This window comes from Cynocephalus volans, chromosome X (genome assembly GCF_027409185.1).
Source record: "Cynocephalus volans isolate mCynVol1 chromosome X, mCynVol1.pri, whole genome shotgun sequence".
Lineage (NCBI taxonomy): Eukaryota > Metazoa > Chordata > Mammalia > Dermoptera > Cynocephalidae > Cynocephalus > Cynocephalus volans.
Window position 1 is genome coordinate 178,472,290 of NC_084478.1, and position 274,981 is coordinate 178,747,270.

The 274,981-nt window shown below is 52.9% G+C and overlaps 16 protein-coding genes and 1 non-coding gene across 23 annotated transcripts; 10 read left to right on the top strand and 7 right to left on the bottom strand.

The window, feature by feature from the left end:
* The first annotated feature begins 29,035 nt into the window (after window positions 1-29,035).
* Window positions 29,036-40,661, top strand: LOC134367183 (long-wave-sensitive opsin 1). Its single transcript, XM_063083830.1, has 6 exons — window positions 29,036-29,147; window positions 32,753-33,049; window positions 35,438-35,606; window positions 36,912-37,077; window positions 38,011-38,250; window positions 40,551-40,661. The coding sequence occupies exons 1-6, from the start codon at window positions 29,036-29,038 to the stop codon at window positions 40,659-40,661; spliced, it is 1,095 nt and encodes a 364-aa protein (XP_062939900.1).
* Window positions 40,662-41,089: 428 nt separating this feature from the next.
* On the bottom strand, window positions 41,090-59,413 carry TEX28 (testis expressed 28). Its single transcript, XM_063085062.1, has 4 exons — window positions 59,339-59,413; window positions 58,542-59,239; window positions 42,192-42,327; window positions 41,090-41,452 (listed from the first exon to the last, which is right to left on the bottom strand). Exons 1-4 carry the CDS (start codon window positions 59,411-59,413, stop codon window positions 41,090-41,092), a joined length of 1,272 nt encoding a protein of 423 aa, XP_062941132.1.
* A 6,083-nt stretch (window positions 59,414-65,496) lies between these two features.
* TKTL1 (transketolase like 1) lies at window positions 65,497-90,389 on the top strand. 2 transcript variants are annotated; one of them, XM_063084058.1, is made up of 13 exons: window positions 65,497-65,630; window positions 69,114-69,231; window positions 72,603-72,700; window positions 73,474-73,662; window positions 73,900-74,027; window positions 75,271-75,464; window positions 79,979-80,140; window positions 83,209-83,365; window positions 85,603-85,733; window positions 86,826-86,909; window positions 89,123-89,219; window positions 89,367-89,486; window positions 90,217-90,389. In XM_063084058.1, the coding sequence occupies exons 1-13, from the start codon at window positions 65,497-65,499 to the stop codon at window positions 90,387-90,389; spliced, it is 1,785 nt and encodes a 594-aa protein (XP_062940128.1). The 2 variants fall into 2 exon arrangements, with proteins under 2 accessions (XP_062940128.1, XP_062940129.1); XM_063084059.1 differs by having other exon boundaries at window positions 69,135-69,231.
* Window positions 90,390-109,612: 19,223 nt separating this feature from the next.
* On the bottom strand, window positions 109,613-112,353 carry EMD (emerin). Its single transcript, XM_063083626.1, has 6 exons — window positions 111,517-112,353; window positions 111,249-111,356; window positions 111,005-111,082; window positions 110,654-110,787; window positions 110,098-110,147; window positions 109,613-110,014 (listed from the first exon to the last, which is right to left on the bottom strand). The coding sequence occupies exons 1-6, from the start codon at window positions 111,596-111,598 to the stop codon at window positions 109,681-109,683; spliced, it is 786 nt and encodes a 261-aa protein (XP_062939696.1). The 5' UTR covers window positions 111,599-112,353; the 3' UTR covers window positions 109,613-109,680.
* Window positions 112,354-116,309: 3,956 nt separating this feature from the next.
* Window positions 116,310-142,296, top strand: FLNA (filamin A). 3 transcript variants are annotated; one of them, XM_063084298.1, is made up of 48 exons: window positions 116,310-116,396; window positions 119,584-120,072; window positions 123,182-123,430; window positions 123,534-123,631; window positions 123,732-123,879; window positions 124,397-124,515; window positions 124,608-124,685; window positions 124,778-124,940; window positions 125,022-125,222; window positions 125,771-125,908; window positions 125,993-126,116; window positions 126,308-126,444; window positions 126,565-126,758; window positions 126,998-127,111; window positions 127,203-127,346; window positions 128,142-128,265; window positions 128,348-128,508; window positions 128,594-128,684; window positions 128,773-128,942; window positions 129,206-129,323; window positions 129,461-129,723; window positions 129,999-130,596; window positions 130,692-130,865; window positions 130,948-131,110; window positions 131,203-131,363; window positions 131,456-131,626; window positions 131,934-132,057; window positions 132,148-132,304; window positions 132,911-133,100; window positions 133,259-133,282; window positions 135,520-135,767; window positions 135,879-135,974; window positions 136,129-136,231; window positions 136,313-136,453; window positions 136,571-136,699; window positions 136,899-137,072; window positions 137,171-137,332; window positions 137,423-137,626; window positions 137,703-137,855; window positions 137,972-138,094; window positions 138,199-138,465; window positions 138,622-138,759; window positions 139,030-139,145; window positions 139,682-139,814; window positions 140,602-140,778; window positions 140,942-141,160; window positions 141,244-141,447; window positions 141,793-142,296. In XM_063084298.1, the coding sequence occupies exons 2-48, from the start codon at window positions 119,700-119,702 to the stop codon at window positions 141,978-141,980; spliced, it is 7,944 nt and encodes a 2,647-aa protein (XP_062940368.1). In that variant the 5' UTR covers window positions 116,310-116,396; window positions 119,584-119,699; the 3' UTR covers window positions 141,981-142,296. The 3 variants fall into 3 exon arrangements, with proteins under 3 accessions (XP_062940368.1, XP_062940370.1, XP_062940369.1); XM_063084300.1 differs by having other exon boundaries at window positions 130,245-130,596; XM_063084299.1 differs by lacking the exon at window positions 133,259-133,282.
* A 7,351-nt stretch (window positions 142,297-149,647) lies between these two features.
* Window positions 149,648-151,993, top strand: RPL10 (ribosomal protein L10). The gene is made up of 6 exons (XM_063083448.1): window positions 149,648-149,757; window positions 150,610-150,668; window positions 150,759-150,866; window positions 151,018-151,156; window positions 151,534-151,696; window positions 151,774-151,993. Exons 1-6 carry the CDS (start codon window positions 149,735-149,737, stop codon window positions 151,924-151,926), a joined length of 645 nt encoding a protein of 214 aa, XP_062939518.1. The 5' UTR covers window positions 149,648-149,734; the 3' UTR covers window positions 151,927-151,993.
* On the top strand, window positions 151,350-151,484 carry LOC134368805 (small nucleolar RNA SNORA70). The gene has a single exon (XR_010022506.1). It is a non-coding gene; the product is annotated as a small nucleolar RNA SNORA70 (small nucleolar RNA).
* A 994-nt stretch (window positions 151,994-152,987) lies between the features above and the next one.
* On the bottom strand, window positions 152,988-159,665 carry DNASE1L1 (deoxyribonuclease 1 like 1). The gene is made up of 8 exons (XM_063083987.1): window positions 159,489-159,665; window positions 156,652-156,866; window positions 156,218-156,306; window positions 156,049-156,135; window positions 154,739-154,839; window positions 154,489-154,601; window positions 154,160-154,408; window positions 152,988-154,058 (listed from the first exon to the last, which is right to left on the bottom strand). Exons 2-8 carry the CDS (start codon window positions 156,784-156,786, stop codon window positions 153,915-153,917), a joined length of 918 nt encoding a protein of 305 aa, XP_062940057.1. The 5' UTR covers window positions 156,787-156,866; window positions 159,489-159,665; the 3' UTR covers window positions 152,988-153,914.
* A 1,489-nt stretch (window positions 159,666-161,154) lies between these two features.
* Window positions 161,155-170,237, top strand: TAFAZZIN (tafazzin, phospholipid-lysophospholipid transacylase). 2 transcript variants are annotated; one of them, XM_063083230.1, is made up of 10 exons: window positions 161,155-161,604; window positions 161,767-161,895; window positions 162,900-162,945; window positions 163,191-163,276; window positions 167,873-167,953; window positions 168,039-168,080; window positions 168,335-168,397; window positions 168,559-168,611; window positions 169,030-169,107; window positions 169,260-170,236. In XM_063083230.1, exons 1-10 carry the CDS (start codon window positions 161,496-161,498, stop codon window positions 169,359-169,361), a joined length of 789 nt encoding a protein of 262 aa, XP_062939300.1. In that variant the 5' UTR covers window positions 161,155-161,495; the 3' UTR covers window positions 169,362-170,236. The 2 variants fall into 2 exon arrangements, with proteins under 2 accessions (XP_062939300.1, XP_062939301.1); XM_063083231.1 differs by lacking the exon at window positions 168,559-168,611 and having other exon boundaries at window positions 169,260-170,237.
* A 15,434-nt stretch (window positions 170,238-185,671) lies between these two features.
* ATP6AP1 (ATPase H+ transporting accessory protein 1) lies at window positions 185,672-193,280 on the top strand. Its single transcript, XM_063083574.1, has 10 exons — window positions 185,672-185,859; window positions 186,102-186,228; window positions 188,573-188,647; window positions 188,935-189,128; window positions 189,630-189,670; window positions 190,265-190,350; window positions 190,835-191,073; window positions 191,784-191,831; window positions 191,919-192,150; window positions 192,415-193,280. Exons 1-10 carry the CDS (start codon window positions 185,717-185,719, stop codon window positions 192,622-192,624), a joined length of 1,395 nt encoding a protein of 464 aa, XP_062939644.1. The 5' UTR covers window positions 185,672-185,716; the 3' UTR covers window positions 192,625-193,280.
* A 609-nt stretch (window positions 193,281-193,889) lies between these two features.
* Window positions 193,890-199,915, top strand: GDI1 (GDP dissociation inhibitor 1). Its single transcript, XM_063083361.1, has 11 exons — window positions 193,890-194,010; window positions 195,190-195,297; window positions 195,423-195,522; window positions 195,666-195,800; window positions 196,280-196,478; window positions 196,738-196,869; window positions 197,428-197,527; window positions 197,936-198,107; window positions 198,503-198,647; window positions 198,762-198,816; window positions 198,905-199,915. Exons 1-11 carry the CDS (start codon window positions 193,966-193,968, stop codon window positions 199,055-199,057), a joined length of 1,344 nt encoding a protein of 447 aa, XP_062939431.1. The 5' UTR covers window positions 193,890-193,965; the 3' UTR covers window positions 199,058-199,915.
* Window positions 199,916-200,648: 733 nt separating this feature from the next.
* FAM50A (family with sequence similarity 50 member A) lies at window positions 200,649-207,106 on the top strand. Its single transcript, XM_063083870.1, has 13 exons — window positions 200,649-200,855; window positions 202,269-202,353; window positions 202,454-202,553; window positions 203,036-203,181; window positions 204,795-204,871; window positions 205,029-205,095; window positions 205,196-205,257; window positions 205,528-205,604; window positions 205,915-205,969; window positions 206,157-206,205; window positions 206,300-206,370; window positions 206,697-206,807; window positions 206,928-207,106. The coding sequence occupies exons 1-13, from the start codon at window positions 200,745-200,747 to the stop codon at window positions 206,934-206,936; spliced, it is 1,020 nt and encodes a 339-aa protein (XP_062939940.1). The 5' UTR covers window positions 200,649-200,744; the 3' UTR covers window positions 206,937-207,106.
* Window positions 207,107-216,434: 9,328 nt separating this feature from the next.
* PLXNA3 (plexin A3) lies at window positions 216,435-232,374 on the top strand. Its single transcript, XM_063083066.1, has 33 exons — window positions 216,435-216,503; window positions 218,260-218,883; window positions 219,279-219,818; window positions 220,389-220,571; window positions 221,562-221,690; window positions 221,761-221,861; window positions 222,236-222,359; window positions 222,441-222,597; window positions 222,681-222,780; window positions 223,031-223,145; window positions 223,314-223,514; window positions 223,706-223,802; window positions 223,938-224,128; window positions 224,214-224,359; window positions 224,429-224,549; window positions 224,657-224,793; window positions 224,903-225,073; window positions 225,384-225,477; window positions 225,561-225,800; window positions 225,873-226,016; window positions 226,096-226,330; window positions 226,422-226,564; window positions 226,648-226,904; window positions 227,055-227,121; window positions 227,213-227,359; window positions 227,446-227,605; window positions 227,789-227,892; window positions 228,133-228,229; window positions 228,512-228,702; window positions 229,000-229,169; window positions 229,728-229,940; window positions 230,130-230,280; window positions 231,378-232,374. The coding sequence occupies exons 2-33, from the start codon at window positions 218,287-218,289 to the stop codon at window positions 231,471-231,473; spliced, it is 5,619 nt and encodes a 1,872-aa protein (XP_062939136.1). The 5' UTR covers window positions 216,435-216,503; window positions 218,260-218,286; the 3' UTR covers window positions 231,474-232,374.
* A 9,840-nt stretch (window positions 232,375-242,214) lies between these two features.
* LAGE3 (L antigen family member 3) lies at window positions 242,215-244,340 on the bottom strand. Its single transcript, XM_063085064.1, has 4 exons — window positions 244,255-244,340; window positions 243,339-243,683; window positions 242,788-242,916; window positions 242,215-242,543 (listed from the first exon to the last, which is right to left on the bottom strand). Exons 1-4 carry the CDS (start codon window positions 244,338-244,340, stop codon window positions 242,429-242,431), a joined length of 675 nt encoding a protein of 224 aa, XP_062941134.1. The 3' UTR covers window positions 242,215-242,428.
* An 8,253-nt stretch (window positions 244,341-252,593) lies between these two features.
* UBL4A (ubiquitin like 4A) lies at window positions 252,594-255,549 on the bottom strand. The gene is made up of 4 exons (XM_063084118.1): window positions 255,378-255,549; window positions 255,037-255,142; window positions 254,584-254,792; window positions 252,594-254,466 (listed from the first exon to the last, which is right to left on the bottom strand). The coding sequence occupies exons 1-4, from the start codon at window positions 255,423-255,425 to the stop codon at window positions 254,356-254,358; spliced, it is 474 nt and encodes a 157-aa protein (XP_062940188.1). The 5' UTR covers window positions 255,426-255,549; the 3' UTR covers window positions 252,594-254,355.
* A 406-nt stretch (window positions 255,550-255,955) lies between these two features.
* Window positions 255,956-259,740, bottom strand: SLC10A3 (solute carrier family 10 member 3). 2 transcript variants are annotated; one of them, XM_063083965.1, is made up of 2 exons: window positions 259,702-259,740; window positions 255,956-257,744 (listed from the first exon to the last, which is right to left on the bottom strand). In XM_063083965.1, the coding sequence occupies exon 2, from the start codon at window positions 257,685-257,687 to the stop codon at window positions 256,179-256,181; it is 1,509 nt and encodes a 502-aa protein (XP_062940035.1). In that variant the 5' UTR covers window positions 257,688-257,744; window positions 259,702-259,740; the 3' UTR covers window positions 255,956-256,178. The 2 variants fall into 2 exon arrangements, with proteins under 2 accessions (XP_062940035.1, XP_062940034.1); XM_063083964.1 differs by having other exon boundaries at window positions 259,072-259,733.
* A 6,681-nt stretch (window positions 259,741-266,421) lies between these two features.
* Window positions 266,422-274,209, bottom strand: FAM3A (FAM3 metabolism regulating signaling molecule A). Of its 2 annotated transcripts, XM_063083379.1 has the most exons (10): window positions 274,189-274,209; window positions 273,787-273,857; window positions 272,192-272,305; window positions 271,598-271,621; window positions 269,332-269,455; window positions 269,142-269,200; window positions 268,563-268,613; window positions 267,989-268,073; window positions 267,786-267,912; window positions 266,422-267,088 (listed from the first exon to the last, which is right to left on the bottom strand). In XM_063083379.1, the coding sequence occupies exons 2-10, from the start codon at window positions 273,797-273,799 to the stop codon at window positions 266,993-266,995; spliced, it is 693 nt and encodes a 230-aa protein (XP_062939449.1). In that variant the 5' UTR covers window positions 273,800-273,857; window positions 274,189-274,209; the 3' UTR covers window positions 266,422-266,992. The 2 variants fall into 2 exon arrangements, with proteins under 2 accessions (XP_062939449.1, XP_062939451.1); XM_063083381.1 differs by lacking the exons at window positions 273,787-273,857; window positions 274,189-274,209 and adding an exon at window positions 269,891-269,984 and having other exon boundaries at window positions 269,332-269,493; window positions 272,192-272,255.
* Window positions 274,210-274,981: the final 772 nt, after the last annotated feature.

Here is a 274,981-nt window from a genome sequence, read left to right on the forward strand (position 1 = left end):
TCTAGGGTCAAGGTTCCAAGGAGAAGGAAGCTGGACAGAGTTTCTGGGTCATGGTCTGGCCTCTGCTTCCCTGCAAGTTCTCTTCTAGGGAAGCCAGGAGCAAGGTCATGAGTGACTCCTGGGAAACTGGGGTCCGTAGTCACACATCTGACAGGGCTCAAATGGGGACCAGGGACCACACATATCTGTTTCTTGAGTCATACTTTTCTGCTCGAGACCGGCTGCCCCCAAGCCTGAGACCTGCAGGCAGGCTGGAGCCTCCTCCTGGGGTCCCCTTCCACCTCTGTCCCCTGTGGGAGCCTGTCTTCCTCCTCCTTCATCACCTGAGCTTGTTGGGGCATATTCTGCAGCAGCTCCCTAGAAAGAGTGTGCAAGAGATCAATTTCTGAGAACTTGCATGTCTGACAACGTTTCTACTCTGCCTTTTGATGCCATTGCTGATTTGGTTACATATGGAATTCTGAGTTGGAAATGATTTTCCTCCAGCATTTGGAAGGACTTGCTCCATGAGCTCCTCATTCCAGGTGCTGCCATTGTAGTAGGTGTGTGCGTGTGTACAATTTTCTGCATATTATGTTTTGACATCTTTAGCCACCCCCCCAAACAAAAAACAGAAACAAAACAAACACCAACCTTTCTGGCTGGGGAGTGACAGCCCCTCCCGGGCTAGCCACTCTGAAAGACAGCAGAAGACCCAACCAGGGGCGTGTCTTTCGTGTGCAAACTAACCAGTCCTGAGCCCAGAGCCACCCCTCCTGTCTCTGGCCCGTGCACCCCAGGAGGCAATATTCCTCTGCTGAGTCATCCCAGGGCCAGGTGCCAGACAACTAGGGACCAACCCTACAGCCCTAAGCTTCCAGAATTATTTGAACTAGCCCATCCTAAGTTGTTCCTCTTGCCCCACCTTTCCCACGGCAGCCCCGATAAAGGCCATGGCCTAAATCTCCCCCTTGCTCCTGTCTTCTGCCTCCTGCCACCCTGGTGCTTTCCCACGTGGCCCTGCATGGTGTGCTGCGCCTCCCGTCTCTAGGACCTGGGAATATAATAAACTGTTTTTTCCTGAACCTCTCCTCTGTCTCCTCTTATAGCCATACCTGACTGATCATCTCACTAAAAAATACAAAACAGCCATTCTGATTCCTGACTCTATACTGAACTCTCTCTGGAGGCTTGTTGAATCTTCCCTTTGTCCTCGGTCTCTGAAATGTCATGATGATGTACTTGGAAGGAGTCTGTTTTCGTCCATGTGTGGGGCAGCTCTGGGAAGATCAGTGGGGCTCGACCTGCTGGACTCCTCTGGAGGGAGAGTTGACCAGGCCGTTTGACTGTGGAATCCACAATGTTAATCTCATTCAGATTCCCCAGAGAAGGTAATTCTAACATCCTGCCTGGAGGCCGGGGACCTGGCTGCACCGTTCTGGGAACTGAGCAAAGGAGGGGATCCCTGCTCTGCACACGCAGGCTGCACGTGTTCACAGCATTGCCCTGTTCTGGAGAGAATTTCACTGTCCTCGATTGGGCCTAGTGTCCCACACTCCACTGACCCCTTGTTTTGCCGTATCCAGGGAACAAAGTTTCCAATTTCTGCCAGGACGGAGGAGACACAGTCAGCCAGTGGCACAGAGGCAGGGAGGTTTGACTGGGACTGAGGGGATTCAGAGGCCAAGAAACTGGCAGGGCTAAAAGCGACTGGGGACTTCGGTCGCCCCAGCACCTGGCACTCTTGGTGATTATTAAACAGCTTTGACTCAGTTCCAGCCCCTTGGGCCCTTGGCTCCCTCTCTCCAGCTTCCAAAATATTGTTCCTGTTTTCTCAGTCCCTGTGATTTTTGTCCCCCAAATTGCTTTAGTATAGCTTCACTGGGGTGTCTGAGATGCAGATGTTCAATCTGCATCTCAACCTGGAATTAACCTGTCTGTGCATTTTTATGTTCATGACAGTTTTATTTGTAGTAGCTTCAACTGGAGACAACTCAAAGGTCCTTCAGAGGGTGAATGATAAACGAACTGTGGCACATCCATGCAAAGGAATGCTACTCAGCAACAAAAAGCAGCACAGTATTCAGACAGCTAACGGCCTGGGTGCATCTCAGAACGACTATGCTGAGTGAAAGAGGTCCAACGGAAGAAGCGAGTATACACTGTACGATTCCATTCATACGGGCCTCTAGAAAAGGCCAACAAATCTATGGTGACCGAAGGCAGAGCAGAGGTTGCCCAGAGATTGGGGGATGGGGAGTGGTGGTAGGGAGGACTTACAGAGGGGCACGAGGAAGTGTTTGGGGGTGATGGCTATGCTCACGACCTTGATCGTGGGGGTTTTATGGTTGTATACATACATGTGTCAAAATGGACCCAACTGTATACTTTAAATACATGCACTTTATTGTATGTAAGCTGTGCCTTGATAAAGCTGTTTGAAATAAAGTGCATCAAATATATTGTACAGGTTAACAAACAATTTTTTTTTTTTTTTTTAAAGATGACCGGTAAGGGAATCTTAACCCTTGACTTGGTGTTGTCAGCACCACGCTCTCCCAGTGAGCAAACCGGCCATCCCTACATAGGGATGCGAACCCGGGGCCTTGGTGTTATCAGCACCACACTCTCCCGAGTGAGCCACAGGCCGGCCCTTTAACAAACAATTCTAAAGCAAACACCCATGTAACAACTTGCTTACTCCTAGTAATGCGGATATTCTCCTATTTAAAAAAAAAAATAGTTATGATTTTGCCTTTTGTATTTAGGTTTCTAATCTATGAGGTAGAGGTACATTTTCTTTTTTTCTTTTTTTTTACACTTTCAGTTTTATTTCATATGAATGTAGTTGTCCTGGCCCAACTTATTAAAAAGTTCATCCTTTTCCCACTGCCCTAAGTGCCACCTCTCTGTCTTGTATCAAGTGTCCATATAAGCAAAGAGCTATTCCTGTGCTTTTGATTCAGTCACATTGGTCTATTTGTCTATTCCTATCCCCAAACCACACTGTACTAACTGCTGTAGCTCTCAAATATAGTCCACATCTGGGGGAGCACATCTTCCCCCTTGCTCGCATCTTCCAGAGTGCCTCTTCCACTCTTGGGGCTGTACGTTTCCATTCACATTTTAGAATCAGCTTTTTATGTTATGATTTCGATAGGCACTACATTGAATCTATAAATCCATTGGGGAAAATTGACATCTTTACATTCTTGAGTCTTCCGATCCATGGACATGTATATATCTCACATATTTGGATCTTCCTTGAGAAACATTTTTTTGACTCATTAAAATTTTATAGTTTCCTCCCCAAAGAGCTTACAAGTCTTTTGTAAATTTATTCCTAGGTATTTTGTGTTTTTCAAAATGCTGTTGCAAGTGGTACATTATTTTTAAAATTTCATCTTTGAACTGTTTGCTGCTGATAGATAGAAATAGAAATAATTTCTATATATTGATTTTATATCCAGCTAGTAACCTTGCTAAACTCTCTTAGTAACTGCAGTAATTTATGTTTAGATTCTTTGGCATTTTATAATAGACATCAAATCACCTGTGCATAACGACAGTTTTTTTCTTTTCTTGCCTTTAGCTTTTACTTCTTTTTCGTGCCCTGCTGCACTAGCCAAGACCAACAGAACAATGCTGAATAAAAGTGGTGACGATAGTGGCCATCCTTTTCTTGTTTCCGATCTCAAGGAAAAGCTTTCAACTTTTTACCATTAAACATAATGATGCTGTAACTATTTTTATAGATCTTTTGCTAATTCCTAGGTTCCTGAGCTTTCATTCTAAATCATGAATGGATGTTGAATTTTATCCAATGCTTTTTCTGGACCTATTGTGACGATCATGTAATTTTCTCCTTTAACTTATTAATGTGGTTAATTACAATAAATGGTTTCCTATTGTTAAGCCAACTCTGCATTCCTGAGATAAACACAAGTTGGTCACCATGAATTATCATTAATAATATTTTGTTTGAAATTTTTACATCTAAGCTCACAAGTGAGCATGGCCTATAATTCTAATTCTCTTTCTCAACATGTCCTTGACAGGTTTTGGTTTCAAGGTTATGTTTGCCTTCTAACAAGAGTGTATCTTTTTGTAATTCTCTGAAAGAGTGTGTGTAAAATTAGAACTTATTCTTGAATATTTGGTAGATCTTGCTGATGAAGTCATCTAGGCCTGGAGTTTGCTTTGGAGGGAAGATATTTGATTACTGATAAAAAAATGTTTTATAATTCTATGACCGTTTAGAGTCTCTGCTTTTTTTGAGTCAATCCCGGTAATTTTTTTTTCTAGGAATTTGTTCATTTCAACTGCATTTTGAAATACATTAGCAGAAAGTTATTCACAATATCTGTGATTTAAAAATCTTTACTGAATCTTTGGCTATGTGCCATTTTCTGTTCATAATATGGTTTATCTGTGCCTTCTCACTCGCTTCTCTTGATGAGGTTTGTAAATGTCATTAGTCCTGCCAGGGAAGCTTCCACCTTTGCCAGGCAGCGCTGCTTTGCCCCCTGCTATATGGAACCATCTGTATGAAGCTTTTCCTTTTCTCATCAATCATGTCACCGTGTTCCTGGCAACGGTATAGATTGGTGTCTGAAGTGGGAATGACACAAAGACCCCACCCCCAAATGTATAAACTTTATTCCAAACTGAAGAAAAGAGCATATTATCTCCAAACGTAAGCAGAATTTCATCATGAGAAAAAACTGGACTTTCTTGCTGTGTATTTCTGATTAAAGCTCACAAGCACGTTGTTGATTATTTCTAATTAAGATTCTCACATCTGGCATTTCTTGGAGATATTTCTGGGTCAACATGACCTAGGTTTAACCCACGCAACTCATAAAGACATGGCAGATTTATAGCCCTTGGAAAACTGACATGCTTTGCACCTATTAAAGAAACTCATCCAAAAAAATTAAATTAAATTAAAAGAAAAAAAGAAGAAACTCATCTAAACAGTCCTCTTCCCCTGAAGCCTGGCCTGAGAAGTGCCCTTCTGCCAGTTCTCTCTGTCCCTCTCCACGTCGCTGCACTTGGATGCACGTGCATCGTCACCTTGGCTGAGGTTGCTGCGCTCACTGTTGAGGTTTCCCTCAAGGTCACTGGCCTCAGGACAGCAGTGATCAGAGCGGAGCCCTAGCCTGGGAAGTCCTCGAATCTCTTGTCCTCCTCCCCAGGAGGGTTGTCCCTGACAGGGGAGCTGGCTTCTGGGCTCTCGTCTGTCAAAGCGTGGTGGCCATTTGAGGTTTCTGGTCCTCTGGTCTGTTTTGGTTAGTTCCTCTTGTCTTTCACGGTGAGAAACCAAAAGTTCTGTTTCTGTGAATCATAGCTGTGTTCCAGGAGACAAAACTCACAAGACCCCTAGGACATTTGTCTCCCAGTTTAGAAACTGGAAGCCTGGATGAGGTGTCGTCTCCCAGATCGAAGTCTTGGGAGCCTGGTCGTGACTCCACTGGCTGTCTTCTGTGTGCTTCCGGTCTGAGGCCGGAATAACTGTTCCCAAGGGCCAGTGCTTTCTGCCTGGACCTGGGAGGTCTGTTTGCAGTTGTCTTGTAGCTGGAACTGGAGAACTGGTTCTGCCTGTTTTCTGTTGTCTGTTGCTTGTGCACACTACTGAGTCACCACCAAAGGGGACCAGGGCTTGTTACATGTCTGTGTCCTCTAGGAAAGACTCATGCAAGTAGCTGGAGAAATGGAACAGGATTGCAAGAGGCTGCCCCCAGGAGAATGGACTACTGGGGAAGAGTTTGGCTCCTGGAGGAGTCCAGGGCACCTGCGACATCTGGAACATGGTTTTGTGGGTCTGAGTCTTGTGCTGGGAGGGAAGCAGATGAGTCTCGGCCACCTCGGCCTGTCTGGAGCCTCCGTGAGCCCGATCTCTACCCGAGCTCCTGGAGTCTGGTCCTGACTGCTTTGTGTTTCTTTCTTCCCTCTGAAGAACCAGAGGAATCCCAGGAAAATACACAAATTGAGCAAAGGCTGCAGGATGGCAGGAGAAGCTGTGGGCATAGGCATGAGATTCAAACCTCAGCACTGAGTCCCCGCTCGCCCTGCCTCCGCTCAGTAAAGCCCCACCCTGTCTGTAGTACCGTGTGTAGCGGGGAGCAGCCCCTCCACCTGTCAGTCCTCACCCAGGGCTTCCTGAGCTGATCAACTCTGCACGCAAGGGACACCCTGAAACTCCATACCCATCGAAGATCCCCAGTATGAGCACAGTCGCAGGGGAGGTGTCCTTGACAGTCTCCAGCACGCTGCACTGTTTGATAAGATTCTTCTGCTTGGGTGAGGGGGAGGTTTTTTCTCTGTGTACGTATTGATGTGACTGTAACAATATCAAAGGGAACTGTTGTGAGGCCCCCTCCCGCAAGAATGCACTTACACGCCACTCGTGCAGAAAAGGGCAGCTTATTCACTCCAGCTGGCCAGCGACCGTCTCTCAAGGAGCAACCAAGGGAGAATGGCCTCAGGCCTCGGTCTTGTGGGGTTTTTAAAGGCAAAAACTACATCCCGTTGGCACACGGGTTTGTCCAGGTGCACAAAGCAAGCTAGGGAGCTAGGTCACAGAGGCCGAGAATGAGCGGTTTGAGTAATCAGGCATACAAGTTTTCACTGTGTATGTTCCCATGTAATAGTTCACCGTGTGTGGCTCCTGTCCCCGTGTAATAGTTCACTGTGTGTGGCTCCTGTTTCTATGCAAGGCTTTTGTTTCTATGAGAAGGTCAGCGATTTCTCATGCAGAAGCGGGGGAGGGGGATAATCTGCAGGTCCAAAAGGGGGCAAAATGGAATTACTTAGGTTAAACAAGCAATTCTACAGAAGCAGATAGCGTACGCTAGGAGGGTGTAGGGAGCTCTATTTCAGGAGGAGTTTCCTTTGAAAGATGCGTCTGCCCCCTTTCAGAAGAAATGAACGAATGAGGATGCCGAGGTGCTTGTGGTCAATGGAACTCCTATTTTGATTCATTTCAAAGACTCACAGGAGGACAACATCCTCTGATGCTGTGAAAGCACTGGCTCCTTAAGAGAAATTCTCACCCCAGCTGGGCACCACACGCATGGACCACCCTCACTCCGAGGCTGGTGGACCTCATCAAGTAGCCTGACTCCTCTCTGAACTCCTGGAGAGGGACTGCGTGCGCATAGCTCCACTCTCTTCTTGGTTGAGGGCAGGTGGGGTAGAGGAGGCTGCAATCAGGCTTCAAGGTCATTAGGATGGTCCTGGGATGGAGAGAACAGGGATAGGGAGGATAGGCCAGTTGCTGCAGGGACAGTGACCCAGTAGCCACACACAGGGAGCTGTCCAGACTGAGTCCTGGGAGGATTGACAAGCCACACCAGGGCCACACCCAAAGAGGCAGTCCCAGGGCAAGGACTTCCACCTGAGCAAGAAACCACAGAGGAAGTTCCTGAGGCAGCTTTACTGATAAGAACTTGTGAAACAGAAAGAGACTGTGCTAAAGCACTAACAATAAACATTTCAACCCATCAGGGCGGAAGAAACACTGCCCTATCTTTCTATTCCCTCTAGAGAGAGCTGTGTTACAAAACACACCTCATTGTCACGTGAGCATGTCATCAGAGAGAATGCAGACAAAATGTAGGGGAAAAAATTTGTAATTTGTTGTGATTTCTTTTCTTTAAATATACACTTTTGTAACAAATTTTATATTCTTTTTCTTAAAGAGGGACCCCAAATTGTATAAAATGGTGGATCTGCTTTCCTGTGTACATGGTAACCTGTTTAGAAATTTTAAATAAATAAAAGAAGTTGATCTTGTGGGGATGAAACCATCATTTTTTTTTTTTTCTGTGCACAAAGGTAATTTCTAAATGCTCAAAACAGAAGAGAGAAAAATTAATAAAATTGTAGAATTTTTGGTTATTACACTCTAATAAATAAAAGTAAAATATTTATAAATCACCATATAAAACCAACTAGGCTATTAGTAAAAGTCTAAACAGTAATCCTGTTTCCCAAGTACACTCTTTCTCTGAAAGTGTTTTTGGATGAGAGAAAATAGAAAACCGGATTCTTTTTCTTTCATTACCATGATGTCCTGGTTGCTAAGTCACAAGACAAGAAACAAGGAAATGCATATTGCTAGCAGGCCCAAACTGAACAGTTATGAAGAAGCTTCAGAAATCCCCGTAGTGAACATGCTTACCAATATTTAAAGGGCTTTCACAACGTAGGAGAGACAAATGGGGAAGTTGCCCAGACCCTGATGGGAAAGGGAAAGTCCAGAGGAAGTCTCTGACCCCTAAGGTTTGCCCCACCCCTTCCGCCTGCACTAGGCCAGTGGACGTGCACCAACAGCTGGGGAGATTCCGTGAGTCTCCACCAGTCATGGAATTCCACGGACGGTTAAGCCAGAAGCTGGGTGGCTTTGGGTTGCAAATGCCCTGATCATTGCATTCATCTCCAGATGACACAACTCCTCATTTTTTGTGATTGGAATTTTTGGACTCCGCTTATCAAGTTCTGGCAGAGGTTGTACTCCACTGGCTAAAGTAATGGCAAGAAAATGATCTAAAACTCCAAGTTCCTTCACTACTTCTTTGCAAGGAAAACCCTTGAATGAATTAAATGTAGTTAATTTTCATTTAAAAGATAGGTCTATGTCTTCTCCACAATTTTATCTGACATGAAATATAATGAAAATACCACATTTTGGCTTTTGCAAGGTTTGAAATGTATTTGTTGTTAATTTCTCACAAGAAACTTTATTAAATGGAACTTCCTAAACTCATGATACTTTTCCCATAGCTCATGGATATTACTGTTTCTTACACTAAACATCTAAGGTTATCTAAGGTTATCTAAATGTAAACACATGAATGGAACTAAATTGAGTTATAGTAATTAATGACTTTATTTTAAAAATTGGGCCTGGCTGGTTAGCTCAGTCGGTTGGAGTGTGGTGTTATAACACCAAGGTCAAAGGTTGGATCTCTGTACCAGCCAGCTGCCACAAAACACACAACAACAAAAAATAAAAAAATTGAAAAAACATAAAAATCGATCCTTTCTAACAATGGCAGTAATTAGGTAACTGTACAAAGTTACAACACTTTATAAAGTTTTAAAGCATCACATTTCTCTGTCAAAGTTTTGTTTTGTTTTGTTTTGTTTCGTTTGGCTGGCCGGTAAAGGGATCCGAACCTATGGCCTTGGTGTTACCAGCACCTGCTCTCCCAAGTGAGCCACTGGCCAGCCCCACTCTCTGTCAAAGTTTTTATTCATCACCTGTGACCACATTGTTCTTCAATGTCAACCTGCTATAATTTCTAAGATTCCTTAATCTATGGACTTTGAGACCTTGGGTGAATAAGGAATCGAGGTAATTAGTGAGTGCTCTTTACCTGGACCATCTCCAAAGGAATGAAAAGTCATAGAGACAGAGAGGCAGGGCAAGATGGCAGACTAGAGGTGCCTGGTACATGTTCCTCCCACAGAAAAGGGCCGCTGCAACTAACAGACAGCTAAATGTTGACAGGAGCGTCTGTGAGAGAGTGCAGGAGAGCAGCAGGAGACTAGCAAGATCCCCGGGGAGCACAAAAGCCCAGGATGGCAGCGTAGAGAGGAGAGAGAGGCACACAGACTCAACCGCCACATCTCCGCCACCAGGACGGGTGCAGGAGGTATTTTCCCTTGCGGTGAAAAGGTAGGCAGAGGGCCCATACCAACCCCATCCTCATCACAGAGACCTGCAGATGCCTTGGCAGGACAAGCCCAGAGCCAAGTGTGGGGAGCGTCCTAGAACACACACGCTGCATTGCTCCAGAACAGGAGCACAAACTGTGTTCTCCCCACCTCTACCCTCGTGACCCAAGCCATCGATGCAAGACAGCACCATCTTGAAGCCAGAGCCACTGTGGGAGCATGCCCTGCCCTGGGGCCAGTCGCGCTTGCCCAGCCTCAACGCTCTGCCCTCGTCCCAGCACACTCACAGGAGAGGCTACAACACCCTAATTCCAGAGGCTTGAAGCCTGGGCTCACAGCGGCTGTGATTCTACTTCTGCAGTCTGGGAAGCCAACCCTAGTCCTGCTGAACTGATGCACCCCCATGTCCCCAGCCAGAGATCAGACTGGCAGACTCACCTCTGGTGGTCTGCCCCTCTGCCTCCCCCTGCCCCCAGCCCCTGCCAGCTGGCTGAGTTCTGTGAGCCTGAGTCCCCAACCCAGAAAAACAGCTCAGAGGTCTTTAACCTAACTGGGCTGGTGGAAATAAAGCACATCTGCATCCTCCCACAGAAGAGCCAGGCAGTTTCATCCTCAACAGTCTAGTCCAGCAACCATCCTGCCTAGCGGCCTCGCTTACCACTGGAGAAGCTGCTGCCTGGGCCCGCTCTTGGCACGTGAGCTCCCTGACCTTGCCCACAGCCCGAGAAGTGGCTGGACAGGTCCCCTCGTTGCAGGCCTGCCTAGTGGCCTTGCCCACCACCCAAGAGGCGGCTGGCCAGGACCCCTCCCATCAGGCCTGCTTCCCAACCTTGCTGACCCCCCAAGAATTGGATGGTTAGGCTCCCTCTCTGCAGCCCCACCTAACGGCTTCACCCACCACCCAAAAAGCGGCTCAGCAGACCCGCTCCCGCACCCCCAAGTGAAGCATGACCTTGCACCTGGCTCCAAGAAGTGGCACAGCAGAAGGGCCAATGGCAGACCCATACCCTACCAGCTAAGTCAAAGCACACCCACACACCTGGCTCACAGAAACAGCTCAGCTGTCCCACCTCTGGAAGACCCACCCTTGAGTCTTTGAGCCACCAAGCACACATGCATCCGAGTGAGAAACAATTTGGTTGATGTGTCCCTGGCAGGCCCACCCTTGGTCAGAGAAGCACCACGGTGACCCTGCCACTGGCAACCCAGCCCCGGAGACACTGACATGCCACACACCCGTACCCCCAGCCTGAGAATTAATCCAGCAACCACATCCCCAGTGAGCCAGCTCCCGAGATGACTGACCCACAGGGTCCATGTGCACACCCCCAGCCTGTGAACTAAACAGTGGTTCCTCCCCCAGCAAAGATGTGCCACAACCTCCACAACCTCCCAAGCACAGGTTGCTGAGTCACTCACAGACATAGTGAAAGTGGATTACAGCTGAAGAAACTACACAGAGTCTACATCCTGAACAAAGCCATTACACTCTACCCAATCAACACTTTAGGATGCATTTGCAGGTAAAAGTCTTTCCCCACACAAACCACTCTACAAAACTCAGTGAGGTGACAGTTCCACTAGATGCACAGATATCAATGCAGGGAAATAAGACACATTAAAAAAACCATAACATGACACTACCAAAAAAAACAAAAAACAAAAATAATGCTTCAGGAACTGATTCCAAAGAATCAGAAATCGCTGACTTGCTGAAAAAAGAATTCAAATTAATGATCTTAAGGAAACTCACAGAGATACAAGAGAATACAGACAAATGGCTCAATGAAATCAGAAAAACACTTCACAGACTAAATGAGAAATTCAACAAAGAGATAGATATTATTTTTAAAAATTAAACAGAAATCTTGGAATTGAACAATTCATTGAATGAAATAAAAAATATATCTGAAAGTCTCAACAACAGACTAGATCAAGCAGAAGAAAGAATTTCTGATCTTGAAGAAATCCTGGGTAAGCACTAATGAGAAGCAGGATGACTTAACAAGGTAGGACATTTATAAAAATAAAAGGCACAATTTTTATGTATTAGGTTACTGAAAGAAACACATAAAAGATAAAGGAAATTGTGCAAAGAGTTTGAGAAGTGAGCCTAGGAAATGCCTATGAGGGAGCAGGACTATGAGTTAGGGAAGAGGGTGCTGTACAGCCACTTCCCACTGTGGGCAATGGAGTCTGACCTCACTGGGGGTTTCTCAGAGACAGTGTGGAACACACCTCAGAATGATCTTAACTAAGGGGCTACGAAGCTAGGATATTCATCCACCAACTCATCACCTATCAGTGGCTAAGGTCTACATCCAAGGGCATCAAGTTTAAATATCACAGGAAGACAAAAACAAAAAGAATAAAAGAATAAAACACAATAACAAAGCCTACAAGATCTATGTGATACTATTAAGTGAGTAAATATTTGAATTATGGCCATTCCAGAAGGAGAAGAAAACAGAAAAGATATGGAAAACCTATTTAATGAAATAATAATAATAATTAGCCTTGAGAAAGACACAAACATCCAAATCCAGGAAGCTCAAAGATCCCAAAATAGATTTAACCCGAAAAGATCCTCTCCAAGATGCACTGTAGTCAAACTCTCCAAAGTTAAAGACAAAGAGAGAATTCTAAAAACTACAAGAGAAAAACATCACTTATAAAGGAATCCCCAGTAGTCTAACAGCAGACTTCTCAGCAGAAACCCCACACAACAGGAGAGAATGGGATGATATATTCAAAACCCTGAAAGAAAAAAAACTGCCAGCCAAGAATATTATACCCAGCAAACCTATCCTTCAGAAATGAAGGAGAAATAGGGTCTTTCTCATACAAGCAAAAATTAAGGGAATTCATTACCATCAGACCAGCCTTACGAGAAATGTTTAGAAGAGTCCTACATCTAGAAGAGAAAGAATAATAACAACTATCATGAAAACACCTGAAAATATATAACTTACTGGTAGAGCAGATACACAAATGAGAAAGAGAAAGAAATCAAACCTTATCAATACAGAAAACCACCAAACCACAAGAATAAACACTAAGAGAGGAAGAAAGGAACAAAGGATACCCAACACAATAGAAGACAACCAACAAAATGACAGGAGTAAGACCTCACATATCAGTAATAACATTGAATGTAAATGGATTAAGTGCTCCAATTAAAAAACAGACTGGCTGAATGGATTTTTTTAAATGACCCCTCTACATGCTGCCTACAAGAAACACATCTTACCTATAAACACACACACAGACTGAAAGTGAAGGGATGGAAAAAGATATTCCATGTAAATGGAAAACACAAGTGAGCAGGATTAGCTATACATATATCAGATAAAACAGACTTTAAGTCAAAATCTGTACTAAGAGATGAGGAAGGGCACTATATAATAAGGGGATCAATACACCAAGATGGTATAACAATTATAAATATATATGTACCCAACACCGAAACACCCAGATATATAAAGCAAATATTCTTAGATCTAAAGGGAGAGATAGACACAAATACAATAATAGCTGGGGATTTTAACACCCCACTCTCAGAACTGGGCAGATCATCAAGACAGAAAAATCAATTAAAAAAACATAAAATTTAAATGGCACCATAGATCAGATGGACCTAACAGACACTTACAGAGCATTTCATCCAACAGCTGCAGAATACACATTCTTTTTTGTTTGTTTTTGGTGGCTGGCCGGTACAGGGATCAAATCCTAGCTGTTGGTGTTATCAGCACCACACTCTAACCAAGTGAGCTAACTAGCCAGCCCAGAATACACATTCTTTACATCAGTACATGGAACATTCTCTAGGATTGACCATACGTTAGGCTACAAAATGTCTCAACAAGTTCAAAAAGAAGAATAAGTTCTGGTGCTCCAGGGTGACTATAGTTAGTAATATTGTATTGCATATTTCAGGATAGCCAGAAAAGAGGACCTTGAATGTTATAACCACAGAGAAATAATAAATGTTTAGGTGATAGGTATGCCAACTATTCTGATTGGGTCATTATACAATATATGCATATATTGAAACCACAAACTCTACCCCATAAAAATGTACAATGAAATCAATTAATTAATTTTTAAAAAGAACAGGCATTAAACTACTAAAAAAAGAAAACTCATAGAGACAGAAAATGCAAAAGTACATAGCTACTTTTTATTTATGTATTCTTGTCTATGCATAAACACAATTGTCTCTTGTAAGGAATTAAATCCAGAAAATTGCTGTAGTGATTCTTTTTGTGCCATGTGTGATTTTTAAATTTTTACTTTAAAACCTAAAGTCTTAAAGTTTTAAATAATATCACATCTTTCACTGTGACGGTATATAAGTGTATAGATACATAAATACACATAAAGGTGTATTAAGTAAATAAATGCTTTTAAAGCTTCTGTATATGAAAGATCAGCTGCCCCCCAAAATACCACACAAAAACCCAAAACAACAACAACAAAAGAGTAGAGAGGCCTGGGTGCACAGAAGAAAAAAGGTCTTATAGTAATCAATATCTTTTCAACACCAGGTATTCTACCCAGAGCCAGGGCTTTTTTCTTACCTACTAAGAACTCACAGCTCCCCAAATTCTGTTAACAGAGGTGCTTTTATGCTGCTCCTTGGCATGGTTATTTCACAGCTGTGGCCAATTATAAGAAAACAAGCAATCAAACAAAACAAAGAGCAAAGGCTCTTCCTTTATGGAGGAACTAAAATTCCCACTCGTTATTCCACTACTTTCTCCTGTGGGTTGTTATCAAACATTGTGACTCTGGTTGCACTGTCAAAGCCATGGGCATTTCTTGTTTTAGGGTGGCTGTGCTCTTATCTTAAGCAACTGACCAGTCTCCTCTGGCAACTCTCTTTGATACTGACTATATTAGTCCATTTCTGTTGCTTTCAACAAAATACCTGGAACTGGGTAATTTGTAAGAAAACAAAATTTATTGCTTACATTTTCAGAGGCTGGGAAGTTCAAAATCCTGGGAACACATCTGGTGAGGGTCTTCTTAGGTGGTGGCTTTACCGCAATGCAGAGGTCTCACATGGCAGAAATTGGTGGAGCAGAGAGAGAGAGAGAGAGAGAGAGAGAGAGAGAGAGAGAGAGAGACTCTTACATGCTCTCCGTTTAAAGCCTTCAGAACCACACCCCTGTCCACTATCATTAATCCATTCACTACTGCACAGTCCTACAATCTAATCACCTCTTCAAGGCCCTACCTTCCAATTATCATAATAGGATTTCCCATGCTCTTAACACTGTCACAGAGGGGACTAAGTTTTGGGGGACATCAATCTACAGCACTGGCTTTCTGCAAGACCAGTCCTCAAATTAATAACAATGCTGATAAGCATCCTCATGCCACCATCTTTGGTGGATGGCTGCTTGGAAGCACCAAGGTTTGCTTGGGAAACCCATTGCATGGTGCACGTGAATAAAGGCGGTGTCAGGAATAATGTGGCATGATCAGAATGATCCAGTTATTAAAAGTGACTCTATGAGATTATGAGCGCTATACTGTAAATTTATTAAAATGTCACTAATTTAGATATGTTTTAGTGAAAGGGAATGAAGTACCGATACATGCTACAATTAGTATAAATCTCAAAAACATTATGGTAAGTGAAAGAATCCAGACACAAAAAGTCACATATTGTATGATTCATTTTATATGATATATGGGGTTGCCAGAGGCTGAGGGGGGTGGGAAATGGGGAGTGACTGCTTAATAGGTGTAGTGTTTCTGCTTAGGATGATAAAAATATTCTGGAACTAGATAAAAGTGATTGTCACACAACATTGTAAATGTACTAAATGCCACTGAATTGTACACTTTAAGATGCTTAATTTTTTTATTTTTTATTTTTACTATTTATTTACTTTTAAGATGGTTAATTTTATGTTGTGTGAATTTCACTTCAATTAAAAAACACACTTACAATATGCTTTGGTAGTTGTATAATTTCTTGGAAGCAATTTTTTAAATGCTTACATTTTTATGCAAGAGCTAGCACAAGCACTTTCAAAACGATGACTTTTTTCTACCTTCTGAAATACTGTATTCTGAGCTTCTAAATCTCCTTGTCAGTTAATAGATTTAGTGACACACAAAATGGACAGATTGTCAGGCCCAAGGTAGCTGTAAACAAAGTCCTGCAGGACTGCATCATGGTGTATTACAGCCTGGCTATTACATCCACACCAAGGCTTATCTAGTGGTGACAACGTGGACACCAATACTTGGAAAGTGGCAGTGCCACTGTCATAGACCCACACTCTTCCCTATCAGAGATCCCAGTGCCAACTGAGTAACAACTTCTTCAAGTTCCTTGGGTTTTCTCTTAGACATGGGGATGGACAAAGCACTTCTCACTTGACGAGGTAGACTGTTTCCAATGATGGCCACACAATTGTTCCCATTCTGCATGTCCTTTTGCAATATGAGTTGGCACTCTTCTCAACAGGAAGTGGAGTCTATTTCCTCTTCTCTTGACTCAAGGCTGCCCTGTGACTTGTTTTGACTAATAGAAAGTGGTAGAAGTGACTTTGGGTGAGTTTCAGGCCTAGGTCATAAGAGGCTTTGCAGTTTCTGTATTTGCCCTCTTGGAAGTCAGCACCACGGAAAGAAGTTTGGGCTATCCTTGAGAGCCTATGTGGACAAAAAGGCCCTGGATGATGAGATGCCACGTGGAGGAGAATAATACAACCCAGCTAACTGCCAGCACCAACTCCCAGACACGGGAGTGAGGCCATCTTGGATGATCCAGCCTTAGCTAAGCTCCCAACTGAATAAAGTCACACGAGTGACCCCAACCAACAGCATGTGGAGCAGAAGAACCACCCCTCAGAACTTAGTCAACACAAACCCATAAGAAATAACAAATTGTTATTATTTTACACTATGAAGTTTTGGGCTGGCTTGTTATGCAGAACTACACCTGAGACCCAGACCAAATGGTAGAGTGTACAGTAATCTCCCCGGAAAAGCTTGCAACTACCTGAAAAACCTGGCAGACTCAACTTGCAGAGAACCTAAAGCTCAAGTTTCCTATGACAAAGTCCATCCAGAAACAAATAACTTCCTGGGGTAGGCTGCGGGGCCAAGACCACTGCAGTAAGAAATAAGTGCAAAGGACTGTCAATGAGTAAGCGAAACTGATGAGGGAGCGCCAGCTGTCGCGATCTGTCCTGGGATAGTTTTTGGCATCGCCCTTGGCATTCTATTTCTAATAGTCGTGCCATGAAAACTTTTCTGCTTGCTCTTTCTCTATTTCTCATCTAACAGGTCAGACTTGTGCAGCCTGGACGGCACAGGTCACTGACATGCTGTACCACATGGGAATGTTTAGATGCCACATGGCAAGGGGAAGTATTGCAATGGAGAAAATGCTTAAGAAAATCTGAAGGCAATGACTATAGATCACAATTCAGATGAGCACTTGTGTCACAAATGGGTTAAGTTTTGGAAAACCACAACTGTCTTTTGATAGAAGAATCTGGGATGAGAGTATATTAATCTTGACTTTTACTCATTCAAATTATAACACATTTATAACTAACCTCAGGCAGAGTTTTATAACAGGTCGGCAGGGAACTTGACCAACGTGGGTTGGCTCAACTCATCCCTGAGCGCTGTGGTGCCAAAGCGTGTGCTGTTTCTCTTTCCAGGGGCTGCTTGGATTCAGAGCAAAGCGGTTATTTGTATCAGTCAATCTGAGATGGTCCTCTTGCCTCCCAAACTATAACTGGATACACTGAATTTGTAATTACAACCTCACCAGAAATATTATTATTATTTAAAAAAATTTTTTTAAAGATTACCAGTAAGGGGATCTTAACCCTTGACTTGGTGCCGTCAGCACCACGCTCTCCCAAGTGAGCTAACCGGCCCTCCCTATATAGGGATCCAAACCCACAGCCTTGGTGTCATCAGCACCACACTCTCCCGAGTGAGTGACAGGCCAGCCCCTCAGAAATGTTATTTTTAAAGGTAAAACTCAAATAACCAGATTCAAGACATCCAGACTTTTGAAGAGTGATTGAACTTGAGAAGAGGAGGAAATGGGCTGGAGCCTGCCCTGGTGACTGGGAGGGTCACAGCCTTACCCAGAGGCAAGCAAACAGGGGCACCTTACACTTAGAAGGGCTGCAGTCGGACCAAGTGGGAAGCAGCCTTCTGTCCTGTCTCCCAGAATCAAAGGCACTAAAAACTCTTAGAATAATGGAAACAAGAAAACATCTGTCGTTACACTGTGTACAAAAGGCGGGAAAGATAAAGGGAACACACAGGACAAAAACACCAGGGTCCTTGTGCTACAGGAAATAGCTACTGTTCAAATAGATTGCCTTTGGGGTTTTGTTAGGAATTTCTTTCCTAACAGTGGAGAACAGTTCAAGGGAATCATGTCATTGTACATATAAATCTCGTTGATAATTTTAATTGCATATATCCCATATAAATTAAGCTTTTGCATGACTTCCGCTGTCTGTGAGAGTTAAAATACAATTAGCAGACCACAAATTGAATTAATGATCTTAATACAAAAATGATAATAAGACAATGTGGATGTAGTCATTCCACTGAGCTGTACCCCTAAAAATGGTTAGGGTGGTAAATTCTATGTTATGCATATTTTACCACAATTTCACAAAAAATTTTAAAGGAAAAAAAAGATAATGAGATTAATGGGTTCAGGCAGGAGTCAGAAGGCAGTGAAAACCCGAATTTCCACACTTCTCCTAAAAGCCAGAAAAACACGAGGAGGAGGAGGAGTGACTGCCGCCTGCCCGTAGATCTTTCGTGAAACCGGGAAGCAGAGACAACTGGCAAAGTCCAAACCCTGGGGAGAGGCGGGGAGCAGAGGAAACCAGAAGAATCTGCGGGATCAGAAGGCACTAGGGTGTGGCAAGGCAGCGGGCGGCACGAGGGTCCCCGCGGTCCCCAGGACGCCCCGCTCGGGACCCAGCCCCGCAGGCCGCGACCGGCCCCGCTGGGAACACCCGCGGGTGGACCTGGGCAGGCGCGGGCGGCCGGGCCGGCAGGGGGCGCCCGGGAGCCGAGAAAGCGGCGAGCCGCCCCGCCGTTCCGCGTCCCCAGGCGTCCCGGCGCTGGGGCTGGCGGTCACTTACGGCGAACACGCGCCTTCAGATACCAGCCGTGAACACAAAAGCAAACAAAAGGGGAAGCGCTGCATTGGCACAAAGGCAAAGCGGAACCGCCAAGCCAAAGACTCGGCAGCACGCGCGCGTCCCCAGCCAAATGCTTCGCTACCTTCCAAGTCACAGGCTGTCACCGAGTCAGTGTGTTCGAGTCCGTTCCCGGCACCAGTTCTGTCTGATGCTCAATTGTCACCTGGTCACCGGTGTGGCCAGTGAGCGCCCCTTCAGGCCGGCTCCCGCACCCTTTCGCTGTCCCCGCTCCTGACGCAGCAGAGACGCTCGGCTCCCCGGGCGCTTTTGTGCCAGGAAAGTCGCGGATTTCAAGCAACGAGTTCACACTGAATTTCCAATTAACGCGACCTGCCACACTTCCTGCCTCCCTCGCACACTGCAGATCAGGCCCCACGAAGCCAGTTTCTTTCTTTCTTTTCCATTTCGTGTGCGTGTGCGTGTGTGCGTGTGTGGTGCGTGTGTGCGCGTGCGTGCGTGTGCGCGCGTGTGTGCCTGTGTGCGTGTGTGCGTGCGTGTGTGCGCGTGCGTGCGTTTGCATGTGTGCGTGTGTGCGTGTGTGGTGCGTGCGTGCGTGTGCGCGTGTGCGTGCGTGCGTGCGTGTGCGTGCGTGCGTGTGTGCGCGTGCGTGCGTGTCCGCGCGTGTGTGTGCGTGTGGTGTGTGTGCGCGTGTGTGGTGCGTGCGTGCGTGTGCATGTGTGCGTGCGCGTATGTGCGTGTGGTGTGTGCGCGCGTTCGCGTGCGTGTGCGTGTGTCCTACAACATGAAGAGCCCACTTTGAACATAACGCCAACGTGAAAAGAGGTGCCCGCACCCTCCTCCCACCCACCTGCCCCGGGCTGGGGCTTCAGCTGGGCCTCCCTGGCCAAAGGCTTCCAGACAAAGCCCAGGTAGTTTAGGACAAGTGACTGGCCCTGGACCAACTCAGCTTCAAGCTCAAAGCCAAATACGCGGCGGGCCTGTTTGGAGTTGGACAAGAGCATAGCTCACACTTTCTGACTTTGCGTTCATCGAGTGGTGACAGCAGGGGCACCCATACTTGGGAAGTGGCAGTGCTGCTGGGATGGACCCACACTGTCCCCTCTCAGAGACCTTGGTGCCGACTATGTAACATCTCATTCCTCAGGCGCCCTCTCAGACACGGGGACTGGCAGAGCACTGCTGCTGGATGTGGTAGCCTGTGGCTAAAGGCAGCTTTTACCATTTTTATTTTGCTGGGCAGGAACATGCATTCACCGTGGGCCGTGCTGCAGCTGTCAGTGTAATGGAGAATACATCTTTTTAAAAATACATTTAAAAAAATTTTAATTGTGGCAAAACACTCATAACAAACTTTAACATCTTAACCATTTCTAAGTGGACAGATCAGTAATGTTAAGTATATTGACATACTATGATTCACTTATTATGTGACTATACTTCAGTTGTGCAATCATCAGAGCCATCCACCTCCAGAATGTTTTCACCTTCCCAAACTAAAATTCTGTCCCCATTCAACACTAACTCCCGGGGCCGGCCCGTTAGCTCACTTGGTGGGACGTGGTGCTGATAACACCAAGGTCAAGGGTTCAGATCCCCATACAGACCAGCCACTAGAAAACATACTAAAAAACCCCCAATAACTCCCCCCTATCCCCTCCCCCCTCCAGCCCCTGGCAATCAGCATTCTACTTTCTGTCTCTATGAATGTGACTACTCCAGAGAACTAATGTAGGTGGAATCACACAGTATTTGTCCTTTTGTGACTGACTTTGGAGAATATATCTTTTTGAAGGCTCTTACAACTAAACACTAAATGGTTTAATTACAGTGGAAATTCCGTACAGTTTTGTTTTTTAATAAGCTGCTTCTCTTTCCACTGTTTCTTATTAATATACAAAATATACAAAACCAAAAGAAAAAAAATACTTGTCCTCAAATCCATTGTGGCTCTCACCCAAGATCCTGTACAAAACCCAACCATCCACTGTTTTCAGAGAAAACAGCTGATGCCAGCACAGGCGAAGGCGAGGACTGGGAAAAGGCCAAACTATCTGGTTGAATCCACCCAGGAAGGCACGTGTGGGGGTTCGGAGGTGGCTGACCGGGCAAGGTTGCTGGAAGCCTCACACGGGCAAGTGTCCAAGCGAGGGCAAGGACGAGCTAATTCCTAAAGGCCATGCGTGTAATGCGATCGTCAGGCCCAGCGAGCCAGGCTGAAGTTGATGAAAAACTGGTCTCACTGAGTGTCTTTGGAAGTCTCCAGAATGGCTGTAGGTAAAGGGCGGACCGACACCACTGGCCTCACCTATGCCCGCTACAACTTTCACTGGGTGCAGACGTGAATTTGCCATCATCAAGCCTAGCAGACCCATGATACAGACTTGGGCGTTCTCAGGACTCACAATGTACAGCCCATGGGTCAGGGGAGGGGTGGGATGATGTTTGTTCCAGAACTCAAATCCTGCCTGATTGAGTCCTCTCAGTGCGCTGGGATATGCAGCACCCCTTAGACCATCTCCCCACCCCGTGAGGAATAATGAACTGGGCTGGGATGATTCCTAAGCGCAGCCGATCCCGTGTCAGAGTTCTGCGTGCGTGTGGAGGACGCACAGTAGGAGTGCAGAGGTGCTCTCCAGGATAACCAGCTTTAGGTCTCAGGCTCCAGGGTAGTACTGGAAAGGGGTTTGGGGTAACAGGGCAAATCGCCTCAAAAAGGGAAGGCAACTTTTCAAGCAGCCCAGGGTACGGAATGTGCCCAGTCTCTCTCCTCCCTGGACTGGAGGGAAATACGTATATCTGTGCACCCCAGTGATCAGAGGGCCCCCAGGAACACACGCAGGTGGGAGTGAGGGCGCCGGCTCCTCATCAGCTGGGGACAGGGGGAAGTGGGCTTCACAGAAGCCATAACGGGTACAAGGAGCAAGGGCGTGGGAGGTGAACAGAACAGGCAGGTAGTCCCCAGGGCAGGGAGCCTATTGACACCTGGGGATAGAAGGCACAGTTGTTCTCATAGTGGCAGCTGCCCTTCATCATGAAATGTCTGCAGACAGGGTGGTTTGACATGTCTCCTCCGTGGCTGTTGCTTCCATCATGTCCTTGGTGGCCCCCTCCCCCGTGGCCAGGGCCATCATGACCACTGTGCTCATGAGGAGGTGGCCCTCGATGGTCATGGCCTCGGTGACCGGGGACATCATGAGGCAGGTGGCAATGGGCCTCCCATGTCTAGGGCCTTCGTGGGGACAATGTTCAGTGCCTCCAACCATGCCCCCTCCAGGGCCTCCTTGTCTATTTGGGGATCCTCCTCCAGAGCGACCTCCTCTGGCCTCTGGGAATGGAGGAGGAGGAGGAAGAGGTCCATTTCCCCCTTGGCCTCCACAGTCTCTATGGTATGGTCCACCTCGCATAGGGTCACCCAGGCCATCCCAAAAGGGATCCCCCCCCGCAGGGAGAGGGTGAGGGACTCAGGAGACATGGACCTGCTGGCCCACCAGGGCCTCCATGGGGACCTGTCATAGGTCCCCCAGGTCCAGGGGGAGGTGCTGCATGCCCTTGGGGTCCCTGGGGCCTCCCAGTGGGAAGCCATTGGCTATCGGACCAGGGCCTAGGAGTCCATGTGGCACTAGCATCTGCTTGATCCTGTCTGAATAGTCTGGCTGTTTCAGCAGCTCCTCTGAGGGATGGCTGTTTGGGCTACCCACCATGGGGTGAGGATCTCCTGCCCCCATCCCCTCCCTCCCAGGCTCCAGTCTGGACAGTTTAAAGCCTGGTTCTGAGCTAGATTATAAATACACATCAGATTTTGGAAATAAATACTTCTTTTTCCAAGTAAAAGAAGAAAAATCAGTTAAAAAATACAAGGAAACAGAAATGCAGAAAGAAAACAAAGCAACAAAAGCCCAACAGTTTTTTCTGGAGTAAAATGTCACAATACTGTAACAAAACTTTGTCTCTCCTGCACGGAGCAAGCAGATTAGGGCGCAGGCACGCCCAGCTTTCCTACATTCAAATCTCCGCTATTTGCAACAAAGCTTTCCAGTTATCACTTGTTGATTCTGTTTGTTTGTGTGGAAATAAAGACCTACGGGGATGAGCCAAGAAGGTCTGAGAATTACTGGCGAAGATGATACAAAAAAGTATATATCCAGGCTCAAGGTCAGTTTAAACCTTGGTGTGGATGGGAAATGGAGCAAAGACATTTTCTTTGTGGGCAAGATTGAAATTATGGGTTCAATGTCTTTAATAGCTACAGAACTCTTCAGATTTCCTATTTCTTCTTGAGCTCATGTTGGTAAGTTGTGTTTTTCCAAGAGTTTGTCCAGTCTATGCAAATTTTCACACTGATTGGGATCGAGTTGTTCATAATATTCTGAGTACTGTCTACCGGTCTGAGGTGACAGCCCCCTGCCATTCCCCGACTGCTGAAGCTCACGCCCTCCCTGCAGTGGCCAAACCCACAGTGCCCGCAGCCTTGGAGGTGGCCTTGACTCCTCCCTTCCCCCAACTGCTGCCACCTCAGCCACCAGCAAATCCTGTCGGCTCGACCTACAAAAGCTTTCTGGAATCCGCCGCCTCTCCCCACCCCCCCGACCCCCACCTGCACCCCCTGCTTCTTTCTGCCCTGGGCCCCACACCTCCCACAACAGCAACCAGAGAGAATCTGCTCGGGTCTAAGTCAGATTTGTCACTTTTCGTTCAAAATCATGCAATGCTCCCCATTTCACTGGGAGGAGAAACTTACAAGCTGAAAATGGCCTCCAGCCCCTCCAACCTCTCCTCCTCCTACTGGCCGGTCTGCTCCAGCCACCCTGCCCTCCTGGCTGGTCTCTGAACAGGCCAGGCACTCTCCCGCCCCAGGGCCTTTGCACTTGCTGGGATGTGTCCCTCCCTCCCTCCTTTAAGTCTTTGCTCACACGTCCCTCTCTCAGAGAGGCTCACCCTGCTGCCCTGTGAAAATGGGCATCCATCCCCTCCCCACCCCGGCACCCCCAACCTCCACATCCTGTTTTGCTCATCCTGTTTTCCATGCTGTGTCTCACTGCTTATTTGTTGTCTGTCCCCCACTAGAGTGGCAGCTGCAGCTGTAGGAGGGTGCGGGTCCCCGTCTGCTCACGATGTATCACAGGGGCCTAGAACAGCGCAGGCCCACAACAGCGCTCCATGAGTGTCTGCTGAATTCACGCTGACTGCACTTTCTGTACCAAATGCTGTGCTAAGACTTTTCAAAAAGGTTGATCTCATTTAAGCCTTAGAGCAAGTAAATGGTATCCCCATCTTCCTGACAAGAGCACGGTGCTCTAAAAGTGGGACCACCGTGTTCAAGGTCACAGAGCACCGACATGGCACACACTCTGTGACCCTGAGCAGCCAGAAGGACAGGGACTTAGGAGGCCTGTGGCAGACAGGGTGAGATTACAGGACCGAGCTGAGAACATCGAGACCATACTGAGGAGGGAACATGGGCAGGTTTGTGGAACACGACAGCAGGAGGACCGAGGAAAATCCGACTGTCGTCGGGTTCTGAGGCGAGTGGTTCAGGACACAGTGGGACATTCACAGAAATGGGTGGACAGTCCCACTCCTGTCTTTTGATTTCACCCATGGCAAGTGTTTGCAGATCTCCAAGGAACTTAGGTGGGAAGACCTTTTCAAACAAGGTAGAAAGGCGGCAAGAAGGGAACATAGTTACATTTTACCACATAAAAATTAAAATTCAATGAACGTAAATCTATTCCAAATACAAAGTCAAAGGCGATGGACGATCCTGGAGGACATTATGCTCAATGAAATAAGCCAGGCACAAAAGGACAGATCCTGTATGGTTCCAGTCCTATGAGGTCCCCAGAGTAGTCAGATTCAGACACACATACGGTAGAGCGGTGGGTGCCAGGGGCTGGGGAGTCACTGTTTCACGGGGACAGAGGTTCAGTGTGGGAAGATGAACAAGTTCTGGAGGTGGATGGCGGTGACGGTGGCACAACACCGTGAACGTGCTTAATGCCACCGAGCTGTGCACTTCAACGTGGCTAGCGTGCTGTATTTTATGCTGCATGTATTTTACCATAATTTAAAAAAAAATGTCAAGGGCAAATAGCCAAATGGTTCCCTGTCTTGTAGCTATAGCAGCCACTGGCCGTTAATGACAAAGCCCTTGCCTTGCTGGACGGAGCTTGAGAGCTGAATCAAGAGGACAGGCAGCCCCCATAATGCCTAATCGGCTCTCCCGCCTGGAGTCACTTAGGCGTAGTCGGATTAGAGACAAGTCCGACATCTAATCTTCCAGCCTGGCCGGGGCCCCAGCTGGCAGCGAGGGTGGGAGACCCCAGGCTTGACAACACGGCCTGGCCTGGCTCAGGTCCGTGTTGCCTTGGACTGAGGGTCCCCTATTCTCCGAGCAGGCTGGCCCAGCTGGGGCCCAGGCGATGAGTCCCCGTCTTTCTTTCCCCATCCCTGCTGCTGCTCTCACTCCCCTTCACCCGTGCTTTCGCCCACCCCCTCGTTCTTCATCTCCCCATCCACACCCGTCCTCTTTCATCCACCCTGCTTCAAGAGGGTGGGACCCCGAGCGAGCCTCCACTGGGCCTGGGGAGCCCACGTGCCCTCGCAGGTGCTGGGTGACTTTCCAGGGCAGTAATCTGCTTTAGGCTAAAATGGGACTTGATCTTCTGTTAGCCCTAATCATCAATTAGCACCCCACTGTGCGGAGAGGTGAGGTCCAGAGCTCACCGCCTTCCCGGCCCTCCCGCCTCCAGCACCTCCACTCCTTCCCCAGGACCTTGGGGCACATGCGTGTCTGGCCCAGAGCGTCGGTGGAACTGTGCTGAGCTCATTCATTAGCGTGATGCTGGGCAAGGGCAGACGGGGCAAGTGGAGGGCCAGCTCCAGGGCTCAAGCCAGGCTGGTGGCTTCCCTCAGATGCCCCACTCCTCCTCTGCTGGACCCCCCCTTAGATGACAAAAGGCTTCCAAACAATATGGCAGCCCTGGATGCCCCAGGCAGCTTCAAAGTGGGGGGTGTGGGGTGGCAGAATTGGCTATCTCCCTTTAGACAGAAAGGAAATGGGTAGAGAGGGAGGGATCGCCCTGTCCTAGGCACCCAGCCAGTCCATGGTGGTGCTGGGACAAGTTGGACCAGCCGTCCTGTGCTTGGAAGGGATCTGGTTGGACATGTGATTTCAGAGGAGGCCCACTTCTGGATCTCACATTCTTGGGTGGTCTGATTCTTTGACCCTGGTGGAAACAGGTAGATAAAGCTCTCTGGGACCCAGGAGGAAGGAAGAACACGGACTTGGAAGTCGCAGTGACCTGGGGTTGAGTTCTAGGGATCTGCCCTTGCTACATCAAGCTGCATTGTGAGGCTTATGGCCTTAACGCACCTCAGACATCTTATGCATGAAACAGGGACAACAGCCACAGCTACCTTGCAGTGGGGACTGGGGGCGCCAGACACAGTAACCTGGGACCTCACTCTGCAAGCACAGGGCTCTCTCTCGGCAGGCCCTCTACAGTTGCAAAGACCCCAGACCCCAGAAGAGGGGCTGCCAGTAGGTGGGTGACGCCCTTGTCATCAAGCATCCATTACGTGCCTGCCCCGTGTAATCTACTGTGAGAGACTATGGTGTTCATGGGCAGGTGGGGAGTCGATTTAAGGGGTCCCAAGTGAAGTATAGCCGAAGTCTACAAAACCTCATGGCAGCCCCGGCTGCAGGCTGTGATCCAGAGAGGGGGCTTTGGAGTAGGGTCCGCTGGGTCAGGGTTGTCAGGGAGGTCTTTCTGCAGCAGGGACCTGACCGGGCCCTAAAGAGCACTTAGTGTAAAGACAGTTCAGTGGCTTGTGCGAAACCATCACCACTGTCCATCTCCAGAACTTTTTCACCTTCCCAAACTGAAGCTCTGGACTCCATGAAATACTGGCTCCCCTTTCCCCTCCCAGCCCCTGGCAATCACCACTGTACTTTCTGTTTATGAACTGGACTATTCTAGGGACCCCATGTGAGTTGAATCGTAGAGTACTTGACCTTTTGTGACTAGCTTCTTTCCCTTAGCATAATGTGCTCGAGGTTCATCCACGTTACGGCCCATCTCAGAATTTCCTTCTTTCTTAAGACCGAATAATATTTCATTGTATGGATGGGCCACGTTTTGTTTATTTATTTGTCCATTGATGGACACTTGGGCGGCTTCCACCTTTCGACTATTGTGAATAGTGCTTCTATGAATGTGGGTGTACAAATATCTCTCGGGGACGCTGCTTTCAAGACTTTTGGGTACGTACCCAGAAGAGGAATTGCTGGATCTTATGGTAATTCTATGTTTAATTTTTTGAGGAGCTGCCAAACTTTTCCCCAGTGGCTGCACCATCACAATCTAATTTTAGAACATTTTTTTCACCCACAAAGAATGCCCTGTACCCATTAAGGAGTCACTGCCCGTCTCCCCTCCTCCCACATCCTGGAAACCACTCGCCTGCTTTCTGTCTCTATGGATTTACCTTTTCTGGACATTTCATATAAATGGAGTCATACAATATGTGATCTTCTGTGTCTGGCTTCTTTTACTGAGCATGACATTTTTGAGATTCATCCACATCAAAGCATGCATCAGCACTTCATCCCTTGTTACAGCCAAATAATATCCCATTGCTTGGATAGACCACGTTTTGTTTATTCATTCATCTGTTGATGGGTTGTTGGGCTGTTTCTGCCTTTCGGCTTATTGTGAGTAGTGTTGCTATGAATACTCATGTACATATTTTTGTGTGGACATGTTTTCCATTCTCTTGGGTAAACAGGAGTAGAAGTACTGGGCGCACCTTCTCTTGTCGTCAGTGGAAACACAGCTCACCAGGTGCCCTTGGGCAGCCAGTACAGCTTGCCAGGCTGCTGATGGGCCCCAGCAAGGCTGTGGCCAGGACTCTTTCCGTCTATTGCACATAGAGCCCCTAGCCTGGCACCTGGCCTGTGGCAGGCAGTGATCGATGCTAGGAGCCATTCTGGCTATGGGTGATCAAGCCGGGCTCCATATATTCCAGCCTTCAGCTGGGCAGCCAGGGTCTCCCCTGTGCCTGAGGAGAGGCCACACTGCTGGGAGTCTCAGGTGTGCAGCTAGGAGGGCTGAAGGATCATGGCACCGAGAATAGGGACGTGAAGGCCACGAGGCCACGTCTTGGCGCTACTGAGTTTAAGGGGTCAGCCCAAATGAGGTCTCTAAAGGCAACTGGATTTGGGGACTGAGTAGAGGGGAGCTGGTGGAAGCCACAGGGAGGGGGCCTGTGGAAGGGGGAACAGGGGTCCTAGGTTAGAAACTGAGCTGAGGCTACAGAATTGGGCATTAGCAGGTAATCAGCGCCCCTGCCAAGTGTGGAGCCAGCAGCAGCCAGACTGCTGTGGGCAAAGAGGGGCAGAGGAGGCAGCCCGTCTGGAACACTCTGTTGAAAGGAAGGCTGCAGTCCAGGCAGCCCAAAGAAAGGTAGTGAACTCAGGGGAAGTGAGACTTGAACAGGCAGGAGCTAAGCAGCCCGTGGGCACCTTCAGGTGTTGCACCGGGGCTGCTGGGAGGGCCTGGATGAACATGCTGCTGACCAAAGGAGCTGCAGCTCATGGGGAAGCTGAAAGCAAGGTGCACGGTGGAGACGCCTGGTGGGCCACACGGTCAGAGCCCCCCACCCCGGGTAAGAGCCCCCACTGGCCCAATTGCATCCGTTCAAGCCCATTGAGATGGCCTGCCCTGCAGGAGGCTCCAGTTCCAGGCCTCAGCCCTGAAAAGTCTCCCAGAACTTTAGGAGAACCGGATGAGAAGGGCAGATTTGGGCTTTGGGCTGCTTCCCCACCACACCCCATCTGAAAATCCTGACCCTTGGGTCCATCTGACCTAAGAGCAGGCGCTGGACAGTAGAAGGGAACATGAGCAAGGGCCATGGCAGCTCCCACAGGCACCTCTGCGAGTCCAAGGGGGGGGTCCGAGTTTGGTTCCCAGCAAATCCCTCTGAGCCGCCCTCGTGGGTTTGCCTTAGGGGCAGGGAAGCAGGGGGTGGGAGGAGGAGGTCTAAGCCCCGGGCCCAATTAAGAGATCAGATGGTGAAGGGTTTGGGAGCTTTTAAGGTGACGAGGCCCAGGCTGATCCTATAGGCTGGTATAAAGTGCCGTGACCCCCCAGGCAGCACGTCAGGGTTGGTGGGCGTCAGGGACAGGGACTTCTGCAGCTATGGCCCAGCGGTGGGGCACCCAAAGGTTCGCAGGCGCACAGCCACAGGACAGCTATGAGGACAGCACCCAGTCGAGCATCTTCATCTACACCAACGTCAACACCACCAAAGGTGAGCGAGCAGGCGCTGCCCACCCCACCCGAGGGAGTCTCTCTTCTGCACATCGCCGCCAGCCGAGAAGGCCTTCCCCTTAGCTTCTAAGATGACACGAATGGGGCGGGGTGGGTTCCTTTCCAAATATAGAAGGGCACCATGATAGCCAATATGCATTTCCCAAGCACTTAGGCTTCCCGAGCCCTCCGAGAATCTGTGGCCCAGGAAGAGTTCATGAAGTCTCTCTGCGGCTCCCTGACCACTGTTCATACTGTCGGTGAGGCCTTGTTACATGACACTCCGCTGGACCTATCTGGCCCGCACTACCCTGAGCTTCCTGGGCCAGGTCCGTCTTTGCATCTCCTGAAGCCAAAAGGAGGCAAACACCCAGAGGCCAGAGGGGCGGCCCGGAGCAGCGCTCCGACACCCAAGGGAGGCAGGAAGCTGGGGAAGACAGCAGCGGAGGGCGAGTGGCTTCTAGAAACTCAGGGTTGGAGGAGACTGCAGCGGTCGTCTCGCCCACCTCCACGCCTGGGCACGCTGCAGGCTTCCGGGCAGGAGGGCTCACTCGGCGCCTGAGCAGCCTTTTGGTTTGGAGCAGTCCTGGGAGAGAGCGCTTAGGCTCAACAGAAAGCTGAAAGCTCCCCCCAGGGCAGCCCGTTCTGCCCTTGGGAGTTGCCCAGTCAAAAAGCTTTGCACGTGGGCCCTTCAAAGAGCTGAGAACGCTAGTGATCCCCCAGCCCCTGGCCCCTCTCCCCAGGTCTCTCCTCCAAACCAAAGACCTTCGGTGCCTTCAAGAACATCTTACAGGCTGTGGTTTCCAGAAGCCATACTGGCTCCTTAATTGCAACATCCCACTGTGGGACGGCCAGGGCCGAGTGCTGGTTAGCTACAGAGTTCTTGGGCCGAACTGGCTGAGTACCCGGCAGTTCACCTGCGCGACTGCTTGTGCCGCAGAATTTCCTCGGTGGAGATGCAGCACCGCTCTCCCTGGAGGCCCTCGGGCCTCACTGACGCATGAGATTCCTTTTCTCAAGTGTTGTTTTCTTGTTTTGGTTTGGTTTGGTTTGGTTTCTTTGCAAAACTTCGAGCATCTACCAAAGTAGAGAGAAGAATGTAATGATTCCCACCACCCGCTCCTTGGCTCCCAAGTGCGTCGTCTTATTCCATCTGTAACTCCTGTGCTACCTCTCAGACACATCACCACGACGCCATCACCACACCTAATAGTGTAACCGCATCTCCTGAATGTCACTCAATATCCCAGTCGGTGTTCAAAAAATTGCTCGACACAGGGCTCAGATAAGGCCCACATGCCCACATTGATAGATAGATCTTGATTCTCTTCAAATTTAAGTCCCCCCCCCATCTCCTTGCAATTTATTTGTTGAAGAAAACAAGTCCTTGGCTCTCCCACACTTCAGACTTTGCTGATGGCCTCCCCGTGATGTGGCTTCACATGCTCCTCCAGCCTCATTCATTATCACTTTTTCTGTAAACTGGTAGTTGATCTGAAGGTCTGATCAGAGGCAGGTCGGATTCGTTGGTGTGTTTTGGTAAGACTGCTTTCTTATTAGGCAGGCGTCTCTTTTCTGGGGTGTTGGCAGCTGCTGAAACTCAATTCACAGACCCATTCAACCATTGGAGATGCAAAACCGTGGTGTTCTGACTCTTGCCTGGCCTTGGTCTATTAGCTGGACCACTTTGATCAACAGAAACATGCCCTTGGCCCTGCTTTTGGGTCCCCAGGTGTGCCGTGTGTACGAAAGATAGGGTAAAATGCTTGAGTCTTGCATTTCTTTGTTTTCGAAATAATGACTTGGTTCACCAGCCAATAGGTTCTACTTCTGTGTCTCCTTCCCTCCCACTCGTGAATGAGAACTCGAATTAGAGTGTCATGTAATCACTCATTTGTTTTCTCTCTCTCTGTCCCCACTCCTCATTCCCTCCCTGCCCATATTTCTTAGAATCACTTTGCCTGGGAGCCGACTTTGATACCCTTCTCTTGCTTGTTTCTTCATGAAATCAGTTCTAGAACTTTCAGGAGGAAGGGGCAGGCTGGGTCACCTGCTCTGGTTGCACTGCCCGATGTGGACTCATCAGTTATCCAGGAAGGGCACTGACTGCCTTGTTTTGAGAGGTTGTTCCAGTCCCTGCACTTGCTACAAACTGAAGTGTTCCAAGCACCTCCCAGTTTCACCCGCTCTCCTCAGATTAACTTGCTGTACTTTCCGGGGAAGATCTGCTGGCAATTGGAGCTGTCCTCTCTCAGGTCCGTCAGCAGCCCCACTGTTTCACTCTGCTCCCTTCTGCACAGAGATTGATACCGTGAAGGTCTTCAGTTGTCAATGGTCTGTCCCTACTGCTTATATCGGGAGCTCCTGGGGACCTGTGCCATCTATCGTGGCTGCAGCTATTGTTAATGGGTTTCTGGGAGCTCCCCATGTTAGCAGGGGCATCATGGGGTGCAATTGTGCTGGAGGTGAGATTTATCCATGCCTCCTAGCCATAGCCAAGAAATCCCCATTTTTCTTAAGCTAGGTTAAATTGGGTATTTGTAGCACACAACTAAGGAATCCTGATAAATCCGAGGGACTCTCCATGGATGCTTTACTAGACATAATGAGGCTTTATTATATGGCAGTGGAGACTGTGGCTTGTAACCTCTTCAACTATTCTGCCAAAAGTGATGGTGGCAAAAAGGTCCTTCCACACAAAAGGGTGAGAGCCACTGTATTATAATAGAGATGCATTACTCCCGCCCCCACCCCTTTTTTTTGTTTTTTTGATCTTTTTCATCTTTCTTTTGGTGGCTGGCTGCTACGGGGATCCCAACCCTTGACCTTGGTGTTACCAGCACTGTGCTCTAGCCAACTGAGCTAACTGGCCAGCCCCCTCCTTTTTATTCTACATGAGTGTCCTAGGCCTGCCATGACAAAGTACTGCCATCTGAGTGACTTAAACAACAGAAATGTATTTTTTCACAGTTCCGGAGGGCACAAGTCTGAGATCAAGGTGTTAGCAGGGTTGGTTCCTACTGATGGCCCTGAGGGAGAATCTGTTCCACGCCTCTCTCTAGCTTCTGATGGCTGCCAGCAATCTGTGGCATTCCTTGGCTCATGGAAGCATCACCCCAGTCTCTGCCTTGGCATTCTCTGTGTGTGTTCAAATTTTCTCTTTTTAAAGGACTCCAGTCCTATTGGATCAGGGCCCACCCTAATGACATCATTTTAACTTGACCACCTCTGTAAAGACCCTCCCTCCAAATACAGTCACATTCTGAGGTACTGGGGGTTAGGACTTCAACATATGGATTTTGGGGTGACACAGCTCAACTCATAACACATTCATTCATTCATTCATTTACTCATTCACTCATCATACATTCTCTGAGCTGCTGTGTGTTAGACACCATATGGGAAGAAGACAACACTTCACACTGGTGTCTCAGTCCAGGCTGCTACACGCAGTTACCACAGACGGGCGGCTTTGAAACAGAAGAAACTGCTTTCTCACAGCGCTGCAGGGCAGGGAGGGTTGCGGAGGCTCTGACGGGGTGGGGGGTTACAGGTGGGCGGCGCTGCTGCCAGCCCCTCTCTCTACTCTGTACCTCCTTCCTCCAGACCCCTTTGAAGGCCCCAATTACCACATTGCTCCCAGATGGGTGTACCACCTCACCAGCGCCTGGATGATCTTCGTGGTCATCGCATCCGTCTTCACTAACGGGCTTGTGCTGGCGGCCACCATGAGGTTCAAGAAGCTGCGCCACCCTCTGAACTGGATCCTGGTGAACTTGGCGGTTGCTGACCTAGCAGAGACCATCATCGCCAGCACCATCAGCGTTGTCAACCAGATCTATGGCTACTTTGTGCTGGGCCACCCTCTGTGCGTCCTGGAGGGCTACACCGTCTCCCTGTGTGGTAAGCTGGTCAGGGCCCAGGCTTGGGGGAGACCCAGCCTGGTGCACGTGAAGAAAACACCCACGCGGCAAACCCCAAAGCGCGCCCGTGGTGTGTGTGTGCAGGAGGGGACACGGGCTCACAGGAGAAGCTGAGCCAGGTCATCACAGGGCTGGGAGGAAGGGTTCTCAGGGTTCTGGAGGCTTCCATCTGAGTGCCCACCTTAAATTTGCCTCACTTAAGTCCAACACATCCTGAGTCCCAACTCTTGAGACAGGCTGTGCCCAGGAACAGCTGGTTTGGGGCTGTGGGACTGGGGTAGGAGGAGAGAGATATAGAGCCAGATAATCCGAGAACAGCACGGGAGGGGAGGGCTTGGGGAACGCGGGACGGAACTCCCACACAAATCAGGGACACTCACCCTTGCAGCTCACCTGTATCAGCTCTTCCCAGAGAAAGGCAATTCCCAGTAGAGTTTTCGGGATATTGGAATCAGATCCCAGATCCCTTTCCCCATCCCCATCACGGATATTCCTCCCAGGTCAACGAACAGAGGCTGAGAAATAGCAGTGTGCCAGGCTCTGTGCTGATGTGGGAGCCTATGCCCAGAGAGTGGCCACACAGTGCCATTATCAGTCCTCTTGGATGAGAAGGGGACTGGGGCGAGGTGGCCGAGGAGAGACCAGGAGTAGTTGGTGGGCTGGGCGGGCAGAGGACCGGTGAGCAGCGTGGTGCTGCTGAGCACACATGGGGCAGGCAGGCCGGGCCTCGGAGGCCTTGGAAGTCATGCTCAGGAGCTGGACTTTGCTTCAGGAGGAGGAGATTGGAGATGGGACACCCACCCATGGGCCTCATTGCAACCACACTCACTTTGCCTGGTGCCCGACACTGGACAAAAGCAGCTCCTGCTCTGGCCCCGTCTCCACTCTCCCAGTCTAACCACCTCTCATAGTACAGACATGGCCCAGACCAGAGAGGGCACATGCCGAATCCCAGCACTCTCCCAGAACTACAGGAGGGGAGCGACTTGGGAAGATCCGGTAGAGAAAGTGCAAGTGCTCTCGGCAGCAGGCATGCGCCTCGGTGGTCACATGGCCCTTCTCCAGTGGCCCCCTGTGGCCCCACCCGTGTCTGTCTCTGTTAGCCTTTGCCTCTGTTCTGTTCTTGGGTTGCTGAGGTGCCGGACAGCCAGCACTTCCGCCCAAGTTTTGCTGCCACAAACACCCTCGGCCCTCTGGGAAGCCTGTGGATCACATCTGAGATGAATGTTTGCAAGTGCATTAAATGAGCTCCATGGGATTACAAAGGCAGCCAATAATACTGAAAAATATGTACCAAAGTATAGTGTTCCATTAAAAGTATTAGTATTAAAAGTATTTATCAAAAGTATTAGTGACACCGTTTCGCACTAAAGTTTTAAGTAACAGGATCTGGCCTGACAACCACTGAGATTTCAAAGTAGTGATGAATCTAAATGATATTTTGAAGTGTCTGCCACCTCTGTAAAGTGATATGAAACATCTGTGACTTCTCTTGCTGACCAAATCATGGGTACTGCTAATAGTGTCACGCTCATAGTGGAAAGAAATACCAAGTGTGCATTAGAGGTCAGTGGAAAGAAAGATGTTTTTTCAACCCCAGGTCATGGATCCTTGAATTCTATGCACAGGCCTGGGGGGTCTATGCAGGACAGTGCAAAGCTGTCCCCACCCACTGAACAGTCGGGCTGTGGGGAATCAGAGTGGTGGACTGGAAAGAGGGCACACGTTACTCGCCGCGTCTTGTTTCCTTGCTCTTGGCTGGGACAACAGCACCTCAGTGTGGTCATGCTGGTGCAGACATGACCATTGGGAGGACGGCATCAGCGGAAGGGCTGGTGGCCAAGAGGGCAGGAGGACTAACAGGGCCCCTGTGGGCGAACAGGTGCAGGGCCGTCAGCCACCGCGGCTCTTCCTTGCTTCCTTTTGGGTGTCGAGGCTGAGGAGAGAGCTCCGTGAGTTCCGACTTCCCAGTTTCAAGATTCCATGTCTGGGTCAGCAAGAAACTCAGTGGCCAAACTGAGAGCTTGGAGCGCCTGCTCCAGAGGGAAAGCAATTGAGACTAAGAGGAAAGAAAGGGGGAAGAGAATAGGAAAACCAGGGGGTCGGGGGGAAGCAAGGCGGGCGAAGAGGCAGAATGCGATGGGGAAGGACAGTGGCAAGCAGGTGACACAGATGTGAATCAAAGAGCCGGCCACTGACCAAGACGCCCACGGTGCCCTAGACCGGAAGACCCTTTCTGGAGAATTAGGTGTTATAGCTAGGTAGGAGGACATCTCCTGATCTTGAAAGCTGTTGGCTGGTCCAGGAAGGAAGAGGTGATGTTGGAGACCGTTCCTCCTCTGCCTCATCTGGCTGCTCTCCCCCACAGGGATCACAGGTCTCTGGTCCCTGGCCATCATTTCCTGGGAGAGGTGGCTAGTGGTCTGCAAGCCCTTTGGCAATGTGAGATTTGACGCCAAGCTGGCCATCGCGGGCATCGCCTTCTCCTGGATCTGGGCTGCTGTGTGGACGGCCCCACCCATCTTCGGTTGGAGCAGGTAAGGGTGCAAAGGTGCCAGGAAGGTGGCTTGTTTAGGACTGAGTGGGAAGGGTCACACTTTGTGATCTCAGGGCAAATCACTCCTGTCTCTGGGCCTCTGTGGCCCCACGCGAATAGCAAGGAGATGGATGAGACTCTCCCCAAGAACCTTGGAGTGTGCCATGTCTATGAATGTATAAATCTGCTTGGCTGCAACATAGAAATGGGCCTCATGGTCCCCAAGCCTCTGGAACATCTGTTTCTCCCAAGCGTGAGCAGCTCGTGGGAGCACACGGAGAAATGTCAATGAGCTGGGGCCATGGTCGGGGCTGTTAAGCGACCAAGGGGCACGTTTGGATCCAGGGCCCGCTCCCCCACTCTGCGCCAGGCATCTTTCTTGCACATTCTGGGGGGTGGGGGTGCCCCTTTCAGAGGCTGCTTGGGTTGTAGTTACACACGGGTCCTGGCCAGGCTGATTCTTTGGGGGAAGACCCAAATTTCCGAGGAAGTGACTCAGTTGTCTGGGAGGGACGAGATAGGGACAATGTATTTCACTATGTCACACGGCAAGCTCGTGAGTGAGTTCTCTGTGGTGCTTGGAGAGCGAATGCTCTTTCTTCAGGAAGCTTCCTTCATTCTGGGAAGCCAGCCTTGGGAGACCTTGGCTTCATCTCCCGCCGCCTCACACCGCTGTGCCCCCCGTGGCTGCTGGTCACTGAGCACGTGCCACGTGTTGGCCCCAGCAGAGGCGCTCCCACGGTTACCTCATTTAATCCTCACGGCCACCCAGTGAGCAAGTCGCTTTACTAGTTGTGGCCTAGTTGACCTCAGAAAAAAAGATCCAGGTATTCACAGGTGCTCTTAGAAGGTCAGAGCAAGAGGGAGCCTCACCCACCCTTTGTACAATGGGGATGCAGACGGGGGAATGAAAATGCTCTGGAACCAGAGACTGGTGATGGCTACGTGACATTGTGAAGTACCAAATGTCATCATGGTAAAACTTATGTTATGTGCACTTTACCACAATAAAACATAAGAGGGGACACATCAGACCTAAAAAAGGACAAGGATTTACCAAAATCCTACCCAAGGGGTTTCCGTTTGGGCTGATGAAAATGTCCTGGAAGTAGGTAGAGGTGGTGGTCGCACAACATGTGAATGTACGAAATGCCACTGAATTGTTCCCTTCCAAGTGGTTAATTTTATGTAATGTGAATTTCACCTCAATTTTAAAATGCCCTTCCCAAGTCAGTGACGTGCCTGGGCTGGGGGGTCCCAGGTTGCCCACCCCAAATCAGGGTGAGCTGTTGGCCCCTCTCTCCAGGTACTGGCCCCATGGCCTGAAGACCTCGTGCGGCCCAGACGTGTTCAGCGGCAGCGCGTACCCCGGGGTGCAGTCTTACATGCTGGTCCTCATGACCACGTGCTGCGTCATTCCACTCAGCATCATTGTGCTCTGCTACCTCCAAGTGTGGCTGGCCATCCGAGCGGTAAGCCCCCCGTGCCCTCCTGGCCCTGCTCCTGGCTGGTAGGATGTCTAGGCTGCCTCCAAACTGCTCTGTCCCCAAACCAGTCCACTGAGACTCCTAAACTATTTTTTTGAATCCTCAGATAAGAGGATTTCACATCTGTAAGAAAATAGTACGATGCAGCAATTCCTGTGGGAATGCACTCTGGGGTTCTTGCTCCTAGCTGCAGTTTCAGGACAGGAAGGACTGCCCACTCCTTCCTGGAGGAAGCAGCCCAGCGAGGGAGCAGAACTGCGCCTTTCCCCTGACCCAGGGCAGTTCTCCCTAGGGTGGGAAAGCCTGCGTCTCCCATGGAGTGCAGTGGAGCAGCAAGATCAGCAAACGAAACCTGCAAATCGAGGGGTATTTTTAAAAAGCTGCCACCAGAGCACCCTTGTCCCTTCATGGGGCTATTGGGGCAGACCAAGGAGTGGACTTGAGTGTGCCATTTGCCCCCCAGACCCACTTTCCACCCTGGGAAGCTGATCGTGTCCACAGCTGCCACCAGCACCCATAGGCTGGGCTACCACTTAGGGAGCCCCCTGCAGGAAACCAGAGCAAGGGAGAAGAGCAAGGTTGGGTCTGGGGGTGCTGACAGCGCCACCTCCCTTTGTGGCCCCCCACATACCACAACTTGTCCCTTGTTAGTCCACTCCCCTACAATTAACTTGATCTGCAAGTGCCATCTGTTAGCTGTTGGGACCCTGCCTGGCACAAGCGGTAGAAGGCCCTGCAGGGTGGTGCCTTACCCATGTGAAGCTGCTGTACCCACGGTCAGATCAGCATAACTCCCTGTCCCTGGGTCACCTGCCTCTCTCTGCCTCCCTGACTCACTGCCCAAGCAATAGCAACATGGAGTCCCTTCAGATGCAGAGCCTGGGTGACTCCTGCACACATTGTCCCTATCTCCCCCAGGTGGCAAAGCAGCAGAAAGAGTCCGAGTCCACCCAGAAGGCTGAGAAGGAGGTGACGCGCATGGTGGTGGTGATGGTCCTCGCGTACTGCCTCTGCTGGGGGCCCTACACCTTTTTCGCATGCTTTGCTGCTGCCCACCCTGGCTACGCCTTCCACCCTCTGGTGGCCGCCCTGCCAGCCTACTTTGCCAAAAGTGCCACTATCTACAACCCCATTATCTATGTCTTCATGAACCGGCAGGTAAGCAAGGCCTTGGCAGATCAAACTGGAAATACACCCGGGAAGAACTCAGTCATGGCTCCCGCCTGGAATCGTGTCTCTGACGAGGAGCCCACGCGGCATCTGGGGGAGTCTCAAAATGACCTTCGGGGAAAATGACCAGGAAAAGGCTCAGCGGTGACCCAGCCCCAACCAGATCTCCATCTGGCCATTAGCAGAAGGCTTAGGTATACCCTCGGGAATCCTGTTACGGTCTCAGCCTGAGTGTGGCATTTCCCACAGTGCCTGATGGCCCTAGAACTATGGTCGTCAAGCTTCAGGGAATCTCCTGGAACCCAAACACTCTGGCATTTAGAGAACACGTCTGCACTTACAGACTCGCTCTTCTCTCAGTCTTCATCTTTCCATTTGCAAACCCTAGCTTCTGGAATTTGTTTTCCTATAAGAACAAAAACAGGCCCTTCTTGGCTGGGCTGACCAAGAATTCAGGAGCTTTCATAAGCTCATGGCTTAGCTCGGGGGGGAACACACTGTGGTCTTGCCCACCGTCTTGCCTGCAGCCATCATTAGCTGGCACGTTGGGCTTCAGATGCCCACGACCCCTAGACCCTCCTGGTGGGTTACAGGTGACCTCGCAAGCTTCATCATCTTCTGAGTGCAATTTGCCTTACTCTTCCTTGAAGCCATCATTGAGTCGCAGCTGCAAAGTGATTTGATGATGAGCAGCAAGATCTGCTGGGGCCTCTCATTGCACCAAACCCAATCCATTCCTTCCGTTGGACTCTTTCCTCCTCCACCTTACAGCCGCCCCATGGCTCCATGCCCTTAGGCTTGGCCCTGACTCACACAAGCCAGGTGGCAGGTCCGCAGAGCTCATTGTGTGCGTTCTTCCTGGGAACTTTTAAACAGTAAGTAGGACCCGTCCTGCAGTTGATTCCTGGGAACTCCACTGTTGGCATGTCAGGGCCCAGAGAGTGGAGTTTTATCCCTGACCTGTGTCTTGTCTTTTACAAAGATCTCTTTTCAGGTCTGGTTTTGGTTTGGGGATCCTAAACTATCTCGCTAAGTACTGTTTTTACTTGATTCTTTCCATCCTCCATTCCAGAACCCCCTCCTGGACAGAGATCTGCACTTCCGGACCTTGCCAGGCTTTGAACTTCGCTTTCTCCCTTTCCATATTGTTATCCTGTCCTGCTGCATTCCCAGAGGATTTTCAGGAATGAAAAAAAAATTTTTTTGAGAGTTTTGATGATAGAGGGAGGTGGGAGTATCAAGAACTGGCCCAAAATATTTAGGAAACACCTCGGGTCTGTGTTCTCAAAGCATTGTGGTTAGTTCGGTGGATATGAGACATCATCTGAGAAGTTAATATGGCCCATATCTCTTTAGGGGTCTACCAGCAAAAAGCAGACCCCTCTTGGTACCAGAAGCCTCTGTTGGACAAAGAGATGAGGCAGGTGGCTACACTGTCATTTCCCTAGTCCTCACCTTGCCCCCAAATTGATGGACTAGAAACAAGGTGACAATCACACTCCTTTTCACTAAAATGCCTTTGGGCCTCTTGCCAGACCTTCTGGAGACAGGTCACTGTATGCATGGGCTCCTTAGTTGGCATTGTGTTTGGTCACTGTATGAATATCCTGGGGCTGCCATAACAAACTACCAGAAACTTGGTGGCTTAAAAAAACCAGAAATTAATTCTCTCACAGTTCTGGAGGCCAGAAGTCTGAAATCAAGGTGCTGGCAAGGCTCATTACTTTGGGAGGCTCTGGGGGAGAAGAGCCCCATGCCTTCCTCTTAGCTTCTGGTGTTTGCTGGCAATCCTTGGGATTCCTTGACTGGAAGACGTGTTACTCCAATATCTGCCTTCATCTTCACGTGGCCTTCTGCCCTCTGTGTCTGTGTCTCTGTGTCCAAATTTTTCTCTTCTTATAAGAACACCAGTCATTGGGTTAGAGCCCAAACTAATACAGTATGACCTCATCCTAACTACGTCTTAATTACATCTGCAAAGACCCTGTTTCCAAATAAGCACATATTCACAGGTTCTAGAGGTTAGGACTTGAACGTATCTTTTTTTGGGGGGGTGGGACACAATTCAACCAACAATCGTCACCATCAACTGCTAAATTAGATGACTTAGATGACCATCCCCATGTGCACGGAATAGCTGGAGCCTACCTCCCTCCTCCAAATGGGTTCTGGATGGGAGAGGGGAAGGTGTCCAGTCATCAAGGTGACAATAGATGCCCTAAGCCTTACCTTTAGCACAGCACACTGGCCCTGCCTGCTCTGCTGAATAACGCTTTCTGTCCTTCCAGTTTCGAAACTGCATCTTGCAGCTTTTTGGGAAGAAGGTTGATGATGGCTCTGAACTCTCCAGCACGTCCAGGACGGAGGCCTCATCTGTCTCTTCGGTGTCACCTGCGTGAGGTCTGCCTCCTACCCTTCCCACCCACTGGAGCTTTGGCCACCCCACCCCCCTTCTTCCCCATCCCCATGAAATCAACGAAATTTCTCTTTGCCAAAACCAACAGAGTCATGGAGGCTGCCATCCCAGAGGCTGCCCCTGCAGTTGGGGCCACCTGAGCCTCTGAGCATTCAGGTACTGGGTCTCGAGAGGGCGCGAGGGGTATAAAGAAGAGAGCAGTGCTTCTTAGACTTTAATCTTTTCCAAGCCTCGTGGCTATAGACAGCATGGAAGGATTATGGTGAGATGGAAGCACGAGGCAGGTGGGCGTCCACATACATCTCGCCCGGGCTGGTGGTTATGGAATCAGAAAGCAAGAGCTGCAAAGTGGCCGTGTGGGGAGGGCTCACCGGATGCCCTTGACACCCTGGAGGGAGGGAACTTGCAAACTCAGGCAGAAGGTCCATCTGATGGAGGCCTGGAGTCCTTGGAATACAGTTTCCACGTGGAGGCGACCCACGCCTGCCAGTCTGTACTGGGGATGGTGTGCCACTTCTGCCAGGCCAGGGCCCCAAGGCCGACCAGCATGAGCGTGGTGCCCACGCGCAGGCGGGAGTTGGCCAGCAGCAAGGGGCAGGTACACACGGCGGAGACGCAGATCAAGAGGAAGGTCGCCAGTGTGAGGAGCAGGCTCACAAATCTGAACAAAAACTCCCGGGCATGGCTTCTGAGGTTGTCCGTCATCCTCAGCCGGGTGGCTTGCTGTAAAGTTTCTAGCTTGGATATTCGGCTCTTGAAATTCTCCATGACCTCCTGCAGGCAACGAAAACACACGTGCTCACCAGAAGTCAGGGCAGAAGTACAGTCAGTTAATCGAGTTCCTAAGGGGTGCACAGCAAGTATCGTTTAGTTCAAAATTTTAGGAGGGAAGTGGAGAACTTAGGGCACCTACAGAGACGACACAGACAGCTGCCACGGAGGGCCCCGTCCTGGGAAGGCATATGTCTTCCAGTAATAGCAAAGGTTTCATCTGAGTTGGCCACACTCCATCCATTGTCTCCTGAGACTGAGGACCTGGTTGGGACGGAGCTGACCAAGGACAGGAGGAGGAGCTATGGGTCTGGAAGAGACTGAGAGAGAGAGGCCAGCTTTAAAGCAGAGGTTCTCAGAGGGTGCTCTGTGCACCAGTAGCACCAGCAGAGCCAGCATCCCCTGGGGACTGTCAGGCCCCAGCCCAGATATACTAGTCAGAGAGTCTGGGCTGGGGCCCAGCAGCTGCCTTGGAACAAGCCCTCCAGGTGGTTCTGATGCACCTGCAGTGCCAGAGTCCCCGATGCAGTTAAGCTGGATGACGGGAAGTGGAGCGTGAACGTAGATTGGATGCCGCTAGCCCTAAAATAAATGTGTGGCACTGTGCTGTCGAGAGGGGTACGGCCCGAGGATCTGGCTCTTGCTTTGGTCTGGGGGTATCAGAACAGATTCGTTCATCCTTACGTCCTTCTCCCTGGCCGTTTCTAGAAAGTCCCCCCACCCCCCACCCCGAGGTTCTCACCCATATTTCTTTGGTTGTCTCAAAGGACAGATAAGCCATTCTCTCTTCGGTGCAGACCAGATTCTGTTTGAGGTGGTAAACCTCATTCAGGTGCCCCTGCATGTAGTTCTTCACCTGCTCTTCCAACAGTGTTTGTCTTGGAAGCAAAAGAGAAAGTAATACTCCCTCAGTACCTTGCCCAGAGCTTATGTCGACAGCGAGCAGCCCTGAAGCTACACTAGACTTGGGTCCCCATCCTGCCTTCCTCCCTTCTCCCCAGGCTCTGGTCACAGCCTGCCTCCTCCTCCAGGTCTGCCAGGGAACACCCCAAACACACGTCCCTCACACACTCACCGACACTCCTGTACATTTTACACATAGTCACTCTTTTGTAACAGCTTTACGAAAACACATGTAGATGAGAAGTTGTAGAAATGAAAATCTAAATTATCTGCATATGTTATTAAATTTCATGGATATCCCAAGACAGTGTTTAGCATGCAGTAGGTACTCCCTAAAAACATGCTGATTATAGGGATTGAAGAGTCACAAAGACCACATGTTGTATGATTGCATTGATATGCAATGTCCGGAACAGGCCCATTCACAGAGGCAGAAGCACACGAGTGGGCACCAGGGGTCGGGTGGGGGGATGAGGAATGACTGCCAGTGTGGATGGGGCTTCTTTGGGGGTGATGAAAATGTTACGGAATTAGAGACTGGTGGTAGTTGAACAACTCTGTGAACATGCTGAAAACCACTGAGTCGTACACTTTAAATGGGTGAATTGAATGGAATGTGAATTATATCTCAATAAAGCTGTTATTTAAACAAAAAGAAAAAATTGGCTTGCGGTAATGGTTGCAAAACTCAGTAAATTTACGGAAAAAAACATTGTCATGCGGTTAAAATGGTGCATTTTCTCATATCTAAATTATATCTCACCAGAGCTGTTAAAAAAAAAAAACAACGCAGAAGCAAAACCTCACTACCTGTTATGTATGTAAATATGAGGATATAAGTAGTAAAATACGAAAACATGCATGGAAAAGACAAGCACCCAGGTGAGGGCGGTGAAGCCCACGGCAGAGGCACGGGGCGGGGAGGGTCACGAGAGAGCTTCAGCTGAGTCTGCTGACATTTTACTTCCCCAAACAGCAATATTTGAAGCAAATATGGCAAAAGTTAAAATTAGAGAAAGCTGGGGCTGTTGGTTATGTACATTTTCCCTGGGCTTGTAATGTTTCATAATCTAAAAACTTTTCTGAAGTTCCTCATATAGACACCATGAAGGCTAGGCCAGGAGGACAAAGGCCAGACACCCAGAGAGTGGGTTCGGCACTGTCATTTAGAGCCGAGCTGAGGCAGGCTTGACCCAAGCCGGTGGCGGTGACATTGGAGAAGAGAGAAGGCACCGGAGAGTGATGGGGCCCATAGCATGACGGGGCTGATGCCCTGTGAGGTCCGGGAGGACGGCCGCAGCCCCCGCACGTGCGGGCATGACCAGGGAAGACCTGGACTGACAGCTCCATGGAGGATCCCAGTAGGCTGCTAATAAGCTGACTGCTCATTTGTTGAAAGCCAATTCATCCAAAGCCAGTTCTTAACAGCATTTCAAGGAATATTCCATTGGCTCTGTCCCAGGTCCCTGTTGAGAAGACAGTCAGCTGACAACATGGCCTAGGCTACTGCTCACAGAGAGGGGGCGTCAGCAGCAAGATGCCCACCCGCAAATAGATTCCTCGTGACTGTCTTCCCATCTACATGGAAGAGCTAGCCAGGAGAACACTTAAGATAGTAACTATGCTCAAGCATATATTCATGAATATATTATTCATGAATATGAAGTCAGTGGACAGGTTCTTCATCCATATATTTATAAGAATATGCGAAATTGCATTCTTGAATAGATTATTGAATAAGAAGGACGTTAATAAACAATATTTTCATTAGGATATTCTCTCAGTCTTCTCTCCTCTTTGTCCCCCAGTCTCCTTGCCCTATGACACCAGCGTCCTGGCCATGACACCGCTAGACTCCCCCATCTGTCTTCCTTGGTCAAGGAGTCCTCTGTGTCCAGCAAATGGACCACTGTGGAAAATGGTGACAAGCCAACCAAAACACCCCCCAAATGTTCCAAAGCTGTGAAGACCACCCCCCAGACAAATTATCTTAAACTTCATCATTTTTTTCAAAAGAATACGTTCTTGATCACCTCTGAGAATTAGCCTTCAGCAAACTGAGCCCGAACCCAATGGCCTGCAGCGTGGAGAAGTCCGAGGTGGAGAAACGGGTGGGGGAGGGACCGACAGCAGGCGCAGGCAGGCTAGCGCAGCCGCGGTGCGTGAGCTCACCTGGGCAGGTGTGCGCAGTGAGGGGGAGCAGGCCGGAGCCAGCGAAGCAGAAGTGAGAGTGCTGTGACAATCCCCAGAACGGTGGGGTCACCTGGGAGCCAAGGTTAGGCGGTGCTGGAAGAAGGCAGGATGATACACAGCATCAAATATAACTGGACCATTAAATAAAGCAAGGAGGGTAGAGACGACTGACCACTAAGAAGGACGCCACTGAGGACCCCGGGGCGAGCAATTCCAGTGAGTGGCAGGGGCAGAGGCGGGAGTGGGAGGCCAGCGGGTGGGAAGTGACTGTATTTATTTGTTGAAAGAAAGAGTCCAATAAGGCACGCAGGACGGCAGATACAAGAGAGACTGGACTCCTCAAGTCCCCAAGGAGACTGACGAGGTTGGAAGTGGCGTGTAGGTAGAGGCTGGAAGTCACCCCTGTGATCAAAGGAAAGAAAAAAATACTCCGGGGGGAGATGGCGAGGGGTGGTGGGAAACTGCAGACCGCTACTTCCCCCGAGAAGTCAGAGCGATTGATGGTAAGGACCATGGGTTCCAGGGAAGGACACGAGGCCAAGAGGAAATGGGACACTGTGGGAAAGCTGTTCAGAGGGCTGGTTCTGGGGTTGTCACCCTAGGTTTAAGATTCCCCTGTGGAACTTGCTTGGAGAAGTCCTTTAACCTGTTTGTGCTTCATGGAGGTTGACAATAACACTAGTACTACTAACACTACTGACCCGTTCGGCTTGTTTTAGGTATTATTAAACGAGAGAGCATGTGTAGAGCACTGGCACGCTGCCTGGCAGACAAAAACGCGTACCAGCCGACAGCTGTTGGTGCTGACATCACATAGTGCACTTACACAGACCTAGACGGTGCTGCACACTGCACACCGAGGCTGTCGCGTGTAGCTGGCTGCTCCTACATGAGCAGTGTGTTGTGCTTCAACGTTAGGGTAGCAATAGGAATTTTCCAGCTCCACGACAATCTGATGGAACCACCGTCACATAGGCAGTCTGTCATCGACTACAGCATCGTTATGAGGTGCATGCCTGTATTACTGAATGGCAGGCTCAAAGATCTGGATGTGTTAATGAAGGCTGAAGAGCAGATAAGATAGAAGGGAGACAAGTAAGGACGAGAGCTAGGAGTTGTGGCTGGAGAAGAGGAAGGTGGACTTGAAGATGTCAGAGATAAGGGATATCGTGGAGAAGATGGCAAGGTCTGTGGTGTGGTCATGGAATGAGTGACTGAAATGGAGTCGAGGTCAAGGCCAGTGGGCCTCAGAATCTAAAGTGTTGGATGGCGTACTTGCCCCTTCAGGGCCACTTGGCTCTGACAGTATCTCTCAGCCAGACCATGCTACCTTCACTTACCCCATAGAGATGTTCTGCATTGTCTGGTGGCAGTGGAGAAGTTCAGCCACCCAGGATCCTAAGTCTGTGAATGCCTCCCTAATGACACTCTCAGATGACCCCATCACCAGTAGATGTCTACTATGCATCCCTCATAAGGACAAGTAGAACCCCATGGACCAAAACCCTGAGCCCTGTGGTCTGAAGCAGCAGCAGCAGCAGAACTTGGACACGGAGTGTGGGGTTAAGGAAAAGAGGGGGTAGGAAACGACTCTCAGGTTTCTGGCATGGGCGACTGGTGCCATTTACGGCGATGATGAAGACTGGAAGACAGACAAGACCGGTGAGCAAGTTAGTATAGTACACCCTGAACCTGGGACAGGCGTAGTCTGAGATGCCTGTGAACCGTTTGGGTGGGCGATCTGGCCTGCACGACACGCACTTGGGGATTGATGTGTACGTGGTAGTGGACGGCACGGGGGATTCCCCAGGGAGAGTGTGTAAACTGAGGAAAAGGGTTAGACTGAGGCATTCCCACATTTAAAGGTCAGATGGGGAAGGAGAAACTAGTAAAAGAGACTGAGTAAAACTAGTGAATCGTGGTGTCACGGCAAGTAGAGTTTCAGTGACCTGGAGGACAGTTCAGAAGAAAGTATTGCGAATGAGGCACAGAGAGACAAGAGGCTAGAAAACACGGACAGGAAACGAGAAGACACGGACGTACAGGAAAACGCTCTAATGAACGCAACCGGAGTCTTAGAAGGGAAGGAATGACACAATAGGGCAGAAAGAGTATTTGAAAAGATAATGGCTGAGAATTTCCAAAACTGATAAAACACTGCAAGTCATAGGGTCTGGCCGGTGAGCTCAGTTGGTTGGAGCGTGGTGCTGGTAACACCAAGGTCCAGGGTTCGATCCCTGCACCGGCCAGCCACCAAAAACAAAACAGCAACAAAAAAGACATCAAATCACAAACCCAAGTAGCAATGCAAATCCCAAGCAGGATGAAGGCAAAGAAATCACACCTAGCGTGATCACAGCAAAGCCACTAAACGCCAAAGAGAAAGAGAGGATCTGAAAAGGAGCCAAAAGAAACTAAGACTGACAGTGTCCGACGCAGTAACAATAAGACTGGCATCTGCCTTTTCAATGGGAACACTGGAAGGTGTAAGGAAACGACTTTTCAAAATGCTTATTATTTCTTTTTTGTTTGTTTTATTTTTTTAAATTGAATCATAACTGATTATACATATTTTGGGCATTCAATCTTGACGTATGTTGATCAAATCTATATTACTAGTATGTGTGTTGTTACAAATTGTGCTTATTCTTTATGCCCCTTGTGCAGTCTCTCCCATCCCCCTCTCCCTCCCCTTCCCACCACTGATAACCCTTGATTTCTTCTCTCCTTCTGAAAGTGCAATGGTTATTCTGTTGATTTGTTTCCTAGATGACCTGTCCAATGCAGAGAGGTGTGATCAGGTCCCCCAATATTATCACAGAGCAGATGCTTCTTCTGTCACTCTGAAATGGGCTTTGTGCAGAGAGACATCCTATTCTTTTCTTTGGTCTCTACTGGTGACTCTCCTTGTGTCACTGCACTCCAGTGGCTGGTGGACCATCTGCCTGGTGGTTGTGACATCTAGCCACTTTCACGGCAGCCGTGGTTACTGTGGTGGCTGTGGTGGGCCACCCACATGCAGGTGATGTTTTTGGCACGCTCCTTGGTGCTGGCGGTGTACCTGGTTGTGGTGGTGGGGCCAGTCCCCACTCCAAGCCCCAGGCCCCCAAGAGGGGCCCCGAGGTGCTGGCAGTGTGCCTGGGTGTGGGTAGGGTGTCTGGTCCCCAGCTCCAAGCCCCGGGCCCCTAGGAGGGGCCCAGAGGTGCTGGTGCTGTGCCTGGGCCGGAACTAATTTTTTGTCCTTTGCTTACTTCTAAAACGGGGGAACTTCCTGTGGGAACCAGTACTTGAGCTGTGTGATTGAGCTAAATTGCTGCTTTGCTGCTGTTTCCCTAGGGAAGGCTTTTTGTGCAGCTCAGGGTTTAATGGTTGACCTTAAAGGTACTTCTGGCTCCTGGGTTCTGTAGAATCTCTGATCTGGGCCTGAATCATTTCATCAAACTGCACCCCATGCAATTCTGCATTCCCGACCAGTCTCCTTTGAGTGGTCCCGCACTGATTGGGGGGCAGATGGGCTGTCCTTGCTGTGTCCCAGTGTTCTCCTGGTGGGCCCTTCTCCCCCACCGCCCATGCTCCAAACACTTCCCATGGGACAGGCCCTGTGCTGGTCCCTTGTGATGACTCACCCGCCTCTGAGTGGCTCCCCTTTTTCAGCTGATCTGGTCCCTCACTCCCGCGTGGGTCCACAGGAACCCTATTAGTGGTCTTGCTGTCCTGGGGGCCACCAAGGCCCTCTTCTCCCCTGCCACCTCCAAGTAACTCCATCTGAAAGGCGCAGCTGCAGCTTCTGCCGGCTCCTGCTTTGTGTGCTCAGCAGCTCAAGCCTTAAAGTAGCCTTAGCCGGAAACGCTCAGTTTTTTCTCTCTCATTGAGGTTTCTCCCCCCTCATGCACTCTGTAGGTCTCTCCTCCTCTTCTCCTGAGCTCCAGCAGCCCCAGCTTGGCTCTTGTTACATTTTTATAGTTGTAAATTGGTTGATTTGTGGGAGAGAGTGACGCTGGGGACTGTCTTTTCCGCCATCTTGACTGGAACTCTATGAAAATGCTTACTATTTCAAAGAAATAAATGCCAACCTAGAATTCTATGCCCAGCAAAAAATACCCTTCAGAAACAAAAAAGAATGCATGGCATGTATGAGACCATAAGGTGACACTGACTAGATATTTAATATTATAGAATTGTCCAAAAAAATTAGGCATGGTATTTAGGCTATATGAACAAAAAGATCCATATTTCAGGTACCCACTGAAATATTCATAGATGAAATGACGTCTGTGCTTTACTTCAACACAGTAGGGGAGAGAGGAACTAGTTGAGAGAGCAGCTCAGACCTTGGGTCAGGCCTCTTCAGAAATCCAAAGATTCAGGACGCTCCAACCTGAAGGAGGCGACGTATGGGAAAAAACAGTTCTCTTGCCTTCTGGTCAACACGACGTGAGTCTACAACAGAGGCCTAAGCAGATACCTGGAGACAAGTCAGCCCAAGACTGGATCCCTGTGGCAGAGAGTTCTCAGAACAATAGTAAAGCCTCTGCCAACCACAGCCTTTTATCTCCGAACCTTGTCCCAAAGCAAATCATACTTGAATATTTCTGGGACAGAGGAGCTAGAGTTTGGATGCCCCCAAGCACCTGGTATCCACTAGGGACAGAGAAACACAGAGACCTGGCATTTCCGACATGATGGAAGTCACCTCCAAGACAGGCTGTGACGAGTGCCATCATCTGTGAAGACCGCCAGAAACACAAAGCAAGAATGAGGTTCTCGCCCACTAGGAATTTCAGCAGTTTCTTTTTTACTAAATTTAATTTTTTTATTGAGGTAAAATTCACATAACATAAAGTTAACCATTTTACTTTATTTTATTTTATTATTTTTTTTTAAAAAAAGACGAACGGTAAGGGGATCTCAACCCTTGGCTTGGTGTTGTCAGCACCACGCTCTCCCAAGTGAGCTAACCGGCCCTCCCTATACAGGGATCCGAACCCGTGGCCTTGGTGTTATCAGCACCGCACTCTCCCGAGTGAGCCACGGGCCGGCCCTAAACTTAACCATTTTAAAGTGAACAGTTCAGGGGCATTTAACACATGCACGATGTCGTGCCACTACCACTGCTACCTAGTTCCAAACATTTTCATCATCCCCAAAGAAAACCCCACAGCCGTTACACAGTCACTCCTCATTCCCCCGGATCCCCGATCCCTGGCAACTACCGATCTGCTTCCTGACTTGAACAGCCTCTTCCCTCTGAACCTCTGCCAGCAATTTATGAACGAGAGATGGAAGAAGATCATCAGGTATGTGGAGATGGAGGGCAAGAAGGGGAAAGTGAGGCCAGGTCAAGATTTTGGCCAAATCCCTCAGCTATTCAACCAGGGTGCTCCACTGATGAACTCATCAATGAAAGAACCACTAACAATTTTCCTTTTCAATCTTTCAAGGACTTAAGTTTATAATTAGGAAGCAGAAAAGAATCTTGAATTCAGTTTCATGAACATCTACTTGGGGCTTAAACACAGCGTTAATTCTCACAATAGTCCCAACACTAGTGGGATCATTATCACCTCCATTTTACACATGGGGAAACTGAGGGTTGTACCTGGCAAGAGGAGGCTGGGCCAGAATCAGCCCTTCTGGCCCTGCCCTGGTGTTCTCAAGACACAGCAGATGTGGTCTTGGCACATGTGGAGGAAGAGGAGGGGGCTAAGCCCAGAAGGAGATCTGGGTCCCTTTGAGAAGAGAGGAATAGAAGCACCTGGATTCATCCATCAAACAGGCACTCAGAAAACAGGCATTATATGCCCAGAAGTCTTTGGCAGTGACTCAGACAAACAAGGTAACTGCCCTAAATGGACTAATATTTTTATGAGAGCAATACAACACAAATGAATACCTAGCAAGTGAAATAAGTTTAGGTGGTGAGTAGGGCCGGGAAGGAAAAAATAGGGGAGTGAGGAAAAGAGTGACTGGGGATCTCAAATCACATACCTGACAAGGACTTGTAAGATCCAGAATATATAAAGAGCACTTACAACTCAACAACAAAAAGTCAAACAAATTCAATTTGAAAATGAGCCAAAGTCTTGAACAGTCACTTGACAAATGTCCAATAAGCACGTGAAAAAGGGCTCAGCATCATGTCATCGGAGATGGGATATGAAGTCACATCTACTAGTTTCATGGGGTTATGGTAGTGGTTCCCAGCTGGGGGCAATTTGTCCCCCCCGTCAAAGGACATTTGGCAATGTCTAGAGACATTTTTGGTTGTCGCAAATTGAGAGGGTCATGATAGGCTAAAAATTAGTTCCCTAAAAATACCCACGTCCTAATCCCTGGAAACTGTGAATGTTACCTTTTATGGCCAAAAAAAGGTGGGGGGGGGGCGTCTTTCCAGAAGTGACCAGGTTACGGATGTGGGCCCTAAATGCAATCATATGTACTCTAATAAGAGGAAGGCAGGGGGAGATTAGAAACACAGAGAGGAGTAGGCCATGCGAAGACAGAGCAAGGAGAGATTTGAAGAAGCTGGCCTTGAAGATTGAAATGTGGCCACAAATTAAAGAATGCGCCAGGGCCGAGCCCGTGGCGCACTCGGGAGAGTGCTGCGCTGGGAGCGCCGCGACGCTCCCGCCGCGGGTTTGGATCCTATATAGGAATGGCCGGTGCGCTCACTGGCTGAGTGCCGGTCACGAAAAAGACCAAAAAAATAAATAAATAAAAATAAAGAATGCGCCAGCCACCAGAAACTGGAAGAGGCAAGGAACAAATTCTCTCCCAGAACCTCCAAAGAGAGCATGACCTTGCCTGATTTCAGTCCAGGGAAACGGATTTCTGACTTGTGGCCTCCAGAACTGTGAGACAATAAATTTCTGTTATTTTAAGCCACCAGGTTTGGGGTAATGTCTTAGGGCAGTAACAGGAAACTAATACAGGGTGCTACTGGCATCTAGTGGGTAGAGACAAGGGATGGTACTACTCATCCCACGATGCACAGGACGGCCTCCCACAGCAGGGAATCATGCGGTCCAAAATGTCAACGGTGCGGAGCTTGAGAAAACATAGGCTACGGCAACCAAATTGTGGAGTTTTAGTTCATCACATTGTAGCTGAACTTTAGAGGCTGAAATTTAAAAGACTGACCACACCAACGTAAAGGATCCCATTACCAACCAGCCACCAAAAAAATCAAATAAATAAATAAATAAATAAATAAAAGACTGACCACACAAAAAGTTGGCAAGTGTGTGGAGCGAATGGAACTCTCATACACTCCTGGTAGGAATGTACAATGGTCCAACCATGTTCAAAAACACTTTGTTAGTTTCTTCAAAAATTATAAGCGTACATTTACCTTACTATCTAGCAATTCCACATATGAAAGCACATTTTCACCAAAAGACTTGTACAAGAATGTTCATAGCAGCTTTATTCATATTAGCTCCAACTAGCAGCAGATGAATGGGTAAGGACCCTGTGGTGCATCCGTCCAGTGCTGAGCAATAAAAAGGAATGAAATACTCATACACACAACTTGGATAACTCTCAAAATAATTACACTGAGTGAAAGAAGCCAGACACAATACTATGTACTGTACGATTCCATTTATATGAAGTTCCAGAACAGAAAAAACTAATCTAGAGTGACAGAAACCAGAACAGTGATTGCCTAAGGGGGATGAGCATTGCCTGGAAGGAGGCATGAAGGAACTTTCTGGGGTGATGGAAAAGTTTGTTATTGGAATATCAGTTGCTCAGGCATACACTTTTGTCAAAATTCATTACAATGTACACCTAAACTTAAATGCAATTTCACTGTAAAAAAAAATGTACCTCAATAGAGAAGACATTTACAAAAGAATACATGGAGAGGGCATTGAGCCCAGCAGTGTGGGAAGACCCTTCGAGGAGAGGAGATGGGAGCAGAGCACACAGGACAAGATGAGCGGATGAGTTGCCTGGGCCTACTGTAACAAAGCACCACAAACTGAGTGGCTTAAACGACAGAAATGTATTGTCCCCTAGTTCTGGAGGCCAGAAGTTCGAGATGAAGGTGGCAGCAGAGTGGGTTCCTCGTGAGGGCCGTGAGGGAGAATCTGAGCCAGGCCTCTCTCCGGCCTCTGGTCTGCTGGCGACCTTTGCTGTTCCTTGGCTCCTCCTTAGGGTTTCCTGTGACTCCTCACGGGAGGTACCCGGATGAGATCTGGCCAGTCAAAACTCTGACTTGAAGACTTCCATGCCTTCCTTGGTTGCCATGTCTTCTACAAATGGATGTTTTCTGAATTCTTCTCATCTTCTTCCTTCCTGACCCTCAGAGACATGAGGAGCAGGGGCTTCTGGCTCCCCAGAAGACTGGCCTCCTCGAGCAGCTAGGTCGGTCACTGTGGTACATTCTTGGAGAACTTAAGCACCTCCTTATTTCCACAAAAAAGGAAGAGAAGCCTGGCAAAGACCCCCTTCTGTGCAGAATCTTTTAGTCCATGACACCCACATTGGAGGACTCTGGGGCCTTCCCCACTCCCTGTCTGGGCTGAGGCTTCTCAGCACACAGAGGGTAGAATTTATCAGGGGCCTCAAGCAGCTCCAGAGGAATGACTCTGGGAGGACCCACACATCCGACCTCCTGAAGGAGCAGACTCCAGGGCCACTAGGCTAGCCCTGAGCCCCCCAAGTCTAACTGCCACTGTGGAAGAAACCTGCACCTTGTAGAATCAAGAAGAAAGCCCTCAACAGCTAAGCTGGTCAATTTATGTTTTGTGTTTCTTGTCACAATAAAAAAATTCATAAAAAGTAAAAACTTTTGCCCATCAAAAGACTCAATAAAAACAAAAAAGCCACACTTTACACCAACATCCATTAAAAAAAAAAAGACAATAAAAGTGTTGACAAAGATGTGAAGAAATCGGAAGCCTTGTGTGTTGCTGACAGGAAGGTAAAATGGGGCAGCTGCTATGGAAGACAGTCTGGCAGCTCCTCTAAATGTTAAACCTAGAGTCACCATAAGACCCAGCAATTCCGCTCCAGGGAATAGACCCCAAGTAATTGAAAAACGGGTGTTCACACAAATGAACATACATGAGTGTTCATAGCAAAGTTTGTCACAATAGCCCAAAGGTGAAAACAACCCAAATCTCCATCAGTTGATGAACAGATAAACAGAATGTGGTCTATCCATGCACTGGACTATTATTCAATAAAAAAGAATGGCGTACTGATACATGCTACAACATGGGTGAACGTAGAAAATATTATGCTCAATGAAAGGAGCCAAACACAAAAGGACACATATTACGTGATCCAATTTATATGAAATGTCCAGAATAGGCAAATCTGTAGAGACATAAAGCAGATTAGTGGATGCCTGGAGCTGAGGATAAGATGGAATGGGGAGTGACTGTATAATGGGTACAAGTTCTCTTTTGGGGGTGATGAAAATGTTCTACAACTAGATAAAGGTGATGGTTATATAACATTGCAGATGTTCTTAATGCCACTGAATTCTACACTTTAAAATGATTAATTCCACATCATGTAAATTCCATCTCAATTACAAAACAAAAGAAAGCCCTCATCATAAATATATATATATTTTTTGTGACCAGTAAGAGGATCTTAACTCTTGGCTTGGTGTTGTCAGCACCACGCTCAGCCCATGAGCCAACCGGCCATCCCTATACATGGATCCAAACCTGCGGCCTCGGCGCTACCAGCGCTGCACTCTCCCGATTGAGCCATGGGGTCGGCCCATAAATTTGTTTAATGTAGTTGATTCCTCGGCATCTATTTTTACTCTCTTTTTTTTTTGTAAACTCACCACCATACTAACGAGGATTGGCATCCATTTTTAGGCCTGACATAGTTGTTTGAAACTCGGTTGAACACTGTCACCCTTGGCCTAGTTAAAACTTTCCCTCCCTGCATGGTTGTTTGCAGTGTAGCCTGTTAGTTCTTCATCCACTGATCCAAAACCCAGCACGTCCCACAGCTGCTGACCACTACAGAACCTAATACTCAGTGCCGGAGTCATATAAGTAAGTTACCTCCTTCGTTTTCTTTCTTTCTTTCTTTCTTTTTTAATAATTAAGGACGTTTTCTTTATTTGCTAAAGACTGAAATTCAATGAGCTGAGAATTTTTCTCAATCTTTTTAAACAATATCTAGCAAAATTATCTCTGCATTTTATTACACTGTATTCCTAAGATATTATTTTTTAATTTATTTATTATAAGCTTATTATTATTAAAATCGTGATTTTTTTCTTCATGCCCTTTACCCAATCTATCCCTCCCCAAAGCCCCCTCACCTCCCCCCCCATCTCTAGTATCCTTAGGTTTATTTTCCCCTTCTTAAAGTTCAACATATTGTTTTTGTCCCTTCCTTCCTTTCCTTCCTTTCCCTCCCTTCCTCCCTCCCTCCCTTCCTTCCTTTCTTTCCACCCGGTTATAAGTGAGAACATGTGGTATTTCTCTTTGCTTGTTTGGTATATTTCACATAACATAATTTTCTCCAGACTCATCCATGGTGCTGCAAATGGCAGAATTTCATTGTCTTTTATGGCTGAGTAGTATTCCATTGTGTATATATGCCACATCTTCCTTATCCAGTTGTCCGTTGATGTTCTATCCAAAGCAATCTACAGATTCAATGCAATCCCCATCAAAATACCAATGTCATTCTTCACAGAAATAGAAAAAGCAATCCTAACATTCATATGGAACTACAAAAGACCCAAAGCAATCCTGAGCAAAAAAAAAAAATAAAGCTGGGGGCATAACACTACCCAACTTCGTATTGTATTACAAAGCTATTGTAACCAAAACAGCATGGTACTGGCATAAAAGCAATCAGATCAATGGAACAGAACAGAAAACCTCAGAATCAACCCACATACTTACAGCCAACTGATCTTTGACAAAGGAAACAAAAGCATACATTGGGGAAAAGACTGCCTCTTCAATTAATGGTGCTGGGAAAATTGGACTTTTATATGCAGAAGAATGAAACTGGACCTGTACCTTTCACCATATACCAAAATCAACTCAAAATGGATTAAAGACTTAAATATAAACCCAAAACCATAAAATTAGTAAAAGAAAATATAGGGAAACATTCCAGGAAGCAGGACTGGCCAAAGACTTTATGAATAAGACCCCAAAAGCACACGCGACAAAAGAAAAAAATAAACAAATGGGACTATTTCAAATTAAAAATCTTCTGCACAGCAAGAGAAACAATCAACAGTGCTCAACCCACGGAATGGGAGGAAATATTTGCAAACTAAACATCCAACAAGGGATTAATATCCAGAATATATAAAGAACTCAAACAACTATACAGTAAAAAAAAAATAATAACCCAATTAAAAAATGGGCAAAGGAGACAAAAAGACATTTTTCAAAGGAAGACATACAAATGGCCAACGGGTACATGAAAACATGCTCAGCATCGCTAGTCATCAGAGAAATGCAAATCAAAACCACATTGAGATATCATCTCACCCCAGTTAGACTGGCCATTATTAAAAAGACCAGTAACAACAAATGCTGGCGAGGATGTGGGAAAAAGGGAACTCTTCTGCAGTGTTGGTGGGACTTCAAATTAGCACAGCCATTATGGAAAACAGTATGGAGGATTCTGAAACAATCACAGATAGAACTGCCATATGATCCAGCAATCCCACTACTGGGCATATATCCAAAGAAATGGAAATCATCATGTTGAAGGGAGACCTGCACTCCCATGTTAAACGTTTTCTTTATACTAGCCAATCCACAACCCCTGCAGGAAAGCCTAAGGGATAACACCCATGGACCTTAAAAAGGCATAGTCCCACAGGTTCCCTGCCCCCTCCTCCCTCTCCCTCTCTCCCTCCTCACCCACTGGCTGAGCTCCCTGCCACCTCCAGACTTCCCCTCCACCTCCCTTAAGCACCCCTAACCTCTCTGGACCTGTGAGGAATAAATTTCTTCTGTTTCATGCATTTCAGTTTCACCTGCTCATTGTATCTCACCTGACACACACAGCTGAACCTAACCCTCCCCCTGGTCAGGGCTCTCCTAGAGAGTGGCGATATTGGCTTATGTCCACTCTTGACAGAGATACCTCAAGACCAAATTAGAAAGAAACCATAACAATAAAAAATCACAATAGCCCTCTTAAAAGCAAATGGATGTAACTGATAAGTGTCACAGAACTTTCAGTTTGAAATCTCAGGTCATGGTGCACCAGAGGACACACAACAATCACGTGGGCTGGACACATACATCATTTTTCAATGTCTGTGTCCAGTTCATATAAAGGTTTTGGAAAAGATTTTAAGGAAGTACACGTTTTAAAAATGCAATGAAGTCCCACGTCCCCTCCACCTAGCTTAGGAAGCCACATGGTCAGGATGTGGTGAAATGCTCTCAGGTCTGCACTTACCAGCCACGTGGCCTGCTTGTGCCTCTCTGAGACTCCATTTCCCCATCTATAAAGCGGGTGTCTGAACACTATAGAAGAGCAATGCCACTTGACCTGGTGCCCCAGCTCAACTATGAGCACTTCCTAATAGTGAAAATCATCTTCAGCCCTTTCTCCGTTCCTCCCAAGAAATTGGAGCCCTACAGACCTGCTTTTTTGCTTATTTTATGTGTGTGTGTGTGTGTGTGTGTGTGTGTTTATATACACATACAAGTATTAGGGTAAGCTAACTGCTGTAGCAAACAACCAGAAGTTTCAGTGGCTGAACACACTACAATCTTGTTTCACCCGCATGTCATTGTCCAGTGGGCGGTGCTGGGCCAGAAGTGCAAACCTGCAGGATTCACACTGGGGGAGCAGGGAGAAAGGCGTTGCCCGAGGACAGTCTCACTGGCCTGTGCCATAGGGAAACACATGGGGATGTTTGTAACTGCCATCAGGCTCTGTTCTTGCTTAACATAAATCCAACCTTAGAAATGTTATTTCGACAAAGGGGCGTTTACGACTGCCAAGATTTTAGATTTGGTTGCCATTTCCTGTAAAAACACCTCCAAAAGAAACCTGTGACTCTGACTGGTTATCTCGACAATGGGTTGCCCTGTGATACTCTTTAGTTGCCCCTTAAGGATTCTTAGGCTGGGTAAACGCTGGGAAAATCTCCCAGGGAAAACCGACGCGGAGGATTCCCACTCACCTCTCCCACACATGTGTAGGTACTAAAAGGACTGCAGAGTTCTTATTTTCATGAAAATGCTGAGAATCTTGGTTCCCCTAAGCAAATCACTCCCTCCCTTGCCAGGCCGTTGGAAGGACGAACATTAACAGACTTGTCTGCCACAGTCTGTGGTGAGGCGGAGGGACTGTGGTGCCCCCGAGGGCCAGTAGGAACCCAGAGAAGGGTCTCAAGAGGACTGGAGAGGATCCTTTGAGACATCAGCTCTGCCTTTTTTTAAATTTGTGGGACCTAGTCTTGTCTTAGAGGGAAATAAAACCAAGCCACTGCACAGTAGGGAGAAAGGACTCGCCAGAAAGCCATCATTTTGGGAGCAAATATCTGATACTTGACCTTGTGCCCCAGCTCAGCTAGGAGCACAGGTGAGGAGATTGGGGCTGGTGAGGCGACTCCAGTCCTGACTCAAACCTTCCCGGGAGACTGAGACCAGAGGACACTGCCTCTGTAACTAATGGCAGGTGTCTGCTGGATTCTCACTGCCACCGTCGGTGTCTCCTGCCACTGCAGAGTCAGGGCTGGCCCACTCCGTGTTGGGACTGCCTCACGGGGACCACTCAGCTGGAGCCTTGTTTGCCAGCAAGAGACAAGGCAGGTGTGGGACAGCAGGAAGAGGACCAGCCGCTCCACTGCAAGGCCCGGTCGCTAAGAGAAGCATGGACCTGCTACTCCCAGCTGCCCCTCACCCTGACTGTCCAAGCCCATGTCCCTGGCTTCCTCTCATCCTCCCACAGAGTGGCCCTGGGGGTTGTCCCTTACCTGCTTCTTGTCCCCAGAGCCAAGGCAGGAGAAAGGGCTCCTCCTCACCTGTATTTCTCCTCCTGAAGAGACTGCAGCGACACCTGCAGGTCCATCACATACGTTTCCTTTAGACTATGATAGGACGCCTGGAGGCCGGTGGAGAGCTTCTTAACTTCTTTGAGCTCTTCCTTCTCTTTCTGCAACAGCAGGTTTTGCTGCTGGGCCACATACTTCCCCGGCTTTAAGCCCGGGAAGTGACTCTCCAGAGTGACATGTCTGACATCAGGCAGGCTGGCGGGCAGGCAGTCTTCCCCACCCAGCTTGGGGGCCTTCTCACCAGGCTGCTTGAAGTTGTCCAGGCTGCTTTCCACCTTGAGCACTAAGCCTGTGGGCCTGCAGCACCCCTGCAGCTCCTGGAGCTGCTGGTGACACCGGCGGAGCCTTTGCTCGATCTGGGCGATGGTGGCAGAGGTGCGCTGGTTCACCTTCTCGAAGGCCTCCCGGATGTGCGGGGCCTGGTGCCGGTTGGCTTTGGACACTAGCTTGAGGTAGGCCACGGTGTTCTCATCCCGACTGGCCTTCTCCACTCTCAGCTGCTCAGACAGGTAGAGGATGCGGTACTTGATGCTATCCTGTAAGTTCTGGGAAAGCTTCCCATCCAACATGCCGGAAGGGCCACTGGGGCCATCCTCACTGGATGACAGGGACCTGCACGAAGGCACATTGGAAGGGGGTGCTGCACTTGGGTTCTTGGTATATTCCACCTGCAACGGGAAAAAAGAAATCACAAAATGGGTTCTCTGTGAGCTGCAAACGGTAGGAGAATTGGACATGTTATGGCTTCACTCCATAAAAATACTTACACATCTGGGCGGACACTTACGCAAAATCTGTGCATGCAAGATGGGTCCGACGCAGACTGGGGAGGTCGAGTTCATTTTCCGGGCTCCTCTCCCCTCTATTTCAGCACCTGACTCCTTGCTCCATGGGTGTACCTTCCTATGACCCTCAGACAGCTAGACTCTCCCCTCCACATTGTCCCACCTCTTCTCGGATCTCTCCCTCTATTTTCTCTTCCAAGAATTACCGATTGTGGGTCTCATTTATAAAGAAGTCCTCTTGTAAAGTACGTAATAAACTCATTCCCATTAACCCATATGGCTTGCTGTATTGCTGCTCCCAGGAAAATAGGACATAGGCAGAGAGATCTGCATTTATCAGGTTCATTCATTCATCCATCATTCATTCCACATACATTTCCTGAGCACGTACCATGTAGTACAGAAGCCAGACACATTTCTACTGTCACAGAGCTGACGGTCCAGGTAGAAAATTCCATTGTAACACAAAAGAATGAGTCTCTCGCATGGTGAGGGATAACACTGCCTTCGAAATAGAGCCCAGTTCAAATCCTGTCTCTATCACTTTGAGACCTTGAGCAAGTTAATAAACCACTCTGAAGCTCAGTTTTTTTCACCTCTAAAATGAAGGTGGCATAGCTAGAATCCAAGGCAGAGTGGGGGTGGGGCAGATCAGATGCTGCCTCTGTTCTGTTTCTACTTTGAAACTGTAAGCACCTTCGTGACAGCTTGTGATCTGAAAATGCTCTCCTGGAGGCAAGTCAGGAATGATTTTACTGTAATAGACAACTTGGCTCTGGATATTTATCGTATGTAAATTATACCTGGATTGAAAAAACACATTGTGATACCATTACACACCTGGCAGATTGGCAAAACTTAAACTAACAGTAATAATTGTTGGTAAGGAAATGGAGCAACAGGAACTCTCAATCACTACTGGTAGGAGAGTAAACTGGTACAGCTACTTTGGAAAAGCATTTGGTAGTATCATAAAGTTAGAAACACGCATACTGAATGGCCCAGCAATTGCATTCACAGGCAATATCCCTGGGAGACAGGAGCACTAATGCTCCCAATAACCAACCGCAAGAAACAACCCACCTGCCCATCAGCTGTAGAACGTGTAAATAAGGTGTAATGTATTCAACAAAACGAACTATAGCCTTGAAAAACCTGAATGAATTTCATGAGCATAAATGTTGAACAAAAGAGCCAAACACAGAAAAATCCATACTATGTTTCTATGGTTCCATTTACATAAATTTCAAGAGCAGGGAAAACTAAATGATGTTGTGTAGGGATGCCCACACAGGCAGTAAAGCTATAAAGGAAAGCATGAACATTAGTTGCACAAACGTCAGGATACTGGTTCTCACTATGGTAGAAGAAATGGACTGTGATTGGAGGGGATACGTGGAGGCTGGGGTGCTTGGCCTGAGTAGTAGTTAACTGGGTTTTCACCTTATCATTATTTCTTAAAATATATGTTGATGTTTTTCTACACCTTTATATACATACGCCAGATTTCACAATTTTTAAAGGTTTTTAAATGTTCAATAGATGGATTTAATAGTAGATGAGATATGGCTGGAAAGACTATTAGTAAATTTTAAAACAGAGTTAAAGAAAGTATCCAGAGGGTCAGCCCATGGCTCACTCGGGAGAGCGTGGTACAGACAACACCAAGTCAAGGGTTAAGATCCCCTTACCGGTCATCTTTAAGAAAAAAGAAAAGAAAAGAAAGAAAATATCCAGAAGCGCAAAGGAAGAAAATTTGAAAAACAGAAGATGTGGAAGACAGAGTGAAAAGGTCTAACAAAAATCTAATTGCCAAGCCAGAGAGAGAAGACAGAGAGAATGAAGCAGTGGCAATATTTTAAGAGATACTCCCTAAGAACTTTCCAGAACTGAGGAAAGATACAAATCCACAAATTCAAGAAGCCCAATAAATCCCAGGCATTAAAACAGAAATAGACCCACACCTAGACACAAGATCTTAAAAGCAGCCAGAGAAAAAAAGCTAATTACCTTTAAAACCATGTCTTTTAGACGCAAGCTGACTTCTCACTAGCATCAGTGAAATCCAGAAGACAGGTGAATAATGTCTCAATATGCTGAGAGAATAACTGTCAGAGAGGAAAAAAAAAAAGGTCACATTCAGAGAATCAGAGGTCAGAATGCTTTCAGACTTTTCGGCCACTGCACATGAAACCAGAAGATGATGAAGTAATGCCTTTGAAATTCTAAGGGAAAAATTATTTTCCAACCTAGAATTCTACACCCAAACTGCCAACTGTGAGGTTAAAGACATTTTCAGACATGAAAGAACTCAAACAGCTTACGTCCTTTACATTCTTCCTCTGGAAGCTACTAGAAAATGTGCACCACCAAAATCAGGGAGTTCCCTAAGGAAGAGGTAGAGATGGGATCTAGGAACCAGGGGACCCAGGACAAAAGACAGGCAAATGTAATCTCCAGCATAATGGACAGCAAGTGGAAAGCCTCAGAGAGCTCCGGGGGGTGAAACTACTGGAGTGCCAGATAGCTTAGCACATACAGGTAGGAGATCCAGACAGTTGAGGGAAGTGTTGAACTAGTGACAAGTAATGGAGCAAAAGCAAAAAGGGGGTGAAGGGGGGACAAGTGTTGACTCCAAGGAAAACAGAAAGTTAGGAGAGAAAGGAAAAGCAGTCACAGTAATTACTCAATTGTGACTTGTGTTTCCATGGACTTGATAATGTAAACACCAAGGAATGATCAAACCAAAATCATTATATACTGTGCTGGAAGGAAGGGGGACAGGAAGCACGTGTTGGTTGGGGGTTGGGGGACAGGTAAAAGAGCTACATCATCTCTTTTACTGTAAGTCAATAATTCCTAAAATATAGAAATACAAAGAATTAGCACTATAAACAAGTTATTTAGAGAACTGGAGATAAATGCCAAAAGAAACAGCTAAAACGGTTTAAAGTGCTTTTATTCGGGGGAGTGGACAATTGGGTGGTTGGAGGTCAGGGATTGCTATCTTTTTTGTAATAGACCTTGTAGAACCATTTAAGTCTGTGAACCAGGAGTGGGCAAACTATGCCCCAAAGGCCCACTGCCTATTTTTGTATGGCCTGGGAGCTAATCATGGCTTCTACACTTTTAAATGGTTGGAAAAAATTAGAAGTAGAATGTTTTGTGACATGAAAATTATAGACTCAAGCTTCAGTGTCCATGAACAAAGTTTTATCAGAACATTTGTCACACTCATTCATTTACATATTGCCTGCGACTGCTTCCATGTGACAACAGCAGAGTTGAGTTGCTGCAACAGAGACCGTGTGGCTTAATATGTTTACTATCTGGCCCTTTACATGAAAGTTTGCTGACCCCTGCTTTAAACTATGTTCATGTATACCATCAATAAATGTAAGAACTAAATAATTGTTTAAAAAGCAAGTTGAAAACAGGGAAAATAAAAATTTGCTAAGGACTTGCTCTAAGGGGGAATTTTATAGGTATAATACAAAACTCAAAATTGACAGAAAAATACGCTGGTGAAAAAAGTGAAAGGTAACCAGCAGAAGAATAAAAACACAGTACATAACATCTAAATAACCAAAGGGAGAAAAACCATGGAACTTGATTAATCAGAAAAAAAAGAAGGAAAAGAGGAACAAAAATAAATAGGATAGCAGGGTAAGTAGAAAACAGAAAATAGGATGCCAATAAGATGTGGTTATTAGTGGTTATATACCATGTTCTTGAGAAGAAGATTCAATATTGTAAATACGTCAGCCCTCAGCCCTGTATATATTAATCTCTACATTCCATGAAATCCCAATTAAAAGCCCTGTGGGAATGTCTTAGGTATCTTATATTATCTGGTTCCAAAATTTATTTGGAAGAGAAAATGCAAAAGAATCAATAAGAAAATTTTGAAAAAGAATGCTAAATATGGTTTTGGGAAATGGACTACTTGAAAAATGTTAAGTTAGAGTGCTACCTTACATTATTTATAATAATACAGTCCAGACATTATAAAGAACTACACACACACACACACACACACACACACACACACACACAAACTATAGAAATATTAGAAGGACATAATAAAAATCGTTTTTACAATCTTTGGGTAGAGAAGACCTTTATAAGCAAGACTCAAACCAGAATGCCATAAGGAAAAGATTTACATATTTTATTACAAAAACATTTTAAGCCCTCTGTAAAGGGGAAAGAAGCAATAGTAAAAGGAAGCAACATTTAGGTTTTGGTTCACACACTTGCTTTTTTAAAAAATAAAATACGTACTTTACCATTAATAAAGCAATAGAGAAGAAATGACTTGGAATATCTCTGATAAAGAGCTAATTAACATAATATATAAAGAACTACAAATCAGTAAAGTAAAAACAAATAATTTGATACAAAAACAGTAAGGGAGCCGGTCCCGTGGCTTACTGGGGAGAGTGTGGCGCTGGTAGCGCCGAGGCAGCGGGTTCAGATCCTGTATAGGGATGGCCGGTGCGCTCACTGGCCGAGGTAGTGCAGACCACACCATGCCGAGGGTTGCAATCCCCTTACCGGTCAGAAAAAAAAATAGCTTCTTAAAACTTAGGGCTGTATTGCCAACTTGACCTCATGTTTGTATTTAGTAAAAGAAAAAAAAAAACAGTAAGGGATAGTAATGGACAATTCAGGCAACGAAATATGAATGACAATAAACGCACAAAAAAATGCACAAGTGCAAAGTGATCGGAGAATTGTAAATCACAGCAATGATTACATATAATTTTCTCATCCATCAGAATGCCAACAATTAAAAAGATTAACAATATCCAGCGTTGATGAGATGTGGGGAAACGAGTACTGACATACTCTGCAAGTAGAAGTATAAATAAGTTGAAGTTTTTTGATGGGCAGTTACGCATTCCGTAGTAACATTTTAAAAGCACGTACCCTTTAACACAGCGAGGACGTGGGAGCCTAATGGCACTCACACAGACACTTTCGGGTTCTCACACAAAGACTCAGCATTTTTGAATTATGCTGCAGCACCTGCGCTACCAAGTGGTTGAACTTGGGTATAGTGTTACGGGGACAGAGCCACTGGGAGCCATGCTGGCTGGGAAGACCAGCTGAAAGTCAGAGATTAGAGTCTCTGAGACTGACACTGTGGCCTTTAGGAAGAGACATGGCCGGAGATGGGTCATTTCGGACGGAAAGTGAAGCACATTGTGTATTTATTGAGGGAGTTCACTCAAGCGAGGCTCTGCATGCAGTCAAGTTACAGGCTGGAATTCACCTCAACAGTCACACTGAACTAGTCCTACAGAAGGTTCTAGAAAGGGGAAAGAGGACAGCGCACAGAGACGCCACACGTCTCAGGAGGTTGAGCTTGCGTCATCTGCTGAGAAGCACACCTGGAAACTGGGTTGCTATGGGGGAGAGGGTGGCCATCAGCAAACTATGAAATTCCAGAGTGACCTTTTTTATACTGTGATAACACGCGCACACATAAACTACACCACTGTAACTATTTTAAAGTGTGTAATTGGTCTTTGACTACATTCGCTACGTTGCGCAGCTAACATGGCCACCATCTAGTTTCAGAACTTTTTCGTCATCCCGGGGGAAAGCTGCGCGCAGGGTGTTCCGGTGCGGAGGGCTGAAACGCCGCACGTGGAGGGAAGCGCACGTGGAGGGAAGCGGCCTGGGGGGTGGGGTGTTCTGGCGAGCAGAGGGAAGCAGCACGTGGAGGGAAGCAGCATGGGGAGGTAAGTGGCGTGTGGGGGGCGGGGTGTGTTGCAGCACGGGGAGGGAACGGCACGTGAAAGGAAGCGACACGTCTGGGAAGCGGCACGCGGAGGGAACGGCACGTGAAAGGAAGCGACACGTCAGGGAAGCGGCACGCGGAGGGAACGGCACGTGAAAGGAAGCGACACGTCTGGGAAGCGGCACGCGGAGGGAACGGCACGTGAAAGGAAGCGGCACGCGGAGGGAACGGCACGTGAAAGGAAGCGGCACGCGGAGGGAACGGCACGTGAAAGGAAGCGACACGTCTGGGAAGCGGCACGCGGAGGGATCCAGCAAGCCAAGGACACATGAGGACGGTGCTGATCCAGCCGAGCCGCATTTCCTCCGGGGCCGCTGAAGTCTATGCAGCTATGTCTGATTCTGAGGCGACAACTTCGAGGGTACATGAAGCCATACCTGACCAAAATACGGTCCAAGTGTTGCGGGATATGGCTAACCGCCTGCGCATCCAATCCATCAGGGCCATGTGCAGCTCGCAGTCCAGGTAAGTTCCCCTCGTAAAAGCCCAAGTCATGTGGTGTGAGGGACCCTGCAGTGAGGAGGCCGTAAGATAAAGGGACCCGTCCAGGCCTAGGGGAATTCGGTAGTAGAGGCCCGTCTCCAGCCCCCCCCCAGACGCCAGCGAGGCACGGTCCCCGGCAGCTGCCTCTTCTTCCCTGTAAGGTGAGGTTTTGTACGTCCTCACCCGTTAGGAGAGAAAGATCTAGAACCTACATACGGTGTCCCTGGGATCAGATTGGGCTAGCCGGAGTTCATCCATTTTTTCTAGGTTGATCAATTTCATTTGAACAATGTTCAATTTATATATTTATTGTGGTAAACACACTATTGTGGTTAGTGTTAGGCAATTATGTTTTAGCCGATGTCTAAGATGGCGGCGGGCGGACGGGAGGAACATCCAAAATGGCTGCGGAGGGCCGAGCCCGTGGCGCACTTGGTAGAGTGCTGCGCTGGCAGCGCTGCGACGCTCCCGCCGCGGGTTCGGATCCTATATAGGACTGACCGGTGCACTCACTGGCTGAGTGCCGGTCACGAAAAAAAAAACGACAAAAAAAAAAAAAAAAAAATGGCTGCGGAAAGTTTCAGGTTTCTAGCACGTTTTCCGAGAATCACAAAAAGCCCCTCCCCCTTCTTCCTCACCACCACATCCCCTTCGCGCATGCGCGAATTTCTCCAAACCCCACCCTCTCCTTTCCCCGCCCATCGGAATAGTCCTGCTCAGCCTAACTGGATATAAAAGGCCCAGCCCAACTCTCCCTGCCGCTACTGCCCCTTCCGAGAGGGCAGCCCGCTTGCTCATTTTGCCTGCCTAATACATTGTGGTTAAGCCTTTGTCTCCTGGTGTGTTTTATTTTCCCGCTCAGGCCAGGGCTTTTCCTTTCAGTTAGTACAATGCCTTTTTTTCTTTTCTTTCTTTCTTTTTTTTTTTTTTCTTTTGGCAGCTGGCATGTTCTGGGACTGGAACCATGACCTTGCTGTTGGTTATAAGGCTGCACTCTAACCAACTGAGCTAACTGGCTAGCCCTGAGTTAACCAATTTGTTGGTATACAGTTGATCATACTATCATAATCTTTATCTCTGTACAATCAGTAGTAAAGTCTTCACTTTTCTTACTTTAATTGGGTCATATTTTTTTTCTTTTACTTAGTTCATTTACCTAAAGTTTTGGAAAATTTTTTTTATATTTCTTTTTTTTTTTTTTTTTTGTGACCGGTTAGGGGATCGCAACCCTTGGCTTGGTGTCATCCGCACCACACCGGCCATCCCTATATAGGATCCAAACACGTGGCGGGAGCGCCAGTGCACTCCCAGTGCCGCCCTCTTCCGTGTGAGCCACGGTTCAGCCCTGTAAATTTTTTCAAAGAAGCAATTTTTGGTTTTGTTAATTTTTATCTATTTTTGTAGTTTGTTATTTATTTCTATTCCCATCTTTATTATTTCTTTCCTTCTGCTAGCTTTTGCTTTAGTTTTTTTCTAGTTCCTTAAGCTAGTTGTAAAGTTAGGTTGTTGATTTGAGATTTTTAAAAATGCGTTTACAACTATAAACGTTCCTCTTGGTACTGCTTTTGCTGTATCCCATGAGTTTTAGTATGTTGTGCTTTTTCCTTTTGTGTTTGTGTGTGTGTGTTGTGCTTTTTTCATTCATCTGTTTTCTAATTTTCCTTGTGAATTCTGCTTTTTTTCCCCTTTTTTTTTAAACCCATTGGTTATTTAAGAGTATGTTGCTTAATTTTCAAGAATTTGTGAATTTTCTATTTTTCCTTCTGTTAACTGATTTCTAACTTTATCCCATTGCAGTCAGAGATATTAGGAGTATGATATCTTTTAAATCTTGCCTTGGAGCCTGGGCTATGAAACTAAAAAGACAGTGTAGGTGCCTTTAAGACCATGTGTTTTCAAGATTTTTTTGCGTGTCCATTTTGTTATCTTCACCTTCAGAATGAATAATAGAGAATTGCACTTTCTCAAGGGATGTCTAGTGGCTTTTAAGTCCATATCATTCACTTAGGGGACACTTGCAAGGCAAGAAGTTTTTTTTTTTTTTTTTTTTTTTGTCTTTTTCGTGACCGATACTCAGCCAGTGAGTGCACTGGCCATTCCTATATAGGATCCGAACCCGCGGCGGGAGCGTCGCCGTGCTCCCAGCGCAGCACTCTCCCGAGTGCGCCACGGGCTCGGCCCTAAGGCAAGAAGTTTTAAGTCCCCATTTTCTTTATTTTTATTGAACCGTAATTGATTACACATATTTTGGGGATTCAATGTTGACGCATGTTGGTCAAATCAATATTACTAGTATGTATATTGTTATAAATTGTACTTATTCTTTATGCCCCTTGTCCAATCTCTCCCAATCCCCCTCTCTCTCCCCCTCCCACCACTGATAACCCTAGATTTCTTCTCTCCCTCTGAAAGAGCAATGGTTATTCTCTTGATTTGTTGCCTAGATGACCTGTCCAGTGCAGAGAGATGTGTTCAGGTCCCCCAATATTATCATAGAGCAGATGCTTCTGTCACTCTGAAATGGGCTTTGTGGAGAGAGGCATCATATTCTTCTCTTTGGTCTCTGCTGGTGACACTGTGTCATTGCACTCCAATGGCTTGCAGACCATCTGCGTGGTGGTTGTGACATCTAGCCACTTTCATGGCAGCCATGGTTACTGTGGTGGCTGTGGTGGGCCACCCACATGGAGGTGATGTTTTTGGCACGCTCCTTGGCAGTAGTGGTGTGCCTGGTTGTGGGTGGGGGGTCGGGTCCCCGGTAAGTTTCCATTTCTATATTGTGAAATTTGAAACAAGGCATTACTAATAGGAATGAGCCTGGCCTATAAAATAGTATTCTTCTGACAGTTGGAGAAGGGCTCCAAGGAGTTGGTTTTGTCTCCTGTCTTGTCCCGGCCCCCCTTTTTAATTAAAGAGGGAGTGACTGGGCTTACATGCAGGCTGCTTTCTAAGAGCAGCATTTATTTCAGCACTCAGTAAGGGCTGAAGTGACTCGCCCATGAGGAATGTTTGTCTTTCACCATTCACTTCCTGAAAGAAGTTCATATTAGGTAAGAGAATGGGACCTTTGTGGTGTTTCTGATTAACGATGATCCTGAAATTTCCTCAGCATGTGTAAGTACCACAGACGAATTTAAGCTAGCGAGAGTACGTGAGTGGGAGTCACGTGGCGACCTTGCCCCCTGTGCACGGTGCTCCACCGAGAGAAGTGGGCTGGTCTCCAGGTGTCTCGCTCTGCTCAGGGTGGAGGTTGTGTGGATACTGGCCTTCAAAGTGTCCTTCAGGGCTGTGAGCTTGGAAGCCAGAGCCCTGCATCCCTTATCTTTGGCTGGATCCTTCTCAGGCTGGAAGAAATGACTCTGCCTCTTCTGGTCTGAGGATACCACATGAAAGACGGCTCACTCACTGTGTTCCTCCAGAGTCCCTTGCCTATGAGAAATGATCTGTGTCGTGTCTGCCTTTCAGCCACTCCATGTCGTGCAACAGCACCGCCGAGATCATGTCAGTGTTGTTGTTCCACACCATGAGGTATAAACAGGCAGACCCAGAGAACCCGGACAACGACCGATTCATCCTCCCAAAGGTACGCTGGCAGGGGAGCTCAGGGGCTGCTTCCATATGTGCTGCTTAAAACCATTTTAAAAAACACTGTGCCAACAAGGCCTGGAATGGGCTCCGTTTATTGTTTTAGTTCTTTCTTTGCACGGTAAAGATCTAAAAGGCATTATAGCGAGGACCGCCTGAAGCCATGTGATGCACGTGGCAGGAGGAGGGGTGGGGCAGCTGGCTGCACTTCCTTTCCTCTGGTGGGACCCCTTGACAAAGTCACGCTGTTACTGCCCTCTGTGCTGCCAGCTGAGTGACATCAGTGGATCAGACTTGCTGAGCCTGAGGAAAATTGAGTGTGACTTGGAGGGACACTCCACCGGTCAGTCAGCTTTCCCTTCCGTTTCTCTGCAGATCTGACCTGACACTGATGAGGTATTTTCTCATTAGGGATACAATACCAGCTGCCCCAGGACACTGGGGACAGGAAAGTAAAAGAATCTTAAAGACAAGGTGTGTCTCAGAACCAGAACAGGTCCAGAAGAACAACAAACAAAACAAAGTGTGTCAGAACGTGTGGCTGGTTTAATGCTATCTGAAGGTGAACTGTGTCCCAGAGCAAAGCACCGTGTCCAAACACATAGCAGATCAGGGCAGTGGGAAGTAGTTTCAGATCAAACTACGGACATGGCTGAAGTACTTAGGGGTCATAATTGTGCCTTTATCTTGGTGTCTGAAACATAATGTCAAATGGTTTGGCAAAAACCAAATAAGTAAAATTTGTGTGTGCGTGTATGTTTAAACAGAGATGAAGTAAACGTGGGCCATGGGTAAAGGCAAATCAAGGTGAAGGGTGGATGGGAATTCATTGCACTAGGCTTCCAACTTATCTATAAACTTGAACATTTTTTATAACAAAAATTGAAAAGTGGGTGTAGAAACACAAATCAGGTGTTCAGATTTCTGGTTTAAAAATAGAAAAAATGCCAAGACTATCACATAATTGCTGCTGTTGGACTCATCAGTCTTAGAGGGATAAAGAGGCTTTCTGGTATACAGTAGCACACTGGGCACTGTTCAGCTGCCAGAGTTTGTGTGTTCGTCAGATTTAGGCACCAGATAGAACCAGAAGAAAGGAGAAAGCGCACAGAGCATCGTCTGTCGTGGCTTTGGCTGGACACAGAGTAAACGGACACACTACAGGTGGAGCCATGAGGGTCTTCGCCATTGGTGCCTCACGGCCATGGGTCTGCCCACAAGCGATCATATCATCAGGGCGTGGGTGTCTAATGCAGAACACAATGTTAGGAGGCAAACGCTAAGGCCTGGTATTGTCACTGACTGGCAGGTTCTTGGGTTCCATTACAGCTGTCACAGTGCTGAAGACTTCCTGGGGTGCAGAGGTTTGTGATGCCTCTGTCTCCCCACTCAGGCTTTTACTTTTGTTTTATTACCTCTTGTATTTTCTCCAGCCGAGCAGACCTAGGAAAAACCAAAAGCCATTTTGTGAACTTGTTCTTAAAGCACGCATTGTGCTGGATCATAGATGAGAAGCAGCATCTGGAAAAGAAGTTTTTCTTTTTTGGGTGCCTGTGGAACCTTGTACGTGTCTTTATTCCAGCCCTCAATGCCCCTGTCAGGTGTTTTTCCCCACAGCATAAGGGCTCATGGGAAAGAGAAGGGTACCCATGTGGGGGCACTGCCTCTGTGCCAGGCATCATGCTGACACACCACACATGATGGGGCACCTAAGTCTATTTTTACAGCCTCCGACTGCCTAAGGAGGGGCTCCCGGCTTCATTGTTCTCATAAAGTGAAGGTGGTCTTGAGTGCTGAGCCCAGGCTCAGTCTATGGCATCGTAGAGCCTTGGCTCCAAGGGCATGCAAGGCAACTGGCCTCCAGAGCTTGTTACAGGAGAGAGAAAGGCACTGTGAGAAGGGAGGTGGTCAGAAGAGACTCCAGTGGGATGGCTCTGCTAGGCTAGAGATGCGAAACTGAAAGGGAGTGTCTGGGGACACAAAGCATGGAGAGAACGCCAAGGAAGATCAGAAGAGCCCGAGGAGGAGTGTAGAGGGTAGGAAGCAAGAAGGGAGAGAGATCTGAGGCTGATGAGGACCTTTCATTCATTCATTGATGGTGGTGATGAACACACCCACCTCATCTCCCCTGGAGCGGATCAGATAAGAAACCTGTAAGTAAACAGATAGTGTGTCAGAGGGGGCTGAACATTCTGGAAGCAAGTAAAAGGGAGGGTAGAGGGGGCACTAGTTGGAAGAGAATGGTCCAGAAAGACCTCGATGTTGACGATTGAACAGAGATTTGGAAGAAGTGAGAATGGGCTGTGCACATCTCTAGGCGCAAGACTGGAGTATAGGGAGCCACCAGTGCTAAGGCCCTGAGGCAGATATGTGGCCCTTGTGTTGAAGGGGTGGGGTAGCAAGGAGGCCAGGGTGCCTGGAGCGGTGGGATGGGGGCTGAAGTGGGCAGACCAGCTCAGGAACCTTAGGGCTCTTCTTAGGAGACTGGAAGACCTTGCACAGTGAGTAATTTAAATTTTAACAGGCTCTGTCTGGTGGCTGGGTTGAGAATGGCTGTGGGGGAGAGGCAGGGAGGCCAGAGAAGAGGCTACTGCAATGACAGAGGCAAGAAGTGTTTGTGTCCAGGCCAAGATGGTGGCAGCAGAAGCCGTTGAATAAATTCAGTGTGTCTGGAAACTAGGGAGCAGGCCCTCTCTTATCAGTGCAGCAGTCCTTTGTCACGGCTTTGTGGTCCTCAGAGGGCCGCGTTCTCTCCATGGGACTATGATAAGCCCGTGCGTACAAACAGGATGGGGCTGGGGTGGAGAGGTGGTGGGAAATGACTCATTTCTAGCATTAGCACTTGTAGGTGACCACTTCTGAGATCTCATTTGACCTGAGTTTTACAAACCAAGGAACTCACAGTCTTAAGTATTTTTCTGTTTAAGAATCCGTATTCTGCAATAGGTTGAACATGTGGTTTGTGCATGGCTGGAAAAAAGGCCCTGTGAGAATGGCAAAGATCATGCCTTACGTTTTCTGCTTTACGTTTAGGCTCCTTCCGCTGTGTTTGCAAAGCTCCAGTCTTTGCACTGCGTGGATGACCTGGGGCTTCCTGGGCACGGGCGATGCGTGTCTTCCTTGTCAGCCCAGTTTGCAGCCAGGCTGAGCCCCGGGCTTGGCTCACAGTGTGCCTCTAACATTGATCTGAGACTTGGGGTGCATGTGGCTGTGGTGAAGAGGAATTCACCCAGCAGGATGGGAGGGGCCGTTCCGATGGGACACCATGACAAGGTCAACAGGAGCCGCCTGTGCTCCGCAGAGGAGGTTGGCCTGCTAACCATGTCGTGCAGCTGTGTTTAGGTTCATTGGGTCCTTTTTCTCTTACAGAAACTGGCTCTTAGTGATGCGGTAATAGGATGGTGTGGGCAGGGACTGGGGGCCGCGTGCGGGATGGCCTACACTGGCAAGTACTTTGACAAAGCCAGGTAAGGCGCTTCCCCAGAAACCACTGCACGGCCGTGTCCTGCACTCCCTCGGCTTGGTGGGGTGGGGACGAGGCCTAAGGGGCCGTGCACACTCCAGCCCGGGCCCCTGCAGGTCCTGCGTGGTGCTTCCTCCACTCCCCAGGCCGCCCCGTGTCCCATGAGCCTGTTGAAATTTCTCATCCTTTGTTGACTTTCTTAGTTCTCCTCCTGGGGTTAATAACTTTTCTTTTAACTTCATAGCATTTTAGTGGGGTCTGGGATGTATTTTTATTGGTATAAAGCTCCACACTCTGCTGTGCAGGAGTTTACTGTGTACAACAGAACATATGCTCCTGAGGTAGAATGTTCCCATTGTGATTATTGTAAATTCATTGTACGAGCAGAAATAGAAGGTGGCAGTGCTTTAAAACAATTTGCCAAGAAAACGTACATGTAAATGTTGTTTAGGCATTTAAGGGAGCCGCTTTCTTCCCATTCCCTTCTTGCCTGTCAACGGGGAGAAGTGTCAGAAGGACCTAAAACTCGCCTTACAGCTAGAATGAGAAAACTAGCCTAGCCACATGGGAAGCCCATCGCACGAGGGGGAAACTTTTAAAGCTTTGTTTCTTCGGCTGCTGAGTTTGGGCAGAGTTGATGAGGAAAATAGTTTTAGGAACCTGGTGCTCTGAAGCAGCTTTTCCAGTCCATTCCTTTGGTTCTCTTTCTGGAATGTCTTTGCTTGAGTGGCCCCGATAACACCCAGCAGGGCTCTAAACCTCCTTTGCTTGTTCCAGCTTCCGAGTGTACTGCCTTGTGAGTGGTGACATTTCAGAAGGCTCTGTCTGGGAGGCAATGGCCTTTGCTTCCCACCATGCTCTGGACAATCTTGTGGTGATCTTTGACACGAACTGCGTGATATATGGGGCTTCCTCACCCCCCGGGCACTGCACAGACGTCTATCAGAAGCGCTGTGAAGCCTTCGGGTAACTGTTCTCTCTTGTTTTACCTTCTTTCTGTCTCACCCCCCCTTTATATCTTTTTTTTTTTTTTTTTTTTGTCTTTTTCGTGACCGGCACTCAGCCAGTGAGTGCACCGGCCATTCCTATATAGGATCCGAACCCGCGGTGGGAGCGTCGCTGCGCTCCCAGCGCCGCACTCTACGGGGTGCACCACGGGCTCGGCCCTGTGTCTTGTAACCCAGTCCCCTCCTCTGTTGGCAGGTGTAATACTTACGTGGTGGACGGCCGTAACGTGGAAGCGCTGTGCCAGGTGTTCTGGCAGGCAGCTCAAGTGAAGAACAGGCCCACTGCTGTGATCGCCAAGACCTTCAGGGGCCGGGGCATGCCAAGTAAGCAAGTGTTTCTTCCCCACCTGTGGTTGTTCAAAACATCTGTCTACCCAACAAAGAGGCAGAAGGAAGCTTAGACTGGCCAGGCAGAGGACTTACTTAGTGAGCAGTGATTATGCCTGTAATACATGCTAGAGGCATCGCGCTCTCTTGCGCTCACTAGACAGCATGTTGTCTGGTAAAGGTAGGAGGGAAGCCCAAACCTGGAGCTAGTGAACAATGATTTTCTACCTGCACGAGGGAGTGGCCAGGAGGACAGTCTATCAGTTAAGAGGACTGGCAGGGAATGGTTCCGCAGTTAGCACAGAGATGGAAGGCGTGCTGTGTGCACAAGCAGGTACGTAGTAAGGTGTACATACATACATGCTTGTCTGGGCCCAGACTGTCCGGAAGAGCACACTGGAAACTAGTAAAACGTTGCCACTGGGAAAGGCAGCCACGGAGCCGGGGGCCAGGGAAAGAGGGAATTTTGAAAGACTTAACACCTTGCACATTTCAAGGCTGACATCTGAAATCATTCGTCTCAAGTTTAAACAGTTGGAAAGGATGGTGGTGGCTGGTTTCTTAAAAAGTTTCCGAAGAAAACTATTCTATAATTCCTTCCCAAAATAGTCTTAACTCTGGTATCCCCAGTTGGATAAGTGTGCTCCTGGCAGAACCCTGGTGTTATCCTTGCCTCTTTCTCGCCCTTATATGCCCCCACATCGATGCGCAGCCCCTTAGAGCGCTTCCCAGATCCATTCACCCCTCCCCGTCTCCACTGTCATGACTGTCACCAGGCCCTCGTCATCTCTCCTGAACAGCAGCTTTGCTAATGGTCTTTACACTTCCCGCCCACTTTCTTCCATGCTGGCCTCTACACTGCTACCGCAGTGATCTGTCCACAGCAGATCTGGTCGGTCATATTTCCACGCCAAACCCTTGTAGTGGTTTCTCATCTTCCTTTGGATGAAACTCAAATTCTTTATCATATCCACAAGACCACTGTCCATCGCCTGTGCTGCCTGTCTCTCCAGTGTCCTCTCCCTCCCTCTCTTCTCTGTTTACCAGCACATGAGCCAGTGGCCCACCGAGGAGCTTCAGGGCCTTCGTCTAGACTGTCCTATCGGACCAGACCCTCTGTGCCAGGGTTTTAACTCCTGTGAGTCCTAGGCTGGCATATTTTCCATCAGGGTGTCTTTTAAATGATCTAATAGGCATTTACTAAATATTTATGGAAGGAACGTCTTTTATTTTGTCGCAGACATTGAGGATGCAGAAAACTGGTATGGAAAGCCAATGTCAAAAGAAAGAGCAGATGCAATTATTGAATTAATTGAGAGCCAGATACAGACCAACAGGAATCTTACACCAAACCTCCCAATTGAAGACTCACCTGAAATCAGCATCGGGGATGTAAAAATGTCCACCCCGCCTGCTTACCAAATGGGTAGCAAGGTAGGCAAAAAGGTGGATAATTGAATAAGCCATGTACATCAACTGCTTTGTTCTCTAATTTTCTTCCTAGATACTCAAGATTTTTCATTTATTCTGATCTCCATGGATGACCAGTTAATAGACAGTGTGACATTTAACAGCCATAAGTAATAAGAATGAGTTATTTTCTTTTATTAGCTCTAGTTTTTATTCTTTGCTTTCACAAACTCACTTAGGTCTGAATTTTCTGATTAGTCAATTGCTATTTATTAGCGCCTGGTGCTGTATGGCTTTTTTTTGCTTCCTAACTTTGGTTTGGTTGTGTGTGTGTGTGTGTGTGTGTGTGTGTGTGTGTGTGTGTGTTTAAAGATGACTGGTAAAGTGATCTTAATCCTTGACTTGGTGTTGTCAGCACCACGCTCTCTCAAATGAGCTAACCGGCCGTCCCTATATAGAGATCCGAACCTGTGGCCTTGGTGTTATCAGCACCACACTCTTCCAAGTGAGCCACGGGCCGGCCCTCACTAACTTTGGTTTGTGACCTGACAGTTTACTGTGCATGATACTGTGACAGTTCTGCAACTACTCTGATAGTGGCCTGGGTGGGCTGATCTTTTGAATTTACCCCCTGGATTACACAGGAAGCAGGCTAGTTCACCAAAAACCAGTTCTTCAAAAAGCAATCAAATTACACGTGAATCCCTGAATATAAAGCCTTTTAATCTTTTGTTATGTAATAGACATGAAATAGGCAGGTCTTCAGGACCTATAGGAAATAAGGTGGCAAGCTTGGGAGGAAGGACATATTTCTGGCCCTTCTTTATTTTCCTTATTTATTTGGAGAAATTTTGAGTGTTGTGTATGTTTACTTAGCCTGGTCATAAGGGTTAAAAATAAATGAGTTCAATACTTGAGAAATTAGAAAACAAATACAAGCAGAAGAAACTAATAAGGAAAAAAGTACATATTAATGAAGGGTACTTTGGCAATACAAGGGTACTTCCAGAAGTTCGTGGAAAAATGAAATTAAAAGATAATACATGAGTGTGGTGCTGGTAACACCAAGATCAAGGGTTTGGCTTCCCATACTGGCTAGCCGCCAAAAACCAGACAAACGAAAAATATAATATAGTCTTTCCATGAACTTTTTGAAGACGCCTCATATGTGCTAACACTGTAATTGTTCACACCCTTTAAATTAGCAGTGTAACTTATAGGAATTTATCTGACAGAAATATATATCTGTAAGTGTGCAAATCTGTTTATAGGAATAAATATTGATTGCAACATTGGTTAGGATACCAAAATTGGAAACAACCCAGCAAGAGAGGATAAGAGCTTGCCCAAATAATTTTTTTTTTTAATGAACCTCACCTTTTAAAGTTTCAAAGCAGCAAAGAGTATAATTCTATTTTATGTACAAAATCTTAAAAATAGGTCATCATACAATATTATAATTACATACAATATTATAAAGCATAGGAAAGTGTATTTGGGGAAATAACACCAAAGTGTTAAATGTTTATTTCTGGAAGGTGGGAGTATGGGAACTTTAAATTTTTTTAAAGTGTGAATAGGAAAAAATTTACTAAGGAAGCAGGCTAGTTCATCAAAAAAACTGAATTCAAAAACTAATGTGCAAGTGTAAGAGTTGGCTCCCTGAATTACTGATAAAGTAGACGAGCCATTAACTAGCCTGCTCACGGAGATACCCGTAAATATATAAAAGTAGTTATTAGAAAAAAGATAATCACAGATGCAGAGAACGTTTAAAGAACTATGAGAAAACTATACAACCGCGTGTTGATACTAAAACATAACAGAAGGGACCATTTTTAGGAATATATAAAATATCAAAATTGACTAAGATATAAAACAGTTAAATAGATCAGTAGCCATAGAAAACTGTCCAAGAGCTATACCTCCACACAAGGCACCAGGCTCACCACATTACAAGAGTGATTTATTTTTAACCTTCAAGGAACTGGTAAATCCTAAGCTATTTGAAACCTTTCCAAGTATGGGGGAAGATGGAAGTGTTATTCCAGTTAATTTATGAGGCCAAAATGTGACAAAGTTAGCCCAAAGAAAAAAACTGCCAACTTCACTTATGGATATTAACGTAAAAATTTTAAATAAAGTGTTAACCGATCTCAACTTCATTAGTACATTAAAAGAAGTATATGAATCAATGGAGTTCAAATTTGTAATGCAGAGGACTCATCAATATTAGGAGATTTACTGATGTAATTCCACTGCTGTATTATTAAAATGTCAAAGGAAGGGGGGGAGCATAATAATTTTTATACATGCCTAAACAAAAGCCATTCATAAAATTCAACATTCTGTTTGAAAAAAAAAAATACTCTTATTAGAGTAAAAATAAGACTGGTGAGATACTTCTTTGATTCAATTCTAGATCTAGATATCTTAAATCTGGGGCCCCACTTGCATCTAATGGTAAAAATATTCTAATTAATCTGGCAAAGAGATTGAGTCCCACTGTGGAAGTGTTTGCCATTGCAGTTAAATGAAAGAATAAAAGAATCAGTGCCAGTAAGAAGGCAAATCTGTCATTATTTGCAGGTGATAGAGTTTTATGTCTGGAAAACCCAAGAGAATCAACCAGAAATGGTCAGAACTAAGACCAGTAAGAGAGCTCGTAGCAAAACTAATTTACGAAGAGCAATTCCTTTCTTACGTTAGCAATAACTAGTTAATAGGTATGATGGTGAGAAGGTGATCCCTTTTATAATGGAAATAGAAGATTAAATAACTAAAAAATAAACATATGTATAAAATCTACATTAAGGTATTTATATAACTCGAAGCCTAAAAGAGGAGCACGTGCCTTGCATGTAAGCGATGCTGGCCGAGCATTCGTGCACGGAGCATTTCTGAATGTGTGCCTCACACACCTGTCGTCGCTGCTTGCCTCTGGGGAGGGGAACTGGGTGGCTAGGGGCCTCATCACTCGATATCCTTTCACCACTTTTTAATTTTGTGTTGTCTACGTGCATTGCCTATTTTTAAAATATTTTTAAGAAAATGTTTTATAGAGTGCTTTGGTGAATGAAGACAAAGAGGCAAACTTTTTTTTTTTAACATGTACGTATAATTGACCCATCAAGAGTGTACATTTCAGTGGTTTTTAGCATATTGACAGTTATGCAAACATCCCCAAAGTCAATCTTAACAACATTTCTATCATCCCCAAAAAGAAACCGTGTACCCATTTGCAGTCACTCCCCATTCCCACCCCCTAACCCCTGGTAACCACTAATTTACTTCCTGTCTCTCTGCATTTGCCTGTTCTGGACATTTCACATAAATGGCATGATACATTATGTGATCTTTTGTGTCTGACTTCTTCCATTTAGCGGTTTTTTTTTTCTTTTTTCTTTTTTTTTTTTGTAAAGATGACCGGTAAGGGGATCTTAACCCTTGGCTTGGTGTTGTCAGCACCACGCTCTCCCAGTGAGCTAACCGGCCCTCCCTACATAGGGATCCGAACCTGTGGCCTTGGTGTTATCAGCACCGCACTCTCCCGAGTGAGCCACGGGCCGGCCGTAGCACAGTGTTTTCAAGCTTCATCAGTGTTGCAGCTTGTACCATTACTTCATTTTTATGGCTAGATAATATTCCATTTTATGGACATGGCACATTTTGTTTATCCATTTATCCATTCATAGACATTGGGTTGTTTCTGCCTTTTGGCCATTGTGAATAATGCTTTGAATATTTTTGTGCAAGTTTTCATATAGATGTATGTTTTCTCTTGGGCATGTACATAGGAGTGGAATTGCTGGGTAAATATGTTAATTCTAAGTTTAATGGTTTTTGAGGGACTGCCACACCTTGTTTTTTAATGGAAAAAGTCAATATTGTACAGGTGTCGATTTTCCCTTAAGTTATAAATTCAGTCTAAGTTCTAATAACCTAAGGGAATTTTTTTCATCATTCTAAAATTCTACGTTTTAATTTTTTGTAATGAGTATTATCAGTTTTAGAATTTGAATTTAAAAGCCGCAAAGGCATTTGCATTTTGGAAAGTAAGTTTTTTAATGAACTGTAGGGATGGGATAGAAAATAAATTTAGTTGAGCCAAATGTTTCAAGTAATGCAATGCCATCTGTCAATTTTTAGACAGTAGATCAATTAATGTGGCAAAGTAATTTGAGGAATACAGTAAGAACTGTCAATGCCTGAAATTTCATTGTTGACTTGTGGAGTGTTTTCCTACTTGGAAAGTAGGGATAGGAAGGTGTTCACTAAAAAGAACGCAATTCAGGAAAAAGTTGGGGACCACATCAGCCATGTGAGAGACACATTTTTGAGAAATTGATATCCAGTGAGCCAAGTATGGTTTAAAAGATTGGCTAGCAATCCATGTTTATAACCCTAGAGGACATGACTGGTGAATCACAAATTTACTTTCTTCAAGATGGTTGGCAATTTGTGAATCTACAAAACTGTACCTTCCTTATAAATGCACCCTAAGAAGCTCTACCTTCTTGACCCTTTATGTTTTCTAGTTGGCTACTCAGAAGGCGTGTGGTTTGGCCCTGGCTAAGCTGGGCCACGTGAACGAGAGGCTCATTATGCTGGATGGTGACAACAAGAACACCTTCTCCGAGGTGTTCAAGAACGAGCACCCGGAGCGCTTCATCGAGTGTTTTATTGCTGAGCAGAACATGGTGAGTACGCTGTGCCTGGGCTGTCTTTCGGGCCTTCTCATCGACTAGCAGTGGCGCACGGGAGGCCCACCCTGTAGTACAGTTTTTCATTCCATTTCTAAGAGCAAGGGACTGGAGAAGAAGTCTCCAGGAAAACAGGAGACAGGTAGCCAGGCAGAGTCTGAAAGGTGGCTCCCAGGTCTCCTGCCCGGGGGGGCCGCCACCAGTGGGGCCTGTGGGCCTAGAGTCATCTGAACCCTGGGCTCCAGACCCAAAGCATCCCGAGCTCTCCCGTAGATCTTTCTGCCAAGTCCAGCCCATCACCAGGCAGTCCTACGCCCAGATGCAAATAGGTTGGGGAGCCACAGGGAATGCAGTTTGTCTGTCTCTGAGCTGTGGCACAGGGCTTAATAGATCATAGACGTGCAAATGTTATCCTAATTGCAGTATCCAGAATACTAGTAGTTCCATCTGCTGCCTGGTAAAGCTGTTCTGCTGCCTCAGTTTCTCCCCAGAGTGATGTTAACACAGGGAATCTCTTCATGCACACTCACACACTCCCCCTCTCAAGAAAGAAGGGGTTAATTCAAGTAAAATTTTTCAACTCTAAAGCTCTGTGCCAGTGTTGAGGGTGATGCCTATTTCCTGTCTTCCCGTTGTAGAGGCTAAAAACGGTACTGGGTAACTCAGTGATTTTCTTCTAGCCAGAAGTGATTTTCTTCTAGCTTTCCTGCTTAAAGCAACAGAATGTATTTTACCAGATCCTGCAGTTTGGAGAATGGTTTTGTGCAGGGAAGGGGAAGGCAGTGAAGGTGATGGTGGCTTGGACCAGGGCAGTAGCTGTGGGGTTGGAGAGAAGTGGGCTTATCCGAATGTGCCTTGGCAGGAGAGCCAGCAGGATGTCAAGTAGATGTCAGGGCAGGCACCAAGGCTGGCACTTGGGTATAGGCCAGAGCACCTGGGTGAGAGTGGTGTCACTTCTTGAGATTGACAAGACAGAGAGGAGTGGATTTGGGGACTCCATCAGGAGCTCTGTTCGGGTTCCTGGGGCGTCAGGGTACCTATTAGATGGGTGGATGGGGTGAGAGGGGAGACGGTGGTGTCAGGTCAGTAGAGGTAGATCCTTGTCTTCCAATGTGTTTTCTCTCCAAACTGCTGTATGTGTTTCTAAGCTATATATCCTTTCCCTAGTTTTAAGTTAACATCTAAATTTTTAATCCAAATGTAAATAGTCTCAAAGGATGTAATTACTCATAAATTGAAAATTTTGATGTTTTAAGTTAATACTCATATCCAATTAAAGGTTACATCAAGACACTTTGTCAGAAATTAAATCTCCTTTTCTACCTGGATCCTTATTTTCATCCCATCTCCCCAGTACTTTGTTACACATGAAAGCCTTTTACTGGTCATATTATTTTTCTCTGCAACTAAAACATGCATATAAATCGATAGCTTTTTAAAAACTTCTTATATCCCATAGGCCTCTGAGCATTAGAATTTTTCTCTTCTAGATCTATGGTTATTATTATTAGCTTGTATATCAATGGGTAAATATACTTGTAATTTGAATAAATTACAGATTCTATTCCTATTTTTTCATTTTAATGATGTAAGTACTAAGAAATCTTATTCACATAAATAAGTAGAAGGAAATGGAAGTTTTGTTGAAGGCATGTCACTTAATTCTTTTAAATCCTTCCCAGTTGTAAGCCAAAAATCACATAGCGGTCTTTCACTTAAAGTTGTTTGTGAGTCTTTCAGTTGTGTTGAAAGAAAAGAATTGGGAACCACTTGATTTGGAAAAGGATTTGTCATTTGGTCATTCAAATTCTTCACTTTCTCAACACCAGTGTGATTATTTCAAATTGTTCTCTTTAGTTGGATCTGGAGGTTTTACACTCCACTGTAAAATTAAAGTGGATGAGACATGCTTTTGTCCATGGGGTCAGGTTGCTGGTAGGTGATTGTTAGGGGGATAGTGGGAGAGGAGGCCATGGGCCCTTTCTCTGTCAGATGAATGTAGAACCAAGTTGTTATGGAGTCAGATTTTGATTTTGAAACCATCCACAGCCATGTCCCCCTTTGAAAAGTCTTTTGTTTACCCCCGAAGATGTTCATATTCTAATTTGAAGCCTATGGGGGTATGTGAGCCCAGAGTTCCGGTGGGGGTGGGGTCACCACTGTAATGCAGATGAGAGTTGGCCCGCATACAACTTCCAGAGCCACAGAGCAGATGAGAAAGAGTGCGAGCATGGAGCCATGAGGACTCACTGCAGGGGCCCATCAGGAGAGGTGCACGATCCAGCAAATCCAGTGAGGCAGCCGCGTGGTCTTGTTGCAATGGCATGGAAACCTAGAGAAGGAAGCGCCCTGGGGAAAGAGGGGGTGAATTGTTGTGCTAAAGGCTTGTGAGAGGTCAGATAAGGTGCCAGCTGCGGTCAGATGACCTCTTGTGTTTGGCAGTCTTGAGGTTCCTCGTGGGGATAGCAGCTTAGGTGAAGTCGGCCGGGGAGAGAGTGGAAGATGAGAAAGCGGGACAGTGACTGTAGACAATTTTTTGAGACGTTTTTGGTAAAGGAGAACGTAGGCGTGGGGCAGTCTCTGGAGGGGAGAGGACACGGTGGAGGTGGAAGTGAAGATGGAAGGTGCTAGCATGTATTTGAACAGCAAGAGGATGAGCCAAGAGAAAGGGAGAGGCTGATCCACAGCAGGGGACGGGGAACTGCTGGGGATTCCTGTGGGAAAGCGAGAGAAGGGCGAGGCTCGGGATGAACCTTCCAGAGGTGCAGGGCTGGGGCCTGGGAGGGCGCGCTGGAGCGAACCGGCAGCTGAGAGAGAGCCCATGTCTTCCCTTCTTGTTCCCCAGGAGGCTGAGGTGAGGGCACCAGCATCGGCTGAGGCAGAAGTGCGGGGAGGGAGGGAGGGAAGTGCAGGAGGTGGGAGGGAGCGGCGAGGGCGCATGCCAGCGCTGCAGAGCACTGCGGAGTGCACACTGGCTCGTCATGGGGGCTGTGCAGTCTCGACTGGGGAAGGGGGTGACCAGGCGGAGTCCAGGGATGTTCTCATTCTTGTTCTTTGAGTTGCAGGTAAGCGTCGCACTGGGCTGTGCCTCCCGTGGCCGGACCATTGCCTTTGCCAGCACCTTTGCTGCCCTTTTGATCCGAGCATTTGATCAGATTCGGGCTGGAGCTGTCGCTGAGATGAACATCAACCTTATCGGTTCCCACTGTGGGGTGTCTGTTGGTACGAGTTCTGAATGCCATCATCTCGATAACCTTTCTCCTTTACAGAGAGTAGCATGGGATCTGTTGAACCATGAACTGACTTAGGGTTCCACAACGTTTGGTCATTCATGACTTTTTTTTTTTGTCTTTTTTTGACTGGCTGCGCTCAGCCAGTGAGTGCACCGGCCATCCCTATATAGGATCCGAACCCGCGGCGGGAGCGTTGCTGTGCTCCCAGCGCTGCACTCTCCCGAGTGGGCGGCGGGGGGGGGGGGGGGGTCGGCCCCCCCTTTTTTTTTTTTTTTTAAACATGACCGTTAAGGGGATCTTAACCCTTGACTTGGTGTTGTCAGCAGCACGCTCTCCCATGAGAGCTAACCAGCCATTCCTATATAGGGATCTGAACCTGTGGCCTTGGTGTTGTCAGCAGCACGCTCTCCCAAGTGAGCCACGGGCCGGCCATTATTCATGACATTTTTTTAACAAGTCATACTGTGTTTTAAAAGTCTCAGACACTCTGGAGAACTTCGGAAGCAAATCTCTTGGTGTTACTGTCAAGTGCCCACTCACAGTCGTTAAGAAACAACTGTCTGGGCCGAGCCCCTGGCGCACTCGGGAGAGTGAGGCGCTGGGAGCGCGGCAACGCTCCCGCCGCGGGTTCGGATCCTATATAGGAATAACCGGTGCACTCACAGGCTGAGTGTCGGTCACAAAAAAAAGACAAAAGAAAAAAAAAAAAAAAGAAACAACTGTCTGTCCTGAGTGCCTCTTGTGTGGGGAGCTGTGTACTGGATCTGAATAGGGACAATACAGAGTCACAGAATTCTATTCTGGCCTCAGGATGGTCACAGCCTAACTGGGGAGGAGCAGCTGGGCAGAGGGGAGGCGGGGTTTGGAGCAGCTGGACAGTCTGCTCAGGGTGGAGTGGGGGCTGGGATCGCCATGCACACCTTCGTGCTTCGGGTGGTGGGAACCCTTGAGGAACATATGCAGGGAAATAACAGCCACGGTAGCAGTGTTCCCCTGGCAGGGTGGACTAGAAGGAAACCGTAGGAAACAGCAAGGGACTGGTATAAAGGTTGTGCATTAGAAAATTACGGGAGGATCTGAAGAGAGGAGTAAACGTTCCTAACAGATGGAGGGATCCAAAATTGTGTGAAAAGAAAAAAAGTCTCCAGGAGTTTCTCACCTGTTAGGGAAATGTCAGAGATTCGTGTTTGTGAATGACAGAAAAGACGTGGGAAAGATGATGAGTCACCTGACTTGCCTGCGGTGGGACAGGTCATCTAGGTAGATGTGACAGCTTCCATTTGCTGCTAGAATGCTGCTGATGCACATTTGGGAGTCATCTGAGCAACTCCCTGAGAGAATGAGACTGGATAAGAAGGTTTGGGTGGAGCTGGGAGTTCAGGCCATGTGCACGCAGCTGAAGGCGCAGGTGGTTGCCCAGGGAGAGAGCAGAGTGAGGACAACAGAGAGCCAAGGCTACTGAGGCACAGCAGCACTGCAGAGGGGGCCAGGCAGGGGGCCCAGAGTCCTTGCCATCAAGTCAGCTATGTGGAGAAGGGGCTCTAAGTCCAGTCCAGATAGGAGCTGGGCTTCTGAGGTTAGACAGTTCTAGGCAAGGCAGTTGCACAGGGATGGACCCCTTCCTAGCTGAGAAGAGCTCAGCTGCCCTAGTGTATTTTGGGATTTCTCTTTGCACAGTGTTTCTGTCCAGAAACTCTGCTCCCAAATACACCCACAGGCACCCTTAGTTACAATAGCACCACCAGGGTCCCTCAAAGGTGTGTTAAGCTCATCTACTTTGAAGGCCTGGAGAAATGAGTAAAGCTACACTTCACCCTGATGGAGACAATGCAGAAGAGCAGAGAAGGAAAAACAAAGCCTCAGGGGACCCTCCTTAGGAGAAGAGGCTTGGTGGGGCCCGCCCAGGCCACCAGTTCTTCGAGAAAAGAGCATTAAGTCAATTGGAACCGTAGTGCCCAGTGACAGGTCCGTTTGTTGATCTGAAAGGTTGGGAGCTTAACCCAAAGTGTTACAGTGAGATCTCAAGGGAGATAGATAGGTGTGCAGAAGTTCAGTTTAAATGATAATGAGTTACGTGCACGTTGTAACTGGGCCATTTTGTAAAGCTGTGCTGCAGTCTTGGGCACCTTGCGGTAATAAGCGTTGATCCTCTAGGGGCTGGGGGGGTAGAGGGTAAGTTCCTAGTGGGGTTGTGCTCACGTTTTTATTGGGCCGTGGCTTTCTCAGGTGAAGATGGCCCCTTGCTGATGGCCCTGGAGGATCTGGCCATGTTCCGAGCCATCCCCAACTGCACTATTTTCTATCCAAGTGATGCCGTCTCCACAGAACGTGCTGTTTATCTGGCGGCCAATAATAAGGTACTTATGGGGCACTGGTTCAGAAAATGCTTCTGGGCTCTGCTACTAGTTTGGTACTTGATGGTTGGGTTTTTTCTGATTTTTTTTTTTTTCAGCATAAAAGTAATATTTATTATAGGAAATCTTGGTGGTAGGATTCTTTCCAAAAATATGACCTTTACAGAAACAGGTGATTATGCACATGAACGTATTTGCATTGTAAGATACTCAAACAATACAGAAGGAAACTGAACAAAACCTGACAGCCTCATTCGGGGCTAAGCACAATAAACGGAGCACTCTGGGTATTCTAAACAGGAAGAGTTTTCACGAAGGGTGCCGACAAAGTCACAGGAGTGAGCTCCAGGCAGGGTCCCAAACGATAAAAGTGTTGGGCTGCCATTGGAGCTGCCACCACTGAGACTGTTAGACTTAAGACACACCCTGCTTGCTGCAGCCAGGGACAAAGAAACCATGCTGCTGCCGCCACCACCTCTTGACATCCAGAAAGCTGGAGAGTGGGTGGGAGGACATTACTGTAGACAGACTCCAGGTTTCTAGGCCCTGGCTTGTACTTAGAAGCAGCTAAGAAGGGCAAGAGTGTGGCTTTGGCCTCACCCCTCCTGAGATCTCAGGTAAGGGCATTAGATGGACAGAATCAAATTCCTATCTAGAAGCTTGTTGTAAGGGAGACTAGGGAACGGAATCATGTAGTCTTTATCTTTCCAATTTCTCCAACTAACGCTCACCAGACTCCTCTCACCACCTGTAGCCATGTCCCCTGCACAGGGAACCCTGGGCACAGTTGGGTGTATCGTGCAAGTTCCTTTTCTAAACATTTACAACACATATAGACACTTCTTTGGTTTTTTTACTTGCTATATCTCAGATATTGTTTTGTTTTATGATTTCATGAATGCCATTGGATTCTATTTCTAGAATGATCGCGTGGTGTAGGCCTGCATCAGAATCCATGGAGCGCTTATCCCTCTCGAGTGTGTGCTTTGTTTTTAGTAAAGTGTTCAGTTCTCCTCTCCCCAATTTTTTTTTTTTTTTAATTTTATTAGTTTTAGATTTTCTCAACTGTGGCTTGAGTTTTCATTTATGCCCTAGGGAATGTGCTACATTCGGACCAGCCAGCCAGAAACTGCAATTATTTACACCCCCCAAGAAACCTTTCAGATCGGACAGGCCAAGGTAAGGATTTGAGTTCTTCAGTGCTATCCAGTGTCATTTCTACATCTAGCACAAGGTATCCCCATAACAACTTGAAGGCACTTCAGTGTATTGGCTGTAATGTATCACAGCCTCTCAAGCTAAACGTAACAGAAACTATTTCAAATGAATAATAGATGTTAGGTTCAGATTTTACAGATCTGAGGCTGGGAAGAAAAGGTAACATGAACCATCTTGGCATTGGAAATTCTGTGGCCCTGAGGCTGGTTTTGCACACAGGATATATAGCCTTGTAGCCTTGCCCACAATCCTGCTGTTAAAATCAGATTGGCATTGCCGAGCACTTCCTGTATCTGATGGTTTTCACAAAAGCCCTGAAAAGCTTGGATTATCAACTCTTTGTAGATGAAGATCAGAGAAGGTAAGCAGCTTGCTCAAGGGTTCACAGCTTGTGAAGATTCAGGCCCAGGCAGTGAGGCCAGCCGATCTGGGCCTGCACACCAAACTGTCCACCTCCTGTTCTGCCTGCCTCTCAGGACTATGCATGGGGAACACCAGAAAAGTCTATAGGAAAAAATGAGTGATTCTACCTATCACCTACTGAGTGAGGTTTACAGACATTTTGCCATGTTGTGTGTGTGGACACGTGAGATCATACTGTGTGGAAAAGTTGTGTGTGCGTGTGTGTTTACACAGTTGAGACCATACTGCGTAGAAAAGTTTTATGTCCTGCTTTTATCTCTATTAATGCCATTAATACTTCTCTTAAATATATGAAATACCTATAGCCACTCTTGGAGCAACAGGTAACATGCAACTTGATTGCTGAGGGCTCGGCTGCTCCAAAATTCATAGTTGCTAGTACTGAGAATAACTGTGTCTTAGCTCTAATGAACATAGTGCCACAATAAAGCAGGTATTTCCAGAACAGTCCACCATGTGCCATTAGGTAGCTAGAAAACACCACTGAGTGGAAAAGGTATAGTATTCACCTTTAGGGTTAACTACAGGTTCTACTGTTCTCTGTACTCACACATTTAATACATTTGGGGGGGCGGGGGTGCCTTGACATTTGTATGATTTGCAAAGCTTTCTTATCTCTTTTTTTCCCTAATATTTCCCCTGTCCTGACAAAAAGAAGTAATAAATTTCCTGATGGTAAAGGATGTGAGTTAAAATGCGCATGATAACGTGCATGGCATGGATAATTAAAGTGCTGGGTTTTGCAAAGGGTACATAGATGTCTGTGAATGTAAATGTGTATACATGTTTATACTTTAAAAGGCTATAACATCCTCAAAGAATGGGGTGGTTTAGAAACCCCTGAATATCTGTACCATCAGCAGTGGTTCTTAAGCTACAGGGAAACCTATATAGAGGGATGAAATGGATAATTCCAGATACCTTTAGTGTGGGTGGCTTTGGAGGAAGCAAAACTATATAAAAGAAGTTTGGGAACTCTGTCTTTGTTTGTTTGCTGGTAAGTTGTTGAGAGCGTGGGCTTTGACCTCAGCCCGCCTTGGGCCAGTTCCTCCTGCTCTGAGATTCTTTCCTTGGCTGCAGAATAGTCCCGCTACTTCACAGACCTTTCAGGGAGGCTATTAGGATTCTCTGAGCTCAGGTATGCAAGGTGCTTAATGCAGAGCATGTTGCAGATGCCAGCACATTCCCTGTTCACATGTCAGGTGTGTGTGCCTCACTCAGTAAGCTCTCAAACCCGGCCAGAGGTGGTACATTTCCAGGCCACTTGGTGGGTGTAAGTTAGGGTACATATCCATGCTCCAGGGCAGATGGGCGGTAGAATCCCTGCTGGTCCCTCTGCCTTTTACTAATCCACCTTCTTTGTCAAAGGATCATTTTGTGTATTATATAAGAACTTAATAATTTAGCATTGTAAATCAAGAGGGAAGGTAGATGAGTTTTTAAAACAAATATTAAAGTGGGGCATATCAAAAGGAACGTGTCCTGGGGCTGGCCGGTTAGTTCAGTTGGTTAGAGCATGGTGCTGATAACACCAGGGTCCAGGGTTCGATCCCTGTATCAATCAGCCAGGCACCAAAAAAAAAAGTGTGTCCTGGCTTCTAAATAAATCTGATTGAGCCCTTTTTATAGTGAACCATTAAGGAGTGAAAATTGTTAGGATTGGGGAATAGGAGCGTAGCAGAGCACCTCCGTTTTGAGATGTACTCTCTACATAGTAACCACAGCATTTTGTTTTGCTGGTGCTATACCAGGTTGTCCGCGAAAATGTCAATGACAAGGTCACGGTTATTGGAGCTGGAGTTACTCTGCATGAAGCCTTAGCAGCTGCTGATAATCTTTCTAAAGAAGGTCAGTTGGTTGTGTCCGAACATTGAAGTTCAAGGTGGGGGGAGGTAGGACTTCAGCTACCTGTGTACTTTGGTCTTTTTATTTATATACCCGCATACTCTATTCTAAGTCTGCTTCATACACCTGCTGGTTATTGCTGTATTTCAGATATTTTTATCCGTGTCATCGATCTGTTTACCATTAAACCCCTGGATGTTGCTACCATCATCACCAATGCAAAAGCCACAGGCGGCCGGATTATCACAGTGGAGGATCACTACCCAGAAGGTGTGTGCAGGCCTTGGGAAGGATTTTGGTTTTGTTTTAATGGGAAGCGATTTTGTTTTCGATGGGAGATGTGCTGTGCTCTCTTGGTCATCACCTCCAGCCTACCACTTGCCCAACATAACCTTTATCACTGCTCTCTGCATGTGTATCAGTATGGAGCCATGCCTGTATGCATTTGTGTGTCCTCAGCAGAGTGCATAGTGCCCAGTCACCAGAGTGGGTCAGTGGCAACCCAGAAAAGTGGCTGACCTCAGCACTGTGCGCAGGGAGAAGTCAGGAAAAGCTTTACAGTTTTTGAATTTTGAATGATTAACAGTTTGCCCCACCCCCAAAAGTGGGAATAGTTCCTTGCAAGCCGAGAACACAGCAAATGCAGAAAAGGGGTGTGTGCCAGGAAGAGGGGCTGGGAAGGTCAGATAGTAGGGTGGAAACCATGATGCGATGAGTCCCTGACAGCTTTGAGAATCAGCACCACAGATTCCCTTCCCCCACCCATGGATCGCAGGGTGAGAGCAGCCCCTGCTGTGGGGGTGGGGGTGGGAGCAATCTGGAGCCTTGGGGTTCAGGATGAGAGTTCTTCAGGCCATTTGTAGAATGACTGTTCATAAATCAGTGACTGATGAAAGAATTTCCCCCTGGGAACCAGCAAATTCAAAGGCCTCTATATAATGGGGCTTGAAGGCTGACTAGCTGCTTCCAGAAAAGATCCTCATGTCCCTTCCTTCCCTAGGTGGCATTGGGGAAGCTGTCTGTGCAGCCGTCTCCACAGAACCTGGCATCGTGGTGCATCAGCTGGCAGTTTTGGAAGTACCTCGGAGTGGCAAACCGCAGGAACTGCTGGACAAGTTTGGAATCAGTGCCAAACAGATCGCTGTGACCGTGAAATGTATTGTAATGGACTAAAGTAGCTTGCCGGCTTTGGTCTGAAAAAACTAGCCTGTTTATACATTTATGCTTGTTCCAAAACTATCCTTTATATACTGCTGTGCTTTGTTCTCTTTAAAAGCAAAGCCAGTTAATACCTTTCTTTAGTCCCAATTCAGAAATTCAAGATAACTACTTTTAAACCATGGCCGCATATACAGATGTTACTGTCATTTTCAGTCATTCAAAGTGTGTTATAAAAATTTAAGTAACAAAATAGCTAACAAAACCACCACCTAATACTGTTTTCTGATAAGACTACAAATAACTGGGTTGAGGATCTGTGTAGAGGTAACAGTTTCTTAAGTGTGTGTATTTTGCTTGGAAGTAAAGAAAATGTGACTTGAATTGTATACTTCTGTAGCCCAGGTTTTGCAGCACTATAACACCGTGATACATACTGCTGTCCCCAGTCTGAGATTCCATGTGCTGCTGTCCTACCTGCAGCCTCCTGGGTAATGTGTGACTGCAGTTGCCCTGGAGTTCCTCTGATGTTTGCCTTCATCTCCCTTTCACAGTTCAGAGGCTGAAAGCTGTCAGGATCTCCTGGGTTGCTTGTAGTGACTGCTCTGTAAAGAGATTACAGCTGCTTCTGGTGTCCACACTATTGTTCAAGTCAAGTTAATAAAGCATTTCAAAACTAACGGCTTTATTCAGTCTGTCCTTTCTATATGATTCAGTTTCTCCTTGATAAAGTCCTAAATAAGGAAGGCACTTCTGCCTAAACCAGGAGGAGAGAGAACAATGGCCCCCAGCAGTAAAGCTGGAAAAGGGTAATAGGCTGCGGATGAACCACTCCCTACAAAATAGTGGATGGCCTGAAAAGCCATCCCTGAGCCAACTCCTTCCTTGCAGCTGTGGGCACATAAATTATGTGGCTGGAATACAAGAAAAGTTACCAGCCAGATAGATGGGCCCGAACTTCAAAACTAAATTTAAAATTATACTGGATATGTCTGGTATGTCACATTTCTTATTTTTATTGCCCCCATTAAGTGGTCATCAGGAGTCTTTGGAGCCATGACCAGTTTGTCTTAGGAAGTGTTCTAGAATGTGTGGTAAAGACTGAAGAACTAGCCTGGGACTAAGAGTTCTCTGGGTCTACTTGTTTATTCCACCCCTTCTAAATCATTCAGCTTGGCCTGTAAATAAAATGAGCATGATTGCTCTATTTCATAAGATTCCAAAATTACTTTGTCAAAATAAGTTGATATAGGGTGATTTTAGAAAATGCAAATTAGCAAAAAAATTTTTGGCCCCAAATCACAATCCCAAGGTAATCAATTTCTTACGCTGCATACAATTTGCTCATTTAAAGTGTACCATACAATGGTTTTTAGTGTCCTCAGTTGTGTAACTATCACAATTTTGGAACATTTTTTTTATCACCCACCCCCTCAAAAAAAAAAAAACAACCATACCACTTATTAGTCACTTCTCATTCTCCCATCCCCTGGTGACCACGGGTCTATGTTCTTTTTGTATGGATTTGCCTATTCTGGATATTTCACATGAATGGAATCATACCATATGTGGCCTTTTGTGTCTAGCTTTGACTGAGCATGATGCATTTGAAGTTCATCCATGTAGCCTGTGTCATAATCTCATTCCTTTTTATGGCCAAATAATATTCTTTTGTATGAATATACCACAATTTATCTGTTCATCTGCTGATGGGTATTCGGGTGGTTTCCACTTGTGAATAGTGTTGTTCAGAGCTTTCATATACACAGGATTGTGTGTAGATGTATGTTATTACTTTTCGGGTACCTATATACAGCTAGGAGCGGAATTGCTGGGTCATATGGTAGTTGTGTTTACCCTTTTTGAGTGTGAGGTTTGTGTGTACATGTTTAAACAGTTTTGTGAGGAGTAAATGAGTGACTGAAGATGCTGTGCAGTCTGAAATATTACATGCGAGGGTACTTAAAAAAGTTCGTGGAAAAATAGAACTAAAAGATAATACAAATCATTAACACAGACAAGCCAAAACGTGGGTGGCCCTGCTTGGTTGTATTTGGGTGTAAAACGCCAGATTTGGTGATAACTATAATGGCAGCCCAAATGGAGCCATGATTAAAGTGCAATTCCTAAAGGCAGGAAAGAGCCCCAAAGCCTCAATTCAGGCCTCCTAGGAGGTGCTGGGCAGAGACAGTCGGACAGGTGAAATATAAGAGGGGGGCTCAGGAGCCACGGTCCCAGAAGGGAGTGAGCCCTGTTGCCAGCTTGGCCAGTCTAGCTTCTGCGTAGCCAAGGTGTCATAGGTGATGGGGTCAGACGCACTGTAAACTCGTGGAGGCGCTGAAGTGTGTTTGAAAGTTCCTTCCTTGTTCGGGGGCCTGGTAATGAAGGCCGGTGGAAAATGCCATGGACCCTGGCCTTTGGCGCCAGCGCCGTCGGCCCCGAGTCCACCTGATGTCTACGCGCCGCTCTGGGAGGATTCCTCCCATGGAGAAGCTGTGCAGCAGGGACTCTGGAGCCACACTACCTGGCTTCAAGTCCCCAGATCTGCTGCTGCTTGGCCGTGGGACTTTGGGTCACTAGATAGTGATGGTAGTGCTGATGAGGGGTGACAGTATGTCATAGGGTGTGGTCGGTACGTTAGAAGTGCCATCTAAATAGTCCCACTTAGACCCGCCCTTGCTACCTGGCCAGTTCCGATCTCCAGCCGCGCCCTCGGCCGCGCCGGGATCCCGGCTGTTCGGCCCCGTCGGACCCTGCCCGCTCCTTCCTGGCCTCGCTGGGCCTGTGGCGGGCTCGGCGGCGAGTCCGACCCGCCTTTCTTCTCCCTTTCCCCTTCCTCCTCTGCAGCCCTGACTGTTCGCCTGTCCCGCCACCTTCAAGCCGCCCGTCGCCCGCCGGCCCGACCCGGCCCCGCCCACCAGCCGCGGCCCGCGCCCCGTCATGGGCGTTTGTCCCGTCACTCCGCCGCTGCAGCCAATCAGCCTCTCGGGAGGGCGGGGATCCCGCGGGGCTGGCGGCCGGCCCGGGCTCTCCCTGCCGCTGGCCGTCGCGGAGGGCACCGACGGGGCCAGAGCGAAAGGGCGCCGGGCTGGGGCCGAAGGCGGCATGGGCGCGATGGCGGAGGGGCGCAGCCCGGGCCCTGCTGCGGGGAAGGAAGGCCGCGGACAGCGGTGAGTGCCTCCCACCTCCAGAGCCGGGGAGTCTCCGGACGGAGTTCTCCGACCCCGCACGCGCGCCACGCACCCACGCCCAGGGCTGTGCCCACTGATTGCGGGACATCCTGAGGGCTTCTACCTGTCCACTGGGGTACCTTTCCCTGCCAGGCCCAATTTGGGATTAGAAAAGCTATGGCATTTGGACTCAGGAAACCTGAAATGCTCCTTCGCTCATAGGATTGCCTATTTGGATTAGGAAGACAAGCAAGCAGAGTTACCAAACACTTAGAGCAGGAAGCCGGGCATGCACCAGGTGGTATGCGGGCTGAGATGAGAGATGCCCTCCTCTCTTGCTGTGTATTTATCCTCCTGGAGCATGCTGAGATTGGACCCTAGGTGTGGGTCTAATGGCAACAGGAGATTAATTGTGGAGGGCCTCGAGGGTAATGAGTGCCCTTGCAAGGCTCCTGCCCAAGTAAAGTTATGACAGAGATCTCCAGCAAAGGAACACCAGACAGCAGAGGTCAGGCCACTCCCACTGGCAAGGGATGCTCAGAGGAACTACAGGCTTCCTGAGTCACAGCTTCAACTGAGGCCAACCAGATGTCTCAATTCCAGGTGTCCGGGTCCCATTCCTCAACAACCAATGCCTACATTTCACATGAGACACGTGGAGAGGTTGGGAATTCAACACAGGGGATTCTGTAACCCTAACGATTAAATTGTGTCTGCTTGTCAGAACTGTCAGCCCTGCAGGTAGGAGGAGTAAGAGAACTTTTCTGGCTGTCCTGGGAGCCCTCTGGTTCTCTTACTGTGACTTGAGCTGAGAATTAAACAGCGTGAGCTCCTCATTTCTTCACTGTACATGGTCAGGTACAGTCACAAGAATCATTCCACAGCATGGTCCTCATAGCCATTGCGAGGGCCATGACAGTCAGGTGCACCAGTGACTTGAACTCGCCAGGCACTTGCTTCAGTTCACCCATCATCCCAATCAGCCAAAGGAAATAGGTGGATTAATTGCAAGGCCACTGCAGGCCATGGGTGACTTGTGCTCCACTTCTCTTGACAACATGCTCGGCCCCGCACTAAAGCCCAAAGCCACGACCAGACTAATCCCAAAACTCCATGTTTGTAGGGCCTGTCTTCTGGGACCATTCCCAAGACCAATTCTGGACCAGCCAAGGCCCAGTCAGGGGAAAAAACAAACAAAAAATCAGAGCAAGTATCTCAAGAGAGGGAATTTAATATAACAGTTGTGTACCCAGGGGTTGTAGGGCTGAAAGTACAAAAAGGGACACTAAAGTAACAGAGTTGATAAAGGAAGAAGCTACTATCCCTAGCACAAAGAGAAAAAAGAAACAGGTTGGGGTTGTCGGGATCCTAGAAGCAAGCACGAGGGGCACTGAAGACCTACGGCTCATATCACTGAGGAGGGGCTGCTGCAATTGCTCAGGGAAGAAGGAAGAAGCATTAGGAAGAGGGAGAACAGCATAGGGGAATTACCCTGGCAGCACCTTCCAGTTCGCGAAATCAGTCTTCACTGGCATGTGTTTGTTGTTTAATCCATTGGTTGAGATTTTTATTTTAATGACTGTGTTTTGTTTGTTTGTTTTTTACTGCTAAAAGTTCCATTTGCTTCTTTTTCAAACTTGCTTGGAGTTTTAAAATCATTCTTATCTTTTGATTCCTTCCTTTATATCTTTATTTTGTTGTGTCTCAGAGAAGATTGAAGATCTGAGGAGTGAGAGTATGAGGAGTCAGAGCAGCTTCACATCACAATAACACAAATAATTGGTAAACATTCATGAGACTCGCTCTCTGATCTCATGGCCATTCAAAGGTCAATGTTTGTAATGTTCACCTTGGTCACGCACAGAGGAGGATGGTGGCTCTCCATTTTTTTTTTTTTACCCTCCTCCCTTTTTCCTGGGATGGCCTGAGGCCTGAGGGATATTCTGGCCAGGCTCACCTCTGACTCCTTCCCAACCGAGTGGGGAATGTCAGAGGGAGGGAGGAAGGGAAGAAAGGAGCTGCAGGCAGTAGAGCACAGCTAGGAAGAGAGAGGTCAGGCTCTGGAGCCCAGCTCCCTGATCCACACCCTGCCTCTGTCACTTGCCAGCTACTGATTCTGGACAACCTACTTACCCCTTCTGTGTCGTGTTTCCTTCGTGTCCTTATCTGGAAAGTGGGGGTAATGCTGGTACTAACCTCCTAGGGCTGCCGTGAGGATGGAACGGATGAGTCGGAGTTAGGCACTTGGAACAGCGCCCAGCACGTAGCAAACACTCACGGCCATTGCAGATGATTGTGTTTTGGGCTCTCTGTGACGATTATGCCTTCGGAATGTTGACAAGTCTCCCCTTGCTCTTTGAACCTGCCTGCTGATTCTCGATGCTGGTGGCCGGTGTGGTCAGTGTGAGGTTGTGGGCCCATCTTAAGCTTTACCTCTGGGAGTCCTGCGTGGGAATCCTGGGGTGAAAGGTCCCCTTCTAGGGAGGGTAGGTTCGCTCTACCTTCTTGGGAGGGTAGGATCCCAGTGGTGTGATCACGCTAGGGAGCCGACTTGCTCTCTCAGCCAGGGGTTCACAGAGATGCAGCCCTCTCCCTGTGGCCTGTGGGAAGGCAGTCCCTGCTGGAGAATGCTCAGGGGGCTTCCTCGCCTGCTCACTCAGACCCAAGGGGAGATGGATTCACTTCCTTTCAGACCCCTGTGCCCAGGGGCAAGTTTCGCCCTGTCCTTCCTTTGCCCCTGGAAATCGCTCTTTTAGAGCACTGACTTTAGGTGAGGATCTCTCTGTTCTACTCACTCACCTTCTGAAGGCACAAGGCTTCTTGTCCCAGAGGCCATCAAGACCCAAGTGCCTTGAAAGCCAAGCCCAGCACGCTGCTCCTGCGAGGCCCCAGCCTCAGTTCCTACTTATCTCTCTCTCTGTGGTTTCCTTTGCCCTTTGTTTCCCCCTGAGGATCACACCCTCATTTACCTGTGGCCCAGGTATGCATTGAAATGATGGAACTAATGGTCTTAACATTGCTTCTTTCCTTGCTTTTTCCCAAACTGGACATGGGGGGTCATCCAGAGGACAGGCGCTGGGTGTCTGCGAAGTGCCACCCTCAATCCCTGCCTAGTCAGTGCTGGCTCACGTGACCCAGATCCCTGGCCACAGCTGATTGGGCTGGTGGGGCCAACCTGCCGAGCTTGGGTAAACCAGGAATTTGCAACGGGCACTCAGAAATTCGATTTAGAGTCTCCTCACCCTCTTTCGGGTGTTGACCTGAACTCTCTGTAGCCACTTTAGGCAGAGGGAGGATACAGAGTCAGAAGAGGTCCCCCAGAAGGTTGTGCAGGCTGTTTACTGCATAAGGACGCCTTCCTTGGGACTGAGGGGATGGAAATCCCTCTTGTATCTTTGTCTCCAGTTGAACACCTGTCCAGAGGGCAGAGTGCCTTTTGCTGATTCCCACACAGGCCTGCAGGGAATCCTGGGGGCCCCGGAGCCCACACAGGCGCCCAGGAATGTTGCAGCCCTAGACGGCAAAGATGGGCAAATGCTGACTTTCCACCTGCTGGCTCCACTCCCGGGGACGCCTAGCTCCTCTCCCACCTGCCCTTCCTGCCTGTGAGCCACCCATGAATCCTACCAGTAGATGTCCCTTTGATACAAGCGAATTTACCTGGGCTTTTCGACTGCTACCCTCCTTGTCAAAGGCTCTATCGTCTCTCACCTGGACCTAGTCGACGGCCCCACCTTTGCCCTCAACACAGTGCAATGAGCTGTTCGATTACTTCTCACCTGTGAGAAAGAAACTCCCAAAAGTAAGTGACTGTGCCACAGTGCCTTTGGTAGGGAAGGGAACGGGAATGGGAAGCCAGGAAAAAGGGAAAAATAAAAAGCTGTTGTTCTCCCATCCGATCTTCAGACATTTAAAAAGTTGTTGTTGGCAAGGCTATGGGTATACGCTGCCGGTACAACATAGGGAGGGATGATGTAAACCGGTAGGGTTTTCTTGGGAGGCAATTGCTTAGTGTCTATCAACATTTTAAATGCACATTTGTTTTGAGCTGGTAATTCCACTTACAGGTAATTATCCTGGAGAGAGACTGACACATGTTCAAAGCTATTGGCTGCAGCATTCATAGTAATGGCAAAACAAAATAAGAAAAATTAATGCCTCAAGAGTACATTATTGGGGATTCATTATGTAAGTTATAGTTCAGGTATCCTACAAATGCCATGCAGCTAGAGAAAAATGAGCTAGACATTTGCATACTGACAATGAAGATCGGGAAGGTATGTTGCTAAGTAAAATCAGAACAAAAATGTATAGCACGGTATGTTTTTAAATTGTGTGAGTGACTGTGTTGGTGATTGCACAGAAAAGTAGAGTTAGAAGAGGGGAACAAATCAGATAGTCTTGCTTAAAAATGACGTTATTTTGTAAATTTCCAAGGATTTGCTTTAAAAATATGTAGGGTGGTGATGTAAAGTGGTTCAGCCACTCTGGAAGGAAGTCTGGCCATTTCTATTAAAACTGCACTTATGACCCAGCAACTGCACTCTTGGGCATTTCAGACAGAAGTGGAAACACGATGACATGCAAACCTGTAATTGAATGGACACAGCTGGCTTATTTGTGATAGCCTAAAACTGGAAACACCTACGTTGCCCTTCGATGGGCCAGTGCTGCCAAAAACTGTGGTTCGCCCAAGCGTGGACGAGTCCGTGGCAGTATAGAAAAAGAGTTATTGGCACAAGCCACAACTCGGATGGCTCTCGAGGGTACTAGGCTGAGTGAACGTAAGCCCACCCCATTAGGTAACCTACTGTGGGATTCAATGCAGAACATGTCCCCAATGAGAAAATGATAGACATGTCGAAAAAATTACTGGTTGCCGTTGCCGTGGATTGGGAGGAGGGGGGAGGCTGTGTCTATGAAAGGTCAACAGGAGGGGTCCCTGTGGCCAAGGAGGACTGTCTCCTGGCCGTGGTGGTGGTGACAGGTCCCTAGGCAAGTCATGAAAAGCCCAGAGCCGCGCACGGCACACGCGTGCACCCAGAGCGGGCGACACGCAGCGCCGACGTCACGTCGGGTCTGAGACTTCCCTGCAGTAGTGCACGACGCCGACACTCAGGGAACTGCGAGAGGGGGCTCCGGCCTCCTGGGCGCTTCTTGACAGCGTCCTGGGAATCTAACGATCGGAAGAACAAGTCCGTTCCCGAACACCGCCCTGCAGGGATCTGAGCATGTGGACCGAGCGTCCCGCACCACTGCGCAGCGAGCGCCCCAGCGCGAGAACGGAGCGCGCCCAGCCCAGGCGGCCGCAGGTGCGCGCACACGAGCGGGTGGGTTGGATTGGATCGAAGAAGCGTCCGTCAGGACCGAGGGCGGGACTTCGCTCTGACCTGAGCTTGATCATTGGTGAAACTGGCCGGAACAAGCAGGCAGGAAGGCGGGGCGGAGCCTCTGCTTCGCGCGCTGAGCCGACCAGAAGGTGGAGTTCGGGCCTCGGAGTACGTGGGCTGAGGCAGGCGGAGTCGGGGACGGACCCGCCCCGGCACCTCGGACCGCCGTCCGCGAAGAAACGGGTGTCTGCGCCCTTTCCCCGGGAGAAGAAGAGGAAAGTCTCCACCAAGATCCGGGTCTGTGAGACTGTGCGGGGTGCTTTCTAGCTACCTCGCCTTGCCCCGCCCCCGGGGGCCATTGTAGCTTCTAGAAGGTCCCGGAAATAGCCCTTGTGCCCCCCCCCAATGTGGAGAATGGGGAAGGAGCCCCGTCACTCCGTCCCGACCCCGCCCCGCGCGCTCCCTTGCACCGACCCCGCCCCGGCTTCTGCCCGCCCCGCCCCTGGCCCCGCCCACCCTGCGGCCGCCGCCCTCCTCCCCCCGCGCCGTGTGCACAGGCGGCCGCTCCTGGGGCTCTGGCAGACGTGGGGGGAGCACCGACGCCGCTCACGCTCAGCCCCGCACGCCCCCACACACAGCCCACTCCCCTCCGCACGCCCCCACTCGCCCCCACTCTCCTCCATACGCCCCCACTCACCTCCACACGACCCCCACCACACGCCCCCCACTCCCCCTCCCCTCCACACGCCCCCCACTCCCCCTCCCCTCCACACGCCCCCCACTCCCCCTCCCCTCCACACGCCCCCCACTCCCCCTCCCCTCCACACGCACCCCACTCCCCCTCCCCTCCACACGCACCCCACTCCCCCTCCCCTCCACACGCACCCCACTCCCTTCACACACGCACCCCACTCCCCTCCACGCGCCCCACTAACCTCCACATTCCCCCTTGCCCCCCACTCTCTGCATTCCCCCCACTCCACAGCCACCCACTACCCTCTGCACGCCCCCACTACCCTCCACATGCCCCCACACGCCCCCACCACACAGCCCCACTCCCCCCACACCCCCGGCACACGCACCTCCACAAACGCCCCCCCACCTCCACCCGACCCCCCCACGCATCTCCATAAACGCCCCCCACCCCCCCACCCCACTCCCCTCCACATGCCCCCCACACCCCAGCCCCCCCACACGCCCCCAGCCACACACCCCCACACCTCCCACACATGCACCTCCACAAACGCCCCCCACTCTTCACACCCCCCACTCCACCTTCACACGCCCATGTTCCCCACTCCTCTCCACACGACCCCCACACGCCCCCACAACCGCACCTCCACAAACGCCCCCACTCCCCTCTACACACTCCCCCACTCAACCTCAACACCCCTCCATGCCCCCACTCCCTTCCACACGCCCCCCATATCCCCCACACGCCCCCCCACCCCACACGCCCCCACTCCCCAGATGCCCCCACTCCCTCCGCAGCACACATACCTCCACGAACACCCCCCCACTCCCCCCACACCCTCCCACTCCCCTCCACATGCCCCCCACAACACGGCTCCCCTCTACACATCACGCACACGGCCCCCCACTCCCCTCCACATGCCCCCCAAACCCCCACACCCTCCCACTCCCCTCCACATGCCCCAACACGCCCCCACCACACAGCCCCACTCCCACACCGCCCCCGCACACGCACCTCCACGAACGCCCCCCACTCCCCTCCACATGCCCCTCTCAACCTCCACAGGCCCCCCTGCCCCCCACTCCCCTCCACACGCCCCCCACACCCCCCACACATCCTACTCTGCTCCACACGCCCCCCACTCACCTCCACACGACCCCCACCACGCACCCCCACTCCGCCTCCCCTCCACACGCCCCCCACTCCCCTCCGCACGCCCCCCACCCCCCCCCACACACGCACCTCCACGAATGCCCCCCATTCCCCTCCACACGCCCCTCTCAACCTCCACAGGCCCCCCTGCCCCCCACTCCCCTCCACACGCCCCCCACACCCCCCACACATCCTACTCTGCTCCACACGCCCCCCACTCACCTCCACACGACCCCCACCACGCACCCCCACTCCGCCTCCCCTCCACACGCCCCCCCACTCCCCTCCGCACGCCCCCCACCCCCCCACACACGCATCTCCACGAATGCCCCCCATTCCCCTCCACACGCCCCTCTCAACCTCCACAGGCCCCCCTGCCCCCCACTCCCCTCCACACGCCCCCCACTCCCCTCCATACGACCCCCACGCCCCCCACTCCCCTCCATACGACCCCCACGCCCCCCACTCCCCTCCGCACGCCCCCCACCCCCCCACACACGCACCTCCACAAACGCCCACAACTCCCCTCCACACGCCCCACACAACCTCCACATGCCCCCCTGCCCCCCACTCCCCTCCGCACGACTGCGACTCCCCTCTGCACGCCCCCCACGCCCCTCGCCCCCACCACACAACCCCAACCTCCCCCCACTCCCCTCCACACGCTCCCACACATCCCACTCCCCTCTACGTGACCCCCACCACACACCCGCACTCCACCTCTGCACACAGGGTAGGATCCAGGGACAGGTGGACAGCGCTGGGGCCCGAGGCTCCGGCGAGTGTCTGTCCATGCTTCTGGAGGTGGGGTCGCAGTAAGGTGACCAAGTCGTCCCCATGTCACTCGACAGGGGTGGCCCTCCAGGGGGACGTGTGGTTGGGCATCAGCTGCGGTCCCCTCAGTGCCCGGCCTGTCACCCGGGTGAAGGAGGCCAAGGCGAGCCCGCGGAGAAAGCGGGGGACCTCGCTGGCCCGGGGGTTCTCACGCTGGAGGGCGTGTTCACACACCGATGGCACCACGCGGGGCCCAGCCCGGCCAGGTGTCTTTCGGCCCCCCCCCCCCCCCTCCGCACTGCCCTCACCGCGGGAGGCCGCTCTCTGCCCTGGGTGGTCTGTGCTCGGCCCCAAGGGCAGCCTGTCCTTGACTGCAGCGGCCGATGCGCGACGATGGTCTCCAGAAGAGCCGCAGCTGCTGCAGAAGCGCCGCCTTCCAGCGGCCGCTCGTCTCCTCGCCCTGTGCTCTGGCGTCCTTGGCCTTCGCCTTGCTGGTCCCTTCAAGCCCTCTGTCGGTTACAGACGGGAGCCCCCGGTCATGCCTTGCTGCTATTTTTTCCCCACGTTGTCACTTGTCTCGGACTTTGTGGTTTGGGGTTTGCGTTTGGTCAGGCAGACGGTTTTAGTTTTCGTGTCATCGGAATTCCCAGGCTTTTCCTAATGGCTTCTGGGGTTTCCCGTAGGTTTGCTTCAGGCCCAGGTAGAGTGGCCGTCCCCACTGAAAATCGTGCCCTGGTTCCCGACTGCGGCGTGACAAAGCACCGCAAACGTCACCACTCTCCTGACGAACGCTGTCTGCCTCCCAGGTTTCGGAGGGACAGGCTCTCGGAGGGGCTGCTGCAGGGGCGGGGGTTCCAGCTCAGGGTCCCCCCCAGGCTGCAGCCATCGGGTCCCACTGCGTGGGGAGGCGCCGCTTCCAAGCCCATTCATTCGGGTGCCTCTGGGCGGGGAGGCCTCAGTTCCTCCTCACGTCCTCTCCACGGGGCTGCTCTCGGCAGGGCGTCCCCGGGACCAGTGACCCCAGAGAGACCGGGCAGGGGAGAGCAGCCCAGACCAAGCCACGGTCTTTCTATAAGCTCATCTCCTAAGTGACACGCCCTCGCCTCTGCCGCCTTTATTATCGGTGTCACGGGTCAACCCTGAACAGTGCCAGAGTGGATGACACACGCAAGGGTGTAGCTTGTTGCCGTTTGCCGCCAGTCAGAAGGACTGTGCGCCACTCCTGGGCCTGAGCCGTCTTCCTCGGGAATGTGTCGTCCTTGGTGGACACAGGGTGGCAGGGCACATCCTCCGGGCCAAGACTGGGCAGGGCCTGTGTTTGTCAGAGCGGAGAGTGGTTTTTACCTCTTTAAAGGGTTGCGAGATAAAACGCACAAAACCCAGACAGAGAAAGGCGACTGTGCCCCAGAGTCCCCGTGTGGCCCGCAGAGCCTGCAGCACATGCTCTTGGGCGTTTCACAGAGAGCGTTTGCCAGCCCTGTTGGGTTAGTCACCATCCTGCAGCCCTGGGAACAGGGGCGGGGGGGCCCTTTCTCAGCCCAGCAGCCTGTGGGTCCCCCACCTCCAAGGCCCCCACCCCCTGTCTGCTCCTTCCCCACCCAAGCCCCCCTTTTCCTCCATGGCAGGTGGCGGCAGGTAGCCAGGTCCTGGGCTCTGGTGGCTTAAGCAGGGGCAATCGTCAGCCTGCAGGGGATTGGGGGGCTGAGGGGCAGGCGGGGTCCAGGAAAAGAGCTTCCCACTGTGGCCAAAGGCGGCCGTTTAACCCTAACCCTAACCCTAGAGACGTGCCCCATTCTTCCTGGCTGGGACTCGGAGGTGACTTCCTGATGACGCTCTTGGTGGCTCTCAATTTGTCACAGAGGTTCTGTGGGCGGTGAGTGCCTTTCCCGTTGGCTTTTGCCACTGGGCAGTGCCGGGGCTCTTGGTGACAGCTTCTGGCACCTTCCGAAGCTTCCCTGAGCTTCTCAGACTCCGGGAGAGCCCGTTGCTGGGCCTTTCCTTGAAGAACGTGTTCTGGCACGTGGGGACAACCCCTCGGCCGGGGTGTTGGGCTGAGGGGTGCTGGGGCTCCTCGGGACACAGTCAGGCCTGGTGCACCTCCACACTCCTCGGGCCATCTGACCACTCGCTGTCCTCTCTGTCTCTCTCTCCTCTGACTGAGCCCAGCCGGCTGCCCCTGCCTGTGAGGGCCCCGGTGGCCCGGACGGGGCCTGGGTCCTCCCTCCCCCCAGATGCAGGGCACCCTTGGCCAGGGGGTGTTCTCCTAGTGGCCCGCTCTGGGGATGGGCTCACTTGCGACAGCAGCCAGACCCTGTCCTGACCCGCGCACCCACATTGACTTAGCACCTCCCCCTTCGGCCCACTGGCTCCGTGGAGGTTCCCAGAGGGTGTGCCCTGGAGCACCCTGGCTGGGGCTCTGGACCCATAGGCGGCCATCGGCAGCCCCCGGATTGCACCTGCTGCCAGGCAGGATACAGGGGCCTCTTGGGGCAGGGTGACCCCCCCTTGGCACCTGCACCCAGGGCCACCCAGGGCCTCTCCAGCCATCTCCAGTCGGGGGCCTCCGCTCCTGCTCCGGATCAAGGTCCTGCCCTTATGGAGACCTGCCCTTAGGGACTGGGCCCTGGAGAACAGGCACTGGGACGGTGCCCTTTCAGGCCAGCGCCCTGCCTTCTGGGTACCTCCCACAGGCTCTGGGCCACCGTCAGCTAGGGCTGGGGCTCCTCTCTGGTCTAGCGGGTGACCTGGACTGTGAGTGCAGGGGACAGGGAGGGCATTCGGCCCCAGCATCCCGTCTGGGAGCCCTGGGTGGGTACAGCACCTCTTCTGAGAGTTGCCACCCTGGGCAGGTGCCCTCTGCCTGGTGTCCGCCCCCCCCCCTCATGGCTTGACACCCCATCTGGGCACCTCCTGCCATCCACCCAGCACTATCCACTCCTCAGTCAGGTTCTGGCCGCCTGTCCATGTGCCTGGGGCACCCGGCCCCTCTCTTGATGTCCCCGAAAACACCCCCCAGGGATGTCTGATGCCTCTCTTTGCCTGTGTGTTCCTGAGTTGCGGGTGGATGGTGGCCAGGGTATTTCCACTGTCACCTACTTCCTGTTCTGTTTGGCCCCCGGGGGTGGGGTGCCCTCTCTGCCCTTTTCCCAGCCTGTCCCCTTCTCCTGGGCCAGTCCCCTGCACTTCCCCCTCAGGTTCCCAGGTCCACTGAGAGGAGCCCAGAGCCCTGGAGTGGAGCCGAGGCTTCCCTGTGTGCTGTGTGGGGGCCCCACTAGAACCCCGAGGGACTCCTGGCCAGTGTTCCCACTGTTGCTGAAGTGCTGGGACTCTCGCTGTAGGGTGGGTGCCAGCTCTGCTGTGAGGGGCCATTGCTCCCGTTCCTCACCGGGATCCCCCTGAAGGGTGGGGACAGAGACAGGGCTGTGGGGAGGCAGAATGAAGGTCGGGGTGCAGAGGTGTGGCAGGGGCAGAGGCAGAGGCTGGCTGGGTCAAGGGGGCGATCAGCCGGGCCATCTCCCTTCCCCTGCCCTCCCTGGACACAGTCCAGACAGAACCTGCAAGTTCAGGGGCTGCTCCCACCTGGGGCCAACCAGCCCGTCCCCTCCTCGGTGTCGGTGGGTGAGATGTGGCCAAGCCGGCGAGGGTTCATGGCCAGGACCTCCCCTCTGCTCGCGGCATCTGTTGGCCAGCAGGGCTCAAGCGTGGGGCCTGGTGGGGTGGGGCCGCTACCCTGCCGGCTCTGGGCCGAGTGGCCAGGCCACGACACCCTGTGTGTGAGCCCGGCTGAGGGGACCGGACCTGTGCACCCTCCTGGCTCCTCCTGGTAGCCTGGTGGGTCCTCCCGGGATTTACCCAGTGTGGCCGGGTCACAAGGCCATTTGCTTCCTGCAGGATGAGGGTCTCTAGTGCTCCTATCCTTGGTCTCATCTACCTGCTCTGTCCCTGGAGGCCCGTGGCCAGGACGGTGCCGGGTCTTGCTCCCTCTTACCTCCCTGCCTGGGTGGCCTCCAGCACCCCGCCTTGTCTGGCCTGGGGCCTCTCGCCAGGGCTGTCCCCAGGGCCCCGTTTCCCCCCTAGTTGGGCGTGTTCCGCCCTTGCCGCCCCACTTATGTCACGGCCGCTGCCTGGGTGTGATGTGGAGGGGAGGGGACGGCCACTCCTGGTTAGCCCAGCTGAGCTCTGGGGTGGTTCCCCCCTGGGGCCCCTGCCAGGCAGGGGTTGGGAGAGGATGCTGGGTGGGGCCATCTCCCCCAGGTGGGGCAGCACGGGGCGGGGGCAGGAGGCTCAGGGCTGGAGGGGCAGGCCCAAGGGTGCAGAGTCCTGGGTACATGGTGGGCTGAAGGGAGAAGGTGGTGCCTCAGGAGGACCTCCCGTCCTCCCACTGGCGCTGGACCTCTCTGGACCTGTTGCCTCCCACCCCCTCTCCAGCTGGGCAGCATGTAGAAACTTCCAGAGGGCACCTGCCCCCTTCACCTCAGGGCCATTGAGCACGGTGGGAGCAGTTTGGGAACAGTATTGGAACTGGAGGTGGGGGCTGGACTTTATCCAGCTGTGCCCTGCTGGCCCTTTGGGCAGTGTCTCCCTGTGACTGGCCACCCTGGGCCTGGGGCAGCAGCCCAGCCCCAGGTGGAAATAAAAGTGGGGATCCTGCGCTCCTTTTTTGTCCTTCAGGCTCTCGTGGCCAGGGGTGGGGCACTCATCGAGTCACAGGCTCTGCACCGTGGGACTGTCCTCGGGAAGGTTTTACCAGCTGGGTGCCGGGGCCATCCTGGCCCGTCAGGTGCCCTTCCTACCTCAAGCAGCTGTCTTCACCTCCATTAGAGGTCAAAGCAAGAGCTCCCCTTGTGCAGCCTAGTGCTCTTTGCTGTGTCCCCTGGAACCTGTTTGGGAGCCAATGTTGAGCATTCCATTCCGGTCAGGAGTAATGGTTCTGGGCTTGCTTCACCCTGCAGGGAACTCTTCCACTGTCCCCTTACCCTACTGCCCACTTTGACATCCCCCTGCACCCCTTCAGATGCCTGGGCTCCTCCCAGACCATGTGTACATCCGTGTGGTAAGGGATGTGTGGTCCCTGGGTGCAAGGTGCCACAGCAGGCTGTACTCTCACTATAGGAGAGGGAATTGGGTGATTCCTCAGACTGCCCTCAACATCCTCTTGTTGGGACCTAGGGCAGCTGCTGTCCCCTGCTGTGTTCTCCATGCAGCTAGATCCCTGGGGGAGGGGCAGATGGGCCAGAACCATGGGAAGCTGGGGGTGGGGGCAGGAGTCCCAGAGCCCTCAAGAGCCCTGCAGTGTGGAGGACCCCAGAAACCTTGGACGCTTTTGGGAGGGTTCTACAGCAGTCCCTCAAGGCTCTTGGAAAGGACTCCCAGAGCCCTTGAGAGCATTTAGGTGGAGGCTCCAGTTGGGACATACAGAGCACTTGAGTGGTGTCCAAAGCACTCTGGTGCCCTTATGGGGCTCCGAGCCCTGAGGGTTAGGCGAAGCGCAGGTTGGAGATTATAGAGCACTAAGGAGCACTGGAGTGGGGAAGAAGCACTCCAGGACCCATGGAGCCCCAGGGGATGGGGGCCAAGCCCAAGTGGGAGGTCTCCGGAGTCTGAGGGGAACTCAGGGAGATGTGGGGGGTGGAGCCCTGCGAGAGGCCTAGAGCCCTTGGGAGGCAGGCTATTTCAGAGTCCCAGGGCAGGAGGCTCGCAGCCCTTGCACTTCCTGGGAGCATTAGGGTGAGGATTCCTAGAGCCTTCAGGAATCTTCTGTCAGGACCTTGGCCGTGAATGGATGTGGGAGCCCTTTCAGAATGAATGAATGAAAAGTGGGAGAGCATGTCACGTGGGTGTTGTTTCCTTCCTTCCCCTTCTTTCCTCATCCCAGACACCACAGTAGTTGTCAACACCCAGCCACCTCTCCTTTTCTCCCAACCTGATCCAGGACCTGAGGCCTAGAGAGAATCATTTCTTTCTGAAGCCTCAACATCTCTTTCTTCCTCTTTGGATACCCCAAACCAGCTGCCCTTCTCATGCTGTCCCTTCTCTCCTCACCAGTTACTACTCCAGAGCTTTGGGATATCAACCTGGCCACCACCCCATATGGGTTCCTGCTTGGCTCCACCTCTCTGCCCAGTGCCCAGCAGGCTCCACTACAGCAATCTGGGTAGTGAGTGCTTGGTGGGGGAATTGTTCTCAGAGGTGAGTTCAGTACCTGATTTGCAATCAGCTGCTGAAACAGGAGACTGTGTCACTGTATCCTCCTCCGATCCTGGTGGGGACCTGTTTGTTCTGCCTCCCAAGTCCAGGCTCATTGATGGGACCATCAGGTCCCTATCGTCAACCTATGAGGAGGTACCAACCTCTGCCCATGCCCAGCACCTGCCGTGTACCAGCCAGGTCTCAGCCCTGCTGCAGGGCCAACCTTCAGTCCCTTACATTGGGTTTGGGATTGGGATCGTGAGGGACAGAGGGCAGGGGCCTGGGGAGTCCATGAAGCAACTGGCTGGGCTCTGGGGGCCAAGGTATGTGGGAGGGGCCTACAGCAGTGAAACAAGGGAGGCTGAGGTTGCATGAGTGGTGAGAAAATTAGAAGTGACTCATTCCTTTCTGCCTGTTTTAAATGCACAAGAACCATGTACAAGGGGTCTTCAAAAAGTTCATGGAAAGATCTGTATTTTAATTATATTTTTCCATGAACTTTTTGAAGTACTCGCATATTATTTTTAGGATATCTCTCTCTCTCTCTCCTCTCTCTCTCTCTCTCCTCTCTCTCTCTCTCTCCTCTCTCTCCTTCTCTCCTCTCTCTCCTCTCTCTCCTCTCTCTACACACACACACACACACACACACACACACACACACACACACACACACACACACACACACACACACACACACACACACACACACACACACACACACACACACACACACACACACACACACACACACACACACACACACACACACACACACACACACACACACACAGAGACAGCAAAGAGAAATGGTCAAGAGCAGGCAGGGAGGATCCTAGTCCCAGCAAGGAGCAGATCAGAGGCAACAGGGGCCGATGCCAAGGTCCCACCCCATGCTGGGCCTCTACTTTCCCCCTGCCAGGTGTCTCTGTGCTTTCTCGCCCTCTGCTGGCAGCGTAGAGCCAGGTGTGCAAGGTGTCACATGGCATTCTATCCTAGTGAGTTAGCACTCAACTTTTAATATATGCAAACTTTGAAGATTATGGAATAAAAACCCAAGAGGTAAGCAAGAACACAGACAGATGAAGAATTTGATTACCCAGAGATGATGGGGAATTTGTCTTTGAAGCTTTTTCCCGTGTCATGAAATAAGCAATTCCAGGAGCTGAGGAGTGTTCCACTGGCTATGTGCCCTTGGATGGTGAGGTTGGCTTTGGCTTTTCCTGGTTAAAACACCACAGACTACCTGTATGCTGCATTTCCAACTGGGTTCTCTCCACACACTTTTTTGTACTATAGTTATTTTTATAAGTAGTCATCCCTCAGTATCTTGGGGGATTGGTTCCAGGACACCTACCCCCTCCCCCCCATACCAAAATCCACAGATGCTCAAATCCCTTATATAAAATGGCATAGTATTTGCATATAATCCATGCACATTGTAAACACTTTTGGGAATGCGTTAAGGAATAAAACCCACAAAGAAAACACAAACATATCTATGGATAGCATTTGATCCCTAACCCAAGACCAAAACAGAAATGCAAAGCCAGACAGTGATCCTTGAGATCCAAGACCAGAGGCTGCATGCCATGGGAGCCCAACCCCTCCCCCAGCAGGAAGAGCCAATACATTAAAAATAAATGGTCTTTTTATTGTGTGTCCACGAAAACAAAGGGTGGCCTTTGGCCAACAAGGTGACAATGAACAAGAGGCATGCATGACAACAACCATATTCTCTGAAGGAGTGAGGTCTTGCCCTCCCAGGCCTTAAGGGTCACAGGCAAGCAGGGCCTGGAGGCTCCAGAGGAAGGCAAGCTGAGGACCACCTGCTGCCTCCCTGGCAGGACAAGGCAGGGAGAACAAGCACTGCCTTGGGCTAGGCCCAGGCCCCTCCAAGCTAGAACACAAAGCAAAGCCCCCACCCCCCACCCCCATCAAACACTGCTGAAGCAGTCAGCCAGGACTTCTGAGAAGAGCTGGCTCCGAAGCCAAGATCCTCAGGGATCCATCCAGAAGGGGTTGCCCTCCTCAAGCTGCATGGAGTAGTAAACAAAGAGGAGGAAAGCAACTAAGACCAGGAAAAGCAGCAGCTGGCCCCAGAGCGGGACCTGGCGATCCTGGCCCAGACTGGCCCTAGGGGCCTGCTTTTCTGGCCGGATGGCACGTCGGGTGAGCCATGAAGGGGAGGAAGATGAAGATGAGGACACAGAAGAGGTGGAGGAGGATGTAGGATAATAGGACAGGCCCAGGGAGCTCCTGGAGATGTTGGAAACGGGGCGGTAGTGTGCGATGCTCTGGTAGGCACTGTCCCGGCCATACATGGGGCGTTCCCTGAGGCAAAAGAGGAGAGCAAGTGGGCCAGGAGAGCCTGGGCCCAGAACCAGTCCCTGTCCCTAGGCCTCTCCACTACTCACCTATCCTTGCTGTCCTCTTCAGAAGAAGAAAAAAGACTGTCATCACGCATCTGCAGACGCAAGTCAGGGTGGGGGAACTGGTTGGCTGGATCACCATGGCCTATCATATTCCTCAGTCCAAACTTCCTGGGCCAGCCCACTCAGACCATTGCTTAAAGGCCAGGGACCTGCCCCTTCCAGAACCATTCTGGGTCTCTGGCCTTTTGTCTGTGGGGCCTTGCCACTTGCTCAGTGACTGTCCTGGCTACCTGTGCCCAGCACCCTCCTTTCTACCCAAGGATTCTCAGAAAGAGCATGAGCCTAGATCTCAGACCAGGGTCCAGGCCATGTGCCATCCCATGCACTCTAGTCAAATATTTCTGATGGCTCCTCAAAGTAGGGTTTGACCAAACAAGTGTCTGCTGACCCTAACTCTCCCTGGAGAATGAGTAGCCACCATTTGCACCCAGTGTCCCTCCCTCCCCACCTCCCCAGCCCACCCTGCTGTATTTGCCCAAACCCAGCTATGATCCCCTCAGGCTGTATCAAAGTACAGGATGCCTCACAGCCAGCTCACCTGGTGATGGAAGGTGTCAGCATCTAAGAGTGAAGTCACCGGCTGGCGGAAGCCCTTGGATGTACCCATAGAATCGGCCTCCCCGTAAGTCCTGGTGGTCAGGTAACTCTCCTCATAGTACTCGTCATTACAGCCTTAGGAAGGGGGACATCGGTAGCAGAGGAGGCATCGATGTCCCCTGCCTGGCCCAATGTACCTAATCTGAATCCCATTTCAGGGCCTATGACAAAGTTTCTCCCTTCTAGAGCTGCTGAGAGATGGTGGGGGTTGGGGACTCAGGTTCTCCCTGAGACCGGGGTCCCCGACGGAGTGGGGTGAAGGTATCAGGGTGCCCACCCCTCCCTGCTTTACCCTTGCTCTGGTAAAGTAAGGCGTCCTCTTTCTTGGGCAGATCGTACATATCCGAGTCCACGGGTGCTGAATCCAAGTCTGAATGGGGGAGGGGGAACAGTCCATGTGCCCCCCAGGCTTTCCTCCCTTCTCCCCAGTACCCCTCTTGGCCAACGCCCTTGCCACACCCTCCCGACCCATCCTCCCCGTCGCCCGTGCCCCGTTCCCATGGGCGGCCAGGCGGGCTTCTGGGGCTGGGTCTTACCCGAGAACCGATAGGAGGACGAGGAGGCAGACGAGTTAGGGGGCGAAAGCCTCCGCCTCTGGGTCTCGTACTCGAAGATTTTCTTTTCGTAGAGATTGCGAGTGGAGCCTGGCCAGACACGGGGCGCGGGGCGGTCAGAGGCACGGGCCGCGAGCCTGGGGGAGAGCGCAGGGGGGACGCGGGGCGGGGGCCCGGGGGGGAAGGAGCGGGGCCAAGCGCGGGGAGTGGGTCCCGGGAGGGGTCCTGCCCACAGCCCGCCGCCGCGTACCCACGACGGGCCCGTGCGGGATGTTGTACTGGCGCAGCACGACATCCAGCTCGGTGTCCGACAGAACCGCGTAGTCGTCCATGGCGGGCGTAGCGGGAGGTAGGAGGCGAAGGCCTGGGGGCGGCCCGGGCCTGGCAACACAAGCCGAGCGACGACTGCCTGTCAGCACGGCGGGGGCAGCGCGAGCACTCGGGAGCGGCCGCGCTCGCGTCACAGTCGTGGGCTGCGCGCGCTGCACAGGGCGGAGCCGAACCGCTGGCGCAGCCGGCGCAGACCGGTCTGGCGGTGGGAGTGGGCGTGGCTGGAGAGCCCAAGCGTCACGAGAGGCCGTGTAGGCTAGAGGGCGGTGAGGGGCGGAGCCTGCACGAGCCAAAGCGGCACAGACCGGTCTGGCCGTGGGAGTGGGGCGGGCACGGCGTGCGGCGACGTCACGTGCTGGGGCGTTTAGGCCGTACCCGAGAGAAGGATAGGGCCTGCTCGAGCCGAGCCGGCAAAAACTGGCTAGGACATGGGAGCGGGCGGGGTGGGCGCGCTTGGGGTGGCTCACGTCCCTGAGTCGCTTGGGCTCCGCCCCGTCCTTGTATCTCCGACCCCCGCCGTCGTTCCTCGTCCTCGGGCTCCAGAGCCTAGGGTTCCCTAGCCGCACGCCGGTCGGCCGCCCCGGCAGCAGCGGGAAGGGGCCCGATCGTAAGAGCGAACGAACCCCTGGAGAGCGCCGGCCCCGGGCCTGGCGCTGCTGCGAGCGCTTTGCGTGCCCAACGCCAGGAAAGCGGCTGCTGGGCAGGGCCCGGACACTACGCGGCCCCGCAGACCCCCTGCCCCAGGCCGGCCTTCCCAGCCTGCACGGCCCTCGCCTGCGCACCTGCGCCCTCCGCTTCCCACCGCCCCTCCCTCGCTCCACCCGGAGAAAATGGGGCACTGGGCCAGGAGGCCGCCCTCACTCCGGGAGCAAGCAGCCTTCGAAGGGGCCCGGGCGTGCCAATGGGCACGGGCAGAGGGCGCCATGTGATGTGTGCACACAGCATGTGCCCGCCTAGCCCACCACACTGTCCACTTTGGGCACTGAGGGGAGGCGAGTTGGGGGGAGGGTTCTTTTCCTGTCGGGATGGCCCCTGAGTCCGGTGTCACCCAGGATGTGGCCATGCAGGGGCACAGGGGAGTGGCAAACCATGGAAGGTTGCCAAAGTTTGCTCAGGAGCCTGGATTGTGGCTAGGAGTCGGTGAGGGCCTTGACCAGAAAGGGCTGTCCCATGGAGAATGAAAAGCAGGAGACAGCAGTGTTCTAAACAAAGCCAGCTGATGGAGCATGGAGCCAAGTAGCGTGCCCCTTATTGGGCACACCCAGAACTGCGACTATGAAGAGATGACATGCCGTCACTGGTCTCATAGAGGAAGGCTGGTGACAGGGGAAGAAGAGGGGCGAGCGCTGATCAGGTCCAGACTGGCTGGCCCAGCTGGTGAGGGTCACAGACCAGTTCTCCATGGAGGTTTGCTCATGGGTTGGGAAGAGGTAGACATGCCGGGCAGTGGTGAGGAGTTGGGGCCCTGTTTGACCACACACAAAGACCCTATCAAAGAAGAGTTGCTGTTGGCCCAGTTTTAGAGTAAGGGCAAGGCCCTGCTGTGTCCCCAGCAATGTGAATAGAGGTGTGTGGGTCCCCAAAGACACGTGCATGGCAGTACAAGAAAGGAGAGCCTTGGGCAGGGCAAGGGCTTACTCCTTATCTTTCAGAGTGGGGTTGGCGGGGAGGGAATGACAGTTTGGGCTCTGAGCTGTTCAGAGGCTGCCTTGTGGATTTTTTAGTTTTGGCAAAATCCGATTCCCCAGCACCTCTCCAAGCCCTCTTCTGCAATGCTGGCCCCTCTCCCAGAGGCCTGTGTGTACAGAGTGCTTGCTCAGTCCTCCCCCATGCCACCCCTCCCCATACGGATCTGGGCTGTTTCCTTATGAGGTCAAGGAATTCTAGGTTTGCCTTCTCCCTAAGGAACATCCCCCCACCAGCACCTGCCTTGGCACTGTCCCTCTTATGTCCCCCCCCCCATTGTCCCACTATGAGGTCCCACCACAGATGGCACTAGGAAGCTGAACTGTGATGGTCACCCTGCACCCACCTGATGGGTACCTGGAGCCTAAGCCCAGCACCATTGTAGTGTAGCTTCATCCCAGACCACTAGAAATCAGGCGAGCCCTTCACTACCAGAGCTGAGAGGCTCTGCACCAACTCCCATCATATAGAGGAGAAATCAGGGTACTGGGGTGTGGGGAGACTTGGCCAAGGGCCCTGAGTGGAGTAATTCTCTCATGAAACATTTCCCCAGCCACTAACTGGTACTTGGGGCGATGACCTGGACAGCCATGGCCTGGCCTCAGAGAGCTCCCAAGCAGGGGGCTTCAGAGTCCTCAAAGAGGCTGGAAAGGGCATGTACAAGGAAGTCTGAGGGTTGCCAGGGGTTTCTTCCTGGGAAGGGCAGGCAGAAGAGACATCGGGGTGCAGCCAAGATGAAAAGAGTTCAGAAGCAGCCAACTGAAAGTCAAGAATAAGAAAACAGGTTTTTCTTTAAGGATGGGGAATGGCTTCTAAGCAGCATACAGTATTGGACAATTTATGATCCCAGCAAAATTGAAAGTCATAAGGAAAAAAAAATCAACGTGCAAACATTTCTCAGTATGTATGTACAAGGAGATGATTGTTCATTGAGCAGTTACCATTTTATTTAAGATCAGAATCAATGATACAATACTTAGCTTTTCCCTTCAAGGTTATTAAAGATCTTTTGGGTTTTAACTTGTATGCAAATGCTTTGAAACATTTGCTCAGATGGTAACAAAAGTCATAAAATGATGATTATTGTCAGAATTAACGTGTTGAAGATTGTCCCAATCAATATAAAACAGTGGATGGTTAGCTGACCAAAAGCCTCTCAAAGAAAGCCTTGTGTTTGAACCCTAGACACATTGGTTCATCTTGTTACTGTTGGTGTGGCTGGTTGGAAATTCAGCCTGCCTTTTGCAGCAGTAATGGAGCTGATTCTAGCACTTTTCTGAAATCTTCAACACAAGGAGAATATGTCTTTAATTTATTATGATCTCTACCAGGGAACAGTAGTACTGTATAAACCTTTGTTCCCCCCAGACCTGGAAGGAGTAGAGACAAAGAACTGTTTGTGTTTAGAGAGTGTGTGGAGGGTGGAGGAGACCGTAGTGTAAAGAGAGGGTTCAAATACAGTGGGGGTCCTGAGACTCAGCCAAGCAGCCACCACCTCTTTTGGCTCCCTGCTCCTATTGTACCCCTGCCTTGGATTGTGATGCCTAGGGGTAGATAGGTTTCCCTCTTCAAAGTACAGCCTTGGACCGGTTCGCTCACTGGCTGAGCGTGGTGCTGACAACACCAAGTCAAGGGTTAAGATCCCCTTACCGGTCATCTTTAAAAAAAAAAAAAAAAAGAAAGAAAAAAAGTACAGCCTTGGTTGTGAACCTCAGCACAGCCCCCTCATGGGCCCGAGCTCAGGCCCCTCATCTAGCAAGTGGTGATCTACTGGCCTCCCCAGCAGGGGATTCCCACTGGAGGGAGCAGCAGAAGACAAAGACCCGGCGCTGTTGGGAGGCTTCCATAGTGAGTCAAAGTGTGAAATGTCATTGCCAGCAGAACTAGCAGAGGCGCCAGTGGATGCAGCCAGGCCTGGAGAGTGAGCAGCACGTTGCCATTAGTGTTAAACTGTGGATTGCCAAATTAGCAGGTGCGACCAAACTCCTTCCCTCCCTCTTTCTTCCTTCCTCCTTCCTTTTTCCCTTCCTTTCTTCCTTCCTCCCTCCTTTTCTTTCTTTTTTAACAAAGTAGAATAGAGTAGAAAATATCAGAGTACTTTGCAGGTAGTAAGGGAAAGTCTGGTTTTGTGAGACGTTTGTTATGTGTATGCGTCTCTGCGTGTGCGTTAACTCAGGATGTAAAACGTAGTTCTTATTGGGGGTTGTGAGCAAAATGTTAAAACGACACTGCTTTATGTGGCTTTTCCAGAGGAAGTGACATTTGAGCTGAATCTGAAGCTACCAGGAAATGGGTACACAGAAGAGGAAGAGGAGCCTGGCAGTGCCAGGGTGTGGCCGTGCCTACCAGGTTCTCAGACACTTGGCTCTTTGACTGCACCCCACTGCACCTATTCACGCTACTGAAATTTTGGTACGTCTCTGCTGCCTGCTTCCAGGCCAGGCCTGGCACCCAGAAGGGGCCAAGTCAGTGGCAGCCAGAACGCTTGTTCATCCCAGAACTCAGGTCCCTGCAGTCCAGCCCCACTGGGACAGTGTGCGTGGTAGGCGTGGAACACCCGCAACTGCCTGTTGCCCCTCACCCTAGGGGGCAGAATCTGTTTGCTTGGCTAGCCCAGGCTTGGAGCAGAGACGGGGCCATGGCTGTGGGTGGCTCCCTGGAGAAGGTGGCCTTGGAGCTGGGCATTTCCAGCTGTCCAGCGTCGTTGCGGTTGGCCTAGACGTGGGCCCTACAGACCCCGCGGGCGCTGGAAGCGAGGTTCCCCTCCCCCGGGGCCTGGCGGCCCTCGCCTGGCGGTGAGCTCATCGCGGGGGGCGGTGTCGCCAGGAGGCCCGGGCGCCCGAGCTCATGGCGTGCCCCCGGACCCCCCCGCCGCCCCCGGCTCCTGGGCGATTTTACCAATTAAGGCTTTCTCGCCAGGCCGGGCCGGGCCGGGCGCGGGGCGGGCGCGGGCGCGGGGCGGGGGTGCGGCCAACAAGAAGGCGGGCGGTGGCCCATTCGCGTGGAGGCGCGCGGCGCGCAGCGGACGCCAGCGGAGCCCTGAGGCGCCTGGCGCGGGCGCGAAGGCAAGCTGGGCGCCACCCCGCGGTCGCCGGCCACTCGCAGGGACAACAGGTGAGGCCTCTGCGGCCCGGCTCAGCGCTGGGTGGTCGCGGCGTGGCTCAAGGGCCGGGGGCGGAGAGGCCCGAGAACGCAGGCGCCGGCGCGCGCCCAGGCTCAGGCCAGGTGCAGCTGAGGCGCGTGAGTGCGATGGAGGCGCCCCTGGCGTCTGGGTGTCCAGGGTCTGCCTTCTCTAGTTTACCCACGCCTGTGCCCAAGGCTATGGGGGTCGCTGAGGGAAAGAGGATGTCTGAGCGTTTGTCAGGAGATAGGACCACGCACGGATGCCCATGAACCATCCACTGCATGCCTGTCTCTGGGGAAAAAAAAGGGCCCTGAGACCAGGCCCTTGTGTGGGCTGAGGGTGAGTGGCCACCTGAAAGGACACCTCGCTGCCAGTGTGCCCTTTGGGAGGGGATGGTGGGTCCCTTGCTGGTGCAGGACCACAGAGCACCAACTGCTTTGGGCACAGGAGAGTTGGTTCCAGGGCTGCTGTACGCCGTGGAGCTGTGGCGGTAGTGTAGCCAGGCCAGATCCCCCAGCTAGGCCCTGTCCCAAGTTGGCTCTGAGCTGGATGTTCACTGCCAGCCAGGATGTGAGCAGCAGCGTTCCCAGGTTCCCACGCCACCCCGGGCAAGGAACAGTAGGTAAAGTCTGCTGGCAGGTCCATCTGTACGTGCCCCAGGCTGCACGGTCAAGATGGGAGCTTGGGAAATGGGTGTCCTCACCTGCCCCACCTGGACTTGCCTTGTCAGCCCAGGTCTCTTCTCAATAGCAACAATCCGTCGCTTCCTTCCCTCCTGGCGCCCCCTGGCTACGAAAGCCTAGAAAGGGCTCCTTAGGGATCCCAGCTGAACAGCCGCGGGGTTAGGGGACATAGCTGCCTGTGGGAGGGCCTGGCCTGGGGTCTGAGGGCCAGGGGTGGGGAGGTGGGCGGGGTGTGTCTAACATCCGAGAATCTACTCCAAATAAGGGAAAATATGAAAGAACTGGATTTTGGCTCCTGGGACTACCCAATCTGGGGGCTTTGAGATGGGGCGACATCTGGTGGTGATACTATGTCCTCCTAGTGACAAGAACCCTCTACACTCTCATTCCTTGTTTCCCCTAAATAGGGAAAACCTGGGGCTGGAAGCCAGGACACCCAACTTCTGTCCCCCTTTCTGCTGGAGCTGACTACTGGTCAGTTACTCTAAGTTTCCCTGCCCCTGAAGATTAAGGAATGAACCCAGATGACCCAGTTGGATGGCACTTAATGGAGAGAGAATCCATTCTTGATATAATTCCTTCCTTGGGAACTTACTCTCCAGTGTGGCAAGGCGACCAGAGGGACAACTCCAAGTCCACCTTGAATGGGGCCTGACAGGGACGGATCTCTGTGGGTTCCCCCTTTACAGCTCTCCCTCCCACCTCCACCTCAGCTCCCGGACACTGTGCTGCATTTTGTGCAGGTGTGTCTGAAAGCGACCAGGAGCGGGGAGGGTATACAGGGAGTGGGCCTCATTACTGGAAAATGCTATTTGGACCCCCTACCACCACAACTGGTAGGAAAAGCCAGTGAGGTTACAGGCAGCCCCGAAGTGAATGTGCTGGGAGGCAGGGGAGATGCTAGCTAGGATCGCAGCCCCACTAGGGGTAATGCAGACACCCAAGGCTACAGGAGAGTCAACCATATTTGGGCATGACAGTCTGGCTGACCCAGGGCCTCCTTCTCCCACTGGTCTTTAGCAGATAAATTATTACTAGAATCGAGCAGTAGAGACAGAGACCTGCCTTTCTGGAAAAAAAGACATAGAGAAGGGAACATTCTGGAGAACTGGAGAAGAAAGGTACACAGGACAGGGAGGGAGAGAATCCACTCTGGGGAAGAAGCCATAGGTAGGCTGGCTTTCTTTGACTGAAAAGAGTGGCAGTGAGTGTCCCCAACAATCCCCTTACCCCTGTGCCTTTGCTGGTCTCAGCACCATCTCCAGAGTTATCTAGCAGAAAATTAATTTTCAGTGAATAGCTCCCCACTACTCTGGGGACACAGTCCATGCTACTGAGCAAACCTTGCCAACCTTCTGTTTCACCCCCCCCTCAGTCCCCTGGGCTGCCACTGCACCTAAAGCCCGCCCAGACCCATATGCCCGCAGAGCCTGCCAAGCCTTATGGGAACCCTTGAGCAGGCCCCTCTGGATCTGGAAGGCCACTCCCCTGTGCCCCCTGCATGGCCATCTCCTGGGTGATGCTGGACTCAGGGGCCATCCCGACAGGAAAGGAACCCTCCCCCCAACTCGCCTCCCCTCAGTGCCCAAAGTGGACAGTGTGGTGGGCTAGGCGGGCACATGCTGTGTGCACACGTCACATGGCGCCCTCTGCCCGTGCCCATTGGCACGCCCGGGCCCCTTCGAAAGCTGCTTGCTCCCGGAGTGAGGGCGGCCTCCTGGCCCTGTGCCCCATTTTCTCCGGGTGGAGCGAGGGAGGGGCGGTGGGAAGCGGAGGGCGCAGGTGCGCAGGCGAGGGCCGTGCAGGCTGGGAAGGCCGGCCTGGGGCAGGGGGTCTGCGGGGCCGCGTAGTGTCCGGGCCCTGCCCAGCAGCCGCTTTCTTGGCGTTGGGCACGCAAAGCGCTCGCAGCAGCGCCAGGCCCGGGGCCGGGGCTAGCGCTCTCCAGGGGTTCGTTCGCTCTTACGATCGGGCCCCTTCCCGCTGCTGCCGGGGCGGCCGACCGGCGTGCGGCTGGGGAACCCTAGGCTCTGGAGCCCGAGGACGAGGAACCATAGCGGGGGGCGGGGAGATACAAGGACGGGGCGGAGCCCAAGCGACTCAGGGACGTGAGCCACCGCATCCCTTGAAGGGGCCTTGGGGAAGGAAAGTCCCTTGTAAGGCGAGCCGGCTAGAGGCCAAGCGGTCCTGCGCCAGACACTCCTCAGCATTTTCTCGCTCCGGGGCGCGTCTCCTGCAGTGCTGACGCGAGGTCGCGGGGCCTGGACGCATTCCTGCCCTCTTCGGGGCCCAACGACCATCCCGAAAGCCCGGGGGTCGGGTCGCTTCAGCCGGAGCTGGGGGCCAGTGGGAGCATTCCAACGGGCGGGGCGGGGCGGGGCGGGGCGGGGCGGGGCGGGCGCGGCCCCGAAGCCCCACCCGTACGGCCCCGCCCCACCAGGGCCCCGCCCCCTGCTCCGCCCTCCGCCCGCATTTAAAGGGCTCGCTCTTTCCGCAGCGCAACCTCCGCTCTGTGCCTCGCCTGGCGCGCACCGAGGTGCCTGCGACTTTAATTAAAGGGCCGTCCCCTCGCTGAGGCTGCAGCACCGCCCCCCCGGCTCCTCGCGCCTCAAAATGAGTAGCTCCCACTCCCGGGCGGGCCAGAGCGCGGCGGGCGCGGCTCCGGGCAGCGGCGCCGACACGCGGGACGCCGAGATGCCGGCCACCGAGAAGGACTTGGCGGAGGACGCACCGTGGAAGAAGATCCAGCAGAACACGTTCACGCGCTGGTGTAACGAACACCTCAAGTGCGTGAGCAAGCGCATCGCCAACCTGCAGACGGACCTGAGTGACGGGCTGCGGCTCATCGCGCTGCTCGAGGTACTCAGCCAGAAGAAGATGCACCGCAAGCACAATCAGCGGCCCACCTTCCGCCAGATGCAGCTCGAGAACGTGTCTGTGGCGCTCGAGTTCCTGGACCGCGAGAGCATCAAGCTCGTGTCCATCGGTGAGGGCGCGGACTGCCACGGGGCTCCGGGGGGGGGGGCGGGGGCTCCACGCGTCCTCTCATCCCTCCCCTTGGCCATCCCCTCCCAGTCCCCCCTCCTGGGCCGCAGCGCAGCCCCTGGGGCCCCCAGGCCGCCCGGCTCAGCGCGGGCCTCGAGAACAAAGGCGCGCATGCTGGCCGGCTGGGCGTGCAAACCGCTACGCACCCCCGCCCGCTGAGCCCCGGCTGGCCCGCGCCCAGGCTGAGCTCACATCCTCCGCAGGCCGCGCCCCCACCGCTGCGCCCGCCGTGGGAGAGGGCTTGGGGGGGCCGGCACTGGCCAGGCTACTGGCCCTGCGCCCCATGCCCAATTCTCCAAGAGGGGGAAGCCCGGGCTCTCCCCCTACAGAACTTTAGAGAGGGACTTTTGGCCTTCAGGCGCTCCCGTGGTCCTAAAGTGGGGGAGTGGAGTTTGTGAGTCCCATTTTCTAAGGGCTCTCGGCTGCTTCTGTCCCTGGAAGATGGGCCCCCCATTGGAGATGGCTCCATTAGATCTCCCCTGGGAAACTTGGGGGCCAGAGAGAAATATAGCTAGGAAAACTGCACCGGAGGTGAGTTGGGCGTGGTCGAGTGTAAGGACCTGGATTGTAGTCTACTTAGACACCAATTTTGCTGTTCATCTTGGGCCAAACTCTTGCTTCCATGTAGGCCCTGGTTTTCTGCATCTACAGTGCAGGAGTCGGTTGGAAGGTGCTCCAGTGTGCTCGAGGCTCTCTGCCAGTCTAGTGTCCTTGTTACTGGACCGAAGAGGCTGACATTGACCAGGCCTACTGCAGCATCCCAGGCCTTTCTCAGGATAGGGGCTGCTCAGGGACAGGCACCAGAACTGGTGACTTGTGGGGAATATAGAACAGGGATAGAAGAAGGGTGATGAACCTTTTTTTCTTCAGATTTGAAAGGGGCCTTCCAGTTACCCTTATGGCCCTGGAATGTTCCATGCTGGTCCACGCTGAGCCCAAGAAAGTAAGGGACCAAGACTGGGTTCCCCCAGCCACTGGGAAGGCAGGTCGCAAGAGCAGAAGTTCTTTCTTTGGAATGCCAAGTTGAGGCAGAGGCCCACCCCCCAGTCCCAGCCTCAGTCTAGCCAAGCTGAGTCATCTCTGAGTCCTGAGGGGGGGCAACCGGATGTGAGGAGGCGGGCCACACCCCAGCTCTTTTGGGGGGGTCTCCTTCCTCCTCCCTTCTCCCCTCCTTCTTGTGAGCTGGCTGGAGCAGGCCTAGTTCCCAGAGCTTTGCCATATAAGGCAAAAAAATGTTGGAAAGCAGCAATGATTAGGGGAGGGAGGGGGCCGGCTGGCCCCGGGGCTGGGGAAAGAGGGTGGGATGGGGCGGGGCCTTCCAACCAGACAGTCTCCCAGCCCTGGGCCCTGGTCCTTCCCTCACTCTTTCGGGAGGGGGATGGGGATGACATAGGTCGGCCTAATATGGACCAGGGGGAGGGCCCAGCCTTACCTATCAGGGCTAGTGAGCCTGGCCTTGAGTCATCCTGTGCAGGTCACGGAGGGCCACCGGCCTCCAGAAGGCCCTTGTGCTGGAGCCAGGACTCTTGGGGTGGGGGCCTGGTGGGAAGCCCCGGTTGGCCTTACTACCTTAGTTTTCTCTGACCACCCCGTCCTACCCTCCCTCCTGCCACTTGGGGACAGTGAATGGCAGCCACTTGGGGCCAGGACCAACCTGTCTGGGAATAGGGAGTCCGCCTTGCTTTGAGCAGCTCAGCTGATCCTCAAGGCACTGCCCGCTGACCTGGGAGGGCACCTGCCATTGATGGCCCTTTTGATAGTGTCCATGCACTTCTCACGGCCTGGCTCCCCTGGTTGACTCTCACCAGAGAAGTATTTTCTCTGATTATGGGGGAAGGCCAGCAGGGTTTCCAATGATGAGAAAGCCTGCCCCACCCTGAGTCACTCCTCTTTGAGAAGGCTGAGACCCAGAGGTGGCCTTGGGTGGGGCCCAGAGTGCAGAGGGGTTGCCATGGTGACAGGGGTGCAGGGTACCCGCCCTAACCACTTCCCCTGTGGTGAGCATGGTGGCCACCCAAGGCCTAGGGACCCGTTAGATGGCAAGTAGGGCAGGCGTAGGCAGTGGCTGAGCAGGCTCTGCTGAGGCAGCAGAACCCGGGAACCCCACCCAAGGCCTTTGCCACCCAAGCTTCAAAGCAGGACCCTGAGCAGCCAACTCAGGCTCACCCAGCACCCCCCTCCTCCTCCAGCTGGGCGAGGGGTCCCCCCACAGTGATTTCTGCCTGTCACCCCAGCAGTTGCTGATGGGCTACTGGGAGTCAGGGCCATGCAGCCTGACAGCTGGTTGCTTTGGGCTCCTGGTCCCTCCCCCACCCAGGCCTGTAGCCACCTCCTGCTGCCTAGCTTGGCTCAGTGGGGATGGGTGGGGTTCACACCCCTTCACTCAAAGCATCCTTACCCAACGCCTCCATTTCCTCTACCTCACACTGCCCACCCGCCCACCCACCTTGAAGCAGCAGTTGTATTTCTCAACCACCTTGTGCCACCCCGTCTTCCCGTTTCTCAGCCCCAGCCCAGCTAAAGGTCAGGAGCGCTGGCTTCTAGGCCAACTGGGGCTGGGCTACTCCTCTGGTTCCCCAGAGATCCCTGGAGATGGGCATAGGGCCCTGCTTCGGCAGCTGCAAAGCATTCATCCCCATCATGCTGCAGAGCTGCCTTTGGCAGGGGGGCTTTCCTCCTGAGGCCTCCCCTAGCCCTGTCTGCAGGCTGGTTCTGTCTTCTGTCCTTCCTCTGGGCCCCGGGGCTTCTGGCATGTTCCCCTTATTGCACTGTATTGTCATCGTGTGTCTATGGTGTCTCTCCTCCCCCCCAGAAGTCTCCTTCCCCTCTGAACCCAACCCCCAAACCTCCACAGGGGCAGTGGGCAGAGAGGGCCCTATCCACACCCCGTCCTCCTCCCTGGGACCCCACGCTGCCAGACCCCAACCACACTGCCAGGAGTGGCTTGACTCCCTATCTGTGGGCCCCGCCCCCAAGGCCATGGGAGGGGAAGGGCAGGGATGCCAGGTGAGTCCCTGTGTGCCCGGCGTGGCCACTCCTTTGCCTCACAGACAGCAAGGCCATCGTGGATGGGAACCTGAAGCTGATCCTGGGCCTCATCTGGACCCTAATTCTGCACTACTCCATCTCCATGCCCATGTGGGATGAGGAGGAGGATGAGGAGGCCAAAAAGCAGACACCGAAGCAGAGGCTCCTGGGCTGGATCCAGAACAAGCTGCCGCAGCTGCCCATCACCAACTTCAGTCGGGACTGGCAGAGTGGCCGGGCCCTGGGCGCCCTTGTTGATAGCTGTGCCCCAGGTGAGGGGACATGGAGGTTGGGGGGATTGGACTGGGTCCGTCTGTGGGTGGCCTACAAGGGGGCCCTTTAGCCCGCAGACTCACAGCCTTCCTTGTACCTCAGGCCTGTGTCCTGACTGGGACTCCTGGGACGCCAGCAAGCCCGTGAACAACGCCCGGGAAGCCATGCAGCAGGCTGATGACTGGCTGGGCATCCCTCAGGTACGCCCCCTGCCTGGCCCAGCCCAAGGCTATTGGGGGCCATGTTGACAGTGGGGAGAGGCTTGGAGGCCCAGTGGTTCTTGTTTTCTGCCTATGACAGGTGATCACCCCTGAGGAGATTGTGGACCCCAATGTGGATGAGCACTCTGTCATGACCTACCTGTCCCAGTTCCCCAAGGCCAAGCTGAAGCCAGGGGCTCCCCTGCGGCCCAAACTGAACCCGAAGAAAGCCCGAGCCTACGGGCCAGGTGAGGGAGCCTAGCTGGGGATGCTCTTGTGCACTGATGTTCTCCCCGTGGGACAGTGTCCTCTGGGAATGTGGAGGTCCCTGCGGGTCTTGGAGCACATAAGCCTGCACAGGGCCGGGGGACCCAGCGGGCTGGACTGGAAATGGAGACGAACCAGGTCCCAGCAACAGGGAGCTGAAACCCCATCAGGGAACCACGTGGGAGCAAGGGCCCAGGCAAAGGGTTGGGCAACGACGCCAGTGCAGCAAACCTGAGCGTTCCAGAAGACAGGCACGGGCCTGTCCCAGCAGCAAGAGCACAGCTGGGCCTCAAGGCCAGGCTCAGTGTGCCAGGGTTTACGTGGAACTAACTTGCCCAGTTTAGAACGTGCCTGCCAGTGGAAAGGAGGCACTGAGCCCTCAGAGAGCCTGGGGCTCAAGTGCAGTGTCCCTGGTACTGCAGAAGGGCCAGGGCCACTGCCACTTGCCTTAGCGTCGGGGATGAGGACAGCCTACAGCTTGCCCACCCTTCTTGGCAGGCATCGAACCCACAGGCAATATGGTGAAGAAGCGGGCAGAGTTCACCGTAGAGACCAGAAGTGCGGGTCAGGGGGAGGTGCTGGTGTATGTGGAGGATCCAGCTGGACACCAGGAGGAGGTAGGGACACAACTAGCAGGGGAGGGCCCTGCAGTGCCCCCTTTTGGAGGGGCCATTCTTAGCAAAGTGTCATGGGCTCCTTCTCACCACAGGCAAAGGTGACTGCCAATAACGACAAGAACCGTACCTTCTCTGTCTGGTACGTCCCCGAGGTGACAGGGACTCATAAGGTGAGCCCTCGGCCAGTGGGGAAGCTGGTGGCCACAGGCAGTGGCTGGAGGGCACTGACCCTGCCCTCATGCCCTGCCCCTCCTGGGAACAGGTCACTGTGCTCTTTGCTGGCCAGCATATTGCCAAAAGCCCCTTTGAGGTGTACGTGGACAAGTCACAGGGTGATGCCAGCAAAGTGACTGCCCAAGGTCCCGGCCTGGAGCCCAGTGGCAACATTGCCAACAAGACCACCTACTTTGAGATCTTCACAGCAGGTGAGGGGAGGCTGCTGAGGCCTGGTGGTTTGGGGGAGGGCATTGCTGGGGCCTGGGGGCTGAGCTGGTGCCTCCTGGCAGGAGCTGGCACGGGTGAGGTGGAGGTCGTGATCCAGGACCCTGCAGGACAGAAGGGCACAGTGGAGCCTCAGCTGGAGGCCCGTGGTGACAGCACATATCGCTGCAGCTACCAGCCCACCATGGAGGGCGTCCACATGGTGCATGTCACCTTTGCTGGGGTGCCCATCCCTCGCAGCCCATACACTGTCACTGTTGGTCAAGGTAGGCCCGGCCCTGGCCACCCCCGCTGTGGCACCACAGCCTGGGCCTCCCTCGGGAGGGGAAGCCCACTGGGGCCTGTCGTGCTCCAGCACCGCCTGGGCGCCCTGAACTTCCACTGCTGGGCACACCTGTCTTTCCTGCCCTGCTGGGCCCTTCTTCCTCCTGCTCTGCTCGCCCTCTCCCTCTCCCTCTCTCCTCTCCATGCTTCCACCTTCGGAAGAGCTCGCTCCAGCTGTCTAGAAACCTGCTGCTCTCTGCTCTGCCCACAGGGTCAATGGTACTTGGATCCGTCTTCCTCTTGGAGGGGAGGGCTGGGCGGGGGTCTAAGGGCTGGTGTCGCAGGTGGGAGGAGGCCTGCCACGTCCTGGCCAGGGCTGCAGGTCCTGGGGTCACGGTCCATTCCAGTTCTTTCTTGCATGCCCCTTGCCAGACTGTCAGGCCAAGCTCTCAGGGACCCTCCGATCCTGACAGCCTGGCCCTGTGGGAGGCAAGGGAGGGGGTCGCCCAGCACCAGCTCCCAGTGGCTCAGCGGGCCCCTCTGCCCGCAGCTTGTAACCCAGGCGCCTGCCGGGCCGTTGGCCGGGGCCTCCAGCCCAAGGGTGTGCGGGTCAAGGAGACGGCTGACTTCAAGGTGTACACAAAGGGCGCTGGCAGTGGCGAGCTGAAAGTCACCGTGAAGGGCCCCAGTAAGTTGGTGTGGGGCTAAGGTGGGTGGCAGCAGTCCCCAGAGCCAGTAATGGGCAGGCCTGAGGCCCTCCTTGTCTTGGCAGAGGGTGAGGAGCGTGTGAAGCAGAAGGACCTGGGGGATGGTGTGTACGGCTTCGAGTACTACCCCACGGTCCCCGGCACGTACATTGTCACCATCACTTGGGGCGGCCAGAATATCGGGCGCAGGTGAGGTCCCGGGCCTTTCTCCTCCTGCTTTGCTGTTGGCACACTCTGTGTCCTCCCTCCTGTGTCTCCCCATCTGATGGTGAGGGGCCCAACAGGCCCTTCCTGCCTGGCCTGCAGCAGCCAGGCCCAGGCTGGCTTACCTGCAGGGTAGTGCTCCTCAGCGCTCCCCTGTGTCGTTCTCTTGTTCACAGTCCCTTCGAGGTGAAGGTGGGCACTGAATGTGGCAATCAGAAGGTGCGGGCCTGGGGCCCCGGGCTGGAGGGCGGCGTCGTTGGCAAGTCCGCAGACTTTGTGGTGGAGGCCATTGGGGACGATGTGGGCACCCTGGGTAGGTTGGAGGCTGTGGGGGGGGGGGGGGCGCAGGGATCTCGGGACAGAGGCCAACAAGGGCAGCCCACTCAGGGCACTGAGGCTCCAGGGCACTGATGGGACTGGTGGCTGTTGTCAGGCTTCTCAGTGGAAGGCCCATCGCAGGCCAAAATCGAGTGTGACGACAAGGGTGATGGCTCCTGTGATGTCCGCTACTGGCCCCAGGAGGCTGGTGAGTACGCAGTTCACGTGCTGTGCAACAGTGAGGACATCCGCCTCAGCCCCTTCATGGCCGACATCCGTGATGCACCCCAGGACTTCCACCCGGACAGGGTAAAGAGCACACAGTGCTGGCCCGAGTCTGGGCTCTCTGCTTCTGCCTGGGGGCCGGGTGGGAGTGGGCACGGCCCCTTCCTGTTGGTCAGGCTTGGGGGCCTAGACCCAGGCCCTGGGCTGGTATCCCCAGCAAGTGTTCGCCTGCCTGCCCTGCCTGTGTCCCTGGATGTCCTGCCTCATTTGTGGCTTTGGTGGCCTAGGCTGGGCCCCCTGAGATCTGAGTGCTCTCCTACCAGGTGAAGGCACGAGGGCCTGGATTGGAGAAGACAGGCGTGGCTGTCAACAAGCCGGCGGAGTTCACGGTGGATGCCAAGCTTGGTGGGAAGGCCCCTCTCCGGGTCCAAGTCCAGGTGCGGTGCCCACCCATGTTGGGGCCAGGGCAGGCGGGCATCCAGGCATGGGCACTGACCATCAGGCTGCCTGTTCCTGCCTGCCTTGCAGGACAACGAGGGCTGCCCTGTGGAAGCGTCAGTCAAGGACAATGGCAATGGCACTTACAGCTGCTCCTATGTGCCCAGGAAGCCAGTGAAGCACACGGCTATGGTGTCCTGGGGAGGTGTCAGCATCCCCAACAGCCCCTTCCGGGTAAGCCAGCCCTCCCTGGCCTTTAGCTCATCTCTCTAGAGCCCTGCTTTGTTTTCATAACATTCTAATGAGAGAAAGTCGCATAGCGGATGATTCACCCATTTAAAGTAGATAAGTCAGTGAGTTTTAGTACATTCACAGAGTTGTGCAACCATCGCTACAATCTAAGTTTAGGACATTTTTATCATTCCAGAAAGAAACTGCCCACCCTTCCAACTCCCCTCCCCCGGCCCCTGGCAGTCACTAATCTGCTTTCTGTTTATGGATTTGCCTGTTCTAGGCATGTTATATAGAGGAATCCTGCATCACGTACCCTTTTGTGTCTGGCTTCTTTCAGCCGGCACAATGGTTTCAAGGTTTATTTGTGCTGTAGCGTAGATCAGTACTTCATTTATATTGGCAGCTGAATAACATTCCATTGTATAGACAGACCATATTCGGTTTGTCCGTACACACTTTTATGGTCATTTAGGATGTTTTCACCTTTGGTCTATGGTGAACAGTGCTGCTGGGAACATTTTGGTGCAAGCATTTGTGTGGATGTATGTTTTCATTTCTCTTGGGTGGGTACCTAGGAGTGGAATTGCAGTGTCACCATATGGTCAGTCTATGTTTAATTGTTTGAGGAACTGCCAGACTCTTCTTCCCAAGGTGGCTGCACCAAGTCCCCTTATGGGCTGAGGGCTCTTGCGCAAGCAGCTCTCCTGAGTGCTAGACCTGGCTGTCTGCTGCCCACGCTGCCCTGGGAGGCCTCACTCACTGGTCATGCCCTTGCACTTGCCCCTGTGTCTATAGGTGAATGTGGGAGCCGGCAGCCACCCAAACAAGGTCAAGGTATATGGCCCAGGAGTGGCCAAGACAGGGCTCAAGGCCCACGAGCCCACCTACTTCACTGTGGACTGCACGGAGGCTGGCCAGGGTAAGGCCTGGCTGTGGGTAGGAAGGCAGGTAGGTGGGGTGTCCCTGCCAGGTCCCAGCCTCCACTCCTTCTTCTGCTGTAGGGGATGTCAGCATCGGCATCAAGTGTGCCCCTGGCGTGGTGGGCCCTGCTGAGGCCGACATTGACTTTGACATTATTCGTAATGACAACGACACCTTCACAGTCAAGTACACACCCCGTGGAGCTGGCAGCTACACCATCATGGTCCTCTTTGCTGACCAGGTGGGTGCTGCTGCTCCTGGCCCCTAAGTCTACTGGGGGTTGGGTGCTGCTCTCCTCTTAGCCCTTCTCCTCCCACTACCTGCAGGCCACACCTACCAGCCCCATTCGGGTCAAGGTGGAACCCTCCCATGATGCCAGCAAGGTGAAGGCCGAGGGCCCTGGCCTCAGTCGTACCGGTGAGGACAAGTACCCTGTGGGAAGTAGGGGGGCATCAAAGGCGGGGTTAGGGCAAGGTGCCCCTACGTGGTCACTGTGTCTCCTCAGGTGTTGAGCTTGGCAAACCCACCCACTTCACGGTCAATGCCAAAGCAGCTGGCAAAGGCAAGCTGGACGTCCAGTTCTCAGGGCTGGCCAAGGGGGATGCGGTGCGAGATGTGGACGTCATCGATCACCATGATAACACATACACGGTCAAGTACACTCCTGTGCAGCAGGTAGCTATCTTGATCCCCTGCAGCCACATCCGTCCACTACAGACACTGAGTCATGGGCCTGCTCGTGTGGTGGGCCAGGTGGGCAGCTCCAAGGGGCTTCCTGCCCACTCTCATTTCTCACCTGGGAGAGAGCAGTCATGGAGTCCTGGAGGGGGTTAGGGAGCAAAGCTGGTATCTGAACCCCCCTGCCCAAGTGGGGAAGCTGCAGGCCAGGGAGACTACGGTCCTGACCCATGATCCCTGCCTTTCTGTACCCCTCCCAGGGCCCAATAGGCGTCAATGTCACTTATGGAGGGGATCCTATCCCCAAGAGCCCTTTCTCAGTGGGAGTGTCTCCAAGCCTGGACCTCAGCAAGATCAAGGTGTCTGGTCTGGGAGAGAGTAAGTAGTTGGGGCCTTTGTCATGGTCACTGAGGACCCCCCCCATCACATACACATCTGAGTTGCCCCAGGGGCTGTCTGAGCTGGGTTTCACCGTTCTCCCCCTTTCTCCGTTTATCATTGTATCATCTGGACAGAGGTGGATGTTGGCAAAGACCAGGAGTTCACAGTCAAGTCAAAGGGTGCCGGTGGCCAAGGCAAAGTAGCGTCCAAGATTGTGGGCCCCTCGGGCACAGTAGTGCCCTGCAAGGTGGAGCCAGGCCTGGGGGCAGACAACAGTGTGGTGCGCTTTGTGCCCCGAGAGGAGGGGCCCTACGAGGTGGAGGTGACCTATGACGGTGTGCCCGTGCCTGGCAGCCCCTTTCCTCTGGAAGCTGTGACCCCCACCAAGCCTAACAAGGTAATTGGGATGTGGGGAGCCCTAAGGGTAGAAACCCCTGTGCTTCTCTGAGGGCCCAGAGGGCACTCCATCTTCTTCAGACTGGCCCCACCCTCTCTCTCTTTTGTCCTTGTGACTGATGGATGGCCTAGCAGGTAGGCAGCCCAGGCCAGCTTGTGTCCCTGTTTGGTGGGGTTGGGAAGCCAGGGCAAAAGGAGGTAGGTGGAAGGTCTGAGCTGGAGGTCTGGGGTCAGGGAGGTAGTGGGGCCTCGGCTCCTGACCCTCCTGTCCCTCAGGTGAAGGCATTTGGGCCAGGGCTGCAGGGGGGCAGTGCAGGCTCCCCCGCCCGCTTCACCATCGACACCAAGGGTGCCGGCACAGGCGGCCTGGGCCTGACAGTGGAGGGTCCCTGCGAGGCGCAGCTTGAGTGCTTGGACAACGGGGATGGCACATGCTCTGTGTCCTACGTGCCCACCGAACCCGGAGACTACAACATCAACATCCTCTTTGCTGACACCCACATCCCTGGCTCCCCGTTCAAGGCCCACGTGGTTCCCTGCTTTGATGCATCCAAAGTCAAGTGCTCGGGCCCTGGGCTGGAGCGGGCCACTGCTGGTGAGGTGGGTCAGTTCCAAGTGGACTGCTCAAGTGCAGGCAACGCAGAGCTGACCATCGAGATCCGCTCTGAGGCGGGGCTGCCAGCCGAGGTGTACATCCAAGACCATGGTGACGGCACACACACCATCACCTATATTCCTCTCTGCCCCGGGGCCTACACTGTCACCATCAAGTACGGTGGCCAGCCTGTGCCCAACTTTCCCAGCAAGCTGCAGGTGGAGCCTGCAGTGGACACCTCAGGCGTCCAGTGCTATGGGCCTGGGATCGAGGGCCAAGGTGAGGTGCCCAACGATGGGATATGAGGGTGGGGCAGGGGGCCGGGGAGCCAGGGTCCCTAGAGCCCCTTGCCTCTTCTCTGTGTCCCTCTGCAGGTGTCTTCCGTGAGGCCACCACTGAGTTCAATGTGGATGCCCGGGCTCTGACACAGACTGGAGGGCCCCATGTCAAGGCCCGCGTGGCCAACCCTTCAGGCAACCTGACCGAGACCTACGTGCAGGACTGTGGTGATGGCACATACAAAGTGGAGTACACGCCTTATGAGGAAGGTGCGTGCCGGGCTCCCCTGGGCAGGTGGCAGGATTGGGTGGGGACTTCTGGCTCCACCTGACCTGGCCTGCCCTCCTCCAGGACTCCACTCTGTGGATGTGACCTATGACGGCAGCCCTGTGCCCAGCAGCCCTTTCCAGGTACCTGTGACTGAGGGCTGTGACCCCTCCCGGGTGCGTGTCCATGGGCCAGGTATTCAAAGTGGCACCACCAACAAGCCCAATAAGTTCACTGTGGAGACCAGGTGAGTGAGCCACGTGGGAGGCAGGATGGCAGGGCGGCCCATGGGTCTGGGAACACCAGGCCAGGGAATGACAAGCTGTCTGTTTGGATCAGGGGAGCCGGCACGGGGGGCCTGGGCCTGGCTGTAGAGGGCCCCTCTGAGGCCAAGATGTCCTGCATGGATAACAAGGATGGCAGCTGCTCGGTAGAGTACATCCCCTATGAGGCCGGCACCTACAGCCTTAACGTCACCTATGGCGGCCACCAAGTGCCAGGTGGGGAGGTGGCAGCCAGGGCGGGGCTGGGACTGCCCATTCATCCCTACTCTGTCTTATGCAGCTACCGTCCCTCTGCTTCAAACCCCCAGGCAGTCCCTTCAAGGTCCCTGTGCATGATGTGACAGATGCATCCAAGGTCAAGTGCTCTGGGCCTGGACTGAGCCCAGGCATGGTCCGCGCCAACCTCCCTCAGTCCTTCCAGGTGGACACAAGCAAGGCTGGTGTGGCCCCATTGCAGGTCAAAGTGCAGGGACCCAAAGGTAGGTGTTCATACTCCCTCGAGGGGGATGGGGAAGGAGACTAGAGCCCAGCACATGGCTGCTTGGGCAGGTGTGTGAGTAGGTGGTGGAATGGCCCCAGGTGACAGCAGAGCCAGTGGGGACACCAGGCCAAGGTAGTGCAGACAGATTGGTGCCTTGTGCCACAGGGGCTTGGGCTATTCCTGGGGACACGCAGGTGAGGATGATGTGAGGTCTAGGCCTGGGGTTTGAGCCCTAGCCATCCAGTGTGGTGGGAGTGGGTGCCCAGGGGGGCTGGCTAAGGCTCTGTCCCTGGTACTGTGGCCAGGCCTGGTGGAGCCAGTGGACGTGGTGGACAATGCCGATGGCACCCAGACTGTCAACTATGTGCCCAGCCGAGAAGGGCCATATAGCATCTCAGTGCTGTATGGGGAAGAAGAGGTGCCCCGGAGGTGAGAGGCAGGGCCCACTGCCTGTGGGGAGGGGTCCAGGCTGGGTGCCGAGAGCCTTTCTTGACTGCTCACGACATCCCGGCCCCACAGCCCCTTCAAGGTTAAGGTGCTGCCTACACATGATGCCAGCAAGGTGAAGGCCAGCGGCCCTGGGCTCAATACCACTGGTGTGCCTGCCAGCCTGCCCGTGGAGTTCACCATTGATGCAAAGGACGCAGGGGAGGGCCTGCTGGCTGTCCAGATCACGGTAAGCTCCCAGCTTCCCACGCTGGACTGCAGCTCTGGGCATGGGGAGGGGAGGCAATGGGGCTGGGCCTGGGCGGCCGCAGTATGAGACTACAGGTGGGGCAGGCAGGCCAGGCTTGGTCTCTAGTCTCCCTCGGGAGGGCAGGGAAGGGTAGGTGCCCCACCTCTGGCTCGGTAAGGTTGTGACTAACTTAGGACGGTGGTGATGGCACAAGCTTCCCCGGGCACACACTTGCTCACTGCTAATTTTGAGCACATTACCAAAGCCTTTAGCACCACTCTTCTTCCACCTGTAATATTTTCATGGGGCAGGTATAAGGATAGGACCCTGAGATCTTCCAGGTGAGCTCCTTTTAGTGCTGGTTCCCTGGCCCTGCTCCTCGTCATCTGGGGAAGCATTGGGTGTTTTTAGGTTTCTGTTCTGGATTCTGCCCATGGGAAGTAAGGGACAATGCTGGATGCGGGCAACCGTTTTGGGCCATGGTAGTTGAGAGGCCTAGAGGCTGTCCCTGTAGCAGCAGTGTTCCAGTACTCCCTCAGGAGGGCCTGAGGCAGGCCTGGGCCTGGCTAGGCTTGGGCCAACCACCCCCTGTGCTCTGCTGCACAGGACCCTGAAGGCAAGCCCAAGAAAACACACATCCAAGACAATCACGATGGCACGTATACAGTGGCCTACGTGCCGGACGTGACGGGCCGCTACACCATCCTTATCAAGTATGGCGGTGATGAGATCCCCTTCTCCCCATACCGGGTCCGGGCCGTGCCCACTGGGGATGCCAGCAAGTGCACAGTCACAGGTGAGCCAGCCCTCCAGCGGCCACTGTGGCGCTCGGCACGGGGCTTGGGTGTGCCTGTGTGCAAGGGCTCGCTGCTTGGGGCAGCGTGTGGGAGTGGGGGCCGCCCCCCTGAGTGACTCACCTGACCTTTCTCCTTGCTCTCTGCCCTTTCACCTCAGTGTCAATCGGAGGTCACGGGCTAGGTAAGCTGCTTGCTGGGGCCACTCCCGATGCCCCTCCTGCCCAGAGGGGCAGCTTCCTTTCCTCTTCGATGCTAATTCCCAGGAGAGTTCCAGCTGCAGCTCTAGGCAGAGACAGAGTGGGGGGGGGGCTGCGCAAGACGAGGCTATGGGCTGGAGGGTTAGGGCCCAGGGAGGCTTCCGGAGCTGAGCATGAACGCTCCAGCCCTTCCCCTCTCTGGGCTTCTGTTTCCCTATCTGAGAACTCGGGTTGCAGCTGAGAGCTTTGGGGTGAGATGCATCTTGAGAGGCACCCCACTGGGGACTTTGGGGTCTGGGGATCCTGGCACCCAGGGACAGGCAGCAGGCCCTTCCTTCTTGCAAGGGCTCCTGCATGGGCTGAGGGGACAATGGGTCTCCCCCACTCAGTTGGAGTTCCAGCCCTGGCCAGATCCACAGACCCCCATCCCTGCCTCCCAGGGGCCTCTGTGTCCCGGGCCGGGGGAGGTGCATGAGCGGGTGGGGCTGGCTGGTAGTGCAGTAGCGCCAGGGTCGACTGCTTGGCGGCTAGCATGGCGGGGCCCGGCCCAGCCTCAGAGCCCCAAAGTGCATTCTGTGGCCTGTCTCCTTCCTTCCCTCCCCCCCCCCGCATCCCCCCAGCAGTGACGTTATTCAGGTAGTCCCCAACCAGACATGGAAGTTTACCTGCCCCAACCAGGGACACCCCAGGGATGCTGATAAGAGGCTGCAACTGCTCAAGCGCCTCCAAACACTACAGGCCTGGCACTTGGGTAGTCAGGGAGAGGGTTAGAGGGTGGCAAAGGTCTTGTGACAGGGGCCAGATGGCTTTGTAGAGCAGGCCTTGGTATCTGCAATGACAGGTGTGTGTGTGCAGGGCAGGGGGCTGGGGAGGCTGGGGGGCGGGGGGTCTGATCACAGGGCCTTGTGGGTGACAGGGTGGAGATGAGACTTGGAGTGGCCTCAGTTTCCCTGGCCACTGTGTGCAGAATGGAGGCAGGGAGCCCAGCTGGGGAGCTGAAGTCGCTTTTGGGCAAGCCAGAGGAGTAGCTTGGGCCAGGCTGATGGCTATGGAGCTTCAGGGGCAGCCAAACTTGGGGGTATGTTTGAGGATGGAGTGGCTGGGACCTGCTGATGGGCTGGGGGCCGGGTGGGGAAAGGGAGGAGTCAAGGGGAGCTGTGAGGGTGGGGCCCATGCCACTATTTAGGTTGCATGGGGCTGACGTGAATGAGGCCCCCGAGGGCAGCGTGGGCAGCAGACGGCCAGGTGTAGCACTCAGGAGAGCTGCTTGCGCAGTGAGAGCCCTTAGCCCATAATGGGACTTGGTGGCAAGCTGGCCAGCAACCCTTTACTAGGCCCTCAAGTGGATTTGGTGCTCCGAGCTGCTTCCATGGCAAGAGGCCAGGCTGCAGGGGGCACTCTGGCTGCCAGGCCTCACAGCCCACATCCCCTCAAGCCTCCACGGCTGATCCCCAGATCATAACGTCACTGTCCCTCCCCTTTCCTCGGGCACTCTGGGGCCCTGGAGGCTGCTCAGCTGCTGTGCCCTTGCAACCCAGTGGTGGTGGCTGTGGCTTGGGCCTCCTGTTCCCTGTCGCCCTGGGTGCTGCCATCGCTCTGCCAAGCCTGCTGTGCTGCGCTGCTCCGGTGCTAACCCCGCTGCGTCCCTGCTTCCCTGCTCCTGCCTGCCCCAGGCTGCCTGTCCCCGCGAGCCTCCGGTTGAGTGAGCGTTCTCAGTTGTCAGGAACTCCTTTCACCTTCAGGCCTGGGGGGCAGGGAGGCGAGTGTCACATCCCCCCACGCTGCAGCAAGACTCTGCCTCACCGCGTCCACACACAGCACTGGGGTCCGGGGCCAGCCGTGGGGTGCAGGCAACTGTGCGTCCAACCTCAGTGCTGGCGCTTGTTAGTGCGGGGCGTGGCACCGGCTGAGGCTGAGGTGGCCAGGGAGGTGGCAGTAAACGCTTGTGCCAGGATGGGCCCTTCCCTTTACTCCCAGGCACCTGGGTGCCACCTGTTGGGCCTCTGTCGGGCCTCTTCCACAGAGGGGCTTGAGGTGGTCAGGAGAACCCTTCCTGCCTTCTGAGAAACCACTCACCGTCCCAGCTTGGGGGTGGACGGGAGGCCTGGCTGTGCTTGGTGGTGGCAGTAAGAGGCCTAAGTGGGCAGCAGGTGGATGGGAGCAGCCAGAGCCTCCAGCTCACATGCTGGCTCCCTTTTGGGAACCCACCCACCCCCACCAGGTGCTGGCATTGGCCCCACCATCCAGATTGGGGAAGAGACAGTGATCACTGTGGACACGAAGGCGGCAGGCAAAGGCAAGGTGACCTGCACCGTGTGCACCCCTGACGGCTCAGAGGTGGACGTGGACGTGGTGGAGAATGAGGATGGCACCTTTGACATCTTCTACACAGCCCCCCAACCGGGCAAATATGTCATCTGCGTGCGCTTTGGTGGCGAGCACGTGCCCAACAGCCCCTTCCAAGTGACAGTGAGGAGGGGCCAGGGGTGGGTGGGCAGGGGGGTGAGACAGGTTCTGGCTTTTTGCGCCAAGCCCCTCTTATGACGACAGCATCTCCAGTTCTCTTGCTTTGCCCCACAGGCTCTGGCTGGTGACCAGCCCACGGCGCAGCCCCCATTACGGCCTCAGCAGCTGGCCCCACAGTACACCTATGCCCAGGGTGGCCAGCAGACCTGGGTATGACCTGACCCACCTCCTCCTGGCTTGCCCAGCCCAAGGGGACACTTGGGGCTGCCTTGCTGGGTATTCCGTGAGGCCCTGTTCTACCATGAGTGTGGAGGGAACCAGATCTCCCACAGCCCCTCACCCGGGCCCTCTCTCTCCATTGCAGGCTCCGGAGAGGCCCCTGGTGGGCGTCAATGGGCTGGATGTGACCAGCCTGAGGCCCTTTGATCTGGTCATCCCCTTCACCATCAAGAAGGGCGAGATCACTGGTGAGTGGAGACTGAGGAGGAGTTCGGGAGCCAAGGAGACCAGGGTAGGCCTGCCCTTACCTCCATCTCACTGCCCTGCAGGGGAGGTTCGGATGCCCTCAGGCAAGGTGGCACAGCCCACCATCACTGACAACAAGGATGGCACTGTGACCGTGCGCTATGCGCCCAGCGAGGCAGGCTTGCACGAGATGGACATCCGCTATGACAACATGCACATTCCAGGTGGGTCTGCCCTGTCTCCGCTCACCCCGCCCCACCTCGCCACCACCTCACAGAAGAGAGAAAGGTGGGAGGGGGGCACATGGCTGCCATTCCATGTGGCTCGTCTTCCTCCCTCAGGAAGCCCCCTGCAGTTCTATGTGGATTATGTCAACTGTGGCCACGTCACTGCCTATGGGCCCGGCCTCACCCACGGAGTGGTCAACAAGCCTGCCACCTTCACTGTCAACACCAAGGATGCAGGAGAGGGTGAGTGACAGCTCTAGTGTTGACCCGCTGTGTGCTAAGATGCCCTCACCTGGCCAAGGGCTGGGCTCGGAAGCCATTCTCCGAAGGGGGCTCCCCCTGCCACCCTGGCCTCTGCTTGGCTGTTGGGCCTCCTTATCAGTGCAAGCCTAGCGGCGTGTCCCGAGGCACAGTTCCCACCCTCACACACGACTCTCTCCAGGGGGTTTGTCGCTGGCCATCGAGGGTCCATCTAAAGCAGAAATCAGCTGCACTGACAACCAGGATGGGACGTGCAGCGTCTCCTACCTGCCTGTGCTACCTGGTGACTATAGCATCCTAGTCAAGTACAACGAGCAGCACATCCCAGGCAGCCCCTTCACTGCCAGGGTCACAGGTGGGTGGCACCAGGAGCAGTGACAGAAGCAGGCGGCAGAGTGGGCATGGCCTCTGTGGCTGGGCGCACAGTGATGGACCCCCTGTCCCCCACACCAGGTGATGACTCGATGCGTATGTCCCACCTGAAGGTGGGCTCTGCTGCTGACATCCCCATCAACATCTCAGAGACAGACCTCAGCCTGTTGACGGCTACCGTGGTGCCACCCTCAGGCCGGGAGGAGCCCTGTCTGCTGAAGCGGCTACGTAACGGTCATGTGGGTAAGAGGCCAAGGGGGCGAGGGGTTTCTGGAAAGGAGGGAGGCTCTGGGGCCCACAACTTCCCTGCTTATGACCCTGTCCTGTGCCTAGGGATTTCGTTCGTGCCCAAGGAGACAGGGGAGCACCTGGTGCACGTGAAGAAGAACGGCCAGCACGTAGCCAGCAGCCCCATCCCGGTGGTGATCAGCCAGTCAGAGATCGGGGATGCCAGCCGCGTTCGGGTCTCAGGCCAAGGCCTCCACGAAGGCCACACCTTTGAGCCAGCAGAGTTTATCATTGACACCCGAGATGCAGGTAGGCGGTGGCAGGCTGCCAGCTGGGCTGGGACTCCTGTGCTTGGCACCTTGGCTCAGGGGTGTCTATCCGCCAGGCTATGGTGGGCTGAGCCTGTCTATTGAGGGCCCCAGCAAGGTGGACATCAACACAGAGGACCTGGAGGATGGCACATGCAGGGTCACCTACTGCCCCACAGAACCTGGGAACTACATCATCAACATCAAGTTTGCTGACCAGCACGTGCCTGGTGAGCACTGCCATCACATGCCTCCCCTGCCACTTGGCAGCCCTCCTTGTCGCACCCCAAGGCCCACCTGCAGCGTGTAACCCATGTGGGGTGTGGGCTGCGCTTTCTTCCTGCAGGCAGCCCCTTCTCCGTGAAGGTAACAGGTGAGGGCCGGGTGAAAGAGAGCATCACGCGCAGGCGACGGGCCCCTTCAGTGGCCAACGTTGGCAGTCACTGTGACCTCAGCCTAAAGATTCCTGGTAAGGGCTGCAGGGAGCCACAGAGGGGTCCTGGGGCTCAGACAGCCCCAAGCAGGGGGGCAGGCCCCAGGACTCCTGCTCACCAGGCCATCCCCCACCTGCAGAAATTAGCATCCAGGACATGACAGCCCAGGTGACCAGCCCATCGGGCAAGAGCCATGAGGCTGAGATCGTGGAAGGGGAGAACCATACCTATTGCATCCGCTTTGTGCCTGCTGAGATGGGCACGCACACGGTCAGCGTCAAGTACAAGGGCCAGCACGTGCCCGGGAGCCCCTTCCAGTTCACTGTGGGGCCTCTAGGGGAAGGGGGAGCCCACAAGGTCCGTGCTGGAGGCCCTGGCCTGGAGAGGGCTGAAGCTGGAGTGCCAGGTAGGCCTGCTTGCCCACTGAGCTCTTGCTCTCCTGGGCGGGCCCAGGGTAGGGAGGGTGGAGGAACAAACTGGCAGATGGTCGATCTTGGCCATGCTTGGAGGGGACCCAGGGCAGAGGAGCAACCCTCGATGAGGATGTACTGCTCTCCCACAGCCGAATTCAGTATTTGGACCAGGGAAGCTGGTGCCGGGGGCCTAGCCATTGCTGTCGAGGGCCCCAGCAAGGCTGAAATCTCCTTTGAAGACCGCAAGGATGGCTCCTGTGGTGTGGCTTATGTGGTCCAGGAGCCAGGTACTGGGACCTGGCTGCGTTTGGTGGAGGTGGGGCTCGAGTGTGGGATTGGCTCCTGGGGCTGCATAGACAGCCCCACCTGGCTCCCACCCTCCCCCTTGTGGTCCTAGGGCCACCCAAGCTGTTCATGGGAGGTGGGAGGCCCAAACGCTTATGAATTGAGAAGGCTGAGCAGTTAGAGGCTGCCAGTGTGCCCTCTGCATGCTGGCCCTTGGGGGTATGTGGTACACCCAGCATGGCCCAGCACAGACTTGTGTTCTCCCTTCCCAGGTGACTACGAGGTCTCAGTCAAGTTCAATGAGGAGCACATTCCTGACAGCCCCTTCGTGGTGCCTGTGGCTTCTCCGTCTGGTGACGCCCGCCGCCTTACTGTTTCTAGTCTTCAGGTGAGGCACCGAGAGAAACCGCCCGTCTGGGGCTCCTGGGCCCGGCCAGACCAGAGCCACCGTGAAGAGCAGACCTCGGCCCTGTGTCGAGTGACCTGCCCGGCCGGCTCGGCGTCAGGCCTCTGCTCTGGCTGGGTGCAGCCCACACTTGGGGTCGGCAGGAAGCACCCTGCCCACCACGTGGAGTTTTTCTCGTGTCTCAGGTCTAAAGGCTTTGAACAGAAGCCTGTGCCCTTTGAGCACCAGGGCTGAGGTTTAAAGAGGGACAGCCTGTCAGGGCTGGGTGCTGCCCACAGGGTGGGCCGCCCTCCCTTCCTGCCGCCTGGATGTGTGTGTGACTGCAGGGCATGGGGTGGGGTGCTGGGGGTGTGTGCCTGTGGCTTGCTGCCCCTCACAAATCAATGGCTCTCCCTCTTTAAACCAAGTTGGATGCCAGATGGGTAAGTGCAGCCTCACGGGCCTCCTGCTTCTGGGGCCCTGACCTCTTCCCTTGTCTTGGCCCCAGCCACCCCATCTAACCACATCTATGCTTCTAGGAGTCAGGGCTAAAGGTCAACCAGCCAGCCTCTTTTGCAGTCAGCCTGAACGGGGCCAAGGGGGCGATCGATGCCAAGGTGCACAGCCCCTCCGGAGCCCTGGAGGAGTGCTATGTCACAGAGATTGACCAAGGTGAGGCTCTGTCCCTGCCCGGCCACCCAGCCATCTTGTCCTGGCCCTACTAAGGGCAGCAGGCCACTCCAGGGTCTGCCCAGCTGGCTGGAAGCAGGCTGAGTATGAAAGGAAGGTACAGATTGTGTAAGCAGCCAACACGTGGGCCCCCACAGCCAAGCAACCCTTACCTGACTAGTGACCCAAGCCTTGGGGATCTGGCTTGCCAGCCACAGCTCCTAGGAAGGTCCTCTGCAAGCAGTACGTAGCAAACCCTGGAGGTAGACCCAAAGTGCAGCCACGGGGCTGTCCAGCCCTTTAGCCAGGGGCGTGGCGTTTGCAGATAAGCCTGGAGCAGCACTGGTGGGTAGGAGCTGATAGGCTTAATTTCACTAGTTTCACAGCCTAGTCCTGTCCCTTCCCAGCTGGGTGACCTGAAGCAAGCCCCCACCTTTCTCTGAGCCCCAGTAAACATGCAGGGGATATGGTATTCATGGTAATGTTTCTAAGGAGGCAGTGAGACGAATGTTTTGCTTGCAAAAGATTTCAGTCCAAATGAGCTTCAAGAGCAGGCCGCTTGGGTGTCTAAAGCTTCAGCCCGCAGACTTCAGAGGTCTGTGCTGCAGGGTATGAGTTCCTAGCACAACCCTGGAAGAAGCAGAGAGCCCCATGGAGCTGCTGAGCTCGGGCTGGCTGGAGAGGGAAATGGGGAAGGCCAGGGCCAAGGCCAAGGCTGTTCCTCACAGATGCCATTTGCTGGCTACAGAGGAGCGATCGCAGGCCCATAGTGTGCCCTTCTGGTCCTCAGATAAGTATGCTGTGCGCTTCATCCCCCGGGAGAATGGCATCTACCTGATTGATGTCAAGTTCAACGGCACCCACATCCCTGGAAGCCCCTTCAAGATCCGAGTTGGGGAGCCTGGGCATGGAGGGGACCCAGGCTTGGTGTCCGCCTATGGAGCAGGTCTGGAAGGCGGTGTCACAGGTAGGTCTGTGGGTGCAGCTCTGGGTGTGGATGCAGCTGCTAGGTTCCCCCCTCCAGGCTCTTGATGACAACAGGAGGCACATGGAGGTGATAAGCCTGCCCTGGGTGACTGAGGACAGGGAGGCAGGCTAGGCTGGCTCTGCCTGACCTCCCATGCTCCCAGGGAGCCCAGCTGAGTTTATCGTGAACACGAGCAACGCGGGAGCTGGCGCCCTGTCGGTGACCATTGATGGCCCCTCCAAGGTGAAGATGGATTGCCAGGAGTGCCCTGAGGGCTACCGTGTCACCTATACCCCCATGGCACCTGGCAGCTACCTCATCTCCATCAAGTATGGTGGCCCCTACCACATTGGGGGCAGCCCTTTCAAGGCCAAAGTCACAGGTGAGCCTACGGTCAGGCTGCTGGTTCCTGCCCAATGCCTGGCACTCCAGCCACCTCTTAGCCACACCCACTCTACCCCGCAGGCCCCCGTCTTGTCAGCAACCACAGCCTCCATGAGACGTCATCAGTGTTTGTGGACTCTCTGACCAAGGCTGCTGGTGTCCCCCAGCATGGGACCCCAGGCCCAGGTCTTGCTGATGCCAGCAAGGTGGTGGCCAAGGGCCTGGGCCTGAGCAAGGCCTATGCAGGCCAGAAGAGCAGCTTCACAGTAGACTGCAGCAAAGCAGGTGAGCAGCCCACACCCCTGCCCCAGCCTTCCAGAAAGACAAGGCCAGAAATAACTGCATGGCCAGCATCTGCAAGGAGTGGGAACCGCCTTGGGGTGTGGCTGTTACTCTGGGCCTCCCACCTGGGCTTCCCTCCCATCTCTTCTATCCCTCGAGAAAATGCCTGGGAGGAGCTGGAGTTTCTTGGGCTGGCCTGGGTAGGGGGAGGGTACTGGCAGATCTTTAGGAAAGGCTGTCACCCCCAGAACAGGGAGAGGAGGATGCGGGATGGGGAGGAGGGATCAGCACAGTCACAGCTGAAGGAATGGGGCTGGGGCCTGTGACTGAGGCCATTTCCTGCATCAGGCAACAATATGCTGCTGGTGGGGGTCCATGGTCCGAGGACACCCTGTGAGGAGATCCTAGTGAAGCACGTGGGCAGCCGGCTGTACAGTGTCTCCTACCTGCTCAAGGACAAGGGGGAGTACACGCTGGTGGTCAAGTGGGGTGACGAGCATATCCCAGGCAGCCCCTACCGCGTCATGGTGCCCTGACACTGCTGCCCATGCCAGCCGGCAGCTCCCATGACGAGAAGTGCCCCACACCTGCCCCCCTACCCCAGCAGCCCCCCCCTTCAGCCCTGGCCACCCCGTCACTGCAGCCACCCCTGCCCCGTGCTGCGCTCACCTGCCTGCCCTGGCCAGCCTCTGGCCTCTCGGCTTTCACTTGGGCAGAGGAAGCCATTTGGTGGCGCCACCTGTCTTCTTTGGTTCCAGGAAGGGTGAGGGGTGGGGGTCCTGTGCACAACCATCTGCTCGTTCTCTTCTTCCCCAGCCAAGAGGAATAAAGTTTTGCTTCCATTCTCCTGTGGATGGCTGTAGCTTTCTTGGGGAGGTGGGATGGGTCAAGGCCAACCTGGCAAGGGTGCCAGTAGGGTAGATCCAAACTGTGGGCCCAGCACCCCCAACGCCCAGGGGCTCCACCCCCCCACATTTCCACACTTGCTTCCTCTCACCTTCCCTGGGTTCATGCCAGGGTGCAGGAGACAAAGTGCAGGGCAGGAAGGCACATTACTAGGTAGGGTGGGCTTAGGAAGGCTCCCTGGTGGAGGTGACCAGATAATCAGGAGCCGTCTAAGCAGTCCTTGAAATCACAGCAAGTCCCAGCTATCTTCCCAGGCACCTTGGGTCTCAGGGCCCCTCAGTGAACAGGCAGCGGGTAGATGCATTCCAGGCCCCTATCCCAGGGAAACACAGCACTGTGGTCTAAGTGTCCTCGTGGGTCCTGCCCTCCCTGGGCAGGCTTTGCCATGGCTCTGTCTTGCCATCAGTGTGCTGGGGCTATCCTGCCCCTTGCTCAATATCCTGCCTCTGCATTCCACACATGGGCCCCCCACGCCAGCCTTGTGCATCTCCCACCCTGAAAATCAACCCAAAACACAATGCCCCAACTCCTCCCAGATAACAGCACACAGCTCAAATGTCCCCACTGCAGGCTGCACAGCTGCCTGCAGCCCCTGGATAACGGCTACAGGTAGCAGGCAGCCTCGGCCTTCATCAAAATCCCTGCAGTGACAACACCACTGCCCTAGTCACTTGCAGGCAAGCGTCAGGGTCAAGGCTCTCTGGGCCGAAGCTGAGCTTTCAGGCCAGCTCCTCCTTCTGCTCCCTAGCACCTGACATGCTGACCACTGCCCCCACTGGGAAACCCCCTGACCCCATGCCCCGGCATGAGCTCTAAGCCCATGGCCCAAGGCCAGAGTCATGGTCAGGAAGACCATGAGTGTCAAGGGAGTGGGCCAGCCTGCTGCCACCATATGCACAAGCTAACTGAAGCCCCTTGAGGGCTTTGTACCCCCTTCCCTGCTCACCAGCATGGAGAGAGTGGGCACAGCATGGGTAGCCACAGCTCAGGCAGGATCCCTGCTTTTATTTCCACCTGGGACTGTCACAGGGAGACACTGCCCAAAGGGCCAGCAGGGCACAGCTGGATAAAGTCCAGCCCCCACCTCCAGTTCCAATACTGTTCCCAAACTGCTCCCACCGTGCTCAATGGCCCTGAGGTGAAGGGGGCAGGTGCCCTCTGGAAGTTTCTACACGCTGCCCAGCTGGAGAGGGGGTGGGAGGCAGCAGGTCCAGAGAGGTCCAGCGCCAGTGGGAGGACGGGAGGTCCTCCTGAGGCACCACCTTCTCCCTTCAGCCCACCATGTACCCAGGACTCTGCACCCTTGGGCCTGCCCCTCCAGCCCTGAGCCTCCTGCCCCCGCCCCGTGCTGCCCCACCTGGGGGAGATGGCCCCACCCAGCATCCTCTCCCAACCCCTGCCTGGCAGGGGCCCCAGGGGGGAACCACCCCAGAGCTCAGCTGGGCTAACCAGGAGTGGCCGTCCCCTCCCCTCCACATCACACCCAGGCAGCGGCCGTGACATAAGTGGGGCAGCAAGGGCGGAACACGCCCAACTAGGGGGGAAACGGGCCCCTGGGGACAGCCCTGGCGAGAGGCCCCAGGCCAGACAAGGCGGGGTGCTGGAGGCCACCCAGGCAGGGAGGTAAGAGGGAGCAAGACCCGGCACCGTCCTGGCCAGGGGCCTCCAGGGACAGAGCAGGTAGATGAGACCAAGGATAGGAGCACTAGAGACCCTCATCCTGCAGGAAGCAAATGGCCTTGTGACCCGGCCACACTGGGTAAACCCCGGGAGGACCCACCAGGCTACCAGGAGGAGCCAGGAGGGTGCACAGGTCCGGCCCCCTCAGCCGGGCTCACACACAGGGTGTCGTGGCCTGGCCACTCGGCCCAGAGCCGGCAGGGTAGCGGCCCCGCCCCACCAGGCCCCACGCTTGAGCCCTGCTGGCCAACAGATGCCGCGAGCAGAGGGGAGGTCCTGGCCATGAACCCTCGCCGGCTTGGCCACATCTCACCCACCGACACCGAGGAGGGGACGGGCTGGTTGGCCCCAGGTGGGAGCAGCCCCTGAACTTGCAGGTTCTGTCTGGACTGTGTCCAGGGAGGGCAGGGGAAGGGAGATGGCCCGGCTGATCGCCCCCTTGACCCAGCCAGCCTCTGCCTCTGCCCCTGCCACACCTCTGCACCCCGACCTTCATTCTGCCTCCCCACAGCCCTGTCTCTGTCCCCACCCTTCAGGGGGATCCCGGTGAGGAAAGGGAGCAATGGCCCCTCACAGCAGAGCTGGCACCCACCCTACAGCGAGAGTCCCAGCACTTCAGCAACAGTGGGAACACTGGCCAGGAGTCCCTCGGGGTTCTAGTGGGGCCCCCACACAGCACACAGGGAAGCCTCGGCTCCACTCCAGGGCTCTGGGCTCCTCTCAGTGGACCTGGGAACCTGAGGGGGAAGTGCAGGGGACCGGCCCAGGGCAAGGGGACAGGCTGGGAACAGGGCAGAGAGGGCGCCCCCCCCCAGGGGCCAAACAGAACAGGAAGTAGGTGACAGTGGGAATACCCCGGCCACCATCCACCCGCAACTCAGGAACACACAGGCACAGAGAGGCATCAGACATCCCTGGGGGGGGGGGGTTTCGGGGACATCAAGAGAGGGGCCGGGTGCCCCAGGCACATGGACAGGCGGCCAGAACCTGACTGAGGAGTGGATAGTGCTGGGTGGATGGCAGGAGGTGCCCAGATGGGGTGTCAAGCCATGGGGGGGGGGGCGGACACCAGGCAGAGGGCACCTGCCCAGGGTGGCAACTCTCAGAAGAGGTGCTGTACCCACCCAGGGCTCCCAGACGGGATGGTGGGGCCGAATGCTCTCCCTGTCCCCCGCACTCACAGTCCAGGTCACCCGCTAGACCAGAGAGGAGCCCCAGCCCCAGCTGACGGTGGCCCAGAGCCTGTGGGAGGTGCCCAGAAGGCAGGGCGCTGGCCTGAAAGGGCACCGTCCCAGTGCCTGTTCTCCAGGGCCCAGTCCCTAAGGGCGGGTCTCCATAAGGGCAGGACCTTGATCCGGAGCAGGAGCGGAGGCCCCCGACTGGAGACGGCTGGAGAGGCCCTGGGTGGCCCTGGGTGCAGGTGCCAAGGGGGGGTCACCCTGCCCCAAGAGGCCCCTGTATCCTGCCTGGCAGCAGGTGCAATCCGGGGGCCGCCGATGGCCGCCTATGGGTCCAGAGCCCCAGCCAGGGTGCTCCAGAGCACACCCTCTGGGAACCTCCACGGAGCCAGTGGGCCGAAGGGGGAGGTGCTAAGTCAATGTGGGTGCGCGGGTCAGGACAGGGTCTGGCTGCTGTCGCAAGTGAGCCCATCCCCAGAGCGGGCCACTAGGAGAGCACCCCCTGGCCAAGGGTGCCCTGCATCTGGGGGGAGGGAGGACCCAGGCCCCGTCCAGGCCACCGGGGCCCTCACAGGCAGGGGCAGCCGGCTGGGCTCAGTCAGAGGAGAGAGAGACAGAGAGGACAGCGAGTGGTCAGATGGCCCGAGGAGTGTGGAGGTGCACCAGGCCTGACTGTGTCCCGAGGAGCCCCAGCACCCCTCAGCCCAACACCCCGGCCGAGGGGTTGTCCCCACGTGCCAGAACACGTTCTTCAAGGAAAGGCCCAGCAACGGGCTCTCCCGGAGTCTGAGAAGCTCAGGGAAGCTTCGGAAGGTGCCAGAAGCTGTCACCAAGGGCCCCGGCACTGCCCAGTGGCAAAAGCCAACGGGAAAGGCACTCACCGCCCACAGAACCTCTGTGACAAATTGAGAGCCACCAAGAGCGTCATCAGGAAGTCACCTCCGAGTCCCAGCCAGAAGAATGGGGCACGTCTCCAGGGTTAGGGTTAGGGTTAAACGGCCGCCTTTGGCCACAGTGGGAAGCTCTTTTCCTGGACCCCGCCTGCCCCTCAGCGCCCCAATCTCCTGCAGGCCGATGATTGCCCCTGCCTAAGCCACCAGAGCCCAGGACCTGGCTACCTGCCGCCACCTGCCATGGAGGAAAAGGGGGGCTTGGGTGGGGAAGGAGAAGACAGGGGGTGGGGGCCTTGGAGGTGGGGGACGCACAGGATGCTGAACGGGCTGCTGGGCTGAGAAAGGGCCCCCCGCCCCTGTTCCCAGGGCTGCAGGATGGTGACTAACCCAACAGGGCTGGCAAACGCTCTCTGTGAAACGCCCAAGAGCATGTGCTGCAGGCTCTGCGGGCCACACGGGGACTCTGGGGCACGGTCGCCTTTCTCTGTCTGGGTTTTGTGCGTTTTATCTCGCAACCCTTTAAAGAGGTAAAAACCACTCTCCGCTCTGATAAACACAGGCCCTGCCCAGTCTTGGCCCGGAGGATGTGCCCTGCCACCCTGCGTCCACCAAGGACGACACATTCCCGAGGAAGACGGCTCAGGCCCAGGAGTGGCGCACAGTCCTTCTGACTGGTGGCAAACGGCAACAAGCTACACCCTTGCGTGTGTCATCCACTCTGGCACTGTTCAGGGTTGACCCGTGACACCGATAATAAAGGCGGCAGAGGCGAAGGCGTGTCACTTAGGAGATGATCTTATAGAAAGACCTTGGCTTGGTCTGGGCTGCTCTCCCCTGCCCTGTCTCTCTGGGGTCACTGGTCCCGGGGACGCCCTGCCAAGAGCAGCCCCGTGGAGAGGACGTGAGGAGGAACTGAGGCCTCCACGCCCAGAGGCACCCGAATGAACGGGCTTGGAAGCGGCGCCTCCCCACGCAGTGGGACCCGATGGCTGCAGCCTGGGGGGGACCCTGAGCTGGAACCCCCGCCCCTGCAGCAGCCCCTCCGAGAGCCTGTCCCTCTGAAACCTGGGAGGCAGCCAGCGTTCGTCAGGAGAGTGGTGACGTTTGCGGTGCTTTGTCACGCCGCAGTCGGGAACCAGGGCACGATTTTCAGTGGGGACGGCCACTCTACCTGGGCCTGAAGCAAACCTACGGGAAACCCCAGAAGCCATTAGGAAAAGCCTGGGAATTCCGATGACACGAAAACTAAAACCGTCTGCCTGACCAAACGCAAACCCCAAACCACAAAGTCCGAGACAAGTGACAACGTGGGGAAAAAATAGCAAGGCGTGACCGGGGGCTCCCGTCTGTAACCGACAGAGGGCTGGCTGGAAGGGACCAGCAAGGCGAAGGCCACGGACGCCAGAGCACAGGGCGAGGAGACGAGCGGCCGCTGGAAGGCGGCGCTTCTGCAGCAGCTGCGGCTCTTCTGGAGACCATCGTCGCGCATCGGCCGCTGCAGTCAGGGACAGGCTGCCCTTGGGGCCGAGCACAGACCACCCAGGGCAGAGAGCGGCCTCCCGCGGTGTCCCCCCCGGGGGCCGAGCCCGGTGAGGGCAGTGCGGCCGAAAGACACCCGGCCGGGCTGGGCCCCGCGTGGTGCCATCGGTGTGTGAACACGCCCTCCAGCGTGAGAACCCCCGGGCCAGCGAGGTCCCCCGCTTTCTCCGTGGGCTCGCCTTGGCCTCCTTCACCCAGGTGACAGGCCGGGCACTGAGGGGGCCGCAGCTGATGCCCAACCACACGTCCCCCTGGAGGGCCACCCCTGTCGAGTGACATGGGGACGACTTGGTCACCTTACTGCGACCCCACCTCCAGAAGCATGGACAGACACTCGCCCGAGCCTCGGGCCCCAGCGCTGCCCACCTGTCCCTGGATCCTACCCTGTGTGCGGGGGGGGGGGGGGGGGGGGGGGGGGGGGGGGAGTCCCGGGTATGCTCGGGACTAGTGGGGGGTGTGTGTGCAGGGGAGTGTGGGTGTGTGGTGGGGGGCGTGTGGCGGGGGGCGTGTGGCGGGCATATGGAGTGGGGGGCGTGTGGAGGGGAGTGGGGGGCGTTTGTGGAGGGGAGTGTGGTGTGTGTGGAGGGGAGTGGGGGGCGTTTGTGGAGGTGCGTTTGTGGGGGGAGTGGGGGCGTGTGGGGGTTTGGGGTGTGGGGGTCGTGTGGAGAGGAGTGGACGTGGGGGGCGTGTGAAGGTGGACTGGAGGGTGTGAAGAGGACTGGGGGGAGTTTGTGGAGGTGCGTGTGTGGGGGTGTGGTTGGGGGCGTGTGGGGGGGTTGGGGTGTGTGGGGTGTGTGGGGCTCGTGTGGAGGGGAGTGGGGGGTGAGGGGCGCTTGTGGAGATGCGTGTGTGGGGGTCGTGTGGAGTGGGGGGCGTGGGGGGCGCGTAGAGGGGAGTGTGGGGGGTTGGGGTTGTGTGGTGGGGGCAGGGGAGTGGGGGCGTGCGGATCGGAGTGGGCTCTGAGTAGTGCGGGGCTCGCGTGCGGGGCTGAGCGTGCGCGGCATCGGTGCTCCCCCAACGTCTGCCTAGAGCCCCAGGAGCGGCCGGCTGTGCACACGGCGCGGGGGGAGGAGGGCGGTGGCCGCCGGGAGGGCGGGGCCGGGGGAGGGGCGGGCAGAAGCCGGGGTGGGGGCGGTGCAAGGGAGCGCGCGGGGCGGGGCCGGGACGGAGTGACGGGGCTCCTTCCTCCGCCGAGTGGGGTCACTTTCCTCCTTCCGTCTTTTACACATCACCCTGGGGAGCTCAACCGTTCTTATCCTGCTTGGGCAGGGAGGGCAGGTCGGACTCAGCGCTGCCCACAGTCTCCCGGGCCATGGATCTCCGTGGAAGCTTCTTCTGGGCCTCTTCCCCCCGAAAGTCGGAGATCCCGGGGTCTCCGGGCAATAGGCCACGGCGCACTACTCACAGCAAGGGCTACTCGTCGGTCTGAGTAGGGGGTGTGAGGGGAGGGTCTCCCGTTCCGGCCTCCCGGTTGACAAAGGATTGGGGGCTGAGGCCCCAGCATGGCGCTTCGCCGCCGGGGGCCCTGCAGCCCAGAGGGAGGCACGTAGCGTGTGTCCCCGGCCCCGCAAGCTCGGGAACACCCGCGCGGCCGTCGCGAGACCCAGCCGGGTGTATTTTCCTTCTTCCAACTCTTGGAATATACGTCTGTCATAGTTACAGCAAGGCCTAGGGCAAGAATTCTATGCCCAAAATGGCCAGCCGGAAGCGGGCTTCTCACGCCGATGTGGCGAAGTCCCATTCGCCAACTGGCTGCTCGCGGCCAGTTGCCCATCCACCTCTCCTCTGTGCGCATGCGCTCAGCCTCGCCCGCCCGCAGGCGCAGTGCGCCGTTGCGTCTATGGTTGAGACGTCTGACAGAGCGTCCACCCGCTCTCCCCGGAACTCTATGGTTTCTACGCGCGAAGATTAGCCCGCCTATATAAGGCACGCGCAGGGGAGGAAACGTCTCTTTCTCTTCGGCGCGGTGAGTAGGCAGAGCCTCGTGTTTCTTAGATGACGTTTCCGTTTTTCTTCTCTAGTTTGAGGCCTGTCCTCGTTTTCTCTTCTGACTTTGTCTTTTTCGTTGTAGCCACCGGAGGTCCTGGTGTCGCTATGGGCCGCCGCCCCGCTCGGTGGTGAGTGCCAGATTCATGCAATTTCACTGCTGGGCAAAGGGACGGAGCCTTTGGGTGGAGCCTTCCGCAGGCAGCGGTCTTGTCCTCGGGTTTAACCCCGTGTTTTTTCTGATATCTTCCGGATTGTTTTTAGTTTCAGATTTTACCATATTTTCCTTTTCTTTAAAAGTGCATGTCCTCCTATATCGCTCCCCCCGTTTTGTTTTTGGGTTGGCGGATTGACTTAGGACTGCATGTGTCGGGCAGGAAACGACGTGCGCCTTGCATTTCATATTCTGCTCTGGGAATTCGCCGCATTTTCGGGCTCGATTCCCTCTCGGGGCCTTTGTGTGCGATCCCTTATTTCCAGACGACGTGCCGTGCGGTCTTCTCGGACGCCAAGGGCAGTCCGGGAAAAGCGGGTGCACCCTCCTTGGCTGCCCTGCAGGGGGCGCCGGTCGCCGTTCACGCGGCTCGGAGGCGGATTTAGTGCCACGTGCCCGAAAAATCTTTGGGTGGCCTGAACTGTGCTACTCAAACAGCGAATTTAAAGTACGCAGTGCCTGCAAGGAGAGTATATATTTTTTAACTGGGAAGTTTTATTTAAAAGTGTCCGCTTGAGAGAAAGCTTAAAGTTAGGGGTAAAGAGAGGTACTTTGATGGTTCTGGTGTTTGTGTCATTTTTGTGGTCTCCTGTTCTGACCATGTGTTAACTTGGAGCCAGTTTCCCAGAATGGAAGTAGTTTAGAGGTTGACATGCGTTCCCCACCCCCTTCTATGCCCTCTTGCTGTTCCTTGAAGGGACACTCGTAAGTAAGTGCTTGTTGACTTTCCTTGTGAACCCCACCAAACATGGGTTTTTTCCCCCTGCAGTTACCGGTATTGTAAGAACAAGCCATACCCAAAGTCTCGCTTCTGCCGAGGTGTCCCTGGTAAGTACTGGAAGAACTCCCAAACGGTTTGGCTGTGCTAACTAATTTCCTCACAGTACCCCACACTCACTCACACGAGCTTTTTTTCAGATGCCAAGATCCGCATCTTTGATCTCGGGCGGAAGAAAGCAAAAGTGGACGAGTTCCCACTGTGTGGCCACATGGTGTCAGATGAGTACGAGCAGCTCTCCTCCGAAGGTGAGGCAGGAGTCTTTGTTAATCGCCCACAGTGGTTTCCTATGTGCTCCGTCAGCCTGACACAGAATGTACTGCCCTGGAATTAGCAGCTCATTAGCAAGCATGAGCCTTTTTACAAAACTCACTCTGCTGCATTTCTTCCTCCACCTAGCCCTGGAGGCTGCCCGTATTTGTGCCAACAAGTACATGGTAAAAAGTTGTGGCAAAGATGGCTTTCATATTCGAGTACGGCTCCATCCCTTCCACGTCATCCGCATCAACAAGATGTTGTCCTGTGCTGGGGCTGACAGGTGAGGTGGGCCTGAGCCTTTTCCATGATTACATCTTAGCAGCCTCTGGGCCACAGGTATTGGAAGAGAGTAGTACTTCATGCTTTGAGCCTGATGGTGGCAACCATCTGCCAGTAAGCAGGTAGTTTTAGGGCTGTCAGAAGGGACCTGGTGGTACCTTGAAAGGTTTCTCACTGGTTCCTTTTGGGGTCCTCTGCAGCCAATTAAGCCGACTGTGCTCCTTTCTTTGTGGTGGCCCAGTGTGCAATGGCTGCAAACAGCAGCCTCCTTGGTAGTGTATGCAGCCTGTTGCTTGTACGGGTTGCCCTAAGGGACCTTGGAGACAGCCTTTTCCAGTGGACATTCATGTCTCTGACTTAGTGCTGGCCCCAATCTAGGCTCCAGACTGGTATGCGAGGTGCTTTTGGAAAGCCTCAGGGCACAGTGGCCAGGGTTCACATTGGCCAAGTCATCATGTCCATTCGCACCAAGCTGCAGAACAAGGAGCATGTGATTGAGGCCCTACGCAGAGCTAAGTTCAAGTTCCCTGGCCGCCAGAAGGTAAGCAGTGCTGCAGCTCCCTTCTCCCGCCTTTCCTTGCACCAGGCCTCCTGACTCAGTCTTCCATCTCTTCCTAGATCCACATCTCAAAGAAGTGGGGCTTTACCAAGTTTAATGCAGATGAATTTGAAGACATGGTGGCTGAGAAGCGGCTCATCCCGGATGGTTGTGGGGTTAAGTACATCCCCAACCGTGGACCCCTGGACAAGTGGCGGGCCTTGCACTCATAAGGGCTTTCACTGTGCTGCCGCCTCCTTACCTGCACCTGCTAATAAATCCCTACTTCTGGTCCACCTATGTCTTTGCATCTGTATTCCTGTGGGAGGGAAAGGAGCCTCTTGGGAACCTTAGGATCACCGCGCTTCAGAATTAGGCTGTCAACTGAGCTGTGCTGTGAGACCCTAATTGGCACTAAGCAGGGCTGAGGAAACAAACCCTAGAAAGGGCTAGAATTGTTGGCCTTTCACCGGTTACTTAGTTTAGGCTTTGACTTGCACTTCCCTAGATCCCAGCTGCTTTCAGCAAATCCCTGAGGCGGGGAGGTAATGAAGGGCAGCACGTCACTTGCAAACCTAGGCAGGTATCAGTCTATATGCTTTGTTTGCTGCTTGAATATCCTACTCTGTGGGATGGAGAAGGGCTTCTGGGCCAAGGGTAACGTCTATGGTGGAATCGTCATCCACGTGTTCCCGACCAGCAATGGGTAGAAGTGAACCAAACCAGGTTCAATTCCGGCCACCTGGTTTAAGCAGTCCTCTAGGGGTTGGGGTTGTCTAAGTATTGCTTGAGTAATCTGGGGCCTGACCCCATTTCCATGTTTTCCCCAACTTCTTTCACATGCTGTCCCGGGCCCCGCCCACCCACCAGCCCTTCTCGAGCCTGTATTTCCAGGACCCACCATTGACACCTACCTAGCCCAAGAGGCTTGGCAGCAAAAGGCCTTTGGGTAGTAAGTGTGGAGCAACCTTCAGCCTGGGGATCCTGGCGTTCTGTCCTAAACCCCAACAGTAAGAGCAGCTTTAGGGTTCTGAGGAGTAGCCTGGGGGAGCAGCACAAATAGGCCAGGATTGCTGCCCTAGGTAGGATGAACTCAGCCCTGGGCCCTGGAAGTGGGATCTGGTTCCAGAGCTCTGGGGCATTGTGGCCAGAGAGCCTTCTCAGGTGTGGTTTGTTCCCTTGGCTCCAGCCTCATCTCGCATGCAACCTGCTTTTAGCAGCCACCAACAGGCACTTCCCCAAGTCCCCAGCCTGTGGTCCTCAGGCCTCCGGCTTTTTACACCATCTATAGCCATTTCTAAAGTTTTAAATTACCTTTATTTTTGACGTGGGGAGACAGCTCAGAAACCATAAACATACAAAAAAAAAACCCAGGATTGTGATTTGCACTTTAAATGGCCCTGACATCATCCCAATAGGTGTTTTTACTGAGCTTGTTTCTTGGAAAATGTACTGTAGAGGAGTGGACCCCATGATACCAACACTCTAGATAGAATCACTGTTGAAGTTTCGCTATGGGGCTGGCTGTTTAGCTCACTTGGTAAAGAGCATGGTGCTGATAACATCAAGGTCAAGGGTTCAGATCCTCCAGACTGACAGGTGTACCAGGTGCCAGGATGGACTGACAGCACCCCACTGGGTGGTGGAAGCAGGGCTGTGCAGTGGTCATGAACAGGCCTGACGGCTGTTTTCAGGCTATTCATTCACTGGGTTACAATGAGTCGAAACATTTTCCATTTGGTGGTGGTGGCGTAACTGCTTCTCTCCATCCTCGTATCTACTAAGGCCTTAATGTTCTCTTGATTCCCATGAATTCTGTGTACAGTAAAGGTAGCCAGTTGGCATATCTGCTACACACAGGTTAAATATCCCAATCCGGCTTTTTGTTATCTGTGTTGTGCAGGTTTCCTTTTTCTCACAGAATCTTTTGATCTGTTGTATTTCCCTTTTCTGAGCCCTCCCTTCCCCTCCCCCCACCTCAGGCCTGCTGTCTCCAATCCCAACACTACCTGTGGGGGGATGGCATGGGTGCAGCCTCACGGACAAGCCCAACCAAACCAAAGGCAGATGGAGGGGGACTGCAGTCACGTGGGGCAGTGCTGCAGTCAGATGGAGGGGGACTGCAGTTGAAGACCCTCGAGTTACTTCTGAGGCCAAGGTCGGAGTCCTAAAGGCAGTGTCTTCATGACATCTGCGGGAGGAGGGCCTGGGGGTGGGGTGGTTAGGCCACCAAGCCCAGCCGAAGGGGCAGGAGCGACAGCAGGAGTGACAGCAACAGCAGAGTGGCCAGGCTGAAGGACTGCACGGTGTGCGCCACCCGGCTCAGCTCCACCTCCACAGGGTAGTGGTCACTGATGTTGAGGGCCTGGGGATGGGCAGTGGGACAAAGCATCAGTGCCTGGGGCTCAGGGGCTTCCCTGTGAGCCACTCCGGCCGTCCCTCCTTGTGCCAGCCCCACCCCTCTACCTCCTCCATGGTGAGCTGGAAGCTCCTGGGGAAGTCGAAGGCGGCCGCGGCCCGCAGCAGGCTCTGGCAACGCTCTCCGTGCAGCACGATGTGGTCGTAGGTGCAGTGGGTACTGGCCCGGACCGTGGTGTCCTCCCCGTCGACGATCACCCAGCGGAAGCCTGCCTCAGTCCGCAGTATTAGCTCACCTAGGCGCTTCTTGGTCAGCGAAGTGCAGTCAGCATTGAAGTCCCCAAGCAGGATCATGTCCTAGAGACCGGAGCAGCAGTTGGGCCTGGTCACTAGGCCATCTTTTCCCTGTCCCTCCAGCACAAACTGCCCGGCCCTACCTTGCTCTGCCAGTGCTGGGAGACATCAAGAAACACGTCGTATAGGGCGTTCAGCTCCTTCTCTACAGCCGTAGGAGTGGTGTGTAGTGGGACCAGCACCAGGCTGGGAAGGACTGCAAGGCCCGGAGACTAAGGGCTGCTGCCCATTCCCAGCCCTTCTCCCCCAGCCTCTTCCAGTGGCCACGCCCCGAGTGCAGCCAGCCACACCCCCCTCCTGCTCCCACACACCAGGCCCACCCTCCTCTCCTACCCTTGCTGGGCAAAGTGAACTGGGCCACGAAGGGCTCCCGGGCAAAAAGGTCATTCTCGTCGTTGTACACGTAGGAATCCAGGACCTGTGTCTTGTGTGACCTGGGACGACCGAGGAATGGAAAGCAGTGGTCCCGTGTCACTGATTTTGGCCTGCTAGTGCCAACAGCAGAGCTGGCACTCAGTGGGGCCTCTACCAGCAGCCCAGTAAGAGCCTGTCCTGGCTCCACCCGTTCCATATGGGCACAGCCTTTCTTTCTAGAACTTGTTTTTATTCAGATATAATTCATATGACATAAGGTTCACCTGTTTAAAGCATACAATTTTGTGCGTTTTAGTATATTTGCAAGGTTGTGCAACTATCACTACGAGCAATTTTAGAACATTGTCATCACTCCAGAAAGAAAGCTTATATCCGTTAGCAGCTCCTCTCCACTCCCCCAGGCCCTGGGCAATCACCGATCTGTCCTCTGTCCTGTACATTTACCTATTCTGGATATTTCATATGAATGGAACCAAATTAATACGTGGCCTTTTGTGACTGGCTTCTTTCCCTTATTATTTTCCTTAATATTTTCAAGGTTCTTCCATCTCGTAGCATGGATCAGTATTTCATTACTATTAGAGCTGAATAAATATTCCACTGTATGGGCGTACCACATTTTGTCCACCATTCTTCGGTTGGTGGATATTTGGACACTTTGATGTCATTCACCAATTCATGGACATTTCTACTTTGGGGATGTTATGAGTGATGAGCATTTGTATGGGGACCTGTTTTCGTTTCTCTCAGGTAGGTACCTAGGAGCTGCCCAATTATTTTGGAGCAAATTCCAGACATTGTATAATTTCATCTATATGAGAACAGGTCTCCTTCCCTAACAGTTCCCCTTGCCCTCTTGATACTGACTCCAAAGGGCTCCCCGCAGCCTGTCCTCCCAGGGACTTAGGGTTGTTTCTAGATATGAGGCCCACCCAAGAGCCACAACCGGCACCCATTGAGCCTCTTCCCAGAAGCTGCAGTCACTGCCGGCCACTCCCATAGAGGGGTCCAGCCATGCCCTGAGCCCCAGTGGCTTCCACAGGAGAGAGGAAGAGGGACCCCCGCATTTGTGCATGGAGAAGAAAGGCCTGATGGATGGACACACTGGCTGTGGTAGAGGAAGGGAAGATCCCAGAACAAAATCGTTGAGAAAAAGCGCAATGAGGTGAGGCTGCCCCAGGAGGGAGGTTCCTGTAGCCCTTGGGACTAATGAGCCATCTCATAGCAGGGCCATGGCTGGCCCTGCCCTCGCCAACCCCTGTGCTTACCGGTAGATGTACACATACTTCTCCAAGTACGTGCCGCGCCCCAGCGGCTGGCTGCTCAGGGACTCATAGGGCCCGGAGCCATCAAATCTGCCAGGAAAAGTGGAACCCACGGTCAGTGCCCTCAAAGTTCTGGGTGAGCCCCGGATTAGACCAACAAAGCCCTCCTCACCGGTTGAGTTCTCGAAGCAGGAGGGAGATGGTGGTGTCAGAACGGTCCACCACCTCCTGCAGCACCATGATGTCACAGCGAGCCACGATCTGCAGGATACCAGGAAGGCAAGCCCTACTCAGTGCCAGCCACCCTGGGGGCAGTGTATCTGGGGAACTGGGACTGGTGTGGCCAACAGTGTCAAGGCTCAGTGGCTGTGGCCCACAGAAAGGATTGGGACTGGAAAGGACCTGGAAGAAGATTGAGTGCCATCCCCACCCACACCCCACCCATTTTACAGAAGGGGAGACCCAGGACAACAATAGATGCTCTGCATCTCTGCACCCATGCCTTTTGATGTCCCCTTTTCTCTGGGACTTGTTCTGGTCAGGCAGGGCTGGGGGCTTTGGATCGTGGTCCTTAAGGGCACAGCTTCCCTACAGCAATGAACTTACCCGAACTAAGGTGGTCATCACAAGCTCTCTGGCCACCTTGGCCAGTGTCAACCGCTGGGCATTAAAGGCGCAAATGCGAAAGGCCTCCATCCCGCCGGCCAGGAGGACCAACAGGAGTACAGCTGGGCAGTGCATGGCTTATGTGTGGCTGCTGGGCCCCTAGGAGCAATCCAGGGTGCTCCAGGGTATGCTCCCAGCAGGGCTCAGTTCTGCATCTGGAAGGACATGGGACAGAGAAAGCGGCACTCGCCCTGCTGCTGGCCTTGCAGGTTTCCTGCTTCTCTGCCTGGGGGCACCTGCTGAGGTCTGCACCTATGGCTTGATCCCCATTCTTTTCTTTTTTAAAATCATGATAAAATACACATCACATAAAATGTACCATGTTAACTATGTTTAAGTGCACAGCACAGTGGCATTAAGCACGTTCAGTGTTGTGCGACCGTCACCGCCATCCACCTCCAGAACTTGTTCATCTTCCCAAAATGAAACTCTGTTCCTATTAAACACTAACTCCCCATCCCCTCCCCCAGCCCCTGGCACCACCATTCTACTTCGCGTGTGTCTATGAATTGGACTTCAGGCACTGTAGTGGATTGAATTATGTCCCCCCAAAACTCCCTGAAGCTTGAATTGTATTCCCCAAGTTTTATGTATTAGAAAGTTAGCCCCAGGGTCGGTCCGTGGCTCACTCTGGAGAGTGTGGTGCTGATGGCACCAAGGCCACGGGTTCGGATCTCTATATAGGGACGGCCGGTTGGCTCACTTGGGAGAGCGTGGTGCTGACCACACCAAGCCAAGGGTTAAGATCCTCTTATCGGTGGTCATCTTTAAAAAAGAAAGAAAGAAAGAAAGAAATTTGGCCCCCACCGTGACAGTGTAAAGAGGGTGGGGAATCCTATTACAGTAATTGTAAGGTGGGGTCTTGAAGAGGTGACTGGATTGTAGGACCGTGCAGTAGTGGATGGATTAAAAATAGTGGTCAGGGGTGTGGTTCCGAGGGCTTTAAAAGAAGAGGAGAGTCTGTCTCCCTCTCTCTGCTCTCTCTGCTTCCACCATCTTGCAATGTGAGACCCCTGGGTCACTGTCACCACCACCAGATGGACTTTGGACTTCCCAGCCTCAGAAAGTGTAAGCAATAAATTTTGTTTTCTTTATAAATCACCAGTTGCAGGTATTCTGTTATAGCAACACAAAATGGACTAATACAGGTACATCATAGAAGTGGAACCATACAGGATTTGCCCTTTTGTGACTGGCTTCTTTCACTGAGCACAATGACCTCAAGGGTCATGTGTGTCATACCATGTGTCAGGATTTCCTTCCTTCTTACAGCTGAATAATATTCCATCGTATGACTAGACCACATCTGGTGTATCCATTCGCCTGTCAACGCACACTGGGCTGCTTCCATCTTTTGGCTGTTATGGATAGTAGTGCTATGAACATGGCTGCACATATATCTCCAGTTCTGCTTTCAATTCTTTCGGGTATGTACCCAGAAGTGGAATTGCTGGATCCTATGTTAGTTCTACTTTGAATTGTTTGAGGAACCACCATACTGTTTTCCATAGTGGCTGCACCATTGTACACTCCCACCGAGAGTGCACAAGGGCTCAACCTCATTCTTTTATTTTTTTGTTTATTATTACTATTACTATTATTACTGGCAGCTGGCCGGTACGGGGATCCCACCCCTTGACTGACCTCATTCTTTTGAGCTGCAGCAGTGTATTTCCCCTCCAGATGCAGTAACTATGGGAGATACAGCCAGTCCCTGACCCAGGAAGGCTTCCAACTTTCCACCTTCACTAGCAACTAGAGGAACATCTTCGTGCATACCTCTCACCACTTTGTGAGACGTTACCCTTTTCTTTATTTTCTGGGGGGCGGGGAGTGGCTGGCTGGTATGGGGATCCCAACCCTTAACCTTGGTGTTACAAGGCGCTGCTCTAACCAACAGAGCTAACTGGCCAGCTCAAGATGTTATGTTTAAGATAAAGTCCTAGCAGTAGAATTGCTGAGTTCAAAGGCATATGCATTTAAAATAATCTCAGATCTGGCCAAATCCCCCCCGTCCGCAACGTGTGATGGAGCCTCTTTCCCAGTCCCCGCCACCGCTGGTGAGCCCTTCTAGGTCATCTTACCAGCTGGAGCCCCCTTCTTTCTGAGCATCTCCCTCAGTTTATCTTTGGCTCAGGCTCCCCCTGACCTTGCCCTGTTCCTTCCGACTCAGGCCCTGGCTCCGCTCACCGTCCATGTTGCTCGAGTCCGAGGCGTAGCACCCTCTGCTTGTGTCTACCTGCTTTTCTGCACCACCCTGTCGCCTTCCCCTCGGATTCACTTTGTGCCTCTCAGGCTCTACCTGCCTCTGTCTTGGTTGCCCTCTCTTCTGTGCTCTCTGCCTCTCTGTCTCTCTTCACAGTGTCTCCCTCCTGGCTGGGCTTGGTGCCTGTTTCTCCCTGACCACCTGTGCTCTGTCACTCATGCTAGTTTGGGTCCCCTGCCCTGGTGACTATTCTGGGATATATGTGATCATTTGGGCAGCCCGGGGCTGGCACGGACAGGCTTGGAGACTCTGAGGCTAGGGACCCTCATGGGGGCTACAGGGAAGAAGAACCGGCCTGCCTTATAACACCAGTCACGGGTTCGGATCCCCCTACCTGCCAGTCGCCAAAAAAAAAAAAAAAAAAAGGAAGAAGAAGAAGAACCAGAGAACCAGCCGTGGCTCACAGCTCCAGCCTAGTGCCCCACCTGGGGGTTCCCTTCCCTTCTCAATCCCCTCCCCGGGCAGGGGGCAACTTCCTCCCTCCTTCCCTCTGCCACGAGGGCTCCCATACCTGAGCAGACCAGCTTGTCACCGTGCCTGCGTCAGCCTTAAGCGGATCGCGACACCCCACGGAATCTCAGCGCCTGCCTGGTAGGGACCCGAGGGAAAAGAGGAAGAACTTGTCTTCCCGACCCAGCCAGCGGGCCCGGCCGGACGCCCCACCTTCGCCGCCGGGCAGCCCCGCTCCGGCTCCGCCCCGCCGTCCCGCCCGGACCCGCCCTCCCGGGCCCGCGTGAGTCGCCGCAGCGCGGCAGGCCGGCCGCGGGCGGGACTGAGCAGCAGCGGCGCCTGGGACGAGCAGCGCCCTGCGTCCAGGGCCCGGGACAAGGAGGGGCCGGCGCCTCCGGGCTGCGGCGGGTGGGGAAGGCGCACAAGTCAGGGCTCGTGGCCGACCCGGGGGAACCCGGCGGCGGGACTGGGCACCCCCGAGGACGAGAGCCTCCTCTCCGTGTTCCCGGAAAGCCCCAAGTGACGGGCCGCCCGCACGCGTTCTGAGCACGCGCGTGGAAGTCACGGGCAGTCTGAGCAACTGTCCCTGGGACAAGGGGACTGACTAGACAGCCGGCAGCTCCATGCCCCAGGGGATCCTGCAGTGACGCTGCTGGGACAATTGGGGGACTCGGGTGGGATCTGCGAGCGGGCGTTATATCCGCTCAGGTCCTCGCTGGGTGGTTGTCATGTAGTCATGCAGGACATTGTACCTGTCGGCAGCGCCCAAGCGCTAATTGGATGGGGCGTGCTGATGGGCAGAAGGTTGGAAAGTTTTAATCTTTATTTTGGAGACTGGCTGGTGGCGGGATCCGAAACCTTGACCTTGGTTGTGTCAGCACCATGCTCTAACCAAGCGCGCTAATCGGCAAGCCCCGGAAAAAAGGTTACAATCAAGAAAACTGTAGCTTAAAAATAAAAAAATAGCGTGGTGCTGATAACAGCAAGGGGCAGGGTTTGATCTCTGTACCAGCCAGCCGCAAATTAATTGATTAATTCGTAAGTAAAAATAAAGATAAAATAAAAATTAAAAATAGACTGCTTAATGGGTACAGGGCTTTCTTTTGAGGTGAACCTGTTTTGGAATCAGAGAGAGTGGTTGACAACACTGCGAATGTATTAAATGGTATGGAGTACTACGTTATGTGTATTATATAATGTACAACATCTTATTGTATATATTACTATATATTATGCATTACACATTCTGTCACATACTCCCTTATACATTGCATTACATATACATCTAGTACAATCATGTCATATTGTAATTACGTAAAACTGTATGTATGTAATTGTGGAAAATTACACAATGTAATATACAACATATCTATATTGCAGGTGTAATACGTAAGATATATGTAATATAAGATGGTATAAAATACTGTAAAATTGTTAATTCTATGTTATGTGAATCTTACTGAATAAAAATAAAGGAGAAAAAACCCAAATGAAGTAAAAATGCTCCGTCAGCCCAGACCTCGAGTGGTGTCAGATAATCGTGCTGTGCAGCCCACGTCACCTACAGAGACTGTTCTGGGCATGAAGCAAAGCGACCAAGGGAAGCGCCGCTAGCCGGCGGTCTAGAGCCGGGCAGGGCGGGGCCGGGGGCGGGGCCACAGCCACGCGGGCCCGCCCCCGCTGCCGTCAAGCGGCCCGGGCACATTTTGCGGCAGGCGGCGGGGGGCCGGGGGCCGTCGCGGGCTCGCTTTGCGGCAGGTGCGCGGGACGCGCGGCAGCCTCCGCCAGTTCCCCTGCTGCCTCCGGTTCCCTACTGCGACTCCGGCTTCTGACTCCGGCTGTGGCTCCTCTGTGGCTAGAAAGTGGGGCCGGGCGCGGCTCTGGCCTGCCCCGCGAGGTGACCTTTGTCGAGTCCCTGTCGCGCCTCGCCGTGGCGCTGTTCCTTGCGCGGGCCTGTCAGAGACCCCTCCCTCGAGCGTTTGAGGACACAGGCCTAGAGCTGCCCCACAGGCTGCCCAGTGGCAGGGCGAACGCCGGGCCGCTGGGGGCGGGGGCGGGGACGGGGGAGATGCCCCTACACGTGAAGTGGCCGTTCCCCGCGGTGCCGCCGCTCAGCTGGACCCTGGCCAGCAGCGTCGTCATGGGCCTGGTGGGCACCTACAGCTGCTTCTGGACCAGTGAGTGGGCCCCAGGCCGAGGCAGGGTCTGTCACGGGTCCCCGCGCCCGGCCAGAGTTGGGACTTGGGGTTGGGGGCGCCGGCAGGGGCTAGCCTGGCGGGTGTAAGCCCTGGGTCCCGTGGGGAGAAGGAGGCTGAGACTCCTCCACGCTCTCCCCTCAGAGTACATGAACCACCTCACCGTCCACAACAAGGAGGTGCTGTACGAGCTCATCGAGAACCGAGGCCCCGCCACCCCGCTCATCACCGTCTCCAATCACCAGTCCTGCATGGATGACCCTCATCTCTGGGGTACCTAAACCAGTGTGCTGGGGCACAGGGAGGCAGGGAGAGATCCCGGGACGGGGCCCAGAAAAAGCAGGACAGTCATTTCTCACTGGGCTCTTTGCATGCCCCTGGCACTCTTGTTTCTGGGGTGTCCTGCCCTAGGTGTGAAAGTTTGCTTTGGGGCCCCTTCAGGATCCCCTCAGGGAACATGGTTTGGAGAGAGCCTCAGACATTTAGAAGGAATGAGGAAATGGTCACACAGCAAGATCCGACAGCTTCTTTACTCTGATGTCAGGCCTGTGGAATCCTGTTCTCTAAACCATTGAAGGTTCCACAGAGTCTTGGGAACAAATTGGGGTACCATAGGGTATCCTGTTGTTGAGGAAGCTCTCAGCTAGGGACTGGTTCTAGGTTTGCCCCGAGTTTGATTTGTACCCTTCAACCATTCCCATTTGGGAGCCCAGTTGCCCCACCTTGAAGTTCTTGCTGTGCTGACCTCACAGGAAGTTGCTTGGCTCCAGTAAACACATGGCTGGGTGGACGGGTGCCGAGGGTCTCCACTGCTGAAGGAAGGGGTTAGACTGTCCTGGAACTCATGGGGAGCCACCTGGTCAGATTGAATACTTCCAAAGCTCACCCTGGCTGCTGGGTGGAGACTGGCCTGTAGGCTGCCACAGATGGATCGTGTGAGGCCAGGAAGGAGGCCGTGGAACCATCCTTTAGCCTGGACGCAAGTGGTGGCAGTGATAGTGGAGGGAGAGGTGTAGAAGAGTGGGTATAGTCAAAACATATCCAGGAAGTAGGCAGACCAGATGCGATGATTAGTAAGATATGGAGGGTGGGAGACGGAGGAGCCAGGAAGAGCTTGGGGGTGCAGGCCAAGAGTCTGGAAGATGCCACTTTGAGCTGTAGGAAAATAGGTAGTGCTGCTGCCCTTGTCCCTCATTCCCTGAAATGGGGTGACAGAAAAGGGCTCTCCCTGGGGACAAAGTAAGTTGGGGCATGAAGCCTTTCCTCTCCTTCTCTAGGAATCCTGAAACTCCGCCACATCTGGAACCTGAAGTTGATGCGTTGGTGAGGAGGAATGGGCCCCTCACAGTGGGCCTCACAGGCCCCACCCGTCTCTGCCCAGATTTGCCCTCCTCCTGCTCTGCCCAGGAGGCGGCGTCCAGCAGTGCAGGCAGGGCCTGGGGTGGGGCCCAAAGGCCCTCCTTCTGCCTCCCTTCTGCATGCCTATGATGTTGGGCCTCATGCTGGGGGTGGGGCAGGGGAGCAGTGTGCAGGGGAGGCAGGGCTGACAGCAGCTGTCCCTGCTCCAGGACCCCCGCGGCTGCAGACATCTGCTTCACCAAGGAGCTGCACTCCCACTTCTTCAGCTTGGGCAAGTGTGTGCCCGTGTGCCGAGGTGAGCTGCTCCTGCAGCGGGGGCAGGAAGGCGCTTCTGGGACAGGGAGGCTGGTGCCAGTGCCTCTCTCTCGGAGGGACTTATGGGGTACAGGAATCCTGGGAGCCAGTGTGAGGCCCAGCTCCATCGTGTGGCAGCAGAGGTAGCAGAGGCTGCTGGAGGAGGGACGGCTTCTTGGAGAGCCCTCAGTTCTCTGCAACTGCCCAAGGATTGTGTGGACCCAGAGCTCTGGCTTTAGAATTCAAGGAGGCATTATCCATAGCCCCTTCTGTCAGAGAGGTCGCTAAGAGACTTACTGACAGCCGTGTGGTATCATCGGTCCATGAAGGTGGCAGCATGCACTGGGAGGCCAGAGGGTTTTGTTTCTGGGAGAACAGACAGGCTTGTGGGGTGAGGGGTCCGAAGTTGAGTGACCATTTGGTACCTCTCAAGAACCCCAGGAGGTAGGGGCCATTTTGATCCCCATTCTCCAGACAGAGGGGCTCTGAGGGATTAAGCTGCTGGCCCAAAGTCACAAGGCGAGTGGTGGCAAAGGCAGGATTCAAATTCAGATTGCTCCTTCCTCTGGGGAAGCAGAATTTTTCCAAGCAGAAAATGAAGGGAAAGGTGTTCTAGACATGGGTAAGCGTGTGCCAGTGCTGGAGAGGTAAGAGAGAAAGATAGAAAATGTAGGTTGTGGGCAGGAAGTGAAGGTTCTGCAATAATTCTGTTAAGAATTTTGGATTTGGCTCTCTCATCAGGGTGGCAGCATGCTTGCATCCGTGGTTCAGAGAGAGCACCCTGGCCGCTGGACGGGAGTGGGACCAGGGGGAGCTTGGTTCGGGGCTGTCGCAGTAGTCCTGGCAGCAGATTATTGTGGCTGGGCTTCCGAGGGTCACTGTGGACAGCCAGAGGAGGGGACTGCTTTGGGATATGCTCTGGAGGCAGAGTTGACAGGACTCATTGATAGAGCAGGTGTGGGATTGGGTGAGGAAAAGAGAACTCAAAGATGACAGCAGATGTTTGGCTTGAGCAGGGGGAGATGGGACAAGGGGAAAGCAGGGTGGGGTTGGGAGGGGAGCAGGTGAGTCCCATTGTGCATGTGCTGCATCTGAGGAACCTGTTGCCTGTGGAGTGGGTGCTGTCCCGAGGCAGTGTGATGTGCACTTGAATTGGAGATTCAGCTACAAAGTCATGAATACAGAGGTGAGGTTCCAGGGGGAGTGGGGAGAGAGCAGAGGCTCAGGATGGCACCTCAGAGCACAGAGGGAGAGAAGCCACCAGGGTGGCAGGGAGCAATGGCCAGAGAGGAAAGAAACTAGGGGCCTGTGGCTCCACAGAAGCCGCTGGTGACCCGGAGATGCCATTTCCATGGAGTGACGGTGACGGCCACAGGAACCTGCTTGCTGTGGCCTGAGAAGGCCGGTGGCACTGCAGGCCAGTGGGGGTGGCCACTCTTCCCAGAGGTTTGGTTATGAGGAAGAGAAGAGAGAAGGAAGTAACCAAAGGATATTAGAGGTCGAGGGAGAGTTTATCATTTCTAGTTGGTCAAAGTAAAACATGGTAAAACCCAATCAGGTAACCTCAGGTAATAAAAAGGGCTACTAATGGGAGGCTGCAGCGCCCACCCCTCTGCATCCCCAGTGCCACTCCCCAGAGCCGACCTGGAATGGTTTCTTTTTGCTGCTTTCCGAGGCTACTTCCATCTCTCTGAGAGAACAAGCAGAGGCCACAGTGCCTTGGTGAATGACCGTGGCGGCGTGGATCACGGCCTGCTCTGAGAGATGAGGACACTGCTCATTTAGCCCGTCCCCGAGTCTCAGTTCCTCCCCTCTGCACCCTCAGACAGAGGCCTTCCGTGTCTGCTGCTTTTCTTCTTCTTTTTGCTCTGATTCTAGGTTGTTGTTGTTGCTTTTGTGGTTTTTTTTGCGGCTGGCCAGTAAGGAGGTCTGAACCTTTGACCTTGGTGTTATAACACCTCACTGTAACCAACTGAGCTAACCAGCTGGCCCTTGAATCTAGGTTTTATTGTACAGTTAAAAAACAGAAAGTGAAATCTTAATCCCAAGCACCTTTAGTGAAAGAAAGTGGGCAGGGACAAATTTTCAAACAGATTTGACATGCAGTAAATATCTGATAACATGATTGAAGCAAAGGAACCATTTGGCATACTTCTGTGTTCCAAAAAAATTCCTTTTTTTCCTAAGCATAGACTTTGTAGTATGATATTTAAGAATTGAACTGATTTTACACAAGCTGCACACGTGAGTAAAAGTAGTATTTGCAAAAGCCAAAAATTATGAAGTGTTGCTCCCAAAGCACATTACTATTATTTTAAATTTCAATTTTAGTAGAGAAGGAGCTGGCACCCATGAAGGCCATGACCTACTATGTACTGTGCTCCCAAGCAGGGAAGCTGCTATGCTTACTCTGCCCTAAGAAACCTCCAGGGGGTCGTCGCTCCCACCTCTAGCCCCTGAGTGAGCTGCCGGGTCAAGTTCCTGCTGGGGTTGGGTTGAAACTCCTGGATCCCTAACTAGCATCTCCCAAAGAACTGGCCTTGCAGAGAACAGGTTAAAAGTCCATTTCTTAGTGCATTGGCCAGAGATATTCCCAATGTCTGTCTGTCTGTCTTTCTCCCTCTTTGTGACAGGGCTTCTTTACTCCCCACTTTCTTTTTTTTTTTTTTTTTTTTTTTTTTGTCGTTTTAGTGACGGGCTGGCCACGGGCTCGGCCCTTAAATGAAACCTTTTATCAGACAGTTCAATGTCTATATAGGATCCGAACCCGCGGCGGGAGCGTCGCCGTGCTCCCAGCGTACTCCCCACTTTCTAAGATGAGGATATTTACTCTACCCCATTTCTTAAACCACCCCCTTCCTCTTTCCCATTTCTGTCCACCACACGGTTGCTTTTATTTTTCCATTGTCGAGGTAGATGAGAGTCTTCCTGTGTATTTCCTTATTGTCTCCGCACAGCTGCAAGTACCAGCCCGCATGCAGAGGAGGCATTCACATCTGTGCTGCTGCTGACTGCTGGGCTGCTGGGTCCAGCTTTGCATTTCCTTCTCTTGGGTCCAGTGGCATGGTCGCAGGGCATCTACAGGGTGGAAGGTTGCTAGCATTAAGTCTGTTAAACTCTTTGTCACCTTTCTCCTCCTGGGTGACAGAGACACAAAGGATTACTCAAAGCCCATTTCTTCTGAGCAGGGAGAAGCCCCGAAGTGGTTAATTTTCCAGGAATCCTCAAGAGAGGGGCATTCCTTCTTGGAAAAATAACCCTGAACTGGGGTTCTTTCTCAGTATTTATTCTCCAGGCCAGAAAGTTACAGAAAAGCAACTTAGGTGGAGTTATGGCTAAGTATTGTTTAACAATAGAGGCTGGCAACATCAGTGAAATAACAAAGGACATTCCATAATGTAATTTGCAAAAGGTTAAGTCGATCCACCAACAAAAGCTTGTTCTTAGCAAATACTGTCTTTTCCTACAGCAGTTTCCTCAGTATTTTTACATAACAATAAGGCAACTTTAGGTTAACCTGCACCAAGGATGTCTGTCCTTGAGCCAGCAATTTTGCTGTGTTACAATTCTTTATCTACAACAGAGACTTTAGCCTGGGGAAAGTTTCCTGTCTTTTGCAAGCTTAACATTTCCATATGTAATTTTAAAAAGTTAGGTTATACCTGAAACTACAGGGCTTTGGAGGCTCGGCCCTGTGAAGTACATTTGCTCTATAAATGTTAGTATACTCCACACAAGTCTACCTTTTTTCAGTATAGCAAGTTTGAGTTTTTCTGAAGCTCTTGATGATACCATGTGTTTGATTGAATGTCCTCCCTTTCCCAAGAGGCCGGGCTCTAGTTTTCAGGGGAGCCCTGAGAGAGGGGGGCCAGCAGGAGGTAGGGATGGTGGAGGCTGAGGCCTCAGCCACAAAGGAGTGGCTGTGGGAACTGGTTGAGACCCCAGGAAACAGTTTCTGTCCAGAATCTGGGACCCAAATGAGGCTGGAAATCATGATGTTGGTTTGCTCCAGCATCAGCCTTTGGGCCAGGGGCAGCACCTGGTAGGATTGCCCCAGGGGTGGTGCACCTAAGGAGAAAGAGAGGCTCTGAGAGCAGCTGACTGGCCACTGTGGGCCTGGCTGGGGAGGGAGGGAGGGAGGAAGGGTGGGGAGCCAACCCGGGGGTCAGCGTGAGTACGCAGCTGAAGTGGCTCAGCGGGTGGGCCCCTGAAAGGGGGTTCATAGGTGGAGGTATTGCCAAGTTCAGTTTCCGTAGGAGATGGGGTAAGATGATGCTCCGTTGCACATGACAGGCTCTTAGGTTTAGAGGATATTGTTGAACAAAGGAGGTCAAGGGCCACAGTGGCCAGGATTGAGCAGGCCCTGGAGGCAGTCATTGGAGGGTCTGTGGACAGCACAGTGGGGGATGAGAACATCCCTGGAGCTGCTGCTTCCTTCCAGTGAGGGGGTGACGGAGGGAGGGTAGTCCCCAACACATGAGCCCCAGGGAGAAGGGCCTGTTTCACTGAGGTTTGGAGAGTGCTGAGGACAAGCTGACACCGCCCCCACCCTGGCCCTGAGAATGGAGACTGATGGGGAGAGGCCCTTTTTCTGCAGGAGATGGCGTCTACCAGAAAGGGATGGACTTCATTTTGGAGAAGCTCAACCATGGGGACTGGGTGCACATCTTCCCAGAAGGTCAGTGGGGCTGCTGGGGTTGCCCCTCCCGCCCCCCCAGGGTGGGCGGGACAGGTTCTGAGCCTCGCCTCTGCTCTCTCACCAGGGAAAGTGAACATGAGTTCCGAGTTCCTGCGCTTCAAGTGGGGTAAGGGCTGCTGGCATGGCTGTCCTCCCTGCCCAGAGATGGCCCTGGGGGCCCCTGGCTCCCACCCCCTCTGACTGGGTTGCACTGTGGCAGAGAGCTGTGTTGGTAGCAGCAGGAAGGGGACAGGTGCCACGACAGGGGCTTGCCTAGTGGATGGGCTTTAACTGAGGGAGGGCTGGGGTGGCACTACCCATAGGCTGGCACAGAAGTTTGGCCCAGCTCATACCAACGTTTTTGCCTCTTCCCCTGGGCAGGAATTGGGCGCCTGATTGCCGAGTGTCACCTCAACCCCATCATTGTGCCACTGTGGCACATCGGTGAGCCTGGGGATGGCACAGGAGGAAGCTTCCCTAGATGGTGTTTGGGGGTTCCACTGGGTGGCTGAGAGAGGGTGCCTGGGGGGAAGGGACCCGGATTCTTTCCGGTCCCAGGCTGCCCTGCTCCCCCCACATCCAGCCTTCTGTCCACTGTGCTGCAGGAATGAATGATGTCCTTCCTAACAGCCCGCCCTACTTCCCCCGCTTTGGACAGGTGGGTAGGGGTAGCTGACCTTTATCTGTCTGTCTGTCATCTGCCATGTGTCTCCCACTCATCACTATGGAGGCCAGATACAGGAGGAGCTGAGCTTGAGGCTGCAGCAGGGGGACTGAGTGGAACATAGAGACTTCCTGGTACTAAGGCCATTAGAATGAGAGCAGAGGAAGTCAGGCTGGGGCAGGGTTGGTCCCCGGGGTCGGGACAGGACAGGTCTCTACAGTACGGATCCAGGACCATGATGGCCCTTGGATGCCACTGAGCCTGAATACCTGGTTTTAAAGAGGGAGAGTGGCCCCGAGAGAGAGCGCGCAGCATGTCAGACAGGACTTGGCTCTGGCTCCTTGGGTTGCTTGGGCTGGGACTGTGGGCATCCCCTGTTCCTTGTCACCCTCAGTGGCCTGCCTCCCCATAGAAAATCACCGTTCTGATCGGGAAGCCTTTCAGTGCCCTGCCTGTGCTCGAGCGGCTCCGGGCGGAAAACAAGTCAGCCGTGAGTTTCCTCCTAAGCTCCCTGTGGCTGTCCTTGGGCCTCCGCTGCAGGCGACCAGCAGGGCGCCTCCCCCCTCCTAGCCCTCTCAGCCTCCCAGGGCACCTTGTTCAAGCCCCCTGAGAGGTGCAGGTCATCCCTGTCCTTTCCGTCAGGTGGAGATGCGCAAAGCCCTGACCGACTTCATTCAGGATGAATTCCAGCGCCTGAAGACCCAGGCAGAGCAGCTCCACAGCCACCTCCAGCCCGGGAGATAGGCTCTGCCTTGCTGGCTCCAGGAAGCACTGGGTCCTCCAAGGCCTGCGGAAGAAGCAGCGCTGGGACCCCGGCCCGGCTGGCTCTCGGTGCTGTCTTTTGGACTCCTGCCCCGCATCCTGGGGAGGGGGAATGGACTGATGCTTTCAGCTCAGCTGTGGTTTCAAGACAGATGTGTTCCTAACTGTCTCGTACCTGGTGAGCATCCCAGCGCCTCCATGCTCTTCAGTTAGAGGAAGCACCTCAGCAGCTCCTCCCACTTGGCCAAGAAGGGAGGAAGGAGCTTAGGCAGAGGCCTCCTTCCTCTTGCCTTCAGATGTTCTCTCCCTGGAGCTAGTGTTGGGAGGGAGCAGAGCAGGCAGGTGAGCAAATAATTGGGTGGGGGACCAGGTGGCCCAGTGGAGCTGCAGAGACAGGCCCCTAACACCTCTTAGCCTGCGCGTCACCCACCTGCCCTTGCCCATCCGAGAGCTGCTCACTACCTCCTCTGGGATGGCGGTTGGCCACGTCTTCTTTCTGCCCAAGTTTCCCCTGCCTCCGCAGGGCCTAGCCCCGGACAGGGCCTGGCAGGAAGAGCAGCCCCTTGCCAGAAGTCAAGGACAGTTGAAGGGAGCCTGCAGTGAGGGCCTAAGAACTGGCCACTCGCCCCATGCTGGGCCCACCAAGTTCTCCATCCTTTCTACCTCTTGGCATCCCTCTCATCCTGGGGACTGGGTTTTCATGATTTTTAAACAATAAAGCATCCATGTTGTGTGTGTTGTACCTCCGGCCGGCCTCTCTGGGGTGGGGATGGGAGGTGACCCTTGGCACATTGAGAGCACTTGAGCATATGGGCATTGAGCTCTTACTGTGCACGGGTCACTTAAGGCCTCAGTTATTGTCTGTAATCCCCATACCAACCTTGCAAAAGTACAGATTCGTCTCATTTTGCAAAGGAGGAACAGTGAGGCCAATGGACTTGCTTCAAACCCCACAGCTAGCCAGGTAGGTTGGGGCCATACTTGGGAGAGCCCTGAGTATGAAAACCTATTTGATCCTACCGGGCTGGTTCACGGGGGGGGTGTCTGAAGGGCCCAGCAAGCAGCTGGCTGTGACCAGTGCTTGCTGTGATCAGGAGGCGGGAAGGCCGATGCCTGGATTGAGTTGGGGCCCCTGGGTGGGAACAAAAGCAGATCCAGGGTGGTGGTGCTCCTGGGCTCCCGGGCTCCCAGCAGCGAAAGCAAATCCTCTCTAGTGAAAGTCATGCTCAGTTTAGGCCCTCAGTTGGTCTGAAGATCAAGATCAAGCAAAAAGACCTCACAAAGATCACCAAACATATAAAGAGATGAATCACTGTACTTACATCAGCAGAAACAAGGACAGGTTGAAACCCATGGGTAATTCGAATATTGACTGGATCAGACACAATATTAAAAATACTGTAATAGAAATAAAAGATGGGGCCGGCCAGTGGCTCACTTGGGAGAGTGTGGTGCTGACAACACCAACTCAAGGGTTAAGATCCCCTTACCGGTCATCTTTATTAGAAAATAAAAACTTGGAGCCACAAAAATGAGCCAGCAACGAGAAGATTCAGACAACCAGGACTGCAATTGTGTACGCATCTCATTATTTCAAAATAAAATGTTTTTAAAAAGACCAAAAAGGAAAAAAATCTCTTGGGGGAAAAAAAAAAGACACTTGTAATTAAATATAGGTAAAAGCAGACTGCTGGCCAGTTTGCACTATAGATCCAAGTATAACATCTGTGCTGATAACACCAAGGTCAAGGGTTTGAATCCCTGTACCAGCTGGCCAGTAGCCAAAAAAACAAATGTAACATCCCTTTTTCATGTAACGTTTATATCCATTTGAACAAACATCAACTACATTTCATGAAGTGTTCTAATTTTATACCCTTTGATTGTGGAGTATACTTACATTTACAAAGCAAATGTATTTCACACAGTCTAATTCCCTGTAGTTTCAGGTTTAGCTTAACTCCTTAAAAGTACATATAAAATGTTAACCTTGCAGACAGGAAACTTTCCCCAGGCGATTGAGTCTCTGTTGTAAAATAAAGAATTGTAACACAGCAAGGTTGCTGGCTCAAGGACAGACAAGTTACTGATTGATATGTAAAGACACTGGGATATTGTGTAGGGAGAGAGAATGTTTGCTAAGATCAAGCATTTGTTGGTGGATCGACTTAACCTTTTGCATATTGCATTATGGAATGTCACTGTGCTTATTTCAATGATGTTACTAGTTTTCCATTTGTTAGCCATAATTCTGCCGATATCCTTGTGTCTTTGTAATGGTTAAATCAGCTGAATTTTCTTGTAAAAATTCTTTGTCTTTACAATAAAAGGGAGAGGCTAACTTTGGAAGTGGCTGCCATTTTCAGTTTTTCTCCTCCTAATGGAGAAATTACTGAAATGCAATCCGTCTGGGCCTCAGTGCATACATAGTGCTTGAGTATTTGTGTAATTCTTTTTTTTCATATCCGTTACATGGGGAAAAGAGGTGTAACATTTGATAGAATATTCCATTTTTTCATGTTCTTGCATTTTTACTAAATACTAGTCTCCAATATTATATAAATATTTTGCAGGTTTTTAAACTTTACATAAATAATATTGTACTGTATAGATACTTCTGCAATTTGATGCTTTTAAATATAGACTATTTTTAGAGCAATTTTAGGTTCACAGCAAAATTGAGTGTAAAGTACCGAGTTCCCATAGACCATCTGTGCCCAACACACGCACAGCCTCCCCCAACATCAACATCCAGCACCAGAGTGGTACATTTGTTACAACTGCTGAACCTATATTGATACATCATCATTCAGAGCCCACAGTTTACATTGGGATCACTCTTAGTGTAGTAAATTCTATGGATTTTGACAAATGTATGATGACAGGCATCCACCATTATAGTATCATACAGAATACTTTCATTGCCCTGAAAGTCTCCTGTGCTCAACCTACTCATCTCTTCCTCCCCCAACCCCCTGGCAACCATTGCTCTTTTTACTGATGCCATAGTTTTGCCTTTTCCAGAATGTCACATAGTTGGGGTCATATAGTATATACCTTTTTCTTTCTTTTTTTTTTTTTTGTCTTTTTTTTTTTTCGTGACCGGTAAGGGGATCGCAACCCTTGGCTTGGTGTTGCCCACACCGCGCTCAGCCAGTGAGCGCACCGGCCATCCCTATATAGGATCTGAACTCGCGGCGGGAGTGCCACTGCGTTCCCAGCACCGCACTCTCCCGAGTGCACCAGGGGGTTGGCCCTAGTGTATACCTTTTTCAGACTGGCTTCTCTCACTTAGTAATATGCATTTAAGCTTCCTCCATGTTTTTTCATGGCTTGATAGCTCATTTATTTTTAGTGCTGAATAATATTCCATTGTACGAATATACCACAGTTTATTCATTCACCTACTGAAGGACATTTTGGTTGCTTCCAAGTTTTGGCCACTAGGAATAAAGCTGCTAAAAGATCCATGTGAGGTTTTTGTGTGAATGTAAGTTTTTGACTCATTGGGGTAAACACCAAGGAGCATAATTGCTGGATCGTATGGTAAGAAACCACCACACTGTCTTCCAAAGTGGCTGTTCAATTTTGCATTCCCACCAGCAATGAGTGAGAGCTCCTGCTCCTCCACGTCCTTGCCAGCATTTGATGTGTCAGTATTTCACATTTTAGCCATTCTAATAGGTAGGTGTGTACTGGTTATCTCATTTTAATTTGCAATTTCCTAATGACATATGATGTTGAGCATGTTTTCATTTACTTATTTGCCATCTGTACATACATCTTTTTTTTTTTTTTTTTTAAAGATGACCAGTAAGGGGATCTTAACCCTTGACTTGGTGGTGTCAGCACCACGCTCTCCCGAGTGAGCTAACCGGCCATCCCTATATGGGATCCGATCCCGTGGCCTTGGTGTTATCAGCACCGCACTCTTCCAAGTGAACCACAGGCCGGCCCAGAAAGTCTAACTAATATCTAATCAGAGTCGTGGAAGTGCTTAGCACTACTAATGTTCGCAGGTGCCAGCTAAGGGCCAATCTTGTAAGCAGGCATTTCAAAAAAGAGTCGACATAATTAGGGTGGTGAGAACCCGCCCCAAATCCAAGTTCCCTAAAACCAGCTGAGGACCAACCTCATAAGCAGATCTTTCAGAGGATAGCAGTCAGGACTGCCATATTAACTCTTCTGCACAAACATGCTTCTAAATAACCCATAGGAAAAAATAGAAATCATACTTGAAATTAAATATTTAGACCTGAATGGGAATAAAAACACTATACAATGAACCTGGCAGAATGCAGCGAATAGGGCCGGCCCGTGTACTAGCCAGATCCCTGTACTAGCCAGCTGCCAAAACACAAACTAAAAAAAAAAAAAAAAAATTTCTCAGCAAACTGAATAGAGCGGAACTTTTTCTTTTAAAGATCACCCGTAAGGGGATGTTAACCCTTGACTTGGTGTTGTCAGCACCACGCTGTCCCAAGTGAGCCACGGGCCGGCCCTGAGCGGAACTTTCTTAATCTGATAGAGACTATCTACAAAGAAATCTACAGTAGAGCCGGCCCGTGGCTCACTCGGGAGAGTGCGGTGCTGATAACACCAAGGCCCCAGGTTCGGATCCCATATAAGGATGGCCGGTTAGCTCACTGGGTGAGCGTGGTGCTGACAACACCAAGTTAAGGGTTAAGATCCCCTTACCGGTCATCTTTAAAAAAAAAAAAAAAATCTACAGTAAATTTTATTTTTTGGCAGCTGGCTGGTATGGGGATCCAAACCAAACCCTTACCTTGGTGTTATAACACTGTGCTCTAAGCAGCTGAACTAACCAGCCAGCTGTTGTTTTGGCGAAGCTTTAGAAACTTTCTCTTCAAAATCTGAAACAAAACAAGAATGCTGACTCTCTCCCATTCTGTTCATCATCATACTGGCAGTGCCAGAGGGTAAGACAAAAGAAGGAAATCAAAGTATCATGGGCTGGCTGGTTAGCTCACCCTGTTAGAGAGTGGTGCTGATAACACCAAGGTCAAGGATTCGGATCCCCTTAACAGCCAGCCACCAAAACCAAAAAAACACCAAAAAACAAAACAAAGAAAAACACAAAGGTATCATGATTGGAAATAAAGAAACAGAAATGTCATTATTTGCTGATTGTGACACAATTGTCTATATAGAAAACCCCCCAAAATTTACAAATTTTTGGAAATAAAGGTTTTTAGGAAGATTCCCAGCTACAAGATCAATATGCAAAAATCGATTGTTTCTATACAACAGAAACAAACAAAGAGAAAATGTAATTTATGACAGATCATCTAGGCAACAAGTTAACAGAGTAACCATTATTCTTTCAGAAGGAGAGAAGAAATCTAGGGCAATTAGAGGGGGGAGAGGGAGGGAATGGGGGAAGGGGAGAGATTGGACAAGGGGCAGAAAGAATAATTACGATTGCTATCCCCCATTTCCAGGGCAGCCGTGGGCCCTGTGCCACTCTGGGCACAGCCCAGCAGAGTTCTTTCTTTAATGAAGCTTGAACAGTACCTGGCAAAAAAAATAATAATTACGATTTGTAACAATATATATGCTAGTAATATTGATTTAATCAACATATCTCAATGTTCAACCCCCAAAATATGTATAATCGATTTTGATTCAATAAATAAAATTTAAAAAAAAAAAAAAAACCCAAGACATTCAGAAGATATTATTTAAAAAAAAATTTTTTTTTTCCCCAAAAGATGACCGGTAAGGGGATCTTAACCCTTGACTTGGTGTTGTCAGCACCACGCTCTCCCAAGTGAGCTAACCGGCCATCCCTATATAGGGATCCCAACCTGTGGCCTTGGTGCCACAGGCCGGCCCTAAATTGTGTTTTTAATTAAGCTTTGGAACAATTTTGATGTTCCAGAGATTGGACTTCTATTAGGTAATAAAGCTGAACATAGGATTGGGAAAAAACAAAAATTAAAGAACACTAAAAAAACAAACAAAACCAAAAAAAGAAAAAGAAAATAAGACACCATTACAGAAGTGACAAGGTACCTAGGAATCAATGTAACAAAAGATGGGAAAAACCTATATAATGAAATCATAACACTTTATTAAAAGACATTAAAGAAGACCTAATAAATGGAGAGAGATCCCACATCCATGTTCATGAACAGGAAGACTTGTTATAATTAAAGATGTCAGTTCTCCAGAACTAATCTATATATTAAATGTAATTCCAGTCAAAATCTAATCAGGGGGCCGAGCCGGGTTCGGATCCTATGTAGGAATGGCCGGTGCACTCACTGGCTGAGTGCCGGTCACGAAAAGGACAAAAATAAATAAATAAATTAAATTAAATAAATAAATAAAATAAAAATCTAATCAGGGTTCAAACAGATACTTGTACATCAATGTTCATAGCACCATTACTCATAATATCCAAAAGGTGGAAACAAAGCAAGTGTCCATTAGTGTGCCTTTTGGCAACTAAAGAAAAAAAAACAAGTGTCCACCAAAGGATGAATGGATAAACCAAATGTGGTCTATTAGTGAGCCATAAAAAGGAATAAAATTTTCATACATGCTATGTAGAGGATTCATAAAGCAAATGTACCTCACAGGGCCTGATTTTCCAAAGCCTTGCAGTTTCAAATATTGACCTTGCAAAGGACAGGAAATTTCCCCCAGGGCATTGAGTCTCTGCTGCAAGATAAGAATCCTAACACAGCAAGGCTGCTGGTTCTAAGGCAGACAAGTTACTAATTGATATGTAAAGTTACTAAAAAGCTGCCAGAGGGAAAAGGAATGTCGGCTAAATCAAGCCTTTGTTAGTGGATCACTTAATTGCCTAACAGAATGTCATCTGACTTGTTTTTATTGAATGTTACCAGCTTCTATTGTAAAAACTTGTTAAACTGTACTTAGCAAAACCCCACCTATGTCTCTTCCTGTAACTTCTTGGTCTGGAGAATAAATGCAGGAAGAGAACCCCAATTTGTGGTTAATTTCCCAAATGGAAGGAATGCCTCATGCTTGAGGGTTCCGGGAGATTAACCCCTTTCTGGGGTTTCTCACTGCTCAAAAGAGATGGGCTTTGAGTAATCTTTGGCGGCTCCATCACCCAGGGGAAAAGGGGTGACAAATCCGTGGAAGGCAAAGCAACAATGCTACAACATGAATGAACCTTGAAAACATTATGCTAAGTGAAATAAGCCATCACACAAGGCCACATATTGTATGATTCCATTTTTATGGGGTACTTAAGGGATTCAAATTCAGAGACAGAAAGTAGAATGGAGGTGGTTGTTTATGGGTATAGAGCTTCAGTTTGGAGTTCTGGAGATGGATGGTGGTGATCGTTGCACAAAAATGTGAACATAGTTAATGCCACTGGACTGCACACTTAAAAATGGTTAAGATGATAAATTTTATGTTATATATATTTTACCACAATACATACATAAAATTGTGGTGGAACAAAAAAGACAACTTCAGAAAGATAAGGCAAGGGCTGGCCCGTGGCTCACTTGGGAGAGTGCGGTGCTGATAACGCCAAGGCCACAGGTTAGGATCCCTATATAGGGATGGCTGGTTAGCTCACTTGGGAGAGCGTGGTGCTGACAACACCAAGTCAAGGGTTAAGATCCCCTTATCAGTCATCTTTTAAAAAAAAAATAAATAAATAAAAAATAAAGATAATAAAAACCTAAGTAACCAACAAACAGCTTGCCCTTAGTAAACATTTCCTTTTCCACATACTTCCTACAGCAATTTCCTTAGCATATATAAACAGAATTCAAGCAGTTTCCTTAACATATCTTAAGAACCATCAGTAGGTTAAATAGTCAATAGTCCTTAGAGAATCAAACCAAAGACCTAAAATAGTCAAAGTACACAATCCCATCCCTAAACAGAGATTAGAATTGATTAGATGGCTTTTGCCAAACTTATCTGTGGACTATTGTCCCTACTCCAGAGCCTTTTAGCTCCATACATGTAATACCTAAAAATCCTATTCTAAGATCAAAGGAGAATCAAGATTTCTAACCCACTACACTAACCAACTGAGCTAACCAGCCAGTCCCCCGTCCTCATCTTAACTTGATCATATCTGCAAAGACCCTATTTCCAAAGAAGGTCAAATAAGGTTGTGATCTTTTTTTTCTTACTTTTTTTTTACAGCTGGCCAATGAGGGGATCTTAACCCTTGACTTAGTGTTGTCAGCACCACACTCTCCCAAGTGAACTACCCGGCCATCCCTACATAGGGATCCGAACCCGTGGCCTTGGTGTTATCAGCACCACACTCTCCCAAGTGAACCATGGGCTGTCCCTGACCTTGCTGTTATAACACTGTGCTCTAACCAACTGTAAGGTCACATTCTGAGATTCCAGGTGGACGTGATTTTGCAGGGGACACTATTCAATGCAGTACATATACCCCATGACCTAGCAATTCCACACCTAGTTACATACCCACTGAAATGCACATATATATATTGTGAAGGTTAATTCTAGGTGTCAACTTGGTTAGATGAAGGAATGCTGAGAAACCTGGTAAAGCAATCTTTTCAGGTGTGTCCACGTCCACGAGGGTGTTTCCAGAAGAGATTAGTATGAGGGTCTGAGTGGCGTGGGTGTGAAAGACCCACCCTCAGTGTGGGTGGGAACCATCCAATCCACTGGGGGTCTGGAGAGGACAAAAGACAGAGGAAAGAGGCGAAGCTCTCTCTCCATACACTGGAGCTGGGACACACTCTTCTCTCCTGTCCATGGACATTGGAGCTCGAGACTCTTCAGCTTTTGGGTTCTAGAACTTACACCAAGGACACCATCAGCTTCCCTGGTGCTGAGGCCTTTGGACTTGGACTGAGCCACACTACCGGCATCCAGTTTATAGACGGCCTATCGTGGGGCTTTTCTTCATAGCCACATGAGCAAATTCCTCTAATAAATCCTTCTCATATAATTATAACATATCCTATTGATTCTGTCTCTCTGGAGAACCCTGATACATATATGCACCAAAAGACATATGCATAATTGTTCACAGCAGCATTAACCATAATAGCAACAGTAGAAGGGCTCAATAAATGGTGGTACATTCATCTGACAGAATACTATGCAGCAACGTTGCTACATGCAACGACTGGAATTAATCTCCCATTGTCAAGTAAAGGATCTAGACACAGAATATAATACTGAATAATTTCACTTATATAAAGTCTCAAAACAGACAAAACCGTCATATTTAGTAATGCATGCTTAAAGTGTAAAACAATAAAAGCCAAAGTGATTACCATAAGAATAAGGTTCATGGTCACTTTGGGAAGTGATAGCAGGGGAATGATGGGCTTTTGGGTGCTGACATTCGAGTTCTCCACCTGGGTGATGCCATGGGACTGTTTGCTTTGATAAGTCATTGTGCTGTTCATCTTTGTTATGTGTATTTTTCTTTCTTTTGGGGTTATATTTCACAACAGAAGGGCTTTTATAAAAGGTCAGTGGGAAAGGGCACGGAGTGTGTGGTTCAAGGACTGGGGGTTCCAGTGTCTAGTTGCTCATGTCATGGGTGGGATACTCCCACAGTGGCCATGCTGCTCTCTTAATTGCTGGATCATAGCTGCTTCCAGTTCCAGTCTCCTATCTGACAACCAGCAAGGAGGATTGCTCTTAAAGGAAAGGGGGAGACTGAATACTTGTGAACAATAATGCAGTCTTACCACGTTATCCGAGACATCTTGCATTTGGCATCACAGCAAACAACAGGAACCACCCATGTCCACCAACAGGAGAACAAACCCAGCTGCTGTGGTAGGCTCACGTGCACTGGAATCTGAAGCTGTATTACAATGGACGAGTAAACAGCGACCTGCGTCCACTGCTGGGTGACAAGCAGGCTATAGAGGACTATGGGCAGGATGATGCCATTTTATAAAACTCAAGTGCAAGCAAACTAAACATTAGACTGTTTAGAAGTACATACATAAGTGGTCAACCTATTAACCAAAACAAGAAGAGAATGATAAACCAAATTCATGATAGCAATTACTCTGCGGGGGAGGCGGGAAAATGAGATTTGGGGGACCCAGGTTCCTGTCAAGGAATTGACAGTGCTCTGATTGCAAAGTCCAAGAGGGTGGTCTATGGTACGTTTTATTTTCACCCTTCATATACAGGTAACACATAGGTGTAACACACACCTTAACGCATGTACATGTGACAGATATGCAAACATGTATGTTACACATATTCTGGCATGTGTCCAATAGTACATTAAAACAATTTAACTATCCAGGCATTTATATGGAATAACAAAAGACCACACATAGCCAAAGCAATGCTGAGCAAAAAAAAAAAAATAAAGCTGGAGGCATAACACTACCTGACTTTAAACTATACTACAGAGCTACTGTCATAAAAACAGACACACTGATCAATGGAATAGAATAGAGAATCCAGAAATCAACTCACACACCTACAGCCATCTAATCTTTGACAAAGGCACTAAGCCTATACACTGGGGAAGAGACTGCCTCTTTAGCAAATGGTGCTGGGAGAACTGGATATCAATATACAGGAGAATGAAATTAGACCCATACCTTTCACTATACACTAAAGTCAACTCAAAATGGATTAAAGAATTAAATATACACCCTGAAACAATAAAACTTCTTAAATAAAACATAGGAGAAACACTTCAGGAAATAGGACTGGACACAGACTTCATGAATACGACCCCAAAAGCATGGGCAACCAAAGGAAAAATAAGCAAATGGGATTATATCAAACTAAAGAGCTTCTGCACAGCAAAAGAAACAATTAACAGAGTTAAAAGACAACCAACAGAGTGGGAGAAAATATTTGCAAAATATACATCTGACAAAGGATTAATATCCAGAATATACAAGGAACTCAAACAACTCTACAAGAAAAAAACAAGCAACCCAATTAAAAAATGGGCAAAAGAGCTAAGTAGGCATTTCTCTAAGGAAGATATACAAATGGCCAACAGACATATGAAAAAATGCTCAACATCACTCAGCATCCGGGATATGCAAATCAAAACCACACTGAGATACCATCTCACCCCAGTTAGGATGGCTAAAATCCAAAAGACTCTGAACAATAAATGCCGGTGAGGTTGCGGAGAAAAAGGAACTCTCATACATTGTTGGTGGGACTGCAAAATGGTGCAGCCTTTATGGAAAATGGTACGGAGGTTCCTCAAACAATTGCAGATAGATCTGCCATATGACCCAGACATCCCACTGTTGGGAATATACCCAGAGGAATGGAAATCATCAAGTCGAAGGGATACCTGTTCCCCAGTGTTCACTGCAGCACTATTTACAATAGCCAAGAGTTGGAACCAGCCCAAATGTCCATCATCGGATGAGTGGATACGGAAAATGTGGTATATCTACACAATGGAATACTACTCAGCTATAAAAATGAATGAAATACTGCCATTTCCAACAACATGGATGGACCTTGAGAGAATTATGTTAAGTGAAACAAGTCAGGCACAGAAAGAGAAACATCACATGTTCTCACTTATTGGTGGTAGCTAAAAATAAATAAATAATTCACACACACACACACACACACACACACACACACACACACACACACAAAACGGGGGGGGGAGAAGACATAACAACATACAGTTCCTTCAAGTTGATATGACAAGCAAACAGAAAGGATATTGTTGTGTGGGAGGGAGGAGAGGGAGGAGGGAGGGAGGTTTCGGTAATGGGCCACAATAATCAACCACACTGTATATTGACAAAATAAAATTAAAAACAACAACAACAACAACAAAAAACCCCAACAATTTAAGAATCCATGGGGTGATGAGGGCCCAAAGGGATTTTATTTTATTTTTTAAAAGATGATCAGTAGGGGGATCTCAACCCTTGGCTTCGTGTTTTCAGCACCACGCTCTCCCAAGTGAGCTAACTGGCCATCCCTATATAGGATCCAAACCTGTGGCCTTGGTGTTATCAGCACTGCACTCTCCCGAGTGAGCCACGGGCAGGCCCAAAGGGATTTTAATGAAGAAATGCTATTACGCCAAAGACGAAGCCCCCTGACAGAAGGTGCTCATTGGGGCTGTCAACATTTGGTGAATAACTCAGCTTAGATGTCACCTCGTATGACAAAGGAGCCTAAGGCAGGTGCCCCTCTGCACCTCATTCCCAGCCTCATGTCTCCCCCCCCTTTTTTTTTTCTCGTCTTTTTCGTGACCGGCACTCAGCCAGTGAGTGCACCGGCCATTCCTATATAGGATCCGAACCCGCGGCGGGAGTGTCGCTGCTCTCCCAGCGCCGCACTCTCCCGAGTGTGCCAAGGGCTCGGCCCACTCATGTCTCCCCCTTTTGAGCATCCATCGTTTTGTATCGTGACTTGCTGTCCCAGACCAGACAGTAAACTTGGTGCAGAGTGGGGGTCCGAGTCTGATTCAGCACCTGGTTCCTCGAGGAAGCCTCGAGGATCACCACTCCAGGGACTATTAGCTACTCAGGGAAGAATAAATAACCACAGGCGAGTTTCTGCCCTAAGGGTGGAAACAGCTCAGCAACAGAACATTAGCAGGCAGGATCACATATGGAAAAGTCTTTGCCTTGAAACTTTATTTAAATTGTTACCTTTGTATTCCTAAATGTAATAGACAAGTTTTCATTTTAAATTTGCTGGATTTTTCAGGCGGCCTGTGGCTCACTAGGGAGGGTGCGGTGCTGATAACACCAAGGCCAGGGGTTCGGATCCCATATAGGGACGGCTGGTTTGCACACTGGGTGAGCGTGGTGCTGACAACACCAAGTCAAGGGTTAAGATCCCCTTACCAGTCATCTTTTAAAAAAAATATAAATAAATAAATACATTTGCTGGATTTTTCAGTAGGGCTTGCCCATGGCCATTGGCTCCTCTTGTCACTCATGTCACTAGGTTTTTAAAATTATTTATTTATTTATTTATTTTTTAATTATACATACATGTGGGGTACAACATTGATTCTCAATAATTGTGTAGAATGTGTGCTGGTTAGATCAGTATAGCTAGCTTATTCATCATTACAATACACAATCATTCTTTGTGTCCGTTGACCGATTCCTCATTAGCCCCTGTAATGGATTGAATTATGTCCCCCCAAAACTCATTGAGGCTTGAATTGTCTCCCAAGTTTTTTTTTTTTTTGTCTTTTTTGTGACCGGCCGCACCACGCTCAGACAGTGAGTGCACCGGCCATCCCTATATAGGATCCGAACCCGCAGCGGGAGCACCGCTGCGCTCCTAGCACCGCACTCTCCCGAGTGCGCCACCGGGTCGGCCCTCCCAAGTTTTATATATTAGAAACTTGGTCCCCACTGTGACTGTTAAGAGGGTAGGAAATCCTATTGTGGTAATTGAAAGGTGGAGCCTTGAAGAGGTGATTGGATTGTAGGACCATGCTGCAGTGAATGGATTAAAAATGGTGGTCAGGGGAGTAGTTCTGAGGGCTTTAAAAGAAGAGAGTCTCTCTCTCTGCTTCCTCCATCTTGCTATGTGAGACTCCTGGGCCACTGTTGCCACCACCAGATGGACTTTGGACTTCTCAGCCTCAGAAACTGTAAGCAATAAATTTTGTTTTGTTTATAAATCACCCAGCCTCAGATATTTTGTTGTAAGCAACATAAATGGACTAACACAGCCCCCCTCCCTCTCCCCCTGTCATTATCCCCTCATTCAATGGCTTCTGGGGATAAAGCCACGCTCCAGTGAAAACCCCTCACTTCAACCAGTTCAGGCCTGGACATTACCACTTGGGGGGTCCCACAAGCACCCCAAAATTAATGAGTCCTCCACTGACCTCATCTCCCAGTCCCCAATTCAGAGAGAACTAAGAGCCACCTTCGGTCACTATGTTCTTCAACCATGTCCTGTCAGGCTCACCTGCTCTCTCCAGGTCAACTGCCACCGTCGTAGTCAGAACCACACGTGATAATCATGAGTACAATACTATAAGTAGTTTCTCTGACAACTTTTTCAACTACAAATGGACATTTTTGTATGTGCATCTTGTGATCAGCTGGATATTCCTGTTGAATGGATTCCTAATAGTGAAATTGCTTGGTTAAAAGTCGTACACACTTTAGTTTGTTAGGTGCTACCAAATCGTACTCCAAAAAGATCGTAGCAATCGATCCTCTTACTGCTGTGTAGAAGAGACCCTATTTCCTAACATCCTTAATGCCTAACAGGCATCATCAAAACTTCTTCCTCCTACATTTTTATTATGAAAAATGTCAGACATATAGTGTATTAGTTTCCCAGCACTGCTGTAACAAATTACGACAAACTTGATGGCTTAAAAGAACAGAAATTTCTTCTCAGAGTTCTGGAGGCCAGAAAGTCTGAATCGAGGTGTTGGCAGGGCCATGCTCTCTCTGAAGGCTCTAGGGGAGAATCTGTTCCAGGCCATTCTTGGGGTATTGTCTGAAAGGACGAGTCGACACCAGTTGACGATCCACTGGAGAGAGCTCGTTTATTAGGCGGCACACACACATATATATAGGGCTTTTAGGGAAGGCTGATTGGCTTAAAATACAATCCCTACTTAGCATACTGCATGGGGCTTGGGGTGAGCTGATTGGTGTGCGATTCATGCCGGGAAGGAGAGTATGGAAGAGAAGGGCAACCAGCGCCATGATGGGGTGTGGCCGAGAAGGACTTATGTGATCAGGGTGTGATCCCTTGGGGCATTTGGGTTCTTACATTCCTCGGTGTGATCCCTTGGGGCATTTGGGTTCTTACATTGTCAGCAATCCTTGGTGTCCTCTGGTTTGCAGCTACATCACTCCAATCTATCTCCATTGTCATTGGGACTTCCTTTCTATGTATCTGTGTCCAAATTCCCCTCTGCTTTCTTTTTTTTTTTTGGCGGCTGGCTGGTACGGGGATCGATCCGAACTCCCTCTTTTTATAAGGACACCAGTCATCGGATTAGGGCCTACCCTAGTCCAGTATGACCTCATCTTAACTTGATTACATCTGCAAACACCCTATTTCCCAATAAGGTCACATTTAAAGGTCCTGGGTGGACATAAATTTTGGGGGGACACCATTCAACGCGGTACTATAGCTAAGTCAAAAAACGCTAAGGCTGGCCCGTTGGCTCACTCGGGAGAATGTGGTGCTGATAACACCAAGGCCCTGGGTTCGGATCCTATATAGGGATGTCCGGTTAGCTCACTGGCTGAGCGTGGTGCTGACAACACCAAGTCGAGGGTTAAGATCCCCTTACCGGTCATCTTTAAAACAAAAACAAAAACAAAAACAAAAACGCTTACAGTGAACACCCATACCTACCCACCCCCTAGATTCTGACATTAACATTTTAGTATCTTTGCTTTATTACACGCCTATCTCTGTAGCCACCCTCTCTCCATTTTCAAAGTAAGCTGCAGTCTTCAGTTCACTTCTTCCTAAACTAATTGCCATACATATCCTTACGGAGAGTTCAAGAGATGGATATAGTTATCGTTTTGTTTGTTTGTTTGTTTGTAATGATCACCTGTCTGAGAAATCAAAAACGGCACGGAAAAAGACAAAAGTCTCCCGATTCGTTTGAGGTGGTGTCGCCCATATTCTGACACTAGCTGTCACTCTCTCCTTCCTCCCTTTAAGGCAAACTTCCAGAAAGGACAATCCTATACCGTGTTTCTACTTCCTTACACTGGGATCACTCTTGCCAAAGTCTCCAGTTGTTACTAAGTCCAAGAAACAGTTTTCTGTCCTCATCTTACCTGCCTTTTGGCGGCAGTTGACAGTGACATTGTTAGTCATAACGTCCTTGAAACCCCGCTTCTCCCTGGGCTTCCGCCTCCTCTTTGGATGCTCCCATCTCTTTTCTGGACCCTCCTCTCCGCCCAACTAAGTGCTGGTTTTCCTCCGGATACTATCCTGGGCCCTCTTCTCTCCTCACTTTCTCTTCTCACCTGTCTCAGAGAGGGTCCGTCTGCAGGAGAAAGAAACCACTCTTGCAACGTTAAGCAAAAAGAAGATTAAAACAGGAACCGGCGAACGGGAGCGCCCAGGCTCTGTGGAGCCGCCGCGCCCATCTCCGTCAGAGGAGGTCGCGTTCGGCCCCGCCCCCTTTCCTACTCGGAGCGTGCGCGCTTGGAGACACGTACAGCCAACCAGTGAAAAGGAGCGGCCGCGAGTGGCATGCTCTTGGTCCAATCACCTGTGGTCTTGCAGACCTGACCTGCTCCTGGGCCAATGGAGGCGCGGGGCGGAGCTTGGGCGGGGCGACGGTCACCTGATCAGCGGCGGCAGCGGAGGCCCAGGCGGTGGAGGCTGAGGCTGTGATGGCGGCTACGGCGGCGGCTCGGGTGCGGATGGGGACGCGGTGGGCCCCGGCGCTCTGGCGGATGCGGTGGATGACGCTGCTGCTGGTGGCGGCGGCGGCCGCTGAGCAGCAAGTGCCGTTGGTGTTGTGGTCCAGTGACCGGTGAGCGGGCCGGGGTGGGCGGCGCTGCGCGCCGCGGCGGCTGAGGCGCCCTCTCCCTGCTCTGGGGCTGTCCTCGGAGATGGGAGGTGAGGCCCAGAGGCAAACTCTCCCTTGCTCGGGGGCTCGTAGAGAGTCGGCGGACGTCAGAGCTCCGGGCCCCGCGCATCAAGTTGGGCGCCCGTGGGCTTCGGATCTCAAGCCATGCACCCCCGCCTGACAGCACCTTTTCTGTCCCCTGCCAGGGACCTGTGGGCTCCTTCGGCCGACACTCACGAAGGCCACGTCACTAGCGACTTGCAGCTCTCTACCTACTTAGACCCCGCCTTGGAGCTGGGCCCCCGGAATGTGCTGCTGTTCCTGCAGGACAAGGTGCGCCCGCCACAGCCCGTTCCGCCCGGGTCATCGGGAGGCAGGCAGGCCCTCTTCCCCCACTACACTGACGCCCATTCCCCAAGGGAAGCTTCAGTGACCTTGTCCCAACTGTAGGGAGGTGTGGCTCATCTCTTGGGCAGGCCTGTGGGAGAAGCTTCTGTGGGAATGATAAGAGCCTCGGAAATGGCACCAACTTGATTGGAGGAAGCAAGGGGTCAGAGGCCAGATGCCTACTAAGTACCAAGCACTTCAGATATTATCTAACTTACTCTAGGATGGTGAGAATATCATCCGTGTTTATAGATGAGAAGACTGATGGTGGAAGAGGATAAGTGACTTGCCCAAGGTCACACAGGTAATAGGTGACAGAGTTGCAGTTCTCACTGTAGTGATCATAATAGGGATACTCAGAAAATGATCATTTATTTAGTGCTTTGTAGGCACCGTGCTAAGCTGTGATCATTATTTTGGTTATACTGCCAAGGAAACTAAGGTTTGTAGAGGTGGGATGATTTGTTGAAATTACGTGGTTTATACATACCACACTGGTTCCAGCCTGAGTCTGTCTGACCTCCCCCCCAGTTTGTGCTCATAACCAGCATGCTATTATCTCTCCCATCCAGGCCTCTCTGTCCCCAAAACAGGTGTGTAGACTACGAGAAGATTCTGGGGCAGCATAGGATTGGTGTTTGGGAGGCTGTCAAGCCTCTGATTTTCCTTCCCTCGTTGATGGCCTGTATGGCTCATTCCCCTTGCAGTCTCACTCAGTTGCCGTGTGGGCAGGTGGTGGCAGTGGGGTTGGCCTGTAGTTCTTCCAGTAGTTGGTAAATAATGTAGTCACACAGGAACTCAGTTCTACTTCTACCACTTACCAGCCTTTGGGTGCCTAAAATAATCTTCATGAATGATAGTTTTTGTATTTGTAAAATGAAGAGACCACCTATTTCAGAGGGCTATGAGGAGTAATTCTCATAATCCACATAAAACATCTAGCCGGTGTCCCCCAGTCTTAGGGCATTCATTCATTAGTTCATTTGCCAAATATGGAGTGCCTACTCTATACCAGGTATTGTTAAGTGTAGGGGATATAGCAGTGAGCAGAATAATCCAAGCCCCTACCCTCAGGAAGCTGACATTCTTGTGAGGTGACCAGTAAATACTAAGTTGGTATAAGATATGATGTTGGTGCTATAGTCTTTAGAGAAGGAAGCAGACTAAGGGTACAGGGACTGGTGATGCTGTTTTAGATAAGGGTAATCAGGCAAGTCCTCACTGAGGAGGTGATATCTGAGCAGAGATCTCAGTGGAGGGAAGGAGGAAGGACATGCCTGGCAGGGGAGCAGCAGGTGCAAGGGTCCTGGGCAAGGAGTGCTCTTGGTGAACTCAAGGAAGAGCTGGTGTGGCTGGAGTGTAGTGAGCAAAAGGAGTGGAAGATACAGGAGACAGTTTGTCAGGTAGCCAGAGTATGAGGTAGGGCCTTGCAGGCCACCAGTGGGGGAGGTGGGTTGCAGCTCTATACGTGACAGCCTTGGACGATGTGAAGCAGTGAGTGGTGTGATATCTGGATTAAAGAAAGCAGCAGGACACAGCAGTGATTCAACAGGGTCAGGGTTCCTGCCCAGAAGGGAGGGGAGCTGGGCAAGCGTGTGTACTAAACAGAGTGAGGTTGGGGAAGCTGATTAAAATCTTCTCTGGGCCAACTGGGAAAAGCCAGAGGAAGCTGGGGGTTGGGGTGGAGGGCAGGAGTTACAGGCATTCTGTAGGTTGTAAAGGAAAAGGGATGTTGCTATGAGCCTGAGAGCTCAGAAGACTTCAGTGCTTCCTCTAGTGTGTTCCGAGGTCTTCACCTTTCACCCTTTCCACTAAAAACAAGGGTTTTTCTCACCCTCTTTGAAAAGGGTCCAGTCCACACTGGACGTAGCTGGCTCTCCTTTTTCTGACTTCCATCCTGGGAGGTATGCAGTGAATGCTCTTGGCTGCCCTCCAGTCCCCTCCCCCGAGCTTCCCTCTGCCCTCCCCAGTTCCTCTTTTCTGCAGGCAAGGTGGTTGACTCCTACCCCCGAGCTTACCACAAGTCATCTGTCCTCAAATCTCCTAACCCTGTGACCTCCTTCCGCTTCTCCCGTGCTCTGAGAGTGCTGGAGGGAAGAGAGTGAACCTTCCGCTCCCGCCCCCACCAGACACGCCCACAGCACAGTCTTGCTCCACCAGACCAACCTCACTCTAAATGAGATTTTGCTGGCCCTGAGAATGCACAGGGAAGGTGATTGCCCCCTGCTCTGGCCCCTGGACCCTGTTCCTTGCCCAACCTCCTGAGATGTCTCCCCTGCTTCCCTGTTAGCTGAGCGTTGAAGATTTCACTGCATATGGCGGCGTGTTTGGAAACAAGCAGGACAGCGCCTTTTCTAACCTGGAGGTAAGAGTCATCTCCCAGCCACGGGCCATGGGGGCCATCTCGTGCCCCCTCTCCCAGAACAATGAGAATTGTACCTTTAGGAACCAGAGATGCTGGCTTTGGGGATAGAAAGGCCTGGGGCCTGAGTGTCAGGGGCTGAGGATGTAGGGCATTTTCTTTCTGATGCGGAAGGAAATCCCTGTGTGGGTGTTGCTGGCCAGAGGCGAGCTGCCAGTGAGGTTTGGGGGGCTAGCCTAGATCCACTGGTCCCTGGATAACTCAGCCTTCCACCTCTCCCCTGCTTCCAGAATGCCCTGGACCTGGCCCCTTCCTCGCTGGTGCTTCCTGCCGTCGACTGGTATGCAGTCAGCACTCTGACCACTTACCTGCAGGAGAAGCTCGGGGCCAGCCCCCTGCATGTGGATTTGGCCACCCTGCGGGAGCTGAAGCTCAATGCCAGCCTCCCTGCCCTGCTGCTCATCCGCCTGCCCTATACAGCCAGGTACGGCCCATGTGACCCAGCCTCCAGCCTTGGGGCCCAGAGAGCACTGAGGCTCTGGGCTCTGGTGGTACAGTACAGCCAAAGATGACAGTACTCCCCCGTTCGCCACCTTGAAGCCCTTCCAGAAGGACCCTATATACCCAGAAGAGGTGGGAAGGGCCTCCTGCCAGGCTGTAACTCGAGTCCGTGCCCAGCACTGAGCTAGGCCTGTTGGGCCTCCAGAGATGAGGCAGACATGGGCCCTACTTGTGGGGAGCCTCCTCACCTAGCCAGGAGAGAAGGGGAACAGGCTTCCAGGCAGGGGTGCTGAAGTCAGCAAAGGTGCAGAGGGAAGCCTAGCGTGGAGCGTGCAGTCTCGGAGAGCGGTGCTAGTGGAGAGGAGAGGCTGGGGGCTGGGGAGGCCGGAGGAGCTGGAGGGCATGGTGAGGGCAGGGCGGCAGGGAGCTGGTCCAGGCCAGCTGTTTGGGCTTGCTGGGCTCTGATGCTCTGTCTCTTCCATAGCTCCGGTCTGATGGCGCCCAGGGAAGTCCTCACCGGCAACGGTGAGTGGGGTCAGGGAGGATGTGCATCCTCATCCAGCCCTTGAGCCAGGACTGCAGAGAGTAGCCCATGGCTTCTCAGCCCCTCACTCCCAAGGCAGCCCAGCCTGCCAGCTTCTCGGAGCAGCAGGCAGCTGAGCAGGAAAATGCTGGATCCCAGGCCTCACCCTTCCAGCTGGCCTGTGTGGGAGTCTGTGGAGCCGTTTTCTGCTCAGACAGTGTGAATCCTAGGGTTTTGAATTTAATAGACCAGCAACATTTTGAAAAAAATTCTAAGGACTTGTCTTTTTGCTATAAAAGACAGTCATTCCCCATGGAAAGGTAGCCAGAAACTTTCTGTGGCTGGATATTTTCTCATTTCACTTAGGTAGGGCTTGGCATTAGGGAGTTGATGGCTGAGGCCACAGTTGTCTCGGGGGAAGACTGGAGGGGGGGAGGGGGATGAGATGAGAAACAGCTGCTGTTGGACATCCTCAGTGAAAACTAGAAGCGCTGCTTTCAGATGGTCTAGAAGGTTTCTAAAGCAGACGATGGGGAGCGTTTCTTTAAGCATGCTGCCTAGTGACCTGGGTCTCTGCTCTCCCCATTGCCCCTCAGATGAGGTCATCGGGCAGGTGCTGAGCACACTCAAGTCTGAAGATGTCCCCTACACAGCGGTCCTTACGGCGGTCCGCCCTTCCAGGGTACGTGCCCTTCCGGCAGGGGCTCTGGAGTGTGTGGGGAGAGGCAGTGTGGCGAGTGTGACTGGAGGTGAAGGTGTGTGCCCCAAGCAGGGCCCCTGGGAGTCCCAAGGCCAGGGAAGTAGCAGGCAGAGGACCTGCTAGAGCCACTCGCTGGGGCCAGCTTGTCCCTGGGCCGATTCTGGGGAGGGCCAGGATGAGCAGTCAAGCCCTGCTTCCTCCTTCCAGGGGCAGCTTTCCATCTTGCCCTGTGAGCCTTATGGGCAGCCTGCCTGGACACTAAGTCCAAGTGAGTCTGAGTTTGAGGGACTAGGAATATCATCAGGGCTTAGGGGCCAGTGGGGAAAGCTTTGCGAAAGGCCTCCGACCACTGGGACTTTTAGATGGTGGACAGGGTGCCTGGTGGGGAGAGGAGGAAGGGCACCACAGTTGGGTCGGGGCTTGCTCTCAAGGCTGTTGAGAGAAGGTTTGTCGGATATTTCTGCAGGTGGCCCGTGATGTAGCCACGGTGGCTGGAGGGCTAGGTCGCCAGCTGCTACAAAAACAGCCGGCGTCAGCTGTGATCCATCCCCCTGTGAGTTACAATGACACTGCCCCCCGGATTCTGTTCTGGGCCCAAAACTTTTCTGTGGCATACAAGGAGCAGTGGGAGGACCTGACCTCCCTCACTTTTGGGGTGCATGATCTCAACCTGACTGGCTCTTTCTGGAATGATTCCATTGCCAGGTAAGGGCACTAGGCTGGGGAGGACTATGCCACCATAGGTGACCTTTCTGCCACTCTGAGTTGGGGTGGGACAGGGAGCCGGGTCCGGTATGTGTGTTAGGGGCTGGGAGGGGATGGCTGTGGTCTTGGTGTGGTGTGGCCACCATAGGGCAGCCCCACCCTATGATAACGGTATCATGGGATGGGGCTGCTGGGGGACTGTCAGAGGGGGAGTTGCTCAGAGTTCTGACTCCCCATGCTTGCTAGTCTTTGGGTGGGACCTTGGTTGTTAATACCTCAATGTCACCTGAGAACCTGGCACCTCCCCCTTGAGCAAAACCTCTGGGACTGCATGTGGGCAAATAACAGGCCAGCTACCTGAGCCAGTTCTGGGGCTCCCCTGCCCTCCTGTTTGCTCTTACCCCAAAGCCCAACCTAGGCACCTCAGTGATCCCAAGAGGGAGCTGAAAGGAATGCCAGTGGGCTCAGGGGAACCAAAGGAAGGAGCCCAAAGCTGGAGGTGGGGACCTTGGTGCTGGCTTCCAGTTCTGTTCCTGACTTGGAATGTGACTGGAGTCTCAGTTTTTCCACCTGTCAAGTGGGGACACTGCCTCTTAAGGGGCTGTGAGGGCCTGGAGCAGCTTAGGCGGGGTAAACCTGAGGAATTGTTCCTCCGAGATGCTAAAGGCCCCCGCGGAGCTTGACAGCGTGCCTCTTCCTTTGCCCCACAGGCTCTCGCTGACCTATGAACGGCTTTTTGGTACCACGGTGACATTCAAGTGAGTCCAGGGGGCTGCTGAGGTGTGGGTGGGCTGGTGTGGCTCCAGTCTCCCCAGCTCACCTGACGCCCCTGTCGCCTCCCCCAGGTTCATTCTGGCTAATCGCTTATACCCAGTGTCTGCCCGGTACTGGTTTACCATGGAGCACCTCGAAATCCACAGCAACGGCTCCGTGGCCTACTTCAATGCTTCCCAGGTCACGGGGCCCAGCATCTACTCTTTCCACTGCGAATATGTCAGCAGTCTTAGCCAGAATGGCAATCTCCTAGTGCCCCGCGTGCAGCCCTCATCCTGGCAGTTGACTCTTCAGGACTTCCAGGTATGGAGCAGGGGGAGGCTGAGCTTTGGGTGGGGGAGCCCAGGCTGGTGGTGGGAGAGTACTTATGAGAGGGGAGGAGAGGCCTGAGGAGTCTCAGCACTGTTTGGGCTTGGGCATAGGCATGTAGTTGAGAGTCCTGTCCCTGTGCTGCCCCGTCCCTGGGAGATTTGGACTCTCCACTAAGTCAGGAGCCCTAGCCCTTGCTGGGCCTCCTGCCTGTGTGGCCACATGGTCCTTTCTGACACGCGTCCACATGTCCCCCAGATCCAGGCTTTCAACGTGATGGGCGAGCAGTTCTCCTATGCCAGTGACTGTGCTGGCTTCTTCTCCCCGGGCATCTGGATGGGGCTGCTCACCTCCCTGTTCATGCTCTTCATCTTCACCTACGGCCTGCACATGATCCTCAGCCTCAAGACCATGGATCGCTTTGATGACCACAAGGGCCCCACCATCTCTTTGACCCAGATCGTGTGATCCTGTGTCAGTGGGAGGTTGAGGGCAGGTTGGTGTCCAGGTTGTCACTTTCCCACCTTGCGGCACACCGGACTGAAGAGTTTCCCCTCCTCCTACCATAGCATGAACCCCAAGCTCCCGTCAACCTGTCTTGATGCCTCTTCAACCCACTGATGGGCTTCCCTGGAGCTGCCCCCATCTCTACCAACAAGTTGTACATATTCTGACTAGATATTAGATCTCCCAGGCCCAGTCATTGTGAGGGGTAGGGGACAGGCATTCTAGGGTCCCTTTTCTCCTTATTTATTCTCGTCTCTCCACCATTACCCCTTGCTATTTATAGTGCTTTTGTGTAGCAAATGCTCCCTCCCCAAGCTTTATGGAGCTCCCTGCAGCAGCTATGAGCTTGAGGTTCCCTGAGTTTGAGGGGGGCTGTGGAAGTCGTACTTAACTGTCTGTTCTGCTTGGCTGTCCTTATTGTTTTTGGAGGATGTTGTGCTAACAATAAGCAGTACACTGGGATTTATTTCTGTGCCCTGAGAAGGAAGGGACCTCCTCGACAGGTGGGCTGGGTGTGATCACTGGGTTTTTGACATGTTCCCACCATGAGTGCCTGGCAGGAGCCTTGGGGTGCTCGGTTGTTTCCTTCCGAATATAATAAAGACGGGTGGCCGTGCGTTGGGTCTCTTGTCACTCATTTCTGCACTGGGCCTTCGGAATGCGCTTGGTTGAGGGATGCGTGAGGAGGTGCCCGGATGTAGCCCAGCTAGGCCGAGAAGAGCCGGGAAGGTGTCTTTGGGAGCCCGGGAGTCTTTAGCAAGCTGCCGGTTAGGGTCAGGAGGAGGCGGTCGGGGTAGAGTCCCAGTTTGCCCGGGGGCGGGGGGCGCTGTGACAATGGCAGCCCTCGCATCACGAGGCGGGCCGCTCCCGGCTGCCGCAGCGGCGCGCGCCCGACCCACGGGGCCGCGCCTAGCCTCCCGCTGGGCTGGGGGGGCGGGGCGGGGCGGGGCGCGCGCGGCTCCCGCGCACGGATCCCTCGCGGGCCGCAGCACCGATCGCCGGCCCGCCCCGCCCCGCTTCTCTCTGGGCTCTCGGCGAGAGGTGTCGCCCTCGGAGCCGCGCTGGTGCTGGGCCCCGGGCCCCGGCAGCCCTCCTGGGAGGCGAGCCAGGCAGGCGGTGGCCCTGGCTGGGCGCGGCGGGGCGCAGGAAGGGGAAGGGACTCTTTGACGCGGCGGAGGGGTCGGGTGGCGGACGCAGCGCCGCCATCTTTGGTCCAGTGCGGCGGCGGCAGCGGCGGCGGCGACGACTGCTGTGGTGAAGCAGGAGGAGGAGCCGAGCGGGCGCTGGCACCGAGGCCTGACCATGGACGAGGAATACGATGTGATAGTGCTGGGGACCGGCCTTACCGTAAGTGCGGCCTCGGGCGCCCTAGCTCCGCATCGTGCCCTGTCCAGCCCCCGCGGTGATGGGATGCAGCCGTTGGCTGCCAGCCCCATCCTCCCGTCACTGCCATCCTCTGCGCTCGGGTCCCGGAAAAGCCAGCCCCGCGCCCACCGCCACGACATCGCTTCTACTCGCTGCCGTGGTTCCCGTCTCCCCAAGGGGCACTCTCCTGTCCACCTCCTAGACTCCCCAGATCCCGACCCCCGGTCCTCCCTACCCCAGCCTGGTCCTGACAACGCACCCCCGCTCGGCTCGATGCCCCCCGACCCCGCCCACCTGGCCTCCACCCATCGCCCGCCCAGCATCCCCTTCCCAGCTTCCCCTCCCATCTTGAGCTAATCCCGATGGGGATGAAGTACAGAGACATGGGGTCGGGGAGGGGGAGGGGGGTTTCACCAGGGTGGGCCCTCATCCTGCCTCCCGGGCTTCTTTTGGGGCCAGGGGACCCAGGGAATGTTCCAGAAGGAGCAGCAGTGACCACATTCCTGCTACCCCACCCCGGTTTCCCTTGGAGATCTTAGGCTCAGTAGTATCTGTAGCCTTTGTCCTTGGGCTAGTGACAGTGACTGGTGAGGATGTTTATCTTCCTCCAAACCCATTGGCCTGCTCCCTTGAGAGACTCGCCTCTCTCTTTCTGGGCCGAGATGCCCCTTCTGTGGACATACATGGCCGAGAAGGCTCAGGGTCAGGGGTTTCTCCCCTTTGAAAAAAGAGCAGCCCAGGGTGGGGCCTGCGATTTCAAGGACTGTGCTAATAAGCCTTTTGCTTCCCTTGTGGGTGCCCTTCGCAGTCTGGCTGGGTCTCCTCCATGGCTCATTGTGTCTTATCTGCCTTCTTGCGCAGCTCTATGGAGATAGATGACTTTCTTGGCATAGTGGAGCTAGAAGACAGTACTTATGTCTGCTGGATGCTCTGTCTCCCTCAAAGCCTCCGTTATTTCTGTCTTCCTTGTTCACTTCTTTGCTCAGCACGGTTATAAAGGAGACTGTGGTTAGATGAAGCCATTGCCCCCAGTTTTAGATGAGCCATCACGCAGGGGTGCAGGAAGCAGTCCATTGAGGCAGGTTTATGGTGGGCAACAAATTCGGGCTGCTGGAATGAACGTAGGCAGGTGGGAGTGCAGCAAATGTTCCCCTCCCCCAGGAATGCATCCTGTCCGGCATCATGTCTGTGAATGGGAAGAAGGTGCTGCACATGGACCGGAACCCCTACTATGGGGGTGAGAGCTCCTCCATCACACCCCTGGAGGAGGTGAGGCCGCCCAGGCCCAGGGCCTGTCCCTCATAGGGTTGACGCAGCTCCCAGGTTCTCGGGGCAGGAGGGTGGGGGAGGGAGGAGGAGTCTTCGAGGTCTCTCTCTCTTTCTCCTGCCCACAGCTATATAAGCGTTTTCAGTTGCTGGAGGGGCCCCCTGAGTCGATGGGCCGGGGCCGAGACTGGAATGTTGACCTGATCCCCAAATTCCTCATGGCCAATGGTGAGGGAGATGAAGGAGCTCTTGAGGGAGGTTGGGGATTGGATTGGGAAGACCAGGGGATAGTCAGGCTCCAGAGAAGGGGCAGCCAGACCAGCTAGAGGTTCTGGAGGGAGCCATGCTGACGTTGCCCCCCCCACCCACAGGGCAGCTGGTAAAGATGCTACTGTATACAGAGGTGACTCGCTACCTGGACTTCAAGGTGGTGGAGGGCAGCTTTGTCTACAAGGGGGGCAAGATCTACAAAGTGCCGTCCACTGAGACCGAGGCCTTGGCTTCCAGTGAGTGTGGGTCCCATGAGCTAGAGAATAATGGGACGGAGGGGGAGGCAGACTGTCCTCGGGATGGGTGGCAAGGTAGCCATCCAGAGCAGGACACCCCCTTGCCCAAGGTCACGTTCCCTGTGCAGTACTGGAGGCCCCTTGATCTGTATTTCCACTTCTGCCCTTTGAGTCCACAGGCAGAGGGTATGTGGAAGCAGACTCCTTTTTGAGAGACTTCAGCCTTTGGCAGGGGTTCCACTGAACTCCCAAGACATCCTCAAGTGTTGGAGCTGAGAAGGCCCTCAGAGCCTGTCCAGCCCAATCCCCTTTTGGTACAGTTGGGGAAACAAAGGCTGAGAAGGGTATGGGTTTAACCTAAGGTCGCATGACAGAGCTCAGCTGGGAGCTAGGGCTCCTGCTTTCTTAGCCTGCCCTGGTGGGAAGAAGAGTTTTCTGTTCCAGCGGTGTGAAGGGTCTTCTTATGCCACCCTCCTCAGATCTGATGGGCATGTTTGAGAAACGGCGTTTCCGCAAGTTCTTGGTGTTTGTGGCAAACTTCGATGAGAATGACCCGAAGACCTTCGAGGGTGTCGACCCCCAGAGTACCAGCATGCGTGATGTCTACCGGAAGTTTGACCTGGGCCAGGATGTCATCGATTTCACTGGCCACGCCCTGGCACTCTACCGCACTGATGAGTGAGGGGAAGCTGGAGCGGCGGCAGCCCCCTCACCCGGCCGCACCCTGCTGCCATGCCTGCCTGCTGCTCCCTCCGCCCACCCCACGCGTCCCTCATGCTCAGCTGTGGGCTCACCTGTAGCTTTTTCCATCCCTCTGCATTTGACCCATGTCTTCCCCAGGCCATTCAGGGTGGTGGGAAGGCTGGCCTGGTGCCTGGGTGGGGGTGAACCAGGGTCGCTGCTGTTGGAGCATCTTTTCTGACCCCTGTACCCCCAGCTATCTGGACCAACCCTGTCTCGAGACCATCAACCGCATCAAGTTGTACAGCGAGTCCCTGGCCCGGTATGGCAAGAGCCCATATTTATACCCGCTTTACGGCCTGGGTGAGCTGCCCCAGGGCTTTGCAAGGTGAGGATGTGGTTTTCAGTTGGCGTTACTCAGTAGAACTAATAGGCCAAGAATGGGATGACCCCCTCGAGCATTCTGCAGCATTTTATACTTTTCCATCTGTGATCCTCATTTAGTTCCTTCCATCCTTGGGTGACAGGGCACAACCCTGGTGTGTTGAAGTGCAAAGTTGAAGAACCAGGTCTCCATAAAGGTGGCGTGCTCAACTTCCGGCAGCACCAGGACTGGGCCCAGGGCCCCAGAACTTTGGGTCAGGTCTTAGCTGGGAGCTGGCCCTTCTCCAGAGAGTTCTTCATTCTGGTCACTCAGGCTCTTTCTGTGTGGAGCTGCTCCCTCATGTCACCCGCACGCTAGCCCTTTGCAGAATATTGAAGGAGCATTCTGAGATGTGTCCTGAGTTGTGGCAGTGACAGAGCTGACATGAATCACTGGGTCTCCTGACTTCTGCCTGCCTCGGGGCAGTCTTTTCTGCACCTCGGTGGTGGAGGGAGGGAGGGTGCGGTGGAATTGGTCCCCATCTCTCCTAGGAGGTGAACTTCATCTCTCTCCTCACCACAGGTTGAGTGCCATCTATGGGGGGACGTATATGCTGAACAAACCTGTGGACGACATCATCATGGAGAATGGCAAGGTGGTGGGTGTGAAGTCTGAGGGAGAGGTAAGCCTTCCCTGCAGTGCAGTCACTGTGGTTGGGGCAGGACCTGGCCAACTTAGGGGCTCTGTTCCAAGTGAACCCAACTCTGTTGCTCCTCACCCCCAAGGGTCTCAGAGCTGGGAACTGGGGATCCAAAAGAAATCTCCATAGCCATTCCTGTTGGCGAGAGGTACCTCTCAGAAGCCATGTGCTATGTCTGTAGTCCAGAAGGTGTTCCTGATCAGGATCTCAGCAGCTGGGCTGCTGCTTCCCTGAGCTGTAGGGTGGGGCCATGCGTTACAAGAGGGCAATAGTGACAGCTCAGAGGAGTGCTTGCCTGCTGGACCTGCCTGCCCTTGCTGTGGGCCCAGACGCACGACCACCTAGGGGAGAGATAATTTGACAGGGCAAGGCCTTCTGGTGCCTTCACAGGTGGCACGCTGCAAGCAGCTGATCTGTGACCCCAGCTACATTCCTGACCGTGTGCGGAAGGCCGGCCAGGTTATCCGTATCATCTGCATCCTCAGCCACCCCATCAAGAACACCAACGATGCCAACTCCTGCCAAATCATCATCCCCCAGAACCAGGTCAACAGGAAGTCAGGTAGGCCAGGCCGTGGTGTGACTTATTCCACCAATTTTTTTCTCTTTGGTGGCTGGCTGGTACAGGGATCAACCCTGGACCTTGGTGTTATCAGCACCACCCTACCTCATTTACAGAGCCAACCAGCCAGCCCTGTGACTTACTCTAGTGCATTGTCTTTGGGGTTGCTCTGTCTCTCCTCATCACAGAAGAAATGGGACCTGCATTGCAGTCCCCGTGACTTGGGGCCCTAGGGATTGAGTGGTTTGGACTTTTCCCCTCCTTGAGGGTGACAGCTTGGGTGCTGCCTGTTGTGGGGTGGAGCTGGGGACGGGCAGACAGGCCAGAATTGTGCCTAGCCCCCAAGAGCCCTCTCCATCTGTGGCCCGCATTAATGGGGTGCTTCCTATGGCCAGACATCTACGTGTGCATGATCTCCTATGCACACAACGTGGCGGCGCAGGGGAAGTACATTGCCATTGCCAGCACCACAGTGGAGACCACGGAGCCCGAAAAGGAAGTGGAACCGGCGCTGGAGCTGCTGGAGCCCATTGACCAGAAGTGAGGGGCAGGGCTGAGTCTTAGGGGGAAGGAATGAAGGAGTCTTGGAGTTGGGGATCAGGAAGGGCAAGGCCTGTTGTGAAGCCTGTCCCCTCCTCTCCGTCTGCCCTGCAGGTTTGTGGCTATCAGTGATTTGTATGAGCCCATTGATGATGGTTCTGAGAGCCAGGTAAGCAGCGTGTCCCAGCCCCAGCTCCTGGCTGCCCACCCAGGGTCCTGCCCAACTCACCCCGGCCCCGGGCTCTGGCTGTTTCCAGGTGTTCTGTTCCTGCTCCTATGATGCCACCACACACTTTGAGACAACTTGCAATGACATCAAAGACATCTACAAACGCATGGCTGGCTCCGCCTTTGACTTTGAGAACATGAAGCGCAAACAAAATGATGTCTTTGGAGAAGCTGACCAGTGATTACTGACCCCTCCCCCTAGCTCCTGCCCTCCCCCCGTGTCTATTCTCCCCAAGGGCTGGGGAGACAGTATGGCTGGGCACCCCTGGTCCAGTGTCCTCTGCTTCCCCCACCATATTCCCATCACCCACCTCATTGATTTACTGACCAAATCCTTAACCTTAGTGATGGTTTGGGAGATGGGGGGTTGGATAGCATCCTCTTTCTTTGGCCTTTCCTTATCCTAGGAAAAGAGGGTTCCTCTCCTTGTGTGTCTCTTGCCCCCACCCCTAATTCTTCTGCTCCATTTGAGAAGAATGTGGAGGAAAAGCTGACTTCTGCCCCCACCGCTCTTACTCCCACTGTAGTGGCCTTTGGAGATGCCCCCTGCCTCCCCCCACCAACTCTCTTGCCTGTTGGAGAGAAGGGGCCCTCCCAGCACAAGTTGCATCCCCCCCCCCCATAATTTATTCTAATTTATTAACTTCAGCCCACTCCTGTCTGAGTCTGAGCCTTCTGAGCGGCAGCCTTGTGGTGTGGCCTGGGGGCCGTAGAGTGAGCTGCCTTGGCCCCTCTCAGTCCAGGCACAGCCTGGGGATGGGGAGAAGGCTTGGGTGTGGCCCTGTTGGAGGAGGTTGATTTTGCTGTTTTTGTTTTTTGTCTTTGTGTTTGTGTTCTCTGGTACTTTCTGAGAGAGAAAAGAAATGTGAACCAAGCAGAAGGAGGTGGGAAAATGGATCCAAACCCCAGTGTGCCCCGCCCCATGCCTTTCCTTTAGTGGTGGGAAACCCTTATCTTACAAAGTGAATGTGTCCCCTTCCCCAACCTCTAGTGTATTTCACAGAAAACAAAAATGAAACCTCCCAATAAAAACCGTGTTGAAATCAGAGCCTGGGTCTTTAGGTTTATTTCCCAAAAATGGGTATTTGACAGGACTTTGGTTCCCTGGGTTGAGGCTCTGGCTTAGCTTTACTCCTGGCTGTAAAAAGTGACACATTCTTCATCAGAGAATTACAGAGGAAGCTGAGGTCAAATTGACGTGCCCAAGGCCAAGCAGTGAGTTAGTGCTGGCACCAGTACTGCAACCGTCAGGGGTTAATGCGGAGGAAGTGGAGGGATGGGAGTCCAGCTTTGGGTGGGGGTCAACCTCGAGGAAGCAGAGGGGGTCCTAGCCTCTGGGTCAGAAAGGAGGAGGTAGAGGGGCCAGGGGCCAGCCTTGGGTGGGAGTCAAAGTCGAAGCAGGGGATCAGGGTTACCATTCTCCGGGTCAATACAGTGGGGATTGGGAGAACCGGGGCCTGGCCTCAGGCTGAGAGAAAGCAGGGTGACAGGCTGGTGTCAACATCAAAGAAGTGGAGGGGACGGGAGCCCAGCCTTGGGATGAACGGGAGGACGTAGAGGGGTGTAAGGTTGGGGTTAATGTCGAGGGAGCGCAGGGGTCCGGGGGATCCAGTCTCCAGGGTAACTAGGAGGCGGCAGAGGGGGCCGGGACCGAAGTCAGCAGAGTCCAGCCGCTGGCCGCCGGCGGGGCGGGGCGGGGCGGGCCGGGCCGCGGTTACGTGCGGGGAAGGCGGGCGCACGCGCGTTCCCCGGTGGCTGACGTCATGGCGCGGGCGTCTGCTGACTGCACTGTCGCTGCCGCCACTACCGCCGAGACTCGGACGGGCCGCTGTAGCCGTTTCTGTGGCTGTCGTTGCCGCCGCCGTCGCCATGGCTCAGTACAAGGGCGCCGCGAGCGAGGCGGGCCGCGCCATGCACCTGATGAAGAAGCGGGAGAAGCAGCGCGAGCAGATGGAGCAGATGAAGCAGCGGATCGCAGAGGTGCGCCGGGCCGGGCGCCTCGGGGCATGCGCGCCCCCGGGACCCCGGGCGGCCCGCGCACCTCCCCGGCGCTGGGAGACCCGGGCGGCGGGCTCGAGCGCGGGCCGCTCCCCGGGGCGGGACCCTGGCTCGCTGACCTCCAGCAGGGGACAGAAGCGGGCTGGCGGCAGTACCTTCCTCTGGAAAATAGGCCCAGAATCGGGCCCCTTCAGAAGCTGGCACAGCTGGCTCGTGACAAGCCTCCAGCAGGAGAGAGTCACAGTCAATGTTTTTCTTGGTGGTCCTGGGGCTGGGTGGCCCGTGCCCCGGCCGGGGGATACCAGGAAGGGCAGGTCGTCTCTTCCTGGCGAGGCCCAGGGACAGGCCGCTGAGGCTCACTCATTCCAGAACCCTTTACACACGTGACAAAGTCACACATGAGTCTCGGGGGTGCTAACGCGACCCCCAGCGCGTCAGTGAGTGGCCCGTGATGCTGGGCGCTGGGGATGGAGGATGGACGAGCTCCCAGCTTGACCTTTGGGGGACACTGAGCAGCAGCACGGGGACGTGGGGCGCGGGCGGGAGCAAGCTCCTACCTTAGGTAAGGGGGCAGGCCCGGAGCCCGCCTCCGCGCGTATGCCCAGTTCCCTCTTACTGTGTGTCGGAACGAAGTCCTCGTGCTCTGGCCCCCCTGTCTCAGTGGGGACTCTGTGGCCAGCTGAAGGTGCATTTCTCTGCTGGCCACCTCCTTTGGAGGCCACCGGTCAGAGAAGGATCTACGTGGTACCAAGTGGGCTGGGGCCGGGAAGCGGTTGGCAACATCTGGGCTCAGGAGGAAGGAAGATCACTCAGAGAGGGGACAGGCCCCTCAGCCAGTCTTTTTGTTTGTTTGTTTTTGTTTTTTTTGTCGTTTTTTTTTTCGTGACCAGCACTCAGCACCGGTCATTCCTATATGGGATCCGAACCCGCGGCGGGAGCGTCGCCGCGCTCCCAGCGCAGCACTCTACCGAGTGCGCCACGGGCTCGGCCTAGCCAGTCTTTTCTTTTTTGCCCTCTCCTGCCATCCCTTGGCTTGGGTCTCAGGAGCTTCAGCTTAAAGGCTGGGTATGGAAAAGTTCAAAGATGAGTAGGGCCTGTGGCTCCGGGCCGCTGACGGGGCTCTGGTCTCTAGCAGGAGACCTCAAGGGGCCAGAGCAGTTCGGGGATCGAAGGGAAACGACCCCATTTGGCTCTGTTAGTACTGGAAGAGCCACTCTCGGCCTCATGGAACCTTCCATCTACCAAGGAAAGGGGACGTGTCTTTTCCAGGGTCACATCGTAGTGAGTCCAGGGGCAGATCTGGGACTACAACCCAGGTCCCCAACAGCTAGCCTGCCATTTCCACGGGGGGCGCGGGAGTGGGTGGCCCTCCATGTCGCTGTCCTTCCCCGGCAGGAGAACATAATGAAATCCAACATCGACAAGAAGTTCTCTGCGCACTACGATGCGGTGGAGGCGGAGCTCAAGTCCAGCACCGTGGGTGAGCAGGGCCCACGGGCCGCCCTCTCCCGGGCCCTGGGGTCGCTCCCACGCTGGGCCCAGGTGACGGGCCCTTCCCACCATGTTTCCTTGCCTGCCAGGTCTCGTGACCCTGAATGACATGAAGGCCAAGCAGGAGGCGCTGGTGAAGGAGCGGGAGAAACAGCTGGCCAAGAAGGAGCAGTCGAAGGAGCTGCAGCTGTGGGTCCCCTCCTCCCGGGAGCAGCGTCCCCTCAGGATGTAGCCGGGGCATGGGGTCTCCTGGGCGCAGGCCGGGCTGTTCGTGCCTCGGGCGGGACCCTGGGTCCTGCTCGGGGAACAGGTGTAGCATCTAGTTTGGGATTTGTGTTTCTCTCTTCTGCCTTTTTGGGCCCACGCTAAAGTCTTTTGACGTCCGTGGTTTGGTCTCTCTGGGCCCTTTCCTTTCACCGGGTGCCTGGACGGCCTGCATGCTTCCCGTTCCTCTTCGTCCCATGACCCGTGTCCCTCAGTGGCCACTGTGTTGTAGTCAGGGCCTTGCCCATGAGCTTGGAGTGACCCAAGGCAGTGAAATCTCCCTGGGGTGCCGGGGAGGGCCAGCCCGCGCCGCGTGGGCCCCCCGCTGAGCATGCGGGTGGCTTCGGGCCAGGGAAGGGGCCGCCCGGTGGGGACGTGCTGCGTGACGGCCACCTGCGCCTTGGCAGGAAGCTGGAGAAGCTGCGAGAGAAGGAGCGGAAGAAGGAGGCCAAGCGGAAGATCTCTAGCCTGTCCTTCACCCTGGAGGAGGAGGAGGACGGTGGTGAGGCGGACGAGGAGGTGGCCGTGGACGAAGAGGAGCTGGGCAGGGAAGGTGAGGGCAGGCCCCGCCGCCGGCCGCGGCGCCCGCCGTGCTCGTGTCCCGCGCCTCCCGCTCAGCGCTCGGTCACAGCCCGGCCTGCGGGCCCTGGGCAGGGGCCGCCGTGCAAGAGGCTGTAGAGCGAGCTGGTGCCTGGTCAAGAAGGCTCCAGAAGCTGCCTTCCACGGGGTCCCAGTCGGATAGTCCGAGGTGGGGAGATGGCCTAGACCAGGCTGGCCGCTGAACTTCCTGCGATGACGGGGATGTTCGTGTCTGGGCTGCCCAGTATGGCAGCCACTTGCCAAGGGTGGCCGCTGAGCACCTGCCACGTGGCTCGTGTGACTGGAGCACTGAATTACTAGTTCGGTTTGGTGTGTTGCAATATAAATTTGCATGGCCACAGAAATTCAGTGGCTACTAGTTGGACACTGCAGATCTCAACTGTGACAATGAGGGGCCATCAGGGACGACTTGGGGAGGCTGGGGAGTGAGGCCAAAGGCAGCCTGGCACCCCTGAGTACCGCACACCTTCTGTGTGCCTGGCCGGGGGCACATGGGGCAGCGTCCCTCTCCTAGCGGAAGCACTCGGGGCTGTCCGGATTGCCGCTCTGGCCAGGGCCCAGAAGGGCTAGCCCAGGGCTCAGAGAAGGTGTCCTCTGGGGCACGGTTGAGTTGGGCCTTAAGGAGGAGGGGATTTCCTTAGCCAGAGAGATGGAAGGGGTGAGCAGAGTATATGGGCAGAAGATACACCGGGCATGAAACAGGGCAGTAATGAATGAGTGGGTACATTTGAGGACTGGGAGCAAGGGTGCCAGGCCTCCGGGGAGGGCACCGAAGCAGGCCTGAGCTGTTTTAGAAATTGCGATGCTCAGGGAACAGCGGTGGGAGGGAACCGAGGCAGGGTGTGGCGTGGCATGGCTGTGGCAATGGGCTGGTGAGATGGCTTTGAGGGGAGTGGCCGGGCTGTCAAGAGGAAGAAGCTGCCAGCCACCTGCGATTTGGGTTTTTCCTGTTCCAGGAACCGCAGTGGAAGACACAAAAAGAAACAGATGGAACTTTAGGCCGCATTGTGCCCGAGCCTGGGCATCCGCAGTAGCTCGCACTAGCTACGTGTCCGGTGCTTGGTGCTACTACGTGTGGCAGGAGCTACTGTTTTGGACAGCACAGGCCTGGGGGGAAGGTTGTCAACCTTGCTATGTGTCATTGAGGCTTTTATTGTGTTTTTTGGTTTTTGGTTTTTGGTGGCTGGCCAATAAGGGGGTCAAAACCTGGGCCTTGGTGTTGTCAGCACCACACTCTAACCACCTGAGCTAACCAGCCAGCCCAAGGGCCTTTAGAAAACTGCTTGGTGGGCTCTTCCCTCCCTCCGGAGGTTTCGCTTTGGGGGGCCCAATGGGATCCTGGCGTCTGTTTTTAAAGCTCTCCCTGTGATTCTAACGTGCAGTCAGGCTCTAGAGCCTCTGCCCTAGAGTGTCCAGCTAAAGAACATAGGCTTGATTTCTAGGTCTGTGATTCTCAAAGCATGCTCCAGGGACCCCTGGGGGTCTGAGAGACCCTTGCAGGGGTCTGTGAGATCAAAACCGTTTTTGTAATCATGCTAAGATATTCGTTGCCTCCTTTTGCTCCAGAGATCACCACAAAGAAGAGGAAATTGGGGAAGAACCCAGATGTGGACACAAGCTTCTTGCCTGACCGAGACCGGGAGGTAAAGAGCCTGGCTCTGGCTCTGACCCTGACTGTGACATTGACCTTAACCGTGACCCTGACCCCAGCCCTGGAGGAGGCGCTCACTCGGGGAGCAGGACCCTGCCTGCACCCCGAGCAGCCTTGGGCCTCACTCCCTTGCCCATTTCTTCTCCCAGGAGGAGGAAAATCGGCTCCGGGAAGAGCTGCGGCAGGAGTGGGAAGCCAAGCAGGAGAAGATCAAGAGTGAGTGCTCTCGGCGTGGGCGCGATATGCCACCAGGGCCCTGGGCAGCGGGCTGGGGGACACTCGGGTCTGGAGACCGAGAGGCAACTCTGCTTTCTAGGCGAGGAGATTGAAATCACCTTCAGTTACTGGGATGGCTCTGGGCACCGGCGGACAGTCAAGGTAGGCAGCGTGGGGCTGCTCCCCGTGCGCCCAGCCTCCCTTGGGTCCGGTGGGAAGGAACTGACAATCCTGACTTCGAGAGACCCCGGGGACCCTAAGGATAATGGGAAGAGGGCCTGGCCCTGTGCGGGGTGGGGGGAGTGGGGCGCGGGCTGTCCGGAGGTGCTGTAGGTCCCGGCAGGGGCCTTCTTGAGAGCCCTTCTGCAGGCTCGTATCTTCCCTTCCCCACTCCTTGGCTTCCTGATGCCGGCTCTCGGGCCGCTCGCGCAGATGAAAAAGGGCAACACGATGCAGCAGTTCCTGCAGAAGGCGCTTGAGATCCTGCGTAAGGACTTCAGCGAGCTCAGGTGAGGGCCGCGTGGCTGTGTGCTGCCCGGCACACTGGCCGCTGTGCTCCCAGCAGAGGAGTGTCGGGCTCCTGTTTCCTTCCCTCCCCGCACAGAGCTTAGGTGGGAGCGCCCTGCCTGATTGCTTAGCCCAAGGGTGGAGGACAGTGGGGCACCAGTCCCAGGCTCACCGAACCACGGAGCTCCCCTCAAAGCGTTGGGGCTGCCACCCCCTGCCCCCAGCGCCGGCTCTCCTTAGTGGGCTGCCGCCCCCCTCCCTGGGCAGAGGATGCCGTCTGTCTGTCCATCCCTTCCTGCCTCTGTCCTTCAGGTCAGCAGGCGTGGAGCAGCTCATGTACATCAAGGAGGACTTGATCATCCCACACGTGAGTCCCTTCAGCCCTGGGTTGTGCAGTGGGTGCCTCATCCTGGGCTTCAGCAGGAGCGACCCCACTCAGCTCTGGGCTCTTTGGCTTGGGCTCGTGGCTGCGGGCTTTCTGGCCTGTGGGCAGGGGCTGGGAAAGGCCAAGATGGGCCATAAGCCGTCGTCACTTTCCTGCCATTGGCTCCTAGCATCACAGCTTCTATGACTTCATCGTCACCAAGGCGCGAGGGAAGAGTGGTGAGTGCTCCTGGCCTAGCGGCCCAGCACGCCAACCTGCCCCAGGCATCGGCGGGCAGAGCATGACACTGGGACGTCTGCTTCTGCCCCACAGGACCTCTCTTTAACTTTGACGTTCACGATGATGTGCGGCTGCTCAGCGATGCCACCGTGGAGAAGGATGAGGTACAGTGGTGCTGGGGGCACTGGGCCAGGGGCAGAAGGCAAGGTAGGAGGGGGCAGGAGAGGGGGTAGGAGGGGGTGGGAGGGGGCAGGAGAGGGCAGGAGGGGGGCGGGAGGGGGGGCGGGAGGGGGCGGGAGGGGGCGGGTGGGGGCCGGGAGGGGGCAGGAGAGGGCAGGAGGGGGTAGGAGGAGGGCGGGAGGGGGGCGGGAGGGGGCGGGAGGGGGCGGGAGGGGGCAGGTGGGGGCCGGGAGGGGGCGGGAGGGGGCGGGACGGGGCAGGCGGGGGCGCGGTGGCTGTGCACAGCAGGGCCGGCGTCTCCGTTCGTCAGTCGCACGCGGGCAAGGTGGTGCTGAGGAGCTGGTACGAGAAGAACAAGCACATCTTCCCTGCCAGCCGCTGGGAGCCCTACGACCCTGAGAAGAAGTGGGACAAGTACACGGTGAGGAGGATGCCGGCGGGGAGCGCGAACTGGGTACGAGCCGGAGGCCACGTGCCAGCCGCCGTGCTCAACTCGGCTTCCCGCCCTTGTCCCCCCCCATCCCCGTCGTCCTCACGCCAGATCCGGTGATCGGTGGTCGTCCGCTGCCGCCAGCGCCCCCGCCCCGTGTTCCCAGGACTGCAGGCGACGGCTCCCCTCCGACCGTGCAACCATGCGACCACGTCACCCTGTGGCGCTGTCACTTTTTTTTTTTACAATAAAGAAATGCACACGTCAGAGCTGGAGCACCTGCATTGTGAGAGAGTGTGTCTTGTTTAAAAGCATATTTATTGAGAAAATTTACATAACATAGAATTCATTTTGATAATTTTAAACTATACAATTCAGTGGCATTAGTACATTCACGATGTCATTCAACCATCACTGTTATTTGGTTCCAGAACATTTTCGTCACCCCAAAAGACCCTGTCCCCATTAGCAGTCGCTCCCTGCTCCCTCTCCCCGAGGCCCTGGAAACCCCTAATCTTCTGTCTGTCTCTCTGGATTGGACTATTCTGGAAGTTTCATATGTGTCTCAGGAGAAAGTGTGTCTAGCAGGGCTCGGGCAGTGGAAGGAGATCGGTCAGGAATGTGAGTCTTTTTTTTTTTTTATTTTTTAAAGCTGACCGGGGGCCGAGCCCGTGGCGCACTCGGGAGAGTGCGGCGCTGGGAGCGCAGCGACGCTCCCGCCGCGGGTTCGGATCCTATATAGGACTGGCCGGTGCACTCACTGGCTGAGTGCTGGTCACAAAAAAGACAAAAAAAAAAAAAAGCTGACCGGTAAGGGGATCTCAATCCTTGGCTTGGTGTTGTCAGCACCACGCTCAGCCACTGAACCAACCGGCCATCCCTATATGGGATCCGAACCCGCAGCCTTTGTGTTGTCAGCACCACACTCTCCCGAGTGAGCCACAGGCCGGCCCTAGGAGTGTGAGTCTTGGTACTCTGGTTTTTTTTTTTTTTTTTTTTAAAGATGACCAGTAAAGGTATCTTAACCCTTGACTTGGTGTTGTCAGCACCACGCTCACCCAGTGAGCCAACCAGCCGTCCCTATATGGGATCCGAGGGCCGAGCCCGTGGCGCACTCGGTAGAGTGCGGCGCTGGGAGCACGGCGACGCTCCCGCCACGGGTTCGGATCCTATATAGGAATGGCCGGTACACTCACTGGCTGAGTGCCGGTCACGAAAACGACAAAAAAAAATATATATATATATGGGATCCGAACCCGTGGCCTTGGTGTTATCAGCACCACACTCTCCCGAGTGAGCCACTGGCCAGCCCAGTACTCTGGTTCTTTACTGTGGGCTCTGTCCTCAGGCTGTGGTGGGTCTCAGGGTGGAGAGTCCCTCCCTAGTCCTCCCTGCTGGGTCCTTGGGCTCCTCTTGTGTCTCCTAGCTGCCCCTTCCATAGGGGCCATGGCTGTCCTGTGGCCCATGCCACCCTATACCCGTACCACAGCTCACCTGCCCTACCTTGGCCAACCCTGCTCAGACTGCCCAGGGGCTGGCTGGCCACTGTCACAGCCCCAAGGCAGGATCCAGCTTGGGGGGTGGGTACCAGGCCCCACACCAACACCTCAGCATCCAGCTCCTCTAGTTCCCCTTGGGTAAGTTGAGGCAGGAAAGCCTGCCTCCAGGAGGCTGAGAAAAGAGCTGACAGGACCCTGTTTCTGCCCTTTCTCCCCTTGCCCGAGGCCAAGAAGAGGGGACAGGGACAGCCCCTCACTGTCTAATGTGGAGCGCCACAGCTCTGGGTCTGGCCCCACCTCCCTGGCAAATGTGCAGCTCTGAAGGTGGTGGGTGGTGGCAGAGACCCTGTGTCCCATTCAACCGTGGCCTGGGGAGGCCTGGGGAAGCCTGGCTGGCACCTAGGCACTCTCACTTGGGCTTCCAGGTCCGTGTCTGGGATGGGGCCACCTGGGGGTCATTCGGAGGGGAGAGGAGGGTAGAGCAGGCCTCAGGGCACAGCAGGGAGGGGGTGGCCAGGCCTCGCCCTATGTCCTGGACATGGGAGACAAGTCTGAGGACCTCAATGGGGCCTTTTGTTGGGCTCCCAGGAACTCTGGAGGGGATTGTCTGGTCCTCCAGCCAACCCCTTTCTGTCCTTTGAGAAGCCACCAGAAGAGCAGGCCTCCCAAGGAAACAGAGCCCCTCTCAGCCAGCTCGCCTGATGGCAGATGGTTTCTGGGGGAGCTGCCTCGGCCCTGACAGGGGAGAACCCTGGAAAGAGCCATAATTTCCTGGGAAGACAGGCCAGGGGGCGGGGGGTGAGAGCCATTTGGGGTCAAGACGAAGGGGCAGGGTGACTATCAGGAAAGGAGACCCATGTCCTTGTGGCCAGGGAAGGGACAGAAAAGGCTGTGCCGTGATGGGGAGCTAGGAAGGAGCCCCTTGCTAAGGACAGGGCTGAGGTGGCAGCTGGGAAGGTGGAGCTGGACGAGCAGGGTGACAAGCTTCTTTCAGGTCTCCCGTTCAGCCACTGGGTCTGGGCTGTCCTGGCCACTGGCCTCACTCCTAGAGGCGGTGCTGGCCTGAGTTCCCACCGAGGAGGGACAACTGTCTAGATGGGGCTCAGGCTCGGAGTCCCTTGGGACTTTTGACTCATTGTGAATGTGGGGTTGAGAGGAGAGCTTGGGAGGCCGCAGAGGGAAGTTGAGGAGCTGTCAAGGCAGTTGCTAGTTGATGCTCTGGAACTAGACGAGGTCGCCGAGGACCAGCGTGTGCTGGGCTAAGGACCAAGGACACAAGGACAGCCGGACCTCCTCACCCAGGCTTTATTCCCGGGGTCTATGTGTGCAGAAAACAAAGAGGGAAACAAAAAATCAACCAGCGACGTGAGGAGGCCTTTCTGGCATGGGGACATTTAAGCTGACAAATAAATGACAAGAAGTCAGCCATGGCAACGCAGGCGGGGGGCGGTCCAGGCAGAGGGCAGAGCCAGTGCGAGGACACCGGGGCGGCGCAGAGGAGGGACGTCCCCCTTGTCCCGGCGCGACTCAGCGGAGGCGCACACGATGCTCCCACCAGCCACGCACGTCCCTTCCCCTCCCGCTTATCCGTGCCCGCTGCCCGCACACGAGCCCCTCCGAGCAGACCGGACGTTCTGCCTCGTTCTGCCTCGAAGCGTCTGGCACAGCCCAGCGATCCCGCACCTCGTGCAGCCGCATCGCTCAGCCGCGTGCCCGGGTGTCCTCCACGGCCCCCATACTCGCGCCTACAGAGCCTCCGCCCGCTGCACAGCGAGATGCACAAAGTCCCCCCAACGCCAGGGCCTTGTCCCGACTGGCAGCCCCGGCCGCGGTGTGACAGTGTGACAGGCCGGCTCCCCTGAGCCTCGCCCGCAGGGTGCCGCCGCCCCCCACCCGGACTCGTGTGCTAAGCTGAGATGGGGGATGATGGTTCCTCAGTGTGCACTTTAGTTTTTAATTTTAAAATTTATCTTTTTAATTTCTTCAAGAGGAAAAAGTCGCATAGCATCAATGAGCCAGTAACCATTTAAAATGTGCAAGTCAGTGGCAGTTCGTGCGTTCACAACGTGGTGCATCTGCTCCCAGAACACTTCTGTCACCCCAGAAGGAAACCCCCTCTCCCAGTCCCTGGCAGCCACTAACCTACTCTCTCTATGGATCTGCCTCTTCTAGAAGTTTCACATAAATGGAAGCATATAATACGTGCCCTTTGTGTGTGGCTTCTTTCATTTAGCCTAACAGTCTTTGAGGTTCATCAATACTGTAGCATGAATCTGAATTTTATTCCTTTCTCTAACTGAATAATGTTGCATTGTGTGCCTGGGCCACGTTTTGTTCATCCACTCAACTGCGGATGGACATTCTGGGTGTTTCCACCGTTTGGCTGTAGTAAATAATGCTGCCGTGAACATCCGTGTACAAGTTTTTGTTTGATGTCACTGTCACTGTGGTTTGCATTTGTATTTCTCTTTCCCATGTTTAAAAATCACATGCATTTGTCCTGCAAACTGTCTATTCCTGTCATTTGCCCATTAATTGTATTGTTGGTCTTTTAAATCTGGAATTCTAGGTACCTTCCATACATGAGGGGGAGTGGCCCCTGGTGGTATATAGCACCGATATTTTTCCTAGTTTTTCATTCATCCTGGGGTGTCTTTTGCCATGAAAAGTTTCTTTTATTTTTAGGTATATTGGACTTTTCAGTCTTTTATGGTTTCAGGGTTTTGGGTCATGGTTAGGAAGGTCTTCTGCAATTCGGTGTTACAAAGGAAGCACTTGGGGAGTTTTAGCAGGAGTGAGACATAAGCTTGAGTAAGTTTTCAGGTCACTCCAGGAGCAGCGTGGAGAAAGGATTGGTGGAGGACATGGCGGGAGGCCAGAGAGGAAGCCACCGCTGTCATCCTGAGGGGAGAGGCTGGTGGCTTGCACCAGAGTGGAAAGAGAAGGTCAGATTCTGGGTAGATTTTGACGAGACGGCCAATAGGACCTGCTGATGGACAGGATGTGGTGTTTGATAGAAAGAGAGGAGTAAGGGAGAGCTCCAAGATTTCGGCCTGAGCGAGAGGAGGAATCTTTTCTTTCACCCCCTGTAGTGGATTGAATTGTGTCCCCCCAAAACTCACTGAAGCTTGAATTGTATCCCCCAGGTTTTATGTCTTAGAAACTTGGCCCCCACTGTGACTGTTAAGCGGATGGGAAATCCTATTACGATAATTGAAAGGTGGAGCCTTGAAGAGGTGATTGGATTGTAGGACCGTGCAGTAGTGAGTGGATTAAAAATGGTGGTCAGGGGCGTGGTTCTGAGGGCTTTAAAAGAAGAGGAGAGTCTGTCTCTCTCTCTCTCTCTGTTCTCTCCACTTCCACCATCTTGCAATGTGAGACCCCTGGGTCGCTGTTGCCACCATCAGATGGACTTTGGACTTCCCAGCCTCAGAAACTGTAAGCAATAAATTTCATTTTTCTTTATAAATCACCCAGTTTCGAGTATCTTCTTATAAGCAACAGAAACTAATACCGCCCCTCCAAAGAATCTTTACTAATATGGGGCACACGTGAAGGAAAGCAAGTTTAGGGTGAACAATTAAGTGTTTGTGGACATGTTATGTCAAGGTTCCTATTAGAGAGTGAAGTGGGGCTGCCAGACAAAGACTTGGATTTATGAAGCTGGAGTTCACAGGAGAGCTTGGGAGGCTGGAGAGAGAAAGTGCAGAGCCATCAAGACAGACTTTATTGGATGCCTCTGGAACTAGAAGAGCTCACCGAAAGAATCAAAGAGTAACACCTGGGCTTCTGGTTTGAGCTGGGCAGATGGGACTCAGAAGCAGGGCTGTGACAGGGTGGGCAGCAGGATTTTGACCCCAATTCCGAGGTACTTATGCAATAGTTACATGAGGATGCTGTGTAGTCACGTGCTCTATGAATAGAAATTCTGCTCCTATGTAATTACCCAAGAATAATTCCTGTACATCTGTTATAACTCTCTGCAAAGGGGGTCCCCTTGGGTTTTGGGTTGAATACTAAGCTGCATACACACAGGGTGAAACTCCAGGAATTGGTCAATGAAAATCCAGAAGGGTCGCAACTGAGTAATGTGGCTAAAACTAGCCCTACAGTAAAGGCCTTTCTAGACCTGCCTTAACAAAGCTTAAAAACAGGCCTTGAGAGGATCAAGCTGATCCACAAGTACCTTAACTGCCTGCCAAAGTCCAACCCTCTTTTAAGGAAGACAACAAAATCTAGACACCCCACAACACAATAGTCATGTCCAGCATGTGATAAAAAATTACCACACATGCAAAGAAGCAGGAACATGTGATCCTTAACCAGGAGAAACGTCAGTCAATAGAAACAGAAAGCATTTCAAAATACAAAATTGGAGAGAAAGCAACCACTTCTATCTGACATTGGACTGGGGGATCTAGCCAGGGCAATTAGGCATCAAAATGAAATAAAAGACGTCCAGATTGGAAAGGAAGAAGTAAAACTATCTCTACTCTCAGATGATATGATCTTGTATATAGAAAATCCTAAGGAACTCTCTAAAAAACTGTTATAGCAAATTAGCAAGTTCAGCAAGGTTGCAGGATAAAAGATCATTATACAACTGTGTAATTATATCAATTCTATTTTTATACACTAGCAATGAACAATCTGAAATGAAGATAAGAAAACAATTCTTTTAAATTTCTTTTTCTGGCGGCTGGCCAGTACAAGAAAACAATTTAATTTACAAGAGTGTGAAAAAGAATAAAATAAGAATCAATGTAACAAAAGAAGTGTAAGATTTGTGCACTGAAAACGATGAAACATCGTTGAAAGAAATTAAAGAAGATCTAAATAAATGGAAAGACATCTATATTAGTCATGGTTCTCCAGAAAAACAGAACCAACAGGACATGCGTGCGCGCGCGTGCACACACACACACGCACACAATTTCTTTTAAGGATTTAGTTCATGCAATTGTCAGGGCTGGCAAGTTGGCAAGTATAAATTTATAGGGCAGGCTGGTAGGCTGGAAACTCAGGCAGGATTTCTGTGTTACAGTCTTTTTTTTTTTTTTTTTTTTTTCCGTGACCGGCACCCAGACAGTGAGCGGACCGGCCATCCCTATATAGGATCCGAACCCGCGGCCGGAGCGTCGCCGCGCTCCCAGCGCCGCACTCTCCCGAGTGCGCCACGGGCTCGGCCCCTGTGTTACAGTCTTGAAGCAGAATTTCTCCTTTTCTGGGAATCCTGTTTTTGCTCTTGTGGCCTTCAACTGAGTCGATGAGGCTCGCACCCATTTTTAAGGGTGATCGCCTTCACTACAGTCAACTGATTGTAGATGTTGACCACAGCTACAAAATACCTTCACAGCAATACCTAGATGAGTCTTTAATTAAATGTCTGGGGACTGTAGCCTGGCCAAGGTGACACATACAATTAACCGTCACAACATACTGTGCTCATGGATCGGAAGACTTAATTTTGTTAAGAAAGACGGCAGTCCTCCCCAAATTGATCTACAGATTCAGTTCAATCCCTATCAAAATCCCAGCTGGCTTTTTTGCAGAAATTGACAGGTTTATCCTAAAATTCATATGGAAATGCAAGGGACCCTGAATACCCGAAACACTCTTGAACAAATGTGAAGGGCTCATAATTCCCAGTTGCAAAACTTACGACAAAGCTACACTGATCAAGACAGTGTAGTACAGGAATAAGGACAGACATAGAGGTCGATGAAACAGAACCGAGAGTCCAGAAATAAACCCAGACATCTACAGTCAACTGGTGTTTTATAAGGGTGCCAAGACCATTCAACTAGGAAAGAATAGTCTCTTCAACAAATGGTGCTGGGACAACTAGATATCCACATGCAAAACAGTGGAGTTGGACCACAATCTCACATCATACACCAAAATGGATCAGAGACCTAAATTTAAGAGCTAAAATTATAAAACTTTCAGATGAAAACAGGTATAAATCTTTGTGACCTTGGATCAAGCAATGATTTCTTACATATGACAACGAAAGTACAAACAACAAAAGATACATTAGACGTCATCAGAATTTAAAACTTTTGTACATCAATGAATACTGTCAAGAAGGTGAAAAGAGAATCCACAGAATGAGAGAAAATATTTACAAATCTGTGTATGATAAAGGATTAATATCCAGAATCTATAAAGAACTCCTACATCTCATCAACAACAAAACAAAACACTTGATTAAAAAATGGCCAATGGACTTGAATAGACATTTCTCCAGAGAGGATATAGAAATGGTCAACAAGCACATGAAAGGGTGCTGAACACCATTCGTCACCAGGGAAATCAAAATTGAAACCACCATGACATACCCCTTCTCACCCACTAGGATGGCCATGATAATAATAATAATAATAATAATAATAATAATAATAATAATAATGGTAATAATAATAATAATAATGGTAATAATAATAATAAAAGCCGCCCAGACAATAAGTGTTGGGAAGGATGAGGAGGAACTGGAACCCTCCTACAGTGCTGGTGGGAATGCAAAATAGTGCAGCTACTTTGGAAAACAGTTTGGCCATTTTTCAAAATGCCAAAACTGACCCAGCAATTCCACTCCTAGGTATATACCCAAGAGAAAGGAAAGCATGTGTTCACACAGAAACTTGTGCATAAATGTTCCTAGCAGCATAATTCACAATAGCCAAAAGGTGGAAACAACCCAAATGTCCACAAATTGATGAATGAACAAAGAAAATGTAGTATATCCATGCAATGGAATATTATTTGGATCTAGAAAGAAATGAAATCTGGGGCTGAGCCTGTGGCGCACTCGGTAGAGTGCGGCGCTGGGAGTGCAGCGACGCTTCCGCCGCGGGTTCGGATCCTGTATAGGACTGGCCAGTACACTCACTGGCTGAGTGCCGGTCACGAAAAAGACAAAAAAAAAAAAAAGAAAAAAAAGAAATGAAATCTGGATACATGCTACAACATGGATGAACCTTGAAAACATTATGTTCAGTGAAAGAAGCCAGACACAAAAGACAAATACAAATTGTACGATTGCATCTATATCAGATGTCCAGAACAGGCAAATCCGGAGTCAGAAAGTGAGCGGAGTGGGTCCCAGGGACTGGGGGAGGGGATGGAGAGTGACGGCTGACAGGTACGGGGTGTTTTTTGGGGGGGTGATGAAAATGTTCTAAAACTAGACACTGGTGATGGTTGCACAACTCTGAGAATATACGAAAAGCCATTGAATTGTACACTTTAAATGGGTCACTTATATGGTAGGTCAATTATCTCTCAATAAAGGTGTTTAAAAAGAAAAGGAAGAAAGGGGCTGGCCCGTGGCTCACTCGGGAGAGTGCGGTGCTGATAACACCAAGGCCACGGGTTCGGATCCCATATAGGGATGGCTGGTCAGCTCACCGGCTGAGGGTGGTGCTGACAACACCAAGCCAAGGGTTAAGATCCCCTGACCGGTCATCTTAAAAAATAAAATAAAATAAAATATAAATAAATAAATAAAAGAAAAAGAAAAGGAAAGAGAAAGCAAGGGAAGGAAAACCCCGCATTCAGGGTGGTGGTGGCCGGCGGGGAAGAGGCCCGAGGCGCAAGCCCGTCAGCCTCGAGTCCTCGTGCTGGGCACTCGCGCGTCACTGGCCGCCGTCCGTCCGGGGAGCGTCCTGGGCTGGGAGCGCGAGTCCTGCGACGGCACGTGCCTGCGGGAGGCGGCGCACCGGCAGCAGGTGGCTCCGAGCGCGCGCCCCAGGCCCGAGGGGGTGTGGCGCGGGCGCGCGCGGGCTCCAGGGTGGCCCCAGGCTGCGGGCGGGGAGCGGCGGGGCGACGCGCGCCACGGACGCGGCCATCGAGCGGAGGGGGTCGGCCGGCCGGGCGGGCCTCGGCGGCAGCGCGCGAGGCTCCGGCGGGGAGGGGCGGCCTCCGGCCGGCGCGCCTGTCGCTCGGGAGCCCCTGTCGCCGTCCCCGGGCGCCCCCGCCCGGCGCGGTGGTACGCTCCGGGTTTAAAAGGCCCCAGCGGCCGGGGCCGGCCCAGTGTGTGGGCGGCGGCGGCGGCGGCGGCGGCGCGCGCGGCCGCGGGGTGCGGGGCGAGGCAGCGGGGGCGCGCGCCGGGGCCGGCGTGGGGCTTGGGGGCGCGTCCACGTGGCCGGCTGGCGGCCACCCGGAGCCTACGGCGGCGGAGGGACAGGTAGGTGGCTGCCATCCCCGCCGCCTGTGCGGGACCAGCCTGCTCGGTGGCCCGGGACTCGGGCAGCCCGGGGGTCCAGCTCAGGCTTGCGGGGCTCAGGCTCTGCCCCTTCCCCTCGGGCGCCGGCCTGCCTGGCCCTCCGTGCCCCGCGAGCCCAGCCCCCCTGCCGACGGGGACCCTTTGTAGCGGAGGAGCGGCCCCTCCGAGGACTGCCGCTGCTCCTCCATCCACGAAGGTCTCCGCGGGTCGGCCGAGGGGTGCCCCTGGTGGGGGCAGGGCAAGCCAGGCCGGCTGCAAAGTGGGGAGCATGGGGGAGCGGCCGCCGGACCCGCATCTCCGCGTGGGCTGTCCCCATCCCCCGGCTGTCTGCTGGCCGGGCTGTGGCACAGGGGCTGGGTGTGCCTGTGATGCAGACGTTGCCACTTACGAGCGGGGGCGGGGGTGGGGTCTTGGGCTGCAAATCCTGCCTCTCCGGGTCTCCCTCCCGACCTTGCCCTGGCCTTTTCCTAGGCTTGTCTCTCCGCGCGGCAGGGAAGAGGTGAGGCAGGGTGCGGCCTCCCTTCTGCGTGGCTTCCATTCTTCTCGGCTGTTGCATTAGGGGTCCAGGATGCAGACCTGACAAAAGAGCCCCGGAGAGATGATCAGTCTGAGCTGAAACTTTGCAGTTTCGAGCTGGGCCTGCTCCTTGTTCTAGCAAATGCATGTTTTCCTTTCTCTCTTCTGTTCCTCCTTGGTTTGGTTCCCCACACCACCCCCCCTCAAGCTGGGTGCCTCCTGTCTCCCTTGGGGCTTGGGCAATGAGGGTAGCCTGAGCCTGCCCCTCTGGCTGCCACGACACTACTTTGCTATCTTTGCAGCCTGGGGCTGGCTGGGTGTGGCCTGGATAGTGCCAATCCTGACACTATCCCTATGCCCCCCGCCCCATGTCCCCAAGGCCTCAAGTGTATTTGGGGATGTTGCTCCCCTTCCATAAGGCTCCTGAGATTCTCAAGGGGCGAGGGTTCCTCCCCTTCCCCAGCTAACCTCTGGATCTGGAGGGAGAGCAGTGCAGGGCTGCCTGGGCATCTGTCTGGCTGTGCATGAGCAGAGCTTGACTTATGTCTCTCGACGCGTGGCTGTGGGGGCAGGCACGACTCGGCTTTGTGTTTGCAGCAGGGAGACCAGACAGCAGGCTCCTGGACAGCCAGAGGAGGCCCTCGGGGCGAGGAGGCAGCTGGGGCCAGGAGTTGGGGATGTAGCTGCTCTGGGTCCAGCCTCAGGCCTTGATTCCCCGGACCTCTGTCCCAGGGCTCCTGGTGGCAGCGCCCCTCTGGGGTGGGGTTCTCGCCTCCCGCCCCCGTCCCTCGGCTTGTGATTGTTTCCTCCCTGACTTTTCCTTCCCCCAGCTCAGACCCGGGGCATCTCTGTGGCCTGGGGCTTCCTTGGGGTTGTCCTTCTGTGTGGCTGGCTGCCCTCAGCTCCGGGATGTAGTGTTCGGGGTCTCAGTTCCAGGAGGGCCCCCACTCCGCCTTTCCAAGCATCTGGCTCTGGCTGCCCCCTTGGGTGTGGCCCAGCTGAGGCGAGGCCTTCTGGCTCCTTTCCAGAGCGGGGGTGGGGGATGATTGATGGCCCCCAAGCCTTCCTGCGCTTGCTGCTCACTCATGCGCCCTGGTGGAGGCCCCTCCTCTGTCCCAGCCGTGGTGACCATCTGGGGCTCTGGTGTGCTGGTGGGTGAGTGGCCCTGGGCCTCTGACTCCTACTTGCCATCTCTCCACAGGCCCGTCCCCGGGTGCAGCTGAGAGCCATGCCCGCTGTCTGCCTCCTTCCACTGCTCTTCCTTGCCGTCGGGGGGGGCCTGGGCAGCAGCAGGCCCTTCCGTGCCTTTGTGGTGACAGACACCACGCTCACCCACTTGGCCGTGCACCGAGTGACTGGGGAGGTGTTTGTGGGTGCAGTAAACCGAGTCTTCAAGCTGGCCCCCAACCTGACCGAGCTGCGGGCCCATGTCACGGGGCCCGTGGAGGACAATGCTCGCTGCTACCCACCTCCCAGCATGCGCGTGTGTGCCCACCGCCTGGCACCCGTGGACAACGTGAACAAGCTGCTGCTCATAGACTACGCGGCCCACCGCCTGGTGGCCTGTGGCAGCATCTGGCAGGGCATCTGCCAGTTCTTGCGCCTGGATGACCTCTTCAAGCTGGGAGAGCCCCACCACCGCAAGGAGCACTACCTGTCGGGGGCCCAGGAGCCCGACTCCATGGCTGGCGTTATCGTGGAGCAGGGCCAAGGGCCCAGTAAGCTGTTCGTGGGCACCGCTGTTGACGGCAAGTCAGAGTACTTCCCCACCCTGAGCTCCCGCAAGCTCGTTGGCGACGAGGACAGTGCGGACATGTTCAGTCTGGTGGGTTCGCCTGCTCGGCCCTCCTCTCCTGTCAACCCTCTCATGAGCCTGGCCCCTTTCCCTGCCTCCTTCATGCAGTCCTGGCTCTGCCTCTTGGGAGAGCCCTGTTCTGAGAGGGGAAGCTTTGGCCCCTCGCTGTCCGAGATGCAGACAGGCTGCTTAGGGTGGGAGGACAGGCTGAGCCCAGCTGAGGGGCCCCTGTCTGCAGAGGGGCTGCTCCCTCTGCAGCCTTTTTGGCCGGGGTGCCTGTGATCGATTGTCCGGTGGGGCATCATAAGGGAAGCCCTTGGGGCACCAGGCTGCTGGAGCAGGGCGGGGGGACAGTGGGTGGCGAAGGGGGACGGGGGGCGGGCCCAGGGCCTCAGCCCATGCTCTCCCCTCCACCTACTCCCCAGGTGTACCAGGACGAGTTTGTCTCCTCTCAAATCAAGATCCCCTCAGACACACTGTCCTTGTACCCCGCCTTTGACATCTACTACATCTACGGCTTTGTGAGCGCCTCCTTTGTGTACTTCCTGACGCTGCAGCTGGACACCCAGCAGACGCTGCTGGACACAGCGGGCGAGAAGTTCTTCACGTCGAAGATCGTGCGCATGTGCACGGGGGACTCGGAGTTCTACTCGTACGTGGAGTTCCCCATCGGCTGCTCCTGGCGCGGCGTGGAGTACCGCTTGGTGCAGAGCGCCCACCTGGCCAAGCCCGGCCCGCTGCTGGCCCAGGCCCTGGGTGTGCCGGCCGACGAGGACGTCCTCTTCACCATCTTCTCCCAGGGCCAGAAGAACCGGGCCAGCCCCCCTCGGCAGACCATCCTCTGCCTCTTTACCCTCAGCAACATCAACGCCCACATCCGGCACCGCATCCAGTCCTGCTACCGTGGGGAGGGCACGCTGGCCCTGCCCTGGCTGCTGAACAAGGAGCTTCCCTGCATCAACACCGTGAGCCCGTCGCTCGCCCCTTGCTTTCCCCAGGCCTGGCTTGGTAGCTTCCCTGGCCCTCTGCCCCTGCCCAGGTCTGTGGTGCCTGGCCTTGCAGCCAGTGGGCTGGCCTTCCTGTCCTGGGCTTGGCATGGCCCTGGGAGTGCGACCTTAGCTCTGATACCCGTTGCTCCCTTTTGGAGATCCCCCACCCTCTTCCTCTTTCTGTCCTTCCTCCCTTCTTACTGTCTCTCCTTTGCCCAGCACCCTGCTTGCAGACTGCCGCCTTCCTCTTCCTGCCCCTCCATCCATGCCCAGCCTGTTCCTTCTTGCCGTGTCTCATGAGTGTCCCTTGCTGTCTTGAGTCAGCAACAGTCTCCCAGGCCATCCCCATCTCACCAGCCCACGCTTTGCGCCTCCCTCCCCGCTCTCCCTCTGCAGCCCTCAGTTTCTCGTGGGGTCCCAGGACAAGCAGTCAGGCCTGGCTGGAGGGGGAGCAGGTTGAACGTGGGATCTGATGGCCTCTGTGCAGCTGGCGTGTGCATGGCGGCTGAGGGCTCTGACTCTCATGCATGGCTCCTGTCTCACCAGCCCATGCAGATCAACGGGAACTTCTGTGGGCTGGTGTTGAACCAGCCACTGGGCGGCCTGCACGTGATCGAGGGGCTACCCCTGCTGGCCGACAGCACCGATGGCATGGCCAGCGTGGCCGCCTACACCTACCACCAGCATTCCGTGGTGTTCATTGGCACGCGCAGCGGCAGTCTGAAGAAGGTGGGCCCTGGAACCCTTGGCATGTAGGGATGGGGCAGTCTCTGAGATGTGGGCCAAGGGTGCGAGTGCGAATGTACACATGAGCCTGGGAGACCTCGGACAGGGCATGGCTGGTGGGAAGGGAGACTTCCCAAGCTGGGCCCCTCAGCCACCCACCCTCGCCAGCACCAGGTTCCCGTGGCTCTAGGGATAGAGACCAGACCTGTTATGGGACCTCTGTGCCACGAGAGCAGGGACCAGGGCCAAGCCGTCCCTGCTAGGTCCTCAGTTGAATAAATGAGGGAGCAAATGTGGACATAGCCCTGTGTGCTCCGAACCTGGGACATGCCTTGTCTGCAGTCACCTGGCCCCCTGAACCTGGAGGTGGCTTGGCACGGAGGGGGGAGGAACTGCGAGCTCAGGTACATCCTGAAGGGACAGGAGTCAGGGGGATAGCAGCACTCTCACCCTGCTTGCCTGGTAGGTGTTGTTGCTCTCCCCGGGCGGGGGAAGAGCTGGTGTGGGGTGGTCTGGGGAGGCTTTGTGAAGGGACACGCGGAGCTCGCAGGGCCCAGCCTTCTGTGCTGCCGGGACCCTTTTTCCATTTGTAACAGCTTTATGGAGCTGTAACTCACATACATACGACTTGCCCATTTACAATACACAGTCCAATGGTTTTTAGTGTACTTGCATTGTTGCACAACCGTCGCCACTACCTCATTCCAGGACATTTTTTTCACTCTAAAAACCCCCATACTCTTTAGCTGTCACCTCTGGCCCTCCATCCCCTGACCTTAGGCAACACTAATCTCTCCCTCTCTGCATCTCCTGGGAGCATTTTCCGGCTGACTCCAGGGGCTAGCCTTGGCACCCTTCTTCCCCTGGCTGCGGGGGCTGCAGGAAGCCAGGCTGAGTGCTGAGCCCCGCAAGCTCAAGAAGATGCCCTGAGTGCAGGGGCTGTGGTGGTGTCAGGCTGGCCAGTCAGCCCTCTGCCCTGGTCTCGTGGCTCAGGTGCGGGTGGATGGCTCCCAGGATGCCCACCTGTATGAGACAGTCCCTGTGGTGGACGGGAGCCCCATTCTCCGAGACTTGCTCTTCAGCCCCGACTACCTGCACATCTACCTCCTGAGTGAGAAGCAGGTGGGCCCGCGGTGGGTGGTGGTGGGTGGTGGGGCGGGGGTGGGCTGGGTGCTGACGTGGGTATCCCCAGGTGAGCCTGCTCCCGGTGGAGACCTGCGAGCAGTACCTGACCTGCGCTGCCTGCCTAGGCTCAGGGGACCCACACTGTGGTTGGTGCGTGCTGCAGCACAGGTGAGGGCGGCCAGTGCCAGATGAGGGGGTGACGGCGGGCTTCGGAGTTAGAGGGACCCAGGAGGGCCCCGCCACCAGCCGGGAGGGGCCAGCCACACCTGCAGTGCCTTCCTTCATCCGTCTGCCCAATTCTCCCCAGCTGTGCCCTTGCGGCCTCCCCTCCCTCGCTTCCTCCTCCACTTTCTGCAGCTAATGAGTGGAACCTCCACCCCAAGTGACATCCCTTGGGCCCCAGGGGACAAGGCCAAGGCACGCTGTTGCCTGGCACTGTGAGCTGGACAGGCTGTCCCTGTACCCCACAGCCTCCCACTGCATGCCCTGCCTGGGCCCTCCTGGGGCAGTGGCAAGACTGGCTCTGGCCTCACCCCATCCAGGTGCTGCCGTGAAGGGGCCTGTCCAGGTGCCTCTGCCCCACATGGCTTTGCAGAGGAGCTAAGCAAGTGTGTCCAGGTGCGGGTCCGGCCCAACAATGTGTCAGTGACATCGCCTGGGGTGCAGGTGAGTGGCATGGACGGTACTCGGCCCGCGAGTGCATGTGTTGGGGGGTGCGCCCTGCTCTGAGCCCTCTGCCTCCCCCAGCTGACTGTAGCCATGCGCAACGTGCCAGACCTCAGCGCGGGTGTGAGCTGTGCCTTTGAGGAGGTGACAGAGAGCAAGGCCATCCTGCTCCCCTCTGGCGAGCTGCGCTGCCCCTCACCCTCCCTCCAGGAGCTCCAGGCTCTCACCAGGGGGCACGGTCAGTGGGCTGGGGCTGTCCGGGTGCGGTGGGGGCCGCTCTTTGTCCCTGGCTAGTTCATGGCCGCCCCGGGCTTGCTGCAGGGGCCACCCGCACCGTGCGGCTGCAGCTGCTGTCCAAGGAGACGGGCGTGAGGTTTGCCGGGGCTGACTTTGTCTTCTACAACTGCAGCGTCCTCCAGTCGTGAGTACCTGGCCTAGCCCCTGGGGACAGAAAGGGGTTCTGGAACAGGTGACGCCTGCAGGGTTGTTGTCGCTGGGGACCTCAGGGGCTGTCAGGCCTTCCTGACTTCTGTCCCCATGCTTCTTAGGCCCCTGCCACTGTGCAGGCCCTGGCTGCATTCTTCCTTTGCTTGCCCGTGTGTCCTGCGGGAGGGGCAGTGAAGGGCCGTCTGGCCTTCTCTGCTATTCCTGAAGCCACTCTCCCCTGCCAGGTGCATGTCCTGTGTCGGCAGCCCTTACCCCTGCCACTGGTGTAAGTACCGCCACGTGTGTACCAGCCACCCCCATGAGTGCTCCTTCCAGGAGGGCAGGGTCCACAGCCCTGAGGTGAGGCGGGCGCCGCGTGTGGGGGGCTGGGCTTCGCGTGGCCTGGCCTCTGGCTTTTCTGACTCTGATCTCCCTGAGTTCTTTGAGCCTCCCCCAGGCAGCGCAGGGCTGGCTGGGCCTGGAGAAGGGTGATGGCTCAGTGTGCACTGACGGGTCTTCTCCCCACAGGGCTGTCCTGAGATCCTGCCCAGCGGGGACCTCCTGATCCCTGTCGGCGTCATGCAACCTCTTACCCTGCGGGCGAAGAACCTGCCGCAGCCCCAGTCGGGCCAGAAGAACTACGAGTGCGTGGTCCGGGTGCAGGGGCGGCAGCAGCGGGTGCCAGCCGTGCGTTTTAACAGCAGCAGTGTGCAGTGCCAGAACGCCTCGGTGAGGCCCGGCCCGCAGCCTCCTGCCTGGGGGTCCAGGCTGTAGCAGACAGGGGTAGTTCCTGTCTACGCCCAGCTTCTGAGAATCCTGCTGGGGATTCCTGACCCGGGACGGGGGAGGGACAGTTGGCAAGAATGTGGGGGTGTGGCCTGCACATCTTACCGGCGGTCATGTGGGTCCCTTTCCCCCAGTACTCCTATGAAGGCGATGAGTATGGTGACACTGAGCTGGACTTCTCTGTGGTCTGGGATGGAGACTTCCCCATCGACAAGCCTCCCAGCTTCAGAGGTGAGGGGCGGCACAGAACCGAGGAGCCAGCCTCCCAGGGTAGAGTCAGCACTGCTGGGGCCCGATCTGGGGGCCCTAATGCTCCGCCCTTCTCTGCCGCTGGTCCCCCGTCAGCCGTGCCCCCTGTGCCCGCAGCCCTCCTTTACAAGTGCTGGGCCCAGCGGCCCAGCTGCGGCCTCTGCCTCAAGGCTGACCCCCGCTTCAACTGCGGCTGGTGCATCTCGGAGCACAGGTGCCAGCTGCGGGCCCACTGCCCGGCCCCCAAGACCAACTGGATGCACCCGAGCCAGAGGGGTGTCCGGTGCAGCCACCCCCGCATCGCCCAGGTCAGCCTCCCCCGCCGCCCTGCCCGTTCCTGCCGGGCACCTGTGAGCCGGGGCTGACCCTCTCGCCTCCCATCCTGCTCTGCAGATCCACCCGCTCATGGGGCCCAAGGAGGGAGGTACTCGGGTTACCATCGTGGGCGAGAACCTGGGCCTCACCTCCCGGGAGGTGGGCCTGCGGGTGGCCGGTGTGCGGTGCAACTCCATCCCTGCCGAGTACGTCAGCGCTGAGAGGTGAGTGTGGGCGGGTGGTGCCTTGGCCCCTGTGCACCCGGGCCGGCCCTGACCTTCTCTGAGCCCTAGGATCGTGTGTGAGATGGAAGAGTCGCTGGTGCCCAGCCCGCCGCCGGGGCCCGCGGAGCTGTGTGTGGGCGACTGCTCCGCTGACTTCCGCACGCAGTCCGAGCAGCTCTACAGCTTCGTGGTGCGTGGCCGCCCCGTCCTGTCCCTGCCCTACCCCGCCTCTTCTCCGCCTCCACCCAAGGGGACCCGGGCTGGCTCCTCCTACCCCTCAGGCTGCTTCTCCCACAGACCCCGACGTTCGACCGAGTGAGTCCCGGCCGGGGCCCGGCGTCAGGGGGCACGCGGCTCACCATCTCCGGCAGCTTTCTGGATGCTGGCAGCAGGGTCATGGTGACCGTGAGAGATGGCGAGTGCCAGTTTGTGAGGTGGGCCAGGACCCTGCCACCTTGGGCTGAGCATTGGGTGGGGGACCAAGGGGCAGGGTGGCTGAGGGCCCTGGGCCGCCTGCTTCAAGCGCCTGGCTTGCCAACGTAGGAGAGATGCTGAGGCGATCGTGTGTATCTCGCCTGTCTCCACCCTGGGCCCCAGCCAGGCCCCCATCACCCTTGCCATCGACCGAGCCAACATCTCCAGCCCCGGAGTCATCTACACATACACTCAGGACCCCACTGTCACTCACCTCGAGCCTACCTGGAGCATCATTAAGTAAGAGCCTGGGGAGAATGGGAAGTCTGGCCAGTGTCGATGGGGTTGGGGACTGGGCTGGGTCCCTGAGCTTCTCTCCTGGGGCTTTGCCTGGTGACTGAGGCCTTGGGCATCAAGTCCGACCTCCTTTGAGCCTGAGCCCTCATAGGTAGGGGGGCAGAGTTGTCCTGACCGCATAGTACCTGGCACCCACTGGGCGATCCAGGGTCAGGGAGGCCCCGGGCTCCCATAGCACCCTTGATAACTTCCCAGGGATGAGTGGGGGAGGGACTGGGGGAGGGAGCCTGAGGTCCCTGTCCCCTGTCCCCAGTGGAAGCACTGCCATAACTGTGAGTGGGACCCACCTTCTGACAGTCCAGGAGCCCCGGGTCCGGGCCAAGTACCGCGGCATTGAGACCACCAATGTAAGTGACAGCCGCACCCACCCCGCCCCCGTCCCTGCTGCCCTTGGCCTCATGCACGGGGCTACTCACCCCTGTCCCAACAGACTTGCCAGGTGATCAACGACACTGCCATGCTTTGCAAGGCCCCAGGCATCTTCCTCGGGCGGCCCCAGCCGCAGGCCCAGGGCGAGCACCCTGACGAGTTTGGCTTCCTGCTGGACCACGTGCAGACGGCCCGCTCCCTCAACCGCTCTTCCTTTACCTACTACCCCGACCCCAGTTTTGAGCCGCTCGGGCCCTCCGGCATCCTGGATGTCAAGCCCGGTTCCCACGTGGTGCTGAAGGTGCCAGCAGGGCAGGGTGGGAGGGGGCGCACAGGTGGGGAGCCCTAGGACGACCGTGTCCTCCATTCTCAGGGCAAGAACCTGATCCCCGCCGCAGCCGGCAGCTCCCGCCTCAACTACACGGTGCTGATCGGAGGCCGGCCGTGCGCACTCACCGTCTCAGACACGCAACTCCTGTGTGACTCGCCCAGCCAGACGGGCCGGCAGCCTGTCATGGTGGGTGCAGGGTGGGGAGGCCACCAGGACAACTCGGGGTGGGCATGGGGGTCGGCTCATCTTGGGCCTGTCCCTGCAGGTGCTGGTGGGCGGCCTGGAGTTCTGGCTGGGCACCCTGCACATCACAGCCGAGCGAGCACTGACCCTGCCGGCCACGGTAGGGCTGGCGGCTGGGGGCGGGCTCTTGCTGCTGGCCATCACCGCTGTGCTGGTCGCCTACAAGCGCAAGACTCAGGACGCAGACCGCACACTCAAGCGGCTCCAGCTACAGATGGACAACCTGGAGTCCCGCGTGGCCCTAGAATGCAAGGAAGGTGCCTGAAGCAGGGGATGCGGTGTTGGGCGTGGGAACTAGGGGCCTCCGTCCGCCTGCTCGGCTCACTCCTCCTCTCCATCCCGCCACAGCTTTTGCAGAGCTGCAGACGGACATCAACGAGCTGACGAACCACATGGACGGGGTGCAGATCCCTTTCCTGGACTACCGGACCTATGCCGTGCGTGTGCTCTTCCCAGGCATTGAAGCCCACCCGGTGCTCAAGGAGCTGGATGTGAGTGCCCGTCCCCCCAGCCTGCCCAGTCCCCGTTCCCCACAAGGCCACCCTCACCCTCCCAGACTCTCTGCTCCTTACAGACGCCCCCCAATGTCGAGAAGGCTCTGCGCCTCTTTGGGCAGCTGCTGCACAGCCGCGCCTTCCTGCTGACCTTCATCCACACGCTGGAGGCCCAGAGCAGCTTCTCCATGCGCGACCGCGGCACCGTGGCCTCGCTCACCATGGTGGCCCTGCAGAGCCGGCTCGACTACGCCACGGGGCTGCTCAAGCAATTGCTGGCAGACCTCATAGAGAAAAACCTTGAGAGCAAGAACCACCCCAAGCTACTACTGCGCAGGTACCATGCCACGCTGCCCCTGCCCCTGCCCGGTCGCGCCCCACCCCTTTCTGCCTTGCCAGGCCCTACCTCCTGTCCTGAATGGCCCCGCCCCCTGGCCTGGCCCCGCCCTTACCACGCCCGGGGCCGAGTGCCCCTCTCCCGCCCCAGGACGGAGTCAGTGGCTGAGAAGATGCTTACCAACTGGTTCACATTCCTGCTGCACAAGTTTCTTAAGGTGCGCTCGGTGGGCCAGCCAGCAGAGGAGGGGACGGGGACCGGCTGGCTGTCAGGCAGGCAGCAAGCTGTGCGCCCGCTCCCCACTGCAGGAATGTGCAGGGGAGCCGCTCTTCCTGCTGTACTGCGCCATCAAGCAGCAGATGGAGAAGGGCCCCATAGATGCCATCACCGGCGAAGCGCGCTACTCCCTGAGTGAGGACAAGCTCATCCGGCAGCAGATTGACTACAAGACGCTGGTGAGCCTGGGGCCAAGTGGGCAGGAGGTGTGGGAACGGGGACAGGCCTCTCCCTATACTGACTCTGGGGTCCGCTATGCCCACAGACCCTGCACTGTATGTGCCCGGAGAGTGAGGCTAGTGCCCAGGTCCCGGTGAAGGTTCTCAACTGCGACAGCATCACCCAGGCCAAGGACAAGCTGCTGGATGCTGTGTACAAGGGCATCCCGTACTCCCAGCGCCCCAAGGCTGAGGACATGGACCTGGGTGAGGCCCCCGCCCTGTCCTGGCTCCCCACCCACACCCTTCAAGGGGGCTCTGAGCACCTCTGGACACTTAATCTCACCTGGGTCCCACGCTCTCCACCTGAGTTCTGTTCTCTAAGAGGAGCGGCCCCAGGGTCTCGGGGGGACACCAGGCACGACTTAAAGGGCTGTCTGTGGCCCACAGAATGGCGCCAGGGCCGTATGGCCCGCATCATCCTACAGGATGAAGATGTCACTACCAAGATTGAGTGTGACTGGAAGAGAGTCAACTCACTGGCTCACTACCAGGTGAGAAACTGGGGGCTCATTTACCCCCAGGGCCATCTGGGAGCCTGGGCCCTGCCCTGAGCCACGGCAGGACAGAGGAGCAGCGGCCCTGGCTCCTCTCTGACCTTGTTCCTGCACTTGCAAATCCTCCTCATGGGGCCTTGGTGCCATCCATGTGCATACTGAAGGGTCTGGGTGGGTGGTAGCCCCCTGGCTTCTTGGCTTCCTGCACTGCCCCCTCTCTGTTTCTGGGGCCTTCAGGTGACAGATGGTTCCTTGGTGGCACTGGTACCCAAACAAGTGTCTGCCTATAACATGGCCAACTCCTTCACTTTCACCCGCTCCCTCAGCCGCTACGGTAGGTGTCCTCAGCATGGTGGCCTCTGCTGGCCCTGGGCCCTTTGAGGCTACACAAGCTGTACTGGGAGCCCCCCTGTCCAAGCAACTGGCTTGGCTCTGCAGGCCTTCCCAGCCCCTGCCATTGGGAGGTCTCCCGTTCTGTAGAGTCTAGAAGGAGGGTGGGCCGAGAGCAGATGGGTCCCCTGTAGGCTACTGAGCTCCTGGGAAGGAGTGGGGCAAGCGGTCGGGTGATAGCCAGTGGCCCCAGTGGCCTAAGCGTCACACCTGTCCTCTGCCCCAGAGAGCTTGCTCCGCACGGCCAGCAGCCCTGATAGCCTCCGCTCGCGGGCGCCCATGATCACACCCGATCAGGAGACGGGCACCAAACTGTGGCACCTGGTGAAGAACCATGACCATGCCGACCACCGAGAGGGGGATCGTGGCAGCAAGATGGTCTCAGAGATCTACCTGACGCGACTGCTGGCCACCAAGGTGTGGGCCTGCCCTGCATCAACTCGGCCTCTGCCTCCTAGCCCAGCCTTTGCCCTGAGGTTGGCCCGGCTGCCGGGCGAGGGGCCACTGGATTATGTGGACCCAGCAGGCCTTTCCCAAGGCCTTTGCTACAGAAGCTCCCAACCTGAGGTCAAGGTCGAGTCTGTCTCAGTGGGGCTGGCCCTGCAGGGAAGTCTTGCTCTTTGCTGAGCCTTTCTACTCCCATCTGTCCTGCTTTAGGGACATCCTGACCTGGCTCCCTCATAGCCTGTGTCCTCTCTCACTGTCCCCCCACAGGGCACGCTGCAGAAGTTTGTGGATGACCTCTTTGAAACCGTGTTCAGCACGGCCCACCGGGGCTCAGCTCTGCCCCTGGCCATCAAGTACATGTTCGACTTCCTGGACGAGCAGGCTGACCAGCGTCAGATCAGCGACCCTGACGTGCGCCATACCTGGAAGAGCAACTGGTACTGCCCCGCGCCAGGCTGCTGCTGGCCCTTCTGGGGATGGGCGGGCGGAAGAGGCTCGGGGCTTTGCCAAGACCCAGGGCCCTTGGGGGCAGGGTGACTGGCAGGGGCTGCGGTAGTCATCCAGGCAGAGAGGACAGTGGCCTGGCCTGGGGCTGACATAACTGGCGCTACCAAGCCAAGAGGCGCGATTCCGGAGGTGGACTCTGCCAGGCGTGTGGGCAGGTGGGAGGTTGGTAGTGAGACCAGCACTGGGATGTAGTCCTTTTCTGTTTGGGACCTGGCACAGGGGAGACATGCTGGTGGTTCGGCTCAGGGGGTTACAGTGGTCACAGTGGAAGCTGCAGAAGGGCTTGAGACCCACCAAGGACAGAAGGGCCATTACTCTTATTTCTCACTGCCTCGAGTCACAAGACCATTCACCCTAAACATGTCACTCTTGCCACCTATGGACAAGACGTGGGCTGGCCAGACAGGAGCAAGATGTGAAGGGAGCAGTGACGGGAGGGGGCCCACAGGGCTGACTAGGGAGCCTCCGGTGTGTGTCTGTCTGTCCAGCCTGCCCCTGCGCTTCTGGGTGAACGTGATCAAGAACCCGCAGTTCGTGTTCGACATCCACAAGAACAGCATCACAGACGCCTGCCTGTCCGTGGTGGCCCAGACCTTCATGGACTCCTGCTCCACGTCAGAGCACCGCCTGGGCAAGGACTCACCCTCCAACAAGCTGCTCTATGCCAAGGACATCCCCAACTACAAGAGCTGGGTGGAAAGGTGGGCCCCATCTTGTGGCTGTGAAAGGAGACTGCTGGGGGTGACAGGAGGCCGGGGCCGCCCTCCCTGAGCTGCCTGTCTGAGGCGGGCCAGCTCTAGGTAAAAGGCCCGGAGGCTGGCCTGGTGGTGAGGGCAAGGGTTTTGGCTTCTGTGACATCTGCCTAAGTAACCTACTGAATGTCCCAACAGGTACTACCGAGACATTGCAAAGATGGCATCCATCAGTGACCAAGACATGGATGCCTACCTGGTGGAGCAGTCCCGCATCCATGCGAGTGACTTCAATGTCCTAAGCGCTCTCAGTGAGCTCTACTTCTATGTCACCAAGTACCACCAGGAGGTGCGTCCCGCTCCCTGCAGATCCACAGTTACTTGGCCCTGAGGGTGCATCTAGTGGCAAAGGCAAGGGGTTGGTGGGAGTCAGGGAGTGCCACAAGGAGGTGAATGGGACAGAGGGGAAATGGAGTTCATCTCTTGGATTGCTCAAGTTCCTCCCCTGACCAGGCTGTGGGGCCAGCACAGGTGACACTTTCCATAGATGCTGGGATTTGAGGGACCCAGGAGAGAGAGAAGCCATTGGCTGGAGTACAAAGTTCCCACTGGGCAAAAGTTAAGGCGCTCAGGCAGGCTTGGTTAGCTCAGTTGGTTAGAGCACAGCCTTACAACACCAAAGTCATGGGTTGCAATCCCCAAACCAGCCAGCCACACAAAAAAAGAGTTAAGGGGCTGGCCTGCCGGGAGGGTTGAGTCCGGGGGGCTGGGTGGGGCCGGGGGTGGGGCCAGCCATTCCTAGGGCCTGCATTTGTGACCGGAGATGTCAGCAGGCAGCTGGATATAAATAGAGATATACACTTGTGAGCTAGTAGATAGCCTTTAAAGCCCAGATGAAGGGGCCGGCCCATGGCTCACTCAGGAGAGTGTGGTGCTGATAACACCAAGTCAAGGGTTTAGATCCCCTTACCAGTCATCTTTAAAACAAAAAAAAGCCCGGATGAGCTCAGGAAGGAGGCCTTGAGTGGATGTAGAGGGAGAAGCGGCCCAAGTGCTGAGCCCTGGGCTGCCAGACAGTCAGAGGTCAGAGACGAGGCGGGAGCCCCACAACGTGTGACCCGCTCTGTGAGGTGCTGCTGATGCTCAAGGAAGATGACGCCACAGCACGCTCACTGGGTCTGGCGAAGGTCCTGGTGACCTGGACAAGAGAGGTTCGGGTGGGAAGGGGGGAGTCGGGGACAGCGAGTCTAGGCCACTGTTGGGAGGGGCCGCGCTCTAGCTCTGGAGAGGAGGCGGAGAGCGCTGTGTAGTTGGAGGAGGACTTGGGGTGGAGAAGCTGGGGGTTTGTTGGAGGTGAGAGGTTTGAGCCGTGAGCTGCCGGGAGGAGGGGTGGGCCGGAGCGTGCGGGAGGGAAGAGCCCAGCTCCAGGGGACCGTCTTCCCCCAGATTCTTACCGCTCTGGACCGAGATGCCTCTTGTCGGAAGCATAAGTTGCGCCAGAAGCTGGAACAGATCATCAGCCTCGTGTCCAGCAACAGCTAAGGGTGGCAGAGTCGGTGAGGAGGGGGCTTGTCCGTCCTGAGCCGTCCTCCCATCAAGGGGAGTGGCTGGCACCAGTCTGGGTCCCCGGGCTGAATCCTGGACCAGGTGTCATGGGGGAGGTCACCAGGCCAAGATGCCCCCACATACCTGGGCCCCCTTCATTAGTGCCTTGCTTTGGGCCCTGCAGGGGGAGGGGGGCAGGACCAAGCCCCCCGCCTCAGCAGCAGCAATACCCCCACCCTCCTGCCCAAGTGTTGGGATCGCCCCTGCCTGCCTTGCTATTTATACCCCTAACCACCTATTTATTTAATTTAACTCCACCTCGGTCTCATCTGTAAATACGTGTCCCCCGTGGGATGTTGCCAGCCTCACCCACGTTCCTCTCCTTGAGTTGCTCTGGGACCTGCCACCTGTCCTGACCCCTTTATGACATTGCCAGCCTTGGCCCAGCCTCTAGCACCTCACCCTTGCCATGGCCAACCCCACCCATCCTGAGAAGGGAGCCTTGGTACCAGTAGCAGTTGGGGTGGGTGATGAATCTGAAGCTGCACTGACACTGTGGCTGTGCCAAGCTGGGCCACAGTGTCCCCCTCCAGACGTCTCGGGAGTCAGACTCTACATTCTCTCGGGACCCTGTTCTCCCTGAGCACCCAGAGAGCCATAGCCAGGCTCATGTCAGGGCCTGGCCGGGGCCTGACCTCAGCCTGGGGGCTCCAGAACTCTCCTCTCCCGGCTCTACTGCGAAACATCTTCAGTGGTGTCTGTACTCGCCCTGAACCTCCTCGACCTCAGCTGCCCTGTCCTGCGCCTGCCCCGAGGGGCCGAGGCAGCAGTGCCTTACTGCTTCATGTCTTCTGCCTCCTCTGAGGAATCTGGCCCCGTCTCATGATCCTGGACCCCCAAGTCTCTCCTCTTTTGTTGCATGAGGTTTTCTTTGTTTGTGTAATGTTTTTTCCTAATTAAACGCTGGGAAAGTGGAGTCGGTGTGGTGCTTTGTCTTTGGGGCCAGTGGGTAGACCCGTTGGATGCTGGATCAGCTGAAATCTCATTATGAGAGAAAGGGCAACTCATTGCAGGGTTCCTGAGGATTTGAGGAGGTCCAGGCCATGGTCAACCCATCAGCAGCTCCTGGTGGCTCTACTTTCAAGAAATATTCAGAATCTGCTCCCTTCTCCCCACCTCCACTGCCCCCACGCTGATCTAAGGCGCCAGTCTCCCCACTCCTGCCCTCGCACCATTCAGCCTACTCTCAGGATGGGAGGCAAAGAGATCCTGGTAAGACATAAGGTGGGTCATGTCCCTACCCTGTTTAAAACCCTCCAGTGGCTTCAACTGAACCCAAACTCCTCCAAATCAGGAAAGTCCTTGCTGTTCAGGTTGGAACTCCCATTGTGCTGCGACTACTCATGTCTTACTTCCTACACCTGTTAAGTAATGCAGGTGGGGAGAACATGGGGTGCAATTTTCAAGGGGGTGTGCAGGAACACCTTGCTGAGGGGGTTACATTTCAGTGAGCCAGGTGGAATGCTGGAGGAAGAGAGTTCCAGAGAGCAAAGAGCCAGTGCAAATGCCCTGAGGCAGGAGTGGGCCTGGCATGTTTCAGAAAGGGGGAGGTGGCCAGATCAGAGCGTGCAAGGGGGAGAACGGGAGGGGATGAGCCCAGAGAGGAAATGGGCCAGCTAACACAACTTCATAGGCCACTCACTGTAAGGGCTTTGGCTTTGAGCTTGAGTGAGATGGTAGCCCATTGGAGGGCTTCGGACAGAGGAGCGTCGGGACCTGCTCAGGTGTACGAGCTGCCCAGCAGGTTCAGCAGTCCATCGCAGGTGGTGGTGGTGGTTACGTGACTGTTTGCCAAAACTCCTAGACCTAGGCACCTAAAAAGGGGTAAGTTTGCAGTACGTAAATCATGTCTCAATAAACCTGAGTTTAAAAACAATCAAATATGCAAGTAAACAAAAATAAAGAGTAAAATAGTAAAGAAACACGTGTGATGTGGGATTGGAATTCTAGCTCAAAACAAAGGAAAGTCCCAGATGATACCTGTGCACTTAGTCGGCCTAGACAGAACCAGCCCGACAGACAGAAGACAGAGAACAAGAGAGATAGCTTGATATATTAGCATTGTGAGATTACAGAAACTAAACCGTAGGGGGAAAAAAACAAAGCAATTTTTAACCTCAAGGGGGAAAATTCCCCAGAAATGAATAGAATCTGGGAGGTCAAGATGGCGGAAGAGGAGAGCTGCCTGCCGCTTTTCCGCCAGGAGTAGAAGCAGGCCTGAGGCCTGCGCCAGATGCAGCTGTAGCAGAATCGGCGCAAAGGAACGGCTTTGAAAGGGTGTCTTTACCCTGCCGAGAACCGGGAATCTTCCCCCAACCCACGCGCGCGACCCTCCAGTGCGCCGCAGCCCGTGTCGCAGCTGCAGCCGCAGAGGTGGAAACATGGAGGCCTGAGCTGGCGTGTGTCATCCTGGGCTACAGCGGTGACCACGGCTTCTGACACCCCGCCCCCACCCGCCCGTCCCTGGAGCTGGAAGCGAATCAACCCACGGCAGAGACAGGGAGACGTCCAGCGGGAGAGGCAGAAGTTCCACGGAGACCACACGCCCTGTGGGGACGCCAGTGTGTGATCCAACAGGTAGGCTTCACTGCTGCCACCCGGCTTCATTCCCAGCCCAGCCCAGTACACACAGAGCGGGGAGACATCCGGCAGGGGAGGTGGGAATTCCACAGAGTCCACGCTGCTGCCGTGCAATCCAGCAGCAGGTAGGCTTCACCACCACCACCAGGCTCCATCCCAAGCCCGGCCTAGTGCGCACAGAGCAGGGAGACATCCTGCAGGGGAAGGGGAAGCTCTACAGAGACCACACGCTCTGCGGTGCCTCGGCGTATCCCAGCAGCCGGGACCAGAGCGCACTGAACAGGGAGTCACTGAGGTAGCGATACCAAATTGGCAACCACAGCAACATCTTAGTCAGTCAATAGTGCCAAACCTGTGGACTGTGAAACCCCCTGCCACAATGAATAAACATCAAAGAAAAGATACCAGAAATACGAAAAATCAAGAAAGTACACCACCAAAAGATAATAAATTTCAAGCTCTAGATCCTATAGAACAAGAAGCCCTTGAAATGACTGACAAGGAATTTCGAGTGATAATTCTAAGGAAACTGAATGAGATACAAGAAAACTCAGCTAGACATCATGATGAAATGAGGAAAAGTATACAGGACCTGAAAGAGGAAATGTACAAGGAAATAAATGTCCTGAAAAAAAAATGTAGCAGAACTTGCCAAACTGAAGAAGTTATTCAGCGAAATAAAAAACACAACGGAGAGCTTAACCAACAGGCTTGTGGAAGTTGAAGAGAGAACCTCTGAACTTGAAGATGGGCTGTTTGAAATAACACAAGCAGACAAAAAAAAGAAAAAAGAATAAAAGGCATTGAAGAAAATCTAAGAGAGATATCAGATAACCTTAAGCGCTCAAATATCCGAGTCATGGGTATTCCAGAAGGGGAGGAAAATGGAGATTCCATTGAAAACATATTCAACAAAATAGTGGCAGAAAACTTCCCAGGTATAGGAAAAATCACAGATCTTCAGATCCAGGAAGCTCAACGATCTCCAAATGTATTCAACCCAAAAAGGTCTTCTCCAAGACATGTTATAGTCAAATTGGCAAAACTCAGAGACAAAGAGAGAATCTTAAAAGCTGCAAGAGAGAAGCGTCAAATCACCTATAAGGGAGCCCCAAACAGGCTAACATCAGACTTTTCATCACAAACCCTAAAAGCCAGAAAGGAATGGGATGATATATTCAAAATACTAAAAGACAGAGATTATCAGCCAAGAATACTCTACCCTGCAAGGCTATCCTTCCGAAATGAAGGGCAAATAGTATATTTCTCAGATAAACAAAAACTGTGGGAGTTCACCACCACACAACCACCCTTACAAGAAATCCTCAAGGGAGTACTGGGTTTCGTTCCTGAAAAATAACTACCACTGCCATAAAAACCCAAGAAAAATCTAAAGCCACTAGTATAATAAAAATGGCATTCATGAAGAGAAAACAAACAAACAAAAAGGCGATCTACAACCTAAGGAACCAACAAACACAGAAAACAAACAGTAAATCAGAAAGCAAGGAACAAAAGACACCTAAGACAACCAAACAACAATCAAAAAAATGCTAGGAACAAATCAACAATATTCAATAACAACTCTTAATGTAAAAGGCTTAAATTCCCCAATCAAAAGACACAGACTGGCTGACTGGATTAAAAAGGAGGACCCAACTATATGCTGCCTACAAGAGACCCACCTCACCCATAAAGACTCACATAGACTAAGAGTGAAAGGATGGAAAAAGATTTACCATGCAAACAGAAATGAAAAACGAGCTGGAGTAGCTATTCTTATATCTGACAAAATAGACTTTAAACTAAAAGCCATAAAAAGAGACAAGGAGGGACACTACATAATGATAAAAGGACTGATCCATCAAGAAGACATAACAATCATAAATATGTACATACCCAATGTTGGAACAGCCAGATTTACAAAACAAACTCTATTAGACCTAAAGAAGGAAATAGACACTAATACCATAAGAGCAGGGGACCTGAACACCCCACTGTCAATATTGGACAGATCATCTAGGCAAAGAATCAGCAGAGAAACACAAGATCTAAACAATACTCTAGACCAATTGGACTTGGCAGATATCTACAGAACATTCCACCCAACAACCGCAGAATATTCATTCTTCTCATCAGCACATGGATCATTCTCCAGGAGAGATCACATATTAGGTCATAAATCAAGTCTCAACAAATTCAAAAAAATGGGAATTATCCCATGTATTTTCTCAGACCATAATGGATTAAAACTAGAAATTAATAACAAACAAAACTCTGGAAACTATACAAACACATGGAAATTAAACAGAATTCTACTTAATGACATATGGGTCCAAGAAGAAATCAAGCAGGAAATAAAAAAATTTATTGAAACTAATGATAATAATGATACATCATACCAAAACCTATGGGATACTGCAAAAGCAGTATTAAGGGGGAAATTTATTGCATTAAATGTTCAACTCAGAAGAATGGAAAGATGGCAAGTGAACAACCTAACACTTCACCTTAAAGATCTAGAAAAACAAGAACAATCCAAACCTAAAGTTAGCAGACAGAAAGAAATCATTAAGATCAGAGCAGAACTTAATGAAATTGAAACCCAAAAAACAATACAAAAGATCAATGAATCAAAAAGTTGGTTTTTTGAAAAGATAAATAAAATTGACAAACCATTAGCATGGCTAACAAAAAAAAGAAGAGAGAAGATTCAAATAACAAAAATTAGAAATGAAAAAGGTGGTATTACAACTGATTCATCTGAAATACAAGGAATCATTCAAGACTACTATAAACAACTATACGCCAACAAGTTTGAAAATCTGGAGGAAATGGATGAATTTCTGGACACACACAAGCTCCCAAAACTGAGCCATGAAGATATAGAAAATCTGAACAGACCAATAACAATAAAGGAGATTGAAGCTGTTATCAGAAATCTCCCAACAAAGAAAAGCTCAGGACCAGATGGATTCACAGCAGAATTTTACCAAACATTCAAAGAGGAATTGACACCAATTCTTTACAAACTATTCCAAAAGACTGAAAGAGACGCAAATCTTCCGAACTCTTTCTATGAAGCAAACATCATCCTGATACCAAAACCAGGTAAAGATATAACCAAAAAAGAAAACTACAGGCCGATATCCTTGATGAATATAGATGCAAAAATCCTCACTAAAATACTAGCAAACAGAATACAGCAACACATATGAAAAATTATTCACCACGATCAAGTGGGATTCATCCCAGGGATGCAAGGTTGGTTCAACATACGCAAATCAATAAATGTGATACACCATATTAATAAAATCAAACACAAGGACCATATGATCATCTCTATAGATGCTGAAAAAGCATTTGATAAAATTCAACACTCATTCATGACATAAGTTAGGTATAGACGGAAAGTATCTCAACATAATTAAAGCCATATATGATAAACCCACTGCCAATATCATCCTGAATGGGGAAAAGCTGAAAGCTTTTCCTTTAACAACAGGAACTAGACAAGGATGCCCACTCTCACCACTCCTATTCAACATAGTGTTGGAAGTACTAGCCAGAGCAATCAGAGAAGAGAAGGAAATAAAGGGCATCCAGATTGGAAAAGATGAAGTCAAACTGTCCCTGTTTGCAGATGACATGATCCTATATATCGAACAGCCTAAAGCCTCTACAAAAAAACTCTTGGAGGTGATAAATGACTTCAGCACAGTAGCAGGATACAAAATCAACACGCAAAAATCAGTAGCATTTCTATTCTCCAATAGTGAACATGCAGAAAGAGAAATCAAGAAAGCCTGCCCATTTACAATAGCCACCAAAAAAATAAAATACTTAGGAATTGAGTTAACCAAGGATGTGAAAAATCTCTATAATGAGAACTACAAACCACTGCTGAGAGAAATTAGAGAGGATACAAGAAGATGGAAAGATATCCCATGCTCTTGGATTGGAAGAATCAACATAGTGAAAATGTCCATACTACCCAAAGTGATATACAAATTTAATGCAATCCCCATCAAAATTCTAATGATATTTTTCTCAGAAATGGAAAGAACTATCCAGACATTTATATGGAATAACAAAAGACCACGCAGAGCCAAAGCAACGCTGAGCAAAAAAAATAAAGCTGGAGGCATAACACTACCTGACTTTAAACTATACTACAAAGCTATAATAACCAAAACAGTATGGTACTGGCATAAAAACAGACACACTGATCAATGGAATAGAATAGAGAATCCAGAAATCAACCCACTCACCTACAGCTATCTGATCTTTGACAAAGGCACCAAGCCTACACACTGGGGAAGAGACTGCCTCTTTAGCAAATGGTGCTGGGAGAACTGGATATCAGTATGCAGGAGAATGAAACTAGACCCACACCTTTCACCATACACTAAAGTCAACTCAAAATGGATTAAAGAATTAAATATAAACCCTGAAACAATAAAACTTCTTAAAGAAAACATAGGAGAGACACTTCAGGAAATAGGACTGGACAGAGACTTCATGAATACGACCCCAAAAGCACGGGCAACCAAAGGAAAAATAAACAAATGGGATTATATCAAACTAAAGAGCTTCTGCACAGCAAAAGAAACAATTAACAGAGTTAAAAGACAACCAACAGAGTGGGAGAAAATATTTGCAAAATATACATCTGACAAAGGATTAATATCCAGAATATACAAGGAACTCAAACAACTTTACAAGAAAAAAACAAGCAACCCAATTAAAAAATGTGCAAAAGAGCTAAGTAGGCATTTCTCTAAGGAAGATATACAAATGGCCAACAGACATATGAAAAAATGCTCAACATCACTCAGTATCCGGGAAATGCAATTCAAAACTACACTGAGATACCATCTCACCCCAGTCAGGATGGCTAAAATCCAAAAGACTCTGAACGATAAATGCTGGCGAGGTTGCGGAGAAAAAGGAACTCTCATACATTGTTGGTGGGACTGCAAAACGGTGCAGCCTCTATGGAAAATAGTATGGAGGTTCCTCAAACAATTGCAGATAGATCTGCCATATGACCCAGCTATTCCACTGCTGGGAATATACCCAGAGGAAAGGAAAGCATCAAGTCGAAGGTATACCTGTTCCCCAATGTTCAACGCAGCATTCTTTACAATAGCCAAGAGTTGGAACCAGCCCAAATGTCCATCATCGGATGAGTGGATACGGAAAATGTGGTATATCTACACAATAGAATCCTACTCAGCTATAAAAACGAATGAAGGGCCAAGCCCGTGGCGCACTTGGTAGAGTGCTGCGCTGGGAGTGCGGCGACGCTCCCGCCCGCCGCGGGTTCGGATCCTATATAGGACTGACCGGTGCACTCACTGGCTGAGTGCCGGTCACGACAAAAATAAATAAATAAATAAATAAATAAATAATAAAAACGAATGAAATACTGCCATTTGCAACAACATGGATGGACCTTGAGAGAATTATATTAAGTGAAACGAGTCAGGCACAGAAAGAGAAATACCACATGTTCTCACTTATTGTGGGAGCTAAAAATAAATAAATAAATTCAAACACACACACACACACACACAAAAAAAAAACCGGGGGGGGGGGGGAAGAAGACATAACAACTACAATTCCTTGACGTTGATACGACAAGCAAACAGAAAGGACATTGACGGGAGGGAGGGGGGAGAGCGTGGAGGGAGGGAGGTTTCGGTAATGGGCCACAATAATCAACCACATTGTATATCGACAAAATAAAATTAAGAAAAAAAATAATAAATAAATTAAATTAAATAATATCATAAATAAATAAATAAATAAATAAATAAATAAATAAATAAAAGAAATGAATAGAATCTGATAGAACCATAATGGGAAAATGAGGAGGGGCAGCAGAAAGGACAGTGCTGTAAAGAGACGACTGTCACCTATGTATATAATATATGAATAAGAAAAAAAAAAAAAAAAAGGAAAAGAGCAAGAGAGGGAGCTGTAGCTATTATGGCTGCTGCCAGCGGTCAGGTGCGACTCTGCACCCTTCTCTCCACTGTCATCATCATCACGACCCCTAACCAGCACCACGACCGTCAGAGCATCCCCCTCCCTCCAGGGCACAACGTCGGGGCTCTCCAAGCTCTGCAAAAGCACACCCTGTCCAGGCCAATGGACTAACGGGGACTGGACTCACCATCCCACTGGAAACACCTCAAAACAACCGAACGACAGGTATGAGCACAGGTTTTGGAGTCACTGATCTCTGGGAGCCGGCAGACAAACGAGGTACGCCATGCCATTTCCCCAGCTTCCTGCCTGGACAGCTTCTTTCCTGGTGGAGCCTGGCGGACACCGGACTTTAGGAGATGGCTCAGAGTCCGGGCAGCTGGAGGTCGCAGGGCAGAGGACCAGAGAGGAGACACAGAGCCCTGGATCTCCGCAGAGGGCCCGGCTGCAGGGTTCAGCAGACCACCAACGAGCACCGGCGCGGGAGGAAACTACCTGAGGCTGGGGAATGGAACCCCCACCCCGGGATGAAAGGTGGCTCTGCCCCGCAGGCAAGCGGGACCCGGACTAGTCCCCACTCGCCAGGACGGAGAGCCTCCTCATTCGGGAGGCTTCGGGCAGGGCACTCGGAAGGGTCTTCTTGCCTCAGTGGTGTGGAAAAGGTGACCCTACACTGAGCTGCTCTGGTCCCACGCAGCACATCTGCAACGCGAGACTCAGGAGGGTGAGACTGATTCCGATACCTGCACAGCATCCCACAGCACAGCTCGTGGCGTGTGTCACGGAACAGAGTCACCCAGCACTGGAGGACAAGGCCCAACGCGCACATGGGACGTCCCATCAAACCCTAGCAGGGACACAAAGCAGCAGAAAAGGCCAGCCCATAAGGAGGACAGAGATCAGTCACTGGAAGGCACCCAGAGTGGAAAGGAAGAGGCCCGGCTGCCTTTCTTCTGAGGAAACACGGTCGTGCGTGGAGAAAAGCCGATGGCATTCACAAAAGAGGTACTAGACTACACGAGTTTAGCACGGGTGCAGGACACAACATGTTTTACTCCTTTCCTTCCCCCAAGCATTTTAGCCAGTTGTCCCAGCACTTTTCTTCACTGATCTGAGACAAAACCATAAGTCACAAAACTCCTAGTGTTTCTGGGTTGTTTTTCTCAGGCAAACCGTTTTTATAAAACATTTTGGCAGGAAAGAGACCCAGTGGTGACATGGATATGGGAAACCGGCATTCTCGTGGGAGAGCACATTTTTTGGAGAGCAATTTTGTACTACAGATGGAGAGTTTTAAAAACAAAATAGCAAATATTTAATTCCATAATTTTACCTCTTGGAATCTACCTTAAGAAATTAATCATTCATAGGGGCCGGTCCGGGGCTCACCTGGGAGAGTATGGTGCTGATAACAGCAAGGCCACGGGTTCGGATCCCTATATAGGGATGGCTGGTTAGCTCACTTGGGAGAGCGTGGTGCTGACAACACCAAGTCAAGGGTTAAGATCCCCTTACTGGTCATCTTTAAAAAAATAAAAATAAAAAAAATAATCATTCATGCAAAGACTTATATAGAATTACATTGAATCACTACCTGTAATAGGGGAAAATCAGAAGGATTTAAATGTTCAATAATTACATTATAATGCATTTTATGCATCCATTCGATAACTTGTTTTTTCTTTGAAGAGTTTTTATTTATTTTTATTGTTTTTTCAGCTGGCCAGTATGGGGATTCAAACACTTGACCTTGGTGTTATCAACACTGTGCTCTAACTAACAGTGAAGAGTTTTTAGAGAGTGGAAAAGCTAGTATGATAAATGAAAAAACAACTCAGAAAAAATATTTATTGCTAAACTGGCAAAAATTATACATTATATATTACTGTTACACATTTACTACATAAAATCAACTGTAAAAGTAAATATTCCATAATGCTGAAAGTAGTTAATGCTGAACGAGAGGATCCAATTGATTTCCATTTACTAAATTGTCTTTAATTACCTTATACTACGTTAATATCTGAATCCCAGAACGTACCCTGCAATCCAAAGACAACAGCAAGAATATTGGAAGGTACTGTAGCTAAAAGTACACTCAGACTCAGAATAGTAGCTCTGTTTTATTTTCTGTGCTAAAAAACGTTTCAGCGCCAAAAGAAAAAAGTGGACCCCAAGCACCCAAGGGCCAATATAGGCAAACCATTTAGGCCCCCACACTCAAGTGGCAACGACTGTAGGAATCATTGCACTGGGGAAGGATGCACTGCCTGGGGGGGACCTAAGGTTAGACCTTTGCCCCTTTTCTCAGTCCAGGCCTATCGGGAAACGGGGGGCCCAAAGCGCTGCATGGTCCACACCACCAGGGAAAGATGTTCAAGAAAGTTGATGATGGAAATTCGGAGGAGTCGAGAGTCTTCAGCTCTCCAGCAGCTAAAAGTGAGGGAAAAAGAAAATCTAGGTGGAGGTGGTAATTCCTGCCCTTTCTCGCTCTGCCCCTCAGGGATCCATTACACTAAACCCAGGGCAGGCCCATAGTTACAGAGCCCCTCAGGCGGAGGGCGGCCCGATGCACCGCACCCCGTCCTAGACCGACTCCTTGGGTGTCTCCACGTGTCCAATCGGCCCGTCAGTTGCCGCCTCCCCCCAGCCCCCAGCGGCCCTCTGTAGAACTCACATGGCGAGGATGCTGCCGCTCACTGTGAGCTCCTTCCGGACAGCCCCTTGGTGGGGTTCGGCATCTGGGGCCAGGGACCCGCGGGCGATCTCCGCCTCTAAGGGGGTCGGGAAAGGCACGCTGAGAGAGCTGGGGGAGGTTCTGTAAAGGCACCGTCCGACGCCGACTTTGCCTGTGTCTCAGGCCCCCTTGCTCCTCTGATGCCGTCCACGCCCCCTCTCAGGCCACTCTGACTAGTCTCACCCCCTAGGCTACCCCTGGCCCTAAGCCCCGCAGACACCCCCGTTCGTCCCCTGCTCCCATTTCTCGCCCTCCTCCGCTACCCCGCCTAGGCCACCCTCCGCCTGTCATTTTTGCCCACCCCCCCCCAACGACCCCCGGCCCGTATAACCCCAAGCCCCGATTCCCCCTGCTCCCTTTTCCGTCCCCAAGGGCCTCCTCCAGTGCCCCCTATCCCCCGCTCTCCTTTCTTTCTCGCCCAGGCTACCCCTCGCCCCGCCGCAGGCAGCCAGCCCCAGCGCGTTCCCCTGCTGTCCCCTTGGGTAGGATACAATATGTGTAGTCGGATTTCCGGCACTCTGGCCACGGGCGCGACGTCTCCACCGGGGCCTGGGTCGTGCGATGCTCGCGAGACATGGGGAGCTCCTCCGGCCGCATTCGCCGCGGGATCCGCTCCGCCGCGGGGCGAGCTGAGTACTCCCGCGCCACCCTCGCCATCGGCACCGCCCGCCGCGCAGCCTGCGCCTGCGTCTGCCGCCTGCATGTCCGCCGCTGCTCCGCCTTCCACCCCACCCTCGCCGCGCAGGCGCAACGACCCGCCCTCTCCGCGGCCCGTCGAGAGACAACGGCTTCCTCCCGAAGCTCCGCCCCTCAGGCGTGGCACCACCCGCGTGCGCCTGCGCAAACAGGCCCCCGGTGAGGCTATAGGGCGCGAGGTCAGTTCCCGCCAAGCCCGCCCTGCAGGGAGCCCTCGGACAGTCCGTCAGCTGCACAGAAACTGAGGCTCCCTCCAGACACTCAACCCCTTCGCGCGACACTCGATCGCAGGCCCGTGTAAAAAGAGACTCCTAGGGAGGCCGCCAGGTGCGTGGTCGGTTCTCTCCCAGCCGGCCTGCCGCCCTTGGGCCCTGGGGAGAAGAGGATCCCTCACCAAGCCCTTTAGAGCAGAACGCGACTTGGGCTCCCCGGAGCGGCTGTGCACACAGGCCCTTTGTGATTGGCTCCCGCCCAACCAACCATACCACGGGCTTCCTGAGGCCCCACTGGCTACCCAGCCAATCAGCACTCCCTCACGAGGCTCCGCCCTTTAGAGCACCCTGTGACCCCAGTGCACCTGCGCAAAGCCGTCCTACCGCAGCCTTCCTGGGCACCTCGCGTGAGGCTGTCGGGGCGCGAAGGTCTCCGGGGCCTTGGTTGGTTCCCGCCCTCTCTCTGCCGCAGGCCCAAAGTCCCCAAGAGCTGTGGCACGACATTCCTGCCGCGATTTGCGGAGGGAGGGCTGCCGGGTCGGATAGCCCACTCCCCCAGGGATACTGCTCTGCACCGGCCCCCATGACGCAACGGAGGGAGGCTTTGCAGGGGGCGTGAGCAGATCAGATTTGCATTTTAGAGTGGGCCGCGTGAAGGGAAAGAAATGACAGGGCCCCGAAGGGAAGTACTGGTGGTGAGAAGACGGCTGATAAAATGTGCGAAAAAGCAGACTGCAAAACTGTAAGCCCTGAAATACCAAATTAGTAAATTGCTCTATATATGCACAGAAATCCTAGAACCATGCACCAGCATGTCCATACTCATCATGTCTGGGTGATGGGTGTGTGTGGCTGATTTTAATTTCCTTCTTGTTCCCCTCCCCCAATTTTTCAAATGTGACCTTATGTGACATTTATGATCAAAAAGAAGTTTTTGTTTGTTTTTCAGGTTCTTTGCCCATTAAAAATTTTTTTTCTCTACATATATTTATGGGGTACAGAGTTGACTGTCAGTGTTTGTGTACAGTGTGTGATGACCAAATCAGTTTTATTAGCATGTTCATCATTACAAATCGTAATTACTTTTTCTGACCCTTACCCAATTACTCCTTATCCCCTCTCCCCCTCCCCCTTTCTCACCTCTAGTAACTGTAGGTCTTTTCTCTCATTCTGAAAGTTCAACGTTTTATCGTGGTTAGTCTTTTTTTCCTTCTTTCTTAGCTCCTACTTATTAGTGAGGACATGTGGTATTTCTTTTTCTGTGCCTGGCTTATTTCACTTAATATAACTTTCCCCAGGCTCATCCATGTTGCTGCAAATGGCAGAATTTCATTCTTCTTTATGGCTGACTAGTTTTCCATTACGTATATATACCATATTTTCCTTATCCAATCATCCATCGATGGACATTTAGGTTGGTTCCATGTCTTGGCTATTGTAAACAGAGCTTCAATGAACATGGGAGTGCAGGTATCCCTTCGACATGATGGTGTCCGTTCCTTTGGTTATACACCCAGAAGTGGGCTTGCTGGATCTTATGGTAGTTCTATCTGTAGTTGTTTAAGAAACCTCCATACTGTTTTCTATATCAAAAAGAAGTTTTTTAAGTGACATGACATTTCCAAGGGTGATTGTCATGTTTGTTTTCTATCTTCCTCTTTTGTAATCCTAAGGAAGGATTAAACACTGAACTATATCAACAAATCCTGTTGGGTTTCCCTGCTAAAAAGGTCTGAAATCAGCCCATTTCTCTCCCTCTCCACTGCTAATCCCCAGTGGGAGCCACTGTTTCTCCCTGAACTCCTTCAACAGCTTCCTGACTGATTTTCTTCTATACTTGCCCATCTACAGCCTATTCTCCACAGAGCAGAATGAGCTTTAAATTTCTAATATAAATCACATCAGGTCACTCTCCTGCTTAAAACCCTAAACAATTTCCCATCGCATTGGAATCAAATCCAAACTCCTTGCTGTAGCTGAAAAAAGCCCAATGTGACCTGGCTCCCCGCTCCTTCTCCACCTTCTTACCCCACCTGCCTGCTCCCTCGTTCTTTGCAGCCTCTGCAGCCCTCTTTCTGCACCCGAGCAAGGGCGGCCTGCCCCAGCACTTTGCACTTACTCTCCTATTTGTAAGACTGTGTCCGCAAACCTTCCCATGGGTAGCTTCTTCTTGTCATTAGGATCTCAGCTCCAATGTCACCTCCAAGAGGACTTTAGAGTCACCAGTGTAACTTAGTGCCCTAAGGCACTCTTCATCACATTTGCCCATTTCAATTTGCTGCCTAGTATTTCTAACAGCGTGAAATTATATTATTGTACTGTTCACTTCTTTATTATTAATATGGCCTCTGGTACCTTTTCTTTTCAGTGCTATATCCCCAGCACTTAGGAGAGTGGAGTGTATGCAGCAGGTGATTTGTTGCTTGTTGAATGAAACAGTACTAAAGAAGTGCAAAACTTGATGACTATCTCAGACCCAGCAATCCTGCATAAAAGAGTGACTCCACAGTCGGTTAGAGCGCAGCCTTATAACACCGAGTTCTCGGGTTTGGATCCCTGTACCAGGCAGCTGCCAAAAAAATTACTCCACAAATATGGAACAATATATACACAAAGTTACTTATTGTAACAGAACTGGCGATAGAAAACTATTGGACCCAAAGTTTATGTCCATCAGCAGGAGACTGGAAAAATAAACTATGGTATATTCACACAGAAGTCCTATGTGGCAATAAAAAAAGAATAAAACTCTCTAGTGAAAAATGAAATTATTTCCAGGATATACTGTTATGTAAAAAAAACAGTGCAAAGTACACACACACACTCACAGACACACATGCTTATTGAAAAAGAAAGACAAGAAGGATAAACCTGAAACTAATTAAAATAATCACCTATGGGGTGTATAGGATTTCCTGGAATATTTAGTAGTTTTTAAGTAGTTTTGACTTTTGGACCATATAGATATTTTACATGTTCAAAAAATAAATTTGAAATAGTGAAAAAATCAAATGCTATAACTGAATAAAAACAAAACTAAATGAGCCTAACTACGTATACAGTTTGTAACAAAACCACATGGAGAAAATTATTTAGTGCCTTTTAAATTCAGGTCCCTTAATGTACTTCCTTTGTGGGATATATTCTACGTACAAAAGGAATTGGCTTGGGCCGGCCCGTGGCTCACTCGGGAGAGTGTGGTGCTGATAACACCAAGGCTGTGGGTTCGGATCCCATATAGGGATGGCCGGTTGCTCACTGGGTGAGCGTGGTGCTGACAACACCAAGTCAAGGGTTAAGATCCCCTTACCGGTCATCTTTAAAAAAAAAAAAAAAGGAATTGGCTTTATTCTCAATATGTTTGTTTTTGATAATGGTAGTGATGTGGTGAGTGTGAAGTTATTTTGGGTGTACTTTAAGATAGACTCTTTCTGGTAGAGCAAGTGAATGAGTATGTCAATGTTGCTGGAAACCAGAATTCTCACTGTGGAATGAGGGAAGGTGAGAAAGAACTGTGATGCTGGATTGTAATTGCAGGTTTCAGTATGAACTCATGATTTCTTAAAAGTATATATATTTCCTAGCTCTGTCCATTGAAACAGTCTAGAAGCAATGCACCCCAGTAGTAATGAACATGTCCTGCACCCAGATCTTGGTTTCTAAATACCATACCCCACTAAAAGGAACCAGGGATTTTTGGAGAAATGGCTGATTCTTGGGCTGGGGCAAAAAAACCCTACAAGATGAGCCTGGAGCATCTTGTAGTGCCAGAAAATAAAGACATGCTTGAAAGACAAAGGATGGGGGGGTGTCAAAGCCACACTGGAGCTGGCCTGAAAGAACAAAAGCTAGAACAATTTGAGCCTCCAAAAATATGTTAAACCTTTTGGAGACGAGTAATTATAGGGAGGGGGCATGACGGAAGGTTCTTAGCAATATTCTGTATTGTGATCTGTGGGGATAGATACATGGGTGTATTCACTTCAAAACTCTATTGAGGGCCGAGCCCGTGGCGCACTTGGTAGGGTGCTGCGCTGGGAGCGCGGCGACGCTCCCGCCGCGGGTTCGGATCCTATATAGGACTGACCGGTGCACTCACTGGCTGAGTGCCGGTCACGAAAAAACGACAAAAAAAAAAAGAGAAAAAAGAAACTCTATTGAGCTGTACACTTACGATTTCTGCAAATTGCTGTATGCATGTTATAGTCCAATGGAAAATTACCCCCAAAATTACAGTCTTTGATTCTAAGTTGTTCTATAAAAAAATTGAGTCTTTGTAGAGAAATGGCAACTAATAAGTGTAGAGAGAAAGCATCAGATCACCATTTTGCAACCACCAATGTAATGACTAAGTTATTAACTTAATTAATAACTGATTAATAACTGAGTTAATAACTAAATTATTAACTTAATAACTGATTTAGGCAGGGATCATCACCAGATGGTGAACCATTAGATGGAATGTTGTTGGGGGATAGGATACTCACATAGTCTCAAAGTATGATGCCAAATTAGTTGTGAATTAGGAAGGAAAAATGCATCTTTACCAGGGAGCGATCTGGCAGCCACCATCTTGCATCCCCAACAGTGGGACAGCCTGACCCCAAGTGCCTCCTGATGCGATTGAGGGTGGGGGTGGATGTGGGCAGGGGAGAGGAGGATACGGCATGGATTGCCCTGGACTCTTCCAAAAGTATTATTGCCGTAATGTGTGTGGAGAAGGATGAGTTGGGAGAGGCAGAGATGGCCTCTAATATGGACTGAATTGTGTCTGCCAAGTTTTATTTATTAGAAACTTAAGGGCCGGCCCGTGGCTCACTTAGGAGAGCGTGGTGCTGACAACACCAAGTCAAGGGTTAAGATCCCCTTATTGGTCATCTTAAAAAAAAAAAAAGAAAGAAAGAAACTTAACCCCCACTATGACAGGGTTAAGAGGGTGGGAAATCCTGTTATGGTAGTTGAAAGGCGGGGCCTTGAAGTGGTGAGGTGATTAGATTCTGAGGACCATGCCATAGTGAATGGATTAATCCATTTGATGGTTTAATGGTGGTCCTGGGCATGGTTCTGATGGCTTTAAAAGGAGAGCCAGTGAGGTTAGCTCTCTCCCTTCTGCCTTTCTCGCAATGTGACATCCTGCATCATTAAAGGCACCACCAAAGAACTTGCCAGATGTGTTTCCTGGACTTTGGACTTCCCAGTCTCAGAAAATGTAAGCAATAAATATTGTTTCTTTGTAAATTACTCAGTTTCAAGGGCTGGCCCGTGGCTCACTTGGGAGAGTGTGGTGTTGGTAACACCAAGGCCACGGGTTCGGATCCCTATATAGGGATGGCGGGTTCGCTCACTTGGGAGAGCGTGGTGCTGACAACACCAAGTCAAGGGTTAAGATCCCCTTACTGGTCATCTTAAAAAAAAAAAAAAATTACTCAGTTTCAGGTATTTTGTTATAAGCAACAGTAATGGACTAGTACAGTCTCCCACTTCCCATCATGAAAAGCTTGGCTGAGTGGTATTGCCATTCATCGAGGTGGGCTATGGAGAAAATGTGCTGGATGTAAGTGCCAAGAGAGAAGGGGCTGTGTCTTCCAGTGTTAGTGTCGCCAGCACTTGGGACATGGCAGGCACTGAGTGAATGAACAAGGTTTCTGCAGGACAGCCAGGAGCTGTCTAGGAAGCAGGCTCTAGAGATGTGGGCTGGAGCTCTGGAGAGAGGGCTGGGATGAGATGCAGGCGTGGGCGTGAAGATCAGAAGTGGAAATGAAGGAGAATGAGCTCTCCCAGGAAGTGACAGAGAGAAGAGAAGGGGTCCAAGGACAGAGCCCGGGTACCCCCAACATTGAGAGGTGGGGAGTGTGCATGCGCATGAAGCAGCAGTAGAGGAGCGGAGGAGGGAAAAGATCGAGGACTGCCAGAGCCATTCAGTGGGGCCCCAGGAGCCCGGGGAGGCTGTTCTGGCTGGACCCTGGAGGAGAACAGAGGTGCTTGTCGGGTGTTTTGTCTATTTCCCAGGCTTCTCAGGGCTGGAAGGCCAAGGCCAGCCACAGCTGCTGCATATCTATGCCCAGGAGCTCCCGGCCCGGGCAGACCTACTGGAGCTGGCAAGGCCTGCACGGGACGCCTGCAAGGCACCAGCAGGTTGTGGGCACAGCTAATCTATTGCTGGGGCACCTCCAACTCAATGAGCCCCACCCCAAAGCAAGTGCTGCTCTTCTCTGAGTCTGCCCTTCCTCCTGTGGACCCTTGGGAAATGGCACCACAAGCATCTCATCCCAGATGCCAGACCACTTCTGTCTCAGAGAGGCCACTTCAGCTGTGCCTTTCATTTGTGCTGCTGTCCTTGGTGTCATCATGATCACACCAAGTCCCTGGGGGTCAGGGACTATCCTGAGGCCCCCTCCTCAAGGGACAGGTGGTGGGTCTCAGGCCTCTGCATAGGGCAAGGGGCAGTAGGCAGATTGGTGCCACCTCTCAGGGTGGACACTTGGCCCGGAGAGGTGCAGCTCCTGCAGCAAATATTCCAACCCCTGCTGAAGGTTCTTAGCGTTTGGGGCCTGCAGCCTGTGGCCGTTCCATCTTCACGCAGAGTCTCAGTCTCCTCTCATGACACTGCCCCTCCCATTTCTTGTCCCTGTAGCATTTCCTCCCTTTCCTGTCTTCCCTTCCCTGACCTGCCAATCCCTGCACTGCCACAGCTCTCCATGGCTTAACACCACCGATGACACCAATAACAATAAGCACTCTTCACATGCCTGCACAGACGAGCTTCTGCAATGAGGGCTCCCCAGTCACGATCACCACTTCCTCATCTTCCCTTACTCCCCAGCCCACCACACAGTGGCTTCCTTATCTCGCCATCGCCAACTACCTCCTCACTACTAGCTCCAGAGGGGGATCCATCCTGCCCTGGCTGCATCTCTTGGCAACACTGGACAACCCCCACTTTCTAGAAGTCTGCTCTTGGCTCTCCCTGTGATCCTGTGTCCCCCTCTGCCCCCACCTCATCTCTAGTTGGTGAAGTTCCTCAAGGCTCAGTCTTCTCCCTTCTTTTCATGCCACACTCTCTGGGAAACCACCTCACCTGTCCTCACAGCTTCTAGGACTTCCTGTCCACATATAACTCCTAAACACCATTGAAGGCTGCACAGCAGCACGGTTACAAGGGCTCGGGAATCAGACCAGGCCTGGGTTCAAGTCCTGACTCCTCCATTTCCTAGCAAATAGCAATGGGCAAAGTTGTAATGAGATACGAATTCTGCAAACAAAGGGCTTTGAACAATCTAGTAATCGTCCACCAAACAGTACCCATATTTCTTCTTAAATTTTCTGGATCAGCTCTTCATTCAGCGAGCCTTCCAGCACACTGAAGACTCTTCACTCCTCTGTCTCCATGTCCAGCCCATCTTCCCTCTGACTTCCTGACCCCAGGGTCCAACTACCCAGCAGATGGTTCTCCTGGTCACCTCTCTGGCCTTCCAAGGCAACAACCGCCCCCCCGCCCATTTAGTCCCCTCATTCTACAGGCAGCCTCTCTCCAAAAGCTGCCAACTGTACCATCTGAATACATCAGTAAAGCTGCCTTCTCATCTCCAACCAAGGCCAGTCTCCTAACTACCTGGCCTCCAGGCTCTGTCACCCCTGAGCTGGGAGGCACTGGTACAAGGGACTCAATAACCATCTCTAGGGTCTGTTTCTTTGTCTGTAAAATGGAGATAACGAGCTCCTGTTGGATGTTCCTATGACTTTGAAAACGTGCGGCACTGGGCCCGGCAAGTTGCAAGCCTCGGAAAATGCTTCTCTTTGCCTGAGCTGGCTGCTCCAGGCTCTGTGGAGGATATTGACTAAGATGTTATTAATGAGATGATAGAAATAAAACAAATGTATCCCACAGGGCCAAAGTCCTTAGTCTAGGCCAAAGCCTATAGCTTAGAAGGCTAAAGCCTGTAGTTTAGAGGACCAAAGTCCGTAGTTTAGGCCAAAGGCTCTAGTTTAGGGGGCCAAAGCCCAACCCTTTAGGAAAACACATAGAAATGCTAAGATTAAAAAAAACCAGAAAACTTTCACAAGACTAAAGCCTTTGATGTAGATAAGAGAATTGAAGCACAGTGAAAAGCGATTGCTCTGGGGGCAGTTGCCCTTGGTGCAGCTAAACCTAAATGCTGGGAAAGTGTGTGAGCTCAAACCTTCAAGTATATTCTGCTGGTTAGCACTTGGGGGACGTCCCACATCTCACCCTAAGCTGTTTCTTTGTTTCTTGGGGTGTTAGGCGCTTTGCTGATTATCTCATTGTTTCTTTTTGTATGTAACATAGCTTAGTTTTATGACTCCTTTTGATAGTAAATTACTTGAACTATTTTAAACTACACTTGCTTTAATGAAGATTGTCATGTGGCCAGTTTATGTTTTCACTTTGATTGATTAACCACCTGTTTTTCTTCTGTAACTTTCTTGTCTTTACAATAAAAACTGAAGCAAAAACTGAACTGGGGCTGTGCCTGGGCTCTCCTCTTGAAGTTTTCCCTTCAGCCTTATCATTGCTCTGAATACATGGGCTCTGAGTAATCTTTTGCATCTCTGTCACTCTGTGAGAGGTGACAAGGCTCACCGCTAGCCCTTCTCCCTTCACTACCTCCAAGGTAATCCCTATCCTTCCAACACATGCGTGTCCCCTGTAGTGGACAGCTGCTGTTTGTGGCCGCCATTCAGCCCTCCCCCAGGACCTCCTCATCCCTCGTGCAGCCCATGTGGGTCCAGGGAAGCAGCCCCCACGCCTAGCTCCAGGGGCCAGGCCTCATGGGGAATTAACACCCCTGGGCCAAAATGACTGGACTCACAACACAGTTCTGATCAAGGAAACAACGGCATTTATTTGCTGGGGGCATCTGAGACAAAAGCTACATTACAGAGAGAGAGAAGGTGCTCCTCCCTGGCAGTGAAGAGGGATTCCATAGAAGCTGCAGGCAGCCAGATCCTTGGAGGTGGTGGCCTGAGATGAAGCAGATACTGGAGAATGTAGAGGGGGGCAGGAAGAGACTGGGTATCTGGTGAAATTATTTATCTGCTGCCAATACCCCTGGACTTTTCCGTTTCATAAGCCAAGAAGTTTCCTTTATTGATTCAACCAATTCCTTTTATTGTTAAACCAAATACTGGAAACCAAAAACAGCCTAGCTAATATAGTTCCTTTTGGATAAAAGTCTCACATCCACCTTTAGTGTCAATTTTTCAAAATAAATTTCCTGACTCAATCGTTAAGTTTGTCATCTGAACTGCCAGACCACACATGCCACTAAGTGGGTCCCTGATGTGTGATACCCCCAGCTTTCAGGGAGGGCCAGGAGCCGTCGTCTGCTCTTCAGAGCCTTCACCCATTGGGCCTCTGTCCATCTTTCCAGCCCGGGGACCCAGTGTTCACCCCACAAGACCCAGGCAGCAGGGCCTTGGGTGGAGAAAGCAGGTGCAGCCCTGATCACACTAAGAACGGCTCCCTTGAGAGGGATGGAGCTGGGCCCTCCTCCAAGGGGCAGGAGCATAGATGACCTCTGGCGTTCATGCACAGGCAGGGTGTTGGAGGAACCAGTGCCACCCAGCTCACACCTCTGCCCCCTCCCTGGCACCATGAAGTTTCCTCTCAAGCATCGAGAAGTGGACAAAGTGAAATGCCCTGTACGCAGGCGGCCCGGGAAGCGTCCAGGTGCAGAGGCTTAAGCCAAGTCCCAGCTCTGATACTGCCTTGCTCAGTCACCTGTTAGTCCTAATGGTGAGAACCACCTGCTTCCAGGAGGAGGAGACAAGCAGACAGGGTGCTCCAGAGAAGAGCTGTGTCACCAAGGGCCAGGACACCACATCTGTGAGCCACGGTTGGCCATCTCTTCACTTCTGGCTTCAGTTTGTTTACTGAACACAAGGGAGAGGATCCCTGCAGAGCTTCCCCACCCTAAGCTGGGGTAAGGGTGAAGGAAATTGACTGAGGTCAGAGTTGTGGCTCTCACTGTACAGTCAATGGTTGGGGGATCAAGGTGGCACAGGGACTTGCCCAAAGTCCCACCACAGAGCTGGGGTGACTTTCTGACTCCTCAGCCCCCAACCTGCTTTTTCTTCCTTGAGTGCACACTGGCTGCAGCAGCTGAGGAGACCTAGGGATGGCTGTCACTTGGCCTCATGTGGAGGTTAGCTGAAGGCTATGCCGGATCCGCCAGAGGTCAGGTGACAGGACTGGACAGCACGGCCAGTTGCTTCCCTTTTCAGCTTGGCAGGGAGTCACTTGAGAGTTTATTCTCAGTGGGCTAAACATGAAATGCTAAAGCCCATCCCTCCAAACAGCCCCTTTCTCCTTCTCAAACTGAGGCACTTCTAGAAGCTGGCTGGACTCAGATTCTGGTTCCCCCACTTGAGTGCTAGGTGCCTTCGCTGTGCTGTCCCACCTCTTCTGTAGGGTGTGGGAGCAAACCCAGGTTAAGTGCTGAGTGGTGCTTGGCACCTAGCAAGAGGCAGGTACACCCCAGCTATTATTAGTAGTATGAACCAAACTGCAACATAAGAACACATTTAATGCAACATGCAGCTGCGGCCTGGCGTTGGGCTCCTCCAGAGGAGGAGAATGCTATTTGGAGAACCCCTTCTCCACAGCTTCAGTCACTTCAGGGTGCAGGAAACGGCTGGCCAAGCGTTCGATGTCGTCCAGCGTCAGGCGGCTCAGAGACCTCTCGTAATCCTGGGGAGAGAAGGCCAGGAGGATTCAGGGCGAGCCAGTCGGGGGGGTACACTGTGACAAAGGTAGGGGCTGGGAGCAGCTGGGACTGGAGTGGATGTCCAGGGTTACCCTTCTCACCCTCTGCAGTTGTTCCAGGACCCTACTGGCATCTGCCGCACTGAAGTGGCGAGCCAAGACTTTAGAGATCAGCTGCCAGACAGGTGGGGGTGATGAGTTGACAAGTTTCCGGGCAGTGCCTTCTTCAAGTAACACCTTCTCCAAAGGTTTGACCACTAGGTTGAGCTTGGAATTGGGCCCAATGCTGTAATCCGATAGTCGTTTCCCATCTGCCAAAGAGAGATCGGTGGGGTTCCCTACCCACAGCTGTGGGGGTGGCCCCAGGAAGCGATGCCGGAGCGGAGGGCTGTGGCATCTGCCTGTGGTGGATTCAGCCACCTCCCCGAGTATCAAATGGCATTTGGCGCTGGGAGCCAGCGCCCCGATTCATCACACTGATGCCCGGGTCTGGCCTGCACACCCCGTCCCCCGACTTCCTGCGGGGCTCCCTGAGCGTCTCCTCTTCCTGGTTACCTGCCAGGGCCTTGCCCTTGAACAGCAGCCGCTGCTGGCGCACGGGGACGTTCAGCTTCTCCGAGACCAGCTGCTTCAGTGTGGACACCAGCTCGTCCTCCGGCACCTGACCCGGCCAAGGGTGGGAGGCAGGAGTTGAGCCCGCGGCCCCCGGGCGGCGACGCCCTCACGTCCCCTCCTGAGGGCAGCTCTCCCGGTCTCCCCGGTCCGGCTGGCCCGGCTGGCCCGTCCGCCCCGTCCGCCCCGTCGCCCGGTCCCCGCCCTCGGCCCCTGCCCCTCCCAGGGCCAGGAGGGGTAAGTGTGCCAGCCGGGTAGGGTGGCTCGGGATCGGCGACCCCTACCTGCAGGCTGCACTCGCGGCCCTGGAGCGCCTTCACCGTCAGCTGCATGGCGGCCGCCGCGGCGTCCACTAGGGCCGGCGAGCACCCCAACCGCCACCCTACCGCGCGGCGCCGCCCCGGGCGCACGCCGGAACCGCCCGCCGCCGCCGGAAGCAGCGAGAGGGGAGCGCCCGACGCCCGCGGGCCGCGGATCCTGGCCCGCGCCGCCCCGCCCCCGCCGCTCGGCCCCGCCCCAGTCCCGCCTCCGGCCGCGCCCCACCCCGCCCCAGCCGTTCGGCCCCGCCCCGGCCCCGCCTCCGGCCCGCGCTCCACCCCGCCCACGCCGCCTGGCCCCGCCCCCTGCCCGCCTCAGACCCACGCCCCAAGAGGAGTCCCCTTGGGGTCCGCCTCACAAACGCACGGCTACCGCCCAGGCTGACAGACCCCTCCCACCCACAGCGACAGTGCAGGGAAGCAGCTTGTCCAGCCAGCCGGGGTTGAGGGGGTACGAGTTGGGCCAGGTTTGCTTCATCTGGGAGCTTGGGCTTGGGAAAAGGAAGAGCAAAGGGCAAAGATTGGAAGGGACCCAAGCTTGCTTCTCTCTTTTATTGAAATATATTTTCTGGGCAGTGCCCACCTACCTAACTCAGCATGGCCTCTTTGGCACTGAAAGCTGGAGAATAAAAAATCAGTAAAAAAAATAAGCCTGGATTTTTCTGAGTGCATAGTGCATGAGAACTAAAGGCCTTTGGTACACAAGAACTGTGGGGACAGTGGGCGGAGTGTGGGGGCTGGAGGTGATGAAAGCTTGGCCCAGGGGCCTCAGGGAACTGGGAAGAGACTGCTATAGATGAAGTGGCCAATGACCAAGGCCAGCATCTCGGAGGTGCTGCTCAGCGCCACAATGAAGGGGGCCTGTGAGGCATAGTCGGCTTGAAGGCGGCGGAATGACAACTGTAGCATGGCCAGGGCCAGCAGGCTGTTCTGCACCCCGACCTCAATGCTGACTGTCCGCCGCTGGGCCACCGGCAGCTTCAGGAATGTGGCCAGGCAGTAGCCCACCAAGAGGCCAACCAGGGGCACTGTGAGGCCCACCAGTACAATGGGCAGCCTCACACCTGCCAGGATGAAGACCCCCATGTGGTAGGCCAGGAAGAGGCCGCCCAGGAGGAGCACAAAGCTGAAGGGCTTGATGACCAGCAGTAGCCGCTGGGAGAACTTGGGAAGCTTGGACTTGATCACCACACCTGCCGCTATGGGGATGGCGATGAACAGCAGGGTCCCCAGGATCTTGGAGAGGGGCACGTGGAGTGTTTCATGGATACTCAGCAGGCGGCTGTAGATGGCTGAGGACAGTGGCAGGAAACCAGTGGCAGCCACTGTTGAGATGAAAGTCATGGAGATGGCCAGGGTGACGTCCCCTCCAAGAAGGAGGCTGAAGAGGTAGCTCCCCCCGCCGCCTGGTGACGAGCAGGTGATGATGAGGCCCAGAGCCAAGGCCTTGGGCAGCTTGAAGACCTTGGCCATCAGGAAAGCATAGAGGGGCATGACCAGAAACTGGCCCAGGAGGCCCAGCAGCATGGGCTGGGGGCTCTGCATGAGCCCCTTCAGAACCTCGAGTTCCACTTTGCACCCAAAAGAACACTTGTTGACAAAGATAAGAGGCAGGAGCAGGTAGAGTAGTGGGTTCTCTGAGAAGTGGGCCAGGTCATTGCCGAGGGTGGCAGGGGTGTCTTCAGCAGGTGAGACCTTGATGCAGAAATCTCTCCGTTCTTCAATCAGCATGGGCGGGGCCCCATGGGGGTCTACGAGCTGGATGTGGAGTGGGGCCAGTCCAGCCAGGCCAGAGTGGATGCTCACCACGAAGCCACCCCCACCACCCCAGGTTATGGCACTCACGTTCTTGATGGTCAGCACCTCTGTGTCCAGGGATGTGACCCTCAGTGTGGGTCCAGGCCCCGTTCCATTGGCCTGGCCTGGGTACTGGCTCGAGATTACGATGATGCCCTCGCTCTCCTCGGGGAACTCAAACTCCATCACAGAGCCATCCCCAATGCTCAAGTAGCGGCCCCCTGTCACTGGCATGGTGTGGCCCAGAGCCGTGCTGAGGTTGGCACTGGCTGTCCCTTGGGCCCCCCATGGCAGGCTGATGAGCAGCAGGGCAGCTCTGAGAATGCCTATGGGGCCTGTGCAACCACCCTCCCCTCCCAGGCCACGCCACCGCCAGGAGCTGCCCCTGACCCTCCTTAACACCATGGCTCCTCCTGAAAGATGGTGTGCCCAGGCCCTCTTTGGCTTAGGAAAGTATCCCTGCTGGTGCTGTTGGGTCATCCTGAGAAGGGTCCATGGGTGGGTCCTGTGCAGCCTTTCTTGATGGCACAAGTTTCCCTGAGGAGAGAAGGGATACAGAGAGGCAGCTGGTAAGGGTGAGCAGTTGCAAGTCCAGTAGCAAGGGGATCTGGAAGCCCACTGCTGGGAGACTAAGCAGGGCCCCTTGCCCCAGGTTTGGGGACAGAAGGGCAGTGACTAGTGCTGGCCCTTGATTGCCACTTGGCTATCCCCTCCCCCAGCACAACTGCCTCAAGCCATGTCCAGAGCGGAACTCCAGACAGGAGTTCCCATTCAGCCTGCCAATACCTACTGACTTCCCTGGGCTTGCCCACCGCGGTGGCCTCTCATGAAGATGTTCTGATATCAAGGGATTCAGGAGAGCCACCTCCAGCCCTGTCACCACAGCCCATTGCCCGCTGGCTTTGTGATGCAGCTACAACGGGGCTGCAGCAGTACCAAGCAAGGTTGAAATCTTCAAAAGGCTTCCGAGGGAATGACAAGGAGACCAGCCAGATGAGAGCAAAGGGTGCTGATGGGGAGCACTGGCTCGGGCTAGAACCGGGAGGCCTTCAGAGAGTGGCCTACAGGGTTTGAGTGTCATTTGCCAGGCACAAAGTGGCTGGCAAAGAGCCGTGGGCAGTGGGTGACAATTGAGCCAAGGGCCCCAGGGGCTGATATTTGCCACCGATACACAGTTGGGAACAGTGCTGCTGTGGCTACCTGGCCTGCCCTACCTGCCCTACAGTGACGAGATGGGGGTCCTGGTGGGAAGCAGGTCCCTCTTCACCGGGAAGTTGCCAGAAGGGGCAACAAGAGTGGGTCCGATAGAGCCACATGTCCACTGGGGGGCTTCTCCTTCTGTCAAAGCTCCCACTTCTCTTGGCAGTCCCAGATTCTGAGCTCCTAGAACCACTGCATTATATCTGAGAAGCTTTGCTCAGTGTCCACGGGCTCCTCCTCCTGCCTACATGTCCCCCTATCAGAGCCTCAAACTGCCAGTGGGACTATGAGTGTTTCCAGGGGTGCGGTGCCTCTGGGTAAAAGGATGAGGTCCACCTTCCACCACTTCTCAACTTGAGCAGCCACCACCCTACTATCATCTCACCTGCTAAAACTGGGGCAACCAGGATGGGGACACAGCGGTTTTACATCACTACCTTCAGTTGCCTCATGCCCTGTAGTGTCACAGTCCTGGAAGAGGCTCCTGCCTCTCTAGATCCTATCAGTCTTTGGCCCTGGCCTCCCTTCATCTGAGACTGGAAAGAGGGGGAAGTGGGGGATGGCAGGCAGCATAAACAAAAAGCTAAGCCCACCCTTGGGAGTCTCCCCTGCCCCCTCCCCAGGCTGGCATGGCCTCTGATGGCTTGGAGTTTGGGTCACTTACCCTGGAGGCCTTGGTCCAGCCTTGTGTCTCACCGCTGAGGAGGGAGGCGGGGAACCCAGAGTGGGGTGGGAGAAGCAAAGTGGAGGGGAAAAGATGAAGGCACCAGGACTGAAGCCACCAGGGTGGCATGAACCAGTTCAGAACGGAGAGGCTAAGAGCCATCCACCCCATACCCCAACCTTCCAGTAGCTGCTGGCGGCTTTAAGTCGCTGCTAGAGGGCTTTGGCCAGATCCGCCACCGTTTCTGCTTGAGGGGCCAGAAGAGTTTGAGCAGATGCTCCCCAAGGCAGGGGAGGCAACCGCGGCCCGGATGCTTTTTTCCACAGTGGCCGAGTGTTCGGGGTTAGGGGAGGCCGGGAGTTGTCGGATGGGGCAGGGTGAGGAGAGGGAGAGAAGGGCACGCCGCCGCTGGCAGGCCGGCGACCCGCTCGGGAGGTCTCGAGGTCGCGGGGGCCCTCACGTCATTCCCGGGCCCCGCGGCCGCGCCAGGCTTCGCGAATGCGCGGCGGCGGCGGCCCTTTCCAGCTGGGCCCGGCCGGGTTGGGGCGCCCGAGTGGGCGATCGCGGAGCGGGGCCGGGGCCAGAGGCCTCCTCCCGCCCGCCCGCCCCTTCCCGGCCGGAGGCCCTCACCTGCCTCCGCGGCCGCAGAGCTCGAGCCAGCCCCTGGCCCAACCGCCCGACGCCTGCGAGCTCAGCCCGCCAGGGCCCGGCTCCTGAGCCGGCCCGGCCCCGCCCCGCCGCGCCCGCCCAAGCCCCGCCCCGCTCAAGCCCCGCCCCGCCGCGCCGCGCCGCGCCCCGGTTCAGCCCGCAGAGGCCCCGCCCCGCGCCTCACGGCTCCGCCCCACCGCGGCGGCCCGCGGACCTCCGGCGGCCGTGTCGGGTTCCAACCGGTTGTGACATCTCTGGGGGTGACGAGCCGACGCGGCGCGAGCGGTCGGTACCGATGCGGCCCCGGCCTCCTTCAGCCCCTGGCGGCGGGCCTGAACCTTCCGTGGTCGTCGCTAGGGCGACCCGCTAAGGGAACGGGCCCCAGGCGTTCCCAAATAGGCTGCGACCTCTGGGGGGCGGGGGGACGCAGGGTCGGCCATTAGCAGGCCTGGGACGCCCGCCGGCTGCTGCTAGGGGCGGGATCCCGGCGTGAGGGTCTTGGCCACGTCGCCGCCGAGGGCGCTCGGCCCTGGGGCTCGAGGGCCGAGTCCGACCGACCCGGCCCACAAGCTCTGTGCCGTTTCCCCTTCTTTCGTCGAGGCATTGACCGAACGCCTGTTTCTATACTGTGGAGCATGAAGTGGACTTGTCCACCTTTCAGAACTATTTGGCGCCACCAGCAAGGCCCGGAGGCTCCACGGAAAAGGAATGGAAACAGATGGCAGAAAGACGGGAAAAGAGGTGGTGGGAGGCTGTAGAAAGGACGTCGGAAGGCGGTGAACAAGTGCCGAGTTAAAGGGCATTTGTGTGTTCCCAAAGCTTGCTGGGGCAACTGGAATCAGTCTGCACTACTCTAAAGACCCTCCTGTCACGGCTGTGATGGACGTCGGTGATCCCCAAAGTCGGAGGTACTTGCCCCAGGGAGGTGCACAGACACATCGCTGGGGATGTAAAAAAACAAAAACAAAAACAAAACCCCCCCCCAACAACCCGTAGCATCTCACTTAATTTTTCAGAAAAATAATTGTAATAACTTAAATATATTTACGTTTAAATGTATTTTAAAACTTAAAAAAATTTATCTTTGTGTGTGTTTTATAAAGTTCAAATTTCGGCTGGCCGGTTAACTAAGTTGGTTACAGCGCAGTGTTATACCAAGGTCAAGGGTTCAGATCCCCATACCGGCCAGCTGCAAAACAAGAATAAAAAAGAGTTGACGTTAGTACGTGCATATGACATACAAGCAAATATACACAGGTTGGGGGTGCATGCTCAGAAACGTTTGATGTGTGGATGATCAAAAATGTTCACAGCCCTAGCTCTAGGTTGTTCATTAGCCTCAGAGGACCAGTAAGACATAAGCCATTTGCATGTGGGTACTTGGTGTCCTAGAATGTTTGTACTGTCCCTCTCAAATGGGGTTGAGGGGTCCTGATGGAGGTGGTACTTAGAGCTGGGAAAGGTGAGCAGGCTGGGCATGGCACATGCTGGGGCTGAAGACCACGGTTTGGAGAAGGGCATCGAGGGTAGGGCTGTCATGATAGGGTAAATTGGCCAGAGGGACGAGGGAGGCGGGTCCCCTGGAAGAGCTGAGGAAGGAAAACCTATAAGATGTGTCCTTGCAGGAAACCTGAACTTTCATATTCCAACTGCCTGTGCTCTTGATCCTGCCTGATGCTGTCAGTGAAACTCACCTGGACCTGGCCGTTTGGCAGCCATCAATTCCTCTTGTGTGCTGGGGGCCAAGGAGAGCACATGCAATCAGAAGACTGCTCTCCATGATTGCCAATCACTTCAGCCTTCCCTGCAAAGCTAGAGAGGGCTGCTGGGATGTCTGAGATGAAGAATTTGGTGGCCTTGTCTGCAGGAAAAGGGGACGGCTAAATTAAAGGCAAGACAATGTTCATAATTGGTTTAGGGTATTAATAGTTTACCCCAGAAAAGAACGACAAAGGGCTCTACAGATGAGGCAAGGATATCTAGTTCCAAAAGAGAAATTGCGTGGGCTGACAGAACAGTAGAACAAATGAGAGCTACAGCTGAAACAACATGATGCGCTTCACATGGGAGACCTGCCGCTGCATTATGTAACAAGGTCACGGTGCCGACCCAAGGCATGCCTACCTCCTGCTGTCCAGGCAGGGCCCTCTAAGAGTACTATGTGACGAACAAGCAGGCATGGAAGCCATATACAAGTGTACGTACAAGTATGAGTTCAAGGAAATTTAGTGACAATTTTTCCTGCCCAGCGTCAAGTCACAGCACCTCAATTTTCTCTGGGGGAACCGTCCCTTCTCCACTCTTGGTACACATGGTTTGCATGTGGATGACCCCAATGCTGACCCCTGGCATGGGGACATGCCCAGGTGTAGCCAGTTAGAGCCACTCAGATTGGTGCAAGGATAAGCCCATAATCCAATCTGGACCAATGACAGACCCCAGGGGCTTGTACTGGAACTGTTGGAGTGAGCAGGACCGAAGCCATGTTGAGACCTAAAGCTGCCTGGGCTGCAGACGGGGGGAGGATTTTTAAAAGGACAGTTTTTTCTCTCCACTCTTGCTTCCCATCCCCTGACTTTCTTATCTCGCTCGCTAAGTAGGAAAACAAGGCTGAGAAGCTAACTAGTATTGTGCAAAGCTAACAGTTCTTTTTATTTTTATTTTTATTTTTTATTTTTTTATAATTTTATTTTGTCGATATACATTGTGGCTGATTATTGCTCCCCGTCACCAAAACCTCCCTCCCTTCTCCCTCCCCCCCCCAACAATGTCCTTTCTGTTTGCTTGTCTTATCAACTTCAAGTAATTGTGGTTGTTATATCTGCTCCCCCCCCCCGGTTTTGTGTGTGTGTGTGTGTGTGTGTGTGAATTTATATATTAATTTTTAGCTCCCACCAATAAGTGAGAACATGTGGTATTTCTCTTTCTGTGTCTGACTTGTTTCACTTAATATAATTCTCTCAAGGTCCATCCATGTTGTTGCAAATGGCAGTATTTCATTCGTTTTTATAGCTGAGTAGTATTCCATTGTGTATATGTACCACATTTTCCATATCCACTCATCCGATGATGGACATTTGGGCTGGTTCCAACTCTTGGCTATTGTAAAGAGTGCTGTGATGAACATTGGGGAACAGGTATACCTTCGATTTGATGATTTCCATTCCTCTGGGTATATTCCCAACAGTGGGATAGCTGGGTCGTATGGTAGATCTATCTGCAATTGTTTGAGGAACCTCCATACCATTTTCCATAGAGGCTGCACCATTTTGCAGTCCCACCAACAATGTATGAGTGTTCCTTTTTCTCCACAACCTCGCCAGCATTTATCGTTCAGAAAGCTAACAGTTCTTTGAGACTTGTAGAGTTTTGAGAAATGACCAAGGCCAAATGACTGAAGCTGACCTTGGGCACCAGCCAAGTCACTGGTGCAAATCAAAATCTTGCAGGGTCCTGAGATAACAGCAAAGATGAGAACAGAAACCAGATGAGGCCTTGGCAAGACCTAGTACCTGACCCATAGACACGGACCCCTCGTAACTCACAACTCCTGCTCTCCTGCTTTTCACCTCCCACATTCCATTCCCTCAAGCCTTCCTTTAAAAACCCCTCAGCAAATGTAAGTCTTTGAGATGGGACAGCCTGCCATCTCCTTCAGCTGAACACGTCTGCTTCTCTAACACCAACCTTTTGACTTCTGAGTTTTTTCTTTCCTTCCCAAGGGGGTGGGCAGCCGGACCTGAGTCCGGTAACAGAACAACTGGGAAGGTGGGAGCTCTTTTCTGCTAGGGCTGCTAAACTGGGAGCTCTATTATTGTCTCCTCCCTTCCCCCTCCCACCTGAAGAAGACAGCTTGTTGGAAAATGAAGCAAATACAGAGAAAAGCAGGGCTAAGAGATGGAGAGAGCCATGTCCCGATGACATTATTGGAGCTAGAATCACTTGGGCTTTGGGGTCCACTGTAGGAATAATAAATTCCATCCTATGCCCCCTTTTTTGCTTATGCCAGTGTGAGTTCGGATTCTGGCACTTGCAACTGAAGATGTCCCAACTCCTAAAAGGATAGGCATGGGGGGCAACACCCTGGCAAAGGACTACACAATATGTATAAAGCGTTGCCTCCACTTTGGAAAGTCAGGCAGGCCGTGCTCCACACCATCAGCTTCCTAGCCTGTGTTGGGCCGAGTAGGGTATAAAGCTGGCCTGCTGTTTCCATCTCTGTGATGCTGGCGACCCCTAGCAAGGCCGCAGCCCCCTGAAGAGGTAGGGGCTGTCATTGTGGCTCACTCCCGTGTTCCCAATGTGTACCACAGTGAGTGTATGGTGAACAAAGGAATTAAACGAACCAACGGGGGAAGGTCGTATATCATGGCAGTTGTTTGAGAGGCACAGTGGGGTGTATGCTCCTCCCAGCCCTGCAGTATGGACATTCATTGAGGTTGTTTCATTTGGGGGCAAGCTAGTAACCTTGTGGAATTGGACTTATCTGGCTTCTAACCTCCCTGCTCCATCGAAACTCTAAGCTCACCAGGGACCTTTACCTTTTCTGTACAAGGGGGACGATGGCAGTACTTACTTGCTGGGGTTGTTGTGAGGACTGTGTCAATAACTTGTGTATAACTGAAGGACTGATGGAAGGACTAAATTGAGATTTGCTTCAACATCTTTGGCCACGTGCTAGTCACTGTGGAAGCCATATGATGGGCACACTGGAGTTGATTATACTATTTTGTCTACTTTTGGAGATATTTGAAATTTTCCAAAATAAAAGGTTGAAAAAATGAATACACGATACTATAATGGTGGATACATGTCATTACACATTTTTGTCAAAACCCATAGAATGTACAACACCCAGAGTGAACCCTCATGTCCACTATGGGCTTTGGTTGATAATGAAGCACAATGTAGGTTCATCAATTGTAACAAATGGGAGGCTTGGGAGGGGACAGGGGTACATGAGGGGTCTTCAGAAAGCTCATGGAAAGATCTGTATTTATTTATTTTTGGTGGCTGGCCAGTGTGGGGATCCGAACCCTTGACCTTGGTGTTATAACACTGCACTCTAACAACTGAGCTAACAGGCCAGCCTCATCTCATCTTTTTTTTTTTTTGGTCGTTTTTTCGTGACCGGCACTCAGCCAGTGAGTGCACCGGTCAGTCCTATATAGGATCCGAACCCGCGGCGGGAGCGTCGCCGCGCTGCCAGCGCAGCACCCTACCAAGTGCGCCACGGGCTCGGCCCTCTCATCTCATCTTTTAATTCTATTTTCCCATGAAGTTTTTGAAGCACCCTCATATAAGAACTGTGTGCTTTTCGCTCAATTTTGCTGTGAACCTAAAATGGCTCTAGTGGTGCTGATAATATCAAGGTCCCTGTACTGGCCAGCCACCAAATAAATAAAATAACTCTTAAAAAAAAAGTCTACTAAAAAAAGGAACACACGTATAAGTGCTTGGCAGAGTCAGGGCTGGGTGTTGGTTGCCGTGCCCACCACCTCTGGGACAAGCCAGCTGGGTCCTTACTCCTCTCGCTCACCTCTGCAGTCCTGGCATCAGGACCACTTCCTCCCTGGTGAGCCTCTCCTCCTGGGCACCCCCGCACCTCTAACTCGACATCTGCCTGCACCTTAAACACATACTTTATTTCTCGAGGTCTCATTTGCATTGTGCTCTCCCTGGGACAGGCAGCACTTAACTTCTGGGAGTCTAAGGCTCAGGTAAGCCCATTGCCACAGCAGGACTCGTAAGCCCCCTGACACGGCCACCTCAAGGTGGGACTGGCACCTCAAATTACCATGACGCCCCGATGCCTCCCATCTAGGAAGCCCAAACTGCCTTTCCTCCATTTTTCAAACCCAGAAAGCTTCTGCACCCCAGGATTTGGTATTCTGGCAAAACTCCTAGTTTCTTGCTAGTTCTCAGTCAATGAAGGGATATAACTAACCTGCGAGAGATGCCAAGTAGCCCACACGACTCGGCCCTCGCAGCCCTGATTTCAAAGGGAGCCAAGGTCCGTGGGAGACACAGCTCCTGAAGGAGGCAGGGGGTGAGGGGAAGTACCTGGGCTGGTTTCAACCTCTGTCTCCGGACCACGCTGGGTCGGAGGAAGTCGGGGAGCTCCTGCAGCCTCAGAGTGCAGAACCATCTCTCCCAAACAAGGCTATGGTGACACCTGTCACATCTCAGCCACAGTGGGGCTTGTCGGTGGCAGGTTGGCTGAGCCTCTGTGACTTGTGCTTCCCCCATGATGGAGTTTGGATGTGTTGTCCCCCCAAAACTCATGTGGAAATTTGATCCCCAATGTGGCAGTGTTGGAAACTGATTGAGTTGTGGGGGTGGATCCTTCATGAATGGATTCATGCTCTCCCTGGGGAGGAGGGGTAGTGAGTGAGTTCTCGCTCTATTAGTTCCTGCGAGAGCTTGTTGCTTAAAAAGATCCTGGCACCTTCTCTCTCTCTCTTGCTTCCTCTCGCCATGTGATCTGCTTGTACCCGCCGCTGCCTGCCACTTTCTGCCATGAGTAGAAGCAGCCTGAGGCCCGTGCCAGATGCAGCCGTCCCAGAATCGTAAGCCAAATAAACCTCTGTTTATAAATCACCCGGTCTCAGGTATTTCTGTTATAGCAACACAAAACGGACTAAAACACCCCAGGACGCCACCCCTGCCTCTCCACTGATGACAACATCTGAATGCACTGTATTCCATTGGGGACCATTGATTTATTCAAAGCTCTTCTAGAAGGCGGCCCTCTGACAAACCTCAGGAGCCGCCACATGCTGTGTTAGGGACTGTGATCAGACCCCGGCTACCTTGCCACCCCAGGCCAGCCTGCTCCAAGGAGCCTGTCCTCCTGAGAGCAGGAAGTCAGGCTCATGGACGTGGCTGCCAGGTCTGCCTCCCCAGAAGGAGTCGTGTTGGAAACGGGCTTAGCCGCAGGGCAGCGACAGGCTCTGGAAGATGCCCCATCTGCTGGGTGGCTGCTGTCAGACTCGAAGGGTGCCAGGGAGAGCACCCAGGGCGTTCCAGCCAGGGGCACTCGGGAGTGGGGAAGAAGGCAGAGGGCTGGAGAAGGAAAGGGCTGGCTGGGGCTGACCTGCGGAGCAGCTTTCCGAAAACAAGGACCTGGCTACCTGGGCTCCCATGACGAAGCGGGACGGGGCCGGCCCCTGCCGCCCCCGCTACCTTGAGGCCACACTCTGGTCACTGTCTCGGAGCCCCGATGTGTCGGAGCAAGAGAGTGCTGCTGCCCAGGCGCTGCCCTCCGGGGCCGCTAGCGTGCTGCGCTGCGCCGCGGGATGCAGCCCTCCATCTCCAGCGCGGCGGGCCAGCCTTCGTACTTGTTGGTGTGCTTGCTGTTCTTCACGTGCTGGGCAGAGGAGCAGGCGGTCACAGCCCGGCCCTCAGGGCCAGGGGCCAGAAGCAGGCAGCCGACAGTGCACTCTCAGGGCATTTGCCCCTCTGCCCGTCCCAGGGAAAAGTGGCAACAGCTGCACTGGCCTGTCCCCTCGAAGATGGGCTGAGGTCGACTTTCGTACACTTATGTGCGCCTGGCACACATGGAGAAGATAGGCGGTGTGTCCCCCGCCTTCACCCGGCCCATGGGGAGCTGCTGGAAACTGCAGCAAGAGCAAGGCCTGGCGGGGCGGGGGGGCTTGGGGGGGATGGTCAGCTGCTCTTTCAGCAGCTGGAGCCTTCTAGAAACCACTGGAGCAGCCTGTTTGCATGTCATGCAGAGCAGGGCTTGGGGCTGTCGTGGCTTTCGCCAGGCTGGAGCCTCCCAAAGGTGAGGCAGTGCCTGGGCCTCTCTTCTCTCACCCAGCCCTTAGCACAGGGCCTGGCACATGTGGCCCCAGAGGATAGCCAGGGCTAGCGAGGAAGGGCGTGTAGTGTGACTCGGGGACACTGGATTTTGGGGGGAAGGTTTCGTAGTTGTGAGTCTTGCCAGTGTGAACCCTTTGCCACTTAAAGTCCCTTGAGGGTGAAATACGCACAGGACAGGGAAGGTCGGAGCTCTTGCCACTCCCTGTGCAGAAGGCCAGGGACGGCCAGGCTCTCCATCATACCTGCTCAAAAGGGCTCTTGTTCTGCACGCCCTTGGCCCCCACGAACACCCAGCTGTCCCGGAAGGCCAGCTCCTTGACGTTCCTGCTGCCCAGCTCACTGAAGAGCTTCCTGGTCTCTTCATTCATTCTGCCACACGGAAGGAAGAAACGTGAGCTGTTGCCGTAACAGGGCAAGGCTGAGCCTGCCCTCGGCGAGCACTTACTTGGTGGCTGGGTCGTCATAGGATGCCACAAACACCAGGGTGCCTTCATGCAGTGGCCGAATAAACTTCAACAGATCGTTGACATCTGCGGGGGCAAGTCTCATTGAACACGGAGCATCAGGCACCACCGCACACCCCTCCCCACCAACCCCTATTCTCTCTCTCTTTTTTTTTTCTTAAAAGATGACTGGTAAGGGGATCTTAGCCCTTGACTTGGTGTTGTCAGCACCACGCTCAGCCAGCGAGCCAACCGGCCATCCCTATATGGGATCCGAACCCGGGGCCTTGGTGTTCTGAACACCACACTCTCCCGAGTGAGCCACGGGCCGGCCCACCAACCCCTATTCTCCAAACAAGGAAACTAAACTAGGGATTGGGCCAGGGATGTGCCCCACCGGGATCACCAGTAAGTGCGGGGACAAACCGGTATAAGAAAGAAGCCAGGGCCATCCCTGCCTCTAGACAAAGTTGGCGATCCTGCCCCTCCCCCTACCTTTTTCGAACCCAAGGAAGTGCTTGAGAAGCCCTGAGCATGGGGACAGAGAGCAGCGCTTCAGGGACAGATGCCACTCACCTCCCGCCCACATGTCAAAGGCCCGGGCCTCGATGAGCTCACCGCTGACCCCTGCATCAAGAGAGAGGGAGGGAGTGGCCCAGCTGGGTAAGCCGCCAAGGCAACTCCACCCTGCCACCTTGGCCCCCCAGATTAGGCTCTGGGCACAGTGGGCGGGTAGCCACAGGGTGCAGCCCTTCTAGAAGCTTTTCCAACATCCCCCCATAGTCGTCCTCTTGTTCAGACAGCTGCAGTCCACCCAGAGCCACAGAGTCTCTGTCCGGTATTTGAGGCTCTCCAGGGTCTCCCCATGAACCACCCTCCAACCTCCTGGAAACTTCTAGATCTTTACTGCTATCATGCTTTTGTTCACTGGGTCGCTTCCTCTGTGGAGTCTTCAGCTTGCACTGACCCCTTCCCAGGACTCCCTGGGAGTTCCTGGAGGAAAGGGAGGAGACGGGAGAAGACGGGGACAGGAGGGGAGGGGAGGGCAAACACCCAGAAGCCTCCTGGAGAGGCGTGGGGAAGGAAGGTGGCAAGTCACAGCACAGCTCCCTCTTCTCTGGTTCCAAGTGTGACTCTGCAGCACAGGGGACTCACCATTCACCAGGGCGATGTTCAGCCCACGGCCCACGTTGTCCTTGATGCTGCTCATGAGCCTAGCAGGGGACAGATCTCGTGTGGGCACATCTGCTCTGCTCTCCCTCTCACAGCCAGGGCTGTTGCAGACTCAGCCTCAAATCCCCCCCCTCTCTCCCTGACCCAGCCCCATTCACCCCAAGGAACGCACATCTTGTCCTCGAGGCAGATCTTGGGCCCGATGACGTTGGCAGCTCCACTGACCATGCGGAAGGCCAGGTGCTCCTCAGGACATGGCTGGGGCAGGCCACACTTGTATTTCCTGGCCCGTGGCTCTAGGCAGAAACAGCAGGTGTGACCCATGGGCCAGGCCCTAGGGTCACCCAAGATCTGAGTGGCAGTGGTCAGGACTGGCCCACAGGGTCAGTGACCACAGAGCAGGGAACCAGCAGGGGGACGTGGCTCACGCCAAGGCCAGGGACGCTTCCATAGAAACCCTGTGTCCCACTGGCAAGGTGACAGGGACCCCAGGGAGAAGGCTTTCCTGCTACTGGTGGGAGAAGAGAAAGGAGATCGAGGGCTGGCCTGGGCCATTGCGCAGCCAGGAACAAAGCGGGGTGGACAAAGGCGGGCAGGAAGACCAGCGGGCGGGCAGAGCACGGGCTGCTCCAGTCCCCCAATTTCTACAGGGTTGGGGGGACAGGACAGCCGCTGTTATGGGTGGAATTGTGTCCCCACAAAAGATATGTTTAAGTCCTAACCCCCAGTACCTCAGAATGTGCCTGGTTTGGAAATAGGGCCTTTGCAGTTAAGATGAGCTCATACTGGAGTAGGTTGGGCTCTTAATGCAACATGACTGGTGTCCTTATAAGAAAAGAAGAGACACAGACACACAGAGGGGAGGAGGCCGTGTGAAGACGGAGGCAGAGGTTGCTGTGAGGCAGCCACAAGCCAGGGAGTGCCTGGGGCCACCGGAAGCTGGAAGAGAAAAGGAAGGACCCTCCCCTAGAGCCTTCAGAGGGAGCGGGCCCCTGCTGACACCTTGATTTCCAACTGTGGCCTCTGGAACCATGAGAGAATTAATTTCTTTTGTTTAAGCCACCTAGTTTATGGTACTTTGTTCTGACAGCCCCAGGAAATTGATACAGATTTTGGTACCACGAAGTGGGGTGCTCATGTAACAAATATCTAAAAACGTGGAAATGGCTTTGGAAGTGGGTAATGGGTAGAGGGCACAGGACTCTGAGGTGCATGCTAGAAAAGGCCTAGATTGCCTTTAAGAGACAACATGTTGATAGAAATATGGAGATCAAAGGCAATTCTGGTGACGGCTGAGAAAGAGAGGGCAGAACGGAAAGCTTCTGTTATCTTAGAGAACCCACGTATCGTCATAGACAGCCTGTTGCTGGAAATGTCAGTGTTAAAGGTGCCTTTGGTGATGTCTCAGAGGGAACTAAGGAATATGTGATCGGACATTGGAGGAAAGGAAATCCTTGTTATAAAGTGACAAAGAACTTGGCTGACTTGTGGTCTAGTGTTTTGTGGAAAGGAGAACTTATAAATGCTGAATTCAGATATTGAGTTGAGATTTCCAAGCAAAAAATATTGAGGGTGTGGCTTGGTTTCTTCTTGCTGCTTATAATAAAATTCGAGATGAGAGAAAGTGAGGAAGGAACTACTAAGCATGAAGGAACCAGACTGTGAAGATCTGAAAAATTCTCAGCCTGATCGTATTGCAAAAACTGAGAGTGTGTCCTCTGGACAGAACACCAAAGGTGTGGCTGGCCGAGCATTTGGTAAAGAGATGAGGCAAGTGACTTGTGGGTCCACCCAACCCTCTCAGCAGAAGCCTGGAATAGAGATGGGGTTATTCAGGAAGGATCTGCGGAAGACTCTCTTGTCTTAGAGATTGTCCCCCACGAATTGCATAAGAGACCAGCAAGGGTTTTGAGAGTTTTATACCAGCAGAGACTCTGCCAGCCTGGACGGAAAGGCACAGAGACAGGATAACAGGGAGGAAGGGCGACTCCAAGGGCAGAGCTATGGATGCAGAGGCCAGAGAGGGCACAGACCCAGAGGATGGGACTGTCTCCCGTTCCAGAGGGTGGGGTCGCCCCCGTGTTCCCAGAGGACAGACCATCGGGCCACAGAGGATTCTTCTCAGGCCTTGAAACCTAACGGAATTTGCTCTGCTGGGTTTGGGCTTGTTCAGGACCGGTGACCCCTTTTTTCTTCCCCTTTCTCCCTTTTGGAATGAGGATGACTATCCCACGCCTGTCCCACCGTTGTCTTCTGGCAGCAGGTAACTCATGTTCTAGGTTCCCAGTGTTCAAGCAGCCCCAGCAGGCTGTGACAGCTACTTTGGGGAGGGATGAATGGAGAACAGAAACCTTGGAGGACGGGGTACAGGCGGGGGTATCACAGGGGCAGCATGAGGGGCGGGCGTAGGGGAGAAACAGGGGTGACGGGAGTCTTACCTGCAGTCACTGAGCTCTCTGGGCCTGTGGGTAGAGAGTGTTTCTGTTAGCGTGATGGCCTCCCAGAGCCTGCAGCAGAGCTCTACACCATGGCCCTACAGCTCAGGGGCCAGGGGCTAAGCCAGGCTGGCTGTGGTATGCTCAAGTCTAGATGACATTCAGATGCAAAACTCCCTGCTCCAGGAAAAGGTTGAATTGGAATTGTAAAAACTCTGCATGTGACCTATCAGCAGTAACAATGTGTAGCGTCTCCTCCCCATCTCAGAGCCCAGCGAAAAGCCTGCAGGGATGAATAAGGGTGTCATTGCCAATGGTCACCGGAAGCTTCCCTGCCCCCTCGCTCTGCCCCTACTGACTCAATGGGGCATAGAATTCTAATGATCGCGCATTGATTGGCTTTCCCAGCTGAAGCCACTGGGTGGTGGGGGAAGGCTGTGCTTGATACCAGGAGACAGGCTGGGGACAGCCACAGGTACCCTGGCCGTGGAGGAGATAGAAAACCCATGCCGCCCCCACCCCTTCAGCCTCAGCCACAGGCCCAGGTGGCCACCCTGGTGACCTCTGTAGTGGGGCAAGGAAGGGCCCCAGACTCACTGGTGAAGAGCTGCTGGATGCGAGGAAAGCCACTGCCAGGCCCGCCGAGGAGGATGCTGACTACGACCCAGGTGAGGCCCACCGTGATGACTAAGGCCACAATGCGGAGGGGACCTGGAGGCAGGACAGACACGCGGCAAGCCCACTTCAGACACCAGTGCACTCCAGAATGACCCAGGGCCTGTCACGACCAGATCTCCCTTCCATGTGGGAAGAAGTTACTGGAAGAAGGTGAGGACCGGCCGCCATCCACCAGGCCTGAGCGGGAGACTCGAGCTCTGTGGCAGGTGGTAGGACACTGAGTTGCAACCCTCGAGGCTGCCCAGTTTGGTTGTCTCTGGAGGCCCGGAGGGGCCTTCTGGCTCCAGGAGGGCTCCAGCCCTCCGGCAGGCGCCCCCTCAACGTCCTGCCTGAGACTCAGTCCTCCTTCCTCCTGTCCTGACCGAGCGTCCGTTCACCTGCCACGAGCTGGATCGCAAGCTCCCCTCCCTTCCCAGACTTCTTGTCATAGTGACCATTCTCTCTGTCTTGCTTTCTCCTTTATTTTCAACATCTCCCATCTTCAGGAAGCAAAGAAGAAAAAGCTCTCCTTCAAAACCACATGCCCACCCTCTCTCTCCTAACTCACCTCTTCCCCGCCAAACCCCTCAAAAGTCATCTTTCCGTCCTCTCGCCTCCCACTCACTCCCCAGCCTACTGCCAGCTGGCCCTGCCCCTCCCCCCCAAATCGGCTTGCTGCCAGGGCCACGGATGACCTTTGCGGTGTCACCACCCCCGGCCACCTGTCGGCCCTGATCGTACTTGATCTCTCAGTGGGCTGCCCATGCCCTCCTGATGGAAACACTTCTCCACTGGCTCCCAGGACAGGCTGCTCTCCTGACCCCACCTCTCCGGACACTTCTCCCGGGTGAGATCGATTTCCTCTACCCTCCCCTCAAAAGCTGCACTTTCCCAGGCTTCTGTTCCAGGCTGAATTTTGTCTCTACCTATACTCTTTTTAGGTGATCTCATCTACTCCTAGGTCTTGATTTAACCACCATACACTGACTTCCTATTTTCTAGCTCCAGCCAAACCCCTCTTGAACCTACACTCTCCCAGCCAGTTCCTCCCAGGTCATAAAGCTAATACCTTAGCAGGTCTGAACTCCAAATCTTGACCTCTACTCTCCGTCCCACCCCAAACTGCCCCTCCCTAAGGCATCTTCATCTTCGTTATCCTGCCTGCAGCAGGGCTGTCATTGGGCTCTTGTCCAACCCGCGGCCAGGTCTGTCAGTTTCCTTCTGAGGCCACACCTGTCCACCCAGCCTCCTGGAGCCTCTCTCCCACCACTCATTTTCCAAAAAGCAGCTGGTCTGTTATCTGAGTTGGGAGATACTGACTATACCAATCCTCATCTCATAGCTCAGGGAGCTGAGGTCCTCAGAAGGGAAAGGTTTTCCTCAAGGTCACAGAATAAGTGTTTGTGCAGAGCCGCCATTTCCAAACCCAACGCAGTGGTCCCCCCAGGCCCCTTCAGACAGAGACATATGGACATCTGGGCCTCCAGCCAGGTTTCATTTTCGACTCTCTCCGGTTTGCTATGGAAGCCACCCACCTGCTAACCTCATGTCCACTTCTCCCGCTGGGCTGGGACTGCCGGCAGGTGCACTTTGGGGACCGTGCGCTCTGGCGGGAACAAAGCGGAAGGGTAGGTTTGGGTGGGGGTCAGGGACAAGCCTGTGTTGGGCCCCTGCTGGGGGACGGGCGCGATTCTTGGTACGACTTTTTCGTCCAGCCACCCAGCCAGGCCGGGTTCCTTGGGAACGAGGGGAGAAGCCGTGCCTAGCCAGGAGGACCTTGGGAACCCATCGGCTCACGGTCGTGCCCACAGGAGCCTCTGAGGCTGGGACGTGGAGGTTGTCCAGGACTCAGGCCCCTCCCGTGGGAGGCCCCGGGCTCGGGCTGTTCCTTCGGGCCTACAGGCTGGCAACGGGGGCCGGGCCGGCCGGGGACTTGCCTGGCCGTGGGGAGACTCGGGCTCCGTCAGGGGGGTGCCCTGTCGGGCCGGCCGCCCGCTCCGCTCGGCGACGGGAGGCAAGGTCGCTGCTCAGAGCGGCCCGGCAGGCCCGGCAATGGCGGCCCGGGGCGGGGCTCCAGCCCGCCCGCACTGCCCTGCCCGCGGGCGGGGCCACCCGGCCGCGCACAGGCCCCGCCTCCAGGCGCACCTCCGCCCCTCGCCCCGCCCCGCCGCGCTCCAAGGCTGAGCCACCCGGCGGCCCAGTGGGAGGAGCCGAGCCGGCCCCGCCCCTGATCCCGCGTGTGCCCCGCCCCGAAGTCTCCCTCTGGACTCTTATTGGGTGGGCGGTCCCCGCCTTCCTAGGCTTGGAGGGCTGGGTCGCCGCCTGTGCCCACAGGTTGGGAGTGCATATGGGCGAAACGCTAGAAATGAATGAGCCGGGCTGACCACGAGGAGCCTTTGGCGGCCTTTCCTTCTAGTCTGTCTTCTGTCCAGAAGTGGGTTCCTACTGTTTCACGTATCGTTCTTATTTTATTCTTTATTTTTTATTTTTATTTTAAATTCTCAATATACATTGTACTTGATGTTTGTGTCCCTTTACCCGTTCCTCTTTCCCTCCCCCTCTCTCTCCTCCCCCCACTACATCCTATCTGTTCACTTGTCTTAACAAGTTCAAGGAATTGTGATTGTTGTGTCTTCTTCCCCTCCCCCACCTTTTGTTTGTATATTTATTTACTTATTTATTTTTAGCTTCCACAAATAAGTGAGAACATGTGATATTTCTCTTTCTGTG

Bases quoted from the DNA above. Each gene is read 5' to 3' on its own strand.
- ATP6AP1 (XM_063083574.1), top strand. From the start codon at position 185,717: ATGGCGGCTACGGCGGCGGCTCGGGTGCGGATGGGGACGCGGTGGGCC. The intron at 185,860-186,101 runs GTGAGCGGGCCG...GTCCCCTGCCAG, and splicing joins GTGTTGTGGTCCAGTGACCG to GGACCTGTGGGCTCCTTCGG. The intron at 190,351-190,834 runs GTACGTGCCCTT...ATATTTCTGCAG, and splicing joins CGGCGGTCCGCCCTTCCAGG to GTGGCCCGTGATGTAGCCAC.
- TAFAZZIN (XM_063083230.1), top strand. From the start codon at position 161,496: ATGCCCCTACACGTGAAGTGGCCGTTCCCCGCGGTGCCGCCGCTCAGC. The intron at 161,896-162,899 runs GTACCTAAACCA...CTCCTTCTCTAG, and splicing joins GGATGACCCTCATCTCTGGG to GAATCCTGAAACTCCGCCAC. The intron at 168,081-168,334 runs GTAAGGGCTGCT...TCCCCTGGGCAG, and splicing joins GTTCCTGCGCTTCAAGTGGG to GAATTGGGCGCCTGATTGCC.
- FAM50A (XM_063083870.1), top strand. From the start codon at position 200,745: ATGGCTCAGTACAAGGGCGCCGCGAGCGAGGCGGGCCGCGCCATGCAC. The intron at 205,605-205,914 runs GTGAGGGCCGCG...TCTGTCCTTCAG, and splicing joins AAGGACTTCAGCGAGCTCAG to GTCAGCAGGCGTGGAGCAGC. The intron at 206,371-206,696 runs GTACAGTGGTGC...TCCGTTCGTCAG, and splicing joins CCACCGTGGAGAAGGATGAG to TCGCACGCGGGCAAGGTGGT.
- TEX28 (XM_063085062.1), bottom strand. From the start codon at position 59,413: ATGAACTCGACCTCCCCAGTCTGCGTCGGACCCATCTTGCATGCACAG. The intron at 42,328-58,541 runs GTGAGGAGGAGC...TTTGCTTCCAAG, and splicing joins CTTCAGGAGGAGAAATACAG to ACAAACACTGTTGGAAGAGC. The intron at 41,453-42,191 runs GTGAGAACCTCG...CGTTGCCTGCAG, and splicing joins AGACAACCAAAGAAATATGG to GAGGTCATGGAGAATTTCAA.
- PLXNA3 (XM_063083066.1), top strand. From the start codon at position 218,287: ATGCCCGCTGTCTGCCTCCTTCCACTGCTCTTCCTTGCCGTCGGGGGG. The intron at 226,017-226,095 runs GTGGGTGCAGGG...CTGTCCCTGCAG, and splicing joins CGGGCCGGCAGCCTGTCATG to GTGCTGGTGGGCGGCCTGGA. The intron at 227,360-227,445 runs GTGAGCCTGGGG...CTATGCCCACAG, and splicing joins AGATTGACTACAAGACGCTG to ACCCTGCACTGTATGTGCCC.
- LOC134367183 (XM_063083830.1), top strand. From the start codon at position 29,036: ATGGCCCAGCGGTGGGGCACCCAAAGGTTCGCAGGCGCACAGCCACAG. The intron at 33,050-35,437 runs GTAAGCTGGTCA...TCTCCCCCACAG, and splicing joins CTACACCGTCTCCCTGTGTG to GGATCACAGGTCTCTGGTCC. The intron at 37,078-38,010 runs GTAAGCCCCCCG...TATCTCCCCCAG, and splicing joins TGTGGCTGGCCATCCGAGCG to GTGGCAAAGCAGCAGAAAGA.
- SLC10A3 (XM_063083964.1), bottom strand. From the start codon at position 259,242: ATGGGGTGGATGGCTCTTAGCCTCTCCGTTCTGAACTGGTTCATGCCA. The intron at 257,745-259,071 runs GTAAGTGACCCA...TTCTCTCCTCAG, and splicing joins GCTGGACCAAGGCCTCCAGG to GGAAACTTGTGCCATCAAGA.
- LAGE3 (XM_063085064.1), bottom strand. From the start codon at position 244,340: ATGGGGGCCGGTGCAGAGCAGTATCCCTGGGGGAGTGGGCTATCCGAC. The intron at 243,684-244,254 runs GTGCCACAGCTC...CTGTTTGCGCAG, and splicing joins CAAATCGCGGCAGGAATGTC to GCGCACGCGGGTGGTGCCAC. The intron at 242,917-243,338 runs GTATCCTACCCA...AACCTCCCCCAG, and splicing joins GAAATCCGACTACACATATT to CTCTCTCAGCGTGCCTTTCC.
- EMD (XM_063083626.1), bottom strand. From the start codon at position 111,598: ATGGACGACTACGCGGTTCTGTCGGACACCGAGCTGGATGTCGTGCTG. The intron at 111,357-111,516 runs GTACGCGGCGGC...GTGTCTGGCCAG, and splicing joins CCCGCACGGGCCCGTCGTGG to GCTCCACTCGCAATCTCTAC. The intron at 111,083-111,248 runs GTAAGACCCAGC...TCCCCCATTCAG, and splicing joins GTCCTCCTATCGGTTCTCGG to ACTTGGATTCAGCACCCGTG.
- GDI1 (XM_063083361.1), top strand. From the start codon at position 193,966: ATGGACGAGGAATACGATGTGATAGTGCTGGGGACCGGCCTTACC. The intron at 196,870-197,427 runs GTGAGGATGTGG...TCCTCACCACAG, and splicing joins CTGCCCCAGGGCTTTGCAAG to GTTGAGTGCCATCTATGGGG. The intron at 198,108-198,502 runs GTAGGCCAGGCC...TCCTATGGCCAG, and splicing joins CCAGGTCAACAGGAAGTCAG to ACATCTACGTGTGCATGATC.
- UBL4A (XM_063084118.1), bottom strand. From the start codon at position 255,425: ATGCAGCTGACGGTGAAGGCGCTCCAGGGCCGCGAGTGCAGCCTGCAG. The intron at 255,143-255,377 runs GTAGGGGTCGCC...TGGCCGGGTCAG, and splicing joins GCCGCGAGTGCAGCCTGCAG to GTGCCGGAGGACGAGCTGGT. The intron at 254,467-254,583 runs GTGAGAAGGGTA...TTCTCTCCCCAG, and splicing joins TCCTGGAACAACTGCAGAGG to GATTACGAGAGGTCTCTGAG.
- FLNA (XM_063084298.1), top strand. From the start codon at position 119,700: ATGAGTAGCTCCCACTCCCGGGCGGGCCAGAGCGCGGCGGGCGCGGCT. The intron at 131,627-131,933 runs GTAGGTGTTCAT...TACTGTGGCCAG, and splicing joins CAAAGTGCAGGGACCCAAAG to GCCTGGTGGAGCCAGTGGAC. The intron at 133,101-133,258 runs GTGAGCCAGCCC...CTTTCACCTCAG, and splicing joins CAGCAAGTGCACAGTCACAG to TGTCAATCGGAGGTCACGGG.
- TKTL1 (XM_063084058.1), top strand. From the start codon at position 65,497: ATGTCTGATTCTGAGGCGACAACTTCGAGGGTACATGAAGCCATACCT. The intron at 69,232-72,602 runs GTACGCTGGCAG...TTTCTCTTACAG, and splicing joins ACCGATTCATCCTCCCAAAG to AAACTGGCTCTTAGTGATGC. The intron at 72,701-73,473 runs GTAAGGCGCTTC...TGCTTGTTCCAG, and splicing joins AAGTACTTTGACAAAGCCAG to CTTCCGAGTGTACTGCCTTG.
- RPL10 (XM_063083448.1), top strand. From the start codon at position 149,735: ATGGGCCGCCGCCCCGCTCGGTG. The intron at 151,157-151,533 runs GTGAGGTGGGCC...GCCCCAATCTAG, and splicing joins TCCTGTGCTGGGGCTGACAG to GCTCCAGACTGGTATGCGAG. The intron at 151,697-151,773 runs GTAAGCAGTGCT...ATCTCTTCCTAG, and splicing joins AGTTCCCTGGCCGCCAGAAG to ATCCACATCTCAAAGAAGTG.
- DNASE1L1 (XM_063083987.1), bottom strand. From the start codon at position 156,786: ATGCACTGCCCAGCTGTACTCCTGTTGGTCCTCCTGGCCGGCGGGATG. The intron at 154,409-154,488 runs GTAGGGCCGGGC...TCCGGTCTCTAG, and splicing joins CCCAGCACTGGCAGAGCAAG to GACATGATCCTGCTTGGGGA. The intron at 154,059-154,159 runs GTAGAGGGGTGG...GCCCATCCCCAG, and splicing joins TCCAGCTCACCATGGAGGAG to GCCCTCAACATCAGTGACCA.
- FAM3A (XM_063083379.1), bottom strand. The intron at 271,622-272,191 runs GTGAGTCTGGGG...CTCTACCCACAG, and splicing joins CATCCAGCAGCTCTTCACCA to GCCCAGAGAGCTCAGTGACT. The intron at 267,089-267,785 runs GTATGATGGAGA...TCCTCTGCCCAG, and splicing joins ACAAGAGCCCTTTTGAGCAG to CACGTGAAGAACAGCAAGCA.